General features: G+C 40.3%; 4 protein-coding genes and 1 non-coding gene across 11 annotated transcripts; 3 read left to right on the forward strand and 2 right to left on the reverse strand.

Annotated features, from left to right (window-relative positions):
- Positions 1-1,135: 1,135 nt before the first annotated feature.
- FBXL13 (F-box and leucine rich repeat protein 13) lies at positions 1,136-147,009 on the reverse strand. Its single transcript, XM_036429642.2, has 21 exons — positions 146,803-147,009; positions 135,105-135,208; positions 134,864-134,954; positions 127,021-127,088; positions 125,980-126,134; positions 124,149-124,258; positions 121,143-121,295; positions 104,322-104,417; positions 100,752-100,884; positions 81,283-81,335; positions 76,733-76,833; positions 70,159-70,288; positions 50,117-50,215; positions 49,251-49,368; positions 48,963-49,125; positions 46,112-46,231; positions 45,231-45,357; positions 27,798-27,881; positions 11,026-11,160; positions 7,645-7,808; positions 1,136-1,834 (listed from the first exon to the last, which is right to left on the reverse strand). The coding sequence occupies exons 1-21, from the start codon at positions 146,875-146,877 to the stop codon at positions 1,711-1,713; spliced, it is 2,403 nt and encodes an 800-aa protein (XP_036285535.1). The 5' UTR covers positions 146,878-147,009; the 3' UTR covers positions 1,136-1,710.
- LRRC17 (leucine rich repeat containing 17) lies at positions 69,946-97,577 on the forward strand. Its single transcript, XM_036429646.2, has 4 exons — positions 69,946-70,218; positions 83,555-84,465; positions 93,673-93,828; positions 97,115-97,577. Exons 2-4 carry the CDS (start codon positions 83,691-83,693, stop codon positions 97,510-97,512), a joined length of 1,329 nt encoding a protein of 442 aa, XP_036285539.1. The 5' UTR covers positions 69,946-70,218; positions 83,555-83,690; the 3' UTR covers positions 97,513-97,577.
- Positions 147,010-147,320: 311 nt separating the features above from the next.
- Positions 147,321-167,926, forward strand: ARMC10 (armadillo repeat containing 10). The gene is made up of 6 exons (XM_036429647.2): positions 147,321-147,712; positions 153,856-154,004; positions 157,181-157,315; positions 161,905-162,081; positions 165,849-165,920; positions 166,809-167,926. Exons 1-6 carry the CDS (start codon positions 147,385-147,387, stop codon positions 167,058-167,060), a joined length of 1,113 nt encoding a protein of 370 aa, XP_036285540.1. The 5' UTR covers positions 147,321-147,384; the 3' UTR covers positions 167,061-167,926.
- LOC118714632 lies at positions 156,389-156,517 on the forward strand. Its single transcript, XR_004986636.1, has one exon. It is a non-coding gene; the product is annotated as a small nucleolar RNA SNORA11 (small nucleolar RNA).
- A 1,907-nt stretch (positions 167,927-169,833) lies between the features above and the next one.
- Positions 169,834-211,618, reverse strand: NAPEPLD (N-acyl phosphatidylethanolamine phospholipase D). 7 transcript variants are annotated; one of them, XM_045578529.1, is made up of 5 exons: positions 211,602-211,618; positions 197,946-198,252; positions 180,615-181,261; positions 176,117-176,231; positions 169,834-171,122 (listed from the first exon to the last, which is right to left on the reverse strand). In XM_045578529.1, exons 2-5 carry the CDS (start codon positions 198,237-198,239, stop codon positions 170,994-170,996), a joined length of 1,185 nt encoding a protein of 394 aa, XP_045434485.1. In that variant the 5' UTR covers positions 198,240-198,252; positions 211,602-211,618; the 3' UTR covers positions 169,834-170,993. The 7 variants fall into 7 exon arrangements, with proteins under 7 accessions (XP_045434485.1, XP_036285536.2, XP_045434483.1 ...); XM_036429643.2 differs by lacking the exon at positions 211,602-211,618 and adding an exon at positions 209,105-209,319; XM_045578527.1 differs by lacking the exon at positions 211,602-211,618 and adding an exon at positions 208,832-208,961.
- Positions 211,619-229,843: the final 18,225 nt, after the last annotated feature.

The following is a 229,843-nucleotide window of genomic DNA, read 5'->3' on the forward strand; positions in this document are numbered from 1 at the left end:
CCCCCTACTGGGGATGTGCCCTCAATCAAGGTACATGTTCTTGACCAGAATCGAACCTGGGACCCTTGACTCCGCAGGCCAACATTTTATCCACTGAGTCAAACTGGTTAGGGCTAAATTTTTTTTTTTAATTGAGAGAAAGAAACACTGATTTGCTGTTTCACTTATTTATGCATTCATTCATTGTCCCTTGTATGTGCCCTAAACAGGGACCAAACCCACAACCTTGAATTATTGGGACAATACTTTAATCAATTGAGCTACCCAGCCAGGGCAGAAGCCAGCTATTTTGTAGCTGCCAGAAATCTCCAAATGTAGTTTAAAAATTACCATCAGAACAATCATCTTAAATCTTTTGGCTCAGGTCTTAAAACTTCCTATTCAACTGATTCCCCTGCTGTCCACTTTCAGGAACCATTTCTACAGCTAAGTGATGTTACTTAATTTCAAAAACTTTCAAAATCAAGCTAAAAGGGAGAATTATTAAAACTATTATATTTAGCTAATAAAGATTACCCTACAGTAATACCAGTTGAGCCCTTTTAAAAACTTTTCAAAATAATTCATATCCTTTTCCTTAAATATTATCCTTCAAATTTGTGGGATACAAAAGGATAGTGATGAGCCCCACTTAACAAATAAGTAACAGAGGAAATAGGCTTAAAATACTGATCTAATATTACTGACACAACTTCTTTGGGGCAATCAGAACAGTGTGCTTTCCCCTGGACTCTGAATATCAGTCTACATGATATTAAATAATGTTATAAATGATCTATATCTCTTAGCATAAAATTGGGAGAGCACCCTTTTTCGGATAACATAGTTTTAAAATATTCCTTTTGTGCAAATCTGATTAAAAAGAAATTTATCTGAGACATTGCAGGGACATTCACAGATAGTTCCTGCTTCAATTTAATTTGCTCCTAGCAGTTAAATTAGTTGTTGAGATGAATCGATCATTTGGCACTCAGAAAGCCTTATTGCCTCTAAAAATGTATGTTGCTCACCTGGCGTGGCTCAGTGGTTGAGCCCCAACCTATGAATCAGGAGGTGCCATGTTTGGTTCCTGGTCAGGGCAGATAACCAGATTGCAGGCTCGATCCCCAGTGTGGGGTGTGTGGGAGGCAGCAGATCAATGATTCTCATCATTGATGTTTCTCTCCTCTTTTCCTTTCTGAAATAAATAAAAATGTTTTTTTTTAAGTGTATGTTTATGTTTTTTACAATAAAGCTTCACAGATCCTTAAAGTCATTTGCCCTGGTTCCATCTCTCTGGTTTATGAGGCCACCTCTGCTTTCTTTTCTAAAGAAAAGCTTCTAAATTTCTTGTAAAAAAAATATTACATATCAGTATTTCATATAACTATAACCTCAGATTTTATAATCTCATCAAACTATTGGTTTGATTAAGGCAAATTTACATGGAAAACTCATATAGCAGCAATACTTGATTTGACTTTTTAAAAATCATGATTATTAGACAGAAGATTTAATGATGTATTTAAAAACATTTATAGTTGGAATAAGAATTAGGAGATGATTTGCTGCTGTTTATACAATTGAGATCCAGCTAATAAAAATATTTGCATCAAATGAAATCACCAAATTCTAGATTTTTTGTTTTTCTGTTTGAGTTGAAGGTTATACTACTCTCTTCACTATTTTATGTTGACTCTTTCACTGTCAATTCTCTGTCTTTAAGTGGTGTTATTTCCCGCCGCTGCTGCTGTCTGTCATATGCTTGTTTTCATCATCATAGCTAGACCAAACTGGAGTTTCACGAGGGCTGTATTCCTCCTGAACTATAGATGACATTTTCATAGCTGCCTCCCTGCAATAACAGTGATTAGCATTAGCTAGTTGGCAGAAGTCACAAGTGCAGATTTTTCAAACTAAATCAAAGTTGGAGTTAAAAAAAACTCACCATCAGGAGTTGAATTCACTTTTCGCAGCTTTCTTGCCTTCCTGAGTGGGGAGGCTGTGGGTAATTGTGCTAATAATGAGGATCCCAAAGCTTAAGTAGCTCAGTGGCACTCTAGGTTAGCCAGTTCAAAGGTTAACAGGCACAGTGAATGGGTCTTGAAATTGCATGGCCATGGAGTAGGAATACTGAGAGCACTCTATAGTGCTCTTAGTGAGCTCTCTGCCTGCCATTTTCAATCTTACTTGAGCTGAACCCTTTCCAGCCAATCTGAAGGCTGAACAGGAACTCCTAACCCAAAGTCTGCAGATCTCTGTTGGGTACATGGATGAGTTAAAGAGAGGTCCATAAACTCTTGGAAAATTTATATAATTTATATCTTAACCCTTTGCACTCCGCTGTCCCCTCTCAGGGGACATCGGAATTCTAGCATATCACTCGGATGTCCCCTCTCAGGAGGGACATTGCAGTTTATTAGTGATTACGGGGAATTGAGTTAATTCAATGCACGTGTCCGCCGCAGAGTAGCGTCAAGTAGCTGGTAGCCAATGTCCAGAATGGTTCGGAGTGCAAAGGGTTGATATACCTTTTTTTCTGAGGAGATGGTTTGTGACTCCTCAAATTCTCAAAGGTGTCTATGACCAAAATGATTAAAAATACTAGAACTATCTTTCTTAGGAGGCAGAAAGGAAGGCAGCAAAGAGGGCATGTAAAAATTGTTCTGGACTCCCAATTCCAACCTGAGGGTGTGTATGTTGTTGGGAGATTCCCCTATACCACCAAGCAGTTATTGGATACCAACTTAGGTGTGCAGCAATTCAACTCAATTATGATACCATCTACCCAGAGTTTGCATCAGATTCCACAGGTTAAGGGCTCAGTCCCACAAAACCACCCTTCACTTCAGACACTAATTGCAAGTCCAGGCTGTCACCTGGGCTTCCGACTAACTGGCTACATAGAGCAAAGGTTCCAATGACTTCCTCATTGGGTCGGATTGATTCGCCATAGCTGCTCACAGAACTCAGAGATACTTTACTTACCTGATCACCAGTTTGTTATAGAGGATATAACTCAGGAACAGCTAAATGTAGGAGGTGCATAGGGTAAGGTATGGGAAAGGCCTCAGAGTACCCAGGCCTTCTTCAGTTATGCCCCTCTCCCCAAATCTCCATGGATTCACCAACTCAGAAGCTCTCTGAACTCTGTCTTTTGGGGTTTTTATGAAAACTTCAATGATGTAACTATGATTTACTAAATCAGTCCCACCCCTCTCTTCAGTGGTTGGTTCCCCAGGCATTTAGGTACTTTCCAAAAGTCACCTTATTAACATAAACCCAGATTAGATTCAGCAAGTCCCTTGCCAGAAAGTCTCCATTCATCCAGTTAAAATCCCAATTATTAGAAGTTCAAAATGTTCTCAAAGAGTGATTGGCAAAAAACCCCCCAAAAGATTAGATACTTAACTATGTTATCCTGCCCAAATTTGGTTGTTTAATGGTATGGCAAGGTTGGCAGAGACTCCTGGGCCCTAATATCCATATCAGTCTTCTCCAGACCTATCTGAAAGGATTGAGTCACCATTCCTCTTCAAAATTTTTCAAGGACCTACCCTCTTTAATCTGACCCAGCTTCAGTTGACTCTCTAACCCACTCTCTCCCTTAGTCCTGGGCCCAGAGGGAGTATCTATTTTACAAGTTTTTGTTTTAATTTTATTTTAATACACACAGCTTTGGATCAGAAACTATTTTCTTCCTTCGATGGCAAGTGACTAATTTTCATGCCAGGCTTGCTTAATTAAAGAAGTTCTCTGAGCCCTGGCTGGTTTGGCTCAGTTGGAGTGCCGTCCCGTGCACTGAAGGGTTCTGGGTTCAATTCTGGTCAGGACACATACCCACGTTTCAGGTTTGATACCTGGTCGTGGCATGTGCTGGAGGCAACCGGTCGATATTTCTCAGACCATTGTTTTTCTCTTTCCCTTCCTCACTCTAGAATCAATGAAAAATATATCCTTGGGTGAGGATTAAAAAAGAAGAAGTTATCAGAGAAATCTACATGCAAAGAACACATTATGCACTCTATACTTTGATAATATTATTTATTTTTCTAGCTTGCAGAAAAGAATCTCATCTTCAGGGGTTAGTCAAGAATTCTTATTTTGAACACTCTAAAAGGTTACTTCTTCAGGTCAGTTAAAATAATTGCATATGTTTATTCTCAGTCAATGGCAAAAACTGAATGATGAAGCAGATAACTCACAGGGTAGACACCCTAGGCCTTCTACCTTTAAAAATTGCTTATTTAAACAAAATCAGAAATGAAAGAGGCAAAATAACAACAGACCCCACAGAAATACAAAGGACTGTAAATAAGTAAATAAATAAATATGAACAACTCCATTCCAACTACTTCGAAGAAATGGACATTTTCCTAAAAAAATATGACCTTCAAAACTCAATCAGGAAATTTTTTTTTAAATCTGAATAGGCCGATAATTATGAAGGAAATTGAAGCAGTAATAAAAAAAACTTCCAGCAAACAAAAGCTCTGGGCCAGATGTCTGTTCACAGAGGAGTTTTACCAAACATTCAAAGAACTAAAACCTATCCTCAGACTACTCCAAAAAATTCAAGAGGAAGGAATACTTCAAGCTCTTTCTATGAAGCCAGCATTACTCTAATCCGCAAACCAGATAATGACACTACAAAGAAAGAGAACTACAGGCCAATATCTTTTTTTTTTTTTATTCCCCCATTCCCATCCCAAACCCCTCCCTAGATATGCCCCCCCCCCCAACTCCCATTGTCCATGGCCACTGGCTAGGCCCATATGTATGTATGCACACAAGTCCTTTGGTTGATCTCTTCCCCTTACCCCCATCCTCCCTTACTTTCCCTCTGAGGTTTGAGAGTTTGATCTCTGCTTCTCTTTCTCTGGGTCTGTTTATGTTGTTCATTATTTCCTCTAGATGTGTGAGATCATGTGATCCAAGAAATATACCCTTGTAAGAACATAAAGTGCAACAAGCCATAATGGTTATGCTGAGAGGCAAATGAATCAGTCTGTAGTGAGTTCCTTTCTGGGCCAACAGTTATTTTGTGTCCCAATTTCAATGCCAGATAGTATCTTTTGATGAACATAGATGCTAAAATCCTCAACAAAATCCTGGCAAATCAGGTCCAGGATTACATTAGAAAGATTATACACCATGACTAAGTGGGATTTGCATATCAGGGATGCAAAGATGGTACAATATCCGCAAATCAATAAACGTGATACATCACATAAACAAATTGAGACAAAAAAATCACATATTCATATCAATGCAGAAAAAGCATTTAATAAATTCCAACACTCTTGATAAAAACTCTCAGCAAAGTGGGAATAGAGGGTTCATACCTCAACATAATAAAAGCTTTGTATGACAAATCTACAGCCAACATCATACTCAATGGACAAAAACTAAAACCATTTCCCCTAAGAACAGGAACAAGACAGGGATGCCCACTCTCACCACTCCTGTTTGACATAGTACTGGAAGTGCAGACAAGAAGTGAAATAAAAGGTATCCAAATTAGAAAAGTAGTAAAATTAATTTTATGTACAATATCATGTCACAGGTGACATGATATTGTACATAAAAAACCCCTAAAGACAACATAAAAAAACTACTAGATATAATAAATGAATTTGGCAATGCTGCAGGATACAAAATTAATACTCAGAAATCTATGGCTTTTTTATACACCAATAATGAACTCACAGAAAGAGAAACCAACAAACAAAAACCCCACTTACCATTGCACCAAAAAAATTAAGATACTAGGAATAAATTTAAGGAGGTAAAAGACCTGTACTCTGAAAACTACAGGACATTGAAAAAAGCGATAGAGGAAGACAAAAACAAATGGAAGAACATACTGTGTTCATGGATTATTATAGAATCACCATCATTAAAATGTCCATACTACTCAAAGCAGTCTAAATTTAATGCAATCCCCATTAAAATACCAATGGCATATTTCACAGACCTAGAACTAACCAAAAATTCATACGGAATAAAAAACCCCAATAGCTGCAGTAATCTTGAGGAAGAAGAATGAAGTTGGAAGGATCACAATACCAGATATTAAGCTGCTATTACAAAGCTACTGTTCTCAAGAACAGACATCTAGACCAATGGAACAAAACAGAGAACCCAGAAATAGACCCAAGCCATTATGATCAATTAATATTTGACAATAGAGGCAAGAGCATACAATGGAGTCAAGACAGTGTCTCCAATAAATGGTGTTGGGAAAATTGGATAGTACATGCAAAAAAAAAAAGAAAAAGAAACTAGATCACCAACTTATACCATACACAAAAAACTCAAAATGGGTAAAGGATTTAAATGTAAGACAGGAAACTATAAAAAAATCTTGGAATACTCCATAGGCAGCAAAATATCAGACATATGTATGTTGTAGCATTATCTTTACCAATACAGCTCCTAGGACAACGGAAACTAAGGAGAAAATAAACAAACGGGACTACATCAAAATAGAAAACTCTGCACAACAAAAGAAACCAACAAAACAACAAGAAAGCCTACTGCATCAGAGAACATATTTGCCAATGTCATATCCGATGAAGGCCTAATCCCAAAATTTATAGGGAATTCATACATCTTAACAAATGAAGATAAGTAGTCCAATCAACAAATGGACAAAGAATTTAAATAGACACTTTTCAAAAGTGGACATTCAGAAGGCCAAGAGACATATGAAAACATGCCCAAAGTCACTGATCATCCAAGAGATGCAAATCAAAACAACAATGAAATACCATCTCACACCTGTCAGAATAGCTATCATCGACAAACAAGTGCTGGTGAGGATGCGGAGAAAAAGGAACCTCGTGCACTTTTGGTGGGAATGCAGACTGGTGGAGCCACTGTGAAGAACAGTATGGAGTTTCCTTAGAAAATTAAAAATGGAACTCCCATTTGACCCAGTAACCCCACGTCTAGGAATATATACCAAGAAATCAGAAATACCAGTCAGAAAGGACATCTGCACAATTTAAAATAGTAAGATTTGGAAACAAAAAAATAATAAATTGCTTATTTACCCCTCTGTTATTTCATCAGGAACATTTTGCAAATTGAGGAAACAGGCATTTGGCCAATAATAGTCAAGTCAGAATACTTTACTCTGCACACCAGATCTTATAGGAAGCCCCTAGTTAAATGAATGGCAACTGTCTAGCAAATTGCTTTAGGAATTATTGAGCTTAGGATAACTATTAGCAATTTACATTTAATTGGGAGCTGGTTTAAGCCGATTATTTTCTTAACTCCTAGGGGGAAAGTAACTGAATAGAAATTTTTTAAGAGTTGAATAGAGGGAGGACTAGTGATCATCATTTGGACATCTGCAAAGTCAAGGACAGAAGTGCTTAAAAGTAGATCTACTGGGACAGAGATATAAAACCACACAGACAATTTTTAAAGGAGCCTCCCTTGATGCAGTTCAAAATGTTGGCTTCAATTAGACACACACACACACACACACACACACACACAAAAAAAAAAAAAAAAAAAAAAAAAAAAAAAGAAAGAAAGAAAGAAAGAAACTTTCTAAGTCTAAAAGGTACTATATCACAAATGCCATAGTCACATATTCTGTTTTCTCAGAAAGTAGTTCTCAAAGCTTCTCATAGACAGATGAATATTTACCTGGAAATAAGTGTGCAGTTTTGCATCCTAAGGATCCGGAGCTGTTGGCAGCCCATCTGAAGAAACTCAATTACTTCGTCGGTAAGCAGGGCACAGCCAGAAATATCCAAAATGTGCAGGTAATGGCATTTTGCTGATAACACTTCCATTGCTGAGTCAGTAATCTGAACACAGCCAAATAAGTATAGATTATTGTGATGAACTTCATCCCAGGGAAGAATAGTGTACTAGTCAGTTTGGGCTGCTATGACAAAATACCATAACTGGGTAAATTTAACAATAGACATTTATTTCTCAGTTCTGAGAAGTCTAAGATCAAGGTGCCCACAGATTCAGAAGAGGGCCCTCTGCTTGGTTTGTTCTTGTATCTTCACATGGCAGACAGCTCCAATTTCTTCCTATTCTGATAATTCTCCATGGCGGCTTTACCCTATTTAATTACTTCCCAAAGCCTAACTCCCTCATACCATCACACTGGAGATGAGGATTTCAACATGAATTTTGAGAGAACACAAGAATATTTTGGGGAAAGACAAATTTTTAGTCCCTAACCAACAGGACACTTGCAGAGTCTCTTTAATCAGCTTGCCACATGGTAGGTCTATAACTCTCACATTAGTGATTTAACTGTTTTCAGACCAATAAAATATATATTTCAAGTGGCACCAACAGAATTTGTGGTCTTGCTATTTTTAGAGATCTCTTGTTTGTATGGGACACTCCAACAAAATTTCCTTAGTAATAATACCTGTTACATCAATATATGAAGTTATTAATGCTGCAGCAGTGAGTTTTATAACATCACATGTTACAGAACTCTAAAATTAACAGAACTCTAAAAGTTAACCTGTCTACAGAAGGGGTCTGGACATTGCTGATGGTTTGCATGGGAAGTAGATGGTTCTGGGAAAGGACAAGTAAGTGAGACAGACGTTTGCAGGAAGCAGGAGAAAGGAGAGCAGAAGCCACAGACACTACACGAATCTCACTCGGATAAATTCTCCTGAGGGCTCCAACATCTGGAAAGTTTGCCCAGATGTTTTGCAGAAATAATTCAACTCCACTTCTTAGATTATTTCACTTAGGATCTAGCTTTTGAATTTGTAATTGAACTGAGACTTACTGCAGGATCAACTAGATTACTCTCCAAAGGAATGTTTGGTCGAACTGGATTTAATTTCTTACTTTAAATGTTTGAACATTCTAAAACATACATAAGGCTTGACTTTTGTTTTTAACATAAAGTTGAGAGACTTATGCAGAAAAACCATTCAATTGAAGTGTACACTTTTTAAGTTTGGAAAAATAGATGTCATTGTCTAAGCCTGCCCTTTTTCCAGAACAAGCTCAGGACCAAGGTTTAACATTGCAACTGATTCTCAGAAAAATGCCTTTAGACATTCCTATCATACTATGTGGGTCTCTGAGGATCTGGTGTTAGTGTGTGTGTTGGGGGGGGGGGGGGGGGGGGAGCTCAGAAATGTCGAGGAAAGGAAAGAAAAAGAGCTCATAGAAAAGTCCAGAACAGGTGGAGTTGAGAGTGCTAGGTTTTATTGATACTGGGGGAACTGAAAAGGAGTCCATCACTTCCTGTAGACCAGAAACTCAAGATATCCAATAGCTGAGGTGATGTCCAGACTTATGGGGGCTGGGAACTAGAGGCAGAGATGATTGGCTACATTCTTAACTTCCAAATACAAAGTCCTACTCTGAGACCTGTTGAACTGAGGTTATTCCGATTTTAGTGCTGGGTAGGACAAGGTCACAAGACTACTAACTGATCTAAGAAGTAAGCTAGCTGCATGGAAAATCTGTCCTTCCAGGGAGATGGATAAGGTGACCATTCAAGATTAACTTTTGGGATTTTGGGAAACCTAGTCTAGAATGATGAGCCAGACACTGAAGTGTTTTATGGCCCATTAAGAGAAATATTGATGGAATATATTAGACTAGACCATAGCCCTATGGTTTTGGGTGAGGAATATTTAGATTGGCCCAAATTATGGTCACCACATTTTCTGAATCAGGATAGTCATTTGACCTGCATAATTGGTAAAGCTAAACCCTTCTCCGTTACACTGAGGTTCTGAAATAATCAACTCCCCTTTCTTTTTCTCACCCTAGATCTTTGAGGTAGAGTACTTCATTTCATAATATGTTATTTGTGTAACATTCTTCTTAGTTTCTAGGCTATAGGGCAGTGGAGTTTGGGCTACTCTCGAAGGCTTGAGCCTTTAGACACGGGTGACAGGTGGGGTACACCGCAGGCTCCAGACTTGCTTATGTTGGTGGTGGGCTATTGATTTAGTAAATAAATCTATCTCTGATCTGCTAAATTAGTCTAGCTATTTTTCAGGCTCCCAAATTTTGTTGCTCTGTCTCTCCTCCCTATCAACGTGGGCCCTCACCCTTCTTCTGCAGTCTTAGTAATGTTTCAAGAGGACACAGTTATATCTGTATGCTCAATCTGCCATATTAATCCAGAAGCACAAATCTCTATTTCCTGACCTAGAAATATGTCCATACTATATTAAGAGAAAAAATTAGGTTACAATGTATTTTGGAAAATATGATTGTGTTCTCTAAAAATATACATAACACAAACCTATAACTTTTTCTAATTTCTTTGTACATAGAAAAAAATCTACAAGAATACCAATAAAATACCAACAATGGTTATGTCTGGATGGTGGTATGACAATGAATTTTTACTCTCTCCTTTATGCTTTTATATGTTATCCAAATATTTTACAATGAGTATATGTTTCTTTTATAAACAGATGTAAAGAAAAAATATCAAACACTTGAAGTTATATTGGAACATTAACAGGCCCATCTGAGGAATTCTATATGGAGTTATGCCTTTGTTTGACACACTATTTATTTTCAGGGCCCATATTCAGTGAAGTTACATGGTATAAATTTTTATATTTTTGTTCAGAAGAGATGCAAATTATTTTTGTCTGGTAGAAACTATAATTCCAAGGTTATGGATTGATTACCTTATAGTCATTTACCAATTTCAAATCTTACCTCAGTAATCAGATCTCAACATTCTTTCTTCAGTTCCTATAAGTGCTCAGTTCAACCAGTGCTCTAGGGACTGGCTTTACCATTTTGTTGGTTCTCTTATTAATTAAATAAATCTTCGACACATTTTTAATATTTGTGTGAGGATTGTTTTAACTATATGAAAATCCTATTGTAACACAAATGAAATCATAAAGTTATTTCCAATTTTGGGGGGGTGATCTAATGAATACCTCAGACATGGCTAAGAAAAATAAGTTCTGTGGTTAGTCCACCTCTTACTTCTACCCTGCCTGAATTCTTTAACAGTGCTTCTGTTTGATATTTCTGAGCTCTGACTTCTGCACATACCTCTGTACAGCCAGCAATGCTGAGAAATGTGAGTTCAAGGCAATAAATGGACAGTGTTACAATAAACTCATCTGATAGTTGGGTACAATAAGAGACATCCAAGTGTTCCAAGATTTTTGAGGTTCTGCAGAATGCCTGCAAGAGATTCCAAAGTCAAAGATTTTTTTATTTTTTTTTTCTTAGTCTTTATTCAAATGTTATATACATGTACAGCCTTCTTACCCATAGCAGTTTACCTAGTATGCATTTGTCCGTGAAATACAGATGTGTTACATCTTGTTGGGAGGAAGGGGGAGAAAAAAGCCATTACATCCAAAATTATTTACAACAAAATATATTCACATGCAGTTTAATAACTTAATAGTATTCAAATTCCTATAATAGATTTGGGGTTTCTTAAAGTTAGCACTAATGACATTTTACCTGCATAGTCAGCAATTATTAGCATTATATCCCATCAAATAAATAGATGAACAGAAATCTGGAGGTGAGAATTAGATGGCAAACACTCTAGGGCTGATAGTATAATATAATGGAAAGGACACAGCCTTTGGTATTAGTCACACTTGAATTGCAATTGCATTTCCACTACCTATTAGTATAGATCTTTCTGAGACTCATTTTTCTCTTAAAACTAGAGGCTCAGTGCACAAAATTCATGCATGGGTAGGGGCCCAAGCCTGGCTGGTGATCAGGGACGATCTGTGGGGTGACTGGTGGGGCGATCAGGGGGCCACCAGTGGCACCTGCCTTAGCCTGCCTGGTGCCGCCTGCTCGCCAGCCCCCCTTCCCGCTGCCACCACAGCCAGTCGCCTGCCTCTGCAGGGCCACTGGCAGGGTGACTGGGGATGGAGACAGCCCCAGCCCACACACTGGCTGGCCCCATCCCCCAATCACCCTGCCACCACCAGTCGCCTGCCTCTGCGGGGTGACCAGTGGGGCAATCAGGGAAGGGGGCACTGGCACCCGCCTTGGCTGGCCTGGGGTCTACAGGCTGGGGGCAGCTCCTACATTAAGTGTCTGTTCCCTGATGGTCAGTGTGCATCATAGTGAGCAGTCGTTCTGCCAGTCGTTCCACCATTCTGTCAATTTGCATGTTAGGCTTTTATTATATACGATTAGGGGAAATACAGCTGTTCTCCAGTATCCGCAGATGATTCTAGGACCCCAGTGTATTCCCAAATCTGGGGGTGCTCCAATCCCTTAGTTGACCCTCTGTATCAGCGATTCTGAATCTGCCAATTTTAATATCAACCCTTCTAGAACTATTCTGAAATGCCAAAATATTCATATGAAATTTCTAGGGCTAGTAAAGGCCTGGAAATCATTGGAATTTCTTCCCTTTATGTCAGTGATTCTTAATTTTCATTCTCTCTTTTCAGTAAAAATGAGAAAGAAAAAACAAACAATAGAACTGAATGATAATTAGCATTCACAAGAAAATAACAATCAAAAGTTTACAACTCAGCAGTTATACAAGAAAAAAAAAATGACCCACAAAATAAGCTTGGCAGTAATTGTAAAAATATCTGAGTAGGTCAAAATGAGTAGAAATTGGAAACCAAGTTTCTAATTCAAGATACTAAAACTGTATTTATAAGAAAACTAAGGGCCCAGTGCACGAATTCATGCACCTTGAAAGGAACTGTGCCTCAAGGTTGTGGTGGGCAAAGGGGTCGGTCTTGGTCCATCCTCCGTGCCCCCGCCCAGCCCCTCCCACCACAGCCCCCAGTCCCCTGTCTCCTGGCAAGCCTGCTCCTACTGCCACCATTCCCAGGTGCTGATAGCACTGGCTCCACTCACACCTGCTGATGGCACAGAGCCAATGGGGCCAGCACGTGCAGCGGGTGTGAGTGGGGCCAGCGCTGTCAGCATGTGGGAGTGGTGGCTGCTACCCCAATCGCCCCTCAGAAACAGGGGGAGGTAGAGAGGCCTTCAGGGGCAATCAAGGCCAGCAGCCACTGCTTCGCAGCCACTGATGGAGCTGAGTGACTGGGACCTGAGCCAGGTGCCAGCAGTAGGTGGAAGCACCAGGCAGGACCATAGCACACAGGAGCAAAGAATTTTCAGTAACCACCAGAGGCTCACCCCAATGATGGCAACTGGCACCCTACCTTGGTCTGGCACCCCTGCTCACCTGCTCCACTATCCCGCAGTGGCCAAAGCTCGCCATGTTCCACACTCACCCCAGTGGTCAGCGCATGTCATAGTGACCAGATGTTTTGTTATAATACTGTTTGGTCTTTTTGCATATTAGTGTTTTATATATATAGATTCCCTTCCCCAACATGTAAGAATTACAACTATAAAAATGCCCATCACTCCAGAGATTTTGCCTCATTGTGAAACAGCTCAGATGCTTAGAGTACTAAATTGGAGACCTCAGTAAATGGTTACCATTCATTTTAGCTGTATTTAGGTTTTAGTAACCCTAGTTGGTTATTTGCAAGACATTCCTTGTTTTATATATAAAAATGGATGCCCTGGGACTTCATATCATTTCTTCTCAGAACTAAAAGAAGGGCCTATCTACAGAGGTACAGCCACCAGTGGGGGCTTCCCTTACACTGAGTATGCCAATTTTCCTTTTTTTTTTTTTTCCTAGGGAAGATTGGAAAGAATTAGTCAATTATTTTCTTTATCAAGTTAATAGAGGGAAATTTTCCAGGAGAGTCAGTTAAGCATAGCAGATAAAGCTAGAATTATGGCATCTGGTAGAGTAGGGCTAGAAGCCTAATGCTGCTGGTTTGTGGGTTTACTGAAACTCTTTGAGCCACAGTGTCCTTTGGTAAAATAATCATAACACCCATATCAAAGCACAATTATGCAGATTATATAAAATAAGTCCTGATATGGTTCCTAGCACAAAGTAGATTCTCATCTAGCTACCTATAAAATTTTATATACACTGTTATTTGAGAGGCAATAATAGCATATTGTTAGTGCTTGACACATAGTAAGCACTCAGGAAATGTTAACTATTGTTAGGATTTGCATATGACACCAATAATAATAAAAAAGTGCATATTTGTATTGTATTTTGAGAAAAACTCAACAATATTACTTATTTAACCCTAAATCATTATCTTTGCCTGACCACAAACACCAATGACTCCTTCTTTCTCTGAACTCATGTACAATAGAATATTTTCAGCTCATTTAGTACTTATAGCACTTGATTGATTTGTGTTTTGTAGCTTTGTATGGAGATCTGTCTTTAGCAACTAAGTGACATCAAAAATTGGAAGGAGCACCTTGTCAGGAAATAGTGAGTTCTCTGTTATTAGAGATAATCAAGTAGAGAGGCCACACCCACAGTGGTGCAGAGGGGAGTCTAGCTTTGAAGGATTGAGATTGGTGGTCTCCAATTTCAAATTGGAGACTAACATTTTTCAATGAGAATGCAATAAGTCTCTCAAAAGTACTGCCTGAAACTCTGCTGGTTTTTTAATACCATTCTCATAAGCATCATATTTACAACTAGAGGCACAGCACATGAAATTGTGCACGGGTAGGCTCCCTAGGCCTAGCCTGCCATCAGGGCCATCTTCCTCCCACTCACCAGTCCCCAGTCCTGCCCCACCACTGCCCATCCTGGTTCCCCATGGTTCCCCATTCACCATCCAGCAATCAGAGCCTGCAGGCCAGAGGGAAGGACCAAGAGGTCAGCCATTCCATCCGCTTGCCAGTCCCCAGTCCCACCTGCCACTGCCACCTACCCAGGTTCCCTGTATTTCCCTGTTCACCATCCAGCCATGGGAACCTGTGGGCTGGGGAGAGGAACCAAGAAGTTTGCCTTCTGCCCACTTGCCAGTTCCCAGTCCTGCCCCGCCACCACCCGCCCCAGTCCTCAGTGGTTCCCCATTGACCATCCAGCAATTGGAGGGGAGGGACCGAGAGGAGGTCAGGGCACTTCATAGCGACCAGTCCATTGGTTGTTCTGGTCATTACACCATTATGGTCGCTGTCCTTTTATTATATAGGATAGGATACAGTAGATTCTCAATAAATGCTAGTTGGTTGATCAATCTTGATGTGTCTTCAAAGATATAGAGAGTTCTGTTTTAATAATATAGGAATTCTTATGTTTCAAGGAGTAGAATAACATTGCTTTCTACTTAAGAATAGATAACCTTCAATGAACCAGAGAAAATTTAAAACAAAAAGGAATATTTAAACAATAAGAATAATTTATGAAGACATGAAACAAGCTTTAAAGGGTGATTCAAGATTCAGTGTCTGAAAATCCCTTTGGTGGCATCTCTCGATGTCTCAGGCTGCTTGAATCAGTTATGCATTAAGCCTTTTTTCTTTTTTAAAGCTCTAATATTCTTTGAAGCTGAACTTTCTCAGAGGTTTAAATTAAGCAATAATGCAAACATGATTAAAAAGTCTTTGATGCTTTCATGGTAGCATTCTCATCCATGGAAAATCTGAGACAAAAAGATTAGTATAAGGCTTTATGTGTGACATAAATCAGTGCAGATCCAAGAAATAAGAGAACTTTCCCTTGCATATTCATATTTTCCTTTAGAGATATGTAAGTCATATTAAGTACTTAAGTCTATAGGCATGTTTCAACATAATCACTCATTAAATTCCATTTCTCCCCTACAAATAAGATTATTATATACTTTTCTGGCTTCAGTGGTGCAGAATCATACATGTACCAGTATTGTACATATTATTTTTTTTGGAAAGTGGTAGGCTAAGCTTCTTCCAAGTCAAAATCCTTTATAATGAAGATGGAGAGAAAAGGCAAAAATTATCAAGTATAGACCAGTTGTTGAGGCTCAATGGTTGAGTATTGATCCATGAACCAAGAGGTTGCCATTTAGATTCCTGGCCAAGGCACATGCTGGATTGCAGACTCAATCTCCAGTAGTGGGTGTGCAGGAGACAGCTGATCGATGTTTCTTTCGCATCCATGTTTCTGTCTCTCTATCCTCCCTTCATCTCTCTCTCAAATCAATAAAAACGTATTTTTTTAAAAAAATTATCAACTTTGGCTCCATCACACATATCACTCAATTTTGCTGTAGGTTAACAACCTTGAAGAAAAAGTTGAGTTAACCTTTTCTCCAAGGTTAACTTAACCTTGAAGAAAAGATTGAGTGAGTTAAATCGTTTTTTCTCTGTACCTTCTGGGCTGAGTCAGTGGGAGGGTTAATAACTGCATTCCTAAATTGGGTATGTAGTGGAGACTGAGTTTCACTCACATTTACTGACTGTCACAATAATGTGCTTTTGCCAAAATTCTGATTTAAATCATCTCGACAGGTGGCAGTTCCCAGCCTTACACAAGCTCACCTAATGTTGCATACTTCATGACACCATCTCTTGACTATTTGTCTCATTAGGTCTGATTAATTCTACCACAGTACCAAGTTTTGTGGGGCTTTTTTTCCCCTATTGATAACTATGAGAAAATCTTGTACTGTCAAAATTTTCTATAATTAAGACTATTATAGGCTGCCTCAAAGGCTAAAACACAACTTCCACAATTTTAAGTAATAAACTAAATTCAAAAGTGTAATTTCTTGGGCCTCATATATTCCTTAAGGTGTAGTGTTCCACTTCACCAAAGACAGCATTGTTCCCACTACTCATCAGAGCAGGAGGGAGTGGTGGCCTTAGCACACTGAGTGGTGAAATATGGGCCTTGGCAGACCCTCTTCTCTTGGTGAGTTGCATTCCCACCCTCCAGAGAATTCAGGCTGAGAAAGGCTTACCTAAGGCCCAACCTTGGAGGACCATGCTGCTTTTAACTCTAGAGAGGTCTCTGAAAAGGGAAAGGGCAAGGCCAAGGCCCCAAACAAATATTTCCAGATACTTTCATGATGAAATTTGTTACCAAGTGGTGATTTGGGAAATGAATACTAGCTTTAAGCCAGCTCAAAAGTAACTTATTTCATGAAGTTTTCCCCAATTCATCTGGAAGAAATGCCTCTTCCAAATTCCTTTAGCTTCTATTTTTCTTTTTCTTCTTCTTCTTCTTTTTTTTTTTTTTTTGTTTCTTCACTTTCTAGTTGTACTATAGCTATATAATTGTCTTACCTTCTACATCAACTATAGCTTCTTGAGGCAAAATCTATATCTAATTTAACTTTGTGACCCCATTATCTATGATGCAGAAGAAGTTCAATATGGGAAAGTGTCCAAAAAAAATGAGAAATGCCTCTTAGCTCAGGAGTGAAAATGAGCACCCACAGATCACTCTCAGAACACCAAGCCTGGTCCTTCCTTGGACTCTGTTTAATAATTGTTGGAGGCAGAGTAGGAGGATGGTTAAGAGCAGAGAGTCTGGAGCACAGAGTAGAGTTGTTGGGAGGATTGAATGAGTTAATATGAATAAAGCAATTGAACAGTACCTAGCTCACAGTAAGCAGTCAATAAGTGGTAGCTAGTACTATTATTTTTATTCACTGCTTTTCAGTGGCTATGATTGCCAAATTTCTAAAATCATGCACACCATAGTAAAAATATTTTGAGCACACACTTTCAATAAACCTATATTAGTTTACTTGTAAATTATAGACATACAACTATTTAAATATTATATCTTATAAATCATATGTTGATGTTAGAAATGCCCAAACCTATAGAGAATTTTTGTCAGAGTTATTTGAGTCATACTGACCACAGGCCAGGAAGCAAGATCTCAAATGCTCAGAGAAGGACAGTTTTGCAGTTTCTTTTACAAATTTAGAATTAAGCAAGGTATAGGATAGATAATGAGATTATGTGCTCCCTTGAGGCTGGCTATTCCTTTAAGGGATCTGGAAAAGAGGATTTCTTCTGGCATTTCAAAACTGTGTTAACCTATATGAACAAGAAAAATGGATAGTGCTTGTTTAAAAAGTTTTTCCTAAAGAAGTTATAGGCCTAGGATGTGACTACCATGACCTGCCCAGCTCAGAATTTATGATCAGATTGCCTGGTGAGGTTACTTTTGCTCAGATTTATTATGAGCCCACTTTCAACCATACATATAAGACCAAGTAAAATGTATGAGATAAAAATAAATCTAAATAGAAGTTCTAATATTTTCTTGTCACACTGAAATATACTTTCTCACTCATTTGCCAAAGTAAATGTTTTCTCTGGCGATGCCTACTCAACAGTACACCTTTGGTTGTCAGTAAATTTTGACAATTTACTAGCTGCACCTACCCTGAGTATGTGATGAAAACAAATGGATTACTTTTAAAATATGAAGCATGACAAATGCATAGAAAGACATCAAATGTGGGGAAATTAAAGAACAGAAAGAGTAAGCAGTGAAAGAGAATGTGTATTGCAAAGAAGACTAGGAAAAGAATGCAATAAAATATATTTAAATTATATTTATAGTTAGGATTTGTTGGGGGGAGAGGGGGAATCCACAACCATTTAAGGTTTTAGACTTTATCTCCAAAATAAAAATGAGCCAGGGTTGGCCTACCCAAAAGCCAATCAAATATTGTTCTTGTGGCCTGTGGCATAATCCACATTTCACATTTTTCTAAGATAAGTGAAACAAAAAGGTGTTCAGTGGCCCAGTTACCTGGTACTCCTCCAAAAGCCTCTGTGGAACAAGAAGGGCGTGGAAATGACTTAAGCTATATTAACCAGCCTGAAAGAGCGGATGGGTTTCTACTTGCACAGCCAGCCACCCTGCATTTTATATTTCTCATTCTTTACCAAGAAAATGGCAACTCAGAACTTCTACTCTAAGGACAAAGTCACACCATCCTTTCGTGACTTCTTCCACTTAAGAATCTCTAGTTAATAACAAGTTCATGAACCACTGGTGCTGCTGCCTTGATCTTTCGTTTGGGGACATGTAGAATAAGAGATGATGTCGAGGGAGCCTCCTGGTCAAGGGAGGGCCTGGAAACAGAAGTTGTGTCTGTGACCTTGAGCAATTTACTTAACCTTGAGTTTCCTCATCTGAAGAAATGCAAACAACTGTCTACCCATGTCACAGGCTTCTTGGAAGTCGAAAGGAAAATGTGTGTACTCCAAAAGCACTTGGCAGACACACGCCGTATACAAATGCTGGCTTTTGTCAGCAGTGGAGTCAGAGAACCCCTGGAACAATCTCATCTATAGTTTAAAACCTGAGAATACCACCTCTTCACCTTTAAAACACTTAAGACATTGGGATGAGGCAATAGCATGCGCAGAATTTAAGTGGGGTTTGATAAGAGAAGATCTGATGAGATAAAAATAAATCTAAAAATAAATCTATTAGAAGTCATAACATGGAGAAATCACAGCTCCTGTGAGACATGCCACAGTAACTCAGTTCATATCAGGTGAGGTACAATGAGCAAAGCATGAAATATCAAAAACAGATTGGCCATTTGGGTTTAAGAAGCAAAAGAAGCATAAAGTCATACTCGTATGTGGGTAAAAGTAGGATTCTGGTGTTTATTTTTCCTGCCTTTTTATTCTTGCCTTCAGACAATCTGACCAGTTTTATTGATCTCTTGACAAGTTTTGTTTTACATGGGATAAACTAATGTCCCAGGGGCAGCTTCAAGGTTAGGAAAGGCTTCCCATGAATTACCTCCCTTTTAACACATTCTCTTTGGAGTTCTTTTCGTGAAAATAACAGATGTGCACATTCTTTCAGTGAGTCCATCAGTGCTTCAGTTGTCTGAGAATGGTTTTCCCCAGTGGGAATGGGCAAGAAGCCAGGAGTGGTGTGGGGTTTTCTTAAGAGTCAGCTATTTATCAGCCAAGAAAACATGGTACCCATGACTTCAGTATCCCTCAGAACCTTACAGACTGTGGTAAAAATGACAAGCCATCAAATCCCGCATCCTTTGAAGTTTAGCAAATTTCTAATCCTATTGAATTATCTCTGCAATTGGAAACACACACTACTCTGAAAAACAGCAAAGGATAGCAAGCTTATTTCTTTTGTGCACAGCTTTTGAAGGGAAAATAATGTGTAGGAATCTTGGTAGGAGTTTGTCTGTGATTCTCAGTTGATTCTGGGTACTTGGGTCTCTTAAGTGTATGTTGTGCTATTATGAATTCTAGGAGACAATTCTTGGCATGGATAGCACAGATTTCTGTAACAAATCTCTTGTTTCAGGTTTTGTGGGAGTTGCTTTTTCCTTAAAATACAAGATACCTATTTCTTAATTCTACCAGAGGGATTCCTTATTTCCCTCAACCAAGACTCTATAAAATTATTCTGTACCTGGGACCTTCAGGGATCTTCATCACAGACAGTTTAGTCAATTAATTCCTAATCGTAACCTGGAGTATTGGAAAAGGTAAAGAATTTTTCTGAGCAGTGTGGTCAAGAGATAACGTATCCAGACCTCCAGATGTCCCATCTCTCCATACAGGAGATTTCAGAGCAAAGGCCAAGGATTAAGGCCATTTTTGGAAAGAGATCCTACGTGTGTTGCTTTAACTATCCCTGGAGAAGAGGTGGAGTTATTGAAATCTCATGCTTTGACAACTCTTGAATGATTTAATCTTAGAAACCAAATAGAAATTCCTGTTGGCTTTTTAAAAAGTGTTGCTATGTAGAGTCAACACATCATCCTTGGCGTTATAAGTCAGAATGTGTCAAAGGCCTCTAAAGTCAATTGTGGTTAAGCACTAGGGGATGAAGTCTATCAACTTATGAAATTAATTGTTCAGAATCTTGCGTAAACATTTTATAAATAGTCAGAAAAATGAGTGGTTCAAAATATGAGTCTAAAATCAGAAAAGAATCCCTGGAGAGTAATCCAGTTTTTGCTGTTTGGAGAAGAATGAATTCAACATGAATGTTAGGGCAAGACATTAAATTCAACTCTTCTTACCCTTTAGAGAGAAATGTCCAGAACAGACTGGCCCTGGGCCGTTCTTGGGGAGGAGGACTCAGGACTGTTGCTGAGTGAGGTGGGTACTCCTAGACCTTCTGTCCTGAGTGTCTGTGTAGCTTCCTCACAATAATTATAAGGGTCTCAGTTTTATAGTGCAGGTAGTCCAGGATACAGGACTGTGATCCCTGAACCCTCATTCCCCATTCGGACTCAGCATGGAGCAGACCCACATCTATAGAACTGCTTGACTTACTGAGCAGTACTGGGTCAGGCTTGAAAGCCAAATAGATAGTGATAGATCTTGCTCTGCTGTTCTCCCAACTATGAAGTGACTCATGATTTGCCCTACACGGCCACCCTCCCTTATTCCTTGATCCATCTTCTCTACTTTTCCTTATATTTGTAAATCAAGATAAATAATCTGTTATTAAATTAATGCTCAAAGAAAAAGCAAAAATAAAAGCTTGCAACCAGAGAATGAATAAAAGAAATTAAAACACAGTGAAGATTAAAGGAGAAAAGAAACTTGGTATCTCATGTCCAAGCAGTTAAGGCAAGACTGAGGGTCTCAAAAACAGAAGAGACAATGAGGGAAGTAGAGGTTCTAGCATCTCTACTGCTGCTTACTCCCCATAAACAAAGTTTTTAGAAACTTTTGTGATCACCAGAGAACATGACATTAACCCAGGCTACAACTAGGCTCTTAAAATTCCTCAGTGATGCTATTTGCAAGATATCAGTAAACCAGTTTGTGAAGAATACAAACTAGACAGAAAACACAGAAGAGTAGATGAGGTTGAACTTCTACCACATACCTCTTATTTCTCACATAATTATAAATGTACCCGCTGCATTCTGGTTGCGGGGCTTTAAAAAACAGATATCCTTATCTGTTAGAGATACTTTTTCATCATAAAAGCTAAGAGGAGGTCATGTTTTATTTTGAAGAACAATGACATTCTTGGAATTATCTGTAAATAGAGTAAAAAACAGTAACAAATTCCAACAGAGGTCCCTTAGCTTGCCTGCAACCACCACATGCCTTTGGGGAGAGTGGGAGAGGGAAAAGACTTACACAAGTAGAGGGGTACAGAGAGCTTAGAGGTAGCCCAGAGAAAATTACAAGAAGAGAAAGTGCCACAAGAAATGCCAAAATGCTGAATAGGACTTGGTAGTTCATAGCCCCGGCTACGTGACCTCGCTGTGAAAAGGGCTTGAAAATGAGGCTCGCAGGCAAGCAAGTCAGATGGCAGTAGATCATCCTTAACCATGTCTTCATCCCTGTCCACATCCAAATTGTCAAGTCTCATGGGCTTTGCCACCTAAAAGTTCTCCATTGCATTCCCTTCTCTCCAACCTCACTGTTACTGCCCTTGTTCAAGCCACCATCCTCTCTCCTGTGGACGATAACAAAGACCTCTCAACTTTTATTACCTTTATTCTAAATAGCTGTCCTCTCTCCCCTCTGCCCTTATATCTAACTTTAATATATTTTTTAAAATCTTTATTGTTGAAAGTATTACATGTGTGTTCACCATGCTCCCCATGGACCCCTTCTAGCCTGCCCCTGGCCTTTACCACCCTATTGTCTGTGTCCACTGGTTATACATATATACACACAAATCCTTTGGTTGATCTCTTCCTACCCACCCACCGCCACCTTTCCTCTGAGATTCGACAGTCTGTTCCATGCTTCTATGTCTTTGGATCTGTTTTGTTCATCAGTTTATTTTGTTCATTAGATTCCACATATGAGTGAGATCATGTGATACTTGTCTTTCTCTTACTGGCTTATTTCACTTAGCATGATACTCGCCAGGTCCCTTCATGCTGTCTCAAAGAATAAGAGATCCTTCTTTTTTTTTTATTGCTGCCAGGTATTCATGGTGTAAATGTACCACAGTTGTTGTTCTTTTATCCACTCATCTACTGATGGGCACTTGGGCTGTTTCCAGATCTTAGTTATTGTAAATTGTGCTGTTATAAACAGAGGGGTACATACATTCTTTTGATTGGTGTTTTAGGTTTCTTAGGATATATTTATAGAAGTGAGATCACTGGGTCAAATGGGAGTTCCATTTTAATTTTTTAGAGGAAACTCTATACTGCTTTCCATAATGGCTGCAAAGAGTCTGCATTCCCATCAGCAGTGTACTAGCGTTTCCTTTTCTCCACATCCTCGCCAGCACTTGTCATTTGTTGATTTGTTGATGGTGGCCATTCTGACAGGTGTGAGGTAATACCTCATTGCCATTTTAATTTTCATCTCTCTGGTGATCAGTGACTTTGAGCATTTTTTCATATGTCTCTTGGCCACCTGTATGTCTGCTTTGGAGAAGTGTCTATTGTCCATTTATTAATTGGATTGTTTCTCATAAGCTGTATGAGTTCCTTATATATTTAGATATTAAACCTTTATCAGATGTATCATTGCCAAATATGTTCTCCCATACAGTAGGCTCCCTTTTCTTTTTGTTAAAAGTTTATTTTGCTGTGCAGAAACTTTTTATTTTGATGCAGCTCCATTTGTTTATTTTCTTCTCAGTTTCCATTGCCCTAGGAGAAGTACTGGTAAACATTGCTACAAGAGATGTCTGAAATTTCACTGTCTATGATTTTTTCTAGGATTTTTATGGTTTCACGACTTACATTTAAGTCTTTTATCCATATTGAGTTTTATCTTGTATATGGTTTCAATTGGTGGACTAGTTTCAATTTTTTTTTTGCATGTATCTGTCCAATTTTCCCAACACCATTTATTGAAGAGATTGTTTTGACTCCATCATATGTTCTTGCCTCCTCTGTCAAATATTAATTGACTATAATGGTTTGGGTCTATTTCTGGGGTTTCTGTTCTGTTCCACTGATCCCTATATGCCTCTTCTTGTGCCAGTACTAAGCTGTCAGGTGTTTGTTTGTTTTTGTTTTTTAAAATCCTCACCCAAGGATATTTTTCCCCATTGATTTTTAGAGAGAGTGGAAGAGAGAGGAAAAGACAGAGAGAAACATTGATGTTAGAGAAACACATCGATTAGTTGCCTCCTGCATGAGCCCTGACCAGGCATGTGCCCTTGATCGGAATCCAACCTGGGACCCTTCAGTCTGTAGGCCTATGCTCTATCCACTGAGCCAAACTGGCTAGGGTGTACCAGACTGTTTCCATTACAGTAGCTTTGTAGTATAACTTGATATCTGGTATTGTGATCCATCCAACTTTGTTCTTTCTTGAGAATGCTGCAGTTACTCGGGGTCTTTTTGGGTTCCCTACACATTTTGGAGTGTTTGTTCTAGATCTGTGAAATATGCCATTGGTATTTTTAATAGGGATTGCATTGAATCTGTAGATTGCTTTGGTTATTATGGCCATTTTAATTATGTCAATACTACAAATCCATGAACATGCCAAAATGTGTGTTTTCAAGAGCACCAAATAATTTTAATTTCATATGATCATTGATGTCTAATGTTCTCAGAAGAAAAAAAAAAACTCACGTTGAAGAAAGTAATGAAAACCAGATTCTAAAGAGTCAATACTGGGACTATACACACTCAAACTGCATGTGTTTTGGTTTTCAGTAAAACACTAAAATGAGGTAGTTCGTGACTCTTACAAAACCTAACCAGTGTAAAAATATTTAATTCCATGTTTTTCTCATTAAATCATCATATGTAAAATAAAAGTTTTCAATGTCTTATAATAAAAGGAGAATCTCATATAGTTATCTTTTATAAATAACAAGAAAAAAATTCCTGACAAATTGTAGATAATTCAAACATCTCAATTTAATCACCTATGTCACCCCCTTCCTCTCTCTCTCTTGTAAATCTAGATAAGGAATTGTGAAATTGACTTTATGCATCATTTTCTCCTCCCCACCTCCTTTGTCTTGTTTATTTTGAAACTTAATAATTGGGCTGGAGGAGGCACAGTGGAGTAAGATTACCACATGCCTGGAAGTGTGAACCTTGGAAGGGGTAAAACTGGATAAAAGCCACCACACACACACACACACACACACACACACACCAAAGGCAGGAAAAGGGGATAATACAAGGAAAAAATTTTTTGTAAACTTGAATAGAACAGCTGATCTTGTGCAACTAATAAATAATTCTATATTTCTATGCTCCTGTATTGACCCATTTTTTTCTTTTAGCACACTGAAAATGAATATACACCTATTTTAAAATATTTTATTTATTTATTTATTTATTTATTTATTTATTTATTTAATTCATTTTGTTAATCTTTGCCTGAGGATAAGTTTTCCAGAGAGTGAAAGAGAGGGAGAGGAGGAGAGAGAGAGAGAGAGAGAGAGAGAGAGAGAGAGAGAGAGAGAGAGAGAGAGAGAGACTTCTGTGTGAGAGAGACAAATCAATTGGTTGCCTCCCACAGGCACCCTGATGGGGGCCAGGGATTGACACTGCAATATGCCCTTCACCAGGAATCAAACCTGCAGCCCTTCAGGTGTGTGGGCCACTGAGCCACACTAGCCGGGGCAAAAGATTACATTTTTTAAAGCTATGCTAAACTCAGCTGTGTGACTATATAGTTAGCATATGGATAAATGCTTTAATCTAAAATATCTCAGAGTACCTGAAAATAGGTTTATTTTCAGGCTCTAAAGAGTGAAAATAAAAATGACTGGAACCCATAGACCAAAAGAGAAATGGCAGAAAATGCTGGCTTCCTGGTACTTAGCCTCAGCATTTGATCAGCACTCTCTCATCCAAAGGAGCATTTTAAAAATTAATACATGATGCATATCAAGAGGCCATTTCAACACTTCTGAATTATTTCAATTCTTCTGAATGATTCTTAGTTATTGGTCAAATGTAATTGATTATCATCTAAGAAATATAATTCAGTATTAAAATATTAATATTTAACTTTTATTTTAATAGCCTTTGCTCTATCATCTTGTCAAAGGCCCTTTGAAAGCCTGACTAAATCATATTCATGGATACAGTTTTCTGTAAATGCAAGTTTAATTCTTAAATGAGCGGCAATACTTACTATCAATAGTAAATCATGGTTTATTCTTAGGGGAACCTTTTGGCTTTTTCTCCTAATAGGTTACATGTGTCTAAGGTTTTTTTTGTGTGTGTGTTTTTAAAAATATATACATATTTCTTTATTGATTTCAGAGAGGAAGAGAGGAGAGATAGAAATATCAACGATGAGGGAGAATCATTGATCAGCTGCCTCCTGCACATCCCCAGTGCCCCTTACTGGGGATCAAGCTCGCAATCCAGGCATGTGCCCTTGGCCAGAATCAAACCTAGGACCCGTCAGTCCGCAGGCTGACGCTTTATCCACTGAGCCAAGCAAGCTAGGATGTGTCTAAATGATTTGTAACCCTTTTTGTTACTGTAGAATTACAATCTTGCCCTAAATGGAACTTGCTGGCCTCTCTGTGATCTTTGAAGGATAGTGTTTGTTCTTTGTATTTTTTTATTTTTAAAATACTTTTATTGATCTTTACAGAGAGGAAGGGAGAGGGATAGAGAGTTAGAAACATCGATGAGTGAGAAACACTGATCAGCTGCCTCTTGCACACCTCCTACACACCCGCTACTGGGGATGTGCTCATAACCAAGATACATGCCTTTGACTGAATCAAACCTGGGATCTTTCAGACTACAGGCCAATGCTCTATCCACTGAGCCAAGCCAGTTAGGACATGTTTGTTCTTTTTAATTCTTTACACAATTGAATATAGTAGTAAGCACATTTCTTAGGAACTTCTTAGAACCTTGATACCCAGGGCCTGGAATTGGGGGAAATTGACATTGCTTGACACTAATGCCCCTAAAGAAGATTTCTTACACTTTTCCCTTAAGTACCATTACATTGACCAGACAAAGTGAAATATAGTCAAAATAATTTGAAAACAATTTTTCCTCACTAAGTCATCTTGTCAGTCAACCATTTACAGCAGCATTCCTCCATTTCTAGTCTCCATTTTTTGTAAAACTAGAATTATATGATAAAGTCTATAGCACTGTTTGATCTGGCACCCTCTATAGGACTCATCAGTTTATATAATACTTTAACACTCTCCTATTAGTGGTGTTAGAACTTTTTGTAAAGAAGCTTGCAGACTCATGGGAGACAGCTTCAAGTTTGCCATGCAGTGTGGACTTGTCAGCTATCACTTGTGCCATCTTCCACTTGTGGGATAAATCCTTTTACCTCAATAAGTTTTCTTCTTTAATTTTTTTCCTAGTTTAGCCCCAGGTTTTCATAAGTCTCAGTGTTTTTGAGCTCTCAGAAAACTTTATATGGCACTCCCAGTGTTTAACATCTATCCAATCCTGGTTTATTGGTTCCCCTTTAAAATGTGACCTTCCATGGTTTACTAATAGTTAACCAGATTTTATCCTAGTCCAATACAGGTATAACATGTGATTCTGTTTTTTCTACTGTAACAGTACATTGACATGCTTAATGTTGTACCTTGCTCATAGTAGCTACTTTATGACTTCTTAGGTATACCTCAAGGCCAGGTCTAGGAAATTTACCTTTCTCATGAGTTTTTAAATTACTAATCGAACACGTAATTGTTTATAATATCCAGCTACTTACCTCATGCTTTCCATTCTGGTAAAATATGCTACCCACTGAGTTTGAGTAACGTAAGTCCCTAATTGTTAAGTACCTGGTATAACTTTTCAAACTCTCCCAATTTTCATGGTTAGACTACATAACATTTCTATATGCAAAACACCTTTATAGGTTTACACTTTTATCATATTGCATTTCATCATTCTCCAAGTAAAATGTCTACTTATACCTAATTATCCTAGGAATTGATCTTGTCTTAGCCAAGATCACATACATGTACAATAGTTTATATTTCCAAACCATTTTTCCCACTGTGACCTACAAAGTTTATTTAATTTGTGCTTAATTTTCTATTTTAATTCTTTATCAAAATGACTTAATTATCTTACCTGAATTCCATAATCGGTAAATTGATAACACTCAGCTAGAGAAAGTTCCTTTAATTTCTTATGTCTGGAAAGTTTCGACAAACCCTAAAAATGTTTAATGTAAAAATTACTTTGTGGTTATAGTTTAGATAGAAGATATATTTCCAATAAGATAGCCATTCATACAAAAAGGTTTAGCTTCTGTCTTATATTTCTTTACACTTAGCAAATCATAAAATAACTTTCTTTAGGCAACATCATTAAATAAAAATTTCATGTTGTCTCTATCTATTGTTTTTGCAAAAAGTGTCACAGTACCCCAGGACCAGAAAACTCTTTATCTTGTTACCTGTTTCTGAGTAAATGTTATCTAAATCAATACAAACAAATCTTAAAGACCCCTAAACTTGCTCCTTTATTTTGAAGATATTTAATGTGGCTAATGAATCTGTTTTTCAATAAATTCTTATTTATGTCTCACCTAAAAATCTTTAGCTGACTCTATTATGTTTAATTGCTTGAAAATAGGGAATAGATCTTTATATAAAGGCCTGTGGACAGATAAACATTCATCAATAGCCCACTTCTTTTTCAGTTCAAAAGCTTTCTTTCTTCTTTAAAAGAAATCAGATTGCCCTTTTCAGTTTAAATTTAATTATAGTTTATATATTACACTAGAGGTCCAATGCACAAAGATTTGTGCAAGAATGGGCCTTCCTTCCCCTGGCTGTCAGCACTGACTTCACTTCAGCCAGAGCCACCTTTCTGCCTTCCCACACTGTTCAGAGGTGCGAAGCTACAGGGGCGGTGCAGTACACCTGCATCGTTACCATGGCAATGGTGCAGGTGTCCTGCCCTGCCCCCAGCTGCCTGCATATGCAAATAAACCCACCATCTTTGTTGGGTTAATTTGCATACTCACTCCTGATTGGTTGGTAGGTGTTGTGAAGGTGTGGTCAATTTGCATCTTTCTCTTTTATTAGTGTAGATTAGTTTCTTGTGTAAATATAATGATTCAACCTTTATGTACCCTACAATGTGATCACCACCCTAAGCCATAATCATCTATTACTGTGCAAATTTACACAATGTTATTGACTATATGTATATTCCCCTTCACCTTTTTCACCCAACCCTACACCCACACCATTTTGGCAATCATCAGTTTTAATTGCTGTTTCTATGATTCTGCTTTTGTTTTGTTTGTGCATTTTATATTTGTTTAAGATTCCATGTTTAAGAAAAGCCATATGGTATTTGTCTTTCTCTGACTTATTTCACTTAGCATAATACCTACTTGGTCCATTATGTTCTTAAAGATGGCAAGATTTTATTTTTTATTGCTGTGTAGTATTCCATTGTGTGTGTGTGTGTGTGTGTGTGTGTGTGTGTGTGTGTGTATCAATAAGCATTTAGAGCACTTAGGTTGCTTCCAATTCTTGGCTATGGTGCAATGAACATAGGAGTATGTATATATTTCAAATTAGTTTCCATTTTCTTCAGTTAAATACCCAAAAGTGGAATTGCTGGGTCATATGGTAGTTCTATTTTTAGGTTTTTGAGGCAGCACCATACTCTTTTCCATAGTGTCTGTACCAATTTGCATCCCATAAGCAGTGCATGAGGGTTCCCTTTCTCCACATCTTCAATAATACGTTATTTGTTGACTTTCCAATGATAGCCTTTCTGACTGGTGTGATGTGATATTTCATTGTGATTTTTATTTGCAATTCTCTGAAGATAGCCCTTAAACTTTTTAAAAAATATATATTTTATTGATTTTTTCAGAGAGGAAGGGAGAGAGATAGAGAGCTAGAAACGTCGATGAGAGAGAAACATCGACCAGCTGCCTCTTGTACACCCCCTACCGGGGATGTGCCCGCAACCAACATACATGCCCATGACCGGAATCGAACCTGGGACCTTTCAGTCAGCAGACCAACACTCTACTACTGAGCCAAACCGGTTTTGGCAGCCCTTAAACTTTTTATGAGTGCCGAAACCGGTTTGGCTCAATGGATAGAGCGTCGGCTTGGGGTCTGAAAGGTCCCGGGTTCGATTCCGGTCAAGGGCATGTACCTTGGTTGAGGGCTAAATATGTTTTACTATATTTATTATGTAGCCAAGTTAGAATTTTTTAAGATGAATTGGAAATTAAGTACACTTGCTGTGACATTTAACAGTCTACATTCTTTTTACCACTTTATTGAAAATCACTAAAAATTAATATTCTCTAATATTGAAATAGATTTTCTTGTTTTATCACTATAATTTCTCACTAAAATGTATGACCTCAAAAATTTATTACTTAACATCATTAGCCATTAGGTAAAAAAAAAAAAATCAAAGCCACAATGAAATGCCACTACATACATACTGGGATGGCTGTTCTTAACAAGACAGATAATAAAATGTCTTGGTGAGGATGAGAAGAAATTAAAACTCACTAACTGTTGATGAGAATGTGGGATGCTCCAGTCACTTTAGAAAACAGTCTGGCAGTTCTTCAAAATATTAAACATAGAGTTACCATATGTCCCAGCAATTTCACTCCTAGCTATATATCCAAGAGAAGTGAAAATGTATTTCAACACAAAAATTTGTACACAAATATTCCTAGCAGCATTATTCATTTAGAGAGAAAAAAAAAGTAAAATTAGTCAAATGTTTCAAATGATGAAAGATACATGTGTTATAGTCATATGATGGAATATTTGGCGATAAAAAGTGTACTGATGCATACTACTATTGATGAACATTCAAAACCTTATGCTCAGTAAAAAAAAGTCAGACCTAACCCCGGCTAGTGTGGCGTGGTTGGTTGGAGCGTAGTCCTGTGCACCAATGGGACACAGGTTTGAATCCCAGTCTGGGCTTGTATGTCCAATTCTCTGTTGGGTGTGTGCAGTGTTCATTTTATTAATGGCTTTCTGACTTAGAAGCTTTTCAGATTAATGACCTAAAGAAATCAGAACGAGCTAGGTAAAATGTTCTACTTGGCATCATGAGGCTCATAAAAGCTCCAAATTAGGAGGTGTTCTCTGAAACAAGTGATGGTTCCAACATTTTACAGACTTTCTTTATACTTTTACAAAGTCTTAAATTTCAGGTCTGGGCAAAATGCACTCATTCTTAATTCATATTCATTTGATAGATATACTGTATATTTAGCATGTATTTATTATACTGATCAGGGTCTGGGGTAGAAACTGGGAGTATAAAGGTCAGTGAGGTACAGTATTTGCTCTCAAGGAGCCCACAGTCTGGCATGGAAAACAGGCATATACAACAGATTATTACAACCCAGTAAAAGGTAAATACTGTGCATAGTGGTGGTACTGCAGAGGGATGATGAGGCCAGCCACTGTGGATTAGAGAAGACTCCATGGAGAAGGGTCATAAGTTGCCAAGAAAACTATAGAGGGGAATACATTCTAGGTAGAAGGAACAGAATTGCAAAAGCATTAAGATTTAAAACAATATGGGATGTATAAAGAACTATACAGCATGGCATAAATAGATTTATAACAAATTTTTTGTTGTTAATCCTCACCTGAGGATATTTTTCGATTGATTTTTTTATAGAAAGTGGAAGGGACTGCTGCCATTTTTGGGGGGTTTATCTTCTATAATTGAAACTTTGTATCCTTGAGTGGAGGTCTAGGCTTGCCAGGGTGTGTGGAAAGCTTGGCTTCCTCTATTGCCAGGGAAACCCAAGCCTCTCAACTGCTCTCTGTGGCTGTAGCCATCTTGGTTGGGGTTAATTTGCATACTCACTCTGATTGGCTGATGGGCATGGCTGGTGGGCATGGCTTGTGGGTTTACCGGAGTGATGGTTAATTTGCATATGACTCTTTTATTATGTAGGATATATATATATATATATATATATATATATATATATATATATCTCCTACATATATATATATATATACACACACACACACACACACACACACACACACACACACATTTCTCTGAGCATTTGAGCATAAGTTTCAGATATCATGATGCTTTCCTCTACATATTCTCTCTGTATCTCATTAGGAATAAGAACATTTTCCTATATATTATCTATAATAATAAAAGCATAATATGCTATTTAGACCAATAGCCGGATAACCTCCCAGACATCATTTCAGATGTCCTTCCAGATGAAGCCACTGATCTGGAAATAATCCAAGTACCTATCAGTAGATAAGTTGTTAAGAAAAAAAGCTGTGGTACATTTACACAATGGAATGTAAGATTGTCGTAAAGAAAAAAGGAAATTTTACCTTTTAGACAGCACTGATGGACCTGGGTATTATTATGCTAAGTGAAATAAGCCTGCCAGTTAGAGAAAGACATGATCTCATTTACAGGTGAATCTAATGAACAAAATAAACTGATGAAAAATAGAAATAGAGGCATGAATACTTGGAACTAACTGACAGCTGTCAGAGTGGAAGATGGGGGGGGGGGGGTGGACAGGATGAAAGAAGGTAAAGAGATAAGCCCAAGAATATATATACATATAACCATTAGACACAACAGTGTGGTGATGGCCAGAGGGAAGGGGCAGGGGAGTAGGTGCAAGGGCTAGGTGGAGGCACACAAAGGGGGAATGGAAATGGGGACATCTGTAATAGTGTCAACAATAAAAATAAAGTTAAAAATAATGAATAATGAGTGAAATTTTGCAATGTTTGTAAAAAATGACTTTAAATCACTTGCAAAAAATCAATACGTGAGTTCATTAAGTGTTTTTATATATCAACAAAAAAATTATATAAAATATTAACACCATGCTTAATTCCTTTACACAGACTCTAAACAATTCTGGACAGTTTACAGTCTGTTTCAAACAAAACAAAATAAAAAACAAGAATATTGAAGCAAAATATTAAGCTATGAATGTTAAAATGACAAGTACATATATAGATAAACAATTTTGTTTTACAGAAACTGCTAGAAACATCTCTGTCTTCAAATTACTTGATCCATCTATGAAGTTTGACCCTGCTGACACAATCTCCTACTTTTTGAAATACCACCTCCCTTGGTTCCCATGACAACACTCTGAATTCTCTCTCACCTACTTCTTTGCATGTTCATTTCAGTTTTCTTTCTTTGTTCATGTTCCAACTTTGCCCAATAAGTGCTAGCGTTCTCTGGAGCTTTGAACTTGACCTCTCGTCTCCTTCTGTCTCTCATCCTTGGCTTCATCCACTTCAACCACCTCTGAATCTAGCCAAAATCTCTCTCCTGAACTCCACATCTTGTTTCCCAATTGAAAATTAGAAACCTGAATGTGCCATAAGCACCCCAAACTCAGCACAGTGACTTTCAGAGGACTGGCATTCAAACTGGACACCACAAAGTTTTAGTGGATTTTTTCTGATCTTTCTGTTAGTTTCAGCAAGGAATCTAGTTAAAACTGAATGGCTCACAATGGAATTGTCATTGGTTTAAGTACATTGCTTCTTCCTCTGCATTTTGTATCTTTTATGACCCTCATAAGGGGTCCTTGTTGGGAAATTTTTAAGAAATGTAATCTATACAACTTTTATGATATTTGATATTTTAGTACAGAATATTAGAAAACCCATTCTATGAAATAAGATGGAATGGAGTGCCCAAGAGTCTAGGATGATTGAAAACTCTGATGTAATTTTTGGGGGTTAGATCATGGGAAATCTAAAAAACAAAAGATCCTTGACAATCATCAAACATAAGCAGCCTCCTTTTTCTGAGGATACAATGGGACATGAGTTGGGATGCAGCAAGTAGAATTGGGGAGGGGTGAAGGAGGGGGATGTTAAATGCTTGTGTAAATTATCTGCTTTCAGTAATGCTTGAATGGGAATATTCCCAGGTTTTATGATTCCTTGCCAAACACACTGAGGAACAAAACAAAACAAAAATGAAAATTCTGAAAGTCAAATGGCTATTTGTCTTCTTTTTGTAACCCAGGTCCAAAGGAGCCCATCCTATAAAGAGATGTGACCTGGTGCTGGAATTAAACATATCTAAAATGAAATTCAGCATATTCTCTCTAAGTCCTAATCCCTCTCTTAGATTCTTTTCCTGGCTAATGATACTACCATGTCTACAGTTGACCATTTAAAACGCTGGGCATTGTCTACAGTTGACCAATTAAAACTCCCCTTTATGCTCCCCATATCTAGCCAATCACCAAGCCCTATCTGTACTATCTTTTAAACATCTCTCATATATGTCCCTTCTGTCACTACTATCAAAACCTTGTTATTTCTAGCTATCATTGAAGTAGTTGACCCCTTCTTACATAGATCTTCCTTACTGTCATTTCTGTGCCCAAGTCTGTCTGAGTCCTTCTACGAAGAGTTCTTCAGTGTTTCCCATTGCATATAGCATGTTGTCTGAATCGCTTTGCAGGCATCCAAGACCGCTCACATTCTTCCCTCCACCTCCTTCTCCAGCTTTACCTCCCACTACTTCCCCTGTCTTCTTGGGCCATACTATGACAATATGAAGTTACCTTCCAACAGATAACTTTCATGCTACTTCCTTCACTGAGAATGCCTGTCTCTTCTTAGCAACCTACTGAAGCTTTCAGCTGCACCTCAAAAGCTGGAAAGCCTCGCCTGACTTCTTCACAGAGACATAGCACCCACTTTCCAACGCCTCCACTCGGCCAAGATGCAGGATCTGAGCACAAGTCTGTATTACAACCAATGTGCCTCATTATTTCAAAAATCAAGTTAGTTATTGCGCAGATGTATTTCATACTTACCATGTGCCAGGCATTACGTTGAGCAGTTTACATTCGTTATCTTATTTAATCCTCACAACACTGAAGAAAAGTAATATTATAATCACTTTTCCAAAGAGAGGGAAATGGAGGCACAGAGAGGTTAGGTAACTTGCCCAAGGTCTCACAGTATGCAGGCGCCAGCCAGGATGTGTACCCACACTCTGAACTAGTGCTTTTCATAATCTGTAACCATATAGTGCTGTTACTATTGTTGCTGTTTTGACACTAGACTGTACCTTGAGAACAGTACTATGGCTTTAAATTGAGTACTCCCAAAACTTAGCACAGTGTTTGACACAGCTGACAATGAATAAATTATTTATTGTCTTTAAAATTAGCTGTTTTTAGTAAACCCAGTTTTCTCTTATCTTGCTGGCATATTCTCAGAATTTTTGTTTGGAATCTATTTCCCTTTGTGAATCAGTGTTTATATTTCATATGTTTCTTTCTGAGAGATTTCTTCTGTTTGGTTCTGCTTACCACATTATTTTATGAATAAGGGACAAAACTTCTACTTGGAAATATGTTTTATTTTGATTCACACATTCCCCTTCCAGAATCACTGATAACACTGTCTTGTACAATGTCCTTGAAAATGTATCTTAACCTCCCAAGTGATTTCCCCTTTTATACTCTGTTAATGATTACAATTTTGTAAAAATAACTTACCCTTCCTTCTAAGCTATTTTTGTTTGTTTCTATTTATTTGACTGTTAGTATGAATTATTTTTTAAAGGTATCAACCTCCCTGACCTAATTTATTGATCTACAGAAAGAAAGTAGGCTTTGCACAACACACAGAAATGGGTCCTATATGTATTTATGGAGGGAAGGAAAATCAGCATCTCTGTTACCTAAAAATAGAGCAACTTGCCCTGAGGCTGTTTGCCTCTTACCTGAAGGAGGCAGAGAGGAGGGTTATGCCACCAAAGAATTTCCCTGAAGGAAGTGGCAAGCTTAGGTTGGCCACTGCTTTTTGCAATGTTTTTGGTAGGCGTTTGGCAGGAAACAGGACAACTGCCTGTAACCTCTGCGAGGTAAACCACTGTTGCTAGTTATGGAACCAGCAGACGTATGCGTATAAGGCCAGTGGCCGGAGAGAGGGGCCATGGAATGGACGAAGGAGAGGTCCAGTTTTGTATGAAAAAACACAAGGGCAGACTTCTTGTTATGTGCAAATCCCTTTGTCTCTGAGTTAGCCTGCTTCCTTTTAACTCCCATTCTTTCTATTTCTTGAATCCCAAGTGATTTCATATGTTTCCTGCCTCAGAGGTTTGGCTTCACTGAACCTCAGGCTTTGTGTGTGTGTTCCCTGCAGATGGGTGGTCTCTTGAAAGAGTATCATCAGATTAAGACATGCAGCTGTAAGCACTCCCTCTCCAGCGCAGAGCTTTGCTGAGAGAATGTGGAATTTAAAGAAGCCGTGTTTGGTGGAGAGGAGGGAAATGGTACTAGATTCATTCACTCACTGACGCACTGGTCAAATATTTCATATTGCTCTTAATTTTAGGCATTATGCGAGGCATCCCTAAGGCGGGATGATCCAGCCTCTGCCCTCAAGAAGACAGACTTGGGACAAATATTAAAATAGAACGAGCTGATTGCTTTAGTGAAGGCATTATAAAGTACGGTGGAAACACAAGACAAGGAAATCCTAAGCCTGCCCAGGAATTCCAGCAGAGCTTCACACAGCTGGAACCTGAAAGATAAGGGGAGCGGACGTTTCAGACAGAGGGAATAACTTTCAGGGATGAGAAGGCAAGGAGAGCTTCACTTGGGGAGCCATATAAGAGAGTAAAGGTAGGCAGGGGTCACCCCAGGAAGAGCTTGGCCCTTCACCTGGATTATTTAGATTTCACACAGTGGGGCTCCTGAAGGATTCTGAGCAAAGAAGTCAAAGGTTCAGATTTGCATGCTGGAAGAACTGTAGCAGAATACATTTGAGGACAGTGATATTTAAAGCAAGAGAGGTTAGTAAGAAGAAATGGTGCTTGAACTATGGCAATGAAAGCAAGGCTGGAGAGGAGAAGGGGAAGAGATATAAAAGATATTTAGACTACAAAGATTGTTAAAATTCTCACATTGGCTTTTTTCTGTTCAAGGATATTTAGTCATAGATTATTTTTGGCTGGGAATATCTGAAACTGGATAACCTTATAACACATTCAATTAAAATTAACATCGATATCACATGCCAATATTTAATTAGGATTTTTTTGAAATTTAATTTGAAAATAATTTGTGTGCTATTCATAATTCAAGAGTCATTATTACTGTAAGATCGTCTAAGTAGGAAACACCCTTCTAGGGAACTGTGCTGTAATGTGGCAGACGTGAGATTACAGTACCCTGGGAACTAAAGAATGCTTACTTATTCAGAAAAACACAGAGACATTGATGTCACCATGTGATTTATGTTTTCTTAAAGAAAAGATGCATCAATAAAGTAAAACCTATTGATATTGCCTTGAAATGATATTGATTGAGAAGTATGATTTTCTGATAATTATGACAGCATGAAAAATATTTATTATAGGTAAAATTAAGTGAAAGTATCTTAAAATCTTGACTATTAGCTTATGTCAAGATGCCTTATGTCATAATCATCAGTAATTACTTGTTCAGCATCTACCTACCTAAGCACATGAAAAATGGAAGGACAAGTAGCCACAATAATCAAACAAGAAGAAGAAATAAAAGGCATCCAAATGGGGCAAGAGGAACTAAAACTGTCATTATTTACAGATGGCATGTAATTAATGAGGCCCGATGCATGAAATTCATGCACGGGGTGAAGTGTCCCTTAGCCCAGCCTGCACCCTCTCCAAGCTGGGACTCCTCTCACAATCCAGTACTGCTAGCTCCCAACTGCTCGCCTGCCTGCCTGACTGATCATTCCCTAATCACTCCCCTGCCAGACTGATCAATGCCTAATTGCTCCCCTGCTGGCCCGATTACCCCTAACTGCCCTCCCCTGTCAGCCTGGTCATCCCTAATTGCCCTCCCCTGCCAATCTGGTTGCCCCAACTGCCCTCCCCTACTGGCCTGGGTCCCTCCAAACTGTCATCCCCAACTGCCCTCCCCTGCAGGCCATCTTGTGGTGGCCATCTTGTGTCCACATGGGGGCAGCCATTTTTGACCATATGGGGGTGGCCATCTTGTGTGTTGGAATGACAGCCATTTTGCATATTACTCTTTTATTAGATAGGATAGAAACATTTAAAATCTACTGAAAAGCTACTAGATCTAATAAACAAATTCAGTAAAAGTATAGGATACAAAGTTAATATTTAGAAACAGGTGGCATGTCTATATATCAATAATGAACTGTCAGAAAAAGGAACTAAGAAAACAATCAAAAAAAAAAAGTAATAAGGTACCTAGGAATATATTTAACCAAGGAGATGAAAGACCTATACTTGAAAAACTATAGGACACTGAAGGAAGAAATTAGTGAACCTGTTCACCCAGTGAACCCACTTCTAGGAATCTACCCTAAATCCCAAAACACCAATCATAAAGAATATGTGCACCCCTATGTTCATAGCAGCATTATTACAATTGCCAAGATCTGGAAACAGCCCAAGTGCCCATCAGTATATAAATGAATAAAAAAAAGCTGTGGTACATTCACACGATGGAATGCTATGTAGCTGTGGGGTGGGCAGGGGGGCAGGGGGGAGGGAAGCTAAAGAAATTTTACGTTTTGCAACAGCATGGATGGATCTGGAGATTATTATGCTAAGTGAAATAAGTCAGTCAGAGAAAGACAGATACCATATGATCTCACATAAATGTGGAATCTAAATAACAAAAATAAACTGACAAACAAAATAGAAACAGAAGCATGGGTGCATGGAACCAACTGACAGCTGTCAGAGTGGAGGGGCGTGAGGGAACTGGATGAAAGAAGGTGAAAGGATTAGTAAAAGAAAACATATGCATAAACAATAGACACAGTTCTGTTAGACACTGTTGTTTATTCCCTCGACACTCACTTCACACATGACTACATTCACCTGGTTCTCTTATAACTTTTTTCACCTTCTTTCTTTAGTATCCTTCATAGACTTATCATCTTCTCAATCCTTAAATATTGATATTCTGTTGTGTTCTTCCTGGGTGCACATTTTTTCTCAGTCCCCATACTATCTCTTAGGATCTTGGTTATATTCACACTTCCGTGCTCGTGACTGCCATATCTAAATCTCCCTTCAGGGTTTCTCACCCAAGCCTTTGGCCTGAATATTCCATACACTCTCACTCGGTGTGATAAAATGAAGTAGCTTTTTCCTTCAAAACCTATTATTTTTCTTTTCTTTCTTTTTCTTTTTTTTTATTTTTCTTATATTATCTTTTTTTGAGGTAGGACCGCAATCCACCCAAAGTCATATTTTTTGGAATCATTCTTATTCGTTAATCTCCCCCTCTCCTATGTCCTCATCTTTCACAACAAACCAATCACCAAATTATTTCAGTTTTACCTTCTACGTATTCTTGAATATGTTCTTCCCATGCTAGTTCTGGCCTCTAACGTAATTCAAGAACTCACCTTTCTTTTTTTTTTTTTTTATACTAAAATGATATCCACTGGTGTCCCTTCCACTAGTGTTTCCCCCCTCTAATCTATCCCCTAGAGAACAACCAAATAATCTAATATAAAATAGGAGGCTGACTAGCACTGTGACTACCCTACCAATTGTTGCTTCACATTCATTGGTTCAAGTCCAAGCTCCTGGCACAGCATGAAATTCCCTCAGTCACATCTTCTTTTCATGGTGTATTCTAAGCTAAGCTACATAAAGTTTCTTGAACAAGCATGCATTTCCATGCTTCTGTGTTGTGCTGGCTAAATTAAGATATCCTTTCCTCTGCTTCCTCTATCATTACACCTGCCACAACATATTTAAATTATCCATACTTACTTACCTTTCCAATTTGTAGAGAATCAATCTTATTCACATTTGATAACTCTACAGCTCAGCATTTGTTTTTTCATTCAATTAATATTTATCTACTACTCCCCAGAGTCCTGGGAAAGCATCAGTGAGCAAAAATAAGTCTCAGTCTTCCTTGATCTCACATCCTAGGGAGGGAACTCCAGGAAATTGCCTAAATAATGGGCACTCCAGCTCTAGTACTCATGGTGAAAATGTTTTGAAAATTTGACAAATGAAAATCTTCTTAGACCACTGTCTAAGCACCCCGTCTGGAACATTGTTCTGACTCATTTTCTCTTATGAATATGGTGGTGACTAAGGCAACTTAAGCTACAAATTGAACTGCCCGGTTTGTGGATTCTGTGGTCTTTAGTAAATGATGTCTCCTGGCTGGTGTGAAACATTTTTCCATATAAATGGAGCTATAACATCATTTTCAACCAATCCTCTGGAGTAAGAAGGGAATAAATGACATCCCATTTAATAAGACATTAAGAAGATTAAAGATCTTTAAGATACTTTAAAAACTATTACATTAGTGATTTCCCCCCCACCTCATTTATGAGCCCTGTCTTTTTCTTCTTTAAAAAAAAAAAATATTTTATTGATTTTTTACAGAAAGGAAGGGAGGGGGATAAAGAACTAGAAACATCGATGACAGAGAAACATCGGCCAACTGCCTCCTGCACACCCCCCACCGGGGATGTGCCCGCAACCAATGTACATGCCCCTGACCAGAATTAAACCTGAGACCCTTCAGTCCGCAGATGTACGCTTTATCCACTGAGCCAAACCAGTTTCGGCGAGCCCCGACTTCTTTATATTAAAGAGGAAAGTTGATATATTTCCTCTTTCCCTAAAGTGCTTATTAGATAAATTCTTTTTTAAAAAATCTTTATTGTTGAAAGTATTAGGTATATCCCTGTTTTTTCCACATCAACTCCTTCTAGCCACCTCCCTGCCCCCCTATCCCCCACCCCAGGCCTTCACCACCCTATTGTCTGTGTCCATGGGTTATGCATATTAGATAACTTTTTAACTTTTGTTCATGGATGATACAATACATTAATCACTATTTTCTACAAAGGAATGGCTAAAGACAATAAAATTGTTCTAAGAAGTGTATACAGTTTGAAATAACTGTGTTCCCTTTGCTTTCCTCATTTAAATTAGCTCTCTCAAATAAAATCTTTCTAGATTTCTAAATATTTATATTTTTGCCTTTGCTAATTAACCTCATGTGTTTCCATGAGTTTCAGAATACAACTTCCCTTCACCCTTTGCAAACCTATAAAGTTCTTGTACCTATGAGGAGTTAATTACAATTATTTTCCTGCTTATATCCTGAGCTCTCTACCTTTCTATAACACTATCTTATAGGTGACTCAAACGAAACATGACCATTTTCCCAACCGACAGCAAGCCTGCTGCTCCCACTGTGGAAGGCACACAGGTTAGTAAGGGACACTATCATTTATACAGATGCTTAAGCCAAAAATCTGGCATCATCTTTGCTCCCCTCCCTCTCATTTATACTCCTGTACTCAATCTATTTCTATCCCTTGTTGATTCTTTCTTCTAAATGTCTCTCAAATCTTCAGACTTTGCTCCAGCCATCTCCCTGGCTTTAGCCCTAAAAACAGACCCTCATACATAGCTTTTCACCTGGATTTCAGCTTCATAATCGGTCACCAGTTCACTTATTATTCCCAACCCCCTCCTGCAAACAGTGATCTTTTAAAAATGTCCATCTGACCATGTCTAATTGACAGCACTGAATGTCCTTTTATTGCCAAAAGGACAGAGAACAAATTCCACAATATGGCTTCTCGGCCCCTTACAACCTGACCCCTGCCAAACTCTCAAAAAGTATCTCTCACCACTCTCCTCACAATCAAGCCATACCTATTTCTGTAGATTTCCTAGATGCCACCATACTTTTAAACCTCTGTGTCTTGGTTCAGACTATTTTGTTGGTTCAACCCATACCCATTTTCTTCTATTGGAAAAGGTCAGGTTTGCCCGGCCGGCATGGATCAGTGGTTGAGTGTCGGACTATGAACCAGGAGGTCACAGTTGGATTCCCAATCAAGGCACGTGCCTGAGTTGTGGACTTGATCCCCAGTGTGTGGCATGCAGGAGGCAGCCAATCAATGATTTTCTCTCCCTCTCCCTCTCCCTCTCCCTCTCCCTCTCCCTCTCCCTCTCCCTCTCCCTCTCCCTCTCCCTCTCCCTCTCCCTCTCCCTCTCCCTCTCCCTCTCCCTCTCCCCCTCCCTCTCCCTCTCCCCCTCCCTCTCCCTCTCCCCCTCCCTCTCCCTCTTTCCCTCCCTCTTCCTTTCTTTCTGATTTTATATATATATATGTATATGTATATATATGTATATATGTGTATATATATGTATATATATGTATATATATGAATGATCAGGTTTTACTTGAGTCTCTGAGCCAGGTTGTTTCCCTTCTCATTGGTTCCCACATCTGCCACACTTTGTAACCATTTGCTCTGCGCCTGTCTTCCACTAGAAAGAAAGTGCTCAGAAGAGAGGTCATGTTTTGTTCATTCTGGCATCACAGAACTGAGCACAAAGCAAATATTTGTTAACTGACTACTGTGATCCTAACTGAAAAGTCATTATGGAAAAGAATTGAGAGTGAACATAATTATTAGAAGACATAAGAAATGTGGGGTTTTTTTTCCCAAAAAAAAGCACAACTGGTCACACTTGATCTCTCATAAATATCTGTAACTTTCTGAGATTAAGTCTTAAATGTTAAGTCTGTAGTCCAATTTGCATTTCATCAGACCTATAATCCAGACTTAGTGTTCAGCTGCCCAACTTGACAACTGGGCTGGTTTATTTTAATTGAACTGTTAGAGGTTAGCTCCCACAGCTGTTGTGGCACTGTATTGTCAATCATTTGCCTGGTAGATCAGAGTTTTACTGATTTGGAGGGGGGAAAACAACAACCTTCAGAAGACTTCTTTTTCGACCTTTTAGCAGAAAACAATTAGCACGCTTCTCCATAGATATGCATTTACTACTCTGTCAGATGGTAAATATTCTTTATAAGAAATGAAAACAGCAAGTGAGGCTATCATTTTCAGTTTTAAATTGTCTTCATTGGGTAATTTTTTGATATATCGTCTTTGAAAATAAAACTGAGTTTCTCCCATCTCTCTCTCAAAACTGAGTTTCTCCCAAAAGCTAAAAACTAAGAGCATTTAAAGTTCACTCCCTTTATTCAACAAATGTTCACCAGGCCCTGCAGGCTTGTGATGAGTTCTGTGGTGGCGTTATATTCTAATGTATTTTATAATGTGCTCTGACCCTCCATTCCTTTCCACCCTGTGACTCTTCAGACAACAGCTGGGCATTCTATTTGTATGTGTCAGGGAAGGGTTTTTACAGAACACAGGAGAGGGGGGGGAAATCCTTCCTCTTTAAACTTTTACGACCTTTAAGCTTCAAATCTTTAAACCCTGAAACACTTGGGGCATAACATTTTTTAAAACCATGCAGTCAGTTTGAACATTTTTTCCCACCCCTAGAATAGATATAGAATCAATGCCAAGAGAAAAGAAGAGGAACAAAGAAAAGAGGAGAGGAAAAGAGCAGAGGGGGAAGGAGAAGAGAAGGGAGGAGAAGAAGAAAAGAGAGAAAAGGTAAAGAGAGGGGTAAAGAGCGGGGGAAGGAAAAGCACAGGGAAGCAACAGAATGAAATGCTGGAAGATACCCCCTAGATCTGTTCTGGACCTCCCTGAACTCTATTCAGCTGGATGGAAAGTAGGAATCTTCTGCTAGAATTTGGGTTTGGAATAAATGAGAACCAATGTCATCTTTCCTGGTAGGGCTGTGAAAAGCAACAAGGCAGCTGAGTTTTCATGTGCTCATCATGTATCAGCCAAAATGTAATGAGGAAAACAGAAATAACTCTATTTCAAATTGAGAAAATGTAATTGTGATCGGGAATTGGCTACCTAGGGGGTAGAGAACCCGAAAAGCCGAAGGGATAGTGACACAGTCTAAAGGTTAGCAGCAGCAGGAAGCCACTACTAACTAACTTTATGTTGGGAGGACAATGGGAAAAGGTGGTGTTATCAAAGTCCAGGGGCAAAGGTTACCCAGGAAAGTGGAATCACAGGAGGCCTGACTAGATAGTTGGTCATAAATGAAATGCAGCTGCTAATGATGATGCAAAGAAAGGTGGAAGAAAATCCTGGCCTCTTCCTTCTTCTGACCCTTCACAGGTGCCTCAGCCGCACCAAACCCAATTAGAATCCAGTTACCATGAATCAGTCAATCTGTAGCAGAGTGAGAGATGGGTGAGGAATGGGTCTGAGAGCAAATATACCCTGAGAGCAGAAAAATGTCTTCGGGAGATGTCTAGGACTATGGATCTAAGACAGCCTCACAGAGTGCCCCTGGCTCACATGACCCAGAGAACAGAGCAAGGCACATATGACCAGGGTGCCTGAAGAATTGAAGGATCCTTGGTGCTGGGACACAGAAGACACATAAGGATCTACCTAAACAGGAAACCAAAGGCCAGATGGGCCCTCAGAGATCTCAGTGGATTCCAGCAGAAGACAGCATTGAGAAGATAAGACTTGACCCCACCATAATGAATTAGCTACTTATAACTGCTCCCCACCCCCACCCTCATACCACTTAATGATACTCCATGGAAGGGGGAGGAGACCATCCTAGCAGAATAGAGGGTGAATAGAAATTCTCTATTAGACAAAGAAAGAAAAGCCAATAAAGTGACATAGTCCTTCATCTAACAGAGCCCACTGAATGATGGGGAAGGGTAGACACATAATCCAGTTGCCAGTAATACAGTGAGAAACAGAAACAGTTCATGTTGAAGGATGCACTGGGGCTGGAGGTGCACATGGGGAAGTTCCTGTGCTTGTCTGTGAGGTGAGGCTTCTCAGAGAAGGCGTCACAGACAGGTGATATTTGTTGTTGGGTTTAAGGGGTTATAGGGATTTAGTAAGCATATGGAGGGGAGGGCTTCCCCTTTGTTGTCTTCCTATATCCCCCCTAATGCACTGCACTTCAAGAGAAGCCAGTATATTCCTTATCTAACTACAGCCCATCTAAGTCTTTCAGCAGCATGGCAAATCTCTCTGGGTTTATCATCCATTTTGATTAGTAAATGAAGCAGTGCTGAAGTGACAGGATGCATGTGACCTGAGTTTCAACTCTAATGGGTAGCACCAGCAGCTTGCAGGAATTGAGGTTCTGTAAATGTGTTCTCTTGTGCATTTGATGAGGCCATTTCTAGACTTCAGTTTTGAACCAGCCTGAGATCTCAAGGCATTCAGGTAGTCTTGCAGTTTTTCTTGCAAGCCACAAGAAAAATCTACTTCAGCCATCTAAAATATATTATTTCCACATTGACCAACTTCTATTTTGAAGCAAATTTCAGATCTATCATATCATGTAGCACTCCGATTTGTCAGGACTCTCAATATCGTATTTTGCCATTTTTTTTTTAACAGAGAAGCAAGACCAGGATTTACAAGTAACTCATCTATCACTATTCCAGAAACAATATTCCTAAACTTTCCTTTTATAATCTAATATTTTAAGAACTAAAAGTAATTGTTATTCTTTTCATTGTTTACAAAAATGGAAAATGATTATATTACAGAAAACAAACATTATTGAATTGTTTTTGAATATGTGTAGTGTTGTGTGTTTTTTGTTTGTTTGTTTTTTTACCTCGTTAGAAATATTTGTTCCAGAGAGATCGAGTGATATCAAGGAGTAGATGTTTGTGATGAATTCAAATCCATAGTCAGTCAGGTTTTCACAATTTCGTAAACTCAAATAGTTTAAGTTTTGGCAGCTGAAAGAAAATATCATAAAAAAATAATTTTAACTTTTATTAACTAATTACTACCAGTAACAATTTCTTCACATAAAAACTATCTGGGAAAGCAAATGATATTGAAGCAGGATTTTACTTTCCTCAACATAAAAGTAAGCTTAAAAGTGGAAAATAATTTGGAATTACAAAGGTGGATGAAAAGGAGAAAGGCTATTATAAAAGGTATTCTTTCTGTGATTTCATTTCATATTGCAATTTCTAATAAGAAAAAAAATATATCACAAACATATCATGTAAGTAACACAATGAATGATCACTAAAAGTGCAAAGTTAAATTTCTTACTTATCCCTTACGAGTTTGCAACGAGAATTGGGCTTGACCCTTAGTGTACACATGACCTCCGATGAATAAGGAGAATCAAGAATAAATCCACCAGCAAGAATATCCCTTAGGAAATGCTTAAGTAAAGATTTACATGGAAATAATATCCTTGAAAAGTACTACAAAGTCACTTGTGCCTAGATATTCATAACTTCATGAATGATCCATTTCAAACTTCCTCTAAGGTGAAATTAATAAGAAACATCTCAGATACAATTAAAAGATTAGTTTAATCTATGACTCCAATGTCTTTTATTTCATTGAATATTGGACCAACTTTTGGACTGGTCCTGATGTTTTTCAAATGGCTTTGAAGTTCTATCTCTGATCTCTCCTTATTAGTAAATATACAATTACTAATGATATGATGAAAATATTGTTTTATCATACCGCTCTGATAGTTTCTGAATAGTGGCATCACCCAGTTGGATACAGTTACTTAAATTTAACTCTCTTATCTTTGTGCCTGAAGGACCATCAAGAAATTGCTTTAGTCCCACATCACCAATTCTGTAGGAAAGAGTAAAAACAGCTTTACATATGATTTGATATTTAAGTATATAGAATACTATTTAAATAGCAGTTACTACACCCATATATTCCAAAATAGCAAGATAATATCTTTTTACTGGTATTTTGTCAACATTTTAAAGCCAAATTTGATTATATAGCTTTTAGTTTAAATTGTTTTAAAAGTATAAATAATAGTAATAGAAGTTTTAGTAAAAATGCTATTCCTCTTCACACAAATGTCATAATAATTATAACTATTAAGAAAACAGATGGTCCTTAAGGTGACTTTCTCTTGGATTAAAATGTGATCAAGTTAAGCAGTCCCTGATGCAATATCCTCAAAAGAAAAAGACTAAATCTTAGGAGACTAATAGTCATATTACTGCTAGAATCCTGGAGGAATTTCCACTAAATACAAGGTCAATTTAGTTGGACTAGAAACCCAATAAATGACCTATGGATCCTTTCCTTTTAAAGCAGAGAAAATCTAGATATATAAAAGATTTTTAAATAGCAATATATGTAAGAAATACAAATTGGTAGTTACAAAACAGTTACAGGGATGTAAAATACAGCATAGGGGATATAGTCAATCATTCTATATAATAAAAGCTTAATATGCTAAGTATCTGGTTGTCCGGTCATTCATTCATCCAATCAAAGCATAATATGCTAATGATATGCTAAGAGCACTAAACCACTCGCTATGGTGTGCACTGGCCACTAGGGGGCAAACAGTTGCCCAGTCAACCAGTTGCTATGATGTGCACTGACCACTAGGGGGAAGATGCTCTGACCAGTAGGTTAGCTTGCTGCTGGGTCCAGCTGATCAGGACTGAGTGAGATGGGCTAAACATGCCCTGGAGCCCTCCCTCAGCCCCTCTCTCCCAGGCCCTGATTGTGTACTGGTGGGTCCCTCAGCCTGGGACTCTTCAGGGAATGTTGGAGAGCCAGTTTTGGCCCAATTCTGCAGGCCAGGCCGAGAGACTCATTGGTGCACAAATTCATGCACTAGGTGTCTAATATTGTAATAACTATGTATGTTGCCAATTGAATACTGGAAATATCAGAAGGAGCACTTTATAAAGAATATTATTGCCTAACTACTATGCTATACACGTGAAACTAATACAAAAGAATATTGAATGTAAGCTGTAATTGAAAAATAAAAAATTTTAAAATAAAATAACAAAACATAACCTATACATTAAAAATAAAATAAAACAGCCAAAACTGGTTTGGCTCAGTGGATAGAGCATCAGCCTGCAGACTAAAAGGTCCCAGGTTGGATTTCGGTCAAGGGCATGTACATTGGTTGCGGGCACATCCCCAGTAGGAGGTGTGCAGAGGCAGCTAATCGATGTTTCTCTCTCGTCAATGTTTCTAACTCTCTATCCCTCTCCCTTCCTCTCTGCAAAAAATCAATAAAGTATATTTTAAAAAATAAAATAAAATTAGTTAACCTGCAGAAGCTTAAGTGAAATAGAAGAATAAAGATCAATAATTAATATTTCACACATCAATACAGATAAGATTAGCTGTTATGCACACACACACATGCACTTATGTACACATTCACATATGCACACATAAACTTTGTGCTGGTATCATGATGCCAGCTTGCTCATGAGCTTGCAGTCAAAATACCAGCTGAAGGCTTGACTGAGACTGGAGGGTCTGCTTCCACTCTATGGCTACTGGCAGGAGGCCTAAGTTCCTTGCTGCCCATTGATTGGGGGCCTCATTTCCTAATCCCCATTTCAAACTCTATGTTACCCGCCCCTCCCAGACACATGGTATTTCTCCATCTTTTTTTTTTTTTTTAATATATTTTATTGATTTTTCACAGAGAGGAAGAGAGAGGAATAGAGAGTTAGGCATATCAATGAGAGAGAACCATCGATCAGCTGCCTCTTGCACACGCCCTGCTGGGGGTGTACCCACAACCAAGGTACATGCCCTTGACCGAAATCGAACCTGGGACCTTTCAGTCCACAGGCTGATGCTCTATCCACTGAGCCAAACCGGTTTCGGCTGTTTCTCCATCTTAATATTAATAGATAACCTGGCTTAATATTGTATGTAGCTTAGCTTATTGCTCAGACTCGTCTTATGTTTTTCCCAGATATTAGCCAACATCATAGGATCAAATGCTATTTTGTTATTTTCTGGCTCAATAATATTACAAGAAAATTACATAGGCAAGAAGCTGAGATATTCATTGGTGAAGAAGTTTCAGCAAGAATTTCATCCTTGCCCACCTGAGAATACCAGGATAGAAGCCCAATAGTAACCTCGCTGAAAACAGGGTTTTAATAAGAACTTAGCATCTATCCATCTGTCATCAAATTCACACAGGAGAAATCTACCCAAGATTGGTTCTTCATAAGCAAGTTTGAAAGTCCATTTGGGAAAAACCTGTTAACTGAACCAGCTGTGAGAACACTCACTAAGAAAGGTAGTCCACATGTCTTTCTATGAATTCATTTATTAATAATTTTAGAAGGTCCTGTGATTTCACATATCCTGAGCTTTCCCTGAGAATCTCCCGGCACCCCCTTATAACCAGTCTGGGTTGGGTACCCCTCCTTTGTGTTACCATAGCCTCTATGCTTACCTCCACTTAGACCCCTGACTTTCATGTTTACTACCAATGAGCTCTTTCAGGAAGCCTGGCACAGTACAGAGTTTCAGTGTTTCTTGAATATATGACTAAATGACTCATTACCTTATACAATTTGCCAAATTCAACACAGTAAGTTGCTTCAAAGGTGAGAGTGACTTGAGGCTACTATCCGTTATTCCCTTGCAGTTCGCCATGTAAATGTGACTAATGTTTGGATATTGCTTGTCTATATATTTGAAGCATGAATCAGTAATTCTTTTATTTCCTGTTTTTTTTAAAAAAAAAAAAAACCAACAAACACACACACACAGAGAAGAAAAGATAAGTACTGAGTTTAAATTGCCACAAGAATAAAAGTTAGTGCCGAACCACATTTTTAATATTACAGACCTTCAAATCGGATCTTTGTGAGGTTACACTTAGAGAGGGCATGGAAAGCAAGATCAGAGATATGTGGTGAACCGATGAAAACCACTGATGTAATATGAAAACAATGCCCGACTAAAGCCTTTAAAAGACAAAAGATTATTAAATTAGCCATGGCACAAGTTTAATGAGGTCAATTTTCCCCCTAAATATTTTCAGAAACACATTAACCATTAAATTTACTTTTTTTTTTTCAAAGAAAACGAGACTTTTTTCAATATATTTTAGTGTACATACATTAGAATAATGCAGAGGAATCAGAATTAAATCATGTTATAAAAGTATGGGAAAATATGAAAAAAAATAGAATGCTGGGAAAAAAATCATTACATTCAGAAACTTCACATGTAGAGCTAAACTTACAGTTTATGCTTAGGCTATATCACTGAAACAAAAATATCCTAACTGTGAAACAAAGTTTCTTAGGACATTTCAGGATTCAAATGTCCAAATGTGTGTGTGCGTAAATTTTAAATGATTTTCTTATTATTAAATATATATATAGCCGAAACCGGTTTGGCTCAGTGGATAGAGCGTCGGCTTGGGGACTGAGGTCCCAGGCTCGATTCCCATCAGGGGCATGTGCCTTGGTTGCGGGCATATCCCCAGTAGGGGGTGTGCAAGAGGCAGCTGGTCAATGACTCTCTCTCATCGATGTTTCTAGCTATCTTTCTCCCTTCCTCTCTGTACAAAAGCAATAAAAATATATTTTAAAAAAATATATATATATATATATGAAAAACCCATTCATATTTTTAGTAACTCAAGTCACTAAAAAAGTGTGCCCATCTAATGGGGCTGAGAAGAAAATGTACTTTCCAACTACTTACTTTTAAACAGTTGTCTGTTAGAGTTGGCATGTCATTGATGGTCAGATTCCTGATTCCAGTGCAGCTGTTTGCAATGTTCCTGAAGCCTTGGACTGAAATCTGAATTTTACAGAGTAGGTAGAAATAATGGGAAAACCCATTAGAATGAAATCTAATAAAACCCTCTGATAGTAATAAACAAAGATATGTCATGATTTTGCTATAGTGTTTTAAAATGGAAACCAGTGTGAGCCGATGTGGCTCAGTTGGTTAGGCATGGCCCCCTGCAAATGGTTGCCAGTTCAATTCCCAGCCAGGGCACAGGCCTGGGTTGGGTGCTCAATCCCTGGTGGGGGCATATAGGAGCAGTAGATTGATGTTTTGTTCTCACATTGATGTCTCTCCCTCTCCCTCTCTCCCTTCCTCTCTCCCTCTAAAAATCAATTAAAAAAAATTTTTTTTAATGGTAACCATAAAATGTGGCAGGCATACAGGTAAAGAATCTACCATAGTCTTGATTTTTTTCTCTTTATTATTTAATATTTTACATATATATTATTAAATGATCATCACAAGTCTAGCAAACATATTCATTATTTGAGGTAAAATTCACATAACATAAAATTATGTAAATCTCAATGCAACCGCAGAGGCTGCACTTGAACAATATTTCCAGGTGTTTTACATGCATAGTATAGTTTGAGAAGTGCTAATCCAGATGAAATAAGTGAACAAAAGAATGGGGGCAATTTGGTTTATGAGTTGGGTTCTCCAGAAAAACAGAACCAATCGAATAGATAGATAGATAGATAGATAGATAGATAGATAGATAGATAGATAGTTGATAAAGAAAGGAAAGAAGGAAGGAAGGAAGGAAGGAAGGAAGGAAGGAAGGAAGGAAGGAAGGAAGGAAGGAAGGAAGGAAGGAAGGAAGGGAGATTCATTTTAAGAAGTCAATTCATGATTGTGGGGCTGGCAAGATTATTATTTTCCCTTTATTATTATTTTCCCAAGATTATTATTATCAAACTCTGTAGAGCAGATGACAGGCTGGAAATTCAGGGAAGAGTTGATGTTGAAGTCTAAGTCTGAAACCTGCAGCCTGGAATGCAAGCATGTTTGTTTCAGTCTCAAAGTAGAATTGCTTCTTCTTTGGGAAACCTCAGTTGTTCTTAAGGTTTTAAACTTACTAGATGACGCCATTTACTCAAAGTCCACTTACCTAAATGCTTATCACACCTGAAAAAAATACTTTTGTGGCAATGTCTACACAGGTGTTTGACCAAGCAGCTGGGTAACATAGCCTAGCCAAGCTGACATGTAAAATTAAACATCATAGTAGGAAATGCTTCATAATGTTAACAATGACTACCTCTAACGTGTGGATAGTTTCTGTGTTTTTCAAACTTTCTATTAATACATTAACCATGTAATAGTAAAAGAAAAGAAAAAAGAAAGAGAATGCCATCGTTTGGGAAAGATAGCATAAGAAAGCCCTTAGGAAGTTTTTAAATCACCTCTTACTGTGGACTTCTCCTTGCAGGGAAATAATAAATGTTGGTTCAGTTCCAGAGCAACACAATAGGGTGAATATCACAATAAAGCAAGTCACACAAATTTTTGGTTTCCAGAATATAAAAATTATATTTATACTATACTGTAGTCTATTAAATATATAACAACATTGTGTCTCAAAAAATTACATACCGCTGAAACCAGTTTGGCTCAATGGATAGAGGATAGGCCTGCAGACTGAAAAGTCCCAGGTTCGATTCTGGTCAAGGGCATGTACCTTGGTTGTGGGTACATCCCCAGTAGGGGGTGTGCAGGAGGCAGCTGATTGTGTTTCTAACTTTCTATCCCTCTCCCTTCCTCTCTGTAAAAAAATCAATAAAAGATATTTTTTTAAAAATTACATACCTTAATTTTTTAAAACTTTATTTTAAAAAATGTTGCTTATCATCTGAATATTCAGTGAGGTGTCATATTTTTTGCTGATGGTAGGTCTTGCCTCAATATTGATGGCCTGGGGACTGATCAGGGGGGTAGTTACCAAAGTTTGAGGTGGCTTTGGAAATTTCTTAAAACAGGACAATAAAGTTAGCTTCATTGATTGACTCCCTTTTATTAGTGATTTCTTTGTAGCATGAAATGTTTGATAGCATTTTACCCACAGTAAAACATCTTTTAAAACTGAAGTCAATCTTCTCAAACCCTGCCACTGCTTTATCAATGAGGTTTATGCAATATTCTAAATCTTTGGTTGTCATGTCAACAATCTTTACAGTATTTTCAATGGGAGTAGATTCAAATCTCAAGAAACCACTTCCTTTGCTTATCTATAAGAAGCAACTCCTTGCCCTGCCCACTGTTCTCAGTGGTTAGAGCGGTGGCCCACACACCAAAGGATCAGGGATTGACTCCCAGCCAAGGGAGCGTACCTGGGTTGCTCTCACATTGATGTTTCTCTCTTTCTCTTTCTCTCTCACGCATCCTTCTTTTCTCTAAAAATAAACAAAACGACAAAGTCTGGGAAAGAGTACAGAATTTGGCAATAGACCAGATGGAAAATTATTCCAAGGCAAAGGCAAAGGCAAAGCAGTGGTAGCACTGGGCTTGACTGAAGTGGCAAGATCACCCTTGGTATGAATAAGAAAAGTTTAGTAGGTAAGGAAGAAGAAAAACTAACTTTCATTAAGGCAAAAAAGAGGTATTTTGTATTATACTGCCATGAATTCTTTTTTTTTTTTTTTAGGGGGGGAGGGTATTTTTTTGTTGTTGTTAATCCTCACCCAATGATATTTTTCCATTGACCTATAGAGAAATATCTATGTGAAACAGACACATTGATTGGTTGCCGCCCAATGCACCCAACCAGGGCGAAGGATTGGGTCTGAAACCAAGGAACGTGTCCCAGACTAGAATGGAACCTGGGTCCCTTCAGTCCGTGAGTTGATGCTCTATCCACTGAGCCAAACTAGCTAGGGCCTGCCATGAATTCTTTAATAAATTTCCCATAAGTACTCCCAGAAAGAAGTCCAGGAGGAATTAATGGATATTAAAAACCCAGAGAACAGAGGAGAAGGGGAAAATGCTGGGTTTGGAGTCAGTCAGCAGAGCTGGGTTTGAGATTGGCTTTGCCTCTTTCTCACTTATCACAAAAGGAAACTCAAACTCTCTTATGCTTAGTTTTCTCATCTATAAAATGGGTCTGATAGTATCTATTTTAGGTGATCCTATGTAAAAATGATTAGCTAGCACCGTGTCTGGTATACACATTCGGTACCAGTTTTCCTGTTAGTGTTCTGAGTGCATTGTGCTTCTAGAGAAAAATAAAGATTTGAGAACTAGAGACAGAGGGCCTTGAGAGGTCATTCCAACACATCCCTCACATTGCATATATAAAGAAACTAGAGGCCCAGTGTACGAATTCATGCACAGGTGGGGTCCAGCAGGCCCACCCCTATTAGGGCCAATCTGGCCAGGCTGGGGGGGGGGGGGGGAGAGGCGGGGAGAGAAGATGTGGGAAGTTGGTGGGCTGGCCCCACCCCCTGTTGGGGTTAAGGGACCAATAGGGCCAGCTGGCCAACCACCCCTGGCCTCTCCCCAGGGCCCAGTCCTTGATCCCGGTGGGGGGCCCGTCCCCTGGTTGAACTCCCGGTCGAACTCCTGGTCAAGGGGACAATTGACATATCAGCCTTTTATTATATAGGATAGGATGGTATTCAGAGGTTTGAGAACATGTTTCTTATCTATGTATCACCATGTGGTCCCCAGTGTTGGACATAGTGTCAAATAAGAGTGTGCTCTATAAGTGCTGAATGAATGAATGAATGAATGAACGAATGGTCTTGAATCACACTGCTGGTGGCAGAGCCAGGGCTAGAGGCCACCTCTCCCCATTAAGACACACAAAACTCCAGGGACAGGAGCAATCATTTTTCACAAAACTTCTAAGTTCCTCCCCTTTATCTCAGACCCTAGTCCACCACCCTAGCCCTAGTATCTCCAATAATAGCTTCTCTTTAACAAACAAACAACTTTGTCTCTCTTACTTTCTTGGAAGCATGTTCCTAACAAGATTTCCTGAACAAGGCAGGGAGAGTGATGATAGCAGTAATCAGCCACAGCATAGCAATTCCTTGCAATGCAGCCAAAAATTTGGTGCTATCAACCAATAAGATTGTATCCAGAAAAGGGGAATCAGGGAGACCTCTGAGAAACAGGTTTTTAGTTTTGTCCTGGCATAAGATGTCTAGTTTTCTACACAGTTTATTTTAGGATGTCCAAAAAGATGCTTGGCTGATATTTTATGACTCAAATGTTCCTGCCAGAATCTTCTAGCCAACCAACTATTAGTTGTCCTTACTCTTCACTCAAATAATAGGGTATAAGCCTAAAATTAAAAATTCCTCTCTAAGGGAAAAAAAATATTTTACCATGTTAAAGTAGCAGACCTTGCCACAGTTGATATCTGTGTAGAATTCTTACAAAACTTGGATGTGATCTCCCTTTGTTTCATTGTGAAGTGATTTTTTGGCTTTAATTTCTTGACACCAACTGGAGCCCTGCCACTCTGCTCTTTGCTGGTTAAGCTCCCATTGATTAAGAAGGTGGGCAAATTGGCCACATCACTGGTGTTCCAATGTCAGGTCTCAGCAGACAGCTATGGCTCCTAATGGGGGCAGAGAAGCTTTGGTGATCACAGGAAAATTCTCTCCATCTCTCTCTCTGATGGGTCTCAACCCATCAGCACGACAGCACAAAAAAATGAGTTATAAGTGATCCATACAATGAGCACCCAGGGGTATCTCAGATCCCTCTTTGTCACTCAAAGGTAGTGAAAAGAAGGAAGGGACTTACCTCAGTGAGGGTAACAACTCACCAAGCTTCCATTTTCCACTCCTTTCACACAACATTGCCTCTGAACCAATTAGCTCAGCAACACAGAAAAGAGATGTACATGAAGACAAGACCCTCGGGGCATGGCAGTTAGAAATATCCATCTTAGTCCTAACTGGTTTGGCTCAGTGGATAGAGCATCAGCCTGAGGACTCAAGGGTCTTAGGTTCGATTCCAGTCAAGGGCATGTACCTTGGTTGCGGGCACATCCCCAGTAGGGAGTGTGCAAGAGGCAACTGAATCGATGTTTCTCTCTCATCAATGTTTCTAACTCTCTCTCCCTCTTCCTTCCTCTCTGTAAAAAATCAATAAAATATATATTTTTTAAATATCCATTTTAGGCAAACGTGGCCCAAGTGGTGTTCCTATACCATTTCCAGCTGTTTCTCTCATTCTGCAGTGCTGTAACCAATGACTAATGGGTAATGTGATGACTTTAGTCATATCCATATATCCTTTACAACCTCTTGGTGACCCCAAAGAAGCCTGGCTTAGCAAGGAGAATGAATTGTTGGAGAAAATCAAAGATTTCTCCCAAAACATTATGGAACATCCTGTTTTATTGCATTCAAATTTGCCACAAGTATCTTCAGTAGCAACTCTTCCCAAGGTCTTGAAAAGCTTTTAAATATTGTGTCTCTTTTCTTTGGATGACCTTGTCCTTTCTAGTCTGTGTATCCTTCATGGCCAGCCCCCACATCTATGTTCCCTAGTGCACTTCTCCCAGGGAGCCCTCCCTGCTCACTTCAGGCAGAGCTGTTTCTTCCTTGTCCATCTCAGAGCACCAAAGACCTCAGCCGGAGGGTCTCCTGCCTTGTACCATCACTAACTGTGCACACGGCTAATGTCCCTGCTGAGGAACACAGGGCGCATCTTAACCCTCTTGTCCTTTACGGTTCAACACGGCGCCTGGCACAGAGTCTGAGGCCACAGAGGTTTGTTAATAGACCAGGTAGCTACTGAGTAAATTATTTGTAGAATGTACATTAGAATTAGTAGTTCCAAAAGGGGGGGGGGGGGTAGACAATGTAGTCATGTGTTAAAGATGACCATATTTATCTAAAAACATTGGAAAGCCAAACACGCATAAAAAGCTTCATTTTCTAACACATGTGAGGAACCAGATCAAGAGATTAGTGAAGCCTACAGATGCCAGGAAGGCAAGTGTGCGTGCCAGCTCTGTGTGCACTCGCTGCTCGGTGACTCAGAGCTGAGATCTGCAGAAGCAAGCTGACCCTTCCCAAGCTTCGTCATTCCTGACTGGAGTGCTCTGTCCTGTCCTTTTCCTCAGCCAGGGGCCAAACTGTTCACAGCTTTCCCTGCATTCTAATGGGGCTTTGTCTCCTGTTTCAACGAGGCAATCACAACCGTGGTACTTTCTTCTCACAGCACAAGATGCGGGGCGCTATTTGGTTTGTCCAGATTTACTGAGCTGGCGGGTGGCTTTAAAGGTGCAAATCTAACCACAGGCTTCACCCAGGTCCAAAACACTGTGTAACATTTTGCGAACAGTTTATGAAATTCTGTGCGTAAGTCACTTCCTAAGATAGGGACGAGCGAAGAAGCAGAATTAAGTATGGTTTTTTCAGAAGACATTAAAAAATTGTTCAAACCATTTTTCGGGAGTGGGAAACATGATCTTACTCCCCTGACACTCATCATTTTGTCATTTGATTCTTCAAGATCTAAAAATTGCTGCCAGATGTTTCATATTTTTACTACTTAATACAATAAATATCTTTATACATTTTGCCTACAAAGAGATTACATTAAGATATGGATGCTAAATAATAGGTGTTTGTTATATTTAATTTTTAATTTCAGTAATGGCTAGCAAAAAGTTAAATTCAAACTAATAGTTATTTAAACCATGTGTATTTCTGAGTCTGACCTATAAGCAATATAGAAAGATTTTTATGAATTCTTTTATTTCCAACAACAGCATGGACACAAAGCATTCCTTTACTAAAACAGGGGAACTGAGGCACAAGAGCCGATCCAGAGAAGCAGAAGTTGCAGTGATTTTTCTGACTCATTACTGCTTTTCCACTAGAACTTCTTACTGATGACACTTAAGAGCAGGTATTTTCTTCAAATAGAAAACGCAACAATATTTTTTTTTCTTTTTTACAATATACAGTACATAGCACTTTACAGTTTTACAAATGCCAGTCTAGTGCAAGCATGTCAAACTCAAAGGCTAACATAGGCCAAATAAACAAGGTTTAAGTTTACGTGGGCCACAAGAAAACAAAAGCTTCGGTTTTCATAGAAACACAGTTTTATTTCAACGGAGACAGGCTGAATACAAAGGGCTGAAATCAATGAGTAATCTCTCCCTGCTCCAAAAAGTATATGCATTGGTCTCTTCATATTCTTTGATATTAGTAGTAAATCAAGTTTATTTAACATAAGTTAATAGAACATTTTAATAAAAATTAATTTTTTTGAACATTAACTTACCAGAGACCGAATAACTGCACAAATTAATAAGCATAACACAAATAAACCTATTTTTCTTGTTCTCCAAAAGTGAAATATTTCCTGTTGCGCACATCAAACCTGATTGCCTAGAATAATGACGTGGCAATCAGCTGCTAAAATATTCGCTGCTAGTATTAGTGGAGAGAAATTGTGCACTTGTGCATAAGGCACATAAGGGAAATGAATGCAACATGATTATAGTAATCAGTTATTAGTGAGTGTTGTAGTTTGTTATTAATAATTATATATAACAGGATATTGTAAAAATTAAGTTACAAAATTTTTATTAAAATGTTTCTTACATATTGTTATATTGGCTGGGCCACAAAAATATTCTTTGTGGGCCGCATGCAGCCTGCTGACCGTGAGTTTGACATGCTTCGTCTAGTGGTTAAGGGCCAGATCTTCAGAATTAGATGGATCAAGGTTCTAATTTTGGCCCAGGAATTTTGTGCATGACCTTAGGCAAGTTATTTACCGTGTCTTAGCATCATTGTCACTGGTGGGTGAAGCCAGCTTACTAGCCTATGAGAGCAGACAGTTAAATTTTTAGGAACTCTGCAAGCCAGTTGTTAAATTCTAACAGTTTAAATTACATCATGCAAATTTAAAATTAAATAAATTATACTAAAGGTAATGAGTACTCAAAATCATCACTTCCTAATTTTTTATTGCACGTCACCATTATCTCTGCACTTGAGGATACTTATGTTTATGGTATCTGTATGGTGAAAATAGCACATAATAGTGCACTACTGCACATGTTTTCCATACTCCCTGTTCAATGACCTCATTGGTAGCTTGAAATAGGCCACAGTGAGAGTATTTACACCATGGATGTCAGCAACCACCGCAAAGTAGGGCTTTCCCTGCTCTTAGACAATTGTTATATGTTTACTAGCACACCATTCATTATTCAGTTTCTACATATCTAAAATGGGAATAATCTAACCTACCTCATGTAATTATTTGAAAGATTAAATGAGATAAAAAAATATAAAACACTTAACTGAATACCTAATATATAGTCATGACCCAACAAATGGTGCAATTATTATTAATATAAATTAAAATAAAGGAAAATGAAATTAAACAAACATAAGTGAATATGAATTTGTTACCAGTTCATTTGGGTATGTAATCTGTTTGTTTACAACTGGTTTAGCTGGTCACACCACTCTTCTTGTTCTAATTACCCCTTATCAGTAAACTGCCAAATCTGTATTTCCACTCTCAGCTCTGAGCCTAGGACCAGACTTCCACTTTCAAGTAGTTTTTATCATTGACATCCAGGTGTATCTCAAGAACCTCAAATAAATTTGATTTCCAAAATAAAATCCATTATTCTTTCCCCCCAATTTCTCTTCCTTTAGTTATCTTGGTTAGTCTTTATACAAAAGCACAAAATCCTAAATCTGAAAAAGATCATTTAGCCCAACCCAGCCTTTCTACAGATGAGGATGCCGGGCAGAACAATCAAGTGTCCAGGGTTACACAATTGGCCAGTGGCATACAAGGACTAAATCCCAGGTCTCCCAACTCCAGTTTGGGGCTCCTTTTACCATCCACTGACTTCTGCTGTATGTGTGTGTGGTGGGGGGAGGGGGAGAGAGAGAGAGAGAGAAATCCCTGTTTACTCATGCTTTGCTTATGCACTCATTCCATTTGGCTAGTACATTCATCTCTGGATGTGCCTCTGGCTTTCTCCCACCTCCACCACAAGCCCCAGGGATGAACAAGTAAGACCTTCCATCCTTCCATGATCTTTGCCTCTTTGAAAAGGGGATTTGGAATTTATGTAGCCTGGAGAGAACTGAAATGACCTTGGAATCTTCCAGAGTGCAATTTGATGACCTATCCTTAAGATTCATGGCTCCCAGAGAGATGTAACAGTATAAGAACTGATAAACCAGTATTATTGCATCAAGTATTCCAATCATTTGAACATTTCTGGGATCCTGTCCCTTTTCATTTTCTTGATTTGTGTGTAATGACTAAAAAATAATAGATAAAAAATGATTTCACTTTAGTTATCTCATAGTTTCCTAGGCTCTTTTCTCCTTGTAAATGTCAAAACCTTACCAAGAAATGATCATCAGACTTAGGTCTAGTAAGTTGCCAACTTCTCAGCCACCCAACAGGCCTCCTGAACTTTCACCTAGGAACCTGGCTAGCCATTACTTAAAATTGGTTGCATTTTCATTCATTATTTATTCATTCAGTCATCAAAGCATTGATCAAAGCCCAACTATGTGTCAGGTACTATAATGTGCTAAGGAATCAGCTATACCAGTAAATAAGGCATCATTCTGGCCTTCAAGGAGTTCACCCTAGGGAGGAGAGCAGACAAATAAGCAGGCTGGCACATAGGTAGAGAATGCTTAGTGAAAGTGCAATGCTGGAAGTGCACACAGGAGCAACATAACCCAGCTTGGGTTTGGGGAAAGACGGAGCAGTAAGGGCTTCCTAGAGAAGGTTGTGATTGAGCAGTTCCTCGAAGTATGTGTGAAAGTTAACCTGGGGAGTGGGAGAAAGGGACAGTATCTGGGTGTCTACGCAGAAGGGAAAAGGGGAGCCTACCGAAACAACTGAGGCTGGAAATGGAGAACTAGGGAAGGACAGAGAGAAACACCGATTGCAAGTTCTCTTACTCTCTGGTTTACTTTCCTTAAATCTAAACAAAAACATCTGCATCTTGCCAAAACCGGTTTGGCTCAGTGGATAGAGAAACGGCCTACAGACTGAAAGGTCCCAGATTCGATTCCGGTCAAGGGTAGGTCCCTTGGTTGCGGGCATATCCCCGGTGGGGGGTGTGCAAGAGGCAGCTGGTCGATGTTTCTCTCTCTTGACGTTTCAAGCTCTCTATCTCTCTCCCTTCCTCTCTGTAAAAAATCAATAAAAATATATTTAAAAAAAAAAAAGCATTTGCATCTTGTTCCAAACTCCCCACTCTTCACCTGGTTCTGGTTCCTATCGTCCTCCATGTTCAGAGTTGTTGGTTCCTGAGCATTTAGGTTTCAGCTGGAATGCCTTCCTTCCCCTCAGAGCTGTGGTCATTCCATGCCTGGCTTTCTACACAGTGCTATCACCCACTGACAGCTACACACAGTGAGAGATACATGAATCTGTACAGGAAGTGGCTATCTAAAGATAATATCAACGGGAGAACCCTTGGAGTTACACACAGAGCAGAGGATAAAGGGAAAATATAATCAGAAATCACTGCCCTCCAAACTGACAATTTCTCATGTACAAGTAGGGTACCTTTGACCTCTCCATTAAAACTCTTAATGCTACCTACATTTTCTATTTTTGCATTTAGAAAGAAATTAAACATGTTTTAAAGAGCTCTAAAATGAATAGGGAACTAATGTGGATCTCTTTGGAGCATTTTAGCTGATGCCTATTTATTTATTCATTCATTCATTCATTTATTCATTCATTCATTCATTATGGGGATATGCGAGGAAAGAAGGTAGCCAAACACATAACTGCAGGAAGAGTATTCCAGGCAAAGAAAACAGCCAATGCAAAGAAACCATAAGTCAGGAGCTTTTGTGTTTGAAGAGCAGCAAGGAACTAGTAGGTAAGGAGAGTAGTAGGAAGTGATGTTGAAGAGGTAATTGGGGGAGGAGGCATAGTACATGGGTCTTGGAGGTCTTTTCAAGGTTTTTCTTTTATCCAGTGAATAGGAAGCCTTACCAAGTATTTGAGCAGAAGAAGGACATTAATGTGGGTTTTTTAAAGATCACTCCAGATGCTGGGTTGAGGGCAGACTTGTAGGAGGCAGAAGTGAAAGCAGGGAGACTAATTGGGAGGTTATCACTACGATCCAGGCAAAAGACGATGGTGGCTTTGAGTGGGATGGTAGCTGTGGAGGCAGTGAGAAGTGGTCAGATTCTGGATGCATTCTGAAGTAATAGTCAGTGGGACTTGCCGATGGAGTGGATGTGGAGAGTGAGAGAAAACAGTCAAGGATATTGCATTAGTTTGCTAAGTCTTCTGTAACAAAGTACCACAAACTGTGTGGCTTCAACAACAGAAACGTGTTGTACCAACAGTTCTGGAGGCTCAAAGTCCAAGATCAAGGTGCCAGCACGGTTTGTCCTTCTGAGGTTTCTCCCTTCAGTGTGAGAAAAGAACAAGGTCCCGGCCTCTCTCCTTAGCTTCTAGATGGCCATCTCTATGCTCACATGGCACTCTCCCATATATGTGTTTCTGTGTCCAAATTTCCCCTATTTATAAGGACATCAGTCATATTGGATTAAGGCCTAACCTAATGATCTCATTTTAGCTAATTACTTCTGCCACAACCTCATTTCCAAATAAGGTCACATTATGAGGTACTAGGGGTTAGAACTTCAACATATGAATTTCGGGGAGATACAATTTCAGCCAAAACAAATGACTCCAAGATTTTTGGCCTAGGCAACTACAAATATGGACTTGGGGAAGACCAAAGGAAGGGCAATAAGTCATTTTTTAGAGCAGAGGTTTAAAAAATATTTTTAAGATATAAGAGTAAAATTTAAGGGTGAAGTCTGGGGTTGGTGATATATATTATATATCATTAGTGTGTGTACATTTATACATATATAAATACATTTCTTCTGCAAATATACATTACATATAAACTCATATACATATAAGCTTCTATAAGCAGATATGTGTATATATAAACACACCTCTCTATATATGTTACACGTGTGTATACATATTTGTACACATATACATATACATATACATATACATATACATATACATATACATATACATGTAATGTTGCGTATGTATGTATACATATAATATATATTACACATATATATGCTCATGATTTTAGGTGATATTGAAAGCCATCCTCTAGGTCTGACAACCAAGGGAGTAGGTATAGGCTGAGAAGAAAAGTGAACCAGGGACTGAACCCTGGGGCCCTCTTTGATTAAGCGGTTGGAGAGCCACAGCATAGGCTTTCTCACAGAAATCAAACCTACATGAGTTTTCTAAGTCATAAAAAATGTCATCGGGATTTTTTTCCTACAAGCAATGTAGGAAATTAGCATTCTCAACAAAAGCCCAACATGCACATACTTTATGACCCAGCCATTGGACTCCTATGTGTATAACTAACAGAAATAAAGTAGTATATATAAATGGTCATAGCATTGCGCATTTTCTGTATGGATTATATATATGCTAATTACCCAGAACGCCATAACAGGTTGACCGGACAGGGGAATGTTGCGCGTGCAGCATTGGGGGCGGGTGGCTGGGGCCTGATCACCAGCGGCTGTGGCTGCTTCAAGGGCCAGAGAGGAAGGCAGGGCCAGATGGGCAGCGGAGGGGGAGGGAGGCAGGGCCGGACTGGCGACTGGAGGGCGCCAGTGATTTCTAATTGTGCACTGGGCTCCTAGTACGTTGATAAAAGTCATTACCCGCCCACCCCCCCTCCCTCCCTCTTCCCCCCCCCCCCGGCACCCCCCAAAAAAAGTCTTTAGGGAATGCCTCTACTCAACTCTCAGTGCCAACAAAACAGGAAGCAAATTTAATCTAGCTTCTTGAGTGTTAAGGATTACTTTGAGGTCATTCACAGAGCATGCTCTAAGCAACAAATTTAGGTACATGTGAAAAGCCATGAGAAACCTTCACAACTTTCTCTCTGGGTTTTAGTTTAGTTGTTTGTTTGTTTTTCTTTTTCTTGAGTATGATTCTCCATCAAGCCCAATCAGAAGCATTCTTTGCTCCCCCAACTAAAGGCTAGATAGGAATCACACCCTCACCAGTTGTCAGTTTCTGTTGGTTGCAATGATGGAAACTGGAAACTCAATATAAACTAGCTTAGGTAGAAAGGGAGTTAATGGTGTGTCTAACTAAAAGTCCAACTAAACAATATGTCATCTCTCCTTCTAACACATCATCTCTCCCTCTCAAAAGTTGGCCTCTTTGTGATGGTTTCATTCTTTCCCACTGCAGACAAATTTCTTCTGTATTCCAGGGCAAGAGAATCACAAATCAGCCTGGACTTAAACACTCCAGACCCTGCAACCTCAGAGAAAACAGAATTTATTTTTCCCAATGTTGAATTATTCTGCTAGGATCATACTCTACCTAGAAAAATCATAGCCACTGCTTATGAAATTTAGTATTGTCTAGGCCTGGGCTGAATGACCAGTGGCCAGGAAAATACTAATACCAATACTCTAATAATAATAATATCAGCTAATGATGATTAAGCACTTATTTTGCAGGCACTGTTCTAACCTTCTTATGTGCATCAATTCATTTCATTCACACAACACATTTATGAGGTAGATACTAGTATTTTCCCCATTTCATAGATAAAGATACTAACATATACAGAAAGTTTAGGCAACTTGCCCTAGACCCAAAACTAGTAAGTTGCAAACTCAGGCTTAAAAGTACCCCAGAACTCATGCTCCCAATACCATGGTATATTCTCTCAAGGTGCCAGGAGTGACAGCTCCACAAAACCACAGGGGAGAGGATCAGTCCCTGAAAAAAGTATGAGGTGTAAAGGAAAAATACCAACATTTCATACAATAGTTCATTAGACTCACATATTCAACCATTAATCCAAATACTCAATAAACATCTGATGAATGTCTGCCATGAATTAGGTAGCACAGCATTTCCTAGAGCCCAGAACAAGATGGACCCCATTCACTGTTGCCAATGTCTCCAGCAGGATGGATAACAAAGGAGTACAGGAAAGGGTACTTTCTTTACATGGTGAAATTATTTTGTCTCCATAAAGTCTTCCCAAATTGTGTATAGACATGGGTTTTAAAAGAACTATTTTATGGCATAAGCTTAGATTTTATAACTTTGAGTAAATGGTAAGTATAAAAGCAAATGAATTAAATTTGTTCAGCTGATTCATGCAGAATTCTTGAATCTGCTTAGTGAAAGTAGATTTATTTTTCCTTCTGAAAATAGCATAAAGAAAACATTGCAATCAGGTTCTAAAAGCAAATTTTAAATTAATTTCAAATAACAATATCAGGAGCCTGGAATAAGAATAAGAAAGCTATCATTCAATAATTATGTAGTAAGTACCTGGTTAAAACTTTCATGACCAAAGAAATACAAATTAAAAATACAAAATATCATGTCCAATGCCAAATTGGCAGCATATTTTTAAACATATTTATAAAGATACCAAACATTATTTTACATTTGTGCTAAGTATAAATTGACAACCTTTGTAAAATATGGATGGCCTTAAAAATTACTCCATCCTCTGTTTCACTTCTTAAAACAGGTACCCCCAAATTGCATAGGCATATGCAAAGATATGACTACAAAAATTTTCCTCACAGGTTATCACTGAGAGCAAAATAGGGTAGGCCAAACATGAATAGTGAAATACATATTGGTGTTTTGTTATAATGGAATACTATGTAGCTATTAAGAGTAAGTTACAGGAAAATATTTCATGAAATACAATATTTACTTTAGTGCCAAAGCCGGTTTGGCTCAGTGGTAGAGCGTCGGTCTGCGGACTGGAAGGTCCCAGATTCGATTCTGGTCAGGGGCATGTACATTGGTTGCGGGCACATCCCCAATAGGGGGTGTGCAGGAGGCAGCTAGTCAATGTTTCTCTCTCGACATTTCTAGCTCTCTATCTCTCTCCCTTCCTCTCTGTAAAAAATCAATAAATTTTTTAAAGAAATATTTACTTTATAGAATAGTAAGTGAAAGATATGTGTAGTATATAATCTATTTTAGTTTAAAAGATTATACACCTGCATAGAAAAAAGACCAAAAGGCTTTTTTACTAATACTGTGTATTATTTCTAGGTGGTTAATTTTTAGGTTACCTAATTTTTTCCCTCCTCTCTTCTCTTCTCTTCTCTTCTCTTCTCTTCTCTTCTCTTCTCTTCTCTTTTCTCTCTCTCTCTCTCTCTCTCTCTCTCTCTCTCTCTCTCTCTCTCTCTCTCTCTCTCTCTCGTTTACTCTAGAATAAGGAAAAATTTTTTTTTTTTTTTTTTTTTTTTTAGGTAAAAGAAGTACTACAAAACTCAAGGTGACAAATATATGGCTAGAGGTCTGCAATGGGGAGCGAGAGAGGAGGCTGAAGGGGCCTGTCCTGACTGAGGGCTGAATGTCAGCAGAGGCTTCTTTGAGGAGAAGAAACTGAGCAGAGGCATTACCTCAACCACAGCTTGTAATATTATGAAGGAAAAAAAAAAGATGACAAGCAGGTGCAGGTGCAGCGCTGGTATTTGTGAGGCAATTGGTCCCATTACTTAATGCATCCACAGCCTTTACCCAGTCCCGAAAGAATTCAAAACATTTCTAAAATATATGTAATGGATTTTCCCTTCTCTTTGCAATTCCCCATCATCCATTTATTTACTTTTTCTAACAAGTATGGTGGAAATTCTTTCACAATATTGTATAAAGACATCTTTCCTTTTTGGAGCAGCTGTGACTACATTCAAGCTTTGCCCTTGACAGATTTCATGTATCCTAACCCCGAGTTCCAGAGTCCAGTGCGCAGCAGGCGTTCACATGCCAGCAAAAGGCATTTAGCTGTGAGCCTCTACTCTCAAGTCTTTTTGTTTTATTAGGACCTTTTTCTCTTGGTCAGATATATTAATACGTGACTTCATAGTGCAAAATTTCCAACATTAAAAAAAAATGGATTTCCTTTTCCAAGGGGAGAACCCGAAAAATACATAAATTGTCTATTTTCCACCTCTGAAACCATTTTCACGCTGCCATATCAGGGCAGCTGGGCCTGAAAGAATACACTGTTCTCACACCCAGAGCTGAGGAGGCAGGCAGGGTCCTCAAAGGGCTGCCGTCCCTCGGAAGCAGTAACATCCAATGTCACCTTTTCTTTCTGAAGCTAGAGCAGCAGCCCTTTGAAAGATAGCCCTGGGTAAGGAGCCCATCTCGGCTCATTTTAAACGGTATGATTTTCCAGTGCCTGAAACAGTCTCATGCTTAGAGCTAAACCTCTGCTGAACTATTAAATGAACAAATGGACACGGAAGAAGAATGAACAAAATAAACTAACCATTGTTTTTGTGTAATGACATGAAATACTAACTTCTCTGTGGCTTGAGACTCACGAATTAAGGAACAATCAGGAAAATAAATCTGTTGTTTACACATTCAGACCAAGCTCAAAAGCTGCTGAGGACAGGTAGGCGATGCAATTAAGTGGTAGCAGTCTAGGGCTAAGTGCGAGTGTACACATTACCGAGTGGAGAGGATGTCAAACGGGAGCATGCTCCACGACAAGGGGGTGAGGCTGACTCAGCGCCAGCCATCGATGCCATATGCCGCACATGTGTCAAACACAAGGCCCGCGGGCCAAATCCGTCCCGCCAGGCCTTGCAATGTGGCCCGCACCGCGCTGTCATCACTGCACTCCGCTGCATTTCCATCACAATGACAGTTTATGACTGTTCAGTAAACCATTCGGCCCGCGATTTAGGCTGGATTTTAGATTTTGGCCCCTTCTCTGATTGAGTTCGACACCCCTACCATATGGGAATGCAGGCCCAATTTTGCCAGTTCTTCCAGTATTTTAAGAGAAGCTTGAAGTCTAGATTTTTATTATTAAGTCTAGATTTTTATTTTTATATTCACATTAGAAATGTTGGCTCAAAATTTAAAGACAGAGAGACAATGTCTGTGTTTTACATGCGTGCCTCGCCATAGTCACTGATTTGAAACTTCTCATTTCAACTTTTCTTTTTTTTTTTTTTTTTTTAGGATATTATAGTTTATTAATTAACTTATTAACACACTTTTGTAATACTTTCACCCACATTTTTAGCTACACACCCTTTAGTGGCTTCTTTACATAACAACTTGATATTCTGTAATATTTTCTACATATGAAATTAAAAGATAATTGTCTTCCATCAGGGAAAAGTAATCAAAATTTAAAAACGATAGTATTGAAAGCTTCTGTCATCTTCACTCTTTATTAACAGTAACATCACATAAAACTTTATCATGTACAATTTGGGAATACCTCTATAAAGCTTCTTATATATGAACTTTAAGATTTCAGGTCATGTTAAATTTCCTTGTGCAGTAATATGTATATAACTACATTATATATAAGTATATATGGTTATAGAGAAAATTTATTCTTATGGAGCATTTGGATTTTTTCTGTTCTGTTTATTTTTGTTTTCTATATTACACATATAAGTAAAATCATAAGGTATATGTCTTTCTTTGACTTATTACACTCAGCACAATAGCCTCTAGGTCTATCCATGCTGTGGCAGATGGCAAAATTGCATCCTTTTTTATGGCTGAATCATATCCCATTGTATAGATGTACCACTTTTTCTTTATCCACTTATCTATTGGTGACCACTTAGGTCATTTACACACCTTGGCTATTGTAAAAAACTCAATGAACATATGAGTATATATATATATATATATATATATATGTATATATATATGTATATATCTTTTCAATTAGTGTTTTTTGTTTCTTCGGATAAATACCCAAAGTGGAATTGCTGGATCCTTGTCTCTTGTTATAGATTTTGTTTTAAAGTCTACTTTGTCTTGTAGAAATATTGCTATCCCATCTTTTTTGTTTGTTTGTATGTTTCCATTTTTATGAAATATCTTTCCCCATCTTTTTATTATTAGTCTGTGTGTCTTTCAATCCAAAGTGAGTCTCCTGTTGACAGTACAGTATATGCAAGGATCTTGTTTTGCTAGCCATTCAGCCTCCATGTGTCTTTTGACTGGAGTATTTAATCCCATTTGCATTTAAAGTAATTGTTGGTAGATACTGGTATGTATTTATTGCCAGTTTACCATTCATTTTTTATCTTTTTAAAATTTCTTCTTAAAGAAGACACTTTAATATTTCTTGTGGTGATGAATTCCTTCAGCTTTTTCTTGCCTGGGAAGCTATCTGTCCTTCAATTCTAAATGATAGCTTTGCTAGGTAGAGTATCTACTTTTCTATGTCTAAGAATGTTTGTGCTTAGCACTTGTGTAAGTGTACTTGTGTTTTGTATGAGTTGTGTGTTGTTTACCCTCCTCTCCTTTCCCCTATGTCCTCCCCACTGCCTAGTAATTACCTCATGAAAACTGAGAAGAACAAGGAGATAAGTCACACTTATGTGGGGAATTTTTAAGCACTTGGTGAGCTACTGGAAAGTATCAGAGGATGTATATTTAGGGAAAAGAGTGATCAATGGGCTATGTCAAGCACATATGGGTATTCCTGAATTGGCAAATATTTTTCTCCAAGATTAAGCTATCTGTGTTTGCTAATGGACTCCCATATCAAAGTTAGGCTTTTATATTCCTGAAGAGACTGGGAGATACCAGTGTAATCTCCCTTGGTGATTACATTTCAAAGCAAGGCTCCCAGGTACTCAAAAAAGACTGTCCTGGGTTGCAACACTGGCAAAAAAGCTTTTTAAGAGATTTTCATCTCAAAGGGAACAGAAAAAGAATGTACAACTGTAAGTTTTCTAAAGTAAATAAATGCTCTAAGAAAAAGGAGGTTAGAGGCCAACACTCAAAGAGAAGCCTTTCTAAAGCTTAGTCAAGCTGGAGGTAAGACCATCCAGGTCATAAGAGCGATGGTAGATGTTATTCAGCAAGTTGCACATCATTGGATCATTAAAAATGTAAATTCTAGATGTTTCAGACTTACTTTAGAGCCCTCCTCTCTTTTCCTCTATGTCCTCCCCACTGCCTAGTAACCATGAAACTGAGAAATCTACCAACAGACGTTTATCAGAGTGCAACCTGGGTCTTTTCATTTCTAAAAGGGCATCATAAATACGTGCTCCACAGCATTGGTGCAAGGACTAAGTCTGATATGTGTGAAGCACTCAACATGGTGCCTTGCATATAGTACCAACTCAATAAATGGTAACTATCAATATTTCAGCCAGTTCTCATTTGTGCTGTTGTAGTATCTTTCAATGAGCATACTACGATACTAATAGTAATAAAACACACAGAAAATAAGTTAAAAGAATTATGACTTATATCGATCAAAATAGAGCAGAAGAAACTATCAGTGACGCAGCACCTACTGCCAAAGTTCCGTGTCCTACCCTCCACCCTAATTTTCTGCCCAAATTTCTTTAACCCGTTTTTTCATAGTTAAACACTTCCCCACATAGATCTCAAATCTGCATGCTATACAGCCCAAGGACAGAATGCGATCTTTAAAATTACACTCTGTGTTGCATTTTCTTTCTTACACTCACATCTGGAGCATGTTTGTTTACTCTTTGAAAGCCCATGCGGGAGCCAATTGACTTTTCAGAAAGTTCCCTGCAAATTCTCCCTCAAAAAAAAAAAAAAAAAAAAAAAAAAAGTGTTCCTTTGTTTGTAGCTTGGTAGCAATTTTTAAAATTTTTCAAGGTTTGGCCTCTGCTAAGAGTATCTACCAGGAGTGGTCTGTTTCATCATCCAATGAGCTCTGCCTGCTTGTGGATGTGACACCCCCGTGGAGGGACGCCAGGAGCCTATAGTAGCGGTCCTGGGGAAAATGTAAGCAGCTGTGGCCGTGTAATTTAAAACCTCTGAGAAGTGTGCTGCAGCCCGTGCACAGCGTCGGTGGAACATGGGGACTGCCTGCAGCCCGCTCTCCGGAGGACGTCCTCGCGTGCTGCGGGACAGGGAGGACTGAGAAGACAAACCTGGGTGCAGCCAGAAAGGTCCAGATAGATGAGCTTGTGGCATCCGTTCCCTAAACTCAGGTACCGTAAACCTTTGTCTGTGAATTTCCTGCAGTAAGCCAAGCTCAGGTTCTGTAGGTTGTGGAAGTGCCTGAAAAGACAGGGTGAGAGGAGAGGGGAAGGAAAGTTGACTATAGTCGTTTTCTCACATTTTTCCCCCCCCCTAAGCCACTGTGACAAAGAGAAGTAAAACTGTACGTGAGTCTTTTCTCCTGGCAAACGTTCAACAGTTGAACCTTACGGTTCGTGCCCTTCCTGTGAAAGGAGATTGCAGGAGCTAGATAAATGCCTGATTACGTTTCAGATGAAAAGGAAGAGGTGCCTAGGTTTTGAAGAAAGCTGAGATTAAAAGCCTCGAGCTATGGGGGCGGGGAGGCTTGTGCGTTCGCATTGTTTGGAAGTGGGCTTGTGTTTGAAAGCCAAGTTACTGAGTTTGCATTATTGTTGCATTGAGGTTTTATCTTTGAGGCTCCAAAGTAATGAGCAAAAATGTCTAGAAATACAAACCCTTTGTAAACATTTCAATGGCGATGAACTGTTACATGAGAGTGAGGATTTGGACAGAAAGGAGGCAAAGTTGAACACAACAGGCTCTGAAAATGGACATGATCAGCAAATGCTTTGAGAAATTAGATTTGAATATGCATGATTTTGTAACACTTTCATAACTACAATCTTAAAAAGGCTGATTGATATACAGAGCTTAAAGATGGATTAAGAAGAGTCTACACATGAGTGGGCAGCCTATGAAAGGAATGAAAACTACATCAGAGACTGTCAATCTCACTGGAGTTGAAACCGATTCAATATGGCATTACCACAGTGACCAAAATGAGAGCTTCCAGGGGGAGAAAAAAAAAAAAAAAGGAGGAGGAGGAGGTAATTAGGATGAGCTATGCAAAGGCTCACAGTTTGAGGGCTCTCTGTGGACAGCTTTCCAGATCCTCTTTCTCCTGGCATTTTTTTTTTTTTTTTTTTTTTTTAAGTACAAGAACTCCCACTACTGCCTGCTCTTGTAATGAAATTAACAACATGCTCTTGATTTGTGGTCTGCAACAGTTTAACAGCAAATGGGAAAGCACAGAGAACCAAAGTAAAAGAAAATGCCTCTCTATCCAGCAAAAGCCCACAAATGAATAATAGAGTTTACCTTCACCTAAATGGGAAATAAGATCTGCGAGCCCTGGCCGTTAATCAGATTTATTCCGATAATTTGAAAAACACATGTATATGATACAATGATTTCCATTCCATGGAGAATCATTTGGTTCAGAACACAGATTCTTCTCTGGTAATTGCTGTGCCTGTGAGATTCAACAGAACAGACAGGGATGCCTTCTGGATCCCCAGTGGCTGGGTGGGCAGGGCTGTGAAGGAAAAAGCTGCATTGACATCCCAAAGACACAGCCCCTCTCCTGGGTCCCTTCAGCTACCTAAGAGCTAGGCCAAAGTTTTGGAAATGCTTTATTTTCCTCTCCCTGGAGTATGCCCTTGTGATTCAAATGAGTGAAGTACAATTTTTCTGGGGATGGGGGGATGGACATCATTTCTAACAACCCTTCAGCTCTCCAATTCAGAGAAAGGAGTAGTGAGGCAGACAGCAGGACACAATGGGAAGTACACAAGGTTTTGGAATCTGACCAAATTGGATTCAAATCTCAGCTTTGACACTTATTGCAACTTCCCTAACCACTCAGATTGTTTCTGCATTTGTTAAGTGGAGATTATATTAACTTCTTTTTTTTTAACCCTAGCTGGTGCCTCCAGCTTTCCTGATGCTCAGTTTTCTCATCTTCAACAGGGTTGTAATCCTACCTGCTTTTCCTCTTAGAGGTGTGACAATTACATGAGGACATAAGGGTAATAGTATTATATTGAGGGTGATTTTTGATGATTATAAGCAGCAGGAAGGCTGGCCGGCCTGGCTCAGTATTTGAGTGTCGAGCAATGAACCAGGAGTTCATGGTTTGATTCCTGTCAGAGCATATGCTCGGTTGTGAGTTCGATCTCCAGTGTGGGCGTGTAGGAGGCGGCCAATCAATGATTTTCTCTCAGCATTGATGTTTCTATCTCTCTCCCTCTCCCTTCCTCTCTGAAATCAATACAAATATTTTAAATATATATATTTATTTGGTTTCATATATACATATATACATATATGTATATATGTATATATACATATATGTATATATCTGGTTTCATATATACATATATGTATGTATATATATGTGTGTGTATATATGTGTGTGTGTATATATGTGCGTGTATACATATATATATAGTTATGAAACCAGTAGGGATATATGGTAGAGACTTTAAAAATATATATTGCTATTATTGCTACTATCTCAAATACACATTAATTGTTCCTGTGAGGCTTGTTCTATCTTCTTCCATTTAATGGAATACTCAGTTGACAAAAGTGATACATAAAACTGATTCACATTGCATCTACACCCTCATTTTGGTCATGGTGGTGATGCCATATTTAATCGTTTTCAACTCCAGTGAGATTGACAATCTCTGATTTCATTTTTATTCCTCTCACGCGCTGCCCACTCATTTGCAGATTATTCTTCTCATCCCATTTTTCAGCTATGTATATCAGTTAATTTTTTTTAAACTATAGTAGTAAAACTGTTTCTTACAAAATCATGAGTATTCAAACATATTTAAATCTGATCCAAGCCTATTGTTTAATTTCTTAATATCAATGTTATCAAAAACAAAAAAAAAATGGGAATTGAACAAGGAGTTCTTAACATTTTTGTGTGTCAGATAGCATTCAGATCTATGGATCCTTCGTCAGCATAATGTTACTGATGCATAAAATAAAATACTTAAGATTACAAAAGCAGCCAATCATATTGATAGTCATTATCAAAATATTTTTATATGATCTAAAAGAGGTCTGCCATGATTTTGAAGTAGTGGCACGTGCCAATGTTATTTTGAAATATTTGTAACATGAATAAAAATAATAAAATGCTTGTGGTGCATATGGTTGAAAGAGTCCCACATTTTACCTACATTTCCATTAGAGATTAGTGAAAATAGAGGGGAGTTTTCCCACATCAAAATTCATGGAACTTCTGAATTCTATCCCTGGCCCCCATGGGGGATCTACTGGCAAAAGAGGTTTTCATTAGAGGAAATGACTCCCAGATTGAAAGTCGCTAGCTGGCACTCTTCTACCTCATGGGGACCATTGGTTTGAAAGCAAAATTCAGGAATCCTGAGTGGCCTGTAGGCCTTTCTAGGGATTTATAGGGCCACATATTTGAAACTGCTAAGAAAAGTATCAGTTGACAATAAAACTGTACTTGGCAAATTTTATGCAGTACTGCTACTTTTTATTTTGAATCTTGGCAAAGAAACCCTTATATGAGGAAGATCTGGTTCATGATTTTCCCAACCCAGAAACAATTTTATTATCCTAATTATGCTTTGAGGCAGTGTTTGCAGTCAGTGTTTATCTTTTCCTAATTATTTGGTAACTAAAAGTTTCTAATGTAAGGGGAGGTTTCTGTTTATTATTTACTTTTCTACTGTTATGATAGTCTTTAGGAAACCACAATTCTTATAGAAACTACAGAGATAATTTTTTCCTCCATTCTTCTGGCTTTTTTACTTCAAAGAATTGAGACTTTCTGTGTTATATCTCCAATACTTGAGGCAGTTACTACTGGAAAGAATATAAAATCACTATGTATTTTACCAAAAAATTCTCTTAAAAAATCACCAAGACAAGGCCCAGTCTGTAAAATTCACACATGGATTCTTTTGAGTTGAGTGTGTGGGCTCTTTAGTTTCCCAGAGGCCATTTCGCATGATAGAATCCCTACAGAAAAACCAAATGCAGTGATTTGACCTCCTGTCTTGAGGATGTCCAGTCCAGGCCACAGCTTCCTCTCTCTGCTCCACTCTGATGGGCACTGGTGAGACTAGACAGCATGAGAATGTCTGTCAATAAGAAGTTTCCAAGCCAACCGAAGGATCGATTCATCTATATGAAAAATAATGAGCTACCACACCACTATCACATATAATGCTCCATAATATTTTAATGACCACTCTTTGCCTAGCATGCTCACACATAGTAGTTCACCAATATATGATGAGTACACGAATGAATGTTGCTATTAGAATTCAGTGGAAGGAGAAACTACGCAGACTTCTGGTAGATGGGGTGACTTGAGGCACAAAGGCTATGGGTTAGCATAGATCAGAAGAAAGGCGTTCCAGCTGTAGAGAAAGAAAAGCATGTAGCCACCAGATGACCAGAGTGAAGCACTTGCCTCGGGAAACCTGGGCAGATAAGTTTGATCAGATAATGTTAAAAGAACAGGGAAGAGACAAGACTTCAAGCAGATCAAAGACACGATCAGACTATGGTTCCAGGGGATACTTCTTGCAGCATAAGGCAAAGCCGACTGAAGAAGGGAAAAAGAGACCAGGGACTGACCCCTCAGGGTGCTGTGCCAGATGAGGTGCTGAGAGTGCCACCTAGGTTGTGGAAATGGGAATAAAAGAAAAGGGTTTCGTTCAGGAAACATTTAGAAGCAAAAAATGTCCCAGAATGGGCATGAGCTGTGGCTAGTCCTCATTTTCAACTTTAGAAAACTGAACAAGTCCCCAACCAAGAGAGGAAAAATACTCAATTAAAAACCTGGCAAATCAATGTTACCAAGAAGGGCAAACAGATTACATCTTTCTCTGGCAAAGGATTTCTTTGGGGGGAAATTGCTAAAGGCACTGAAGAGAGAATGACAGCAGCAACAAACAACATTTCTCTGGTTATTTAAAGAACACGTTCGCATACCCAAGCATGTTTGAAACAATGAAAAACAAAGCAAAAATAGAGAATCATTATGAAATATATTTTCATAATAGATAAGGAAGTTAGTGTATATTTTTTTCAGATGACAAAACACACACATACACACACACACACATCGGTATTGAGTAGCATTTATCCTAAATGTTCTCTAAATAGCAAAAACTGAAAGTTAAAATCACAACAAAATTCTCATTTGGGGGCCTGTTTTTCTATTGGTTGCCACACACACATTCACCTGTGCCCTTATATGCATACACTATATATCTTAATATGGAATGTCTAAAGAAGAGTAGCGAGTGATGTTTTGTAAGATTAGAGAAAGTGATAGAACTCCAGCTCACAAGAGAAAAGCCCATTGGGCATAGCTTCCCAACTCCATGCTCAGTGACGTCATGTTGGTAGCTTAAAACCAGCCACGGTGGAAGTATTTGCACCACAGAAATCAGTAACTTCCACCAATCAGAACATCCCCTTTCCCTGTACCCTGGACAGTTATCAAACATTTACCAAAATACTGCTATCCTTGCAACACACTGTGAGAGACATCGAGAATGCAGTATGCTCGCTACGCTCTCTGTATAGGAAATGTATTCAGAGATAAAAATGGGAGAGAAGATGACAGCTTTGAAGGACAAGGATAAAAATTTGATCTAGCCGAGCCAGTGTGGCTCAATGGTTGAGCATCAACCTATGAACCAGGAGGTCATGGTTCGATTCCTGGTCAGGGCATATGCCCAGGTTGCAGGTTCGATTCCCCAGTGTGGGGCATGCAGGAGGAAGCTGATCAATGATTCTCTCTCACATTGATGTTTCTATCTCTCTCTCCCTCTCCCTTTTTCTCTGAAATCAATAAAAATATATATTTTAAAAATTTGATCTTAATATAAAAGGAGATTCTTAAGATAAAACTGGAATAAATCCAATAAATTTAAAAAGAAAAATACCTTCCTTGGATGAGAAAAGAGCTGTTTTAATGTTCAGATTTACTATGTTTCAGGAAAATTAATTGAAAGAACACAAATAAACTTGGAAAATACTTTTAATATCTCAGAGAAAAGGAATTTCTTGTATCTTAGCAGGAAAAAAAAAATAGGTTACCAACAAAGGAACCAAAAAAAAACAAAAAAAAACAACAGGCTGGCTTTAGACTTCTCTGTAACCAGAAATATCAAGATTACGGAACAACATTTCGCAGATATAAAAGATGTGTAGCACACGACTTACAAATAATAGTAAAATCCGCAATACTCCCTGTTGTAAATTCCTCGTAGCTAATCAATTCTCACACAAGGCTTTCATTGACGTTTGCCAAACTCATTAATGTAAGTAGTACTTCCTGGAGGTGGTAGATGTTCCAAGAGGTAACCAGAGCATGGCAACGGGGAGTCTGGGACGAGGGACTGAAAGCACGAGGTATCCTATTGTAGAGCAGTCCCAGACACTGGGCTGGAATTTAGGGGCCCAGCTTCAATGCCCAGGAAGGGGGACCAGAAAGAGACAGCGGAGCCTAACTCAAACTAAGGCAGAGGACCTGGGCCCACCAAGCAAGGAGAAGATAGTCCTGCTATCAGAACAGGGGAGCCGCAGTATTGGGGTGTTGGTAAAAGGAGCACTGCCTTTGGGGAATGCTAGAGCAAGCCCAAGCCCAGAGGAGCGTCATTCTTCTCAGTGCAATACAAACAAAAGAAGCATTACTTGGGTAGGAGCCGCATCGTCCGGTTGGTGATAGATGTGTTGGACAGGTTGAGATACAGGATCCCAGGACAACACTCAGAGATGTATTTCATTGTTTCGTCCTGCATGAACGGAGAGAAGAGCCTTATCAAAACCTCATAGGCTATGCTATCCTCTCTATCCTCTCCCTGCTCCAAAAAGTATATGCGTGTGGTCTCGTCATATTCTTTGGTATTAGTAGTAAATCGGATTAAATAAAAGTATTGATTTTGCTTGAAGCTCCACTACTTCCCCTTTTCCTGGAAATAAAGCTCCATTTCGTCACAATGACACGACATTAAAATGTGAATTCTCACAAGTTCAACTCTCTGACAAGTAATTTGACCTCAACTGTTCAAGGGTGAAACACTCCTGACTCTTCAGATGCATGAAAGCGATTAAAAAAATGGATCGATTACCGAAATTATCATACAGGAATAGTAAATGCTCTTAACTGGACTTTATCAAAAGTGAGCCGATGTTTACACATCTATATTTATTTATAGATGTATGTGTATGCGAGTGTGTGTGTAAATAAGTTTCTATGGTTCTGTTCCTGAATATATTAAGACAGCTAAACAGGTTTTCACCAAATGTATGGCAAGTTTGAGGTGCCCTAAAGTAGAATATAGGCTACATGAAATTCAGAGTTGGGAGAACTGTCGGAGAGGACCTCAAAGATTCTAGCAACTCTCCCCCAGAGAGCTGAACCTGAAGTATGAGACAATGGGATGACTGTGACCTGAGAGAGACAGGAAACAAACAGTGATTTCGAGCATGAGTCCTAGATGGACATTTACAAGACCGGATGAATTGCAAGCTTGATTGCAATGGAGCTGCTTCTTGTAGGGTAACTACTTATAAACATGCTAGAATGAGTAGCAGCGGGTTTTTATTTATTTAATGATGGTTGGTGAGTCTCCTCAGGAACACAGAAACGGTCAGCTAGTTTTAAATATTTATGGTACATTTGGTTCTAGAAAGAATAGAAAGAGGTAAATTGTCACTTGGCTAGGGGATGCGGTTTGGGGAAGAGCTCTGCGTGGCCAACACGGTCACCCCGAACATCACTACAGATTGCAAAAGTTTATTTTCAGTCGGGTCATCAATGTTTAACATTCTATTAATCCTAGCTATTTCCTGGAGTCGTGAATATTAAAGTAATAAAATCCTGCAGGTTGGGCTCCTATCACTTGGGACAGGAACTGGTTGGTTGACAGGGCTAGCAAACCACACCATAAAGAGGACCCCGATTGTAAAACTGTGGTTCTGCTATAGGAAAGGCTCTCGGTTCCAATGCCGCAGGCATGCAAGGGCAGAGCTTTCCAGAGCTTTGCCACTGCTTTCGAGCTGTCAGCAGTTTTCTATAAACCCTACCACCAAAATGTAGGATTTGGAGTTATGTGGAAATTACAGTATAGTTTTCCCAGAAGCAATGGAGAGAACACCCATACGGTGCGGCATTGTTTGCAGTTCATACAAACAAAATCTGTCTTCAAAAAATATTCACGATGCCCATCAGATATCAAAGTGATTGTGGACCTTTTGGAAGACTCTGTCAACAATGCAGCTGGGGCAAGAGGAGGTTAGAAAGCTGGTTCATGCACCATTAGGGAGGCAGCCACCGAGAAGATGAGAATTTGGGGACCAGGAAAAGGAAGATGGAGTATGCTTTATGTATCAGAGGACTCTGCTATTCCCTGTGATAGGAGGAGGCAAACCATCTCTGCGTTTTTCTGTTTGGAAAAAAACGCAAATGAATCCTATTCTCAATATTTAAAACAAGTTTAAGTTCAAACCCCAAATGTTAGAACATATAAATGTAAGAACTGTTTGAGTGTCTAGATTGCAGAATGGTTTATGAACTTGTCCATAATGCACTCAAACATTTCTGAAGGTAATATATTTTAAGGCAAGCTCCTTAGAAATGAAAGCTTTTTGAATGAAAGGTATTCAACTCCTTAAATGTAAACTGGTATCCCGTTCTATCTCAAAGAGAAAGTCCCTGTATATTATTAGACTCCAAAATTGGAACATATTTTGATGTTCGCAAATTCAATACAGGTGGCATTGTTTTGACTTTTCTATTAGAAAGCCAAATTTAAAGACTATGATCAGTTAAGTGCAGAACCAAACGTCCCTGAAGGCAAGAACTAAAACTTGATTCATTTTTAAATCCCTATATCACCAAAAATAAATAACAAATTCCCTATATGTCTTTATATAAATAGAGATAAATACGGGGTTTCCCAGAAAAACATATACAAACTTTAACAGCTGATAGCTCAATTTTAAAGATGAAATGTATTTTAATAAACTCTGCCTTTATAATTATTCAAAGTATATCCATATTGTGTATCCATATTTTGGGACACCCTATATATCGTTAACATAGTGGATACTAAAAATATCCACAGAAAGCTCAAAGGGAAGGCAGGGGTGAGTGGTGTGGGTGGGAGGTGATCAACCAAAGAACTTGTATGCATATATGCATAACCTAAGGACACAGAACAATAATGTGGTGAAGGTCTGGGGCAGGTTAGAAGGGGTCAATGGGAGAGAACATCTGTAATGCTTTCATCAATAAAGAGAAATTAAAAATATATCAACAGGAAGAATGAAGTAGAGTAGAAAGTTAACAGAAAGGATGATGGTGAGACTGGGGAGACAGCAAGGAGGAGCCAACTCATGACGTCTCTTCACCTCTGCCAAGAGGCGTGGATCCATCCTGGAGCTGGTGTTTAATGAGGGCAACACACAATCAGGCCCCTCATTCTAGTGCTTCCTGTCACCTCAGGAACTTGCTCCATTCGTTGCTTCAAGTGAGTCTCCTCCAGCTTCTATAAACCGCCTCTACGTTCTTCTGCCACTCCCTTAGTCACTTTTCTGGAACAATAGGTTTATACCTAACGCTCATTTTCTCACTTCTTGTCCACTTTTCAGTTCACTGCAATTAGATTTCTGCCCCACTATTCCATGGAAACTGTTCTAGCAAAAGCCACCAGTCACTCTCTGTTTTCAAATCTAGGAGGCCCTGCTAACTTGGTGACTTCCTTCTGAAACTTCGCTCTCTTGCCTTTTGTGATACCTCTCTATTCTCAACCTGTTTTTCTATTCCTTCTCAAGGGCTTTCACTGTTTCTTCTCTGACTGCCCCTAAAAGTAAACATTCCCCATAATTCAATTCCAAGTCCTCTTCTCATCCATGCCCTCTCTCCCTCTCCCTCTCCCTCCCCCTCTTCTTTTCCCTCTCCCTATCCCTCTTCTTCTCCCAATCCCTCTCTTTCTCCCTCTCCCTCCCTCTTTCCTTCTCTATCTCCCTCTCTAGGTTGATCTTATTTATTTTTGAAATGTTAGTTATAACATATATCAATGTCAACGCAAGATGAAAGCTCAAGTTTCAACAGTAGGTTTACAGTTGTTGGTGTGGAAAATTATAATAATTAATGAATAATAACACAAGAATGCACTCTGTGCTTCACGTACTCGCAACTGTGAACCTACTTCTGCCCTGCTCTGTATCATAGAGTATTTCCTATGCTCTGCGCTCTGAGCTGTGACTATCCCAGAAAACGAGACGCGTCTCCTGCCTTTGGGCCTGTTGGGCTAGTGGGGGAGGCAGGACCACTGCGATGAGGGTTACACAGGGCTGTTACGAGGGCTACCCAGAGGAGCAGCAGCAAACTCCTCCCTGGGAGTCTGTGAAGTCTTGGGAAAGGCGGTGGGGTCCAGAGTAAGCCGTTAAGCCTGCCAAGGAGGAAAGCAGCACCTGAGGGCTGAGAGGGAAAGAGCATTCCAACCGAAGAGCACAGCCTGAGCAAAGGTGAAACAGTGAGAAGCAGCCTGGCGAGCCAGCAAAGAAAGCAACACTGCTTATGGTCTCTGAAACCATGTGTGTGTGTGTGCAGGGTTTGGAGTGAGATGAGGCTGGAAAGGGAGGCAGAGGCAAGGCCTCAGAGGGTCTCCAAGGAACAGTAATTTTAAAGAGCTTTGACTTTATCCAATCATGTAAATGGTGAGTATGTGTGTAAACGATGGAAACTGGAAAGGAAGCAGTCAGATCTGCCTCTTAGCGAGAGGATCAGTGTGCTCACAGGGTGGGAGACAGCCTGAGGGGTGAGGAAAGCCTGGAGGAGGGCCAGGAGAGAGGCGGCTAGGTTCACGTGTTCATTCCCAGCTTCTTTGGCACCTTGGAGATCATGAACATGAGCCTATTGTTTCTGGGAGTCCCGATTTTTCTGTCTCACAGACACATGGCCTTAAATATGAACATGGTGCATGTTTGTGTAGTTGTTGGATTGTTTCCACTTCCTGAAGACTCCAGCGTTGGACATATATCTACCGGGTTAGTAAGAGCATTAAATAAGTAGAATAACATTTCTTGCCAATGTTTAACATAGTTTGCTTTTTTCCGTGTTTAATCCTAAATGAGCACACAGGCATATATTTTGGCAACACCTCTGTGTATGGGCATTCCAACAGAGCAGGCCCAAAGCTATGCAAACAACAGTAAAATAGGCTTCTTATACTCACCGTGAGTTTTGAGCAGTCAGAGACATTCAGCTCTTGCAAATTTTTACAGAGGCCTAAATTAAACAAGTGACATATCACTAAACAACATAGTACAAATGTTTAAACTTAAAGTTTTTCCATCCTGCATTCAATGCGATGTATTCATCAGAACACAAAGACCTTGGCAAGTCTTACTATAAGTACTGGCTTCTTTTCCCAGAAAAACGGTTTCTTTTGGCTTTAAAATTAAAATATATACACATGTTTATTATTGTTTGAGGATTACAGACGGAAGCAGAAAAGAGAAAAATACTACTTTGTGGAAAACAGCATGTATTTAGAGCTTTTGGCTTCAAAGCACTGAAGCAAACCAACCTGCTTTTTTTGTGGCACAGCTTTTTGTTCATTTGTTGTTGTTTTCTGTTTCCTTTTAACATTTTATTATGAAAATTTACAAGCATACAAAAAAATTGAGAGAACTGGAGAATTACACAGTAAGTATACCCACCACCTAGATACTACAATTTACATCTTACTGCATTTGCTTTACCACTTATCCACTTGTACGCCCATCTCTCTATCCCTCAAACCATTGTAGGTTTTATGCATTATCATGTAAGTTACTCTAGACATCAGCACACTTTCCTCCAAATACTCCAGCGTGCATAGCATAAATAATTCGGCAAGTATAATAATTAACAAAACATTTATGATTTCTTTAGGTTAGATTGGCATACAGTTCACAATGAATTACAGTTAGAGAAGTGGAGGGCTAGAAAGGCCCAGTGCCTGATTAGCCCTGGGACCAGAGGCAACTATGCAACTTTTGTAAGGAAGACAAGACGCGCACACAGAGCCAGATAGGAAAGTGACGCACAGTCGACACTCTGGGTTTAGAATGACAGGAAATAAAACACCAAATCTGAGACAAAGGAGAAGCAGTGAGGAGCAGGAACACAAACAGTACCCAGGAGGAATGCTTGAGGCAAAGAAGGGGGAGGCATTCTAGGTGGAGGAGGCCCGTCCAGGAGGAAAACTCCAGGCTAGGGAGTGATCCTGGCATTCACACGGCCAATGAATAGAAAACACATCTGCCATTCATAACCACATAGCCCCACGGTAATAACAACAGAAATGTTATTAATTATAAATCCATTTTGAGCATTTCCTCATCTGCCAAGAATGGACTATGTCCTAAGTAATAAATGCAAACCAAAACCACTTTCAGGATTAAAAAAAAAAAAATGGAAACAATTTTTTCACATGTGCAGATCTTGGAAGTCATCAATAATACTTGCTGGCTAAGGAAAAAAATAGATTGCCTCCCAAATATAATAACTAAGTTTATGAGATTAAGATTTTTATAGGATAGTTACTTTGAGAGTAATTCGTGCATTCAACAAGTTTTTGCCAATAATCTGCTTTATGCTAGAAACTCTACAGGTGCCAGAAATACAACAGTGAACAAAAGAGACAAAAATCTCTGCCCTCCTGAAGTTTACATCCTTGTTTGGGGGTCAGGGGTCGGACGGTTATAAACAAAAGAAATATCTGTTTTGAAAGATGGTGATACGTGCTCTGGAGGAAAATAAAACAAGAAAGAGGTGGGGAGCAGCCAGGAATGGGAAGGGGTGTGACTTCCAATACAGCAGAGCCGTGCTCGCTGAGAAGGGACCTTGAGCCAGGAGATGCTGAGTACAGTTGAGTTTCCACCGAGCATTCCTGGAGTCCGCATGCAACATGACTGGTGATTGGGAGACAGTAAATGAAAGAAAAGAGTGAGCTCAGGAAGACAGCCATTGAGTCCTTTTTTTTTTCTTTTTTTTTTTTCTCTCACATCTCTAGACTGCAAGGGGGAAACCCTTTAATTCTTGAATCCAATGTGCTGATAAACTACAGGTTTTGGTTTTCACAGTGCTAAGCCTAACTCTGGGGAGGGCTTCCCGGGGACCAGGCCCTGTGAAGTGTGTCACACACAGGAGCCGTTTCTTCCTCTCAGCAATACAAGAGGTATCTTCTGCCCCATTTTACAGAGGCAGAAGACGAGGTGGATGTACTTAGCCTCAGGTTGCACAGATTAGCAACTAGGAGAGCCTTGATTCACACTCAAGGCTCCACCATGTAGCCACTACACAAGGCCATTGGAGGGTGCAGAGCCTTATACACTGCTGCTTTGCATATGTCTTGATTCTCTGAAATGACTTGCTTAAAAAAAAAAAAAAAAGCTGCAATTATCTGTCAATAACGGTGCTTACAATGTCCTAAACTAATTTTTTTCCCCCCTGCAACCTAGGGACTCGACCATACCTCAGTGGGACCTCACTGTTCTTGATCTGCATTAGTTAAGATTACCCAAACTTGGATTTCAACGGAATCCTTTCATTGCTGCATCTGTCATACCCAGTAATTGGGGCCAGCTGGATGTCAGGATGCGCGTGGTTACCGTCATAATAACCCTGCTTTTCTTCTGTAACGCGGCTGAGCTCCGCAAGGCGAGCCCTGGGGGTGTGAGAAACCGGGCGAGTCCTGGCCGGGTGGGTGGGGGCCGGAGAGGCTCGAACCCGGTCAAACGCTACGCACCGGACCTGCCCTGCGAAGTGTACACGTACCTTCACGAGAAATACTTAGATTGTCAGGAGAGAAAGCTGGTGTACGTGCTGCCCGGCTGGCCTCACGACCTGCTGCACATGCTGTTAGCGAGAAACAAGGTCCGCATACTGAAGAACAGCATGTTCTCCAAGTTTAGAAAGCTGAAGAGCTTGGACCTGCAGCAGAACGAGATCTCCAAGATTGAGAGCGAGGCTTTCTTCGGTTTAAACAGACTCACCACCCTCCTCCTGCAGCACAACCAGATCAAAGTCCTGACGGAAGAAGCGTTCATTTACACGCCTCTCCTGAGCTACCTGCGCCTCTACGACAACCCCTGGCACTGCACCTGCGACCTAGAGACGCTGGTTGCAATGCTGCAGATCCCAAAGAACCGAAATCTGGGCAACTACGCCAAGTGCGAAAGCCCACAAGAACTGAGAAACAAAAAGCTGCGGCAGATAAAATTGGAAGAGCTGTGCAATGAAGAAGAAAAGGAACAACTGGGCCCGAAACCCCAAGTGTCAGGGAGACCCCCGGTCGTCAAGCCTGAGGTGGACTCCTCTCTTTGCCACATTTACGTGTTTCCCATACAAACACTGGACTGCAAACGAAAAGGTTTGTAAGTTTCTTTTTCTTTACATTAACTTCAGAAAGAGGAAGGAGGGAAGGAGGGAGGGAGGGAGGGAGGGAGAGAGAGAGAGAGAGAGAGAGAGAGAGAGAGAGAGAGAGAGAGAAACATCAATTGGTTGCTTCCCAAACACACCCCCACTGGGGGTTGAACCTGCAGCCTGGGTATGTGTCCTGATGGGGAATCAGAACCTGCCACCTTTTTGGTTCGTGGGATGAAGCTCCAACCAGTGGGGCCAACGCCGGTCAGTGTGTCAAGTTTCTTGCTTTCTCTTTTTCACAGGCAATTTATAGTGTTCTTTGAATCTTACAACTCATTCCTACAGGAAGCTGTGCCTTGGAATTTCTGGTATAACTTCCCCCAGAAATCTTTCTCCAATGACAGTGCTGGAGCCCACACTCAAGATGGTTGGTGCCTTAGGGGGCAGTGCAGGAGGGTGGGAGGGACAGCAATTTGGGTCCTGCTTTGTTGCGAGCTGTGGCTGGAAGGAATTCTTTTCATCTTAAATCTAATGTCATTTTTTTTTTTTTGTATTTTATTGATTTTTTACAGAGAGGAAGGGAGAGAGATAGAGAGTTAGAAATATCCATGAGAGAGAGTCATTGATCAGCTGTCTCTTGCACACCCACCGGGGATGTGCCCGCAACCAAGGTACATGCCCTTGACCCGAATCGAACCCGGGACCCTTCAGTCCCCAAGCTGACGCTCTATCCATTGAGCCAAACTGGTTTTGGCAAATCTAATGTCATTTAATTGATGTAGGAAAGCCAGTGGGCATGAAAGCAAGTGCAAAATGCTGTTTACATAACCCAACGTACCCCAAGTGCAGTCAGAACATGGTGGTGTGCGTTTTGGGGGAATGGTGACCTCCAAGAGGACATTGTGCAGAGCAGGGCTGGTGAGGGCGCTGTCAGAGGGAGGCCAAGGGGGAAGTGGCGATGGTGTAACTCACAGTTGAGTCTTCATGTTTTAATGAGCACTGCCTGACATGCTGTGTCTTGATTGTCCCAAGTTACCCAAAATAAAACACGCAAAAACATGGCGGGGGAAAAACTAAGTTAAAAGTATGTAATCAAAGAACTATGAGACAAAGGGAATCTTTCCAGAATATTACCTGCTTCCTAAAAATCATTCCTGGTGTGTGTTTTTTTTATCCCACGCAATCTTAGGTTATTCCTGTTCAGGGTTTGCACACTAAGGATAAATTCATGAAGTAAAACAGAAGGCAGGTTTTAGTAATGCTGCTGACAGGTTAGCGAAGACGTTCTCGGAGTGTGGTCTCGGAACCGCTAATCTTACCCGAGGCTAACAAGCCACAGGACAGTGTCTGTTTCATTTATCCATATGGGTTAATAACTTATTTATAATCATGAAAGCTACATGTCATTGAATTAGGGTCTTGTGGGGCATGGTGTTATTCCACTTGCTTGGAGGGAGGTTTTGTTTCCTTAAGAACAAAAGGGAAGACACAGAACATAGACACTCTGGCTCCTCTTAGGGAACCATAGGCGGGAATTTGTTGACATTGAAGAAACAGGCAACCTGAGCCAGCAGGAAATGTGTTCATTTGTTAGCGAGGTCAAGCTCAAGCCTTGCCCCACTCTGTTGGACTCTGGAAGGTGGCACCTGGTTGGGTCACATCACAGCCATGTGGCTTGGAGAGGTTTGCTTACTGTGATTCCCTGTGAATTGTATACGATTTGATGCTTCAGCAGAGCAATTACAGCATCGTCACCTGGGAGAAGCCATTCTGGGGTCCCCTGAATTTAAGAGAGTGCTCATTAATTGAGAGCCTGCTATGTTCCAGGTGCTCCGCACTCAGTCCTGTGCACAGTTGACTTTCCGTTTACAGTTGAGGAAATGAGCTTCAGGGAGGTCAAGTCACTTGGCCGAGCGAGGTCTCATAGGTAAACAGCAGAGCCAAAATTTGAACCTTGGCCTATATGACCCTGCTGTCTTCTAACATTAATCTAACTACATTCAGGCAAGCAGCTGTCCTAACAATGGAATCATTAGAGAATTCCAGAAAGTCTGTATATGTAGTGCCTCTGTGGCCAGATTGGGTGGAATTTCCCAAATATTGTTATGGTGAGTAGTGCTTCATTCTGAGGAGTGCATTTTACTAGGGTTTCCTTTGTAGTGCTTAAAAACTTGAACTATATATTTAAAAACTAGCCAGGTGAGTGTGGCTTAGTGGTTGAGCATTGACATATGAACCAGGTCACCAATTCCCGGTTAGGGCACATGCCAAGTTGCAGGCTTGATCCTCAGTGGGGGGCGTGCAGGAAGTAGCCAATCAATGATTCTCTCTCATCATTGATATTTCTGTCTTTCTCTGAAATCAATAAAATCAATAAAAATATTTTTAATTAAAACTAATTCAAAGCTACTAATCCTAGACTTGGGTTAGAAAAATTTCTTGATATTGCTGAGATTCTATCTTCAAGATAAAGTTAATTTGCACTTGGTGCACCAATGGTAAAGAATAAGTAGGTACAATTAAGTTTATTAATTATCTGAGAAAAAAATGCCAGCAACACAAAGTTAAAGACTTCTGTAGCTAGACTACACTGTCATTTAAGAAGAGATAATTTGTTAGGAAATTTGTTTTTTTACTGCTTTTCTATTCTTGGGCCTTTCCCTCTCCCATGAGCCTATTTCTGCCTTGTCTTTTTCCCATGATATTTTTGTCTTTCTCTTGGCAAAAATAAACTTATAAAAATGCACATATATATTTATTGCTTTACTTCCTCCACTTATTGTCTAAATACAACCTTCCATATATGCTCATAAATGCATTCCCCCTGCTTTAAAAATACAAGTACTGTTTACTGGGAAATTATATAAATAAAATTTAATGGCATAAACAGCATATATAGCATAGGGCACTGCACTAAAGACAACTCACGTTCCTCCACATGTTAAAAAATACATAACCCAGAGGATATACTTTTTAGATTTAAAATGTAGATAAAATGATGAGTAGTCTTGTCTTTTAATATAATCAATATGAATCTATTGATTATTTTTAATTTTTTGGTATATTGTTGATGTCTGTATGTCTATTAAATGCCCTTTGATGCTGCCTGGCCCGGGGCATGTGCTTCAGATGGATGATAATAACTAAGCTGCTTTCTTTGAGCGTGGAAAGCAGTACTTTAAGTAACCTTTACACATCAAAATACATAGGAGTTAAAAATCATGTCTAGACTTCAAGTATGACCATCTGAATATAATTCACTGTAATTTTCCGTATCCCGTTCTATAAATAGGTAATAAATGTCAAATGCTAGGAATAATTGTCCTGCGATGTTCATCTCGAGCTCCCTGCCAGGATGTGGTAATAGTTTTGATTGCTCCACATGTCAGACTTTATGCAGGCTCTACAGAAGCCTGAAACATGCCATCAAGAGTGAAGCTGGCATTAATAATGAGTCAGAGCTGTCACCTCAGTGCTTGGTGTGTGCCTAAGTCAGCAGCTTCATGCATTACTTCATGTACTGCTCACAACTTTAAAGGAAATACTATTACCCTCATTTTTTAAATGAGGAAACTGAGGTTGGAGAAGTTATGTTGTCTTCCTAAGGCCACACAGGCAGTCTCCAAACAGATTCCACGCCAGGGAGCGCTATGCAATGTTGTTTCTCCCTTCAATATTCTGGGTATTTCTGTTAACCTATGAAAATTTATGAGGATTTGAACGCTCCTTCTCAGGCTCTATACAGTGTACCATGCACATGGTACCACACAAGGACCCGAATCTAGATCCCCTAGCTCAGGAGTTGTGCCTCTCCCAACTGACAGATGATGAGTCAGATGGTATGTGTAGGGTACCGTAGTATGTGCTAGTTTGACCACAGTATGACCACATAGACCTCAAAAATAACTATTTTTGTCTTAAACATCTGACAGTAAGAAAAATAAATAATAGCTTTATTCACTGGAAGACAGGCACTTTGCCAACAAAACTTAGTCTTTCAAAGGGAATAAATGTAAGATTAGTTGAAAGGCATGTTTATGCCATATTGAGGTAAATTGACCTGCCAAAAATACATGAAAGTAGCAGTTTTAAAACTGCCTTTTATCTTCACATTTACCAGGATAATTTACCAGTTTTAATGATTCATTTTACCTCTAAGATTAGGACTGGAGAGAATTATGCCCATCAGTTGTTCCCAGTAGCCTCTGAAGTTAATTTCACCACTGGCTTGAATGATAATTAAGATTTTTTTTTATTTGCAATAAACAGGCCCATTTATGTCTCTCTTCTCACTACTACTAAGCCTTCAGAGTAGTTCTGGCATTGCTGGCAACCAAAATAGACTATTAAATGGGAAATTACATGGAGAAAACTTTCCAGTTTCCTCCTCAAAATCAGCAAGACTTGGTTGGGGAAGAGGCAAGGCTAGTCAGGGGTGATAATCAAGTAAATATGGTTTTTGTTGAGGGTTTACAAAGGATTTCAGATGGCAGCAATTAACCATGTGATGTCTGGTCTAGAAATGAAATGCTGGCCAAATTTGACCTCTGGCCTGGGAAATTTGTGTTTAATCTTTATCAAAACAAACATGCTTTACATCAATATTTTCAATTCTCATTCAAGATTAAAGTAAACGAACTAAAGAACTTTATATTTATCAATACAATAAAATTTTTCTATGATTTTCCAAGCCATACTAGTAAACGCTTTGGTTTGCAATTCCTGGTATTACTTGTGGATCCTCTTTTTACTCAGGGCTGCTGCTAACAAAGGAACATGTTTCTGCAATTCCTGTTCCTTTTTCAGCATCCACAGGTCTGCCACGTTGCTTAAGCTGGGATTTCAGGGTGTTCTCATCAACATTTTTCCCCACCCATTTATTTGTGGTTAACCCTTGTCCTCCAGTGGTTTCAGATCCAGCCCAGCATATGTGGGTTCAGTAAGCAAGTCTAGATACAAGTCCAGAACCTAGGAGGTGCTGACTCTGGTGACAAGGAAGACCTACCGCCTTCAATGGCTTTATAGTGCCTTGGTGAGGACTTGGGCTTTTATTCAGGGAGATGGAAAGCCACTGCAGGATTCTGCCACCTGGAGGGTGGGAAGTCCTCTGGTAAAATAACAAAACTGACATAATCTGACTTACAAGATTTTAACAGGATCACATAGGCTTAGGATACTGTTGGGATAACCCAGAGAGGTGAAGGTGCTATGGGCCAATATGGTAGCAATGGAAGAAGTGAGAAGAAGTGGGATTCCAGATTTTAAACTAAAGCTCTATTCTGTTTTTAAAACCCTTCTTAGAAGATGTGATAGCCATTCTCAATAGCTATTCCAAGTGCTAAATGCCAAGAAATTTTTTTTTTCATTCATTGGGGTGACATTGGTCAACGAGAACATATATGTTTCAGGTGTGGATTTCTATGTTACAAGATCTGTATATTACACCGTGATGGGCACATGGTGCAAGAAAAAATTTCTAATGTCTGTTCTCAATTGTCTCTGTGGTTTCCAATTATCACCAGGATCTCCATCTCCTTGTTTACATGTAGTGCCCAAGAGAGACCATTGCTCTCTAGTGGGTTACCCCACTGTTGCACCATTATAATAAGTTTAACTCTTAAAATCTTTCATCTTTTAGTATGTTGACAGATACAGCTCTAGGTCAAATGGAACCCTGTCTTATTGGAGACAGAAATAAGATCACTCCAAATTTTCAAAGTACTTTTATTACAAGAGGCCTCAGTATATAACCTGAATCTCATTAAATATAACAAGCATTAATGAGCTCCTATTACTTACCAAGGGCTAGTTATCTATTGCTGCCTAACTATCCCAAAACTTCCAGGCTTAAAACAACACACTTTATTATCTCACAGTTTGTGTGGGCTGGGAAACCAGACATGGTTCAGCTATGTCCTCTGATTCATAATCTCTCACAGGTTGCAATCAGGTGTTGCTCAGGGCACAGGGCAGTGATCTCATCTGAAGGCTGAACTGGGAAAGGATTCCCTTCCAAGCTCGCCTGGCTGCTAGCAGAATTTGATTCCTTAAGAGCTGTTGGACCTGAATTCCTTGCCAGCTACTGGCCAGAGGCCACCTTGAACTCCTTGCCATGTAAGCCTCTCCAACATAACAACTTGCATCATCAAAGCCAGCATCAGAGTCTGCTAACAGAGCAAAAGTCACAATTTCTTATAACCAAATTATGGAAGGGACATCCCATCACATTTGCTGCATTGTTAGAAGCAAATCACTAGGTTCAACCCATACACCAGGGTATAAATAGCAGTAGAGGGGATCATTAGCTGCCACATATCATCTATTTATGATATACTAGAGGTCTAGTGCATGAAATTTGTTCAGGAGTGGGGGGGAGAAGAGTTCCTCAGCCCAGTCTACGCCTTCTCACAGTCTAGAACCACTTGGGGGGGGGGGGGGGGTCTGCCTGACAGCTTAGGCACAATCCTTTTGGGGATAGGGCCTAAACCGGCAGTCAGACATCCCTCTCACAGTCCAGGCCTCTTGCAGTCCAGGACCCCTCTCTCTGTATCACCTGCCTACAGTGGAGGCAGGAGAGGCTCCCACCATCGCTGCTGTGCTCACCGGCTGTGAGCCCAGCTTCCAGAAGCCAGGTTTGCTGCTCCTTAGTGAGCCCGGCTTCTGGTTTACTAGCACCCCTCTGTGGGAGTGCACTGACCACCAGCTCCTGCATCTGATTCCCGACAGTCAATGCACAACATAGCGACCGACCGCTCATTCCTCCAGTCATTCCACCATTCAGTCAATTTGCAGAGTAGGGGTTTATTATATAGGATTAGGCATTGTTCTAAGCCTTCCTTATGAAGCTTCCATGGTGAAGAGAGGGTGAGAAATGAAAAAAAAATCACTGAAATGTATACTATGGTAGTTAATAACTACTGTTGAGAAAAAAGCAAGGAATGGTGGTATTATTATTATTACCCACTTGAAAGCAGGGAGATGTTATTTTAAATATGTACAGATCCAGAAAGGTCTCATGACCATCCCAATATATTGACTGATCCCAGTTGCTCCCCTATCCCTATTTCATCTACATGCCAACCTTGAGGATTCTAAGCAGGTGGAACAACATTAATGAAACAGAAAGGTGCCATGCATAGGCAGAAGAGCATAGTGGTTAGAAGTATAAATTCTGGGTTTATATGTTTATGTTTAATTCCTAGGAATGTGACTGTGGGCAAGTTGTGCAAATTTCTTCATCTATAAAAGGATAATATGCCCTGGTTGATGTGGCTCAGTTGGCTGAGAGTTGTCCCATGCACCGAAAGTTCACCAGTTCAATTCTCAGTCAGGGCATATGCCCACGTTGAAGGTTTGATCACTGATCGGGTGCATACAGGAGGCAGCTGATAGATGTTTCTCTCTCATTGATGTTTCTCTTCTCTCTCTCTCTCTCTCTCTCTCCCTTTCTCTCACTCTCCCTCCCTCTAAAAAAATTAACAAAAATATTTAAAGACAAAAAATAAAATTATAATAATGCTGCTTAGCTCTTAGGGTTCTTGTCATTTAATACTTGCTAGAGAACTTAGAACAGTTCCTGCACATTGATACTAAGATCCCATCAAGAAGAGAAAGCAGCTGAAACCGGTTTGGCTCAGTGGATAGAGAGTCGGCCTGCTGACTGAAGGGTCCCGGTTCAATTCCAGTCAATGGCATGTGCCTTAGTTGTGGGCACATCCCCAGTGGGGGATGTGCAGGAGGCAGCTGATCAATATTTCTCTCTCTTCTGACTCTCTATCCCTCTCCCTTCCTCTCTGCAAAAAATCAATAATATATAAAAATAAAAAAATTTAAAAATAAAAAAGAGAGAGAGAAAGCAAATTTAACAGAAGGGAAAAAAAAAAAAGGATACTAGAGAAAGAACTACCAATATCATTCCATTAAAGACTATGGATTCTGAGTTGTTAAAGGTGGGAAAAGCCCTGGCCAGTGAGATCAGTTGTTTGAGCTTGGATCCTGTGAAGTGAAGGGTCGTGAGTTTGGTTCCCTGTCAAGGACAGGTACCTGGGCTGGGGTTCAATTTCTGCCCCCAAGTGGGGTGGGGGTGGAAGGCAACAAAGAGCAATTAAAAAAAATATCCTCAGGTGAAGATTATTAACATCAACAACCACCAAAACGAAAAAAGAAAAAAAGTGGGAGGTGGGGAGGAAAGGATAAGCCTGAGTCTTTTTGAAAGTAGCTATAAGAAATCCTAAACAACAGAGGGTTTTATATATACATTTGGGAAAATTTAATCAACAATTAAATTATTCTTTACCAAAAGGGGCATTATGGATAAATGGCTACCACTTTTCATATATTTATTTCACTCTACCCAGTTCAAAACATCTCTACTTCTTCAGGAAGTTTTGAGGCCATGCTATTTCTCAAGTACCAATGAATCTGGACGTTTTACTTGTTTCCTCTAGTTTCCTTTTGTGGGAACAAAAACTAACGTGGCTTTACTTCCCCTAGTTATTTCACCTCTTTTGTTTCTGATTTCATTTATTTGGGATAAGGTCTCTTCAGAATATTTTCCTAAGGGATAAGAGAAGGGGCAAGCATTATTCTAAAATATAAAATAAGCACAGAGCATAAACTAAATAAAACTCTGACTCCCTTGGAATGTTAGCATCCAAGGAAAGGAGAAATAAGATAACAGCTCGAGGGTCACCAAGGTCAAAAGCTTTTTGTTTGATTTTTGTAGTGTGGAGAGAGACCTGAGCTTATTTGTGGGGCTGAGGAGAAGGATAAACTAAAGATGCATTAAAGAGGCAGTAATCACTAGGGAAAACACAAATAGGAGGTTTGAATTGCTTCGCTTCATTTTAGCTTTCTCTTTTGTAAAGCTTCCTAGCTGATGATGCTACAGGCAGGAGGCGTGAACCCACCGCCTCCCTGATGACTGAGCCAACTGAGCTGTGTCGCCTCTGTTCCCTTGATTTCTCACAGCTGCTTTGAGGAAGTTTCTCTGAACAGCTCGGCAATGCGGCAATGCGTGGCCCCTTAAGTGTCACGCACTTGGCTCACCGGCCTCCGGCACGTGCTAAGGCTTGCTCTTGCAGGCCTTCTTTGTGTTTAGCTATCCTTTTCCCCTGCAAGAGCTGATGCTTACAATCACACAGGTGTTAAGAATGGTAAGAGCAAAAGGGAGCCAGAGGAGGCTTGGTAACCTGAATATTATTAATGTTTCCAGAGTTGAAGAAAGTTCCAAACAACATCCCTCCAGATATTGTCAAGCTTGACTTGTCATACAATAAAATCAACCTGCTTCGGCCCAGGCAGTTTGAAGATGTTCATGAGCTAAAGAAATTAAACCTTAGCAGCAATGGCATCGAATTCATCGATCCTGGTAAGTTCCACAGACCAGCCCTTTTAACCGGCGACAGATGTTCTCTGTTTTTTAATCCCTGTGGCAACGTTTATAGTAAATACAATTTAGTTTTTTAGAAACTAAGTAATAAAATGTTTGACTTTAAATTAAATGTGGTTAGTTTAGAATGTGTATAATTAGAACTTGTTTAGTTAGATTAAAACTTGCTTAGCACTCAGAAAAATTTGCCAAAATGTTGTTTTATGAGGTATGTAATACTATATATTACTAAGCAACGATTATTTAATTGGTTCAAATAAGAGTGTTTTGTAGAATACGAAAAAAAATAAGAATATGTGGCTAGTGAAATTCTAAATGTGATTTTTAAAGGGAAATTCAGATTTGGCATTTTCTTTGCTATTCATTAAGTTCCAACTTGTTTAAAGTAGGACTTAAAAAAAAAAAAAAACTTGTTTAAAGTAAATTTGAAACAATCTGCTAAGCACTAAGGTTCATAAATTAAGATAAAATGTCCTCAAACCAGAGCCAGTCATATTTTATCTAATCCAGATCAAGATCAGTTCTTCCCATATTTAAAATCTCTTCTCTGTTTTCTATGCAAGCCTCTGGCAAAAACAGGAGTGGTAAATTACACAATGGATTTAGAAAGAACTGAGAATTGCTGCAATATTAGATTTGTAACAAACATAATCTACGTGCCCTCACAGTGCTATTTCAACTTAAAAAGTCTTATCTATCAGCCGAAACCGGTTTGGCTCAGTGGATAGAGCCTCGGCCTGCAGACTGAAAGGTCCCGGGTTCGATTCCAGTCAAGGGCATGTACCTTGGTTCCGGGCACATCCCCAGTAGGGGGTGTGCAGGAGGCAGCTGATTGATGTTTCTCTTTCATCGATGTTTCTAACTCTCTCTCCCTCTCCCTCTCTGTAAAAAAAATCAATAAAATATATTAAAATGACCTAAAGAAGTTTTCAAATAAAAGACCTTCTATATTTTGGGGCCTTTGAGATGACACCCTGCCAAAGTAGACTTATTTAACGACGTATGCTGGTAGATACACAAATGCAGTAAGATCTGCCTGCCGGTCTTTAGGAGGTGTGAATGACAATCTCATGAAATTCCAGATATTATTGCAAAAAGGGGGGGGAAAGAAGACACCCTAGTAGGGATTTTACCTCCCTTAAGAAACACATGCAAACTAGCTTTTCAACGTGCCTGGATTCAGATGGTTTAAGTAACAACTGTAGTGCTTTCAACACAAAATGTAGGAATGTTTACACATGCTTTCAATCTGAAGGGCTGACTTGTTTAAGGAAAGTAAATTGTTGAGATCATTGACTCACAAATGTTAGCAAATAGAAAAAAAATGCAGGATCTTCAGAACAAAGATTACAAGAGTTGACCTTTTGCTCCTTTCTACCGCCTATGCGCCCCACCCCACACCCCCAATGATTTGCTCTGCACCAAAGTAGAGTTGTTTTTGAGGGAGAGGATTGCGGGTTTTGTCTGAGAACAAAATGATATGTAAATGCTTGATGGTATTAGTATGAGGACATGTTTTCCAAATTCAAAATAAGAACACTTTATGCTCTACCAAGAGTATTTTAAAACAGCAATGAGAAAATGTTTGAAATCAAAGCAAAATATTTGAAATTAGGATTAAACTATAAATTTTAGGGTCAGTCCACATCAACTAAAATAGGGATAATCTAGGTTTAGATTTCTTTACTTTAAAAAAAAATAAAGTTTCTTGTCTTATTTTGTGCTATGTCTTTGATATTTATTGTAAATATCCACGCCCCCACCCCCAGCAGAATTAAATTACATGTGATTCAAAGCTGATAACTACCATAGTTTGCCAAAACACAACCAGATGTTTTCAAAATGCTGATAAAACTGTTTTGTTTTTAGACTCTACAGGACTAGCTAAAGGAATATAATCCCCGCCCTCTAAACTGGGAATAGGCTTGGGGGTGGGGGGTTACATTTTCAGAGTTTACTGATTTCCCGGGGAGCTTTCAAATCATCACCAGGCACAATTTCATGTTTTATGCATTTATTTCTTATATTTGAAATATTTTCCTAATTTATGCCAGTTTTGTGGCATCTTTCCAGTGAGCATAAAAATGCATGTGAGCCCAAAATACATCTTTTAGAAAGCTAACTTAAAACTGAGTTTAAGCGTATAAAATATTGTGTTCCAGTTAGCTTAATCAAGGGGAAAGCTCTTTTTGAGTAAAAATATATTTTAGCACTTCTCATTTAGATGCATGTACTGTTAGGGAAATACAATGAAAACCAAAATGCCCCTGTTCCATGCTTCCTTGTCTCTGGATCCACTCCGTTCATCTGTTTATTTTGCTCATTGGAAGGCAGGGGAGGGTGGGTGGCAGGTAATCAACCAAAGACCTTGTATGCATTTATACATAACCTATGGATGCAGACAATGGGGAGGGGAGGGCCTGGGGCAGAAGCGAGGGTGGGGCGGGGGGGTGGGGGGGGGCTGGAGGGGTTGATTGGGGAGAAAAGGGGACATATGTAATACTTTCAACTTATAATGATTAAAAATAAGTAAATAATTAAGGGGGGAAAAACACACACACAAAATGTTCTCCCAACACAGAAATCCTCTCCACAAAAATAGTAGAGAAAGAAAAAAAGCATTAAACCAGATGGTGATGCACATCACAGGCAATCTGCTAAGAAATTGTAAAGACAGAAAAGCTCTCACATTTCACGTGGCCAAACAGACACAATCCAATGCACGTGGCCAAACAGATACAATCCAATGCATGGTAAGTGATAGCTAGTCCTTGAGTAAGAGGACTTGACGGTAGCATTTGTCACACAGTCAATCCTAACCTTACCCGGTGATTGAGGTGAGCAACTGTGTTAGTGCACTGCCTTTATCAAGAGGAAAACAAACTTATATCTTTATGACGGGAGACGGTTTTGCAGCTTGGAACAAGGCTCCTACCCTCCCACAGAAACTGGGAGATCAGGGTGCTGCTATCTTTCTTGATTGCATTTCAAGAGAGGGTTCCCAGGTCCCTGAGAAAGACATTTCTGACTCATAAACCTGACAAAAGGCCTTAGTCTTCTAAAGGATATGTGTGCACTTCAAAGAGAGGAGAGAGTACTTAGAATGATAAGTTTTCTCAAGTATGTGCTCTGAGAAAAAAAAGGAGGGGATAAAACATTTTCAACAGTCTCTCATTTTTAACATATTTGCTCTTAGAAACAGCATACAATTGCATTGAACCCAATTCATTACTCACTGGTTTAATACACATTTTTCTGTTTCTAGCTACTTTTTTAGGACTCACTCATTTAGAAGAGTTAGATTTATCAAACAACAGTCTGCAAAACTTTGACTATGGTGTATTAGAAGACTTGTATTTTCTGAAACTCCTCTGGCTCAGAGACAACCCTTGGAGATGTGACTACAACATCCACTACCTCTACTACTGGCTGAAGCACCACTATAACGTCCACTACAATGGCCTGGAGTGCAAGACGCCTGAGGAATACAAGGGGTGGTCTGTGGGGAAATACGTTCGCAGTTACTATGAAGAATGTCCCAAAGACAAGTTACCGGCGTACCCTGAGACATTTGACCAGGATGCAGAAGAGGATGAATGGGAAAAAATACACAGGGAGCACACAGCAAAGAAGCAAAGTGTAAGAATCACGATAGTGGGGTAACTTACAAATTCTTCTAGTTGCCACCTGTCATGTATTTGCTATACTGGTGTTAAAAAACACACACACACATGTTTACATTTTGATTAACTATGTTGCCTATTTATGCAGGGTGATCCAACTAAAGAAAGGTTTCTTTAATTATTTTTATGATTTGAGTAATCAAGGAAATATTCTCCTTGATTATTTGCAGAAGGGCCTTTGGGGATGATTCCAAACTGGTAGCCTGCGGAAGATGGCTTCTTAATGACATTACAATTTCATAATGTCCTGTATAAATGTTTTTACTGCTTTTTAAAAATAATTTTTTTAATGTTCATTTTTACATGCCTTTTGATAGCTGTACGAACATGCCTAAACACGACCAAAATGAAAAGATACAAACGCTTGGTAATAATAAAATGTCTTCCTCTTCCCTCCGTCCTCACGTTGTCCCCACCCCGCCTGTTTTCAATAAGTCAGCTTATACATTGAATAAATTTCCATTTCTGATTGTTGTGCATTCCAAATTCTCAACTACTCTTCATTGATTCTTGGCAAAACTGTCAAGCTAGACCTGAAGGAGAATTGTCACAAGCAACAGCAGAGAACCTGAGAACTCTGTTGGAGGCTGGTCAGAAAATGAGGAGGAAATGTAGATGATTCATGTGAATCATGAGCCCTGAAGAGGTATAAATACAGCAAAGACAAATGGAACTGGTTTTCCAATAGCATTCAGGCTACAAGCCACCTGTTAAGGGGAAGGGGCTGAGCCCTTCCCGCTAACCTGATAGTTCAAGGAGCATCAAACAAAGGATGAAATTAGGATTCAGGGCAGGATTTGGGATAAAGCAGAAACAAAACAAAACAAAAAGAGGTATATCAAAGGAAATGAGAGTGGGCTGTTGCCTAAGAGGCCCTATCATTTGGGTTTGTGGGTTAAAATTAACTCAATGAGAGGGGGGGAAAAAAAGAAAAAAAGGGGGAAAGGGAGGCAATACCTGGAAACTAACTCCACCCCAAAGCAGTTTGAATTTTGACAGTAAGCTGTACTATTAGGAAGAAGAGTAAAATGAAAGAAATATGTGTGTATTGGGGGCAATGGTATATGTACAGAGATAATAATTTAATAAAAAAATTTAAAAAAGAAATATGTGCATATCCCTAAAAGTCCCACCTTCTCCTTTTTATACAGATTTCTTACTCACATGGAGTTGAATACATTTTTATTTCTCATCTCAAGATACTCCTAAAATGTTTATCAACTGGTCTTATTTGATACTTGCACAAATTCCCAAAACACAGGAAATGGTGCAGGACAAATAGTGATGAGCATTTCTTAAGTACCTGCTAGATGCCAGACACTGCATTAAGAGCTTCACACATTCTATTTCTAATTCATAGAAGAGTCCTTTGAGGTGGGTAATACTATCTGCCTTCTCCAACGAGAAACCCAAGGCTTAGGTAAGTTGGAAAGGGTCACAGTGCTGACAGGTGGCAGAGCTAGGATTCAGGCCCACCTAAGCCCTTTCTGCTGTACAGGGCTGCAGAGTGCGCTTTATTGTTGTTTTATTACAGTTGAAATCCAATATTATTTTGTATTAGTTTCAGGTGTACAGTAGAGTGGTCAGTCAGAAACTTCACAACGTGCTCACCTGATATTTTCAGTACCCACCTGGCACAGTGAATAGTTATTAGAATACCAGAGGCCCAGTGCATGAAAGTTTATGCACTGGTAGGGGGTGCCTCAGCCTGGCCTGTCCCCTCTCACAGTCGGGAGCCCTCAGGGGCGGGAAGTGACCAGGCGATCAGGGGAAGGGGCCACCTCCATCACACCTCTGCTGCTGCTACTGCCAACAGTGCAAGCCTCAGCCAGCCCTGAGCCTCAGCTAGCCCTGGGCAGCCCTTGGTGGCTGGGGGGCTGAGGTGACAGGGGGACTCCAGATGCAGGCCCATGGAACGGCTGGGCCTGCCTTGCCATGTGCCTGCTACCCCAGCAGGGCTGAGGGGACTGGCCACAACCATCTTGTGGCTGTGGGTGCTGCCATCTTTGAGGGCATGGCAGTCAATTAGCATATTCCCTCTTTATTGGCTGTGGGCACTGCCATATTTGCCATGGTGTGAAGGTCAATTAGCATATTCACTCTTTATTAAATAGGACTAGAAACCCAATGCACAAAATTCATGCAAGAGTAGGCCTTTCTTCCCCCAGCTGCCAGCACTGGCTTCCCTCCAGCACCCAGGACCTGGGCTTTCCTTGCAGCTCCGGCTTCATCCAGAAGGTCGTTGGTCTAATTAGTATATTATGCTTTTATTATTATAGATTATTGACTATATTCCTTATGCTGGGCTTTACTTTCCAATAATTATTTTGGAAAGTAAAATACAGTTAATAACCAATCTGTACTTCTTAATCAATTCACCTTTTCACTGAGTCCCTCAAACCCTCTCCCCTCTGGCAATCATCAGTCTATTCTCTGTATCTATGAATCTGTTTTTGTTTTGTTTGTTCTTTTATATTAATCTTTAGATTCCACAAATAAGTGAAATCGTCTGGCATTTGTCTTTCTCTCTCTTTATTTCACTTAGCACAATATCCTTTAGATCCATACACGTTGCCACAAATGGTAAGATTTCATTCTTTTTATGGCTGAGTAATTATTCCATTGTGTAAGGGGGCTAATGAGGTGAGGGAGGGGAATGCAGGAAAGGGGCTTCTATAATACTTTCAACAATAAAAATAAAAGATAATAAAAATAATTTGGTAGATCTATGTATTGGCATGAAAATATTTCTAAGAGACAAAGGAAAATATAAACTAATGTAGCCTCTTTCATGTTAAAAATTTTAACTGTCTTTTTAGTCACATATATGTAAATATATTTTTTTAAAACAGAAAGCATTAGATTGAGTATCTTTCAGTAAGTGTATGAGTTTGAGGGAAATTTTGCTTTTATTATATATTGTCAGAATTTTTTAAATGAGAATATGTTCTTCTGTCTTTTAGGAGATAAATTGATGATATATAGATAAACACATGCTAGATACTCAGAAAATGTGATCAATTAGAATATAGAAAGGATCAACTCCTAGGGTATACAATCCAGCAAGAGCTGACTACATTATAAGCTTTTTATATGTTTGTAATTGGCATTCTTATGGCCTAAGATTGAAAATGAAGTTTCCATTTTCTTTTTACCTTTCTTTACAATTGTTTAACTAAAATACAAGAAAGCAAAAACAGTTGTAATTAACATACTTACTGACAGATCTCAAAGTTTTTGCTTGGAGCGGACAACCTCGAAAATTCAAGCGCAGCACATTGAGACGCCACCTTTGCAGAGTGTACATAACATATTTATCCATGATCTCATTTTTTACTGAGGAAAAATCAATCTAAAAAGGATAAACAGAAGATATCAAGAAAGGGAAAGATCTTTGGCATGTAAAATTTTTAAATCTTTTTAAAGCATCGAGGACTAAAACGTTTTTTTATAACATCACTCCTTTGGTGGGGGGGAGGGGGAGTTGTTGTTGTTGATTTTCATGGTCATTCCTAGGTTTAATTACAAACAGATTCAAAATGTCCAGTCCAGGCCAGCAGCTGTGTGGGTTGGTGGCTTCACATCCACCCCAACCCAGATCAGTTATCTTGGAGTGGACTGGACACCTCCATTGTCTCAAGCGAGCCCCAAGGCTGCCTTCCCCCACTTCAATGTCAATGCAGTCTGGGATGATATTTCTGCCTTTTGTTTTATGAGCACAGGCTGTATGTTGATTCCTTGACCATGGGAAAGACAATTTAGAGTGTGCCGTTATAATGACCTTTTCGTAAGTCATAATTTGGACGTTATTCTAGAGCACATGTGTCAAACACAAGGCCCGCGGGCCAAATCCGTCCCGCCAGGCCTTGCAATGTGGCCCGCACCGCGCTGTCATCACTGCACTCCGCTGCGTTTCCATCACAATGACAGTTTATGACTGTTCAGTAAACCATTCGGCCTGCGATTTAGGCTGGATTTTAGATTTTGGCCCCTTCTCTGATTGAGTTCGACACCCCTATTCTAGAGAAAAGAAAGGATCACTGGAATGGACGGGGCTGACTGTAGGTAAAATTGAAGAGCAAAGAGGTTTATGTGAGTTCTGAGTGGCCAGGGCTAGTTGATAAACAATGACATTAATACCACAGTATTAGTAGTATTTTTCAGTTGAAAAGGTAAGTTTATGAACATACAAATTTTTGCTTTCTCAACAAAGCAATTCTTAATGCTAAAATGCTTGTTATAGTTGTACCATGTTTGAGAAAAAAAAAATAATTGAAGATGAAGGGCAACATAGAATTGTGGAAAGAGAAATTTGCTGAATATAATGAAACTTAACTTCCTATCCTGGCTTTGTTATTCAAGGCCATATGCTCATATAGTCTCCATCTTTACCCAGTGAGGGCTCTGAGCAGAAGTGCTAGCTTTTTCTTCCAGGCTTCAGAAGTATTTGTCTTCATCTTAATATTGTACACATTATTTCTCTTTCAGACCATTTGAATTAATTTTTTTCTTCTTTAAGGGTTTCTCAAAGGAAAAAAGTAACCCCCAATCTGGCATTAAGTAAGATATATATATAATTTATATATATAATTTATATATATAATTTATATATATATAATTTTTCAGACAGGGAGAGAGAGATAGAAACCTCAATGACAATGATGAGAGAGAATCATTGATTGGCTGCCTCCTGCTCACCCCTACTGGGGATCATATGTCCTGAGCAGGAATAGAACCATGAGATACCTCCTGATTCATAGGTTGATGCTCAAACACTGAGCCACACGGGCTGGAGGAGATTTCTTATTTAAACCCCACTTGACTTTGATCCTCAGAGTGTGGTTCTAGGACCAGCAGAATCAGCAGCATCCAGGAACCTGTTGGAAATGAAAATTGTCAAGCCCCACTCCAGACCTACTGAGACTCTGTGGGTGGCCATGGGCAATTCGTTTTAACAATCCCTTCAGATGATCCTGATGCATGCCAAAGTCTGAGAGTAACTGCCTTAAACTGAAAATAAATTTAAGACAGGAATACTCAACTTGTTAGCCATTATGGGTTACCTAAGACAGAAGCTCATTTTCTTCTTGCCATTGTTGCACAAGATGAGAGCATAACAGTACAGCCAAGCAATGGAATGGTGCTCTGGTGGGATATAAAAATGTTGAGATGACTTATCAAACTAGAGCCTTTGACACGTTGTCCTTTTAGTCTCTTTGTATGAGTTTTAGTGTTTTTGCAGGATGGCTCTGGTCATTTATCCATAGGCGAGTCTAAGCACAGATATCATTAGTCCTTCAACCATCAGTGATCAAAATACAGTGGCAAAGTCAGCTATTGATTGAGAGCTTTAGGCAACAGAGGGAAGGTTGCGACTGCAAAATTGGTTGATGGCATCAATGATCATAGTTGCTGAGATTAAAGCATCATCCATGAAACAGAATATAGAAGTCATCAGGGATAAAACATGCTTATTTTTGTTGTTGGTTGAGACCTCTCCCCAATGTCTTTTTGGGCTGAGAAACACAGGCATGTTTTAAGTTACAAGAACAGTAAAAAAAAAAAAAAAAATAGTACAATGGGAAGGGCACTGAGGTACTGGCCTAGGAAGTCCATATTAGAAAGTGCCTCGGTGTATGTGTGTCTGTATGCATGCAAACACACAGAGAATAGCAAACAAGCTTTGTGTGCGTGATGTGTATTTTATCCTTATTTCATGCTCAGTTGTTTTTTTCCTTTGTGCCATATGAAGGGCTGCTTTGTTATATTTTTGAACGAATAATATAGCTGATATTTATTTCATGTCCCTTACCTACAGGCTCTACACTTAGAACTTTACTTGCAGTGTTTTCATTTATCTCTGCAGTATCCTGAATTACGCACTGGTACAAAGGTCTAACTGGTACAATAGAACTTTGTACCAATCCAAAAATAATAGTCCATTTATTCCTACCATTCAAATTAGGAAAAAGTGAATAATGTCCCTCTAAAATAACATGGCCTTTTTCTCTCATCTTTCAGGCTTGTGCCTGCACCAGAGAGAAATAAGGGCACCTACTCTTGGTGGCCACACAGCGGGGAGAGGAAGAAAGGTAGCCAGTACTGCATATGGGTTAGAGCAGTCCATTCTCTTTTGAGAACTAAAATATCGCCATGCACCGTATAACAATATTTCAGCCAATGATGGGCCACCTGTACGAAGGCGGTTGCGTAAGATTATAATGGAGCTGAAAAGTTCCTATCACATTGTGGTGTAACACATTGCTCACGTGTTTATGGTGATGCTGAGGTAAACAAACCAACTGAGCTGCCAGTCATATAAAAGAATAGCACATACCATTACACACGGGACATAATACTTGGTAATAGGTGACTATGTTGCTGGAGTAGCTCTTTATTAGACTATGAGTGGTTATTTTAGTGTGTACTCCTTCTACTCACACACACAAAACGTTCGCTGTGAAACAGGATGCTGTGTTATGCCAGGCAGTATCCTCAGACATCTCGTGTTTGCCACATCTTTTAATCGCATCATTTTCTCTTGTGCTTGGTTTAATCTCATGTTGTTTTTGTATAGTCACATGCTGTACACGCTTGTAGCCAAGGAGTGATAGGTTAAACCATATAGCCTGGGTGTGTAGTAAGCTATGCCATCTAGGTTTGTGTAAGTGCACTTGAGGATGTTCACACAATGGACAAAATCACCTAGCGACACATTACTCAGACATATCCCCGTGTGTCAGGCAGCACATAACAGTAAAGGTACAGATTCAGGTAGTGACTACTTACATGATTCCACAATGTGCTACTTTGTGTCATTGCCATCCAGGAGTGGCAAACTTGACCACAATTTACCACATCTTTTAAAGTGAGGTTGAGGAAAACCTAAACACCAAGAAAAGAAATATATAATTTTGAAAAAAATATGAATTTTGATGTAACTCTTCCACTTAGCATTTTTTGCTATTAATAATGATAAGGTAACCCATATATTGCAGAAGCAGGGATTTAAGGGCTGGAACTTTATCTGAAGATAGGAATTTTATCTGAAGCACCATAACTTGCCCTAGCTGGTTTTGCTCAATGGCTAGAGCACCAGCCTATGGACTGAAGAGTCCCGGATTCGATTCCGGTCAAGGGTACGTGACAGGGGTTGTGGGCTTAATCTCCAGTAGGGGATGCGCAGGAGGCAGCTGATCAATGATTCTCTCATCACTGATGTTCCTATCTCTCCCTCTCCCTTCCTCTCTGAAATCAATGAAGAAATATATATATATTTTTAAAAAAAACAACAACAACAACAAGGTGAAACAAAACATTAGATAATACTACTGTTCTAAAACTAGAGAGTGTCCTAAATTCTGGTAATTATTCAGGAAGAAAGTATAGATATTAATTTACTTTAAACTTTATTAAGATACATGTACATACTAAAATTTGTGTAAGCATTGCCTGAGAACAACTTAAAGAAGGAGGGAGGCAGGAAGCAAGGCCCTAAGGGCTGCACGCTATAGGAGAAGTCATTAAGACCCAGTAAGCTCCAACACACCAAATGGACAGAAGAACCTCGAGCACAGCTGCTCTGGATGGGCCGGGCCTTTATTTCCTGAACTTTTATTCCAGAATCACCACTGCTCCTTGGAAGATCATTAACTTCGTTCCCTCCGGCTGCTGTAACACATTACCGCAAACCTGGTAGCTTAATACAACGGAAACACGTTCTCTCACAGTTCTGACGTCTAGAAGTGTGAGATCAAGTGCTGGCAGGGCCATCCTTCTGAAGGCACTAGCAGAGTGTCCTCTGGTTGCTTCCTAGCTTCCTAGCTTCTGGTGGTTGTTGGCTTTCCTTGGCTTGTAGCTACTTTGCCCCAACCATCGCCTCTGTTATCATGTGGCCTTCTTCCTCCTGCGTGTGTCTGAAATCTCCCTCTCCTTCCTCTTATAAAAACACTGGCCTTTGGACTTAGGACCCACCCTCTTCCAGGGTGACCCCATCTTAGCTAATTATATCTGCAAAGATCCTATTTCCAAATAAAATCGCATTCTGAGGTTCTGGTTACTAGTAGACGTGAATTTGGGGAGGATATTGTTCAACCCAGTTCTGTGACCTAACTCCTCTGAGTCTGTTTCATCAGCAAAATGAGGCTCTATGATGAGATAATCTCTCAAGGCTTCCTCCATGCCTAATTGTAATTGTTAGTGTTAAGCTAAAAGGGTTTACTTTTCCATATCAACGTGATTAAATTATTTTCAACTACAAATCCTAACAAGATATTATTTGTAATTTTTAAAAAGCTCTATCTAATTGGATCCAACATATCATATATAGATGCTAGATTCTTACATGAGCGGAGACAGACTTATTTGAAAGGTATACTTGCATTCTTGTCTATATAGAGAAAACAGGAGCTATTTAAAAAGGCCATATAATGCTTTCTCCAATATGTGGGGAGTTATGTATTTGATAGTTTATTTAACCTACTCAGTGACAATCATACCTTATGGATTCCATAGAGTACTGTCCAGAAATATTTTAAAAGCAAGTGTTCCCCATCTTAGTGTGGAATAAACTTTGCAAAGAATTCAAGTGCAATTACCACTTTCTCCTAGGAAGTCATGCCATTGTAGTGTAATGTACAATATATTGAGAACTTTTAAATGTTAAATGCATTTATACTTGAAAAGATTAGAAAACAATTCCATAAGAAACACAGGCTGTTGCCAACATGGAAATTGAATTAAAAATCCACTCTCACCTGCCTGGGGAAAACATCAGGCAGGTGAGAGTGGATTTTTAATTCAATTCCATAGATAATCACTGCATGGTAATTCTCATGGGCAAGACATCCTAACCCCCAAACTGGAAAGATGTAGCACAGAAGAAAAAGAAAAAAAGAAGTTTTAAGAAAAACCATATACCAGTGAAACTATATCCTCTATAATAAAAGTGTAATATGTAAACCGACCGAATGGTGGAACCGATCAGTGGGGGAGGAAGGGGGGAGACCATTGAGTAAGTGGAGCCAGGCCTGCCAATGTGCATGCCAGTGGGCAGAAGGAGGGGATGTCGATGGGGGTAGGAGGGAGAGGCTCACAGCAACCAGGGACAGCAGAGAGGCGATGGGGGGACAGGGCCAGCTGCTCGCTGCCTGTGCCTCCCCTGATCAGCCCACTGGTTGCCTCCCACAGAGGGAGACCAGACTGCTGAAGCCCACTGTGGGACATCCCCTGAAGGCTCCCAGACTGCAAGAGAGTGCAGACTGGGATGAAGCATTCCCCCGCCCACCCGTGCATGAATTTTCATGCACCAGGCCTCTAGTGTAAGTATAAAGTCTGAGGTTGCTTGATGCTCTTATTCAATGTGCATCCATACCTGCTAGGAGCCAGGGGGTATTTCAATCTTTGGAAGAAAAGAGGAAAAATATGTAGAGGTGCATGAACAACTAATGAGGTGAGCAAGGGGACTGAAAGCCCATGTCACAAGAGAAATGAAGGGATGTAACAAAGAGGACAAAAGATAGAGAGGAACCTTCCACCCTAGTGGGAAGAAGAATTACAAGTGCAAGGAAGCCTGCTCACCTCTAAGTTGTTGGAATGAGTCCTGCTAGTATAGGATTCCAGTTAAGGAACATAGAGGCAGCTGCAAGAACAATCTTCCTAGAGTCTGAGACTTGTCAAGCCTCCTGTCCACTCCTTGAACCTCCTGACTCCGGTGCAAATGAATGATACTCCTGGAAGGAACCAGGGATGGTTCTTGGGATGGGGAGACTGCTGACAATAATCTAAAGTGCAAGGAGCACTGCAGATATTTTCATATGACCTCAAGTGATGGAATTAGCATTTCTGAGTGGGAAAATCAGCAGATTTCAGCTTTATCGAAGAAAAGACCTCTAGGCTAGTCCCTTCTAACATAAAGACAGTTAGATTTTAAGATGTTGTAACCCTCTTCTCTCTAAAACAAACAAGTTCCAGAAGAAACAATTTATAATGTTTGTGGTGAGAAAAAAATATATTCCTTAATTCCCTGTGGTGTTAGATTGATATTGGGGTATTAGCACATGTCTTGCAAATGGGGAAGGATCTCTACATAGGGAGAAATATTGAGGAAAGGCTAAAATAGAGGGGGCTAACTGGGCAGGGTTCCTGTTCACTGACTATAATAGAGCACCAAGTGTGTTACTGAGGGGATACTGATGGGGTGGAGGAGCAGGTGGAAGAGATGGAATTTGAACTCCTAGTAAGGGTTCTCTTCCTGGCCAGCAAATGGCTGCCTTCTTACTGTCTCCTCCCAAGGCAGAGGGAAGCTCTTTTGTCTATTCTTAGCCATCATCTTGCTCTAAGAGCACTAGTCCCATGGGGGGCTTGAACCTCATGACCTCATCTTAACCTAACTATTTCCAAAAGACCCCACCTCCTAGTGCCATCTCATTGAGGGTTAGGATTTCAACATATGAATTTGGTGTAGACACAAACATTGGGTCCATAACACACAGTTATGCAGAACTAAGATTCACACTCTAGTTTTCTACATTTAGGATTTGTTTCCCTGCACAATTTCCACAGAAACCTTACCCCACTCTAGAATGATAGATTGTTCCAGCCTAGAATAGAATGAGTTTATTTACTTATAAAACACCTTTCAGCATAAAATTCAGTCCTCAGCATATAAACACCATTTTGAACATTTTTCCAAATGCTTATAATTATTAGACATTTTCCAATCATAAACTTCTTGACAAGCGATCATGATTTCCTTCACTTTTGCTGACAAATGCTCCTAAGTAATATCCATGTGAAGATTCTGCCAACACCCATATACTTGAAGGTTAAATGTGCTCAAAAGTAAACCTCCGTTGTTTAATGGAGCCATTCTCTTCACCCAAAGTCAAAGTGAAGCCTTGACCGGTCAAAAGTTTCCTGTTCCTTGTTTAAAGAAACCATTCCTTTTTATATAACATCTCATGTCAAAAAGTATAACAACACTTGTACTTCCAAACAGTTAGGGAAAGTTTTAACCACATCCCATTTGGATAGAATTCCCAAGAGTAAAATGCTTAACAACTGAACAATCCGAGTCCATGCTAAACTACATGTTCTACCAAAGTTTTAAATATTGATACAACCTGGACTATTCTTATCTTGTCTTGCCTACCTAAAGTGGGGCATTCTATAGACATTAATTTTATTTTTAATGTGGTATTTCTGATGGTTACAATGGTAGATATTCTGAAATTGACCTAATGTGAGCTTTTTCTCATGTATATTAGAATTTTAAGGCATAAAAAATAATTAATGTCCAAGTTTTTCACTCTGTATTCTTCTATCTTTTCCCAATTTACACTTGTTCTTCACTATCTGATACAACAGCTACCAGCTTTCTGTGGCTATTGAGCACTTAAAATGTGACTGGTATGACTGAGGAACCAAAATTTTAATTTAATTTCAATTCAAAAATCTGAAGCTTGATTTGGTTATTGAAAAACATTTAATTACACATGGAGCAAAAGTATGTGAATACTTTTTCAGGTGTGACATGAGATCTAAATGCAATCTGTATATTTGTATATCTGACATATATGTATATCTGATTAAGTATATCTAATGAATATTTAGTGTGGGCAAACCGCAGTTCGTGAGCCACATGTGGTTTGCCACTCTGTTGACTAATGACTTTGCCGACCTCAGCCCTAAGCCCCTTCCTTTCTGGCAAGCATCTGTCTGTTCTCTGTATCTATGAATCTGTTTCTGTTTTACTTGTTTATATTGTTCTTCAGATTCCATATGTAAGTGAAATCATATGGCATTTGATTTCACTTAGTGGTTTATTTCGCTTAGCAAAATACCTTCTAGGTCTATACATTCTGTCACCAATGGTAAGATTTCATTCTTTTTTATGGACAAGTAATAGTCAATTGTATATATGCACCACTACTTTTTCCTTCATTTGTCTATTGATGGGCACTTAGGTTGTTTCCATAACTTGGCTATTGTAAATAACACTGCAATGAACACTGGGATGCATATATTCTTTCAAATTAGTGTTTTGGGTTTCTTCGGATATATACCCAAAGTGGAATCGCTGTAAAGTGGAATCGCTGTCTCCCTGGCAGACAGAATCTCCACTGATTTTTACAGTCAGATGTTATGTGGGCTCCTCTTCCTGCCTCTAGTGCTCTGTCCTGGGGAGCCTGGATGAGGTTGAGACCCCACACTGCTCAGGGGGACCTTACAGCTGAGATATCCCTACAGATTCTCAACTGCTGGACATTGGTGTGGGGCCAGTTCTTTTCACATTTCCACCTTTCTTACCATTCTCAATATGGCTTCTTCTATTTATTCTTGGTTATAAGATTTCTGCTCAGCTGGTCTTTAGTTGGTTATTAAGGTTGGTTGTTCTATAATTTAGTTGTAACTCCACTTTGGACCTTGGAGGAGGTGAATACAACTTCTGCCTACTCTGGTATCATCTTGGATTCTACACAGTCAATTTTAACAACGCACCATCAATAAAAAGGAAGTAGAAAGGGGATTTATGCTTAATTGTGTACTTCCTTTGTGCTAGGTATTTCATTTTAATTCTTAGAACCCTATTATTTGCCCATTATTACCCTAATTTAAATATGAAGGGCCCTAACTCAATACCATTTTCCATTTCTATCTGGATTCAGTTTGCTGCATACAATACAGGATACCTAATTCAACTTGAATTTTACATAAACAATGGGTAAATTTTTAGAATAAGTACCTGCACATTAATACCAGCATCATAAAATGATGATTAAAAGTTTGACTATTGAGAGCATAGAGAAAAGGGAGAGGGTCAAGGTCAACATCCAGAGGTATATCATAGAGGTTGGGAATGAGAGTAGAGTGAGAAACTTATCATGAGGTGAGGGAAATAATTCCCCAAGGAAACAACCAGGAAATGCCATGTCATAGAAGCCAAAAAAAGAGCATTTCAAGAAAGAAGCATGGTCGGATGCTACAGAAAGAACAAGGAATTTGAAATGTGAGCATAGTCAATTGGATTTGATGATTAAGGAATTCTTGGGGCCTTAATTAGACCAAGTTTGTAGTAGTGGGTCTAAAAAGAAAAGAAAAAAATTGTTATTCATCCAACATTTAGTGAGCATGTAGGGATTATGAATTCAAAGCATGTAAGATACTGTCCCTGTCTTCAAGGAACTTATAGTTTAAGAGAAAAACAAAAAATAGACAGTTATAACAGAAAACAAAAAGTGCTTCAGGGGTAACTAACATATGGCGGGAAACAAACAAGACCGAGGGAGAGGATAGAAGATCAAAGGTAGTCTTTCTGGAAAAAATGAGGAGAAAAGGGGATCCTGTGTAGAGAGGGCATAATGGCTAGAAACAGAGCCTTACATTAAGTCAGTAAAAGGCAACTCAGCCTGGCTAGAGCCAAGTCTTCCTAAGAAGAAATGGTAGACAATGAAGCTGAGACATAGGGAGGAATTAGAACATAAGGGGCCCTATGGGGCATGTTAAAGCCAATGGGAATCAAGGAAAGATTTTAGGCAGCAAAGGGACATGAGTAAATGTGATTTTTGACACATAAAGATAGCTCTGGGTAAGCAAATGAAAAATGAGTCAAGGTCAAGAGCTGATATTGAAAGACCCAATGAAGTAGCTTTAATAACAATGTCACTGATGGATAATGAGTGCCAGAAGGAATGCAGAAGAGAAAATAAGAGAGATTACAAGTTTTTAAAAAAATGTAGTGGAAGATAAAGGAAAAAAAGTCAAAGATTATTTCTAGCTAGGTCAGTCAAGTTGATGATAATGCTATTCGTTTAGAAACAGGATAGAGGGGAGAGAGAGAAAGGAAATGATGAGTTCTATTTTGGAAACAATGGATTGGCTTGTGCCTTTGAAACATTCAGGTAGAATGAATTTAAAGAATTTTCTGGGGGTCTCAGTAGTTTGAGATAGTGTCAGAAGTCTGACAACACATATAGGGATAAAAATAGAGAGGAGAAGGGTTGAGAAATGTCTTAAAGAAATAGGGTGAGTTGAATACATTTATAGGCCTGAGGGAATAAATCAATAGAAAGAAAGAAATTAGAGATGATGGGGCCGGGGAAGGCGCAGGGAAGGAGTAGGGGTAGCAGTGCTCTCCTAATTAATTTTATTTTGTAGTGCGATAAAGGAGAATTGTCTTCTGAACATAAAACACAAACTCTTGAACTAATTGGTTAATTGCTTCAATGCAGATCACAAACCATTTAGAACATGTGGTAAACATCTAAATTGAATGAGATTCAACCAACCATTTCCATGGAACATTGTATGGTATGGAAAGAAAAACACTTGGCAAGACAGGACACATGAGTCAGGAGTAAGTGGTGAGTGGTGTGAGTCATGCATTTAAGATCAATAAAGAAGCTGGCTCTGCTCCTGATGTTATTAGTTCTGAGTTTCCCACTCCTCTAGTCACCCAGACTTAATGCTATGTATGCTATGGGCCTCTTCTTTCACCCTTTCACTCCACAGACGGCTGGTTCCAGAATTCAGCTTTGATTCTCACACGAGTCTTCCTTTTCATTCCCATGGTGTTATCCAAGTGCTCCTTCTTAGAAAAGATTATTTCTGCCTTCAGACTTTGCCTAACCTCTCCCCTTCCCCCTCCCACAACCCAAACAAGGCAGGAGGAGGAGAGGAAAGACAGATGAAGTCTAAAGAAAACAGCTTTGTAAGTCAACCATCATGTCACTGCCAATTTGGTGAAGCCCAACTCCTGAGTGGACACTCAAAGCCTTAACGATTTAGCCCCATCCCATCATCCAATTTTATATCTGTCCTCCCAACATAAATTCCCCATTCTAGCCAAACTGACCTACTCGTTGCCCTGAAATGTTTCTGCCATTTTCTTGCCTTTATTTTTCTTTCATTTCAACAAATATTCAGCAGAGAGAAACCTTCCCTGACAGCCCTCTCTAGCACACCCCAACCTCTCTTTTTTTAAATTGAGATATAATTGATATTTAACATCACCTTAGTTAAATATGGTGTACAATATAGTGATCCTATCTTTGTATATATTGCAAAATGATCACCACAATAAGTCTAGTTAGCATCCATAGCCATACATAGTTGCAAGTATTTTTTATTTTGATGAGAACTTTTAATTAAGGTCTCCTCTCTTAGCAACTTTCCAATATACAATACAGTATTATTAACTATCGTTAGCATGCTGTATATGACATCTCCATGACTTATTTATTTTATAGCCAGAAGTTTGTACTTTTGACTCCATTTACCAATTTCAACCACCCCCCACCTCTAGCAACTACTTACCTGTTCTCTGTGTATTTATGAGTTGGGGTTTTTTTTATTCGGTTTTTGTTTATATCACACAATATTTGTCCTTCTCATCTGACTTATTTTACTTAGCATAATGCCCTAAAGATCCATTCATATTATCATCAATGGCAAGATTTCATTCTTTATATGGCTGAATAACATTCCATTGTGTGTACATAGCACATCTTCTTTATCTCATCATCCATTAGTAGACATTTAGGTTGCTTCCAAATCTTGGCTATTGTAGCTGCAGTAGACATTGGGGCGCATATATCTTTTTGTGTTAGTGTTTTAATTTCCTTCATATGACTACCCAGAAGTGGAATTGCTGGATCATATGATAGTTCTATTTTTAATTTTTTAAAGAACTTCCATAATTGCTACCCCAATTTACATTCTTACCAATAATGCACATCCTCACAAATACTTATTTGCTGTCTTTTTTGGTGATATCCATTCTGACAGGTGTGAGGTGGTATCTCATTGTAGCTTTGATTTGCATTTCCCTGCTGATTACTGATGTTGAGCATCTTTTCATCTACTTATTGGTGATCTATGTGCCTTCTTTGGACAAATGTCTATTGAGATCTTCTGCCCATTTTTAAGTTGATTTGTTTTGGATTTTTTATTATTGAATTGTAAAAGTTCTTTGTATACCTTGAATATTAACCCCTCATCAGATATATGATTTGAAAATATTTTCTCCCACTTGGTAGGTAGCCCCCCTTTTTTAAAATATATTTTATTGATTTTCTACAGAGAGTCAGAAACATCGATGAGAGAGAAACATTGATTAGCTGCCTCCTGCGCACCTCCCACTGGGGATGTGCCCGCAATCAAGGTACATACCCTTGACCAAAATCAAACCTGGGACCTGTCAGTTCTCAGGCCAATGCTCTATCCACTAAGACAAACCGGTTAGGGCAATCCTTCATTTTTTTATGATTTCCTTAGCTGTGCAGAAGCTTTTTAGTTTGATCTAGTCCCACTTGTTTGCTTTTAATTTGCATAATGTTTTTATTAAGCATATTAATATCTTATTAAAAGAAAATAAAAGAAAAATAAGAAGCACATTTTCCATGGGATAGCCAAAAAATTTAATTAGTACAAAATATTTCTTTGTTGAGCAGGGAACTACTTATTTTTGCTTTTTTTGCCTTTGTATTTGCTGTTCCTTTTGGTAAAGGTGTTCATTCTTTAACCCAATTTATTTTCTTCAGAGCATTACGTATTTTCCAGCGTATAAGACGACCCCCTAATTTTACAGTTAAAACATAGGTTTAGGCCTGTATTCACTGTATAAGACTACCCCCCACTTCTGAGGCAACACCAGTTCTTTTTTTAATAGACCGCCTCTCTGACTCTGGCCAATCTGAGCAGGCTTTTTTCTAGAATACAGTGTCGTCTTATACGCCAGAAAATACGGTAATTCTGCATGACATGTTCTTGTGTGTTTATTTACTTATTTACTATCTGATTTCTCATGCTAACATATGAACAAGACTATTTGTCTAATCCACTGCTATTTCCCCACTGCCTAAAACATTGCTTTGTACATTATAGGCACTCAATATAATGGTTAAATAAAATCTTGATGGAGTGCCTGCTTGTACCAATCTCTTAGGTGCCGAGGATTAATAAGTAATTAAAACAAATATAAAATCTCAAAACATATAACTTAGGGTGGGCAGACAAAAAAACAAAAGTGTTATTAAAAATCAATAGTTATTTACAATGAGAAGTGCTATGAAGGAAAAGAACCAGGCACTGTAGCAGGTATTAATGTTAGATTGGGTAGCTAAGAGAGGTCACTTTGCTGGGTGGCATTTAAGCTGAGATGTACCAGTAAAGAATGAGAAAGACCTGGTCAAGCTAAAGGGTGGGATGGAAAAGAGTTACAAGCAGGGACAAGAACATAAGCAAAGCCCTCTGGGATGTTTTGCTTTCACTCCTAACATTTTCCTCTTGGGATACTATTATAGTTTCCATCCAAGATTTAGAGACATTTAAAGCTAGAAGTAATCACAGAGGCCATCTAACCTACCCTCCTCTCATTTTACAGAAGAAACTACAAATACATTCTCTTTGCTAGGGGTTTTCAACGTCTTTACACTGAGCTTGAGAGAAGTTAGATGTCCTGTGGGAAGTCAGCAAGCCAGCACGGCTAAGTTCAGAAGCCAGTCTCCATGACTTCCCATCCAGTGGCTTCATCATTCAGTCATCGAATTCAGCATGCTAATAATGGTGATTTCCACTGAGCAATTACTACATGCCGGGCATTGTTCTAAGGCTCCAGGCATCTTCAAACTATGGCCCGCAGAGGAGTCTGATCCAGCCCGCCAGGTTTTTTGGGCAGTGAGCGCAGCCGAGGTGTTACAGTAGGAATTAGTAGTTCATATAGTCCGGCCCTCCAGCTCTCTGAGGGACCATGATCTGGCCCCCACTTTAAAAAGTTTGAGGACCCCTGTAAGCGCTTCATGTACATTAATTTGTTTAATCCTCACAATAACAAATACAAGAAATGGTATCATTAGCCCATTACAGATCATTCGGTTTAGAAACAAGATTAACAACATACCTGAAGTCACACAGCTGGTGACATAATCAGCCCCCAGACTCCAGAGCACACGCCCTTAATGTCCACGTGCCTCTTTCTAGGATATAGTTTTTCATCCTACAAATGGATGTACCATTTTGCAAGGGTGGTTCTTGCTAAAATTATTGTAGCATCTTGTACAATTCACAAGTCATTAAAATGTTACAGCGAGATCCTTTATAAACTACTTAGCTTAGATACAATTCCTGATGACTGACACGATGAAAGCAAGGTCTATGGGCAGAGCAATCCTCACCCAAAAATAAACTGATACTAAAGCAGTTTTCAGATATTTTGCTTCGTCTGCTTTCTCACCCATTCCACAGACCGAGCCAACACACACACACAGTTCCCTCATAGAGCAATGTGGTTTTGGAACCTTCCCTATCTGTAGCTCCCACAGTACATACCGGTGGAACCTGGAACCGCTCTCTGCTTTGTTGGATTGAGGTTAGACTGACCCCTGAGGTTATCAAAACATAAATTAAAAAACTCATTGAGAATACTCTTTTGTATAGCAGTTCTAAGTAATTTAATCTGAAAGGTCTGAACCATCTGGTTCTTCTCCTTCAAGATGGTTTGAGTTTTAATAGCTATCCAGGGTTTTGAATTTTCTTTTTCCCAAGGAAGATGAGTCATCAACACTATAAAATCCGAAGGTGATTTTATAACTTTTTTTTGCAAGTCCACATGCTGTCTATCTTTTTTTTTTTTTTACAAACAAACAAAAGTTGTAGTTTAAAATGAAAGCCCTAAGATGCTGCTTGTATATTTAAGCTAATTAAGCAATTTTACATTTTAAGACAACTACATTACTTAACAACATTATTTAGACTTTCCAAATTCACCAACATAAGGCTTTTCTCTGTATTCCTTGCCAAATTACACACACATACAAAAAAAAAAACCTTGCATTTTTATGGAAAATGGTCTTTGCCAACCCTCCCACAAGCTCTGAGTTTGACTGATAGTGTATGAGCCCTACCATCTGCTAACTAAGCAGCCTTTCCTCATCACTAAGTGATACTAAGAAAAATTATTATAAAACAGGACCTGACTTGTTTTCATGAGCTGATCTTACTGGATCAAAAAGCAAGCCTACAGTTTAAATGTGTTTTCCAAGTTCAAACACTATCCCATTCCAGATTGCTGTTTTTAATTATTTCTTCAAAATATCAGGCAACCTAAATGTACAAATTTCCATTTATTTTAAAAATGAATACTTCCAAAATTTTAAATAAAATTAGATCCCACTTACATTATATTTTTGCTGCTTTTACACATTGATTTCTCAATTCCGAGAATCAGTTGACCAGAGAAGTCACCACATTAAATGCCATTTTAAAACTTTGATTTAAAAATTAACTTTGCAAGTCTATTGCATAAATGAGCTTAACAAAATCAACTATTCAAGACATGAGTGTTAGAATCATTAATTTCTAGTTTTACACTATTCTATAAATACACTCTTTTACTACCTATACATTTTCTAAAAAATATGTTTTTATTTATTTCAGAGAGGAGAGAGAGAAAGAAAGAGAGAGAGAGAGAGAGAGAGAGAGAGAGAGAGAGAGAGAGAGAGAGAGAGAGAGAGAAACATAGGCTGCCTCCTACACACCCTCACCAGGAATTAAGCCCACAACCGAGGCATGTGCCCTGACCAGGAATCAAACCAGCAACTTCTTGGCTTATGGGTTGAAGCTCAATTGCTGAGCCACACCAGCTGAGCTACCTATGCATTTTCAATGGACACTAACAATTTGTTATATTGAGAAAATTTTAAGAATATCTCCAAAAATAATGCTGTGCTTTAGTGTCATATAAAAATTTAGTCATTTTAAAAAGAAGCACAATTACTCGTATTTAAGGGTAGTAAAATTAAACAGATATATAATGGTTTTTTAATTATTGTTTTTGTCTCAAGAGTAAAATATTCATATATAGATGATAGATAGATGATAGATAGATAGATAGATATTTCTTTAGAATTCTCCAGAAGAAAAACAAAATGATATAGAGGCTATAATTCTAGCCAATGACGTAGGGAAACCAAGTTCTGGTTGCAGCTTTATAGTTATGTCACTTTAGGGATGTCATTTAATTTCTGAGATCCTCAGCTGTCCCTCCTGAAAAAGGCAAAAACTTAACCCAAAAGTCTTGTTCTTTTCTGGCGCCTTTTGGAAACTCTGGCAGACTCTGCAAGTCTTCTGTCCCCAAGGGCCTCTACATCATTCCACAATGAAGTGGAGGGGGAAAGCAGGCTGGAAGAAGGGATCGGAAGCGGGATAATAACCCATGACAAGATATTGAGGCAGGATAGTAAGAAGCTAGGAAAATTCCTGGGCAAGTGGAATGAGAAAACTGAGACAAGAAAATTAAGGCCAAACAATTTAACCAGTTTACAGCCAGCTAGTGAATTGCAAGGCCTTATCTCCCCTAACCAAGGACACTTGAGAGCAAATGGTTTATACCTCTCTTCCCTACCTAGAGACTAAATAGCTTAACTCACCGTGGTCAGGGAAATAGAGAACAGAGACTCCATTCATGCCATTTGTATCTGCTAAACCCAAGGATGGATGAAGTCAGGGGAACAAATACAAAAAAAAAAAAAATTTATAGACAGACCCAAGATAAAAGTAAAGCAGTGAAGCTAACCAGAGGATAATCCCAAACTCCCAGACACACTCATTTTGATGCATTAGCATATTTAAAATGCCCCCTGGAAAGCTGGTGAATGTTCTGCTGAAACCCTCCCCTAAGATTCTGGCCCCCAGAAGAGAGAGGAAAAACCTTCAAGACAAATGATGCTGGTCTGGCTCTCTCTGGAGCACACCCATGCCTGTTCTCAGAAAAAGAAAAGCCACAGGGTCATCCTTTAATAAGAGCTGAGCTTGTGCAACAGAGCAGAAGAGCACAGATTTTTTGGGTTAGATGTACCAGGCTTTAAATGCATTTCATAGTCGACATGTCAGTTTGGGCTAGTAATGTTACAAATGGAAATATATAAAATATATCCTGTTGTATTCGGTTTTTCTCGTTGCTGCTGTAACAAATTACCACAAATTTAGGGGCTTCACACACAAATTTATCAAATTACCACAAATTTAGGGGCTTCACACACAAATTGATCTTGCGGTTCTGGAGGTCAGAAGTCTGAAGCGCATCTCCGTGGGCTAAAATCAAGAAGTTGGGGCTCCATTCCTTCTGGAAGCTCTAGAAAGAATCCATTTCTTTTCCTTTTCCAGCTTCTAGAAACTGTCGGGTATGAAATTTTTACTTTCTTCTCCACTGTAAAGATCCCTACAAGACTTGCAACCAAGGAGGCAGCAGGCAGTGGCAGCTCATCTTGGACTAACTCCTCAATCCTGTCTTCCACAGCCTCCCTTTTCTCTGATTTCCCAGTGACCTAACTGTGTGGCTCACTTCTTTCCTGTAATGTTTCTAGGGAGCCAAAGCAGGTTCTCTCCTGTTGCTTCTTCTACCCTAGGACCTTCCCCAGCTTTAATAAACATACTCTCAGAATCACCTGGACTCGCATTGTGAAATCTTTTCTGCACGAGGCAAGAACCCACACAGAGCAGGCAGGCCAGAGGCAGAACCACTCCTGGGCCTAGTCCCCATCTGTGACAATATCAGAAAGGAACATTTAAAATGCAAAAACTTGGCCATGGTTTTCACCGAGCAACATTCTCAATAATTCTACATGTTTCTGACATTCTGAAATGGGTTTTTCCAAAGGGGATTCTAAAACTTCAATTATTCCAGTGTAAACTCTTCCCCATAAGTTTCCAGTTTGGTTAGGGAGATGAGGATGGGAATGTTTAAAAAAGCAAGGGCTAAGAGGGCTGAAATTGCCCAAGGTCATATTACTAATAAATGGCTGATGCAGGATATGAACCCAGTTCTCCAGAAAAACTGAGTCTGGACTGTTTTTTAATCACTATATAATCAAATTGAAAAAAACTTTTATGAGAAAACATACAAATTGATAGCCTGTCCTAACTCTTGAAGTTTCTGTGTACAAGTCTCTGTTCAACCCTGGGTCAAATTAGGAGATGGTTTGCTGACTCTGAGTGTTTTGGATCTTTATTAGTTGGCATTTTGGGTCTCTTTGAATTGGGAGATAGAAGAGCATTAAACCAAAGTTCCTTTATGTACTGACTTCTTAAATACTACCTTGCTTTTCATCTGTTGCAGTTGTGTGTGGGATTTTTTTTTTGTTTTGTTACTGTTGTTGTTTATTTTGTTTTTGCTTTTTTACTCCAACCAACAAATCTTTTCTGGCAAGGCGGAATGCCCTTTTACTTTTTTAATATATTTTTATTAATTTCAGAGAGAAAGGGAGAGGGGGAGAGAAATAGAAACATCAGTGATGAAAGAGCATCATCCATTGGCTGCCTCCCACATGCCCCCCACTGGAGATTGAGCTGCAACCTGGGCTTGTCCTCTGACCAGGGATCAAACCATGACCTCCTGGTTCATAGGTCTATGCTCAACCACTGAACCACACAGCCGGGCAGGTATGCCCTTTTACTAATAAATACTGGCTGATGACTGGAAGTTCCAATCCAGGTGCCAACTGGTTGCTTAACTCACTCAAACCCTCTCAAAGTATCCTCCTGCCTAGCAATCTTGCAGTTAGACATGATCAGGTGATAAAGTTCCCGCCTAAAATACATCAATTAAAGTCTTGACTGTGGAGTCTTGGGGAAGACTTTCCTAATAAAGATAAACAACCTTTTTGCCTTCTACCACTGTGAGTTTTCCCCTTATTTTGATCTGAGGCTGAAAATAGAGTAGCCATATTATAACCAGGAGACAATAAGCAAAGAGGTGCTAAGGGTTGTGGGGTAAAAACATTGAAGAATCACATTTTTTTATTGACATTGTAGAGGGGCAGCCTTGTACTGTCTTCCTCTGGACTTTGTTTTATAAAAAACAAATAGGATCTTCTTTCTTTAAGCCCCACAATCAATCATGTTTTTTGATATCTTTATGGGCTCAGAACGCTCCCATCCCTGTTGCATCTGCACACTCTCCACCTCCACCTCCAATTATGGCATCAGCTATGGCAGTAACAATAAGGCTCGTACCAAAACCAGTTTGGCTCAGTGGTAGAGCATCGGTCTGCGGACTGAAAGGTCCCAGGTTTGATTCCAGTCAAGGGCATGTACATTGGTTGCGGGCACATCCCCGGTAGGGGGTGTGCAAGAGGCAGCTGGTCGATGTCTCTCTCTCATCGACGTTTCTGGCTATCTCTCTCCCTTCCTCTCTGTAAAAAATCAATAAAATATATTTTAAAAAAAAATAAGACTTGTGATTGGAGGAAGCCTGTTAGACGAGGTGTGGGCAGTTACGAATCCCCCACCACCACCATCCCGCTGCCCAGCTCCCTCCTCTGCTGACTTCCATGTATCTAAACTCTGTTGCACCTTAAATGACAATATGTGTTTGAAGGAGAAAGGAAAAACATTACTTTCATTCTTATTTCCTACAGCTTTAATTTCTTCATTTTTATTGTCATATTTATCTGATAGCTTCCAAATGTATGTATAGCCTCCATAAAATGAGACAGCCAACAGCTAATTATTAAAAAAAAAATTTTCCTCAAAATAAGGCTTCTATCATTCATAAAGCCACTCTTTAAACAAACATTGTGAAAATAACTAGTTAAGACATAAATGCATACAAACCTGCAATATTGCTCCTTTTGGTAACAGTGAAATGTCACATTCAGGAATTTCACCTATATGAAAGACTCCAGAATGACTCTCTTCAACATAAATATTTCTTTTCTTCCTAATCCTGTTTCTCCATTTTCTCAATTGAGTATTATGTCTTACCAACTGCCATGAAAACAATTTAGAAATTCCATGAAATTGTTGTAAGGATTAAATGAGATGATATATATAAAGTACAAAGCTTGACACAATGATAGGACCTATTAAACATTATCATCAGCAGTACATACATTATCATTATTCAGAGCATTTTTAATATTCTCTGAACCACCAAAGAATTATAGATCTTTTCCATTAGTTGTCATACAACATTGGCACAGACAGCCACCTTGGAAATGTGGTCCAGTCAGCCTTTGTGGTTCCGTAGTTCAACATCCACCCATGCACCAAGAAGGTCACTGGTTCAATTGCCAGTCAGGCTACATGCTTGGGTTGCAGGCTCGATCCCAGTAGGGGCTGTGCAGGAGGCAGTGGAATAATGATGTTTCTCTCTCATCTATGCTTCTGTCTCTCCCTTTCCCTTTCTCTCTCTCTCTCTAAAATCAATAAAAATATTTTTTTCCAAAATATGTGGCCCAATATTCTCTTTTATAAACAAGAAAGCTGAAGTCCACAGTGTAAAGTTTCTAATAACAATAGGACCTGTATTTGCGGCATAAAGGGAGGAAGGTAGCACAGAAATAAAAAAGGAGAGTCAGAAATAAAGAATTGGGAGATTTATCATTACAGAAAGTCCCAATTTTAACTTTCCAAACAGTCCTGAAAACTTCATAATAAAGAGGAAAGCCTTTAGGGTAAACAAGTGTTTGATCCCTTCATACACACACATACACACACTTTTGTTTTAATATATATACATATCAGAGTCTAAGTAAGAGCATATGTTGGAAAGCTAGCACACAGAAATGTTTTCTTATTCTCCTTCCAGCACTCACCCGCCATCCTCACCCCACCTAGGTGCATGCAAAATGCTTGTGAGGGCAAGGAATCACACAGTTAAAAGAAATGTCTTATCCAGACACCCAATCAACTACACTATAATCCACATCCACATTAAGGATAATAGTATTATTTTATATACTAGAGGCCAGATGCATGAAATTCGTGCATTGGGAGGTGTCACTCGGCCCAGCCTGCACCCTCTCCAATCTGGGACCCCTCAAGGGATGTCCGACTGCCCATTTAGGCTCAATCCCACTTAAATGGGCAGTGAGACATCCCTCTCACAATCCAGGACTGCTGGCCCCCAACCACTCATCTGCCTGCCTGCCTGCCTGATTGCCCCTAACCGCTTCTGCCTACCAGCTTGATCACCCCCTAACCACTCCCCTGCCAGTCTGATCTATACCTAACTGCTCCCCTGCTGGCCCAATTGCCTCTAACTGCCTACCCCTGCTGCCTGGACACCCCTAACTTCCCTCTCTTGCCAACCTGGTCTCCCATAACTGCCCTTCCCTGCCAGCCCGATTGCCCCTAACTGCCTTCCCCTGCCAGCCTGGCCACCCCTATCTGTCCTCCCCTGAATGCCTGGTTGCCCCCAACTGCCCTCCCCTGTTGGTCATCTTGTGGTGGCCATCCTGTATCCACATGAGGGTGGCCATATTTGACCACATGGGGTGGCCATCTTGTGTGTTGGAGTGATAGTCAATTTGCATATTACCTCTTTATTAAATAGGATAATAGGCATTATTATGTAGTAATATATATCTACTGTGTGCAAAACATTGTGTTCAGTGTATGGAGATGCTTAAGAGAACAATACTCTCTATTCTCAGGGAAGTTCAGTTTGAGGGGAGTAGACAGGGACAAATTGGTCTTGTATAGTTACCTACTTCCCCGTTAGACAAGCAGTGATTAGACTAGGGGCCCTGAGGTCCAAACTCTATCTTAGGACACAAAGTGGTGGAAAACACTAAGTGGGCAGACTTAAAACAGTGGTACCCACGATGTAACTCTTTAACTGGCAAGGTTGAAAATGGAGTCCACAAAAGGCAAACGCTAGAGGATATCCTGCAATTAATTCAATGCCAGTAGGTGATAAACTTCCAAGGAGCAAGAACTGTGCTGCAGACATTTCATCCCACCACAGACGCTAACATCGTTATGTGAGTATTCAATCTTTTCATGCTCTCTCTCCAAAAGTGTGCAGGATCATCAGTCTCTACATCTGAACCAGTTTGGGTGGGAGGCATTGATCCTGCCTTCCTCGGGGGCAAGCACAAAACAGAAGGTTTAATTCCTTCCTATTTTTCTTTTCTTTTTTTCTCTGCTTTTCATTTCAAAGAATATTAGTAAAACATTACCTACTAAACAATGTTTCTGTCTAACCCCAGGAAATACTGTGAATATTCTAAAATATTAAATAGTAACATATTAATAACTTAAGAAAACTAGAGATATTTTTTAATTTGGAGGAGTTTGGTTGGGTCTTCTATTTTAATTGTTTTAGTTGCTAATGGGTGTCTAACTAAGAATGCTCATCTAAGCTTAGCAATTCAGCCATTTAAAAGTAATTTAATATTAACATTATAATTTAATGAGTTGAATGATGAAAAAGCATAATCTAATCTTATCTAGAAAAATAAATTTATTCCATTTTTATCATTTATTTCTCTATTATAATCATATCAACTAGTTTCTCTTCCATGTTAGATATCTATTTAAATATATGCTTAAACAAAATTCTTATTATCTTTACCAATAAGTTCAGAAAAAAAGGTTAACATTTTTTTTTCTTGATGTTTATAGTTGAAGTGAAACAACAGAATTTATTAGGAAACATTTTGGATAGCTGAAGTGAAATTTAAATTATTAAGCTAAAAGAACAAAGACCTACATCAAAAGCACATAATAGTCAAGATTTTAGTATTTTTTACACATAGCATTATTATCTAAGGCAACATCAATATAACAGCAAAATTTAGATTATAAAAAATTTAATTTTCTACTATACCATACCAGGACTTCTTCTCTCCTTTTACTTTCATATTTTGCTCTATCCCTCCATTTGTGTAGCATTATTATTAGCTTGTTATAGTGGAATATATGTTGTAACCGGAATATAAACTCTAAAGAAAATTTATTAGATTACTGTATATAGTTAAAACTGTTTCCAAGAAAATATTTAATATTCTATCATGTTTATAATATGAATCAATGTTGTATCTAATGGTTTTTGTTTAGTTTTAATTACGTCTGAAATTAATTACTTTTTACAGCAGAGATAGTACTCCTGAGACTTTATTAAACTGTAAATATCACCTTTCCCATAGAAATTAAGATATAATACCCTGTTTCCCTGAAAATAAGACAGTGTCTTATATTAATTTTTTCTCCCAAAGTTGCGCTAGGTCTTATTTTCAGGGGATGTCTTATCTTTCCATGTGCTAGGTCTTATTTTCGGAGGATGTCTTATTTTCAGGGAAACACGGTAGATGTAGATAAAATGTCAATACACCACTCACAGGGGGCAGTGGCTCTTTTGGAGCCCATTCCCCTGGTGTAAAAGCCTTCAGAGGATCTATTGTGATAGCTGCCATCAAGAGGAAATGATTCTTGAGATTTGCAGCAGCCATAAACAAGCAGTCTCTGGTGAGCTGGAAAAAAACTAAAAAAGAGGCTATAGTCTTCTATCCCTGCTCTTAAGATCACATACATGCAATGTCCACTCATTACAACCATCAAAGGATTTAAGCAAAAGAAAATTATTTTTCTTTAGGTTTCCTCAAGTGTCCATTAAGTACAATATCTATAAATAATACAGAGCTCTCTACAGAAAATAGTCAATTTTGAAACCTATCTGTAATACACCAGCTCTTTGCTATATAAAGAAAGGTCATAGTAGGTCCCTATTTATATTTTTACTAGAGGCCCTGTGCACGAAATTCATGCACGGGATGGGAGTGGGGGTCCCCTCAGCCCAGCCTGCATCCTCTCCAATCCGGGACCCCTTGGGGGATGTTCAACTGCCTGGCCTAAACTGGCAGTCAGACATTCCTCTCATAATCCTGGACCCCTGGCTCCTAATCATTCACTTGCCTGACTGCCTGGTCGCTCCTAACTGCCTCCCCACCAGCCTGGTTGCCTCTTACTGTCCCCCCTGCCAGCCTGGTCACCCCCAACTGCCGCTCCCACCAGCCTGGTCATCCCATGCAGCCTGCTGTTCTGTCATTTGGTTCATCCCTCACTAGCCCCCTTGCCAGCCTGGTCACCCCACGCAGCCTACTTGTTCAGTCGTTTGGTCATCCCTCACTAATCCCCCCGCTGAGCTGGTCGTAGGCAGCCATCTTTGTGAGGGTGTGATGGTTAATTTGCATATTACCTCTTTATTATATAAGATTTGAATGTACAATATATCACAAAAACACATATAGAATTTTATTTAAAATATGCCTGAGTCTAATCTTTTTAAATACTTTAAATTAATGACTTTATGTTTCATGACAATGCTCTAGACATAAAAATAATGAATTATCAATTGAGACAGACTCCTAGATAGAGAACAGGCTGACAGCTCTGGGGAGCTGCAGGGTGGAGGGATTGAGCAAAAAAGAAAAACAAAGAGAAGTAACTCGTGGACATGGACAACGGTGTGGTGATTGTGGTGGGGAGGGTAGGAGGAGATAGAGGAGAGTACAGGGAGCATAAATGGTGATGGAAAAAATAAAATATTCATTTTTTTAAATAATAATAATGATAAATTTCTTAGTATAAATTATGCTTAACTATTATTTTTTTTATTCTTCAAATACAGGAATATATAAAATAATTGCTACCATGTAAGATTTACCTTTAAGTAGTTCTCTCATACTTTTCATATAAGCATACCAGTGATAAAACATGTATTTTTGAAGTCTTAAATTGTCATATTTAATTGCTATTTCCATCTTTTTAGCTATAATGTCTTCTTCCTTTGGTTGAGGAATTGCTATGTCTTTCCAAGTGCTATAGTCAGAAAATAGAGAAAATAATATTTTAATGGCAGTACATTACTAAATAAACTGAGAGGGAGAAAAAGTAATACTTCCTCAAAAGCCACAGCACAGAAATAAATTATTTTTATTGCTTTATTTCTAGGCAGTACTCGCATTTTCTTTGAGCTTGCACTCTCCTTGTCTATATTTCTGAAGCCCAGAAAATTCTTAAATTCAAAAGTTTTTTTTATAACTTATTTAGAGGCAAAACTAGACCTGACTTAGGGTAATTTTGTATCAAAAATCTCTCTGCATCTTACACATGGCTGGCCAAAGTCTTCTTTCTTTTCACATAGAGTATATATATCTATCTGACTGTAGAAATACTAATATATTCAAATATGTTTTGTTCCAATATGCTGCCCCAGACACCACTAACATGTTATATAATAAACATGGTCTGTACAGAGCTTACCATTCTAAAATTTCTCTTAAAGGAACTTAAATTCCAAAACACATCTGGCTCCAAGGGTTCCAGATAAGAGAATTATGGACCTCTATTTTTCAATTTTGGAGTTTTACTTAAAAACTAGATGCCCGGCACAGGAAATTCTTACAAGGGGCTCGGACCCTGCCACCACGTTGGCCACCTCTGCCTCTGCCCTCACAGCCCAGCTTTCATCCAGGAGGTCGTCCAGAAGGATGTCTGGTCTAATTAGCATATCATGTGTGTGTTTTTAATTGTAGATAAGAAAGATAAAGTGATACCTTGAAAAAATAAAGAACACATTTTAAGTAACTATAACTATAGATGAAATCAGCACACCTGGCCAAAAATGAGCTTCTCTCCATATGGAGACTATCAAGGATAAGAACACAAAGAAGGAGAAATAGCGTATAAAAACTCACGTTCGTACCTAAAGTGGCTTTTTACCAAATGTCCAGTGTAAAAAGTGCATGCTTTTACCATCAAGTCTGGAGTCATCTAAAGTAGATAAATAAATAAATAACAAACATTAGAAATAAACACAGGTCACCTTCGGGAGGTCCACAGGAAAATGAGACCAATGGTTGCATCTGGGGAGCATAACCCAGCAGGGAGACAGGAACCAACTGGAAGAACTATTTGCCATTTACCATATTTTTTGGACCATAAGACGCTCTGGACCATAAGACGCACCAGTTTTTAGAGAAGGGAAATGAAGAAAAAAAGATTCTGAAACAAATAGTGTCCTAAAATATTTTATGTGCATTAAAACCCAACATCACAGTCATAAACACATGTAATCAACCCTGTAAAGTAAACAGCAGCATTTATCAATAGAACCATTTTAGAGCCGGGCAAGCACACAGAGACCACACAGAGCCGGGCAAGTAAAAAAACTTTTTTTTTAAAGTATATGTGTAGGCTATATTTGGATCATAAGACGCAGGGACTTTTCCCCCCCACTTCTGGGGGGAAAAAAGTGCGTCTTATGGTCCGAAAAATACGGTATATATTTTGGAATTTTATTGTGTATGCCTATCACCTACTTTTTTTAACTTTATTGTTGAAAGTATTACACAGATCCACCTTTTTCACCCATTTACCTCTTCCAACCGGCTCCCACCCCCACCCCAAGGCCCTCACCACCCCTTTGTCTGTGTCAACGGGTTACGCATTGATGTGGTTGATCTCGTTCCACTTTTTTAAAGATAAAGTCACAGCTTTGAAATTTCCCATTGTATTGCAGTTACTATAAAGCATTTAAGGTAAGCACTATGGCATTGTTATTAGCACCTATGTTTCAGGATTGTAAAGCTGTGAATCTGCGGGTTACTCTGTCACTATTAAACTGGGTGATTTTGCCTTCTCAGGAGTATAAAATTTTTCTTAAAAAAAAAAAAAAAAAAGGCAAACAGAAATTCTGCAATTACCAAGCAGAAATAGAAAATCATGTATTTTAAAAGTTTACACTGAGGAAATGCTGAAAAAGTTGCAAATTTATCCCTTGCAATTATTCATAATGATACACATTAATATGTGGGTAAGGCTAAGGATTATTGAAATCATCTGCACCTCCTGTCCGTTCTTTAACACATTGACACATTTATTATGTGTACATGGCTACTGTAAAGTGTGTAACCCTGTATGTTTTCTCTGATGTTATTGCCACCCTCTTTATCATACAAATACACAAACATGTGGTCATATCTATAATATTTGGTGAAGAGATGTTTGGTTCATAGTCTGAATTCTGAATTCTGTTTCTCTAAGGCAACCCTTTTTTTACAGCACATTGCTGTAAATCTTTGTTAATAGATACAACAAAGAAATGTTATTCGTGAATTTATTTCAGACATACAACGAAGGCTTTCAGGCCCCCTGATAGTCTACTTCATGTTCAGTGCCATTTGGAAATCCTCACTTTTGATAGGGGTTATATACAAATCACTCCTTTTTTTAAAATATATTTTTATTGATTTCAGAGAGTAAGGGAGTGGGAGAAAGAGAGAAACATCAATGATGGCAGAGAATCATTGACTTGCTGCCTCCTGCATGGTCCCCACTGGAGATCTGGCCCATAGCTCAGGCAAGTGCCCTTGATCGGAATCAAACCTGGGATCCTTCTGAGTCAAACCAGCTAGGGCCAAATTACTTCTTTCTTAAAATTAAATCTTTATTGGTGAAAGTATTACACGTGTCCTCATTTTCCCCCATTGACTCCTTCTAGCCTGCTCCCATCCCCCCCTTGCCCCTAGCCTTTACCAACCTATTGTCTGTGTCCATGGGTTATGCATATATGCATACAAAGTCTTTGATTGATCTCTTCCCACCCATCCACCCATCTCCACCTTCCCTCTGAGACGCCACAGTCTGTTCCATGCTTCTATATCTCTGCATCTATTTTATTCATCAGTTTATTTTTTTCATTAGATTCCACATATGACTGAGATATGTGATACTTGTCTTTCTCTGACTGGTTTATTTCAATTAGCATGATACTCTCCAGGTCCCGCCATGCTATCTCAAAGGATAAGAGAACCTTCTTCTTCTTTTTTTTTTTTTTTTTTTTTTCTGCCGTCTAGTATTCCATGATATAAATGTACCACAACTTTTTTATCCACTTCTGTAGAGCACACACAATACAGAGCCATCAAATATGGCATGACTTTAAATTTTAAAAGTTCTAAATAATGTGATAAAAATATCACAAAAAGCTTCACATTGTGACAAATTTTGAGATACAATCCACTATGTTAAAATTTTATCAAGAAGCAGTTCAGCCAAAACCGGTTTGGCTCAGTGGATAGAGCGTCAGCCTGTGGACTGAAAAGTCCCAGCTTTGATTCCAGTCAAGGACATGTACCTTGGTTGCAGGCACATCCCCAATAGGGGGTGTGCAGGAAACAGCTGATCAATATTTCTCTCTCATTGATTTTCTTTTTATCCCTCTTCCTTCCTCTCTGTAAAAAAATCAATAAAATATATATTTTTTTAAAATAAAGGAAGAAGCAGCACTTCATTTCACAGCTGGTAGCAAAAATGAATTAAGTTTTAAGTTCTTTCCAGACAGTGGTATTATTTTGACAGATAAACAAATTTGACTTCAGTCCTAAAGTGTGAGTATGACTTAGAAGTCTTCAAAAAAAAGTATCTTTGTCAAAGCGGTCACTGGGTATGGTTTGAGCAGAGCTGAGCGCCCAAAGGGGCACTATTTTGGCATCTTCAGGGTTGTGGTTGAAGGAGCCTGGAGCGCACCTCCGTCACACATCCAAGCTCCCAGGAAGTCTAGAGCAGGGGCGCTAAGGCTCCACCCTCAGATGGCGTCATGGGTTCGGGACAGAAACACTGACGGGGAATTCTTGAATTCACGAGGGACTGCTTTGGGATTTCCAGGTACAACTGGTTGGGATTTTAAGAGGAACCCAGTCTCCTGAAGATACGGACAAGAGGAAGTGAAGTTTGGAATGTTACTATCAACACTATTCTACTTGTATCCTAGGCTGATGAGACCAGAGGAAATTTTATAATAAATGAAAAGATAATAAAATACAATAAAAAATCATGAATTATAGCTACTGGATTTACGGCTCTTTGATGTCAGTAGTAATTTGCTCCATTAATTTTTAACTTTGTAAGACACTGTGCATTTATTATATGTAAGAAAATGGCTATAATTTAAATAATACCTATAGAAAAGGTTTACTTCTAGGTTTACTAGAGGTATCTAGTATAATATGTGGAATCTGGTAAGACTCAAATGAAAAATAAATGTAAGTCATTCATTTCCACTAAACCTGCATTACAAGAAATGTTAAAGGGAATTCATTAAAAGGAAAAGAAAAGGTCAAAACTATAAATAAATACTTCTTGTAATTTTAATTGTTTCATACTAGATTTATAAGTGGTTGGTCTGTTACCTTTACTATATATTTGCCTTTACTAGTGAGATTTTATTTTCTTTCATATAATTTCTTAATTTTTTAAAATATGTTTTTTGTTGATTTCAGGGAGAGGAAAGAAGAAGGGGGAGAAAGAGAGAGAGAGAGAGAGAAACATCAATGATGAGAGAGAATAATTGATCAGCTGCCTCCTGCATGCCCCCAATTGGGGATTGAGCCCATAACCTGGGCATGTGCTCTGAACGGGAATTCAACCGTGATCTGGTTCATGGGTCGATGCTCAACATTGAACCACACTAGCCAGGCAAGTTCCTTAATTTTTGATCTTCTACAAATTTTTTGAAGAGACTTTAATGCCCAGCAGGCTTTTGTGCACAGAGAGAAACACTCATTGCTGTCAGTATGTTAGTGCTCTATTTAATAAACAGATTTAAATAAATACAACTCAGAAAAACTAAATTTTCTTAAACATGTAAATGTTTGTAACAAACTTTATTAAATAAAATCCCTGAAACAATTTAAAGTAAATTAAAAACTTACAAAAATGTTATTTAGAACTCTCAAATGCCATACATAAATGCCATATCATTCATTAACAATTATTACTTATTTTATACTTAAAAGTAAGCAACATGAATCTAGTTCATATCTTATTTCTACACATCTTTATTTTTATTTCTTCTAGGTTACAGTAATACTTTTTTGATGCCTTCTCAGGAAATAATAATCTACTCACCTCAAAAAACAGGAATACTTTTACAAACCAGCAAGAGTGGATATGGTTATCAACCAGTTGATTCTTGTGTGGGGCACAGGATCTGTCTGTCTCTCCCAAATGATTAAAACCCCAGTTTCCTTTCATGGTTAAATGAAGTTTCCTTACATCAGTAAGACCTTTTTTTTTAAATCTTTTAAGTCAACATCTTTCATTTGGACTTTAGGACTTCATTGCACAATGCTCCGTGTGATAACATTTTAATGTGTGAGAAAAGCAAGAAGCAGAAGACTATTGTCTGCTATTTCCACGTAAGAAGTCAGAGGGGCGGAGAATACAGTGTATTCACTAGTATTTTTCAAAAAGAAGCAATGGGAGGAGATAAGCTAAAAACTACAAAAATTGGTTACCCAGAGAAAGGGAGGAAATAGGGAGAATAGCGAGGCAGAAATGCAAGCAATATTTTCTGGATACTCATTTTATTGTTTTGATTTTGCGCCATGTAATGTTATACATCATTAAAAGAAAAGGTGACCTTCAGTACAAAAAAAAAAAAAATTTAATTTAGGTAAAAAATTAATTTTTTACTGAAAATACCTGGTAGGAAATATACATCCTCAAGGCAAAAATAATTGCATAATTTTCTTAAACTAAGGTAGTTTTATTGTTAGTGGCCTTGTGGCATTATTATTCTGAAATAAAAATATTACATTGAAGGATAAAAAATATTACATTGAAGGATAAAGCTAAGTGAGGAATTATATTAATGTCTATCAGCATCAAGATTCATTAAAAGTGGGTCAACCTCTTGATGGGGTGCACTAGCAAAAACACAACACCCCCAATGCAGCCTTCTTGTCACCAAGTGGAAAACAGGGTTGGGAGAACTTGAATATTGTGTAGGTCTAAGGACAACTCTCAGAAAATACAAGAAGCAGAACAAATGAAATGACGCTGGGGGAAACCATGAGAATGTTGGACATTTCACATGACACATTATCTGTCTTATTCAATAAATGACATGGGGAAAAACAAGAACGAATGATTGTAGCTGCATAACAGCCACGCCAATATGTGGACCCTGTATGAATTTCAACTTAGAGCAATAAGTAAAAAGGCACTTTGGAGAATTAGGGACACCCGAATATGGACTGAATATGGAATTATATATCAGAATACAATCAGCACTGGATTATATTGAGGAATGATTGCCAGTTTAATTAGGTAAACAATGATACTGTGGTACGTAATTGAAAAATCTCATTTCCTGTTAGAGATGCACACTGAAGTGTTTACTGGTAAAATAATATAATTCTTCAGATTTGTTTTCTAATGCTTCAGGAAAAAAAAGGTAAGGGGAAAATAATGAAAATAATGAGCAAGAATGGCTATTTTGCTCATGGCAAAATGTTGATAATTGTGAAGCTGTTTGATAGCATTCTCTCTACCTTTGTGTTATGTTTTGTGTTAAAGATTTTTTAATGTTATAGATGCATTTTCTTCTTATAATTAGTAAGCCCATCTGGAGATATCATTTCCTACGAAATGAGAATCAAGTCTGTGAAGTTAGTTTCCTTCTTACAATGGTTGATCCTTTCATCTTGGGGCAAAGTTAAACTATATATCTACTGTTATGAGAACATTTCCTATTTTTCCTGTAGCTATTTGACTTACAGTTTCCTGTAGTAAATCTTCTCTGTTTTCATAAACAGAAACAAATCTATATATTTATAAATAGGCGCATACAGACAGCCCTTGTTGTGCTGGACTGTGTAATGTGAGACCATAAAAATGACTGCTTGCTGAAAGCATGCAAAGCAATATTAAAAACCAATATTGTAAAAACACACACACACACACACACACAATATTGTGGCCTTTAAAATGTTTTTTCAAAACATTAAATACTCTATTACTGGCAGTTATTACTGTATAAAAGAGAAAATTAAAAAAGAAAGCTAATATTTACTATAATTTAAAATACTAAAAACATTGCAAATTAGTGTCTTATCTCTTCGTTTAAAAAATACTTTTCAATTTTTGCTGAGGGTGAAGAAGAAAAGAAGTAATCTATAGCCTTCTACCTAGCAATCCAAGGCATCTGGAGATTTATATTTTGCAAAGTCACATCTAGTTTCCATTTTTCCTAACTTATGACATGAAGTGGGCATCTCTCCTATGTCTTGGTGACCTGTCATACTCCTTTCTAAGTCAGGATCAGCTTCCAACATTTTTCCCTCTGTGCTTACAACATCATGAAATACTTCTGAGAATTGCTTTTTAATAAAACTTTGTTTGAAGTAGTTTTGGTATCTGTTGGAATTCTGTGCATTTTTTTAAAATTCTCTATAGGCTTTTATCTAGACATTGGACACAATCTAATTGCATTTTATAAGATTGCTTTCAAAATACTGACAATGAGGTTCACCCCTCGAGATCAGTCATTTTTAACACTTTTAGTATCTTATAAGCAATGGTTCTCAAGCTTTTTTTCAAGTGACTTTATACTCAAAGCAGAACTATTCTAGTGGGCAAGGAGTGAGGAGGAGGGATCATCCGGGTCGCCCCCTCAGCTCCTGAGGTTGCCCCCGAACATCTCCAGGAACTTGGTTTTCGGTTGTCTGCACGCACAGATCAGATAAAGTCAACTCATTAAGACACTACACATCATGATGTAGATCAATAAGAATCGGACGTATTGGTTCTTCCCAGGATATCGGTGCCTCAGAATCACCTCAGGCTTGGCAGAAATATCCCACTCCCTCCATTTCTGTCCCTCTGTTGCAGACCAATGATTAGGATCATTGATTGGTGTTACTCTCCACCCAGTCTTCTAAAAGATGCTTCAGATTGTTCCTGGCTCTTGCCACCCACCTTGACTGTGGCTTTCATTTCACTTATCAATGCTCAGCTTCACCAGCCACTCCCCATTCCTGCCTATGCTTACCGAGACATCAGCCTGGGATCTAGAGGTCTCACATGTGGTCCCGCACACGTCTAGTTTGTGTCAGTATTTCCCTCCCCACATGCCTTCTGCTATTTTAGCTTCTTTTAGATGCACAGTCTTTGTTCTAAAAGCGCCCATGCCCTGAGTTTCTTCCCTGCCCTCTTTACAGGATCAAAAACAGCTGTTGGAGCTGGTTGTTCCTTTCATTAACAGCTGGCCTGGCTTTTAACTTAGATCTCATTGGCCATATCTTTACGAGCATAATTCCTGAGCAGATGGCAGGGAGAAGGAAGGGGGGTGGAATACAGAAAGAAGTAGATTAGGAAGGAAAGAAAATATCCTCCTCTAAAGCATTTTACCACACTATTTTTTATCATTATAAAAAATGCAAGAGAGGAGGGGAAAAATAAGTGGTAAGGGGGAAATTTAATATAAAAGTTTTATCAGAAAGAGGGAGAATAAATGCCTGTCTCAATACTTCGTGGAAATTTGGAGGGGTGGGGGGTGTTACTATGAACGTGGCTGTGTCTCCGTGTGTGTATGTGTGTGTGTGTGTGTGTGTGTGTGTGTATGTTGCCCCATCATTTTTGGGAGTGTCCTCAATTGCAGAGTCAGCCTGCTCTCACGCCACTTTTAAAATCTCAATTGTATTTGACAATTTCCATCAAAACTTAAAAAATATATTTTAGAATGCTTGATTATTAATCCTTACCAGCTGGTCATCCAATCCAAAAAGTTGTTCCAAGTAAGTTTCAGATAATTTCCGGATTTTGGGCTTCATTGATGGATCGATGCACATGTCCCTTTAATAATAAAGCACAGTCATATGGAGGGATTCTTTAACAATCTTGAGATTGAAAGCATTCATTAGCAAGACCTTTTTTGATATTCTACAATGAGCATTTATTTTACCTTCAAAATACCTCCCTACCACAAATCAAAGCAAGACTCACCAGAGAAGACTTTCAAGGCCATTTTTCATTATAATGATGATCATTTCCTCTAAAAACCTCAGCGGGTCCTGAGGACATGTAATAAGCAGACCACACAACAGAACCTGGGGGAGGGAAATGGAATCCGTGTTTCTGGATCTGCATGTTCTCAGAGCAACAGATAGACATCTCACACAACTGCAAACTCAAGTAACAGGACGGTTGTAAGTATGCGTGCTTCATAGATATCCCTCCATATTTATTCAGTGTTAATACTGTGCAAAGCTGGACCAAAATGCAGTTTACCTTTGCTCTCTTTTAAAATCTATCATAAATGACACAATAGAGTCCCTGCACATTCCCACACTTATAGATCAAAAAACTACATTTCCTGAGAAGCTAACTTGCAGAAAGTCAATTCAGGTTGAAAGGATAAGTCTCTCGAATGCTAATAAAGCCATATGAAAATGGGGTAGTTCAAATGTTCACTTTTGCATAAAAAATGTCACTGTTCGTAGTTTCCCACTAGGCAAAATAAAGTAGCATAAGGTTTTATGTATTACTAGTGGCCCGGTGCACAAAATTCATGCACATTAAAAGGGGGACCCAGAGCCGAAACCGGTTTGGCTCAGCGGTGGAGCGTGGGTCTGCAGTCTGAAAGGTCCCAGGTTTGATTCTGGTCAAGGGCATGTACATTGGTTGTGGGCACATCCCCAGTAGGGGGTGTGCAAGAGGCAGCTGGTCCATGTTTCTCTCTCATCAACATTTCTAGCTCTCTATCTCCCTTCCTCTCTGTAAAAAAAAATCAATAAAATATATTTTTTTTAAAGGGGGGGGGGGTGGCTCAGAGTCAAGTCCCTGCCTACCCACATGCACCTCAAAATCGCATTAGACCCAGACCCGGCTGCCCCCTGCCCACTGGGCTAGATTCAGAACCAGCCAGTACCATCCTGATCAAGCCCCACCAGGGAGGGGGCATAACCTCAGGTCCCCTGGCCCGGTGCTAGGATGGGGGACACAGCCTCAGGTCCCCTGTCAAACCCTGCTGGACGTGGGGAGGGGATTAGGGGAGCGGGGGGGGGGGGGGGGGATGCGCAGCCTGAGTTCCTCGGACCCAGCACTGGGGGGTGCACCTTGAGGTCCCTGTCAAGCCCTCCTGGGTAGGGGTCATGGCCTCAGGTCCCCTGGCCTGGTGCCAAGGCAGGAGGCATGGCCTGAAGTCCCCTGTCAAGCCCCAGGAGGCCAGGGGAGGGCATAGCGGCAGGTCCCTGCCGATTGCTCATTAAGGCTCCTTAAGGGACATTGGCCTCAGCTGTGGGTGATGTAATTAGCATATTTGTGATGTAATTAGCATATTTGTGATGTGGGTGATGTAAGTAGCATCTTTGTGATGTAATTAACATATTCCTTCTTTATTAGATAGGATTGTGTGAACTATGCTTAGCTGCATGCCAATAAGAAATATAATTAGTAACCTAATAGCTTTTATTCTGCTTACTGAAAATAAAAAATCACAAAACCATTAGCTTGGTCTTCATAAGCAGAGGTGAAACATGCAAAAATTCCCAAAAGATGAATGTTGGACTCTCAGAAATATTTTTTTAATATATTTTATTGATTTTCCACAGAGAGGAAGGGAGAGGAATAGAGAGCTAGAAACGTCGATAAGAGAGAAGCATCGACCAGCAGCCTCCCCCCACTGGGGACGTGCCCACAACCAATGTACATGCCCTTGACCGGAATCGAACCTGGGACCTTTCAGTCCACAGACTGACGCTCTATCCACTGAGCCAAACCGGTTTTGGCTCAGAAATATTTTTAATATATTTTTATTGATTTCAGAGAGGAAGGGAGAGGGAGAGAGAGATAGAAACATCAATGATGAAAGAGGATCATTGGTTAGCTACCTCCTGCGCACACCCCCCACTGGGGATCGAACCCACAACCTGGGCATGTGCCCTTGCCCAAAATCGAACCCGGAACCTTTCAGTCTGCAGGCTGATGCTCTATCCACTGAGCAGAAACAGCTAGGGTGACTCTCAGAAATATCAATCAAGACTTTATTATTGCTCATTTTCTTAGTAAAAACTTACACAATCAAGGACATAAAAAGACCATGACTTAATTATCCAGATTGGCTTTATTAAGCTTGTAAATTCACAAAACAATTGTGCAATCCTCAACTTTCTTTTGGCTCTGCCTCCCTAATCTCAGTCCCCAATATTTTTCAAATATTCTGAAAGTTTTATGGGTATTGATGACAAACATGGGTTAATCCAGGACAGTTGCGTCTACTTTCCACTACTAACCATCTTTCAAGGAGCAAGATGATGCCGTGGGTAGAGTCCACTGGGTTTGAATCTGCAATCTTCTAATGTGTAACCTCTGACAAGTTACTTCTCTGTCCCTCTGTTTCCTTAACTACAGATGGGATAATGAAGGTACACATTCCATATAACTATAATGAGAATTGAATGAATTAATATATGTGAAGTACTTTGAAGAGTGTCCAGCACAAACTAAGTCCTCAATAGATAATAATGATGGCAAGCCATCGTCATTACTTTTAACCATTCCACTACTAATTACCACCACCATTAGAGGAAAAGACTTGGACAAAGAGAAAAGAAATTTAAAAACATTCCCTTGTATCATTCAAAGGCCAATGTGATGACAGAGAGAGACTGACTTTATACCAAGTCTAATGGAACAGATTAGGATAAATGCATTTGGGAGGAAATGGTTGGGAGAGAAAACTTGACAGAACAATAGTTTAGATACCAATAACAAGATGGTAACTGTCTATTAGAAGAACTATGGGTAGATACACAACACTTAAGAGAGCAAGTCTTATCTTTGAAGCTGCTCAGATAAACATAGTGAAATCTGCTAAAGGCCTAAATAGTAATACAGAAAAAAATTGCCCCATGAAAGTAGAGATAAAAGTGATCATCAAATGCTTTTGGAGTTGGAGAATCCTTAGCAGTTGGAGAATCTTCCAACTGGCAAGGAGAGGACAGGGGGCTCGAAGGTGGGGTCTTTCTCTTGGCAAGAACCAAGCCTTGGGCTCAGGCCAGTTTGACTGGGTTAAAGGATTAATGTTAGACAGGAGCAGGCAGAGCCACACTGGGAAAAAGCCAGCACCTGGGACTGGTCCTCCTTTAGACCCAACAGGTCACTCATGATCAAACCCCAGCAAGATCATTCACATGGCCAAAGGTCACAGGTCACCGTGCCTCAGAGAGTCACCGTTCAGTTTGTTCCCAAGATCCAGCGAGGATGGCCTTGACTTTCAGAGGTTGTATTCTTGCTTCGGGACTTCATAGATGAGACAAAGAAGGGCTCGGTGATTCACAGAGCCAGGGATTTTGAAACTACAAATCCAGGGCTCCTCCGTTACCCATACCCTGCACTCACACAAAGTTGTGTGCATGTGTGTCTCCCTCCAGAAGTTGAAGGGGTTATTTTGTATGCTATTTATCTGGAAATATTTTATTCATATGCAAACTCAGAAACACATTCTTCTTTTTCCCCCCCCATTAACATTAAACTTTTATTGTTGAAAGTATTACATATGTCCCCATTTTCCCCCATAATCCCTTCTAGCCCTACCCTGCCCCCAACCCCAGGAAATTCTTTTAAATAGGTGGTGGAATAATCAACATATATTCAATAGTTCGCCCCTTGTTTTTTATTTTTTTAGGTGAGGATGCATTTAGAAATGCAATATCAGAATCACACAGTAATAGAAATCCCTTTACTTAGGAACAGGTTTATTCAAAGCCCCTTCTTTCTCCCCACCCTCCCCAACAACACTCAAAACAAGTTCAAAGTGACATTTCACAATTGCTTGAAATCCCCATCTGTGGAAGAGTTGGAGAAGGCATGCTGTTTTTCTAGGGCAAAGCTTCATTTGTTTCTATGGAAGTAAGTTAAAATTTTGAAAATAAAGGGGTTGCTGTGCCTTGTCAACATTTAAGTTGAGGGTACCAGGTTTTTATTTTAGAATCTCTATAATTGAAAGAATACTGAAGATTATTGAAAGGGGCCGACTGGCTTCAGCCTTTCAATTTGAGGGTTTTAAGGCAGACTGGGCAGGTGAGAGTATATAGTCTCTGTGGGGTGAGGAGAACAGGACAGCAGAGTCTGATAGCAGCTGGATTGTGCCTGACCCAAAGGGGAGGCAGTTACCAGCTGTCTAATCTCTAGATAAGTGAACTGATACTGGAGAAATAATAAATCACGTGCCCTACAGGTTTGCCTCTAGAACTGCATCTATGACTTGAGTGGCTGGGTTGAGAGAATTCAGTAAATACTGCACTCAGGAGAAGTGATTACCTTCTAGCCCCAAGGTCCAACAAAATTAGCTACCCGTTCCTTCTCCCCTACATTGGCTAGTGGCCCTTTGCTCGTTTATTCAGTAATTCCTGATTCTTGCATATCTGGCAAATATTAGCAGCAACTAGTCCTTAAGGGAAAAAATAAAAGAGCTAAAAGACCTGCCCTAACCGGTTTGGCTCAGTGGATAGGAGCATCGGCCTCTGCCCAGGGTTCAATTCCTGATCAAGGGCACATAATTCAGCTTCAGGCTCCAGAGGCAACCGCAAGCTGATGAGTCTCTCTCACATGGATGCATGGATGCTTATCTCTCTCTCTCCCTCTCCCTCTCCCTTTAACTCTCTCTAAAAAAATCAAAGGAAAAATATCCGCAGATGAGGATTAACAAGAAAAATTAACTAAATTAAATTGAAGACCCATTATAGAGTCTATGTGATTTAGAAATAAATAAATTTTTAAAACAAAGATTGGAAAAGTAATCATGAAAGAAACATAAAGCATAAAAACTGCATAACATCATAAAAATAAAAAATGTATTTATTTCTAAAAATAGAAAACTTTGTGTAAAATCATGATTTGTAATTTAAATATGCCCTCTGCTGGACAGATCTAGTTTTGCAAATTCTTTTATTTTTTCCTAGATGTTAACCAAAATCTGAGCTAACAATTTGATGAGCTGCTTTTTTACTCGCAGATACAATTGCATGAATAGCTGCTTAATCATTGTGTAGGCTTTACACCATAATGTCTCGCCCATCTTGGGTCCCAATGGGGCAACCCTGTTTGTAAACAGTGTGCTGATTTCTGCATAGTAAGAAAAAGAAGAAGACAGATTTCTAGATATTTTTGATGACCTCCTGTCTGAAATTCTACCAGCAGGGCTTCATTGTTTGAGCTGTTATATTAATGATATCTTTTAAAATTCAATATATTTTGAAAGGAGTATCTCCATGGAAGGTGATTCCAATTAGTGGCGGTGTGAGTATCTCAGAGTTCTCAGAGGGAGAAATGAAGTGAGAGTGAGGAATCAGAAGGTAACCTTCAGTTTTCCCACAGTTCTATCGGGTGCAGGCACTGAGTGTATACATGTAGACATTTCAAAAAACAAACAAACACTGAATTTCTAAAATATATTTTTCCTAAATCTTAAAATAATACATAGAAAGTGTTTTATTGCTCAAATTCCCAAGTATTTAACCATTTAGTTCATTTATTTCAAATATAAAATTAAAGTTTACAAAAACACTCAACTCCAAGTTTTTTTTTTAAAAGGCCATCCTCTATGTTTATATCTTTTGTATAAACAATACATCCATGTTGTAGGAAAGCCATACCAGATACTGATGGTCTATGAGGGAAAAGACTAGCTTCCTGCAACACTGAAAACATGAGCCATCAAGGAAGAATCTATTTCCTGTCAGAGCCTGGATGACTGGTCACAATGGTTTAAAATTCACTTTTTAAATCGGGGGGAAAAAATCTTTAAAAACCGCAAGTCAGCTGGCGGTTGACTAGTGTGGCTCAATGGTTGAGCATCGACCTATGAACCAGGAAGTCATGGCTTACAGGAGGCAGCCGATCAATGATTCTCTCTCATCATTGATGTTTTATCTCTCTCTCTCCCTCTCCCTTCCTCTCTGAAATCAATAAAAATGAAACTCAGGGGAATCCCAAAATACAATACAGATAAAAACAGTCTTGCTCTTGGATATTATAAGATGGGTATAGATGGGTGTAAATGGAAGAAGCGGGATTTTCTTCCTCCCTATGTCTCTCCTCTACCTTAAATCCCTGGAATTCCGCTTAAAAAAAATAAAAAGGAGAGAGAGAGAGAGAGAGAGAGAGAGAGAGAGAGAGAGAGAGAGAGAGAGAGAAACTTCTACCAGTGTGCACTGTATGCAGTGAGCCACACACAGGCTCAGCTGCAAGCCGAACCAGAGTGAGAGTTGTAGGAAGGTGCCAGCTGTGACAGAGGCCGGCCTAGGCCCATCAAGGAAACAGGATGTCCAGCGACCTCAGCCATATAAACAGAGGCAAAAGGGCTTTCGCCCCTGGGAGACCAGAGCAGGCCTGCAACCCAGCCAGACAGCTGGCTACCTACAATGAGAAACAGCATTTCCCAGCATTTTCCCATGCTTTATACTTCCGGCACTGTCTTTGTTTATCCCTAAAATTGGTTTTCCTGAGGACACATTTTGTGATTTTCTTTTCCCATTTTTTCCTTTCGCAGTTGCTTTCTCTCACTCTAGAAAATAAAGGCCTGTCTCTCATCCATCTGGAATCTTACTACAAGAAAACTGAGGCAGAAAGATTGAGAAACTTGTTCAAAACATACAACTAGTAATTGGCAAGCCAAGAATCAAACCTGGGCAATGTCATAGTAAAAAATGATTTCCTTGTCTTGCTTCAGATGCTTTAGTTTCCAAGTAATAAGCCTCAACTCCATATATATTGGCTCCTGCAACTACAAATGCAAAAGATCATGCTTGGGTTTGAGGCAGAATAGTAAGAAACTAGGGAAATTCCTTGGAATAAGGGAAACAGAGACAAAACCAATAAATGATGCCAAACAATTTGAGCAATTTACAGCCAGCTAATAAATCACAAGTTTTTATTTTCCCTTCCTTCCTCCTTCCCTCCCTCCCTTCCTTCCATTCTTTCTAAAAATCAATGGGGGGAAAAATATATCCTCAGGTGAGGATTAACAACAAATATGCATAAAAAGTTTAGAGGGAAAAAACCCTGTGGTACATTTACACAATGAAATACTGCTCAGCTGTAAAAAAAAAAAAAAAAAAAAAAAAAAAAAAAATCCTTTTGTGACAGCCTCAATGGACCTGGAGATTATTATGCTAAGTGAAATAAGTCAGACAGAGAAAGACAAATACCATATGATCTCAACTATATGTGGAATCTAATAACAAAATAAACTGACCAATAACATAGAAACAGAGGCATGGACACATGGAACAGATTGACAGCTGTTAGCAGGGAGGGGCACTGGGGGACTGGATGTAAGGTGAGGGGATTAAAACAAACATATTTACAAAGCACAGACACAAACAACAGGGAAACGGGGGTGGGGGTAGGTAGTGGTGGGTAAAGTGGGGGGAATGGGGGCAGAAAGAAATCGCTTGGGATGATGATGGGCACATGATACAGTGTGCAGAGGATGGTTTTTGTTTTTTAGGTGTACACTCAAAACTTGTACCCCAATAAATTCAAAGAAAGAGAACCAGCACAGTGCTGACAGATAGCCAAGTCAACCGTAGCCCATCTTGAGACTCTGTGCCAGATTAAAATGATGATACTGTGAGGCTGCACTCTATGACAATCTATAGCATACAAATTTGAGCTAATACGATGTAAAATACCAAGTCTCACTTTGTGATACAAGTCCCACAAATAAATATATCTCTTAAAAATGACATGAAAAAAAAGTAGGGGCTATGTGCCCTCCTTTTGAATCGAGGTGAAAATAATGTTATATTGACTTCTGAGCCTTGGTCATAAATGGTGATAGTCCTCTCTGGGGATGCTTGCTCTTAAAACTGAGCCACCATGCTGTGAGGAAGTTCAAGTAGCCCATGAAGAGGCCCATATGGAGGAACCATGCCTACTTGGTCACAGACCTAGTTAAACTGCCAGCCAACATCAACCACCAACTTGCCAACCATGTGAGTGAAACATCTTAAAAATGGATCTTTGCCTTGGCTAGTGTGACTCAGTTAGTTGGGTGTTCATCGAAAGGTTGCTGGTTTAATTCTGGCCAAGACATGTACCTGGGTTGAAGGCCTGGTCCCTGGCAGGGGGCATGCAGGAGGCAGCTGAGGGATGTTACTCTCTCACTTGATGTTTCTCTCTTCTCCCTTTCTCTCTCTCTCAAAATCAGTAAATTATTCTTTTTTTTTTTAATGGATCTTTAACCCCGTTGATCCAGCCAGATGGTACCACATGGGGCAGAGACAAGCTCTCCCTGAAAGACCTTGCCAGAATTTCAGATTGTTAGGCAAACTAAATGATTCCTGTTGTTTTAAGACACTAAATTTTGCCATTGAATTACATAGTCATGGATTATGAATTCAGCAAGCAAACACAGAAAATGGCTATACAAACAAATCAAGCCTGTAATTCCAGAGCTACATACATTATGAAAAAAACACCCAGACATGGCTATCTTTTATTTTAACTTTTTATTATGGAAAACATCAAATATATATAAACAATGAACCCCTATCCACCATCACCCAGTTTTGACAATTATCACCATCCTAATTCTTATGCTATTTATATATCCGTCCATTTTCCAACCTGTTCTCAATTACATTTTTTAGGTAAAATTTACATAAATTCAAATGCATAGATCTTAGCTGTATAATTTTGACAGTGGATACATCCACATCTCATAGTTCCCTTGTTTTCCTTTCCAGCTGTCTTTTGCATCAGTCAAGGTCCAGTCAGGAGACAGAAAACAAACCAGTGATTTAAATAAAGAACATTTATTCTATTCTAACAATTAAAATTCTAATAAACGTTTTAATTCAAATTTACGTTGACAACAATTTTAAAAGAACAAGAGTTAACATGTTAAAAAAAAAAAAAAACAAAACAGGAAATGACAGACCAAATGGATGAAAAGATGCAGAATTTTTACTGGACTGTATAAAAAGAACCAAAGGGACATTCTAGACTGGAAAGCATTCTCTCTGAAATGAAGAACTCATTTGATGTATTTAACGGTAGACTGGACACAACATAAAACAGATTCAGTAAGCTCTAAGACAATGAGTAAAAAATATCCAAACTTGCACACAGAGGGGCAAAAGAATGGGGAAAAACAAAAACATGTAGGACAAAGAACAAAAATCTAACATATTTTTAATTGTAGTCCCAGAAGAAGAGAAAGAGAATCTGATAAAATAAGTGTTTGAAAATGACCAAGAGTTTCCTAACACTGATTTCAACAGATTCAGTAAGTACAGTGAATCAAACAGATTTTTTTTTTTTTAATCAGCCTCTACCCAAGAGGTTTGCAGGGAAATTATATGTTAAGTAGACACCATGTTTTATTTAGGACAGATAGGTGAAGTTTAGAAGAGGTTTAACATACAGGGAAATCTGAGATAAGAGATTAGGTATTGCAAAGCTTATAAAATATGGGTTTTAGAAAGAGTGTGAGGCCTGGCAAATTGGGTGCGATGGACAAATGTACAGGGATGAGGCACAATGGGATTCATCCTGGTAGCTTCTTAGGGGAAGAAGGTAACCCGGTTAAGATAGGTATGTGGGGCCTCAGGGAGACTGCTCTTTTGCTAGTACAGGCTGGTAATGAGGTAGCAGAGGTGATGAAGGACTCCTCAAGAGAATGCCCTCTTAAACAACAGGGAGCACCTCTGAGGGCCTCCTTCCTCCACAGGCAGAGCAATACAGGAGGCTGGTGAGGAAGTGTTCACACTGAGGAAGAACCAGGGAGGCCGCTTGCAGCTCTGTAATGTTACAGCAAACAGAGAGCAAGGTGAAGAGCGGCTATCACTCCCCTGATGCTCCCTGACCCTCAACTCAAATCCACTTCTGCTACCTGCTCCATGGCCAGCCTGGACCATCATCACTCAGAATGGCTTTGTCCTGAGTCTTAATACAAACATTCCACTTTCGGACTCCTGCCTCCTACTTTTCCAGCTCCCTCACTCAATGACTACCTCTAGCCCTCTTCACTCACCCCTTAGGAGCCTGCACTTTCTACCAATATGTCAATGTTTTGTTTTATTCTCAGTTCCTAGTCCTTAGGGTCTGTGGCCCATCACTTCAGGCACTCTCAAACGCCTAGCGCCCTTACGGTTGCCTTTCCACTCTATATGCCTGGCAAACTCCTATCCTGGACAGAGTCAACTTGTATTTATGTTCCTACATCTGGTTTTTATTGAGTGCTACTTGAGAAAACCACACAATTGGGAAGGCGAGTACACGCTCTCTACATATTTTCAAACATAATCATGTAAAGGTAAAACATAAAGGAAAAGCATCACAAAATTTAAAACAATACAGATGTATATGGAGTAAAACATTAGAGTTCTCCTCTGAAACCATTCCCCAAAACATTTGCTGTAAATAGTTTGGCATATGTTCTATGCATGTATTATTCTTAAATACAGATATATATATATATATATATTTAAACATGCATATACCCATGTATGTATGCACACACAGCTTCACATACATACATATGTGAAATTGGATAAGTAGCTAAATTTCAGCTGACACTTTGATGGACAACTTGTATTTTCTTTTTTAAAACTTAGTATGTCTTGGGGAGTATTTCTTCTCAAAAGGTACAGATATACTTAACTCTACATAATATCCTGTTCCTGTATTCACATTGAGGTTATTTACTATTTTCACTATTAAAAATGTTATGATGAATATCTTATACAACCTTCTAATCCTATATGCAGGTATAGCTCCATAGTGGGTCCCTAGAGGTGGAAATGCTTGGTCAAGGTCACATGTGTTTAACATTTTATTAAATATTCCCAAATTGCCATCCAAAAGGGAGGGGCGCTGCACCAAAATGCCCTTCTAACTGTATGGGAGAGTCCCCACCCCAGCCGGGCTCTCAACACTGCTCACCTCCTCTTTCCTTCCCTGGACTTCTCTCTGCCTCATCTCCCCATAACTCACCTCTGTTCCCTTTATCCCTACCCAAACATACACATTCACCAAATATTTGTTTAAAAAAAAAAAAAAAGCCACCAGAGAACTTTCTTGACTTCCTACAAAACCTGCCCATCCTATCCTGTCCTTCTCCTTTCCTGTTATGATGGTGAGGAGTGAGAGCAGTCCTTCCTCCGGTTTAAGAAAATACTAGGTGTGGGGTCCTTGCCTTCACAAAAAGCTGGCTACTTTCCCTCTGAAGGTCTCTTCTTCCCCTTCTCCTTAGCTAACCTCAATCTATCTTCTGCCTTTATCGCTCCATTAAAACCTCAGGCTGGCCTTGGGCTGTACCTAGACCCCATCAGTCCCCCTTCATAAAGCCACACTCTCCTGTTTCCTTCCTTTGTCTCTAAGGCACTTCCTTCTCACTCCTGATCTTGTCTTCAGGCTCTCTTCCAAACCTTCAAAGTTGGAGTTTCTGTCCTGGGGCCTTGTGCTCTTTCTCCCTGGGAGATGTCACCCACTCCCCTCTTTCAACCACCATCCATCACCCCTCTGTCTTCACTCGGATCTCTGTCTTCAGCCCAGACCTGACCAAAGCTGACTTCATCCTCTTCCATTCCGTTCCTCCTTCCCACTCCCTCACCCCGACAAACCCTAGCCTTCCTCTGGGAAATCCCTTCCGATCCCTCCCCTTTCTAGCCCCTCCGCCGAGATGCTCCAGTACCTCGCAAACCTGGGGAATATAGTTCTCCTTGAAGTAATTTCTCAGCCAGGGGCTGGCATTGCGTAGGGAGGCCATGGCCACAGGCTGCACTGAAACTGCGCTCCCGGCCTCCTCTCCACGCCAGGGGCCGCAGGCAGGCAGGTGCCCAGCAGGAGTCAAGGCCTAGCGCGTCCCCACGTCGCCCTGGCAACCGCCGGCCGGAATAGGCGGGGCGTTTGGGGCGGGATGGGCGGGGCTCTGAGGCATGGTGGGCGGGGCTATGAAGCCTGGTGGGCGGGGGCTCAGGGCCTGGTGGGCGGGGCTATGAAGCTTGGTGGACGGGGCGGGGCGCTGGAGGCGGGGTGGGCGGGGCGCTGGAGGCGGGGTGGGCGGGGCGCATCAAAGCCGCCCCACCCGGGGGGGGGCGCGGGCTCGGGCGGGGCGGCCCGGGCCTGGGAGGAAGCCCCGGGAAGCCCATCCCGGGCAGTGGCAGTAGCAGTGGCAGTCCCCCGGGCCCCCCTCAGGTCACACCGTGTGGCCGTCCTCCTCGGAGACCGGCCCTCCGCACCCCGCCCCTCGCCCCGCCTTCGGGCAGCCGCCGGGATGTGTCGTGGCCGGAGGGGGCGGTTTGACTCTCTGCGTTTCCGAGAGGCGGGGCTCCGGCTCCCATTTCCCCTCTCCTCCGGCGGCGCCGCTGCAGCTCCCGCGGCCGGCGGCCCGCTCGCTCCGCAGGCTCCAGCGCCCACGAGCCCCGCGCCAGGCCCCGCGCGGCGCCGGACCCCGCGGGGCGGCATGGGCGGCGCCCGGGACGCGGGCTGGGTGGCGGCCGGCCTGCTGCTCGGGGCCGGCGCCTGCTACTGCCTCTACCGGCTGACGCGGGCGCAGCGGCGGGGCGGCCCGGGGCTCCGGCTGCGCCCCTCGCGGTCCGCAGGTGAGGCCTCGGGGGCCCGGGCAGGTCGGGGAGGAGGGGGCCGGGGCGATCCCGGGGGCAGATGCTGAAGAGGATGCCGCAGGCGCCCCTGGCTGCCGCGTGCTCGCGGGGACGGCAGCAGCCGAGGAGGGAGGGAAGGTGGAGGGAGGCAGGGAGGCCCAGGTGCAGAGGGGGGCCGTCCCCTTCCCCGCCTCCGCTTCTTTGTTCGAAATCCCGGGGTGGAACATGGCCGGGCCCGCGGCCTGAGCCCGGCCTCGCCGCTGCGGATCCGGTTTCCCACACGCGCCGCGGTGGCTTCTCACGTTCCACCGCTTCCGGCCTTTGTGTTACCGGAGGGGTCCCCGCCGGCGGCGGCCGGGGGCCGCGGGGCCGGGGCAGCAGATGCCGCTCTGGGGCAGTTGCCCTGGAAGGACGGACGGACGGACGCCCGAGGGGCAGTGGTGCCCGGACACAGCCCAGCCTCCGAGCGGGCAGGTGCCTTGGTCTCCGTGGACATCTGTGTGCAGCCGGGGATGCTGGAGGCGGGTGTGGACGCAGCTGCTGCTGCAAAATGGAACCGTTGCCTGCTGGGCCAGCCCAGGGTTAGGCGTCTGTGCAGGAGCGGATGGCTGCGTTAGGATTCTAACCATTTGCCGGACGTTTCAGATCACGGGCGCTGTTAGGGGGAATCATTAAAATCACCTGGCAACCAAGAAACTCCTCTCCAAATGAAGAACTAAAATAGCTTCGTTATAGAAGAAGCACTCCCCTAGATGGCTACCCCTATCACAGGCAATCTGCTTGCTACTACCGTGTTTCCCCGAAAATAAGACCTAGCGCATGGAAAGATAAGACATCCCCTGAAAATAAGACCTAGCGCAACTTTGGGAGAAAAAAATATAAGACACTGCCTTATTTTCGGGGAAACAGGGTAGGATTGCAGAGACAAAGAGTTCTCGCCTCTTAGTAGACCCAGGTGTAACCTCTTTCCTGTGACGTGTATGTCCTCAAGATAAACAGCTTGTCCTTAGGAGGACCTGGCTGCAGCATTTGCCCAGAGAAGTGCAGGGAAGCCCACCTCGCTATGTATGGTTTGTCCGTAGTGCACTGGCAGTTGGGGTGGCTATTTGTGTTCGCCTTTCTCCTGGGGGAAAATAAGACTTCTCAGTATCTTTTTGATAAGCAGGTGGTTGCAATATGGAGCCAGGTGCCAAGCCTGAACTCAGACAAGATCAGCTCCACCTGGTGTTCCTTGATGCTTACATTTTCTTTTTAAAAAAAAATTTTATTGTTGAAAGTATTACATATGTCCCCCATATCCCCCATTGACCCCTTCTAGCCCTCCCCACCCCCATCCCAGACCTTCACCCACCTATTGACTGTGTCCATGGGTTATGCATATATGCGCACAAGTTCTTTGGGTGAAACAGATAATCCCAAAGCCCCTAAGAAAGATTTTATTGGGTTGTAAAGTGGCAAGAGGTTTACTTATCTTTTAAAAAGATGTGTATTTATGTCAAAGAGACATAAAGGAATTACAAGTTTGCTCAAGGAAATTCTGTAAGAAGGGAATGGATGGGGAGGTCTCTTTCCCCTTTCGCACAAAGGAAAAATCTTTTTAAAGATTTGCATTTAGCCGAGACCGGTTTGGCTCAATGGATAGAGCGTCGGCTTGGGGACTGAAGGGTCCCGGGTTCGATTCCGGTCAAGGGCATGTGCCTTGGTTGCGGGCATGTCCCCGGTGGGGGGTGTGCAAGAGGCAGCTGATCGATGACTCTCTCTCATCGATGTTTCTAACTCTCTATCTCTCTCCCTTCTTCTCTGTACAAAATCAATAAAATATATTTAAAAAAAAAAAAAAGATTTGCATTTACTAGTATACTCATGTACAAAGCCTAATATGTTGCCTTTGTGTCAGAGATGTTTCTGTATACTAGTAAGTAATTGATCTAGTGGCCTGGGCTCGTACTTCTCACACTGATGAAGACTGACAGTCTTACTTTTCCGTTGTTTTATTTTGTTAATCCTCATATGAGTATATCTTTTCCATTGATTTTTAGAGAAAGTGGAAGAGAGGGGGAGAGAGAAACATAGATTGGTTGCCTCCCCAATGTGCCCAGATGTGGCAGGGATCGAGTCTGCAACCAAGGTACATGCCCCCAGAATCGAACCCTTGACCAGAATCAAAGCTACGATTCTGCAGTCTGTGGGTGGTCACTCTGACCACTGAGCCAGACTGGCTACTGCCAAAGTCTTACTTTTTAAACTTAATTTTATTGTTTCCCAAAGTCACCATTACCTAAGGAAGCTTACAAAATAACTTGCTCACAGTATCTTCTTCCTGAAGCTACATCTTTGTCTTTGAATCACATTGAGAAAAACCCTTCTTGTCAGTATCATTCTTAAATTTTCAGAAGGTGATATTTTTTAATTGAGGTACATTTAGCATATAACATTCTTTATTGTATTTATCAAATCAATATATACATATATATCAAATTAAAATAATTTGATATATATCTATGTATTGCAAAATGATCACCACAATAAGTTTATTTATACCCATCAGCACACAGTTACAGTTTTTTGTTTTTTTTCTTGGGGTGAGAACTTTGAAGACACTCTCAGCAATTTTAAGTGTATAATAGAGTATTGTTAATTAGATGTGAGCCCTGACGGAACCGAATCTGCAACCTTTTGGTGTACAAGTCGATATTCCAACAAACTGGGCCACCCAGCCAGGGTGACTTAATTATTTTAATTACAGCAGTAATACATGTTTGTTTTTTTAAAAAATCAGAAAATAGCCGAAACCGGTTTGGCTCAGTGGTAGAGCGTCGGTCTGTGGGCTGAAAGGTCCCGGGTTCGATTCCAGTCAAGGGCATATACATTGGTTGCGGGCACATCCCCAGTAGGGGGTGTGCAGGAGGCACCTGATCGATGTTTCTCTCTCATCGATGTTTCTAGCTCTCTATCCTTCTCTCCTCTCTATAAAAAATGAATAAAATATATATTTTTTTAAATCAGAAAATACTCAGCGCAGGGTGGAAAATAAGTCACTTTCAATCCTAGCACCCAAAGATAACCGCCTATAATAATTTGGTACATGTTTTAAAAAGAAAAGTACAGATGTGACATAATATTGTACCTATTTTGTATAACCCTTCTCTTCCCCCACCTCCAATAGTGTAGTGTGGACACATGCACTGTCTGACCTATAATCCTAGTTTCACTTTTAAGGAATTGTTCTATGTTTATAACACAACTAGAGGACCGGTGCATGAAAATTCATGCACTGGAGCGGGAGCCCTCAGGGACAGGAGGCAACCTGGCGATCAGGGGAAGGCGACGCCCACATCACACCTCTGCTGCTGCCATTGCCTGCAGTGCAAGCCTCGGCCAGCCCTGGTTACCTTGCCTGCATCTTGGGCATCGGCTACCCAGCCAACATCCGAGACTTGCCCACACCTCAGGGTGGCCATGGGGGGCTGAGGGTGGGTCCAGTCCAGCCGAGTGCCTGCCACACCCTGGCAGGGCTGAAAGGACTGGGGGACTTTGGCAGGGCTGAGGGGACTGGGCGCCACCATCTTTGTGGCACATATTTGCATATTTCTTCTTTACTAGGTAGGGTAATCTATAGTAATAACAAGGTAATATGCTAATTAGACCAGACGTCATTCTGGATGTCCTTCCTGATGGAGCCAGGCCAGAGGCAAGCCAGTCCCAGGTGCCAGTGGGCAGCCCAAGGGAAGCTGATACCGGCAGCTGGGGAAGGAAGGCCTACTGTGGCACCAATTTTTGTGCATTGGGCCTCTAGTCTATATATATATATATAATGTGTGTGTGTGTGTGTGTGTGTGTGTATATATATATATATATATATACACACACACACATATATATATATATGGCTAAGTGACTATACATACGACCAACCTGTACATATGACATGTACTAGCAATTTAAAAATTGACTTGTGCATGTGAATACATATAAAGCTCTCACTGTCACCAATCTAGACAGAAGGAATAGTCCTACTTGAACCCATTTTCGGACATGGTCAGTTATATGTTACTTTCTCTTGAGTTCAAAGAGCATGTGACATTACAGTAGTAAATACTTCATCACAATGGAAATTAGTCAAGCACTCTGAAAATGTTTTCACTCTTAAAGTGGTATACAGGGAGATATTAAAATAAGTTAAATCAATTTATCAGATATTTTTATCAATTTTTTAATATCATGTTTTTGTTTTTATATTATGTTTTTATATCATCTTTGTTATATCACGTTATTGTTTATTAATCTATGTATTTTCATAAACATTTTACTAGTTTTCATCACTGGCACTTCTATTATAGAGAAAGGGCAAATAGTGATATTAAAATATTTCTCCTGGCCCGGAGCAGCGGCTGCCAGGCTGGGAGCGGCCAGGCCCGGAGCAGCGGCTGCCAGGCTGGGAGCGGCCAGGCCCGGAGCAGCCGGGTCGGGTGCGGCCAGGCCCGGAGCAGCGGCTGCCAGGCTGGGAGCGTCCAGGCCCGGAGCAGCCGGGTCGGGTGCGGCCAGGCCCGGAGCAGCGGCCAGGCCCGGAGTAGCCAGGTCGGGTGCGGCCAGGCCCGGAGCAGCGGCTGCCAGGCTGGGAGCAGCCGGGTCGGGAGTGGCCAGGCCCAGAGCAGCAGCAGCCAGGTCGGGAGCGGCGGTGACCAGACCCGGAGCAGCTGGTTATGGAACGAACCAGAGCAACAGAGGCCAGGCCCGGAACAGCTCGCTTCTCACCTGCCCCTGCCCCACGGCTGCCTCTCAGACATGGCTGGAAACTTTTGTGGGAACTTGAGGGTCTGCTGAATCAAGTGATGAAGGCTTAGATCTGGATGTGTTGAGTTAGTATAGGGCTGGGGTGTTGATCTGTGAGTGCCTTGGGTGGGGCCTGGATGAGGCTGGTTGACCTATTTGGAAATGTCTTTTGTGTGAAATCTACCATTGGGCATGTGGTGGTATTATTGATATGAGAAAATGCTAAGTAACTGATTTACTATCTGAAAAGGGATTTACTATCGGGGAAAGGGAGGGAGGAAGAGACTGAACATAAACTGCACCTATAAATGAGGACAATGGGGGATGGGGAGGGGGCGGAGGGTGGGGTGGGAACCTGGTGGAGGGGGGAAGAAATGAGGAACCTTTGTAACAATATGAACAATAAAGATTGATTTATTTTTTTTTAAAAAAAAAAGAAAGAAAGAAAGAAAAGATAAAAAAAAATAAAAAAAAAATAAAATATTTCTCCTAATTAATTTTCTTTCAATGTGCATGAATCCATGCACTGGGCCACTAGTAATATTATAAAAATGGTTTTCGATTTCTGCAAAGAGGATTTTTTTTTTTAATGTTAAAAGCTATAATTCTAAAAGTCACTGAGCAGATCCAACATTTGACTGTTCTAGCATTTCCTTAGAACGACAGCTTTTCCTTTGTCTTCACCACAGCAGGTCAGGACAACTGTGGAGCCTCCCAATCATCAATGCCTTGTTCATATAAACCAAACAAAAATGCCACACCAGCCCTAACCAGTTTTGCTCAGTGGATAGAGCATCGGCCTAAGGACTGAAAGGTCCCAGGTTTGATTCCAGCCAAGAGCATGTACCTTAGTTGCGGGCACATCCCCAGTAGGAGGTGTACAGGAGGCAGCTGATCGATGTTTCTCTCTCATCATGTTTCTAACTCTCTATCCCTCTCCCGTCCTCTCTGTAAAAAAAGCAATAAAATATTTTTTTAAAGCCACACAAAAAACACGATTCAGTTCCTCCCATAACTTTCTCCTGCCAGAGTTCTCTTAAAATTGTGTTCAGAAAAGGTCTGCTTAATGCAAATCTCATTCCTATAGGCAAATGCTTCATTGGATGGATGTACCTGATTTTTTTTAAGAAACAGAAAATGCAATTGGCACTAGGGTTATATCTTATTTGCATGCAGTGTCTTGCTAAAAAAGAAATACCATCTATAGATTAAAATAGCATCTTCCCAGGATTACTTGAGGATTATATCAGACAAAACACAAAGTGCTTAACTCCATGCCTGGCATCAGAGCATTCACTACTGTTTTTTAAAAAAAAGTTTAATGTCATACTGATTTTAGGTGAACTTTATATCATTTTCTTTTTATGCAGAAGACTTAACCAATGGTTCCTATGATGATGTCCTAAATGCTGAACAACTTCAGAAACTCCTTTATCTGCTTGAGTTAACTGAGGACACTTCAATCATTGAAAGAGCTTTGGTCACTCTGGGCAACAATGCAGCCTTTTCAACTAACCAGGTAAGTACCCTGTCTCAGCCCACAGGCTCCTCCCATTCCCACACACCAGCAGTAATGGTGACCCTGGGGAGTCAGCCTCAGTTTCCTCACCTGTACAATGTGACCTCTTACACCTCTTCTGAAAAGCACAGCTTAAAGCGAGGCGATTGTTAATATGTTTCTAGAACCCTATGGAATTGGTCACAGGTATCACATTTGTAATAAATGCATCTAACATTAGCATTGCATGGCCTTTTAAATTATTTAAAATTCAGCAGCAGAACAATGAAAGCATCTCACATTTAAGTACATTCTTTTCACTCTAATAACTCTTATGAGAATGGTTTTGGTACCGCTTGTCCCTGGATCGCTCCCAACAACCACTAAGCAATGTAAACAGCTTATAAGACTAAAGAGCTTAATCTGAATGCTTTCATCTCTGACCCCATGAAGAAAGAGAAGAAACATTTTCTGTTATTGTTTTCAGCTAGTGCCCCTTTGTTAACGTGATGAATGCAAAATTAACTTGAATTTTATGCTTTATTTCAATCCAGTTTTCTCCAGTATAGCAAGGTTTACTGTAAAGCTCTAGAGATTTATGATGAAATAGAAAGAATATTTGTGTATTGCTCACATTCTTCTAGTTGCAAGTGACAGAGCCCAGCTTACATTATTTTAACCAGAAAGGGAAAATATTGAGCTCAGTTAACTTGGACATCCAAGAATAGCACTGGTTTCAGGCACCAGTGAACACAGTTCAAGGCTATGGAAAGTGTTACCGGAGCTCGCTCTCTCTATCTTCTGTCTTTGCTTACGCCTGCTTCTTTTGTGTGTTGGTCTCTGTGTGTCTGACTACAAAAAGGTTTCCTTCTCAGGGATGGAAACAAAGCCACCGGCCTCTGAAGCCTTCATCCCTATAGTTCATAGTCTGGAAGGTGGAGTGCTGCGCAAGGGTCAAGTCGCTGGGTCGGGGCACCATGAACCATGATTAGCGAGGCCTGGCTCACAGGAGCATCCTGCAGCCATACTGCAGGGATGGGTATGAACACAGCTGACCAGCAGTCCCACCAGGGACTATATGGGACAGAGGAGGTGCCATGTCTGCCCCCAGGGAAAGAGGAGTGCCGGGCAATCAGAAACAACAGAGAATAATTTAGTGGCATGCCTGTATTGGGGTATTTCTGATGCCATCTATACTTACAATAGGGCAATATGCAAATTGGTCCGGGACTTCATACAGCAGGAAGGCGGGGCAGTGAGCTACAAGCAGTGGAGAGCTACAGGAGGGCGGGCGGCTAGCTATGTGCAGTGTAGAGCTACGAGCAGCAGTGGGCATGGCGACCAGCTGAGGCAAGTGGCAGTGAGCTACTCGAGCACGGATTAGTGCGCAGGGCTACTAGTAGTTTTATATCTCTCTGAAATAAACTGTACGCCAGTGTGTCAGTGGCCACTGGCAATCAGTACTTTCTTGGGTAATGAGAGTTAGTGCCCCTCATTGTTAATTATAGTGACTTGATCTGCTTTAGCAGTGGGGGTGGGTGGGGGTCGAGTGCTGTTTTTAGTAACGGTAACTACAAGTGTTTGGGAAGAACCTGGAACTGCAGAGGGAAGGCTTGTTTTCCTCTCCATGCTATGCCCCCTTAACAACAGGATAAGGGTCTTGGGCTGCTGGTAAACACGCCAGTAATCATTTTCAACCTGTGTTTCTTGTAACAGTTGGAGCAGTTGTACAGTTCAGCCTCAGCGCCAAAGGCACATAGTATCATAGTGCTGCAATTGCTTGAGAGAAATTCCAGAGTTAATTTTCCTCTGAAAATTTGGGAACCATTTATCAAACTGTGGAACTCCAGTTCTGCAAGATGTTAATAGATGTCCCTCCCATCTCCACCACTCTGGGAAATGACCCTCTTTGTGCACAGTTCATAGAAATACCAGTACAGTCGGCTCTTAAACAATAAGAGTGTTAGCACCAACCTCCATACAGTTGAAAATATGCAAATAACTTTTGATACCCCCAGGACTTAACTTCTAATAGCCTACTGTTGGCCCAAAGCCTTACTGATAACATAAACAGTCGATTAACACATATTTTGTTATATGTATTGTATACTATATTCTGAGAATAAGGCAATATAGAGAAAATAAAATGTCATTAAAATAATAAGGAAGATTGCCGAGACCTGTTTGGCTCAGTGAATAGAGTGTTGGCCTGCGGACTGAAAGTTCCCAAATTCGATTCCGTTCAAGGGCATGTATCTTGGTTGCGGGCACATCTCCAGTAGGGGGTGTGCAAGAGGCAGCTGATCGATGTCTCTCTCTCTCATCGATGTTTCTAACTATCTCTCTCTCTTCCTCTCTGTAAAAAATCAATAAAATATATCTTTTTAAAAAAAAATAAGGAAAATTGGATGTGGAGAGAGCAGAGTGCCTGAAGAATGGCTCCTCTGTGTATAACACATCCAACAGCAACTTGGGCTTACTCCTCATGGGTGGCAGGACACCATGTCCTTCCTGTGACATTGTGCCCTATATATACATTAATAAAAGGAAGAGAAAATACAGTTATAGAACTTACTGAAAAATGCCATGTATAAGTGGACCTATGCATTTCAAGCCCGTGTTGTTCAGAATTCAGTTGTACTATATCCAGTACTCCCCTCTTGGACCCTCCCAATGCACATGAACATTAAAACATTACAACAAAGAAATATGGTGACTGTGACTGTGATTACACCCAGAGCTGCTCACACTGGCTCAGCCACAACACCTCCCCTTCTTAAAATGGAACATCCATTAACATCTCGAGGGATTGGTATTCCAAAGAACATATTTTAACAAAACACTGCTTTAGTATTCTAAATCATAGTTTTGTAAATTTGCCTATATAGAGAAATGATATAACTAATTTCAAACTGAAATAATTTTTTTTTGTAAATTGCTTTGAGATCATTATAGTAACTGGGCAAATCTTTATATATCACCATGCAATAGTTTAAATACATCTTAATTTTATTTTCAATTGATTTTCTTTACCTATTATATTATGGGTGGTAAATTTTTTAAATAGGAATTATGGGTTATATATAAGAAAGATATTTCCAAAAAGTCATTAATTTTTTATTTGTGTTTGTAGATGCAAAGAAGTCAATGTAGGGGACTACATATTGAATTTACAGTGCTGTTTTTCCCCCTCTAAGGTTATTATTCGTGAATTGGGTGGTATTCCAATTGTTGGAAGCAAAATCAAGGACCCCAACTTCAGTATTAAAGAGAAGGCTTTAAATGCACTAAGTAACCTGAGTGTGAATGTTGAAAATCAAATCAAGATAAAGGTAAGCTATCTAAAATCACAAATGTGTAAGGTTATCGATAAATGAAAGCAAAAATAATATAAAGGTCAGTAATAAAAATTTAGTAGACTATCCTTTATAACGTTATGGCCAAGAATTACCCTTTCCCCCAGCTTTATTGAGCTGTAATTGCCATGTAACATTGTGCGAGTTGAAGGTGTAGAGAGTGATGATTGGATACATGTATACATTGCAGAATGATGACCACCATAGTGTTAGCTAATACCTCCATCATCTCACATAGTTACCTTCTTTTTCCGGCGGTAAGAACATCTAGAATCTCTTCTTTTAGCAACTTGAGGTATACATGGGCTACTGCTTGCACTACAGTGTTACTAACTATAGCCACCCTGCTGTACTTAGATCGCCAGAATTCATTCATCTTATAACTAGCTGTTTGTACCCTTTGACCAACATCTCCCCATTTCTCCCACCCACAGCCCCTGGCAACCACCTGCTACTCTGTTTCTATGAGTTAGGCTTCTTTAGATTCTGTATATAAGTATATATATTCAGTATTTGTCTTTCTCTTTGTGACTTATTTCACTTTATATAATGTCCCCAGGTTCCATCCATGTGGCAAATGGCAGTATTTCCCCCTCTTTAATGGCTGAATAATATTCCATTTGTGTATATCACATCTTCTTTATCCATTTGCCAACAGACACTTCGCTTGTTTCTATTCCTGGTTATTGTGAATAATGCTCCAGTGTACATGGGGTTATAGCTTTCTCTTCGCAATATTGATTTCGTTTCCTTCAGATAAGCACTCAGAAGTGGAACTGCTGGATTATATGGTAGTTCTAGTTTTAATTTTTTTTTTTTCTAGTTTTTAATTTTTTGAGGAACCTCCATACTGTTTCTGTACTGGCTGCACCAGTTTACATTCCCACCAGCAGTGCACAGGGATGATTTTTCTCTCCATTATTGCCACTTTTTTGTTTGTTGGTTGGTTGATTGATTTAAAGAAAAATAAAATTTTAATCCTCACCTGAGAATATGCCTTTTCATCAAATCTAAAGAGAGAGGAAGAGAAAGGGAAACAGAGAAATGTCGATTGGTTGCCTCACACATATGACCCAACTGTGGATCGAACCAGAGACCCTTCTGTGCACAGACAGTGCTCTGTCCTTGGAACCACTGGCCAGGGCTATTGCTATGTTAATGATAGCCATTCTGACAAAAGTGAGGTGACATCTCCTTGTGGTTTTGATTTGCATTTCCCTTATGATTAGTGATGTTGAGCATCTTTTCGTGAACTTATTGACCATGTGTGTCTCTCCTTTGGAATAATGTCTGCCTACTTTTTAATGTGTAGAATAAGGCAGAGGAGGGATCTAAACCAGCCAGTAAGAGGTGCAATGAATTTTTGAATTTAGAGATTCAGTTTAATCCAAGTAGTAAAGGAACCAGGCCAGAGTCAAATAACATCAAATGATAGATACAACAAATTAGGAAATTATGTTAATTCAGCATTTATTGAGTTCCTGATCTGTAGTACAGAGCTAAGAAATGAACATGATTCACATCTTTTTTAAGAAAACTAGAAGGGCCAAAACCGGTTTGGCTCAGTGGATAGAGCATCGGCCTGCGAACTGAAAAGTCCTGGGTTTGGTACCTGTCAAGGGCATGTGCCTTGGTTGCGGGCACATCCCCAGTGGGGGGTGTGCAAGAGGCAGCAAGTTTTCTACAAGTAGAGTTGGGGAGGAGGGGATTCCAGGAGAAAGGAACGAGGTAAGGTGGGCACAGGTCCAGGAATAACTGAGCTGCAACTACTGAACTGAAATGGCAAAAGGTTCAGAGATCATAGAGATGTAAATGCCCAACACATTTTAGGAAATGCTTTGAGAGCCATCACTATCTTACCTAAATAGGATTTATAAGACCTAAGGAAATGCGGTGTTTTTTGTTTTTTTTTTCCAAAGGAATGATGTGTGATGAAATTGTGACCTAAGAGTCAGTTGACTTATAAACATCATTTAGATCTAGAAACCAGATTAAAAATTTAATCTCTCTTTGCTTTACTGCCATTGCTTTAGTTTCTGTGGTAACATGGATACTACCTGGGTATTATTTAAATGTTAACTATCTTAGCATTTATATTGGGAATTTTTGCCACCAGTTAGTGTGTTTGGTGGAGTTCAGATTTAGTTGGGTGAACACCAATTATCTGAGAGAGAGAATTTTTCCAAAGACTATGGCCAGACATAGAAAATAGAGTTCAAAACACTTTCCATCATACTGGGTTTAGTTCTATTATTATGTGTGAAACTTGAGTCTTCTGGCATTACATTATTTTTTTGCCAGCTGTGGTTAACAATATTATGAAGGTATAGCTTATGTACGTTCCCCTAGGCATATATAAACCTTGGGCCATGTATAGTTTTGCTTATTTTATTTTTTAAATAAATTTTTATTGTTCATATTATTACAAATGTTCCTCCCCCCCCCACCCCCCACCCTATTGCTCTCAGGTTCCCACCCCACCCTCTGCCCTTTCCCCACCCCCCATTGTCCTCATCCATAGGTGCACAGTTCAGTCTCTTCCCACAACCCCCTCTCCCCTTTTCCCCAAGAATTGTCAGTTCACTCCCCTTCCATACCTCTGATCCTATTATATTCAACAGTTAATATTGTTCATCAGATTTTTTTTTTAATTTCCTTGGTTTTTAGATTCACTTGTTGATAGTTACATATTTGTTGTTCATAATTTTTATCTTTATTTACTTCTCTTCCCAAAGAACCCTCTTCAGCAATTCATATAATTCTGGTTTAGTGGTGATGAACTCCTTTAGCTTTTTTTTAATTAGTGAAGCTCTTTATCTGGCCTTCGATTCTGAGTGATAGCTTTGCTGGGTAGATTATCTTTGGCTGTAGGTTCTTACTATTCATCACCTTGAATATTTCTTGCCATTCTCGTCTGGCCTGCATGGTTTCTGTTGAGAAATCAGCTGACAATCGGATAGGTGCTCCTTTATAGCTAACTACCTGCTTTGCTCTTGCTTCTTTTAATATTTTCTCTTTGTCTTTTGCTCTTGGAATTTTAATTATGATTTGTCTTGGTGTGGTCCTCTTTGGATTCCTTTTGTTTGGAGTTCTGTGCGCTTCTTGGACTTGTAAGTCTAATTCTTTCACCAGGTGGGGGAAGTTTTCTGTCACTATTTCTTTCAGTATGTTTTCGATATCTTGCTCTCTCTCATCTTCTGGGACCCCCATAATTCTGATGTTGGTTTGCTTGAAGTTGTTCCAGAGGTTTCTTACATTATTTTCAATTTTCTGGATTCTCTTGCCTTCTTGCTTCTGCGGAGGAGTGTCTTCTGGCTCTTTATGTTCCAAATCTTTTACTTGATTCTTGCGATCTTCCATTCTGTTTTTAGGACTCTATAATATTTTTTATTTCAGACAATGTATTCTTTATTTCTTGTTGATCCCTTATCATTTCTTGTTGATTCCTTATTAATTCTAGTTGATCCCTTTTCATATCCTCATAGATCTTATCGACCTTTTCTAGGAAATTCTTGAAAAACCTTATAAGCGTAGATTTGAACTCTATATCCAGTCGCTTTTTGTCCTCCATTTCTTTCGTTTGTGATCTATTTTGATGTCTCGGCATTTTTGCAGCTTCCCTGATGGGGCGGGGTTTCAGAGTGGAGCCTAGCCTTGGCTTCTGTCAGCCCCACCCTATGCAGTTCCTGAGTTTCAGTAATCCCCAGGGTCCTTCAGTACTCGTTGCAAGCACCTCTGAGAGAAAGGTGCCCTCGATTTTCGCCTGCTACCAAACAGTCTAGGCTCTCCCCCAGTGAGCCCGGAACTGGGGTTCAGTTCAGTTGGAAGTGGAATTGGAGGTGGCGTTCAGAGCAGTCCGGAGCTTTGGTCTCCTTCCCACCTGGGCAATCCCGCGACACAGCCGACCTTCCCTTCCCTGCACACAATGTGCGCACCTCCGGGACCTCCTTTCAGCGCTCCCCTGGGGTTCTGCCTTACAGCCCAGCTCCCTATGGATGAGCCTGGGTCCCCGGGGTCTGGCCTGGAACTGGGGTTCAGAGCAGTCGGAACTGGGGCCCAGCACAGTCGGAGCTTTTGTCTCCTTCCCACTAGGGAACTCCAGCCAGGCACTTAGCCACCCCGCCCTTCCTCTCCGGCTCCTCTTCCTTCTGGTTTTCTCCTTGCTTCTCGTTGTAGAATTTCCAGTCATTCGACTTTTCTGTAGTTCTGGGTAATGTCATTTTATATTTTAGTTGTATTTTATTGAAATTGTTGTGTGCGGCTGCGGCGAGGTGTTTACCTGTTCAGCCATCTTGGATTCTCCCATCAGTTTTGCTTATTTTTGATAGGACTAACTATAATGCAGAATTCTATTTTACTCTCCCCCACCTTCTTTACTTTTTTATTTCTTTATGTACCTCCTAGACCCTACTGCGAAGGTGCTTAACCATGGTACAAAGAGACTTCACACGTGTTCCCTCTTAATTCTGTTGTGCTCAGAACAGTTGACTCACTGTGCAGAAAGTTATTGTTCAATAGGAAAACTCTGGAGATTCTCAGATGCTCACTTTTCCCCCCTCCTCCAGGTATACGTCAGTCAAGTCTGTGAGGATGTCTTCTCCGGCCCCCTGAACTCCCCTGTGCAGTTGGCGGGACTGAGGTTGCTAACAAACATGACAGTCACCAATGACCATCAGCATATGTTTACCAGTCACATTACAGACCTGTTCCAAGTGTTGCTTTCAGGAAATGGAACCACCAAGGTACGAAGGAACAGTGATTACTTGAAGTACAAAGAGCTATCGCATCAAGGTTATAAGATTGGAGTTGAATTTTCAAGTCCCTCAAAAGAGAAAGTTAAAGTTTATTAAAAACCCTTACATGGGTCCAAGAAAGTGAATTATTTTTATTCCGTAATATTGAATTTTAAAATGAACTTGTGAAAATAATATATTTTGCTTCATCAGTAGATTGGTATTTATTTGGTTTTCTGCACATCAGTTTATCTTCTACTGAAGGTATCTAGCTTCCCCCAGCCCCCACCCCAATGGCGTCTTGGAGGTATAGTGCTGGTTAATTGAATTTTTGCTTACCTTAGGGTTAACAAAACATGTTGATTCAGCCATTATTGGCTGAAAAGTCTTTGTGATACTACTGTTAAGTTTTAGTAATGGGTGTTTCAGTGCTTCACTTTGACCTGTTACGTAGACATAGGAGGCAGTAGGTTGAGCTGAATTCAGTAGAATCTCAAGAGACACCCTATGAAAGTTACTTGAATAACCCCTCACACTAGTGAGTATTCTTATCAAGTGCCATTTTCAAGAAATAGCATAAAAACAGGAGGCAGATTAATCAGAGTTTCTGATTTGTTGGGTTGATCCATCAGTGTTTTACTGAATTAGTCTCTGTTCTCTGGCACAGTTGATATAAAAATGCACAAGCATTGTAGTATTTGTTTGATTGTTTGTTTTTAAATTGTCACCGGAGGATATTTCCATTGACTTTATAGAAAAAGGAAGGAAGAGAGAGAGAAACATACATGTGCGAGAGAAACTTTGATTGGTTGCCTCCCTACTTACCCCTACTGGGGATCAAGCCTAGGTATGTGCTCTGACCAGGAATCAAGCCTGAAACCGTCTTGGTGCACCAGATATTGATCAACCAACTGAGCCACACCGGCTGGGCAAAATGCACAAGCATCTTAGAAGAACCGGATATGAAGCCAGACTCCAAATACTCGTTGTCACTGAAGTTATTTCTGAGGTTATCAAATTGTGATCACAGTAGAGCCTCATTATAATCCTTTTAAAGGCATTCAAAATTAAATGTAATAATCATATTAATAATATCTTAACAATATTGCTCCATCCAGTCACAATTTCCAAAATGCATGCACCCATCACCATGTCTCCCCTCCAGGAGACCAAGGTGACTTCCAGCCCCTGGGGCCCTGTAGGGACTCCCTTCCCTCACCCTGGGGCCTGGCAGCTGTAGGAAACCCCCCCTCCGCCTCTCTGTGCAGCTGCCTTACCCAAAACCCCAGGGGAGCACTTGAGTTCAGAGTCAGGCGAGTCTGACCTTGAGGCTGTAAAATCTGTCTCAGACTTGGTCTGTGTTTTAATATATTTTTATGACTTTTTAAAAGGTGACTCACGCCCTGGGTGCTGTGGCTCACGTGGTTGGAGCATTGTCCCACAAACCAGACTGTGGATCTGATTCCTGGTCGGGGCACATACCTAGGCTGCGGATTCTATCCCTGGTCAGAGCGCATCTGTGAGGGAACCAACTGATCCATGTTTCTCTCTAAATAATCAGAAAAACGTGTCTTTGTGTAAGGATTATTTAAAAAAAAGAAGAAGAAGAAGTAACACCCACCACAATAGTATGTTCTATTTCTATTTTTCCATTACTCTGCCTAGTACAATATTTCTGGAATAGAAAATTGGCTTTTTTGGTCTGTCTGGAAATCTAACCACCAATTATAACATTGTTTTTCTCCTTAAAAAAAGTTTCAACTTGCAAACTAACTTTTGGATAGTAATCCATTTTTAAGTGGGAAATTGTATTCATTTTAGATATTTTCTTAGTAACCACCAAAATGACTTTTTTTTATATCTTATTTTTAATAAGTGATCTCACTGTACTAGTGAGGTCACTTATTAAAAATAATAACCTTTTGGCTATAACACTGATTCATAACTAAATACAAATAGTGGAAGATTAATGTACATAAACTGCTCCATTGTCAGTGAGAGCAAAGAAAACTTAATGGTTTAAAAGAAATGACACAGCCCCCTACAAGATGGCACATGTGATAAGAGACCGAGACAGTGTGGTTTCAAACTGAAATACATGCTCTACATGTTTTTTGGTGTGGTTTGTGTTTGTTTTCCATGTCATCTGTCTTCTACAGAACAAAGCAACATGGAATTTTAGTTCAGGATACTGTGTGCTGCTGCAGTTGTTACTCCTGGTTGTAAATCTGCCCTCATTGACAACTAGAGGGCCTTTTAGATTCTGTTGACTTCATCCAGGCTTATTTCATAGTTTTGGGACTATCCTATTTCAGAACTCTTGTCCCAGTTTTCTTAAAACTTCAGTGAAGTTGGAGACTAGTGTTTATTCCCAACACTTTCTATAGGTGTTGTTGGCAGCCAGTTGGGCTCCCCAGACCTGACAGTGACTCCAGGAAGTGCACAAAAGAAAAAGGTCGAAAGTCGTCTTTGCTCTTTCACTTTAAAAGGCTGTAATTTTACAAAGGATGTCTGTTTGGAAAACATGATCTCCACATATACAAGAAAATTTTACCCATGGTTTCCAGTGCAAGTGCAGTAGGCAGATAGGATTGTGGCTTTTGTTTTTACCTTGTTCTCTTCTGCACTGTTTGAAATTTATCATGATCATTTATTAATTTTATTTTTAAAAATTTAAAGGAAAATAAAGTTTAATATCAATATTTCATATAGTTTTCCACTGCATAATTTTTAATAGTTGATTAAAAAAATAAAATTAAAATTAAGCAAAGCCATATATTCTCAATTAACAAATTAGTATGTTCAACATATTCAAAGGAATATATGAATATGTAGGATCTATATATATATATATATATATATATATATATATATATATATATATATATATATATAAAGCCTAAGCAACCATTTGATCGTTCAGGTGGTAGCTATGACACACACTGACCATCAGGGGCAGGCGCTCAATGCACAGGCATGAAACATGGAACAGACTGATGAATCTCAGAGGGAAGGGAGGAGGGGGGGAAGAGTGGGAAGAGATTAACCAAAGATCTTATATGCATACCATGTTCCCCCGAAAATAAGACATCCTCCGAAAATAAGACCTAACGCATGGAAAGATAAGACATCCCCTGAAAATAAGACCTAGCGCAACTTAGGGAGAAAAAATTAATATAAGACACTGTCTTATTTTCGGGGAAACAGGGTACTAGAGGCCTGGTGCATGGATTTGTGCACCAGTGGGGGTCCCTCGGTTTGGCCTGTGGGGATCTGACCGAAACCTGCAGTCCGACAGCCTCTGAGGGGTCCTGGATTGTGAAAGGGTGCAGGCCAGGCCGAGGAACCAGGCCTCTAGCAGGTACATAAAGACCAAGGAGAAAATACCAAAACTTAATAGTGATCATTTCTGGTCATGGAAATATGGGTGAATTTCCTTTTTGTGCTTTTCTGTCTTCTTTGCTAATATTCTTTAGTAAACACATAATGCCTTTGTAATCAGAGCAAGTTTTATAAAATACACATCCGGTTCCTTTTCGGTCTAGTGGAGAGCACATTTGTCACCATTTCCTGACTTCAGAACCCCCTCCCTGCTCTCACTCTGTCATTTCAAGTATCTTATAGAAAGTCCAGTTTTACTTGACCTTTGTTTTTAAAGTTGGAATTCTATTTTAATTTTTTTATTGCTAAGTTGTCAGTTATAAGTGATAGGAATGCTGATACTTACAATTCATGCCAATGGAGTCTCAAATAAACAAATATTGCTCTTATTTCAGGTTCAGGTTTTAAAGCTGCTGTTGAATTTGTCTGAAAATCCAGCCATGACGGAAGGACTACTTGGTGCCCAAGTAAATAGCTTACTTTTTTGTTTTGTAAACATGCAAATGTGTAGATGTGGACAGATGGACCTGGATGAATTTATCCCTTTTATCGATATAATGCTAACAGGGATCATCTCGGAGGAGCAATATTGTATTATGTTTTTTCTTTGGTTCTTTTTGCCTCTATGAACTTTTCAAAATTTTTGTAAGGAGCATATTTTACTTTTAAAATTTGTTTTTCAAAAGGTCTCCCTAGTAAAAATAAATAGTAATTTTTCTGTCTCCACCCAATTTGGAAGCTACTTATATCGTCACATCTTTTACACTTGACTTGGTTGTGCTCACATGTATCTCTTACCCACTGAAACACTGGTATGAAAGGAGTTCCCAGTATGCGCCCCTTGCTGGGCTGAATCCCGATATTCCAAGTGAGTACAGGATGACATGGCGCTGTCCTCATGGAGCTTACAGTGTAGGGAGGAGACAAAAATATGTAACAGGAGAACAAGACAATTAAAAACTCAGTATTCTGAAGGGAACAAGGTGGTGCAGTTAGAGCCACCTCAGCTCCTGTGGAGACCCTGCTCTGTTACCCTGCTCACTGTGCCCCGCAGGCAAGTGTGCAGTAAATGTTTGACGGGTGAATTGGTAAGGTCCCAAGAAGACTGTATGATGGGTCAGGAAGTGGGAGTTTTCCCAAATGATTATATTCTAGGATTCCAAGGAAATCTTATTTTTCAGCTAAAATATGAAACCTTTTTTTCCATTAATATACACTGTGGGGGTACATAAGATTTTAAATTTATATTATACAATCTTAGGGATAATGTTCAATGGTAAGATTTTTAAAATGTGAAAATACACAAGAAAAATGTTTTCATATGTTAAAATAATTCTTGTTGTTTCCTTTTTCAGGTGGATTCATCATTCCTTTCCCTTTATGATGGCCACGTGGCAAAGGAGATTCTTCTTCGAGCTCTTACGCTATTTCAGAATATAAATAACTGCCTCAAAAAGGAAGGCCACTTAACTATTCAGCCTACTTTCACTCAAGGTTCATTGTTTTCCCTGTTATATGGAGAAGAATGTGCCCAGAAAATGAGAGCATTAGTTAATCATCCTGATGCGGACGTGAAGGAAAAGGTAACAATAATACCCAAATTCTAACTGGTAGGTCATGCTTCCCAAAGAGTAATGAAGTCTGGAAGTAAACATCTTCTTTACAAAGGGGTTCTTCCAGCTGCTGAATTTAAACAGTAAATATCAGATTTCATCATTTCCACAGCTAGAACTTGCCATGGTCTTCTGATGTATTTTGGACCATTTTATTTATACCAAACAAATATAACAGCTTGTTCTGAAACATTTCCTTTTATTTTGCTCTTTGCTGAGCTACTTTAATTATTTCTTCTACTTGAAGTGACAGTGACCTTTTTATATGTAAGCTCCTCTTCTGCTGTTTGCTGTGATTAGTACTCACCTGAGAGAGCATTAGTATGTGATTGACTTTTCTATGTTTAGAACTGCCGTAGGAATGACCTTCTTTTAGTAGCAGTGAGATCCTATGCTCTTGAGTCCACCTGCCAGCCTAGCCATACTGCTTTCAAAAGTCTATTCTAGTTATTAAAATCTATTCCAGTCAATGAAAATGGTAAACTTTTCGGAGAAATGTTTCCTCCTGCTCACTCATTCCCATTCAGTGTGCCAGCATGTAAAGATGCTGTTATAAAATACTGAGATCCATCTAAGTGCCCACCTATAGGCAATTGGTTAAGTCCATCATCTAGTCTTAAAGAGCTGAGTAGGTCTGAATATGCTAATGTGGAAAGACACCCATGAAATATGAATGTTTTTAAATGAACGAGATTTAGGCTAATATATGGATAGCCACTTCTAGAATGATACTCAGACTCCTGGGCATGGGACTGTGAGGTGAGGAAATGATTTTTCTATGTTCACATTCTACTGTTTGAAATTTTTACTATGGCATTAATTTTATCATAATTTTTTAAATAAAAAGGAAAAGTAATTCACAAGGTTATGTTTTCTCCTATTAATTGATAGTACTTTATTCATTAATTTTCATCCATATTTTACTTGACTAAAATTACATACAATATATGAAAATTTCTCAGCTATTATCTTTAATAATATTTTTGCTCCATAAGCTACTGTAACAATTCACCGATATATTGAAATTCAGCCAGGTTTTATAGTATTCAAGTTCATCACCACCATGCTTAGTATTAATAAAAATGCAAGCAGAAGCTTTCCTACTCAAGTATTTAAGGCAAAGCTTTAATAGTACTTTAAATTCCCTTGGTAAATACATGGATTTCCATAGGAAGTCAGAATCCTCAAACAGAAAGATGTGTTTTCACAGTTATCCTGATACAGAACTCAAAATTGGAAAAAATATTTTTACAGTAGAAAAAGGATTCAACATTGAGATGAAACATGTAAATTCCTAAGTGGCTACAGTAGTAATTAATGTACATATGATGACTAAAAATAATACTTTATCAGTGATGCAAACATAAGTATTAATTCCCTGAAAGATACATTTCTTTGTAATGTTTTATCCTGCCTTGTTATTTACCGAAAATATGTATTCAAAATGCACACATTAACTGCTTTGGTTTCAATGTGCATTAGCAGCATTGAATGCTAAAACTGCCTCTTCTTCAATTAGTTTGAATAATCACATATCCTGGAAATAAGAGCATTGACCCTGAAATGTCAAAATGCTGGAGAAAGAGGAGTCATTGTAACCACCCAGAGAGAATTACATAATGGAAATGCCCAAGCAGATTTCTATCTCTGAAGATTGTGGCACACCTTGGCTTTTATTAAGTGAGACTTTTAATTGGTGGTTCCATCTCTCTGGCAATGAGGAATGTCAGTGTTCCTCAGTTCCCACAGGAAAAAGGGAAACTTCAATAATGTCTCACCTTGGTAATGATGCCAGCTAATCAAAGAGGAAAATGAAATTGACTTAGAGGAAGGAGATTAAAAAGTATTATGAAGTACATTAGACTGAAGGGAAGAGAATATATTTGTCTTATACTTTACAATTTTTCTTTTTCATTTTGCAGATAAATCCTTCAAAATGTAGATATAAGTAAAAAAATAAAATGGGACTAACTCAACAGTGAGATTCTATAAGGAGAGATGAAGCTTAATGTACTTCTTAGTAATAAAACATCAAAGTAGGAAGAATGTGAATGGTAATTAAAGCTTGTGAGGCAGCCTAGAAATATGAGGCAGGCCCAATTAAGTGGAACTAGCACATAATTTAAAGTGCTTAGAGACCATCAGTTGGTAAATGTGAATACAAAAATAATGTTAAGGCATTGGACATAGAAGAAATCAACAAGAGGTACTTAGCTTGTTTCATAGAGCAGAGGTAAGAGATGAATTTTCCATTCAGTGTGAAATAGCAAAGAAGGTAATCATAAAAACATTGGCTAGTATTAGGGTAACACACCTCAAAACTAACATTCTGATTTGCAGCTGCTTGCTAAATGCTCCTTTGAAGTGAAAAAGTTTATGCTTGTTTTTTTTCCTGAAGGTCCATTTTATGGGAAAATTTTTTGTGCTTTAGTGCCCCCAAATCACATACATTTACATGCAATATATACACAAACATTACATATATACTTACTTTTGACCAGTTTGCATCTTTGTAGATAAAAATGCTAAATTATGATTAAGATCATTTACATTTGGTTTTGGCTCTCCAAATTTTACAAAATGAATGAGATAAAGTTGTCAATCCTCAGTGTTTAGTGTCCTTATAGATATACTGAACTCTAACAGGAACAATACATTATAAAAAAAATTAGCCTATTTTCAGCTTTCAATCTACCTATATGTATTAGGTAAGGGTATCCTAAAAAGTCATTTTCTCCCTTATATTTTCAAAGTGCATTTAAAAAAAAAAATCAATTATTTATTCATAGTTTTTGGAGGTAGCTCAAAATTCTCTTCTTGTTACACATGAGGAAACTGAGGCACAGTGAGCATAGGTGACTTGTTTCAGTAACAGAAAAGTCCTTGTGAAATTAAGTGGCTAACTAGCATGCATATAGATGAGCTACAGCACCACCTGGTGTAAAAAGCATTTGGTGTAAAAAACCTACTTTGATGATTATTAATAAAGCTCATTTCACTGAGACTATGAATAAGACAGAATGAACCTCCAAATCAGCTCACTCAGGTCAGCTGATTCTTCTCTCTCTCTCTCTCACACACACACACACACACACACAAAATATTAGTATTCTACAATGGTTTACTAAAAGTAGAATCATGCTGAGGGAATCATTTAATATAAAAATATGACATCTGAGTAATGTCAAACATAAAATATAAATCTTATTGATATATTGAGTTAGAGCTAAGAAACCAGAAAAATATGAGTATACAGAGAAAATAAAATTTAATTCAAAGTGCATGGTATATTAACACTTAAGATCTACATTTAATCTTTGTAAAATATTTCCTTGCAGCTATATTTGTATTTAGCAGGTCTGACATTTAGATTAAAAATAGAAAATGTCATAAGTCACATTCTCATAACCATACTCCCTTATTCTGTCAGGGTTTTTGATTTAGGGACTGTAGGCATGCAATAGAAATATACTGTTCCTTTCTTTTTAAAAATTTGTCTTTACAAATGTAGCTTAGCCTAACTTTTATGTTTTTATGCTTAAAAAATATATCACTTAATATTTGGCATGTAAGCTACTCAGTAAGAAGTGCTATAAGCATGTAGGAGTCAACTTTATCATTACTCTAGTGTGAAAGTAAGAAATATGTTTATGTGAGCAGGCTGGACTAACCTTGCAGAAGACCCTTAAGAACAGAGCAGAAATGAGTCTTTAAAAAAATCAGTTTTAGCCAATTCATTACTTAACCATACCTGAACTCTTCGTTTATATGAACTGGCGTCCTATTAGTGCAGTTATTACATAAAACATAAAACAGAAACTTGCAGATGTAAAGGAAGTTTCCAAATATGAAAAATCAAAATCATGAATTTTGTAGTCTTTCAAATTTATATCAAATTTATTCCATTAACAGCTCGTGTGCTCATATTTATTCAATGCTTTCTTCGTTGTTACGTAGGTATCTTGATTCCCCATGCTTCAAGACAAAAAAGTCTTCATTCTTAAGTCCGTACCTTTCTAGAGCCTCATTCAGTTTCACAGGAGGCTCTAAGTAATGCTGGCAAAGGACAGAGAGGAAAAAGTGGGAAAAGATTAACCATGCATGTGTTTTGGGAATATTTCAAATAAGAATTCAAACTAAAATGACTAACATGTCTACTTAAAATAATGTCCTTTTCCTTGAAGCATTAGCAAAGGAGTTAATCACATTTTCTAATACAACAGAGTCATTAATGTTAAGTTGATGGAAGGGTCATACTTATCAATCTATCCAAACGCCATGTATGTCAAATTTGGTTCCAACTTAGACTGAACATCATTAAATTGTATGAAATCTGGTCACTATTTCACTGCATGAAATTTCAATCTAAGCGGAATCAATGCCTAAGATAATATTAGAGAATTAAATATTACCGATATTTTTAATATAGAAACATTGTAGGAGTGTTGTGTGTGTAAGCAAATGCTAGAGAAATCTTTCTGGCTGAAGAAGGGTTGTTATCCTCAAATCCCTAGCCACATATTGATACTTTGGTGTACAGGGTGAAAGAGGGACAGAAATATGACAGGTGGAATGTCCCTTTGTGTGTTCACCTTTTCAATTTAAAAAAAAAACAAAAACTAAAGACAGCATACTGCTGCAGAATGTTTTAACCTATCAAATGTTTTCCAAATAAACTGAAACCACCTGGTGGGTTATTCTATCTACTCATTTAAAAGATATTAACAATTTAAAATGTTTTTAAAAAGATTTTAAAAAACCACCTGACCAGTTTTTCTTTTGGTATACAATTTACATTGTATAATTGTCATTTTTCCCTTTTACTTCAAATGGATTTCCCCCAATTTCAATTTTAAAAGCTTGAAAAATGTGGGAAAAATCAAAGTGTCTCATCTAATCACCAGGGGGCGGTCTGCCTCCACCCTTCTTCACACAAGGAGCATCCTTTGCGCACGGTACAGTAATCAGGCCAGGGAACCAAGCAGAACCCTGGAGCTTGCAGTCTAATACAGAGACAGACAAGAAATGAGTAAGAAAATAGTATCTGATCTGAGTGGTTGATATATTCTGGGGACAAAGTGTGGGAATGTGGAGGTTTCATTTTAAATACAGCAGTCCAAGAAGTTCTCTCTGAGAAGGCGATATTTGAACAAAGACCTGCTGGGACAATGCACAGGGCTTTGCGGGCGATTGTGAGGGCTGTGGCTCTGGCCGAGTAGGATGGGAAGCTGCTCAGCAGAGGAGTGTCATGGTCTGATTCAGTGTGTAAAGGTCACCATCCTCTGCAGTGTTGAGAACAGACTGTAGGGCAGCATGTAGCAGTGAAGGCGATGAGAAATGGCAAAGTCCTAATATAATTTGAAGGGTGAGCTGATTGCATGTGGGGGAAAACTGGGTGGAGGGAAGATATGAGAGAAAAAGAAGTCAAGGTTTTGGCCTGAGCAACTGGAAGGAGGATTTGCCACTTACTGAGATGAGAAATAAATTTGAGGGAAGCTCAGAAAGTTTGGTTTTGGTACCATTGTTAAGAAAGCAGTTGGAAATATAAATGTGGATTACAGGAAAAACCTGAGCATCAGAGAGACAGTTGATAAGTAATATTTAAAGCCATAAGTTGATGAAATCTCCATAGGAGTGACCAGCTAGAGAAGTCCCTGGCTGAGTCCTGAGGTACTCACTGCCTTAGAGGAAGCATAAACGAGGAACTAGCAGCAGAGACTAAGAAAGGACAGCAAGTGATGTACAAGAAAAATGAGGAAAGTTTTCTGTCTTAAAATGCACAGGTTTGGCCCTGGCGGGTGTCTCTTTGTTAGTTGGGCATCATCCCAGAAACTAAGAGACCATGGGTCCAGTTCCCAATCAGGGGACACGCCTAGATTTTGGGCTCAATCCCCGATAGGAGACATGCAGGAGGCACCTGATTGGTGTTTTACCCTCACATTGATGTTCTTCTCTCTTCCTCTCCCTTCTAAGAATCAGTTTTTTAAAAATGCATAGGTTTGTTAACAGTTATTCACCACACACAGGTTTTTTTCTCCCCCCTTGCTCACTTCCAGGTTTATGGCTATGTTTAGAGGGTCAGAGATGCCTTTTCACAAAGTGCTGAATAACTTGGGTTTTAACATATCACCAATAAAATATAACTTTAAGTCAGCACCTTCAAGACATTGCCCTTGAAAAAATGATTTTCGTATGAGATTTCAAAATGATGAAATTCTTTCCCACTAAAAAAAACAATTTGTTTTAGCCCCATCAATGTGGCTCAGTGGTTGAGTATCAACCCATGAACCAAGAGGTCACCAGTTCAGTTCCCAGTCAGGGCACCTGCCCAGGTTGTGGGCTCAATCCCCAGTAAGGGCATGCAGAAGGCAGCTGATTGTTTCTCTCTCATCAGTGTTTCTATTTATCTATGCCTCTCCCTTCCTCTCTCTCTCAAATCAATAAAAACATGTTTTTAAAACCTTGTTTTGTTCAATTCTTTTCCCTATACCTCTTAGCCAACAATATAAGTACACAATCATCCTACACTAATTTCTCTGCTAAGCTATAACTTTGGTTGTAAGCTGTAACTTGATATGGATTTTGATGCTAAAATATGAGTTTCTTCATAAGTCTTGGAGGAAGAGGGGTGGGGAGTCTCTTTTCTGCCAAGGGCCATTTGGATATTTATGACATCATGGCCCATACAAAATTACCAACTTAAAAATTAGCCTCTATATTTGGTCATGCGTTTAATTCATCCCCTGGCAGGGCCAGACCAAAAGATTTCACCGGCCTAATACGGCCCCAGGGTCGGATGTTCCCCACCCCTGATCCACAAGATAGGCCCAGAAGAAGGGCCTAACTGCGCTTCCTAGTGACTGGAAGCTGTCTCATAGTGGGAGCACTTCAGTCCTCCAAGAGAGAAAAATACCCACGGCCCTGGGGCCCAACAACTGTATAAAGCAAGACATTCCATGCGAGGAGAATAAGAGTAAATGGTGGGAGCAGAAGCTCCCAGCTTCAAGCCAATAAGGGCCAGGAACTGCCCAAGACAACTCGTACATTCCCACTTAAGGGTTATGTTTTATGATCTACTCCAATAGGAGATAAAGACCCTGGTCATTTCACAAGTTACCATGTTTTGTAATGTTTGAACTATGTGTTCCCCAGAACTGAGTTTTAAGTTTTAGTGCTTAAATACATCATCTAGGAAATTCACTCATTTCCTAGATAAATTCGATGTTGTTACATGTATGATTTCAGTGTTGCTGAGTTAAGAAATGTCCTTAATCTGCTTATTTATAATAAACAGCTAATATATCTACTTATATGCAAATCATTTTAAAGTGTTAACAAATCAGGCAAAACATCCTCCCCAAAAATGCTATCTATTTTATAATTTAACAAATTCATAGTTGTCAGGTTTATGCAACAAATGTCAAAATGCCTAATTGCTAAGTGAGTTTTTATTACATCTTTCATTAAGAAAGATGGAAGTAAGATTTTTAACAGGAATAATTCTTGAAGGCTAAATAATATAATAACTCATGAAGACTGGGGTTTTCTATCTTGTCCTCAGTAAAGAGCACAACAATCACTGAAGAATCTAGATGTCATCCCAGATTCCCCTGCACAGGTTTAATAAAATAATTCTAAGTCACTAAGTTTTAACATTTCTAAATTACATGTTGAGCATATATATGCATATATCTCTATATGGAACACACATGGAATAGGAAATGCCACCAAATATAGTGGTATACCAATGGAAACCAGCATCAAACTTCCCCTTCTTCAGGTACAAAGACATTCTCATTCATCCTCCCCATCCCTGTGGTCATTCATTCCATTCCATCTCCAACAGTGTGGCTCAGGATTGTTGCATCACGATAAGGGGATTGTGAGTGGGGAAATAGGCAGTGGGCAGGCAGTGTATTAGGTAATTTTGGAACAAGCTGTAACCTAGGGAAAGGGCAGGCCAAAAACAGGGCGGAAAGGAAGTGCTGACAGCATGAAAACAGTTCCTGCCCTGGGATGTGGAAGATGTCACATAAAGCAAAGTAGAAGCCAACCAGCCATTTCTAAATTTTGCTTAGGGCAGGTCCTGGATCGAGGAAAGACGAGAAAGCTTGCTTCTATCCTGTTTGATTCCAGAACTGGCTAGTAGCTAGGTTCTAGGGTTCTGCTATCTTAAGCAAAAAGTCAGTTCTCCCAGCCTGCCTGGCTCAGTGGTTGAGCATCTACATATGAGCCAGGAGGTCTAGGTTCAATTCTCAGTCAACACACATGCCCAGGTTTCAGGCTCGATCCCCAGTGTAAGACTGGCAATGGATGATTCTCATTTCTAATGTTTCTATCTCACTCTCCCTCTCTTCCTCTCTGAAATCAATTTTAATTTTAAAAAATCAGCTCTTCTCTAAGTCTATGAGTAAAAGTACCATTTCTCCCAACACCTGGCATTGAGCCAACACTGAATCAATGTTTAACATTTCTAAAAAGTTCTAAGTTGTCCAGCCTTACTTCCTCCATTTCCCTCCATATGACATCCATACTCTGACTGAACAGAATTCCTACTACCTGGTGCTGCTTCCGATCCTACACTATGCCCTTTCCTCTTGAAATGCCTTCTCATGGCCAAGTTCAAATGTCACTTCTTCCATAAAGCTCTCCCTGATCCCTCCAATCGTAACTATCCCTGATTCTGAGGCCACTTACCCCTTTGACATCTGTTTTAGAGTTATAATGTATACGTCTTATATGATCTAGAAAGAAAGACTCCCTGAGAAGACATGGTGGTTCATTTTTCTGTTTCCCAAGACTACACTCATGTTTTGTTATATAAACATTCGCTTCATTACAGAAATAAGTAAAAAAACAGCATGCAAGGAGGGTTTTTTCACAATATAAATACTGTTTTACTAATTCATGAGTTACTATAATACTTCCTGTGATGACTATGAATCACACAGCTTCTGATTCTAGTTTCATCTCTGAAGACACCAAAGGGAGTGGTAATGCCTGAATCTTACATAGATCAAACACACCAGTTATTTTTATCACAGACTGACCTCATTTGCTAAGGCAAAAGTTCCCCAGTGAATGGCCACAGATTTCTTTGCTTGAACATCAATGTGTATCCTTACAGCTTCTTCTGGGTCCACATGCTGGTATTTCATAAACCACCTGATGAAACACAGCAATTTATTAATTCAAGCCTTTGAAATATATAATGACTGCTTCATCTAATCAACCTTTAAGATTCTACACAGGAAAATAGTCACAGTAGGCAAAACCATCTCCTTTAAGTCTACTTCTAGAAAAAACGAAAGCAAAAATGTTCCATGTACAAACTGCTGTACAACAGATAAGTCTCAAGCAAAACTCTCCTTTGAATAGTAAGACTTGGTGCTATGTGTATTTTGATTTTATTGATGGTTTATTCTGAAAATGTCTTACTGTTGCTTTAAAAAAAGTAGATAGTTCGCAATCCTGGTATGAATCAAAACAATGGGAAAGAATTAGAAGCTAAAAGTCTACTTGCAAAAGAACATGAAAAACTTGCTGAAACAGATTTTTTAAAAGGGGACTTATCTAATACTTTCAACAATAAAGATTTCAATGATAAAATAAAAAGAATTTTTAAAAAGCTTGCTAAATTGAAAAGCCAACAAAAATTCATGTTTAATATTTAAAGATCAGGAGCACAAAAACAAAAACAAAACACCCCAATTACTACCTGAGGATTTTCTTTAAACAGCATACAACTGAACAGGGAGGTGTTTTGGTTGGACAAGAAGACGGGGTTCATGAGGGGATAATTAGGGTGTAGGAACACTGAAAGGCTGCCTTGGAAAGAGCAAGGAACACTTTCAGGAGAAAGAATTATTTCTAATAAAAAGGGAAGTGTACTATCTACAGGCACATCCTTTGCTTTCCCAGCCATTAGTTTAGAAGAGAAAAAACACTGTCTGCACATAACTTATATCCCGGTCTGCTACTGCCCACTACTGCGGGGGTGAGGTCAGATGGACAGGGACCAGCACAGGTGCTTCTACCCGTTATGGACACATCATGGAGCAGCTCATCCATCGCTTACAGCCAGAGGTGGTTATTTACTGTAGGAACTGCCGAGCCCTCGGGGAGCCAAAGACACCGTTCTCCGGCAGAGGAGAGAGGCACTGCTCCTGACACTCAGGACGCAGGGCGAGATAAGAACCGTTACTGGTGCCTCCGTCCATTTTTTTAAATTCCTACTGCAAATCAAAGAAGCATACTCCTTTCTACCTTCCTGTCTATCCGAAATAAAGGTTTACTCCAGTGCAAATGTCAAACAAAAACTCAAACTTCTAACGGACTTGGATAGAAACTCCTAAAGTAAGGATAACATCCCAAGTCTGTTATGGAAAGTCACTTTTTGTGTAATCACCTTAAATATATAGAGTACTCTAGAGTTTTGATAGATAACCTAATTTTAAAACTGTTGATACTATGCAGTGATTACACAGTAAAAGCTTCCACAGTTTACTTTTCTTAGAGCAAATGATGCCCCACCCCCACCCCCAGTCCTTTTACCACCTCAGTAACAGGACAGCTCCAATACAAGCAGAAAGAGGGAATCACATGAGTGAATTTATATTGTCGCATATACTGGTGTAAGGTGGCCCCAAAAAAATGTATACACACTTTGAAAAATTATTAATTCCAACGGGTTAAATCTGAAAAAAAGAAACAATTGAGCCATTAGCTGTTAAGTGTATATACATTTTTTTGGGACACCCTGTATCTGATAAGTTTCCATTTTGCTACATATGAAAACTTATTTTCATAATTATAAATGAGATATTCTAACATATGAAAGACATATATTGAATAAAGTATCATACAAAGTTGATTTGTAAACACCTTGGATGGTGTTTTGAGAGGTTTTATTAGAATTCAGAATAAGAATTAAGTGGAGACCACCCCATCTAAGCAGAACACAGAGACTTTTAAGGTTACCAACTCAGAAAAGCTGCGAAAATGCCGAGACGAAATAGATCACAAACGAAAGAAATGGAGGACAAAAAGCGACTGGATATAGAGTTCAAATCTACACTTAAAAGGTTTTTCAAGAATTTCCTAGAAAAGATGGATAAGACCTATGAGGATATGAAAAGGGATCAACTAGAATTAATAAGGAATCAACAAGAAATGATAAGGGATCAACAAGAAATAAAGAATACATTGACAAATAAAAAATATTATACAGAGTCCTAAAAACAGAATGGAAGATTGCAAGAATCAAGTCAAAGATTTGGAACATAAAGAGCCAGAAGACACTCCTCCGCAGAAGCTAGAAGGCAAGAGAATCCAGAAAATTAAAGGTAATGTAAGAAACCTCTGGGACAACTTCAAGCGAACCAACATCAGAATTATGGGGGTCCCAGAAGATGAGAGAGAGCAAGATATCGAAAACATACTGAAAGAAATAGTGACAGAAAACTTCCCCCACCTGGTGAAAGAATTAGACTTACAAGTCCAGGAAGCGCACAGAACCCCAAACAAAAGGAATCCAAAGAGGACCACACCAAGACAAATCATAATTAAAATTCCAAGAGCAAAAGACAAAGAATATTAAAAGCAACAAGAGCAAAGAAGGTACAATAGTTACCTATAAAGGAGCACCTATCCGATTGTCAGCTGATTTCTCAACAGAAACCATGCAGGCCAGATGGGAATGGCAAGAAATATTCAAGGTGATGAATAGTAAGAACCTACAGCCAAAGATAATCTATCCAGCAAAGCTATCACTCAGAATCGAAGGCCAGATAAAGAGCTTCACTAATTAAAAAAAAGCTAAAGGAGTTCATTAACACCAAACCAGAATTATATGAACTGCTGAAGGGGGTTCTTTCAGAAGAGAAAGTAAATAAAGATAAAAATTATGAACAACAAATATGTAACTATCAACAAGTGAATCTAAAAACCAAGGAAATTAAAAAAAAATCTGATGAACAATATTAACTGTTGAATATAATAGAATCAGAGGTATGACGCCCCCACTCAGCCACTTGGGATGGGCCGGCCTGGGCACCCTGGAGGCTGTGGTGGTGGCTTCCTGAAGCTCTCCAGGCTCTCCCAGCTGCTCTGGGCTCCCGGCCTCCGACCTTGACTGCCAAGGAGGTTTTGTAGGCCCGTGGGACCCGGGGACTCTGGCACATGGGGGTGATGGCACGTGGGGAGTAAGGGGGTGTCCAGGAGAGGGACAGCTTCCTGTTACCTTACAACCTGTCCGATGGCTACCTCCTGGCCCATAGGCCACTGCGGCCAGTACACCAGTGCCTTTGACATAAAGCCCTGGGCTTCCTCATCTAGGGGCCCAGTGGTACCATTTCACAGGAGATGGGGACACAGGAGAGGAATTTGTCCCCCGTCACTAAGTTACTGAGGTGGTCACCTCGCAATGCCCATCCTGGCTGAGAGCTCCAAGGAACAGCCCTTGGCCCACCCTGAGGCCATGTGGCACTAGACATATTTTGTAAACGGGATTCAGGGACCTCTATTCTGGGAGGGACACATAAAACTAAAATAAACTGCTTTACAATGTAAAAAAAAAGAAAAAAAGAAGAATTAAGTGGAAAAGTGAAATTCAAGCCCTATTAATAATTTAAAATAAAATTTTTAAATAAGGTAAAAATATCTAGGCACTTGAAGAAACTAGAAAGAAACATAAATGGGAGACATGAGCGTTAATAAAAACAGTTTTAGTGAACTTAGAAAGTTAAATAAGTAAAACAAAATCAGATGGGAACCAATGATCAGGCTTGCTCAATGCACTGTGTTATGTGTTGACTTTGTTACTGTTAGTTTTTATTTTCTCTTAACTTGTGCATAATAACCGGAGTTGACTGCAATCTAATTTAATTATTTGAAATAACTCCTCTTTTCCTTAAATAGACAGGATTAAGGAAAACACAGGCAGTGGGTCTCCTAGTTCCCAAAAGTTTGTGTGGCCTTCATCCACTCCAAAGACAGGTGATGAGTAGGTAGGTTGGAAGGCAAGGGGTGAGCCATGCAACAATGTCATTACCAGACTGAACTCAGTGCTGACTGAAATGAGGCCAACACAAGCGAGTCCTGCTATGGCCCACTCCTGGACTTCCTCTGGTTCACACAGGAGCGCTCCAAAACGCTTTGGAGCCAGGGTGCACTCCCGCCATGCAGCAGAATGGTTACAGGAGGAGAGTATCCTCCTAGTGGCAGGGAGAACAAGGGTTAGGTCTGATCCTGGCTGATCAGCTTAACTTCAGCCAAAATGGTGTGTGAAGTTCTGGGCTGGGTACAGAAATGTTCTTGTTGGTAATATAATTTCTGGTTTCAAATAGTTATGTAATGAATATGACTATTTAAAAATTTTAACTGAATTTTTACTAACCCCCAACCAATGTATAACAAAGGCCACCAATAAAATCACAAATTATTGTACATGGTATCACAAAACCATGACTATATTACTTTGACGTTCAGTTAGCTTATCCCGGAATAACAATAGCGGGAATGTTGCTGTTGTTTTGGAAGCACATGTACCTTGGTGCATATGCTCCGATGGGAATAGCGGCAAGGTCGAAAGGTCCAAATCTCCTTCCTATCTCTTCAAAAGCAGAGCAATAACCAGTGTCTCCTGCGAAAAAGAACCGATTCCAAGGGCCCAACACAGACCAGCTGCCCCACAGAGCCTTGTTGTCATCCAACAGAGTCCTCTTACACCAGTGCTGGGAAGGTGTCAGGACAAAGGTGACCTTGTCATGTCCGGGGACACAGTTCTCCTCCCACCAGTCCAGCTCGATCACGTTCTCACAGCCACATTTCTGCATCCAGTCGAGGAGACCCAGTGGCACGAACCACCTCAAGTCATTGCCGAATCGCTCATTCAGAGAGAGGACGGAGCCGTAGTCCAGGTGGTCGTAGTGGTTGTGGCTGATGAGGACGGCGTCGATGTGGGGCAGTTCGCTGACCGAGCACGGTGCGTGCCGAAAACGCTTTGGGCCCATGTGCTGCGACGGTGAGGCACGAGAGCTAAACATGGGGTCTGTGAGAAAGGTGAGCTCGTCCATCTCCACCATGACCGTGGCATGTCCCAGCCACGTGACTCTCAGGCCGGCCCCGCTGGCTCCCGCTGCTTCCGGGTCATTGACAAAGTATGGCTTCAGCACAGGGAGTTCTTTATCAAGTTCCTAAGTGTACAAAAAAGGAAAGGAGGCCTTAGAAAAAAAATAAAAAGTAAAAAGTCTTATGTCATCAGAGGACATAGTTGACATAAATAATAGAAAGAAGAGCTATTTGGGGAGAACTGAAGTCATTCAATACATCTGCTGTTTTTGCTTTCTGCCTCACGAATCATGACAATGTAGTAATGTAAGACACTTAACCCCAAATGCAGTAAACAAAGGGAAAATTAAATTTAAAACTGAGCACTGCTGACTGGGCTAAGTGCTTTCAAGGCTCTCTTACGTCAGCACTAGTGGCAGACTAGCCCAGCTGCAGTCGCTTCTGCCACGTCGGGTGGCCAGTGCATTTACTGTGTGAAAACCGCCTTAGACACAGGTTAGTCCCTGAAACAGTGAAGAAAACTTACAACCACTGATTTACAGATCTTGGATCTCAGACATGAATCTGACTTTCTGAGTAGAATTCTAATCAGAGCATTATGATGATTCCCGGGCAGATCACAATCAATAGACCGTTCTCCTCGTTCTTCCTCTTAAGGTTTCCTATCATTGATCAAAGCAAAGGAAAACACGGTCCCTGCCTGAGAGAAGCTGATCATTTGGGGGGGAAGAAGGGGAGTAGATGTAAAACAATAACTACAACAGGATATGATGTTAATCCTTGGGTTCTGCATTTTGTCATCGGGTTAAGCTAGACCAAGAAACAGCTGTGTTTTAGCGCCTCCTGTAACCACTTCACCCCTACCTTCCACTCAGCCCAGAAACACCTCTCAGTTCTCAGCAACAGGAAAAGCTTTTCTCTGGAGCAACTGGCTTTATGCTGGGAACACTCCGAGTCCCTGCTTCCCGGTTCACTTTGATGAGGAAGCTCGGAGTACACGCCAAAGCTGCTCCCGCATCGTGCGGGCCGTGGTGGAACTTCTATCCTAACTTAATTCTTGACTTTATGTTCCTATCCTCATAGTCCACTTGCTCATATGTTCATCCATAAGAGCATGTACTTTTACTGCAGCATGTATTTTTATAAGCTGCTGCAAATCAATTTTGAAAAGGGTACGGCACTGGATAATTAACGACAAGACATGCTATATAGCCTGATAGGAAGGAATGAAGACCCTGATGTCACAGGTATCACAAACACCACAGCCTGTGTGAGACCTGAAGACTGATGAGAAGTTCATGATGCAGAGAAAAGGAGGAAGGGCGTTTCAGGTGGAGAAAGTGCCTAAGCCCTTAGGCTTAGGCTTAGGCTTCACTAGGCTTAGGCTTAGGCTTAACTAGGCTTAGGCTTAACTAGGCTTAGGCTTAGGCTTAACTAGGCTTAGGCTTAACTAGGCTTAGGCTTAACTAGGCTTAGGCTTAGGCTTAACTAGGCTTAGGCTTAGGCTTAACTAGGCTTAGGCTTAACTAGGCTTAGGCTTAAGTTTAGGCTTAACTAGGCTTAGGCTTAACTAGGCTTAGGCTTAGGCTTAACTAGGCTTAGGCTTAACTAGGCTTAGGCTTAGGCTTAAGTAGACTTAGACCTAGGCTTAACTAGGCTTAGGCTTAACTAGGCTTAGGCTTAACTAGGCTTAGGCTTAGGCTTAACTAGGCTTAGGCTTAACTAGGCTTAGGCTTAGGCTTAAGCTTAGGCTTAGGCTTAACTATGCTTAGGCTTAACTAGGCTTAGGCTTAGGCTTAACTAGGCTAGGCTTAACTAGACTTGGCTTAGCTAGGCTTGGCTTAGCTAGGCTAGGCTTAACTAGGCTTAGCCTTAGGCTTAACTAGGCTTAGGCCTAGGCTTAACTAGGCTTAGGCTTAGGCTTAACTAGGCTTAGGCTTAGGCTCAGGCTTAACTAGGCTTAAGCTTAACTAGGCTTAGGCTTAAATTAGGCTTAACTAGGCTTAGGCTTAACTAGGCTTAGGCTTAGGCTTAAGTAGACTTAGACCTAGACTTAGGCTTAACTAGACTTGGCTTAGCTAGGCTAGGCCTAGCTAGGCTAGGCTTAGCTACTCTAGGCTTAACTAGGCTAGGCTTAACTAGGCTTAGCCTTAGGCTTAACTAGGCTTAGGCCTAGGCTTAACTAGGCTTAGCCTTAGGCTTAACTAGGCTTAGGCTCAGGCTTAACTGGGTTTAGGCTTAACTAGGCTTAGGCTTAAATTAGGCTTAACTAGGCTTAGGCTTAACTAGGCTTAGGCTTAGGCTTAAGTAGACTTAGACCTAGACTTAGGCTTAACTAGACTTGGCTTAGCTAGGCTAGGCCTAGCTAGGCTAGGCTTAGCTACTCTAGGTTTAACTAGGCTAGGCTTAACTAGGCTTAGGCTTAAGCTTAACTAGGCTTAGGCTTAACTAGGCTTAGGCTTAACTAGGCTTAGGCTTAGGCTTAACTAGGTTTAGGCTTAGGCTTAGGCTTAACTAGACCTAGGCTTAGGCTTAACTATACTTAGGCTTAACTAGACTTAGGCTTAACTATGCTTAGGCTTAACTATGCTTAGGCTTAACTAGCCTTACGCTTAACTAGTCTTAGGCAAAACTAGCCTTAGGCTTAGGCTTAACTAGGCTTAGGCTTAGGCTCAGGCTTAACTAGGCTTAGGCTTAGGCTTAACTATGCTTAGGCTTAACTAGACTTAGGCTTAGGCTTAACTATGCTTAGGCTTAACTAGCCTTAGGCTGAACTAGCCTTAGGCTTAGGCTTAACTAGGCTTAGGCTTAGGCTTAACTAGGCTTAGGCTTAGACTCAGGCTTAATTAGGCTTAGGCTCAGGCTTAACTAGGCTTAGGCTTAGGCTTAGGCTTAGGCTTAACTATGCTTAGGCTTAACTAGGCATAGGCTTAGGCTTAACTATGCTTAGGCTTAACTAGGCTAGGCTTAACTAGGCTAGGCTTAACTAGGCTTAGGCTTAACTAGACTTGGATTAGCTAGGCTAGGCCTAGCTTGGCTAGGCTTAGCTACTCTAGGCTTAACTAGGCTAGGCTTAACTAGGCTTAGGCTTAACTAGGCTTAGGCCTAGGCTTAACTAGGCTTAGGCTTAGGCTTACCGAGACTTAGGCTTAGGCTCAGGCTTAACTAGGCTTAGGCTTAGGCTTAACTATGCTTAGGCTTAACTAGGCTAGGCTTAACTAGGCTAGGCTTAGCTAGGCTTGGCTTAGCTAGGCTAGGCTTAGCTAGGCTAGGCTTAACTAGGCTAGGCTTAACTAGCCTTAGGCTTAGGCTTAACTAGGCTTAGGCTTAACTATGCTTAGGCTTAACTAGCCTTACACTTAACTAGCCTTACGCTTAACTAGCCTTAGGCAAAACTAGCCTTAGGCTTAGGCTTAACTAGGCTTAGTCTTAGGCTTAACTATGCTTAGGCTTAACTAGCCTTATGCTTAGGCTTAACTAGGCTTGGCTTAACTAGACTTGGCTTAACTAGACTTGGCTTAGCTAGGCTTGGCTTAGCTAGGCTAGGCTTAACTAGGCTTAACTAGGCTTAGCCTTAGGCTTAACTAGGCTTAGGCCTAGGCTTAACTAGGCTTAGGCTTAGGCTTAACTAGGCTTAGGCTTAGGCTCAGGCTTAACTAGGCTTAGGCTTAGGCTTAAGCTTAGGCTTAGGCTTAACTATGCTTAGGCTTAACTAGGCATAGGCTTAGGCTTAACTATGCTTAGGCTTAACTAGGCTAGGCTTAACTAGGCTTAGGCTTAACTAGACTTGGCTTAGCTAGGCTAGGCCTAGCTAGGCTAGGCTTAGCTACTCTAGGCTTAACTAGGCTAGGCTTAACTAGGCTTAGGCTTAACTAGGCTTAGGCTTAACTAGGCTTAGGCTTAGGCTTAACTAGGCTTAGGCTTAACTAGGCTTAGGCTTAACTAGGCTTAGGCTTAAGCTTAGGCTTAAATAGGCTTAGGCTAAACTAGGCTTAGGCTTAAGCTTAAGTAGACTTAGACTTAGGCTTAACTAGGCTTAGGCTTAACTAGGCTTAGACCTAGGCTTAACTAGGCTTAGGCTTAACTAGGCTTAGGCTTAACTAGGCTTAGGCTTAGGCTTAACTAGGCTTAGGCTTAACTAGGCTTAGGCTTAGGCTTAACTAGGCTTAGGCTTAACTAGGCTTAGGCTTAGGCTTAACTAGGCTTAGGCTTAACTAGGCTTAGGCTTAAGCTTAGGCTTAAATAGGCTTAGGCTAAACTAGGCTTAGGCTTAGGCTTAAGTAGACTTAGACGTAGGCTTAACTAGGCTTAGGCTTAACTAGGCTTGGCTTAACTAGGCTTAGGCTTAGGCTTAACTAGGCTTAGGCTTAGACTCAGGCTTAACTAGGCTTAGGCTTAGGCTCAGGCTTAACTAGGCTTAGGCTTAGGCTTAGGCTTAACTAGGCATAGGCTTAGGCTTAACTATGCTTAGGCTTAACTAGGCTAGGCTTAACTAGGCTTAGGCTTAACTAGACTTGGCTTAGCTAGGCTAGGCTTAGCTAGGCAAGGCTTAGCTAGGCTTGGCTTAGCTAGGCTAGGCTTAACTAGGCTAGGCTTAACTATTCTTAGGCTCAGGCTTAACTAGGCCTAGGCTCAGGCTTAACTAGACCTAGGCTTAGGCTTAACTAGGCTTAGGTTTAGGCTTAGCGAGGCAAGGCTTAGCTATGCAAGGCTTAACTAGGCTAGGCTTAGCTAGGCTTGGCTTAGCTAGGCTAGGCTTAGCTAGGCTTGGCTTAGCTAGGCTTGGCTTAGCTAGGGTAGGCTGCTAGGCTAGGCTTAGCTAGGCTTGGCTTAGCTAGGCTTGGCTTAACTAGGCTAGGCTTAGCTAGGCTAGGCTTAGCTAGGCTTGGCTTAGCTAGGCTAGGCTTAGCTAGGCTAGGCTTAGCTAGGCTCAGGCTTAACTAGGCTTAGGCTCAAGCTTAACTAGGCTTAGGCTCAGGCTTAACTAGGCCTAGGCTTAGGCTTAACTAGGCTTAGGCTTAACTAGGCTTAGGTTTAGGCTTAGCTAGGCTAGGCTTAGCTAGGCAAGGCTTAACTAGGCTAGGCTTAACTAGGCTAGGCTTAGCTAGGCTTGGCTTAGCTAGGCTTGGCTTAGCTAGGCTAGGCTTAGCTAGGCTTGGCTTAGCTAGGCTAGGCTTAGCTAGGCTTGGCTTAGCTAGGCTAGGCTTAGCTAGGCTAGGCTTAGCTAGGCTTGGCTTAGCTAGGCTAGGCTTAGCTAGGCTTGGCTTAGCTAGGCTTGGCTTAGCTAGGCTAGGCTTAGCTAGGCCAGGCTTAGCTAGGCTAGGCTTAGCTAGGCTAGGCTTAGCTAGGCTTGGCTTAGCTAGGCTAGGCTTAGCTAGGCTCAGGCTTAACTAGGCTTAGGCTCAGGCTTAACTAGGCTTAGGCTTAACTAGGCTTAGGTTTAGGCTTAGCTATGCTCAGGCTTAACTAGGCCTAGGCTTAGGCTTAACTAGGCTTAGGCTTAACTAGGCTTAGGTTTAGGCTTAGCTAAGCTAGGCTTAGCTAGGCAAGGCTTAGCTAGGCTAGGCTTAGCTAGGCTAGGCTTAGCTAGGCTTGGCTTAGCTAGGCTTGGCTTAGCTAGGCTAGGCTTAGCTAGGCTTGGCTTAGCTAGGCTTGGCTTAGCTAGGCTAGGCTTAGCTAGGCTAGGCTTAACTAGACTTGGCTTAGCTAGGCTAGGCTTAGCTAGGCTAGGCTTAGTTAGGCTAGGCTTAACTAGGCTAGGCTTAGGCTTAACTAGGTTTAGGCCTAGGCTTAACTAGGCTTAGGCTTAGGCTCAGGCTCAGGCTTAACTAGGCTTAGGCTTAAATAGGCTTAGGCTTGGGCTTAACTAGGCTTAGGCTTAGGCTTAACTAGGCTTAGGCTTAGGCTTAACTAGGCTTAGGCTTAGGCTTAACAAGGCTTCTAGGCTTAACTAGGCTAGGCTTAACTAGACTTGGCTTAGCTTGGCTAGGCTTAGCTAGGCTAGGCTTAACTAGGCTAGGCTTAACTAGGCTTGGCTTAGCTAGGCTAGGCTTAACTAGGCTAGGCTTAACTAGGCTAGGCTTAACTAGGCTTGGCTGAGCTAGGCTAGGCTTAGCTAGGCTAGGCTTAGTTAGGCTAGGCTTAACTAGGCTAGGCTTAGGCTTAACTAAGCTTAGGCCTAGGCTTAACTAGGCTTAGGCTTAGGCTTAGGCTCAGGCTTAACTATGCTTAGGCTTAGGCTTAACTAGGCTTAGGCTTAGGCTTAACAAGGCTTGGGCTTAACTAGGCTTAGGCTTAGGCTTAACTGGGCCTAGGCTTAGGATTAACTAGGCTTAGGCTTAGGCTTAACTAGGCTTAGGCTTAACTAGCCTTAGGCTTAACTAGGCTGAGGCTTAACTAGCCTTAGGCTTAACTAGGCTTAGGCTTAGGCTTAGGCTTAACTAGGCTTAGGCTTAGGCTTAGGCTTAACTAGGCTTAGACTTAGGCTTAACTAGGCTTAGACTTAGGCTTAACTAGGCTTAGGCTCAACTAAGCTTAGGCTTAGGCTTAACTAGGCTTAGGCTTAGGCTTAACTAGGCTTAGGCCTAGGCTTAGGCTTAACTAGGCTTAGGCTTAACTAGGCTTAGGCTTACGCTTAACTAGACTTAGGCTTAGGCTTAACTAGGCTTAGGCTTACGCTTAACTAGACTTAGGCTTAGGCTTAACTAGGCTTAGGCTCAAGCTTAACTAGGCTTAGGCTCAGGCTTAACTAGGCTTGGGCTTAACTAGGCTTAGGCTTAACTAGGCCTAGGCTTAGGCTTAACTAGGCCTAGGCTTAGGATTAACTAGGCTTAGGCTTAGGCTCAGGCTTAACTAGGCTTAGGCTTAGGATTAACTATGCTTAGGCTTAACTAGGCTTAGGCTTAACTAGCCTTAGGCTTAACTAGGCTTAGGCTTAGGTTTAGGCTTAACTAGGCTTAGGCTTAGGCTTAGGCTTAACTAGGCTTAGACTTAGGCTTAACTAGGCTTAGACTTAGGCTTAACTAGGCTTAGGCTTAACTAAGCTTAGGCTTAGGCTTAACTAGGCTTAGGCTTAGGCTTAACTAGGCTTAGGCCTAGGCTTAGGCTTAACTAGGCTTAGACTTAACTAGGCTTAGGCTTAGGCTTAACTAGGAAAAGTAAATAAATAAACAAACAAACAAATAAAACTGGCCAAATTAGTGGCTGCTCCCCAAACCGCTGCTGTGGCAGGAACATGTGGTCAGTACAGAATATTAAAAAAAAAAAAAAAAAAAAAAAAAAAAACCTTAAAGAAAAAGAAAAGAAAAGAAAAGAAAAGAAAAGAAAAGAAAAGAAAGAAAGAAAGAAAGTGCCTAAGCCAAGGCTGAGCCCAACAGAAGCTGGCGTTTTGGGGGAAGGGGACAAATTAAATCTATAAAGGATCAGAATATACTAAGAGCCCTCAATGCCATACTCTACCCAAAGACAACGAGAAAGCATCTTTTTTTTTTCCTTTTTTTTATGTTTATTTTTTAATTGATTTCAGAGAGGAAGGGAGATGGAAGAGAGACAGAAGCATCAATGATGAGAGAGGATCACCGATTGGCTGCCTCCTGCACACCTCCCACTTGGGGTCGAGTCTGCAATGGGGCAAGTGCCCTTGACCGGAACCGAACCTGGGACCCTTCAGTCCGCAGGCTGACACTCTATCCACAGAGTCAAACTGGCTAGGGCAGAGAAAGCATCTTAAAAATAGAAAAAGACATGACCCAATTTCTGTTTCGAGAAAACACTGTCGGAGTGAAAATGGAGACCGTGGATCGTGTCACAGTAGCTGCCATGGGTGATGAAAACCTGAACAAAGGAGACAGCAATGAGCAGGGACGAGAGGGCAGATGGAGAAGAAGCTGGTGAAGGCAAAGTGAAGTCACTGAGAGGGTCTGTCTGGAAAAGGTCCTGGACAGAGAGGAGCCGCACAGCTGGAGGACAACAAACACTTCTCTTAGCCACCCTAGGTCTTGGTTTCCTCACCAGTAAAAGAGGTTTAACAACAACACTTCACGGCTGTGGGGACCGGCTTATGGTGGCTGGCACACTGTAAGCACTCCTCAAGGTTTCCAAAAGAAAGCCCCACCCCTGACAACCAATCGGCACCAACCCTACGGATCTCTTACAGTGTACCTGTTTCCGTTCTCATAGTTACTAACCTACCTAGGTAACATCCTAACACTTAAAAGTCCTAATTGCTTAGTTGTCTTCCTATCAACTCAATCCATTAACAGCCACCTCAGAAGCTATCTACTTATGGCAGAACTCTTTCCCCTGCGGAATAAATCTTCACTGGCTCTCCACTGCTTGACAGCACACGCCTCACCTCCTCACCCAGCAAGCCTCTTTGGACTCTCCCTCCCCATTTTCCAGCTATTTCATTCAAGTCTACACTGTGTCCCAATATATGATCCTTATTTTTATGGAACATTAGAAATAGGCAAATCCATAGAGACAGAAAACAGACTAGCAATTTCCAGGCTGGAGGAGGGCAGGGGAACTGGAGGGTGGTGACTAAGGACATGGGGCTTCTTTCTAGGGTAATGAAGATGTATTAGATCGTGGCAGTGGCTGCACAACTCTGAGTGTACTGGAAACCACTGATTCTACTCTTTAAGCAGGTCAGTGTTGTAGAAGGTGAATTGTATCTCAACAAAGCTGGGTTTTTTTAAAAAAAAGTCAAAGTACTGGCATCTGAATTGAGCAACCACACTTTTCTCATGTTCCTTTCTCCATGCTAAGACCATAACAAATGAGCAGCTTCTTTTAAAGAAGTTGATCTCTAGCTACTATCCTACAAATAGGACTCAAAGAAATAGTCTCAATTCGATTCAAAAAAAAAAAAATCTTTTTTTTTTGTTTTTCACCTAATCATCAGACTTTGAAAAAGCACGCAGAATGAGGGTTGGGAAATCCTTGAGAGACCAAGAACTCACTTGGCATTCTCTTTACTGGATAGAGATTTTTCTTGCTAGTTTTCTTTTTTTTAAGCTGCAAATGGGAAAATTCCTAGGCTCATATGTAAACAGTGTACCAGTTAATATTTCACTTTTCTTGGGGAAAGGGAAAAATCCTAACATTCATTCAGCCACTAACCATTGCCAGTGCTTTAGTGCATTATGTCATCTAGCCATGCGAAGCAGATGTCACTGGCATTATACAGATAACAAGACCAAAGCCAAGTGGAGGGCCAGTCACTAAGAAACTCATCAACGGAAAATAACAAGTGCCAATCAGGAGTGGAATCAAGGTGTTCCTGACTCTAAAGACCTCTTTTCATTAAACCATAATTCTTTCCATGGCATAATGGCATAAATGATATTAACTTTAAAACAATGAAATCCATACTCTTGACAACATTATTTTAAGAGTATGTGTTTCTGTGCAAGAATGATATAGATTTGATCAAGATCTGTTAAATACAGATCTTGTATTTTAAAATGAAATTAATAAAAATTTGAGGAAATCTGTCTGATATAAAACAAAAAAAGAGGATATACAGGAGAAATAAAAAGAAAACTACGGAGGATCGATCCTGGAGATCCATAGAATAATTAGTAGTTGATTTTGAATGGAAAGATGAGAAGGAATTTTCAAAGGAATATAGAAGAAAATTCCCTAGAAGTTAAGGAAACAGACTTTTACACCTAAAGGGCCCACCAGCCATCAAGAACGATGAATAAATAACCACATATCATGGTAAAACTTCAGAACACTGGTGCCAAAGAAATTATCTTTCTCAAGTTATTTCTACAGAAATAAAGGTTTCTCCACAGCAATCCTAAAAACAAGGTCACAGAGGTAATGCTTTCAAACTCTGAGAGAAAACTGCTTCCAAATAAAATTTCTATACCCACACTATCAGTTAAGACTGAGAATAACCATGGCCAGGTGGCTCAGCTGGTTGGAGCGGCATCCCGTACACCAAAAGGTTTCGGGTTAGACTCCCATTCAGGACACATACCTAGGTTATGGGTTCAACCCCTGTTGGGGCACAGATAGGAGGCAACCAATCAATGTTTCTCTCTCACATTGATGCTTTTCTCTGTCTTTCTCTGCCTCTCTCTGTCTCTCCCTCCCTACCCTGCCCCCTTTTTCAAATCAATTTTTTTTTAAAGCAACATATACTCAGGTGAGGATTTTATTTTTTAATTATTTTTTTAAATATATATTTTATTGATTTTTTACAGAAAGGAAGGGGGAGAGAGAGAGAGCTAGAAACGTCGATGAGAGAGAAACATCGGCCAGCTGCCTCTTGCACACCCCCCACCGGGGATGTGCCTGCAACCAACGTACATGCCCCTGACCGGAATCGAACCTGGGACCCTTCTGTCCGCAGACCGACGCTCTATCCACTGAGCCAAACCGGTTTCAGCTCAGGTGAGGATTTTAAAAAGAGTAAAAATAAAGACATTTAAGACAAACAACACATCAAAAATTGACTTCCCAAGTACCTTTTTCTCAGTAAGAATGTACTCCACAAAAATGAGAACACATCCCAGAAAGAGGAACAAGTGGGATGCAGGAAACAGCCAACGCTGAAGCGGCTGAGGAGCCAAGATGATGGTGAAGGCAGACCCCAGAACGCAGCTGGCAGGGAGCCTGGAGATACAGCCCCGTGCTGAGAGACTGCCCGAGGGGCTCCCTCAAGAAAACCGCATTGAGAAGAAGGGAAATGATCAGTCAGAAAGTTAAGCAGATGAAAAAAAAAGTATAATGAAACCCAGGGCAGGGAAGTGTACATGGCCATAGTACACTATTCAGTTAGTTCATCCCTGAAAAATACTGACATATTCACAACAACATATATGTATTTGCTGCTGTTGTTAATCCTCACTCAATTTTTTCTACTGATTATTTTAGAGTGAAAAGGAAGGGGAGGGAGAGAGAGAGGGGCAGAGAGAAAGAGAAAGAGGAGGAGGAGGAGGAGGAGGAGGAGGAGGAGGAGGAGGAGGAGGAGGAGAAGAAGGAGGAGGAGGAGAGAGAGAAGAGCAGAGGGAGAGACGGGAAAGAGGAGGAGAGAAAGAGAGAAAGAGAGAATAGAAAGAGAAATCAAAAAGAGGAGAAAGAGAAAGAGAAAGAGAAAGAGAAAGAGAAAGAGAAAGAGAAAGAGAAAGAAAGAGAAAGAGGTGGGGAGGATCATCTATGTGAGAGAGACACATCGATTGGCTGCCTCCCCCACATGCCCTGACCTGGGCCAGGATTGAACCTGCAACCCAGGGATGTGCCCTTAACTAGGAATTGAACCCATGAACCTTTAGTGTGCAGACCAATGCTATAACCACTGAACAACACCAGCCAGGGCGACATAATCACAGCAATATAAACAGTAAAGGTATAGTTCAAATATAACCATGGAAAAGAGATGGGGAAGGAGAGAGAGTTAAGCACAATAGAAAATGTGAAGGACCACAGAACGAAAAATACTGCACATTTCCACATATTAGAGATATCAAAAACAGTCAGATTCATGGAACCAGAGTGATGGTTGCCAGGGCCTGGAGGGAGAGGGAAGTGGGGCTGCTATCAATGGGCACGAAGTCTCAGTTAAGCAAAATGAAGCTCCAGAGACAACTGTACAGAACTGTGCCTACAGTCAACTGCAAGGGACACTTAAAAACTCAAGCTAGACCTCATGTCAAGTGTTCTTACCACAACAAAATTAAAATAAATCTAAAGGCAAACTCCAGAGGAAAGGGTTGACAGTTGTTGACTCTGGGGATAGTGATGGAGAAGCAGGGACTGGTTAGGAGACTGGTATTTGTCTAATAAGCCTTTCAGTACTACAACTTTTTAGAAACTGAATCCATGTATTTATTCTCTTCATAAAAATAAAAAGCACCTGTTTACATATTATGGGATAAATAGAAAATAACTGGTATGTTTAATTTTCCCAACGGGCACCCTATTCTTCATTATCATAACAGCCAAACATTATATTTTCAAAGTACTTCCATGTGTCAGGTGAACAAAGAACAACCGCAGTGACCTACACGGTCTTATCCAACTTTATAGACAAAATAAGAAAAGGAGCTCCTTGAGGGACTGACAGAAACAAGGTCCCACACCGGATAAACCTTGGGCTGGAGTCTGGTTTCCGCAATCCAACCCTGGTGTCCCACTTTCCAACCCGCCCTGCGGTGCAGCCTCGGTTCTGTGCCTCTCGCGCTCCGACGGACAGTCCCCCGCTCGCTGCCATGGCCGTAACGGGTGAGGACGGCCTCCTGCGCCTCACGAACCTCAGGCAGTGCCTGTCTCCCTCTCTGAGGTCCTCTGACGGTCTCTTTCCCCCTGACTGCGGGTGACCAGAACAATCGGGCAAGTCTCTGAGCCACCGGCAACCGCTCCCAGCAGTGACAGCGTCTGAACAATGCCAGGCCTGTGCCCTGCACAATGCTCTAAAGATTCCGAAAAGTCAAATGTCAGGAACTGTCCAAGGACAGAAACTTATTAAAACAGACACAAAAGGAGACATATGTAAAACTTTAAACAATTAAAAAAAAAACTAAATAAAAAAAATATGTATTCAGATTTCACAGAAAAAAATGATTCTGATAAAATACTTTTGATTTTTTTTAAAAAAGAAAATAATGTATGTCCCATTCAACATGTAAAACTTATACAAAACTATTGTCTTTGAAAATGATTTATAATCTGTAGACTTAATAACTGGGAGATGCCGTGACATGTGAATCCCATTTTTTGAGGTATGGGGGTCCTTCCTTCTCCAAATAGATCTGATCTTCAAAGTTAAAAAAACACACGCTGTTCTCTGAGATTGCAACTAAATTGTGCAACTCTGCTAGTGACCCCTTTTCTTTGTATTTAGACCTGTTCTATTAGTTATTTTATACTTTAATCATATTTCTTCCCAAACACTTTCATATTTATATATCTATTGCATAATATATAGTAATTATAACCTGGCACAGATCATAAAATCACCCTGAAAATTCAAGCAACCATCTGGCGTCATACGCAGATAATACAATATTACTGAATGATTACAGGCTGTACTTTACAAACCCGTGACTATTTTTAACTACCAATATGTACTCCTTAATCGCTTCACCTTTTTCACCCAGTCCTTCCATCTGGCAACCATCAGTTTGTTCTCTGCATCTAAGAGTCTATTTTAATAAAAACAATAATTTGAAGTTGTATTTTATTAAACTCTAGCCTCCCAATGCCTAACAAAAACTCCCAGAGATGAGATTAAATTCTAAACTGACCTAATAATCTGAAGCAGGTGTCCTTTACATGGATCTTAATATGTTTTGTTTTGTTTTTCCAGAAAATGTCTGACTCTATCAGATTTAGGAGTTGGTAAAAATTAATAATTTTGGCAATTTAAAGGGATTAAATATGGAATTAGTTACAGTTATCTATGAAAATAACAACATGCATTTCACCTGGTTCTAGGCTTTTATTGGAACAAAATACAGGTAAGAGATAAGAAATAAAATATAAATTGGAATAGGGCAAAAGTGTCTTCTTTCTCCTTTTACACGATGCATATTTAAGTGGTACAGATTGAGACCTACTTTCACATTTTCTTTAAAAAGAAAATCTTCTGACTTAAAAACAAACAAAAACTTACACTTCCTTAAAGAATGTAACTCTCCCCTGGCCGGCATGGCTCAGTGGTTGAGCGTCGACCTATGAACCAGGAGGTCACAGTTTGATTCCCAGGTGGGACATATTCGGGCTTGACCCCCAGTTTGGGATGTGCCGGAGGCAGCCAATCGATGATTCTCTCTCATCATTGATGTTTCTATCTCTCTAGCCCTCTTCCTTCCTCTCTGAAATCAATAAAAATATTTTTAAAATGTAATTCCCACCTCCATCACCCTTCCTTCTCTGCTTTATTATTCCTCAGAATCTAATCACTTTTAATATTCCACAGAATTTACTCACTTGTCTACTGTCTCTCTCGTCCACTAAACCTCAGGTCCAAAGCAGCCAAGGGTGTGTTTCTGCTTTGTTCATTGCTCTACTTCTCGAACCTAGAGATTTCTTTCGTTATTGAACACTGGCTCAATACATACTCACTAAATGAATGAATGAGTAAATGAGTTAATGGTCTGACTTGAAAGGATCCAGAAACTCCCTAAAGTTATAGTAAAAGGCAATGTGATTATGTGGATGTGTATATTTCTCTAAGAAGAGGGTCCACAGCTTTCATCAGATTTTCAAAAGGGGCCAGTATCTGGATAGGTGTCCCAGCCAGAAGCACTCAGAGTATATATATATATATACGGCCGCCTGCTTGGCTAAGTAGATACAATACTTCTAAATGACAGTGGTGCTTTCTGGTGGAGCTGATGTGCTTGAAAGCAAGAGTGAGACTCGAAGAAACCCTGAGGGCCATGTGGAGATTGACAAGGAGACTGATTAGGTATGTTAGGAAACTAAATTTGTCTTCTATGGGGATCAATTATATGGGACACTGTTCTCATGGAATATAGCCAGGATATTCCGGTACCAATCAGAGAATGTGAGCTCTTCTTGGCTTACACTCTCGTAACGTAATACGGCGGGGTTAATGAGAGAAGAGCTATTCCCTCTCATTACTGGAAGGAGGGAGCCTGGACACCGGAGCTAGTGAGGAGAGAAAATGATGAATGACCTGAGAAGACGAGGAGTGGCCATTCCTCCCTCCTCCGGTCTCCTTTCCGGGGGAAAGTTAAGGAATTGGGCATTTTCTCACATATTCTTACATAAAAGGGAGAAGAAAGCTTCCCTTGAATTATGGGCAAAGGTCTAATAGCCCTGTGCAAAGCCATCGCTGGTAAAAGGCCACAGCTGTGTCAGCACCGTGTCATCACAGGCCAGTGTTGTGGAGGGAGGGGCCAAGAGGCAGCCGTCTGAGACCACAAGAAAAGCCCCGGACAGAACACTGCATTGGCGTGCCTGGAGCAGCAGGGAGAATCCAAGGGGTGATTTCAGACATTTCCTTCTCCCCAGAACCATTGAGTGAACTGACCACGAAGCTATAAAGTAATTTAATTTGCTTCAGAGAACACATGAGCAGTATTGTTGTTTTTTATATCTTTCAACTGCTCTCCAAAAATCAAGTTGTTTGGGAAAACTTACACACACACACACACACACACACACACACACGCCACAAAAAGGCTAAGGACCACTGGCCTGGCGAGTTCTCAGATTCGATACAGTTTCTAGAGTCTCCAAATTATTAGACTGCAGGGATGTCCATCTGTCTTCAAGGGGCCACTCCCTTTCTCTCTGAAATGAAATCAAACTAAATACATCATTGCTATTTCTGTATGTTTGCAAGTTATGGCTCAAAAACAGGAAAAATTTACCCCAATACGCAGCCTACCCAACTTGACCTCCTGCCCTAACCCTTCACAGCTCAACTCCATGCTTCTTATTTCTCTTCATATGGGGTTCTCCAGAAAAAGATCTTTCTTGTTCCTCCCATCCTCAAAGTTGAAACACAGAAGAAGGTTTTATATATTAATGTCCTAATTCATTCTTAAAAAGTGAATATCTTAACGTAAGATATTCACGTTAATCAATTCTGTCTACTAGGATTAATACTGTGAACCTTAGCATCAAGATGACAAGGTCAGTTTTTTTACCCCATATCCTTTAAAGTAGGGGTGTCGAACTCCATCAGAGAAGGGGCCAAAATCTAAAATCCAGCCTAAATCGCAGGCCGAATGGTTTACTGAACAGTCATAAACTGTCATTGTGATGGAAACGCAGCGGAGTGCAGTGATGACAGCACGGTGCAGGCCACATTGCAAGGCCTGGCGGGATGGATTTGGCCTGCGGGCCTTGTGTTTGACACATGTGCTTTAAAGAAAAGTAGATACACATAGCCAGATAAAATACTTACCACCACCACACCCTCCTCCTCCCACTGCCCCTCCTGCCTCTCCCCACTACAGATCAGGCCTTCAGGCTCCCTCCTCTTTCAGCCCATCCCCCACTCCTAACATCATGTTCTTTATCTCTCAACTCCTCATAAAGCCTGAGGCTGATGGAAGAGTGGCCAGGGGAGATAGGACTTAGGAGAGGGAAAGGAATCTAAGAAAGGAGAAAAGAGAAAAAGGTGCTACTGTAATTGGGAGCCACCCACCCCTGCCAAAGTATATAATCTGACTCAGCTAATAAACCTTATGCCAAATGTTAGTAAGTTTTAAGTCTAAGGAACACCAGCATATGTAAAGGCCTTTCATTTATTGCCAATTTTTAAAGATCTGAAAAGGTTATCTGAAGATTTCTTTGATAGCTTCAGCAGCTTTACCCTAGGATGAGAAGCCAAGAGTTCTCGGGACACCCCCTAACCCTCCTAAGACACATTCCCAACACACGTCAGGTTATTCCTTTCTGGAGCACATCATGCACTTCCTCACCTCTGTGACCTTCTCCATGCCACCTAGAAAACCACTGCCAAAATACTTTTTCTCTCTCTAGGCCCATGTCAAGTATCACTTCCTCCGTGAAGCCATTTCCCACCCCACCAGTGAGAATTGTTTCCTTTCTTGTACCCCTAAAGTACTCTGCTCCCCTACCTCTAGTTGTCACTAGATCAGTGCTAAGCTAGTTATTCATATAGGTACTCAACTGTTAAACCATGAATTGGAGGGCACCTTTTTTACTTTAACTCCCCAGAACCCAGCCCTCTGCTCTATCACATAATAGGGGCTCAACTATGTGTCATAATACAATTCACAGCAAAGCTACGTTATGTATACGTGGGCGTGTATAGGGAGTAAATACACGGCACTCAAAAGGGCCGAACACTACCTCTTTGGAATTCGGAATGCTGCTGTGATCCTTTTCCATTATCAGCCATCTGAGAATACTTGGGATAGAGATACTTTTCCATGTTGGCCAAGGATTAACAAATCTCCCATCCTTCCCTCTCTCTGATTTCGTTACATCTTCCTCTAGTCTGTAATCCAGTTTGAAACTCTTCCTGGAAAACCTAGAAGAAGTACTTCCTCCAGAATCCCGTGCAGAATTTTGGCGTTTTCTTACTACTTCTTTAGGATATTGGCTGCCTGTCATCAGGGACTGGCTGCTTTCATTTTCATCCATGTCCTTTGGAGAACTAAAAAAGAGGAGGAAAAATACTGAGTTTAATATAAAGGCATTAAAACATATTACACAGTGTATTTCTTAGCCAATAAAAATTTCCTCGAACTTATAAAAATATCATGTCCTATTAACTCAAAATTTTCTTCTTGTAAAATGCAAGTTTAGAATCCAGTATTACTGCATACTAAATAGAAAAGATGTTTACCAATTTCTGCCAAACCTTTTAAAAATCCTTATCAGCAGTAATAAAAAACAATCTAGTCCACCAGCCAGCATTCAAACATGAAATTTTCCATTTCGATGACCTTGTAGAATAAATTAATGAATCTGTAATATTTTCATACCTGAACTTTAAAAATATTATTGTTAAGAACTTAGAAAGGAATACCTTAGTTCCTTGAGGATACCTCAGTAATTCAAGTGATTTACATAAGACCCACTAGGCCTAGACGTTTTTACTTTGAAGATCATCTGTTTCCATGCCCCTTGAAAAGTACAATGAGTCCAAAACACAAGAAAGGAGAAAAACAACATATTCAGAGGCATCTTATTAAAGTAGTTAAGAAGTGAACAGTACAAATTTGAATTAACTCAGATTTAGAACTGCAAAGTCTGTGTGTAGTCTAGGTACATTTCCTAATCTCTCGTGTATAAAATGGAGATAATAACACTTCCTACCTGAGGGGTGTATTGAGAGGATTTGAAAAGCTAATGCACGTAAAATACTTAGAAATGTGTATACAGTACAACAAATGTAACACACATGTATGCACATGATAACAACTGCTGTTGCTGACCTTGTTATTACTGCTGTCACCACCACATCTTAATGCAAGGCACTGAAATCCTTGATTTTGAATTATATACTCCAAACACAAAATGATAAATAATGTACTAAGAATATGCATTCATCCGCCATGAATTACATTTCTTTCCTATTTCCCGAACAAATATTTGCTTTCTTTCTAGTTTAAATACAATGCATACACTTAATACACTATAATCCTAAGGAAATAAGCACAATAACAGAAAGCCAAATGTTATTTTTATGACTTCAGTAGTGTTCAAATAGAAATATTATCCAGGAGAGAAAGGAAAAGAACAAACCCTAGGATGAAAACATTCACTGCACCAAACTTTTTTTTTTCTTTCCTCAAACTGTTAGGAGTAAATAGTCTACAGTCTAGAAAATAATCAGTGTTCAGGAAAGAAACCAGAGCTGACAAAAACACTCGCTGCTGCTCAGCTTTCTCTGATTGTGGGAGAACCTGAAGCTAAGAGAGTCTAATAAGCTTTATATCTTGTGCAAATAACTCAACCTTTCTAGCCCTCAATTTTCTCACCTGTTAAATCCCTACTTACCTCATAGGGGTTTTAGATGATTATATGACCAGATGTTAATTTTTTTTCCCCCTTTCCCAGCTAACTGGCCACTCATTTAAATTCTTTAAATTCTATTAGGAAACAAAGGGTCTGGCTGAGTTATGCCCATTCTTCTCACATAATTTCTCCACCCGGATTATTAAGTTCAGGCCAGGCCTTTCCAAAAGGCAGAAACAAAGACCACCATCCATTTGAACCCCACTTCATTAACAGAGGTAACACACAAGTTTAGAGACTGAGTAATTAATTCCCAAGGTAATATGTCTAAAAGATGGGAGAGCAGTCTGTGAGATGTGTGCATAAGTCTGCATATATACACAGGTATTCATATACAGGATGCCTCCAAAAAACGTCCACACACTTTAACAACTGACAGCTCAACTTTCAAAATGAAATGTATTTTAATAAACATGAAAGGCTTGTGAGAGTCGAGATGGTAAAGGTGTGAAGGATCATTAGACAGTGGGACTAGATTGGGGGCCTGGACTGAGACATTAAGAGGCTTGGCTACACTGTAGGCAATGGAGAAAAACTGAAGGCATGTGTTTAGAGGGAAGGGATGGAGGGAGGGGAAGAGAGAGAGAGAGAAAGAGAGAGAAAGAGAGGGAGGGGGCGAGAAAGAGAAACATTGATAGGTCGCCTCCCATACACACTGACCAGGGATTGAATCTGCAACTTTTGGATGCTGCTGCAGTGCACTGAGCCACACCAGCCTGGGAACTCTTATTTTTACTGTATGCAGTAGGCAGAGCAAGGACCATGAGCTAGATACTAACGGTCACCAGGGAAGAAAGCCCTGAGTGACTAGCAGCAGACAACTGTAGTGTGAGACCTCATCCCCAGGGTGACCTTTCCTCCCCTAGCACAGGCATCACTAGTCATGTGGTTTGGAGCCCCTGACTTCATATCGCTGCTCATTTGCTAGTCATTTGGTTTCAACCCATGGACTTTTCCTCCCTAGAGATAACATCTAGGCCTCAGTGTCAGCTCCAGGCCCAGAAAAGCAGCAAAAACAGACAGGTGACGCCATGGCTGACCTCCGGACCAGGTGCACTGACTACTGACCCCTGCCCTGGCACCCATCAGTGGCGATCAGGACCCTGGAAGGACACACCTGGAAAGCTGCTGAATACTCTATTGCAATCTTCTCCCTGGGACCACCCCTAAGAACCCACCCATAAACCCTAAGGTGTGGACCCAGCGTGCTCCCTCCTGGGAGCACACCCACGCCTTCCCTTCTCCTCCCTCTCCCCATCTTCCAAAGCGCCTCGCCGTTGTCTTCCTCACTTCTAAGTTCCCAGGGCCCTTCCTTTGCCTCTATAACGTTGTTTCCTAAGCCCATTTCTTCTACAAATTACTACTTCTACCTCTGTGATTTTCTAAATGAGTATTCTCCTAAGTTTTGAGTCTTGACTCTAAATTCTTTTTTATCCAGAACTCAAGTACCAACGTTGCTGAACACAGTTCCGGTCAGACCCCACCAGTCAGTCACTTGGTGCTGTTCTCGCCATTGCCAATATATCCATAAGATAAATGTTAGCTGAACGTACTGAGGTAATTACTTCACAATACAGGTAAATCAAACCGTCATGCTGTCCATCTTAAACTTATGCAGTGATGTTCATTATTTCTCCATAAAACTAGTGGGAGGGAGAATGCCAAGATGTAGTAAATCATAAAAGCACATACATAAAAAATGGATATAATTAAAATCTCAATACCAAGAAAAGAAGCACAAAGAATTTAAAACATTTGAAAATAAGTACTTCTCAACTTGACACCCCTGTCATCCTTTTTAAGTCTTTGTCTCTTGTCTGTTGCCCATTCCTGGATTACTGGGCAAAATGTACATAATCTTTAGCCCAGTATGTGGCGCACACACAGCCTCAATGACTGCAAGCCACTGTTTTATTATGTTCTAAACACTGTTTAGTAAGGTTAGTGGGATGCATATTCCATTTTGAAATTTCTACGTTAAGAGCAATAGCATGAACAAACTGAAATGGAATAAACTCTGGAATGTGTTCTTATATTTGAGTAAGAGAAGCCCTGGTCTTACTAGAACTCACACAACTCTTACAACAAAAAGGAAACCACAATTCCCCACAGGAACCTATACAACCCCACAGGTCCTTGCAGCCTCACCAATTCCCTTGGATTCACCAGGAGGTCTTCATAAAACCTGGGCTACCTTAAAACGTGCTCAGACACATTTCCCTACAGTTGGGCAAAATCATCTAACACAAAGCCTATTTTATAATAAAGTGTTGAATACCTTACGTAATTTATTGGATACTCTACTGAAAGTGAAAAACAGAATGGTTGGTTGAGTACTCACCATTAATGTACACAGCTGAAAGCACACTGGCCCTAAAGAATGTCTGAGGCACTGAACTAAACAAACAACAATGCTGACAACACAGTTCACTACAGAGTCTCAGTTGTTTACCCTCATGATTGGGTGGCTGGTTGGGAGATACGTTTGCTGCCCAGCATCAAAAAAGAGCATCCTACCGCATATTGCTAGTCTGAGAAAAGTTCAAAATTCGAAGTACAGTTTCTACTGAATGTGTATTGCTTTTGCACCAATGTAAAGTTAAAAAAAAATCATAAGCTCAATGAACCATTATAAATTGGGGACTGTGGAGTTTTTTAAACTACATCTGAGGATATAAATCAAAATGTCAGGTGGGAGCTCCCAAGTAGTTTTTAAAAGTTCTGTGGGTGATTCTGATTATCTAGGCAAGGTTAAGAACTATTACTAGTTATTGGCACGAAGGTAGGACAGGTATTTAGGAAGGACCAATGGGACTTCCTGGTAACCCCAAATGTATGCCAGCCTGGTACCTGCCAATCATAAAACCTATTCTTCCTTCCTGTCCCATGCTACAAGTTACAGAGGCAGCATAACCCAGACGGTTTCACAGATCTGGGATTGGGAAGATGACACTGTGAAGGACAAAGTTTGATAAGTCACAGACTTGTACACAGTCCGGCTGAGTCACAAATTCAACTCTGTGTGCGCAGGAAGCCAAACCAAAAAAAAGGAAACACAATCAGTGATGGTTCACATTGCCTATACTAACCCATAGCAGCCTGTACATGAGTACTCAATAAATATTCATTGGGTGAATAAATAACAAATAGGAGCCATGGAAACTCTTCATTACTTTCTATTGGGATGAAGCAACTGTTTTTGAAAAGCTCTCTTGGGAACTGAATTATAACAGAAGCAAAAGTAACCAAAGGGCAGTGAGATAAAACTCAGCAAAGGACTGACAATCCTCGGAGGAAAAGGGTGTGAGGGGGTGTGGGGAGAGACTGGACAAAAATCGTACACCTATAGATGAGGACAGTGGGGTGGGGGGATGGGAGGTAAGGGCAGAGGGTGAGTTGGAAATTGGGTGGAGGGGATCTACTGGGGGGGGGGGAGGAACAACTGTAATAATTTGAACAATAAAGATTTATGTTCTAAAACATAAAAAGAGAAAAATCTTGAGAAATACTTTAGTTGAACTCTATGCTGGTAGAGTGGTGACACTGTTGTAAAGACTAGAAGATCCTACCATAAAATCTAGTTTCCCTTTTCTCCTTAGTAACAACTGTTTTACTTAGGGTGGCTATGCACCTGCTAAACGACACTTCCCAGCTTTCCAGCTAGAAATGGCCATGTTGATTGCGGTGATATAACTATACGGTGTCCCCAAAAAATGTATATACACTTTAACAGCTGATAACTTAATGTCAGGTTTAACTGATTTGAAATAATGGGTGAAGCCAGACTAAGCTGGGAACAAAGAAAATGAATCCTAAAGTGCCACCAGACTTTTATGGGGATACATAAAAGATAAAGTTTACAGTACAAAACCATCAACAGTCGACAAATTGAGGGCACAAAAATACCGAACGAAATGATTCTTGATGTTTGTGATCCCGTTATTTCACGTTATCTGTAGTGCCTGGACCAGAATGGTCATCAGTTTGAAAAGAGGCATCAATAAAAAAAAAATTATTCATTTCTGTAGATTCTTTTAAATTTTGAAAATGAACTGTATTTAATAAACACTGACTTTATAATCATTCAAAGTGCATATACTTTTTTTGGGACAAGCTGTATTCTATTTAATTGTAAATTGTTCTCAATTAGTTACACAGAAAAGTACCAATAACAAATCAAAAAAATCAATTCTAGCCCTGACCGGAGTGTCCTCCCATACACCAAAAGGTTGCTGGTTCAATCCCTGTCGGGGCACATACAGGCCAACAGATCAATGCATGTTTCTCACATTAATGTTTCTCTCCCCCTCTCTAGAAACAATGAACATATTCTCTCTAGAAACAATGAACGTATTCTCAGGTGAGGATTTTTAAAAAATTAGTTCTATAATATATTTCAGTCAAATAAACAGAAAAAATAAATGGGGCATTGAAGATATTTTCCCTGCCTTGAAAAGATGTCTACGTTCATCCAGCATATAACCACCTGGCATTTTATCCTCCCAAAAGGGAAAACTTATTAAACAAAGTCCCACAAAGTGACACCTTCAGGTAGGTGGGCCAGCACATCTAATATGCCCAGGGCTTGCCCAGTTTCAGCACTGAGAGTCCTGCATCCTGGGAACCTCCTTAGTCCCAGGAAAACCTGGACCTCAGGGTACCCCATAAATGCATAGTCATGTCTTCAACAAAACGTATTAAAATGTGGGTAGTGTATTAAAAATTGGAGGTGAGCACATTATAAAGTATGGTTTATAAAGTAAGATATCTGAGCAGCTAGCAAAAAGAAATCATACAGCTCTATATAATCATACTTAACCAAGAGAGTGTTGCTGAGAATATCAAAAGCTTGTCAAATTCCAATAGTGTGGTGAAGGCCTGGGGTGGAGAGAAGGAGGGAGGAGGGGGGAGGAGGGTGGCAATGGGGGAGAGGAGGGACATCTGTAATATTTCAATGAAAATAAAATTAAAAATAAAACATTTTTTTAAAGTTTGTCAAATCCTTCATTGTGATGATATTCAGTATTCGCAGCCAGTTTCAAAAAAGGGGGTGGGGGGAGGTCCCACACAGCACACACACATTTACACACACTGGATATTTCATCTACATATAACATTGAGACACCACAGAAGGAAAGAATGAGAAAAGAATCAAATTTCATCCAAGAATTTTAAAGTATCTCATCTCTGTGAAATGGTGGAAAAGTCCAATGTTGATGTTTCAGTATTGTGACATCATGACAGGTTAAAAACTCTCGTACAAGTAGAAACAGGAAATCTGTAAGTTTAAAGAGCTTGAACTGGCACATACTCTTAAAGGTCCTTTCCAACTTGAACATTCCAAGACTGTATGACCCCTTCACAGATGAAGTCAAGTCAAAGTCACTCCATTCCAGGGGTCCGGTTCTGGCTGGCGATGGAGCCTGGGCTGTTTAGTAGCCATGTTCTCATCTTAAGTATACTGACAAACACTCAAAACTAAAGGAGTATATGGTCAGCAAGGAAAGAGAAATGACACGTGGCACCTCACGTGTGGAATTTTACTTAGTTTATATCATAAACAGATAAACAGGCCTCGAGTTTTAAAAAATGACTTTGAGTCCTGCTGGTGTGGCTCAGTGGTTGAGCGTTGTTGACCTTTGAACCAGTAGGTCACGGCTCGATTCCCGGTCAATGCACATGCTGGGGTTGTGGGCTCCATCCCCAGTTAGGGGCATGCAAGAGGCAGCCCATTCATGATTCTTTCTCATCATTGATGTTTCTACTTCTCTCTCCTTCTCCCTTCCTCTCTGAAATCAATAAATATATATATATATATTTTTAAAAAGGAATCTACAAATTCTTTAAGCTGTCATTAGGTACTTCAACTATAAAATTGCACAATATTCTGAATATATATAGTACCGTGTTCCCCCGAAAATAAGACATCCTCTGAAAATAAGACCTATTTACAGGTTTCCTTCTGAGTGAAATATAAGGCATCCCCCGAAAATAAGTCCCGTCCCCGTCCCCCGCCCCCCCCCCCCCCCCCCCCCCGGCTCTGTCTCAGAATGCTATTGCTAAACATGAGAGATTTGGTCCACTAATTCTGAAAGAAATGGAGTCACAAGAAATTCAGGAATTGGATTGTTATGATGATGTTCCAGAAGATGATGACATGATTGTCATTGAATAAATGAGTAAATTCTTGATACTGTAGGTTCACAGTTTGTCTGGTTTGTGTTGACAACTACCGTACTACCGTACCGTATACAGGTAATAAATTTCCTTTATTTTCATTTAACAATAAATGTGTACCGTATTCTTCTTCATGGAAAAATAAGACATCCCCTGAAAATAAGACCTAGCGCATCTTTGGGAGCAAAAATTAATATAAGACGCTGTCTTATTTTCGGGGAAACAGGGTATTTGTTTTCATGAACTCTCTAAACAAGCCAAAGAAATGATCACAATAACTTAAAAAGAGGACATACATCTTTGGAGTTTGAAGGACTTTCAAAATTCAGAAAACAAGTTTCATAACAAATTATTGCTGTTGTCTAGTTGTCCCAGCATTGGGTCTTGTAAGAAAAACAAATCCAGCCGAGACCGGTTTGGCTCAATGGATAGAGCTTGGGGACTGAAGGGTCCCGGGTTCGATTCCGGTCAAGGGCATGTACCTTGGTTGCGGGCATATCTCCAGTAGGGGGTGTGCAAGAGGCAGCTGATCGATGACTCTTTCTCATCGATGTTTCTAACTCTATCTCTCTCCCTTCCTCTCTGTACAAAATCAATAAAATATATTAAAAAAAAAAAAAAAGAAAGAAAAACAAATCCATAGTTTAAGGAAGGCCAATGACAAAGCTTGGTGTTTATTTTGACTACTTTATCCCTATCAATAAAAGAGATTACAAAAAGGTGTCTAAAGGTATTTATTGTACAATATGTTAGTGTTCCTTAATCTGAGAGAGACTCCAAATTAGATAAACAAAAAATTGCTGCCTTCAAGGGAAAAGATAGATTATTCTAAGTAGCAGGTACAAACAGTTGTTTTTCAATCATGCTTTTGAATTTATGCTCATCCATCTATATGCCAGCATAACCAATGGTACTGTGTGCCTCCATCACCAATGGTACTGACCATTGCAGACCAAGGCTTGCTGATCCATACCACGCTATCTTGACTAAACAAGTACCCCTTTCTAAGAAGTATATACAGTATATTCTGTCAAAGGCCAGGACTGCTGTGCTAAGGGACCTTGAATAAAATACTGAAATCTCCCAGGCCCTCAGTTTCCTGTTTTCTTCATCTGTGGAATGGGGTTAACAATCTTACATATTGTATCTCTGATATAACAAATCGATTCCCCATATATAATGTCACAAAAACTCTTAATAAAAATACTTATAATCCCCAATAGTTATTACATTAAAAAAGAGAACTCATGCAAAGCACTATAAATTATAGATAGGTAGGATGCTTTAGGATTATAGCAGTTACAATAGTGTACTACTAGAGCCTCAAGCTGGAAATCCCATAGGTGATTCTTTTAATGCCAACTTTATACAGACCCTTACATCCCTCCAGGACAAAGGCTTGTTAACCATTAACTAGGTGCAAGTGCACACGTCAATGAAAACACTTTTTACTTGGACGCATTTCCTCCTAAAATGCCCAGAGCAACACAGCCCTCCAGCTACAGCCATCTATTCTAACTGACCTAAAAAGAGTGAAGTGAAATGAAAACACACACACACACACACACACACACACACACACACCATTATCCACAGCTATCTACCACCACAAAGAAAAAGCAGAATGAAACAACAAAATTAAATGCAAATAGTACTTTTCCCGAACACAGGGGAAAAAAAGTTCTTAAAAATCCCCTCAGTTTCCTAAACTCACAGATGCCTAAAAGCAACAAAAATACTCTTCGAGCAGGAGGATGACTGCGTCAAATAAAGCACGACCCAAACCCTTTGATGGAATGCTTATATTAAAATATCCTTCACCCATTTATTACTGGACCAATTTTAAAATTAAATTGTGCAGTACAGTATCTGTACAATATAATTTGGAATTGTCAGAGAAACAAGGATATGAGAAATACACTAAATATTTTTGTCTCTTGGAGACTTACCAAAATTCCTGCAGCAGGAATGCCTGCAAATGTAATGGAAAATAAAATCTTTGAAAACTGTGACTATATTTTAATTTGTTTAAAACAGTTTTAACTGAAGTCAATCTCTCTATTAAATTCTGACTGTAAACAAGTACACCTGCCCTATCTTTTCTCAAATAGACATAATATTTTCTTGCAACAAAACCAGACGACTGTGGGATACGGGTAATCTTTTCTTTTTTTAAAGATTATATAACTTCTTTCTAAAAGACGTCGATGTCCGAGGCGCAATCAAAACAGAGGCGACTGCAACGGAAATGGAACTGCTAGCTATCCATTTTTAACAATAACAAATATATATATTATTCTTACTTTTCAGAGCGCTATTATGTCAGGAATCACTTTCTCAATAAATGAATCAAATAGCAAACGCTTCACGTTAAGCTAAAGTAAGCCAGGTGAGTCCTATTATAACATATACAGAACCTGCAGCAGAGGCAAGTACATGAACTAAATGGGGTTTTAAAACTTATCTCATTCCCTTGATACATATTTCCCAGGTTCAACTGAGGGGCGATGCACCAGACTCCGGAGCTTATAGACGCGAATTGATCTCAAGGACCAGAACCCTAGCGAGCTCTATGCCAGGGGGGGATGGGGGACGGGAGAGGGACACCCACCTGCACACCTGTCCTGGAAAGCCTGCCAAAACGCCCAAATGTAACCCACAAACACATCCCTTCGTGTTCAGCACACACTCAAGACTCTGTGACTGTCCCAGGCGCACAGCCCTCAGGCCAGCGCCGGCTCCCACCGCGCCCCATTCCCCGGCCCTTCCTTTCCACTCCTCGGCTCCCTTCCAGGGTGGAAGGGGAGAAACCCGTCGGGACGGATTTTCACAAGATAAATGCTTCCGAGGAAGCAGAATCAAGCAGCTCTCCGAGAAACCCATTCATTTACGTACAACCACGAGACGATTCGCCCACGAGCGTTCGGTCCGGTGGAGGATGCAACCTATGATTTGCAGAGGAGATGGGATCGCATCCCAGAGACGGCGTCTTTCCCGGGGGAGAAAATAATAATAAAAATAAAAATAATAACTATCAATGCGGCTCTTCACCTAGGCAGCTCGGGACGCGGGCTCCGCAGGTCGCGAGATGCGGAAATGCACGGCGAGCCGGCGGCTCAGAAGTGCGGCATCCCCGCTAGGAGGCAGGGCTCGGACCCAACCCCGCCCTCCCCTCCGCCCCGGCCCCCCCCCCCCCCGCCCGCGCCCCAGGCCGGTCCCACCCGGAAGCCGGGGACGCAGCGGAGCGGAAGTCACCGCGCGAGACCCCGGGGGGCGCAGGCGCAGGCGCGGAGCGGCCGCGGGCTCACCGAGCGCCGGGAGGGCCTGCGGGACGCGGCCCCGGCGGCTCCTCCGGCCGCAGCCACAGCGCCCCGGCGCCGAGGGAGTGGCCGCGGCGGCAGGTGCCCGGGTGCCTCCGCCCCGGGCTCCGTCGCGCCGGCTCCTGCGCGGGCGCCAGCAGCTGCAGGCAGCGCCTCAGCGCCCGCTGCCTCGCCATCCTCGGAGCGAGCCTCGGCCGGGCCCGCGGCGCCCCGGAGCCGCGCCGGGCACGGGCCCCAGCCGGCGTCGCTCCACGTGGCCCGATCACTCGCTCTTTGTGACCTTGGGCTCCGGGAGCCCCGCCAGTGTCCGCGGTTGGGCCTTTACCAAGATGGCGGACCCCGCCGGGACCATCCTGGGTCAGGAGGCGCGAGCGCGGGGCCCGCTGCCGACCCCGCCCGCCCGCCCGCGCCCCGGGCGCGCCCTGCGGGAGCCCGAAGTCCATATGGGTTTCCCAGCCCTAAGCCCGAAGCTGACTGTCTTCCCCGGGAATGCCTTTCTGGGCACCTGCCGTCATTGCTGAACGATGGGGGCCGCCGGCTGAGCCGGGGGCCGCGAGGCGGGGCGCGGAGAAACTGGCCCGGGAGGGGAGGTTCACAGCAGGTGCTGCATATGAACGGCAGCACGGCCTTGTCCGTGTGCTCATTAACCTTTTAAATAGCGCTCACTTTTTTAAAAAGGATAAGAGCATAAAGTTGTGATTCTGAGTTCCTCCCAGGATTTTCTTTTCCTCACTGCAGGATGATGAGATGAGCTGTTGCAAGAAATAACTTAAGTCCAAACAAACCGAAATACAAATTCAGCAATGGATGGCTGGGAAAAAAAAAAAAAGAGTGAAAGGGCAGGGGTGGGGTAGGAACCTGGTGGAGGGTGGAAAAAATGAGGAACTTTTGTAATAATATGAACAATAAAGGTTTATTAAAAAAAAAAAAAAAAAAGCCGAAACCGGTTTGGCTCAGTGGTAGAGCCTTGGTCTGCGGACTGAAAGGTCCCAGGTTCAATTCCAGTCAAGGGCATGTACATTGGTTGCGGGCACATCCCTGGTAGGGGGTGTGCAAGAGGCAGCTGATCGATGTTTCTCATGGACGTCTCTAGCTCTCTATCCTTCTCTCTGTTAAAAAAAAAAAATCAATAAAAAAATATATTAAAAAAAAAAAAGCGTCCTCTATAAAGTCATCCAGAGTGTGGCCACTGGCCAGAAAGAAATACCCTCTGAATAAAATGTTAATTTAAATTTTAAAAAAGAGAGAGAGAAAGAAAGAAAGAAATTACCTCTGTCCGGAGCTCGGGGCTCATTGGCAAAAAAGAAAAGCAATGCAGGTCCCAAGATGCAGCTCTGACTGCTAGAAAAGGCAAAGCAAACTAATTTGTATTTTTTAAGTGCACGTGTGTGTCAGCAGGCTGTAGAAAAAGAAAAAAGACTGTGCTTGGTGTGAGCCTTTCACCCTCAGGCCAGCGAGCAGGTGATGCTGAATCCGGGGATTTAAGTGGGATTAGGAGCTGCTGGCGCCTGCGTGGAGCAGAGACTGCTCTGGCTCCATGGTACCTGCGGTGCAACAGCAATCAAAACAAAACATCGCTGCAAACCCAAAGGGAATGTATTTGGCTAAGGAACTTTAAAAAGATGCCCTTTGTTCCCCTCACCACAATTCTTTATTATGTAAATTGTCAAAAATATAGAAAATAGCCGAAACCGGTGTGGCTCAGTGAATAGAGCGTTGGCCTGCTGACTGAAAGGTCCCAGGTTCTATTCCGGTCAAGGGCATCTACCTTGGTTGCGGGCATATCCCCAGTAGGGGTGTGCAAGAGGCAGCTGATCGATGATTCTCATAGATGTTTCTCTCTCTATCCCTCCTTTCCTCTCTGTAAAAAAATCAATAAAATATATTTAAAAAATAAAAAATAGATATGCAAGACTAGATATAGATATATGTATATATATAATATGCTTTTTTGTATACCTTTTGAATAAGTTATAGGCATCAAAATACTTCACCTCTAAATATTTCATCCTGCCTCTCTAAGAATAAAGACATTTGTTCAGAATCACAATAATATTATCACACCTAAGAAAACAATTTCCTGGTATCATTTAATGTTCAGTACACATTCAAGATTCTATGATTGGCCCACGAATATCTTTTATAGCTAGGAGTTGGGCTTTTTTATATATGTTTTTTGTTTTTTAACTAGGATACTATCTATGACCGTATATTGCATTTTTTATGATGCTGAAGAAACAATTAGAAATGTTCACAAAATAACTTTTTTTAATGTTTTCATTGATTTTTAGAGAGAGGAAGGGAAGAAGAGAGAAACATCAATCGGTTGCCTCCCACATGACTGTAACGGGATCAAACTGGCAACCTGGGCATTGTGCCCTGACCAGCAATTGAACCAGCAACCTTTTGGTGCACCTGATGATGCTGAACCAACTGAACTACACCGGCGAGGGCAATAACTGTTTTCTTTACACATCATACTCACGGGTATTCTGAATAGACAGATGTTCAGAGGGTGTTCTTCATTAAGAGCAGGTGCTTTAGATAAGCACATCTCCGCATACCAGGAAAATCTAGGAGGAAAGAGTAGCTTTTAAAACCACATTGAGACTATAATTGAAGCTGTATTAAATAGTAATGTTTATACTTCTGGAATACATAAACTTGATTATGTTGGAATCTCTACTCAACCTGACTTCTAAAGTTTAGTGACTGTTTTTTTCCCCTAGACAATGAAAAGAAGCTGTTCCATGTAATAATTTATATCACTCCAGACAAAACGTCTAGCTTTCCCTTCTTCACAGTACAGAACGAAACGAACATTGCACCCTCTGCGTTTTACTCATGGTTTAATTTTAGATCCTGACCTGCTGAATTGGGTTTTATTTGTCCTTCCCTTTTTATGCACCCTCTAGGTGGAAGTCAGGAACTCAGCAGATAATGGTAACTATTTCCAAGTTATTTAATGTTTAAATGTTAGTTAATGCTGTAAAAAAAAAAAAAAAAAAAAAAAAAAAAAAGGTGCAAATTTACCCAATTCCTTAAGAGTGACTGGTGGTTAATGTAACTATTTTTTGGAGATTAGAATTAAATAAGATTATTTTCTTTTCTTTTTTTTTTAAATATATTTTATTGATTTTTTACAGAGAGGAAGAGAGAGGGATAGAGAGTTAGAAACATCGATGAGAGAAAATCATCGATCAGCTGCCTCTTGCACACCCACTACTGGGGATGTGCCCACAATCAAGGTACATGCCCTTGATCGGAATCGAACCCAAGACCTTTCAGTCTGCAGACCGACGCTCTACCCACTGAGCCAAACCGGTTTCGGCTAAATAAGATTATTTTCATACTTCACAAAATATTAGGTGCTAGTTAAGCTCTTCTGGAGAACCACAGTTAAAACAGAAAACAGTTTTAACACAGTAGTTCTCATCTTTAAAGAGAGCTCTGTAATCAGTACTGTTCTCCTAGCTCCAGGCCTAAAGGGACAGAGGTCGAAAGGACCACGTGATTTGTTACTAGAGGGCTTTCATTCAATTTGTATTTATATGGCAGCAGCTGTGGAAGTCACTTAAATACTGTGTTCACCTCCTATTTAATCAAACATTATTTTTCTGACCATTTCTGTGCCCTACCATTCTCTACTATTATAGGTTCTCTTTGACCTTGGGAGATACCCTTTCACCTCCTAGTTCCCCCATTCAGATCCTCCAAGTGACACTGGGTTTCTATGGCTACTTGCAACTGTAACATTTGGAGGCTTTATGAAAAAAGTTTTGAGGGAAAGAGGGTGGGAGAGCAATGAGAGGATAAGGACACATGTAATACCTCAATCAATAGAGGGGAAAAATAAAAGTTTTGAGGGGAAAATATGTGAAGTGAGGGTGCTGATTATGTTATTGAACTGGGGACTGGGCCCAGAGCAGATCTGCCTTCAGCTGGCTGGTAGCATGTGGGATCCTGACTTTGTGCAGGAAAGATCTCACAAGAGTCCGTGTGATTCTGAGAGTATGTTTATTAAAGCTGAAAACAGTGAAACAAAGGAAGATCTTAAGGTAGAAGAAGAAACAGGAGAGTGTAGGAGGGGCTGCTTTGGCTTCTTAGAGTGGTAGAGGAAAGAAGTGAGCCGAGCAGGGCTGAGTGAACTCAGAAGTAAGAGTCACAGTGACAGAAGTGAGACAAGGTGGGACTGTTGTTAGCTCACTAGAAAGTAAAATAAAAGGGGGTCTTACGTGCAGACAGATTCAGAGAGTTAGCCTGCGATGAGCTGCCACTGCCTGCTGCTCCTCTGGTTTCAAGTCTGGTAGGGAAATGCTTAGAGAGAGATAAGGAGGGAATGAAAGAGGGGGGGGGGGGATGAGAGAGAGAGAAACATTGATTAGTTGTCTTCCACATGTGCCCCAACTGGGGATCAAACCCTCAATCTGTGTATGTGCTGTAACTGGTAATCAAACTGTGACCTCCTGGTTCATAGCTTGACATTCAACTACTGAGCCATACCAGCTGGACTAGAATTCTAACTTCTTAGACTTTGTATTTTCCAAGTGGACTAATAGGTGCAAAAATGCAGGGGAGAACTTCAAACGTGGAGGGATTAAGATGAATCTGCCTTTGTTAATATCTATTCCACCTTGAATATTCTCAAGTATCTGTTTCTCCATAGACTGAGTAACTAAGGAGGATTACTTCTCCTAGCCCTTCCCATCTACCCTAGAGTTCCCATGTCCTCAGCTACAAACAGGTATGTGTAGTCTACATACTTCCAATTTGGGGACAAAGAATACTGCTCTCTGTGGTAAACTGAAGAATCCTCTCTTCCCCCTAAGCTACCCTGTTTCCCTGAAAATAAGACAGTGTCTTATATTAATTTTTGCTCCCAAAGATGCGCTAGGTCTTATTTTCAGGGGATGTCTTATTTTTCCATGAAGAAGAATATGGTACACATTTATTGTTAAATGAAAATAAAGGAAATGTATTACCTGTATATGGTACGGTAGTACGGTAGTTGTCAACACAAACCAGACAAACTGTGAACCTACAGTATCAAGAATTTACTCATTTATTCAATGACAATCATGTCATCATCTTCTGGAATATCATCATAACAACCCAATTTCTGAATTTCCTGGTAAATTTCTTGTGACTCCATTTCTTTCAGAATCAGTGGACCAAATCTTTAGCCTAGGGGGGCCTTATTTTGGGGGGATGCCTTATATTTCACTCAGAAGGAATCCTGTAAGTAGGTCTTATTTTCAGAGGATGTCTTATTTTCGGGGAAATATGGTATCTACCTGCTAATCCCCAGAATCTATAAATGTTACCTTATCTGGCAAAAGAGACTTTGCAGATATGATTAAATTAGGACCTTTAGGTGGGAGATTAGTCTGGATTATCCAAGTGGGCTCTAAACGTAATCATAATAGTCTTTATAAGAGGGAGGCAAGAAAGTCAAAGAAAAAAGGCAATATGGTAACAGCAGCAGAGATTAAAGTGATGCAACCACAGCCAAGGAATGCAGACCACGTGTGGAAGCTAGACCAGGCAAGGAATGGATTCTCCCCTGGAGCCTGTAGAAGGAACCAGTCCTGCCCACACCTTGACTTCAGTCCAGTAAAACTGATTTCCACTTAAGGCCTCCAAAACTATAAGAAAGCAAATATGTGTTGTATTAACCAACCAAGTTCATGGTAATTTGTTACAGCAACAGTAGAGAACAAATAAACTCTTCTTTCGGCAGTCTTTGAAGTCTGATGACAATATATATGTACGAGAGGCCCGGGGCACACAATTGTGCATGGCGAGGAGGGATGGGGAAGTCCAGAAGCCCGTCCTGTGCCCTCTCTCAGTCCAGAAGCCCTCACTCCTTACCACCTGCCTGCTCGCTACTCCTTACCACTCGGCTTGCTGCTCCTTAGCGCTGTTGCAGAGGCAGGAGAGGCTGCCACCATGACCACCGTGCTGCTAGTTGTGAGCCTGCTGGTGAGCCCAGCTTCTGGCTAAACGGTGCTCCCCCTGTGGGAGCACACTGACCATCAGAGGGCAGATCCTGCATTGAGCATCTGCCCTCTGGTGGTCAGTGCACATCATAGCGGCCAGTTGTTCTGCCATTAGGTTTATTAGTGTATTAGGTTTTAATTATATAGGATATATATGTAAGTAAATGTGTGTGTGTGTGTGTGTGTGTGTGTGTGTGTGTGTGTGTTTGTCAAGTTAGCATAACATTAATGAATGGACACAGGACTGTAGATCTAGACTCCATACTAGACTTCTAGGCTGAGCTCTGAGAGACCAAATTTTCAGGAGTTATAGGACCCGTTTTCCTGATTGGTATTAGCAGTAGCAATTAGAGGCTTCTGAGGAAGGAGCAGAAGACCTAGTGTTGACAGAGATTACTTCTGGTCCTGTCATGAACAAGGCATTAACTGCCCTAGCCTCTGTGAAGTTGATCTACCTGATCACTAAGGGCCCTTCCGATTCTAAGATTCTGAGCTGTTGCAAAACATACCTTACCTTTCAACTCCACATTCACATGTTACAGCGATTACAATCTCTCTCCAGCCTATCTAGCCAGCCTCCCGCTCCACCGCAAAGTACACCGGCCCATATCCACCACAAGCACATGGAGCTTGTTTCTTCTAGCTTGTAAATGTCTCCCCTGCCTTCCTCCCCTGAGCACTCAGACTCATCCTCAACACTCAAACCACAAATCACAAACTTTGAGAAGCTCTCTCATCTTCCCAAAGCAGATAAATCATCTTGCCTTGGTGCTTTTTTTTTTTTTTTTTTTTGGCTGTTGTTGTTTTGTTTTTTTAATTTATTGATTTTTTTTTACAGAGAGGAAGGAAGAGGATAGAGTTAGAAACATTGATGAGAAACAACATCCATCAGCTGCCTCTTACACACCCCTTCCTGGGGATGTGCCCACAACCAAGGTACATGTCCTTGACCGGAATCGAACCCGGGACCCTTCAGTCCACAGGCTGACGCTCTATCCGCTGAGCCAAACCGATTTTGGCATTGCCTTGGTGCTTTTGGAGAACTAAAGCAGTATCAAATTATAGTTGAATATTCTTTCCCATTTCTGTTTCCCAAAATCAGAATTTGGGCTACTCATAAGCAATATTCTTTTAGATTCATGTTTATATCCTTACTTCTGTGTTCGGCACATAGCAGACAAACATATTATGTTTGTAGACTGAATAAACAGATGAATAATTAATCCCTGAACTCTGAGAACCTAGTTGAGGTTGTGGGGGAGAGGTTGGGAACGAGAAAGGATGGAAGTGGTGTGCAAGAATACAAGAAATTCATGTTTCAGCAAGATGTCCAGAGTCCTGGAGAAAAAGTTGAGGCAGATTTATGTGATAATTTAACTCAAGGCTGTCTACAGATACTTATAGTATAGTGATTTAGCATCTCTCTTGACCTTGCTTCAAAGACAGTTTCTAAGAGGAAACTGTAACAGTATGAGCTATCTTGCACAGTAATCTGCTGATTAGAAGCTCTTAACTGAGGCAGATGGCAGGCAGCCACACACAATTTGTCAGCCCTGCATCCTTGCATGCCTCCAGGCAGAGGCTACAACTTTAGGACTTTATGGTAGCTAATTAACAACTCTGTTCTCATAGACCATTTTGAGTAGCAACTTATGAAACTATCTTCCTTCAGTTTTTCTTCTTAGGCATAAAAATTACTCACCCACCCTCACTCCTTGAGTGCTCCAGATATATCTTCCATTTTCTTGATACAAAATACAAAGGACAAACCAACTGGGAAAACCTCCTTTGAGTGAAATTGCAGCTATCATTTCCACACACCTAGAAAACCTGCTAAATCACACTTTCACAATATATAGACTGATGTTAATTTGCAGTGTTTCTTTGATCATGCATAATTTTTATGATGTAGTCATCTCTGTGTGTTCCTTTGCTGTTTTATATTATACTAGAGCACATGTGTCAAACACAAGGCCCGCGGGCCAAATCTGTCCCGCCAGGCCTTGCAATGTGGCCCGCACTGCGCTGTCATCACTGCACTCCGCTGCGTTTCCATCACAATGACAGTTTATGACTGTTCAGTAAACCATTCGGCCCGCGATTTAGGCTGGATTTTAGATTTTGGCCCCTTCTCTGATTGAGTTCGACACCCCTATACTAGAGGCTTGGTGCACAAAATTCGTACACAGAGGGGAGTTCCTCAGGCCTGCCTCCACCCTCTCCAATCTGAGACATCCCTCTTGCAATCCAGGACAACTGGCTCCTAACCACTCGCCTCCCTGCCTGCCTGATCACCCCTAACCCCTCTGCCTGCTGACCTGATCGCTCCTACCTTGCCCCCCTGCTGGCCTGATCTCACCTCCAACTACCTCCCCCTGCCAGACTGATCTTGCCCCCAACTGCCCTTCCCTGCCAGCCTAATCGCCCCTAACTGCCTCTGCCACAGCCTCCTTACCACCATGGCTTTGTCCAGAAGGAAGTCAGACATATGGAGGATGGCTGATCAACCCAGTCTAATTAGCATAGTATTACCCTTTTATTAGTATAGATAGATTATATAGGATAGGATTGCTTAAATGTGTGGGGTAGGGAGCCTTTTTCAGCAGGAGGAGATGCTCTCGACAGACAAAAACACATAATCCCTGTATCTGGACTAATAAACAGCCATATGCACTATACTGCCAAACTGGTCACTAAAAAATTGAACCTCTTTCTTACACCTTATACCAAACTGTTGCCCTTAACACCCTCCCCCCCCCCCCCCGCCCCACCTTAGATTCTGCCTTCACAGTTCACCCAGAGTAGATTCTGGTTGGTCTGTTTCTATGCTGGTCAAAAGCTCTACTTTCTAGGCAGCCATTGGCTCCTCACAGTTCACCCAGATTTGGTTCTGAATGGTTGGTTTATATGCCAATCAACATTTCTGGCCTATCTCCAGGCCTGATCATAGATGTGTGGCTGATCAGCAGCCACCCCAGGCTGCTGGAAAGTGGGCTGAACTGCTGACCTCTGGGAGAGAGAGAGAGGCTTGGCTGCTAGCAGGGTCCAGACAGAGAAGCAGGGTCTGATCACCAGCAGCCTCACCAGCAGCCACTGCCACTGCTGATCAGCCCTGCCTTTCTCTCTCCGAGAGGTCAGCAGTTCAGTCTGCTCGCCTGCTGCACACGCAGCCTGGCATTCAGTCATGCCTTCGGTCATTTTGGATGTTATGAACCTGGCTCTTTATATACACTGAGTGGCCAGATTATTATGATCTCTGAACGCATAATAATCTGGTCACTTAGTGTATATAAATACTTATATCAGTTTAGAATTTTACATTTGAGATTCAGGTTACTTTTTTAAGGTACCGCTTATTGTACATTTTCCATGTATCAGACACTATGCTAAATGCTTTACAATTCCCATAACAAATGCAGACACTAAGCATTATTATGCTCTTTTTATAGAGGAGGAAGCTGAGATTTAGAGAAGCTAATTAACTTTCCTGAGGGCGCAAGGCTAGTGAGATACAGAGGCAAGGCTCAATCCCATGTCTATTAGATGGAGAGATTCAATAATTAAATGAGCTTCTTACTTGCTTTTTATAATGCTAATGTGACATTATATTGCTTAAGAAATGCCACTCAGCAATTAAAAATAGCTTGTGGAGGGGAATGTAATCCTTATTTCCAGAATCAAAATTTTCACAATTTATATTAAGTATCCCATAAGGTAACATATATTTACCGCTAGGTGGGTAAAGCTGTGTATTACTGTGCTCAGAGTTTAGCCAGCATCAAGGACTAATGGCTGATCCTCTTATGAAACAAACTATTCTTTATTCCAATTCTTAAATTTAGGGAGAGCAAAGCTATAGCCCTAAGGACTCCCTACATAGAATATAGGCCAAACATAAAATATAGTTTTATCATATATATGTCAATGTACATTATATATGGCCAAACATGAAATATAGCTTTATCACATATATATATATATATATGTCAATGTATATTAGTGGAAATTACAATGTTTTGTAGAAATTCAGATTAACCTACAACCTCTGTAATGTTCTGTACCATTAGTCATATGAAATTTTGATTATTAGGTTTTACTTATTCCTTTTTAAAATGACAAGAAGATTTATACAGTATCCTGTAACCTCAGTCTTCTATGGAAAGATAAGAATGTGTGTGAGTTTCAATGTAATCATAGTGAATTTAGGGTTTACAGAATGACCCAGATTTGCAAAAACAGCCTGAGATTTACTCTTGGGTTGGTCTTGGTTCCTCTAAGAAGATACTCAATTCCCAAAGGGCAAGAATCAGACTTCAGTGGTTTCCCGGATGATTGCATAAAAGTCACTGAAAAGTATGTTTAACAGACAGATGGGCTTCACCCAGGAGAAGACTCAGTACTAATAACGAACATCTATATAGTGTTTACTATGCTCTAGGCACTGTTCTGAGCACATTAGGTTTACTCATTTTACCTGCTCAACAACCTTGTGAGGTAAATATTGCTATTATCATCACCAACACTCAGGGATGAAACTGAGGCACAAGGAGGTTAAGGAACTTGCCCAAGGTCACCCAGCCAGAGATTGAGCCAGATTTTAACATAAGATGCCTGGCTTCAGAGTCTGCACTTTTTAAAAAATATTTTGTATTTTTTTACAGAGGGGAAGGGAGAGGGATAGAGAGTTAGAAACATCGATGAGAGAGGTAAACATCTGTCAGTTGCCTCCTGCACACTTCCTACTGGGGATATGCCCACAACCAAGATACATGCCCTTGACCGGAATCGAACCTGGGACCCTTCAGTCTGCAGGCCGAAGCTCTATCCACTGAGCCAAACTGGCTAGGGCCAGAGTCTGCACTTTTAACTTCTGTGCTATGGTTCCCCTAATTTGCATGTTAACAAATTTTGCAGATGACTCTGATATACAGCAAAGCATGGAAACCCTGACAACTGTCAACTGATGTATGAATCCTCTCTTACAACCTCATACCTGGTTGTCTCTGAATAAGAGTTGGGAACCAAGCACCTCAGGACAGCCTATTTTGTTTTTTAAGTTTCTAGTTATTAGCTATTGCATCCTCTGTTCCATGGAGACTAAATATGATCCTGGGAAGAAACTTGACTTGGGAGTAAGTAAGGTGGTATACTGGGTTGTCTCATGTGGCTTGGAAGAGTATTTGTGTGAATCCCCGTGTTTGATGATGGTTGTTGGTAGCTTAAAGACCACCTTGATGGGAGTTTGACACCACAGAAATCAGCAGACACGACAAATGAGGGCTTCTTTTCCCCTAGAAAGCTGGTGGTTAAATGTTTTCCAGCTTGCCACTGGATTTATGGCATGATCCGGACCCAACCAACAATTGGCTACATTACCTCAGGTACATTCTTTAAATTCTCCAAGCCTTAGTTTTTTTCATTTGTAAAAATGGAAGAAATGACAACTGTGGAAATCAAATGAGATATTTCTTTTGAGAGAATGAAATGAAATGTGGAAGCATTTGACATTATTTTGAAGACATGAAAAGTAGGCACTTACTTCTCAAATAATGTTCCTTTTTTTTTTTTTTTTCACTTCCCAGTTGCTCCCAAACAGTGAAAGACGTCTATCAGATTCCTCCATGTCTCTTTCTCAAGCTAAAATTTTTTTAAATTATTACTCATTTGTCACTGTTTCCAGACCCTTTCTCATATTTCTCATATATCACACACAGATCACAACTCCAGCCTCCCTTGGGGTATTCCGGTTATTTCTCTGAGCTGCCCTTCCCGGTGCAGCTCGCTCTGCTGCTTGTGCCAGAGGCCGCTCACTATGGGCACCACAACTGATGCACCTGAGCCCAACCAAGGTCATAGTTCCATGACACAGTGGGAAGAATGCTCCTACTCCCATGTGGTTGATTATCTTCCACAAGTACAAAGATGTGCTTGTGGAAGTACATCTTTGTACTCCCAAAGTTTTGAAGAGGTTTAGTGAGACCCCTGTTTAATTATTTTACTCCCATCTCCTTTCCACAGAAATCAGTTATTCATTTGAGGGGAAGAGATCGCCTGAATCAAGAGAAAGATTCAAACAAACAAAACTTATGCCCAGACCAGTTCTTCCTTCAACACTTAAGGCTTTGTAACCAGGCCAAGATTAGCCACCTGACTCTCCCTTTTGGTTCTAATCTATCCTGAGAGGCTCATTTGTCCATCAACCGGCCAGACACACCTATGCCATCTGGATTCCAGTGGTGGATTCACATATAATAGATTCAGCCTGAGGGCTCCTATAAAATTTCTCACCAAGTGTGAGAGTCGGAGGTGTAGAATGGAGAGGGAAGATCTCTTCTTCAGGGTAGAACTGTGTAGTTTTATAAGAGCAGCCTAAGTGGCCCCAGCCAGGTAGCTCAGTTGGTTAGAACAGCGGTCGGCAAACCGAGGCTCTTTGGCCCCTTGAGTGTGGCTCTTCCACAAAATACCACGGCCCAGGCGAGTCTGTTTTGAAGAAGTAGCGTCAGAAGAGGTTTAAGTTTAAAAAATTTTGGCTCTCAAAAGAAATGTCAATCGTTGTACTTTTGATATTTGGCTCTGTTGAGTTTGCCGACCACTGGGATCGTAAAACTGGTCCACTGAAGGCTTTCAGTGACGGTCACACTGATGTGTGTAAAAGCAGGGCAAGCCTTTGACCTTCTGACCTTCTAAATTAGAATGAAGCCTGAAAATATCAAGGTTAAAGTACCCTGGGGCTGCAGGAGAGTGCTTCCTTCTAGGGAGCTTTGAATTAATCCGAAGTGTTTACATATTATTATTATTTTTTAAAATATATTTTATTGATTTTGTACAGAGAGGAAGGGAGAGAGATAGAGAGCTAGAAACATCGATGAGAGAGAATCATTGATCAGCCACCTCTTGCACACCCCCTACTGGGGATATGCCCGCAACCAAGGTACATGCCCTTGACCGAAATCAAACCCGGGACCTTTCAGTCCCCAAGCCGCCGCTCTATCCATTGAGCCAAACCGGTCTCGGCTGAAGTGTTTACATATTAAAGAGCTGGAGGCTGGAGACGTTAGCTGCTCTTGGCATTCATGGTTCGCTGAAGATGGAGTTTCAGTTTAGATGGTAGGTTAGTGTTGTAATATTTTGAATTCTTAAACTCGGCTGTCAGTTGGTTATTGACTATATTTGAGAGCTAAAAAAGTAAGAAGGAGCAGCCACAGCTGGTACTGTTTTATCAACACTGTTCCTGGGCCCACACCCAGCACGTCGCTGGGCTTGGTCACCCTTTCTACCTGGTGAGGCATCTGGAGAATTGCTTTTCTAATTCTTCTCCTGGCCTTGGCAGTCATCTCAGTTTTAAACAGACAATTGAAAAGAAAAATTTTATAGCACAGAATAATGAATGTCTACTTTAGAAACTTAGCAAAATATAATGAGGCGTAAAGAAAGAGATGAAATCACCATTCATACCAGCATCTAGAGACAAGCACGGGCTCCTAAACGCTGTCCATTCCTCCATAAAAATAACTGACTATCCCATGTGCTCATTTGGAAACAATGTGCACTTACTATGTGCCGGCTTCATAACTAAGCGCCTTCATATGTATTCAGCTATTTAATTCTCCCAACAGCCCTGTGAGGTCAACAGACGCTGATTCAAACCAGGCAGGCCACCTGGAACGCCTGCTCTTACCCAGCACACAACAGAAAGGAAACAGGCTAGCCCCGTCCTTTGACGTAGAAGAGCACTTGTAACATGTTACATTTCAAGAAACTAATTTCAAGATTCACCAGAAAATATCTTATCTTGTGATCGAAGGAATCTGTACACAGCGTTTCAATGTCAGTAACATTTGTTCTTTGCAGATGGTGCTATTCTAAGTTTAACATCCTCACAGGCAGACTGATGGCACAATAACTAAGATTTGCCCATGTATTTGTTCCTTAATGCGTTCAATCTATTATACCCAGCACCAGTGACTAAGGGAGAAAATATGGACGAAAAGGGAAATAGACAGGAAATAGACAGTGCCTGAACAAGCTGGGTGGAGGACACCTCTGAGACAATCCTTTTGATGTCACGGTTAAAATTAGCCTCTCAGGGACTAATCAGTCTTCCATGGATACTGGTTACCTCACTGGCCTCCCAGCACCCACTCTAGCGTGCGATGATCCGTGTTGTATGTAAAGCAGGTCCTGTGACCCTCACTTCCGGCTGCATGCACTGGCTCATGGGAGCCTTATCCTCCTTTACCCCTCCCTCCCAACAGCCTTTGCTGTGCCCTCTGCCAGCTTCTCTATCCATTATGCTGCTTCTCCTTTCTCAGCTGGAGGGACATTTCCTCCGAAAAACCTTTCTCATCCAACCCGAAGAGGCCAAACCCCCATCCACCCCGAAGAGACCAAACCCCCATCCACCCTGAAGAGGCCAAACCCCCATCGGCCCCGAAGAGACCAAACCCCATCCACCTCGAAGAGGCCAAACCCCCATCCCCCCCGAAGAGGACAAACCCGCATCCACCCCGAAGAGGACAAACCCCATCCACCCCAAAGAGGCCAAACCCCCATCCACCCCGAAGAGGACAAACCCCATCCACCCCGAAGAGGACAAACCCCATCCACCTCGAAGAGGCCAAACCCCCATCCACCCCGAAGAGGCCAAACCCCATCCACCCCGAAGAGGCCAAACCCCATCCACCTCGAAGAGGCCAAACCCCCATCCACCCCGAAGAGGCCAAACCCCCATCTACCCTGAAGAGGCCAAACCCCCATCCACCTCGAAGAGGACAAACCCCATCCACCCCGAAGAGGACAAACCCCCATCCACCCTCAAGAGGTCAAACTCCCATCCAGTGAGAACTTGAGGTGCTGTATACCTCTCCCTATTAGTACAGCTCACAATCCTGGTTTTATATTCGTGGGTTTGACCATTTATTTGGTGTTTGAATCCCAAACAGGCTCCATGCCACCTCTGGATCCCCAAGGTCTACTATGGCTCCTGGCACAGAGGAGTCATCCACAGAGTGAATGAATGATTAAAGAAATATTTACTGGAAAGTTTACTAGCTGCTATTTTTTAAATAAGTTGCGATTTGAATTACTATGTAATCGATATAACATTAATAACAACAACATTGCGCCCTAGCCGGTTTGGTTCAGTGGACAGAGCGTTGGCCCAGGTTCCATTCTGGTTAAGGGCAGGTACCTCAGTTGCATGCTCGATCCCTGGGCCTGGTCAGGACACGTGCGGGAGGCAACCAACAATATGTATCTCTCTCACATCAATGATCCTATTCCCTTCCCCTCCCCCCACCCTCGTTCACCCACTGCCTTCCACTCTCCTAAAAATCAATGGAAAATATCCTAAGGTGAGGATTAGCAACAACAAAATAACAACACTGAGGAAAAACACAGTCTCGTAGACAGAGTGAGTATATAAGCTGGTTTTACTGTCCAACAGGGAACAGAGAAATAATCCAAAGAGAGGCAGGTGATCAGCTGTTTGGTGGGGTCTCGAGGAATGGAGGTTACACACAGTTTTAACTCCAAATCCACAAACGATCCATAGTCTAACAGGCTTCACAATTGGTTGAATCAAAATGGTGCAATTGAGTCACTATTAGCAAACAGTGACCATTTCACCAGCAGGGTGTTTTCTATTGGTTTTAACCAGTGTTTTGAGAAAAATGGTTGCCATTTTTTCCTTCTGGAGTCCTGACTGCTTGCTGTTTTGAAATTTCTCTTGCCCTCTGAAGCTCCGAGTCGTGCATATTCTCACATTGAGGACTCACCCCACAAAAGCTGTCTTTTCTTGCATCTTGTTGCACTCATCTGTAAAATGATATCTCCCTCAAAGGATTCTTATGTGGGTTTTTAAGACAATTCAGGGAAGGGTGATAGTAAGTATATACCCTGTTTCCCTGAAAATAAGACAGTGTCTTATATTAATTTTTTCTCCCAAAGTTGTGCTAGGTCTTATTTTCAGGGGATGTCTTATCTTTCCATGCGCTAGGTCTTATTTTCGGAGGATGTCTTATTTTTGAGGAAACACGGTAGTATACTTAAAGGCCACTTAGATGTTACTGAAACTGGTGTTATTGATTCCAGTGATAAATTTGTTTGTTTATTTGTGTGAGGACCAATTTGCCAGGTCCTATTAAGTTGTGCTGTGATAGTAAAGACTATTCCCATTTTTTTCCTGTCTTTTTAAAAATATATATATTTTCTTGATTTTTTTACAGAGAGGAAGGGAGAGAGATAGAGAGCTAGAAACGTCGATGAAAGAGAAACATCGGCCAGCTGCCTCTTGCACACCCCCTACTGGGGATGTGCCCGCAACCAATGTACATGCCCTTGACCGGAATCGAACCTGGGACCTTTCAGTCCGCAGACCGACGCTCCACCACAGCCAAACCGGTTTCGGCTCTGTCTTTTTTAAAATGTATTTTTATTGATTTCAGAGAGGAAGGGAGAGGGAGTGAGAGATAGAAACTTCAATAATGAGAGAGAATCACAGCTCAGCCGCCCCCTGCACACCCCTTACAGGAGACCTGGGCACATGCCTCTGACTGGAATCAAGTCCAGGACCCTTCAGTCTGCAAGCCGACGCTTTATCCACTGAGCCAAACCAGCAAATGGCAAGACTATTCCCATTTCTACACTGATCCTCTAAAGCAGAACAGGAAAGATATCTTACGGAAAATCTCCCAGAACAAGTTTTTTTTGGTTAAATTAAGTGAATTCATGCCCTTACTATCATAAAATTCAAGGCCAAGGTTGTTCTGGGAAATTCCTTCTGCAGATATCTTGTGAAGATAAAGCCTCAGAATAATGGAGTCCATGAATCATAGGATTTGGTCAGAGCTTTAGGTTCTTTTTAGCAACTCACCTCGAGTTCTTACAACCTATGTGATCCTAACTTCTCAGACCCTCAGTTTCCTCATCTGGGAGATGGCAGTGATCTAGTAATAATTAATGTCGTTTTCTAATACTTTTTTAAAATCGAATTTATTTAAACAATACAACAAAATTTAATCAACAATATAGTTGCCGTTGTTTTCTACTACTTGTGCCCAATGCTCAGGAAGCAGTTTAATCCCTCTGTTGTAAAATTCTTGTGATTTTGATGCAAAAAATTCGGTCAATGCATTTTTGAGGCATTCTTCATTATTAAATTTTTTTCCAAGAAGAAAGTTTTGCAAAGAACGAAACAAATGGTAATCGGAAGGGGCAATATCAGGAGAATATGCAGGTTGAGGGAGAACTTCCCATTCCAACTGGCGCCGTTTTTGAGCAGTGATTCTTGCAGTATGCGGTCGTGCGTTATCGTGGTGAAGAATTACGCCCTTCCGATTAATCAGCGCGGGTTCTTTTTCTCTTAAAGCTTGGGCTAACCTTTCTAATTGGGCACTATACACTGCACTTGTAATGGTTTGGGTAGATGGTAAAAGTTCATAATGAAGAATTCCTTTAAAATTCCACCAAACACACAACATCACTTTTTTCGCATGCAAGTCAGGTTTTGGCGTGGGCTGCGGAGCCTCATTTTTGTCCAACCATTGAGGCCGCCTTTTCAAATTAACATACAGCACCCATTGTTCATCTCCGGTAACAATTTGCTCTAAAAACGGCAAACGGTTTTGACGAGAGAGGAGCGAACTGCAAATTGTGACTCTTTGATTACGGTTGTTGTCGGTCAACTCATGAGGAACCCATTTTCCAAACTTTTGGACTTTGCCAAGTGCACGCAATTGATTGGAAATTGTTTTTTGTGAACAATTTAAAGTTGTCGCAAGATCTTGTTGCGTAATTTGAGGATTTTGCACCAAAAGAGCTTGAAGAGCTTCTTGATCAAAATTGGATACACGGCCTCGACCACTCTTGTCATCTAACGAAAAATTTCCCTCGCGAAATTTCTCAAACCAACGCTGGCATTTTCTGGCACTAACTGCATCTTGACCAAGAGCACTACAGATGTTTTTTGCAGCCTCACTTGCTTTTCTTCCTAATTGGAACTCGTAAAGCATGCAGTGCCGAATATGCTCTTCATCCGCCATCTTCTTAGCCCTAGTTTTGCAACAAAAACCAAACCAAACACAAACTTTTTCAAGCAAAACTTATTAATTGCACTTCACACGTTCTGTAGATACCAAGTGTTTGAAGGTTATGTCAATACAAGTCAACGCCAAGCAAGATTTTAAACGAATGTTAAAAAACGACATTAATTATTACTAGACCCGATATTAACTGATTGCTAGGTAATTGTCAGGACTAAAAGAGAAAGGTCTCATGGGAAACTGTAAACTACCATATAAACTGAGTAGTTAGTAGTTGTACATATTATCACTTTTTTAAATCTTTGACAATAGATGGGACTAGTTCTCCGTAGAAACACAACCATATTACTTGCACTGATTGGCAGTAAGAAAGTTGATCACAGGCACCTGATTAATCTCAACACACTAGGTGTTATGGGATCGAAAACACAAATGTAAAATATGGCCATTATGAATTTTAAAACCATAACCTTGGCATATTTTAAGATAACATCAGTCAACTAGAAAGGGGAACATTAGTATAATGCATGAATGCAATGTCCCCACCTGATTAAAATTAAAGGTATTGTCTTCTATTACTGATACATCAATGTTATTCTAAATGAAACTATTTTAAAAAATATTTTTGTTTAGCCGAAACCGGTTTGGCTCAGTGGATAGAGCGTCAGTCTGCGGACTGAAGGGTCCCAGGCTCGATTCTGGTCAAGGGCATATACCTTGGTTGCAGGCACATCCCCGGTAGGGGGTGTACAGGAGGCAGCTGGTTAATGTTTCTCTCTCATCAATGTTTCTAGCTCTCTATCCCTCTCCCTTCCTCTCTGTAAAAAATCAATAAAATATATTTTAAAAAATAATAAATATTTTTATTTATTTCAGAGAGGAATAGAGAGAGAGAATCATCAGTGATGAGAGAGAATTATCAACCTGCTGCCTCCTGCACGCACCACACTGGGGATGAAGCCCACAGCCTAGGCATGTGCCCTGCTCAGAAACTGAACCATTTCCTACTGGTTCATAGGTCAACACTCAACCACTGAGCCACACTGGCCAGGCTAAATGAAAATATTTTTAAGAAAAACATGCATATATAAGATTTGATGCAAGATACGTACCAGTGATTGTCTAAGAGCAAATAAAATAAGCATATCATCAAATTTAGTCCGATATAAATATTGGCTTTAAAGGAAAGTGTATATTTTTATATGTGCATATGCACATGTGCTTATATATAGAATATATTTCCCCAAAGGGATTTCCATTAATTTGTTGCAAATAAATGAATCGTTTTGTCTGTCATTCCCTCATCACATTATTTTCAAGGTAGGGAAAGGATTTCTTCCCCTTGAACCATTCAAACTATCTTTTTATGCCTGAGAAAGTTCCTGCTGTCTTAGGAGCAGCCTGATTTGAGACAAAGTGACAGGCCTACTTTTTGTGTGTCTTTTAAAATTCTTGGTAGCTAACGTCTAGATGCGAAAACTGTGTATGTAGGCACTGCAGCCTGATTCTCCCTAAAGGAAAATCTTCACCACCAATTTCAAAAGCATGAACTTTGCTAATGAGCAACACTGCAATCTGCAGCCATTGTGTTTTCTTTAAAGCAGGGTCCCTTACAACTCAAAAGTACAAAGACTCAGTCTCCATGCTCTGAAGACTTCAGTTTATTGCTCAGTGATTAACCCAGAGGGGTAGTGGGGGGAGGGGAGGAGAGGGACTATTTTCACCTTAATTGGTTGGAGGGAAAGCTGTAGATATAAAGAAGTATTTCACAGCCCACTAATGAGCAGCTTATTCAATAAATGCTCACATTGAAAACACTTTATATATACATGATAAGGAATGTATAAAGTGAAATAGTGCTTAATTTCCATAAAATCTTTCTCGTCTTATTTGCTTGCTCTATTATTTCAGTTCCTATCTGCTGCTTCAATGAATAGAAAGAACTTCTAGATGAAAGTGCCAAAACACTCAACATTTCAGGCTGAATCGCCAACGCCGATGCTGGCAAGGTAGTCACAGCAGAATACAGAGGGGTGGTGGTGGTGGTGGGGGGGGGGTTAGGTGCTTCATCTTTTCAATACTTTTTTTTTTTTTTTTAAATATATTTTATTGATTTTGTACAGAGAGGAAGGGAGAGAGATAGAGAGTTAGAAACATCGATGAGAGAGAGTCATCGATCAGCTGCCTCTTGCACACCCCCTACTGGGGATATGCCCGCAACCAAGGTACATGCCCTTGACCGGAATCGAACCCGGGCCCTTCAGTCCCCAAGCCGACGCTCTATCCATTGAGCCAAACCGGTCTTGGCTCAATACTTTTTTATTACTGTTGTTATAAAGCTTTGGGGAGCAGGTATAGCTTGATTGCTTGTGTAGCCAGCTTTTGTTGCATTTCTTTATATTTAAAAAAGTGGCTGGGAAACTCACTTTCAAGGCTTAGAATGGTAGGATCTCAGGTTCAGAAGGGACCCTATGTCAGTGAGGGTCCTGGCGGAAAACAGAGTTCTATGTGATACAGATTAAATAGAGAAGTGCAGAGATCGGGATGGCAGGACACAGGCTTTATTGGAGGGAAGAGTAGCCTCGCCTGCTGCTTCCAGAGAGAGGGGCGGAAGAGAGCTAGGGCCGGGGTACAAGTACCTTTAAGGATAGGGGGCGGGGCTTAGGGCACTCGGCACACGTTGATTG

The sequence above is a fragment of the Pipistrellus kuhlii genome, unplaced genomic scaffold (assembly GCF_014108245.1).
Source record: "Pipistrellus kuhlii isolate mPipKuh1 unplaced genomic scaffold, mPipKuh1.p scaffold_m20_p_10, whole genome shotgun sequence".
In the NCBI taxonomy this organism is placed as follows: Eukaryota; Metazoa; Chordata; class Mammalia; order Chiroptera; family Vespertilionidae; genus Pipistrellus; species Pipistrellus kuhlii.

What these genes read in the sequence shown, in the direction of transcription:
- ARMC10 (XM_036429647.2), top strand. Translation starts at nt 147,385, where the DNA reads ATGTGTCGTGGCCGGAGGGGGCGGTTTGACTCTCTGCGTTTCCGAGAG. An exon ending in GCGCCCCTCGCGGTCCGCAG is followed by an intron (nt 147,713 to 153,855) that starts GTGAGGCCTCGG and finishes CTTTTTATGCAG; the next exon opens with AAGACTTAACCAATGGTTCC. An exon ending in CAGCCTTTTCAACTAACCAG is followed by an intron (nt 154,005 to 157,180) that starts GTAAGTACCCTG and finishes TCCCCCTCTAAG; the next exon opens with GTTATTATTCGTGAATTGGG.
- LRRC17 (XM_036429646.2), top strand. Translation starts at nt 83,691, where the DNA reads ATGCGCGTGGTTACCGTCATAATAACCCTGCTTTTCTTCTGTAACGCG. An exon ending in ACTGGACTGCAAACGAAAAG is followed by an intron (nt 84,466 to 93,672) that starts GTTTGTAAGTTT and finishes TAATGTTTCCAG; the next exon opens with AGTTGAAGAAAGTTCCAAAC. An exon ending in CATCGAATTCATCGATCCTG is followed by an intron (nt 93,829 to 97,114) that starts GTAAGTTCCACA and finishes TTCTGTTTCTAG; the next exon opens with CTACTTTTTTAGGACTCACT.
- FBXL13 (XM_036429642.2), bottom strand. Translation starts at nt 146,877, where the DNA reads ATGGCCTCCCTACGCAATGCCAGCCCCTGGCTGAGAAATTACTTCAAG. An exon ending in CACAAAGATCCGATTTGAAG is followed by an intron (nt 49,126 to 49,250) that starts GTCTGTAATATT and finishes TAAAAAAAACAG; the next exon opens with GAAATAAAAGAATTACTGAT. An exon ending in GAACAAATATTTCTAACGAG is followed by an intron (nt 27,882 to 45,230) that starts GTAAAAAAACAA and finishes AAACATTTTTAG; the next exon opens with GGTTTGTCGAAACTTTCCAG.
- NAPEPLD (XM_036429643.2), bottom strand. Translation starts at nt 209,292, where the DNA reads ATGGCGAGGCAGCGGGCGCTGAGGCGCTGCCTGCAGCTGCTGGCGCCC. An exon ending in GCAGGCCCTCCCGGCGCTCG is followed by an intron (nt 198,253 to 209,104) that starts GTGAGCCCGCGG and finishes CCTCTTTTTTAG; the next exon opens with TTCTCCAAAGGACATGGATG. An exon ending in GCATTCCGAATTCCAAAGAG is followed by an intron (nt 181,262 to 197,945) that starts GTAGTGTTCGGC and finishes TTGTACACTTAG; the next exon opens with GAACTTGATAAAGAACTCCC.